The sequence below is a fragment of the Pelophylax lessonae genome, assembly GCF_965119305.1.
Source record: "Pelophylax lessonae genome assembly, chromosome: 8".
In the NCBI taxonomy this organism is placed as follows: Eukaryota; Metazoa; Chordata; class Amphibia; order Anura; family Ranidae; genus Pelophylax; species Pelophylax lessonae.
The window spans coordinates 180,040,974-180,329,331 of NC_138775.1; the positions used below are offsets into that span (position 1 = coordinate 180,040,974).

Genomic DNA, 288,358 nt, shown 5'->3' on the forward strand with positions numbered 1-288,358 from the left:
TTGATTGCAGGAGGAGCGAAGAGTGTCGGCGGGGGACCCCAGAAGAGGAGGATAGGGGCTGCTTTGTGCAAAACCATTGCACGGAGCAGGTAAGTATGACATGTTTATTATGTTAATAATAATAAAAAAAAAAAAAAAAAATCAAGCTTTACAATAATTTTAATGATCTCTTTAACCTTTTCTGTTAGTGATGATAATTTAGGACATTTAGCATCTCCCCACAGCAAAATAACCTTTCGAAAGGTTGACTTCATGTTCCCAAGTATGTAATAGCGCAAATCATTTTATTGCAATTTGTCATGTGCTTTAGAATCTAGCTAAATTACTGTGGGGTTCAATTTGGTTCAAAGGATCCTGTTTTTCTTTTTACTTTGTATACCAAAGGCCAATACTATTATCAAGAAGCTTCAAGGAGACCTGAAGACTTTAATGGGCAAACTAAAGCTAAAGAATTCTGTGACTGTGCAGCAGGAAAAACTTTTGTCTGAAAAGGAGACGCTGATTCAAGAAAGGGAAAAGAAAATTGCCGATGTCCAGCATAATCTTCATGTGAAAGAAGAGGAGGTAAGTTAAAGGGTGGTAGATATAATTATAATTATAAGTCAAACTGGTAAAATGTGTTTTATATTTGAGATGCTGGAACTTGCCGCTCTTTGCTGGCTAGGTTTATCGGTTTGTATCAGTGGGGCTGGTGGCCACCTTATAACATGTCCTTACAGCACAGGAGTACTGGCCTAAAGGTACACTGTCCATAGCAGCAAGAATGTGGGAACCCTTGTCTGCAGCCAAGGGTGGTCTGTTTAGTGGTCCTGTGGGCATCTGCCCTTTGCAATTTGCTGTCACTGTCACTTCCAGCACTCCATGTCCTCTCCCCCACCCAGTACGTTTGGACAGGCACTGGATGCAGCTGGTTGGAACATGTGGGTGGAGCACTTGTTTTCAGGGCTGCCCAGTCCTTAGGTTGCGCTTCTAACAGCCCTGGTTGCTGAATGCACTGACCTGTTGATTTCCATGAACTCCAGACAGTGCAAATCTCTACACTAGTTCAGATTGACCATCTTCCCTACTGTAGCAGGTGTACAGCTGCCCCCTTCCTTCCCCAGGCAGCATCCCTTGTGAGCGTAGATGTAGTTCTATGGAAACAGCTCTTTGCTAATGGGGTTGGCAAACAGTTCACCATGGTTTTGGGGTTCAGGGGGCCTCGGTCTCCCATTGCTGGTCTTCTCTATTACACCCAGTGATGTAACAGCTTGGCACAGGTTTCCCCCAGGGGGAATTTGGGGCTGTGACACACAGTGTGCTGAGGCTATGGATCCACGAACTTGGTCGCATCCGGCTAAGGCTGGCTTTACATTGTACAATTTTTCTTTAGATTTACTGAAACCACATAATATGAGGTCAAACCTAAACACTTTCAATTTGTGTGCAATCAGGCAGGACCTTGCACAACATAGTTGGAGGTAAATCTAAAGAAAATTAAACAAGAACATTGTTTTAATGTAGGGCCAACTTAAGTCTCTCTGCCTACGTTTGCTCTGTACGTAACCATTCTGGGGAGCGTTTATCAATAGTACTCTTCCTTAATGGTTCCACTCCTGCTTCTTTCTCCCGACTCAACTAGGCTATCGGCTTCCAATCTAAAGGGTTTTCCCTCTCAGGGAACAGACAGAGCACAGCATTTTCTTTCTGTGTGTCTCGGACTGTACCAGTCAGATGGCTTGGCCTTGAATGAGGTCTCCCCCACTTGTTTGAACTGAGAAGACCAATAGTCCCTAGGTCTCTCTGCTTGTCTGTAGTTTGGACTTGCTGAGGGTGGTCGCGTTTTCCTTGGGGGCTTCTACCTTAATTAATTCTGCTGTCATTTTACGGCATTCTCTGGCCTAGTGCTGGTTGCACATGATCAGGGTCTTGATGGTGACTGTGGTGTCTCTGATGAAACCAGCCTAAGATATGGGCCAGCAAATACTGCCATATGGTAAAAAGAGAAATCAGGGAAACCTGTACCACCATCTCCTTTGTGCAGTGTAGGGACTTTTTTTTTTTTTTTGTTCCTTTGTTTTTAGTGCCCTAGAAAGTCAGAAGCTGTCCACATTAGGATCTGTACTCTTGAACACTTTCTTGTAAGTCAAAAGATTTGCTTGGCATTGGTGCATTTCATGCAGCTTCTTTACATCAAGGAGATTCTAGCCTACATAGTAATCAAGGGCACTCACCCTTATGTTCCCATATCGTATCCGCCTATGTTCCCTCAGCCCACAGTGGGGGGGGGGGGGGATCTGCCTTCCAGTTCTTAGCCCTCCTGTTTTGACTGGCATTGGCACGGTAAGTCTTCATTAAGACACGGGCTCTGGTCTTGGCGCTTTTACGCCTCAGTGGGATATCTGGATGTTCTGTTGTAGAACACAAGGTGATATTCACAATCGTATCTCTACAGAATTTCCAATGGACTCCCTCTGGTCAAAGTTTTCCTTCCACAGGATAATTATCTTCATGTCCTCTGCTTACCTCTCTGCGGAGTGCGGACAGCTTCCATTCTTCCATGCATGAGGATGCTGGGCCTCGTGGGGGCTCCAGCATTGATGGACGATGTGCCTGCACACAGCTGATTGCCTGTATCGGTGTGTTGGGATGTGGCTGTGTGCATGCGCCTTGGGGGGGCCAACTGAGTGCTGCCCTCCTCCTCTTCTGTCATCCTGCCAGCTGTAGGCTATCGGTCATTGGGGGGGCGTGCATCTCTATATACGAGAGCTCTCAGCCATCAGCAGTAGGTTCCCTTCTGCCATGGAGACCCCTTATCCATTAACCTCCTTAGCGGTAATCCCGAGCGTGACTCGGGGTTGGTTTTTCATATCAGGAGCGGTAACCCCGAGTCACGCTCGGGGTGGATTGCAGAGAGCGCAGCGGTGGTCTCTTACCTTATCCTGGCGATCCATCGATGATCTCTCATTGCTGTGACCGCCAGCCGAGAGTCCCGCCGCTCCTCCGTCGGTCTCCGTCGCTCTGATCACTTCCTAGTTCCGTTCCCTGCAGCAGCAATGCTGCATGGGAGCGGAACTAGGGAGGGAAAAAAAAAAAAAAAAAACGTTGCACAAAACAAATTTTTTATGTATATATATATATATATATATGTGTGTGTGTGTGTGTGTGTGTGTGTGTGTGTGTGTGTGTGTGTGTGTGTGTGTGTGTGTGTGTGTGTGTGTGTGTGTGTGTGTGTGTGTGTGTGTGTGTGTGTGTGTGTGTGTGTGTGTGTGTGTGTGTGTGTGTGTGTATATTATATGCACACATTGTTTGTGTTTCAAATTTATCACATCTGGGATGTCTACTAGACTCTTGTTTTGGTCAGGTTTAAGTCAGTATTTACTAAGAATTGTAGGCCTATAATACATAACGCCAAATTTCCATGAAAAGAATTGTACCGCTTTTGGTATGTAATTCCTGACATAATCATACCGCCAGGGAGGTTAATGCTGGATTATACCCTCTGGTAAACCATGTCATTACAGCCTTTATGCCTTGCACTTTGCCTTGTGGATGATTGCTATAACAGACCCAGCTTATATATATATTTAAACCTCCAAACGGACACATTGAAATTGTTGTGAATTATCTTCCTTTCAGGGTTTTGCGCTCCTTTTTGAAACAAGCATCCGAGGCTATTCCGCTGGTGCTATCATAGCCCCTTTGCATACTCTAGTGCCTCCGTACAATATTACTATATCTGATGGGTTGGATGTATTGACACACTCCTCTGGGACCTTGGTTCTCTTGTTTATTGCTTTTAATCGTGACATGGCTCTTGTTTATACACCACCTCTTGCTAGTAAAGTCTTATATGGTATCCTACTTAATTACAAATATTGCCAGACTATTATATTTCAAATATATTTATATCTTACATTTTTCAGTAGATTGTGATCTTCAGTTATACCGCTGATGAAGGAGCTTTTCAGTCCTGAAACGCGTTGGGTGATGTCATACTGGTGTATTCTATGGTGTTATATATTTATAATTTCTATGTCCTTTTTCTTTGGTTGTATTATATTTGTATATTTATGCTGCTACATATTTTTGTATTGGTACTTTTATGAATGTATACTAATGAAAATTGCTTTTATCTAAAACAAAAACTTTTTGGTGCCATTAAAGCCCCACCCCTAGGCGATCCTCCATAATTCTCAGTTCTGTGAGGGGAAAGGGTTCGGCCTTGGTCATTCTTTTCTAAGTCACTTGATGCCTTCTACTTTGTTGTGCCCTTCCAGGGGGTCTTTTGGACAGTCTCCCCTTTCTAGGCTTCCTGCCACCATAGGCTGTGAATCTTGTCCAGTCGGCCTTACAAAAGCTTTTTTGTTTTTTAATATATGAGATATTCCCCTTTTAGGCCTAGCACACAGTGGCTTCTGGTGGCTGTCGCTCCTGCTTGTTCAGGTTGGCCTCCCTCTAATCTATATAGTTTTACTTTCCTTGTGCCTTTATCCCTCTGGGAGAGGAAGCTCTTGCCTGGATGATAGTCAGGGCCATTTGAGTCTACCTCCCTGCTGCAGCCTTTGGTCGGCTGTCTGACTCCCGATTCATCTTTCTGGCTGGTTCCTCTTCCACTATGTCTAGCTGGATTTTTCACTCTGTGATCCAGGCCTATGCTGTATCCGGCCCCGAAAAACGAATTTCCCAGCTACTCTGCCAGGGTGGTTGTGCATCCTAGATGTTTTTTCATTCTGCTTCTGTAGTTCAGATTTGCAAGGCAGCTACTTGGTAATCTGTTTATTTCTTTCCAAGTTCTACAGTGTGGTCTGTAACTGTCTCACTGGTTGCCAGCCTTTGTCAGGAAGTTGACTTCTACTGGTGTGCGTTTCAATGCCCCATTTCAGTTTATGGGCCCACCCTTCTTTCTTTCTGGCAAAGCGTTGGAACATCCCATCTGTTATAAAATAAGCTTTATCCTTCAATGAAAAATAAAGAAAGTGGGATTTTTGTACTCCCCATAAAATCCTTTTCTCTGAGTTCATTGAAGGACACAGCACCTGCCCAGTCTTTTTTTTTTTTTTCCGGCTTGGTGTTCATGTCCTGATACTGCTGGCTACTAACTGAATTCTGTCTTGCATATGGGGGATTTGGCCACCACCAGAGGGCCCCACTTAGGCATGCTTTTAGTTTTAGGGTGCACCTAGCATCCTGGTCCTGAAGGTGGCAGCATCAAGCCCATGAAGTAAGCTGTGTCCTTTTAATGAACTCAGAGAAAACATTTTTACAGTGAGTACAAAAATCCCATTTTTTTTTTTTCCCCTTGAGTATATAAGACTTTATAGAGGAACTGAAATTCAAAGTACCAGTAGTTAATGTTGTTGGCAATAATTTTGTGAAACCAAGATAAATTTTCTTTTTCATTACTTTAGGTAGGAAAGTTGCATGAAAGACTTCAAGAGACAGAACAAAAGTTAGAAGAGAGCAAAGAATTGCTTAAAACAAACGAGAACGGTAAAGTTAAAAATGTCTGATAACATCTATATTTTTGGCTGCTGTTAATATACAACTTTATGTCATGGTTTTATTTTTTTTTTCACATTTGTTTCCTGTAACTAGAGTAATGATCATTTTAATAATTTCCATAAGAAGTGTGTCTATTACCCTGCAGTAACCAAATAGAATTAAAACTGCATTTGAAAAAGCGGAATTTAGACTTTCCAGTAAATTCCATATTTTGGTGTAGCAGACAGGAAGTAATAGACTGGGTTATATGCCACTACCTGCAAGTGATTGGACTCTGGCAAAAGCTTTGCTGGGAATGCCCCCAGTGCATCCTCGTATAACCCCACCCACTATGTGGGACTCTAGTTTTATAGCCAGCAATAGGAAGAAATAGATGAGAGGTGGAGGGACCTGTGTCCTGTACTTTACTACATGATGTGAGGTTTACTGGTAAGTAAACATTTCTTGGTAATGATGTTCTACATGTCGCGAAGAATGGATGTCCTGGGCTTCCTGCTGGAACAGCAGGGTCTGGGAACCACCGCAGGTGCTGCCAGGGGTGGTTGGCTGCCTGGTGCTCACTTTCAAAACCTCATAGAAGTGATCGGGTTCTAGAGACGCTGGGACCACTTTTATCTGAAAGTCCCATGCTGGCTGTTAGTCGCTACCTTGCTCACAACTGCGGCAGCCACCATATGCTTTTAACCCCATGTTTACCATGCTGTTTATAAATGTACCTGGTAGACAAGGGGTTAAAATACAGCATTTAATTTTAGTTATTAAATTGGAGTTATCTGTCTTGCATTAAACCCCAATCTTTACATTGCACTTGGGGCTATGTTTACTAAGGTGCATTTATATAGTTGGATCCAGCAACCAATCACCACCCAGTCTGTTAGCTAATCTGTATGAAACTTGGAAGCTGATCTCTAATGTGCTGTATGTTAAACAATTTTTCTTGCTGTCTTTATGCAGTCATTTCATGGTTAAATAAGCAACTGAATGAGACTCATTCTGTGGGGTCCAATAAGAGCAATGATCCCTTCCGTGCCACAGTGTCGCCCAACCAAAGGGTGAGTCATTTTTTTTTTTTTTTTTTTTATACACTACTAATACCGCCTGCATGGCAATACCTCAGTAATTTTACTGAACTTTTTTTTTTTTTTTCCCCCCTCCCAGCCAGACAACAGAATACCTTGTCACAGCACTCACATAAACTACCCTCTGCCTTCCTACCCAGTTACATCCTTTCTTCCAGTCCCTGCATCTTCCTATCAACCTTCTCTGGACATAAACCGAGCGGGCCTGAGGGTGAGGAATCTGTCCGGAAAGGCAGAGACTAAATATTTGGCATGTTACACATACATGTGCTCAGTTTTATGTTTTCAAAAGTGTTAAAGTCTGTCCCATTTTTTCCCCTCAAGGTTCACCACAATAATCCACTTACAAAATTAAATCAGCTGCAAAGCCTTTCAGGGCCAGTTCCAAGTGCAAACAAAGAAAAGTAAGTACCTTCTCATGTCACTGCTTCTCTCCTGACTTCACCATTCTGACGGCCAAAGCTTGACCAATCTAGATCAATAGGTTAAAGTTGTTTTCCGTTTCAGTGGAGAATCAGCAGGCCTGGATTTGAAATATTTAAAGAAGCGAGAAGCCGGCCTCCCTTTGCATGGCCTTAACCAGAACACTGCTTCAGGTAGGCATCTTTCAAGTTGTGCTCACTAACTATACTTTAAGAGTGTTTCATGCCAGACGGGTTATGGTGCATCTGCATAATGGCAGATTATTTCCAGAGAGGGCGTGTTCCAGACTTGCCTATTAATCCGCATATTCCCCATCCCATTAAAGTATACTTCAGATCCAGATGAAAGATGCAGTTATTCAGGGATTGTAATAGCACATATTCAGTTCCCGCTAAAATAAGTATACACAGGTGTGTGTGTGTTTTTTATTTTTTCATTCAACCAGTGAGTTGAACTAAAAAAAACTGACTGATCCCTGCATCCACACTTAAAATCTGACAGCGGGGACTCCCTCTACCACCCTCCTGTGTCGGAATACACTGATCATTGCTGCAGCTATTGGCTACAAGCACTTACTAAATGCTGTTTTTACAGCATTAAACAGACAGACAGTTTCTGCGGAACCGGCCAAATTTTGACACATCTATACCCAACTTAAGGGTACCGGATGCAGAAGAGCATCAACCACTTGTGTTGTGGTGGCTTCCCTACCCATGGACAGCTGGGGTATGGAGAGAGTTTACCCAGCTATATTCTGAGAGTTGGAACCACCTGTACGGTGCTTTTTTCAGCCATAGGCTTAAATCCCAAATAAGCACAGTTTTTTTTTTTTTTTTTTAATCTTTCCTCAAAATCTGGTCATCGCTGGATCACTACTTCTGCTGCAGGGGAGGCCACTGGCCTCAACATTCTTTTGTATAAACCGGTTATGTATTTTGCCCAAGGGGAACATTAGGATCCAGCCTGGTGCAACTTTCCTTCAATAATGATTGAATAAATGCCTAGGTTAATAATTTGATATATAAAAGGGATTACTGCTAACAAAAAAAGGCTTTCTTCCCCAATGGTTACGTGAAAAGCATGTCAAGCAAAAAATGAATATTGGCATTAAATCACTAGGCAAGGAATCTTTACAGTAGGGAAACTAGAGGCATTTTAGCAGAGTGGTAATGTAAAAGAATCTCAAGTTTCCACTCTCAATAATATTTCCTTACTTCCCTGTTTTGTAAGCTCGCCAGTGTGATGCAGACAGAACTAAATCTAACAAGTTTTAACCCTTCCTACTGTATCCAAAAACCTAGAAACAGGGTTGCATTCTACCTTGTGATGTAAATAAAACTTTGTACAGTTATCTGCTGTGTCCAATGGTTTTGCAAAGGGCAGCCCCAGTCTTCTGGAATTCCCCGCTGGTGTTCTAGGCTCCTGTACTTTGTGTGCCCCCCGTAGCAATCTGCTTGCTTTGAGGGCACATCTGTGGGCTCACTGCAGAACCAGGCTGTGTATGTCTGTTGACACACACACACGCTCAGGCCTTCTCTCTCCTCCCAGGATTTGATCAACAGCAGCAGAAGCCATTGGCTCCTGCCTCTCGTGCTTGAGAGCAGCGGCTCATTCTCCCTCCTCACTGAACAAACGCTGGTTAAAGATTGGGCTCAGGGTATAAAACCAGCTGTGTTCAGCTACACCTGGAGTATATAAAGATAAAATACTTTCTGCTTTTAGAACCACTTTAATTCTGTATCTTTTATATTGCATAGAGATGTTGTGTCTATAGCAGACTGGCATTAACTTGTTTGTTAATCACAATTTTATTATCGCTATGAGTCAAAATACTAGTCTTTAATGTTGCACATATAATAAACAGATGTGGTCTTTCTTTCTTCCCTAATTAGAGCCACAGAAAACATTGCGTACAGTGACACAAGCAAAGACAGTTCCTCCTCCTATTCAGTCTGCCTACTTTCCTGGACAAGTATCCTCTTCATGATGGATTGAAAAATGGTGATCACTTCTTGTGGTTTTGGAGCTGAGATCAGGCTTGTGGAAAAACCAGAACTGACATCCTCTCAAATGAGGTGGTTTCTGTTCAGAATAATTCTTGCTGATGAAGTGAAGTAAATGCACTTATCACGCTGATGGCCGCCCTATGAGATTGTATATCACAAATATGCAATAGGTTCTCACTTCCCTTCTGCTTCCGAAGTCACAATTATATGCATTGGTGCTCCGAGTTTTAACAAGGAAGCATAAATGAGTTTGCCTTTCCTTTATATTAATGCCGAGTATGGTTTGTGCAAACAGTTGGCATGCGCCTAAAATGCACTATATGATCTGACTGGAGTAGGACGTTTAATACTGTATTTTGCACATTATGAACTATAAACTGCATTTAACATTTTTATTTTTTCCAAAGAAATGAATACATATTCTACCTCCTGATTTTGTATTGCAAATATGTTGTGTGCTACTGGAGTGTGTAATTAATATCTAAATCAGAGCTCTTCCTAATTCTGAATGTAATGTTTTCATATTAAATACCGTCTGGCAGGTCTTCCATTACATGGACCCGAGATTGTTTTAATGCCAAAAAAAAACCAAATCTGCCTATAAACATCTCAGGGGTTGTGACATTCATGTGGATATATAATAGTTGAAGAGAACTGGTCATGACTGGGCTTCTAGGCATCCTTAAGTTTTTAATTCTTCAGCTTGAGTTAGGGCCCATTCACACTGCCTGCATGATAAACTAGGGGTGGTTTGGTATGCATGCAGCTATTTGGTTGGGGGTGAGAGAGCTGTGACACACGTTTCAGAGCATCACAGTGACACTTCCCTCATGTCACCGCACTGGTGTGATAAAAAATGCAACATGTCTGCATCTTATTACAACTCACTGCAGCATGAACAGGGCACATGGAAAACATTTTTCTATGTGCCCTGGTGGTGACCCATGTTCTTCCAGTGCAGTAAAATATAAGTCACTGCATTCATGTGTGAATAGGCATTTAAGGGGGTCAACTCTCCTTACAGAATATTTTTGATAGAATAGTAGCTGTGATGTTAGTTGACCTTTGTTATCTTAGCACAACAAGCTGAAACACTATTTAATTCATAGGCATCCTGCCCCCTAGGTTTCTGCATGTTATCAGTTCCATGGACCTTCAAGATACTATACATGTGCCCTCAAACACCTTGTATTCTGCACACACTCATAGATATGGATGTTGTGGCAACAACTATTCTGCCATGCTGGCCAAGGAGGCTGTGGTTTGCTTTGCTTCTAGAATGCCTGCTTGAGTCTCGCCTCTGAAGAAAGAATTTCTCACGCAGGGCAGTCACCTGCACCCAATGTTGTACACCTACCTGACTTTAAAAAGCATTGAATTCGAAAGTGAGGGGCTGTAATGCCTAGACCTGTCTTCTTCAGTAATGTCTAAATGTTAAAAGATCTGGGTGTTCTGGTAGATAAGCTTAATAGCATGCATTCCAAGCTGCAGTTTCCAAAGCACGCAAACTCCTTTCTTGTATTAACAGAGGCATGGACTCAAGAGAACGAGATATAATTTTGCCCCTGTACAAATCATTAGTAAAACCTCATCTGGAATATGCAGTTTATAGTTTTGTGCACCAGTTCTTAAAAAGGCTCTCAGGGAACTGGAGAAAGTGCAGAGAAGGGCAACCAAACTGATAGGAGCTCAGGAGTAAAGATTAGAAGAAATCAGGAAGGAATTTTTTTTTCCTCTGCGGGGGCAAATTGGATCATGCTTTGCTGGGTTTTTTCACCTTCCTCTGGATTAACTGCAGGTATAAGGATTGTATGGTTGGGTTTTCTTTACTGCTTTTTTTTGTTTTTTATTAGTGAGCAAGACGGATTTGTATTTTTTTTCAACCTACCATGGAATCTGGGCAAAGCAACTTCAGGAAAAAAGACAAGCAAACCTCATGTCATATTCTTGACCTCTTCCAGTCAGTTTTGGATATGGGCCCCCCAGAAGCAAGGGTTCGCTTTAATGCAATTAGTGGCTACATCCCAGGTTTCCTATGCCAAGGTTCTGGCTGATATCATGCGCAAAGCATTTTTCCACTACAAAGTTTTTGCTGTTTGTTGTATCTTCTGTCTTATCTTTGGCATGAATGTCTTTTGATTCCTGCCCAACCAGTGTGCTAGCGAATTCTCACTGGTATAGTGACTGAGTCAGGAATATGGACGTTTCCCTTTCCTGGCGTTCCTTCATGTTAGCATAAGTTCCCCACCTGATGTTCCTTTGCTCAGCTTATTAGGTAATATTGAACAAGGGTAAAGGGCTGCCTTTATGCAGGCTCAGGGGCAGAACAACCCCTTAGGCTCCAATTCATATTAATGCATCTCCAAAGTGACTGGTGCAACTTTGATCCATAGAATGTTAACTAGGCTCAAAACCGCACAAAAAAGTCATGCTCCAAAGTAGTGCAATTTACACGGTGCGCCATTGATCATGAGACTTTGATGTCCAAAGTTGCATTACAAATTGCACAAGTGAATTGAGCCTTATTGGTAGGCTGACACTAAGAAAAGCCCAGAAAGAACACTTACGGTAAGTATGGAAAAACTATTTTCTGTAATATGAACACATACTTTCCTAGAATCCTTTTAGTAAATAGCATCTGTATTTTGGCATACATGTGCTCTTTATTTTAAACCTGATTTAAGTGCCGGTTCACACTAGGGCGACCTGGTCGCCTCCCATAGGGAAGCTGCGGACCTGTTCTAATAGGAGCGACACAAGTTGCTCCGACCTAGAAAAAGGGTCCGGAGCTTCTTTGGGGCGACCGCCATAGACTTCAATGTTATGAAGTCCGTGGTGGCCGCTCCGAGGTCGCGGTGCGGAGTAGCGTCGCTGCAGTGTGAACCGGCGCTTAGTCTGAAACGCATCTTGTATAAATTGTAGCAGTAACCATGGATTCTGCATAAAAATAACTTACAAGTATTTTTTGCAAGATTAAATATAAAAATATTTAGGTTTATTTGTAAACATACATCATTCTGAGCCAATGAGAAATGTTCAAAGTACCAAGCAAAACAAAAAGTGATCCTATTAAATTATACAATACTTTTATACAAAGAACACTTTAAATAACCAAGTAAAAATATGTACAAGTTATAATGTTTTAGAAGATAAATTCACATCTGTTACTTTTTGTATAAAGCTTTCTGTGGAGTTTATCATAAGTATCTAGACTAAAATAGCTTTTCTTTAAACCTATTGAGTGCCAGCAAACCAAAGTATTACCAGCTTCTGGCATTCATAAGGGTTAAAATTAAAATGGAGGAAGGCCACCAATAAAATGCACAGCCTCAAAGCAACAGACTCTGGAAGCTGTATATTCAAGTTTTGGACATTAAACATCCAACATAGATAGTGGTATGTAAAAGTAGATGTTAGCCTGAATGCTTCTCTAACATCTGACTGGAAGTCACACAATTAGAGCAAAAATGTAACTTGTACTTGCAGTAAAATTATTTTCTTGGGGTCTGTTGAGGGAATGCACACAGTTACATTATATTGCTGCCTACAAGAACATTGGCAAACAGAAGAATTGTAGCTCAGTCCCTGTAAATTCCCCTGGCCCCCCCCCCCCCCCCCCCAGCCTGCCTACGTTTTGGCATAAAGCAGTACCCAAGAGTATGAACAGAAACACAGAGGGGTTGGGCCCCATGTCTCTCAGCTGACATCAAAAATTAATTTTATGGTTAGTACAAAAATCCAATTTTCTTGCTTGTTCATTAAGGAACACTGGAGTTTAAATACAGAAGTCCAACATAGACAACCCAGCAACAATCACTAGCAGGCCCCATGTAAAAGGGGACTAGGATCTGCCTGCAGGACGCAACGCCTAAGTCTGAAACCAGGTGAGATGGAGCATGAGGCCAAAATATCCTGCATGTACATGGAGGTCTCCCAACAACACTTGAGGACTTGGCCTCATTAGATGGAGCTGAGGAAGACCAGTTAGGTAGATCCTTTAACTAGAGGGGCAAAGGGTTCCAGTTTGCAGCTGCCAGTTCCTTCAGACAAAACAAGTGGGCCAAAATCCACTAGAGGAGCATGGGCTGGGGTGACTTGTAGCAGCAGCCCCCACCTATGGGCAGACATGTAGCATCTGTGGAGTGGTAATGTAACTAGGCCCTAAGGTGACAAGACTTCAGGTACTTACAAACCCAAGTAACTGCCACCAGCTGCCCAACCATGCTATAGGTGGGCAGTAGGTACAGGCAACCGAGGTAAATCTTACTGAGCAGCTGGTGGCAACCCTGTCACTTGTAGGTGGGCAGTAGGTTACAGACAAGCGTTCCACATGAAACTTTAGAAGCAGTATGAAAGAATGCAGAGTACATAAATATTAACTCTTTCAGTGAAACCAGTGGTGGCAGGAAATCTGAAAAGCACCCAATGGTGCAAATAGTAAGATAGCTCTTGATGCTTTAGCCTATATGGCCCTATTGAATGGATGGGGCAGGAGCTGAGGCAATTCCATGGCTAACTTGTACACCAAGGTATGGAAAGAGCCACAATGCCCAAGTCCAGTGCTGGAAGTCAGATTCCAGCCTAGACCCACACATCCAGTCCAGCACTCCAAAGTCAGGCTGGTATAGCCACCACTATAGAGACCAGCTCAGTCAATGAAGGGAAAGGGGAAAAGAAAAAAAAAAACCCACTAAGGTATGCTGAGTAGAGGAGGAATGATACAGGGACTGGCTTTCATTTTTTTTTTTTTTTTTTTTACGGTTTGCAATGCTTCTAGAGGCAGCAGTATAACACAACTTTATCTGAATTATGTCCCTCAATGGGCAAGGGAAAAAAAAAAAAAAAAGAAAATTTTCAGTCATATTTTAGTTAATCTTTTTTTTTTTTGGGGGGGGGGGAAGCAAGCTCATTAACTACAGTAATTAAATTTTACACAAGTAAAATAAGATGGCAGTATACGACTATGGTCATGAGAAGAGGGATACCCTTCACACGTAAGGCTAGAAGTACTTCAGAACAATGCGCAGTAAATAAAGAATCCCTGTCCAGCAGGCTCCAGCTCAGTGCACAACCCATGAAAGATATCAGCTCCTCCCAGTTTTAGATTTATTTCCCATCAAAACACTTACTCTGCAGGGGTTGGGGCTGGATGTCCAAGTGGTAGAAACAGTACAAGACTCAGCTCCTTTCTAATACTAGGATTGTGTTGGGGAAATTGCTTAAGAAAGCCTCATGATTTGTAATGGATAAGTGTGCTATGTGATGCCAAGTGGAGGGTCTTGGTAACCATTCACCCAAGGAACCAGACCAAGACTGCATTGTCTAATAATTTTTGCACTCTAAAAATCCAGTACCACCATCATATGGAAAATGCAGCTTTGAAACAATGGATTTAGAAACCGTTGGCGTAAAGCTACAGCCTTACAATACCTTGTTCTCTTCGGCAGTACTACTGGCTTTCAGGAAGACCACCGATGGTGCAGCTTCTCACCAAATACCTCATTATCGATTTAAAAAAAAAAAACCTGTGATGAATCGGAGCTTTTTTCAATGTACGTCTACAAAAACTAGATCCGTAAAAGTGTAGCCCACTAAAGTAAACAGAATTTTGGCTCACTGCAATCAAATCCATGAAAAAAAGGAATTCTAGTTGCTGCACTTTACAAATCATCAAACGAATTCCAGCAGACAGCAGCAGAACAGCAGAACAGCTGCAGGAAAAAAGTTTTTGAAAGGGGCACAATGACATTACCTAGGTTAAAAAAAAAAAGTGGATCAGACAGACAATGTAGTTTTCAGTGAGCTTTCCATGCCACAAGCTAGTTTAATAAAATCATGTGACTCTAAAGCTGCTGAACTGAGAACTCAGCTCTCCCCATTTACTGTACAAATGATGAATCTCTCTTACAACATATTGTAAGTAGTAATTAAGGCTTGGTGATTTATATAGCAAAGTTGCTTCAACTGTGCTATAGTATTCTAAAACTGGGGCAGGGCTAATAGTGACTGCAGACTGGAAACAGCTCAGTCTTTACATGATGTATGTTTTGTAACATACAATCTGCTCTACTGAGCTATCACTACATAGAGAGGAAGTTACCCAAGCAAGCTTTAGAGAGAGAATGGGGGGGAAAAAAGGGCACTGTAATGAATGAAGCAAAAGAAAAACACTTTGGCTAATGAAAAACTGCTGGAGGCAATTCAAATGCAAGGATCATGTTTCTTGTCCCATGCCAGCAGGGTAAGCCTGCTGTCTGTCCAAGTCCACCAAATACATCTATATATTCAGATCTGTAAGCTGCAATAACCTGGCACTCAGAAGGTAGAACACACACTGATTGTCTCACACAATCAGGCTGTAAGTAGGCTGGAGACTTGCCTGCTAGAATGGAGGCAGCAGAATACACATCTCTACAGTAGAAAGGGCCCAAGGTTGGTCCTTCGCCAGAGAGCCCATTCATTCCATTGGAGTAGAAATTGATCCTGCAGGAGTCTCAGTTTCTAACTGAGTGGAATGCAACTACATGAGCAGCAGAAGCCTGTCATTGTCTTTAAAGCAATTGTCATACATTTGTGTCCTGTAAAAGAGGCTCCTTGCCTTCACCAGGTGCTGGCGGACTGTGGGGGTGGCTGTGCCCTGTTCCATGCTTTTTCCAGTTGCCGTTGCGCATGTTCAGGTTGGTGTGTTCTGGGATAAACAAAGCTACGAGCAAGGCTAGCAGAACAGAGCAGGCTCCAAACAGAAAGGGAGGCCCAGGGATGATTGAATTCTGCAAACAAATACAAAATTTAGATTATACACTTTCTATTCTGCAATTACTAAGAATTGGTATAAAAGTATTGTATGTTAACATAAATGTTCTATAGTCTGAGAGATAAATTATCACCACATTTAAAAACTCATTTTAAATTCTTCAGGAACCAAGCATACACAGCACCGTTCTGCCCTGTGCTGGAGTTGTGCAACAAAATGACAGCAATTTCAGGTTATTGCTGGCCGTACCTCCACCCCCATTGGCAATCCTATGAGGGAGTTACAACCAGCAACGAAGGATGGCTAAAGGCTCCTCTGTGTATTTCCTATTCAAGAGTAATGTATCTGCAATCAAGTAATTGTGTTGCACAACAGCAAAGCACTATACCAGTGGTCCTCAACCCTGGCCTACAGGGCTCACTAACAGGCCAGATTTTAGGTATTACCTTGGGGAGATGCAGACTAGAGTACTGCAATCACTGAGCAGCAAATGATATCACCAGGGATGTATTTCAGTTATCTTGAAAACCTGGCCTGTTAGTGGGCCCTGTAGGCCAGGGTTGAGGACCACTGCACTATACAGCTCAAATTCCAAAAAAGTTGGGACGCTGTAAAATCTACATAAAAACAGAATACGCCCACAGTCAAAGCACATGCTGTACAATGCTTTTTTTCCATTGTAATTGTTTGAAACAAGTAAGTTGTCTTGTCTATAATTACAGTTATCATTTACTACATTTTGTTGACCACAAAGCTGGTACTTACTGATACATTGTTTTTCCATCGGATTCGTTCTTTATTTTGGTAAAATGTTTTGAAAGTGAAAACAGAATCTAATTATCTCAAACCCATATTTTATTTCCAACAAAAAACTTTAGATTTTTAAACTGAAAAAAATGCCATATTTAGGATAAAAAAAAAAAAAAAAGCTTATTCTGAAACTGGTGATAGCAAGTTGGGACAGGGATGGGTTTATCACGATGTAGCAGCTCCTCTTTTTTTACAAACACTGTAAATGTCTTGGAACTGAGGGGACCAATTGCTGGAGTTTTGCAAGAGGAATGTTGTCCCATTCTTGCCTGATATAGGATTCTTAACTGAAAGAGTCCTGTCACGTCTGTACAATGTGAGCACTGTGACCAATCACAGAGGTTATCACAATAGTACATAATGAATGGCTAGGAATGAAAGCCATTCATGGAGTACAAATGACGTGATCACTGTCATTGGTCACAGCAATCACATGGTCCCAGGGCCAGCCTGGTACAACGATCTGTCACATGGACACAGCTGGGGTGACAGATCGTGCCACAGTGGGACCAGGGGAGCGCATGACTGGAAGGACGTGATATGACATCCACTGAGAAAGCTCCTGTCATTTTGCTATAGGCCAGGCAAGACGCAGTTAGATATTACCAAAAGATAACTGTCTTAAATAAGTGTTTTTTTTTTTTTTTTTTTTGGGTAGTGTTGCCTGACTGGGTAATTGTCAAAGTGTGGGAGTGTTGAAGACTTAAAAATGGCCTGGGTAGGAAGGGGGTGAAATTGTCCAGTAACGAGGTAGTTAAATGAGCTTTGGCCCAGAAAAGACAGGGACATTTCTGAATCATGTTCAGATATAGCTTCTTCTTTGCATGATAGAACTTTAAAGGGTGAAGTTTTTTTTTTTTTTTTAAATCTTAAAGTGAATGCTATTTATTAAGATAAAAAAATCTTCTGTATGCAGCAGCTCCCCTAATACTTACCTGAGCCCATCTCTATCCAGCGATGTTCAGGAAAGACTCGGCTGCCTGGGACTCTCCTCATTGGCTGAGACAGGAGTGGAGCATTATTGGCTTCCGCTGCTGCCAATCAGAGTCAGTGAGCCAACGAGGAGAGAGAGGGGGGCAGGCCTAGTCGGGTCACCGTTTCTTAATGGACACACAGAGCTTCAGCTCTGGCTCAAGTGCCCCCATAGCAAGTTGCTTGCTGTGGGGGTACACATCAGGGGGGAGGGGCTAGGAGAGACGAAGAGGAGGATCTGGGCTGCTCTGTGCAAAACTACTGGGCAGAGCAAGTAAGTATAACATGTTTGTTATTTTTAGGGCAAAAACCCCCCACTAAACCCAAGTATCACTTTAACCATTTGCCGACCGCCTTAACGCTATTATGCAAAATCATGTACCTGTACGTTCGTTTTGTGCAATAATCACTAGGAAGCGCGTCACCGGAGGCATGATCACACACGGGTTGGAAAGAGGGGGAGCAAATTAGCAGGTCTGGCGGACCCGATGGCCGTCGCCGAACCCCCCCGCGATCGTTCCCGAGAGAGGCAGAACGGCAGATTGCCATTCTGACAGGGGAAGATAAAAATCTTGTGTTCCTGCTAAAAAAAAGGAACACGGATCTTTGTCTTCCCCCAGTTAGACCATCCCCCCCAGTTAGCAAGCAACCCCTAGAGACACATTTAACCCTTTGATAGTCCCCGTTAACCCCTTCCCTGCCAGTGTCATTAGTACAGCAACCGTGCATATTTTTAGCACTGATTACTGTAATAATGTCACGGGTCCCAAAGGGTCCGATTTGTCTGCCGCAATGTCGCAGTCCTGCTAAAAATTGCTGATCGCCACCATAACTAGTAAAAAAAAAAAATACAAATGCCATAAAAATATCCCATAGTTTGTAGACGTGATAACATCTCAATAGTTTTTAGGATTTTTTTTCCCCCAAAAACATGTGGCAGAAAACATATTGGCCTAAATTGATGAAGAAATTTGTTTTACAGTTTTATTGGATGCGTTTTATAACAGAAAGTAAAAAATAGTTTGTTTCGAAATTGTCATTTTTTTTTGTTTATAGCGCAAAAAATAAAAACCGCAGAGGTGATCAAATACCACCAAAAGAAAACTATTCGCGAGAAAAACATCAATTTAATATGGGCACAGCGTAGTACGACCGCGCAACTGTCAGTTAAAGTAACGCGGTGCCGAATCGCAAAAAACTGCCTGGTCATTAAGGGGGTAAAAACTTTTGGGGCTGAAGTGGTTACCTTGCATTTTTGGATGGAGCAGCAAACGGCGTTTACACACCGATTTTAAGAAATATTCCTGAGCCCATGCAGTGATGTCCATCACAGAATCATGCCTGTTTTTAAAGCACTGCAGTCTGAGGGCCCGAAGATCACTGATCATCCAATATTGTGTTTCACCCTTGTGCACAGAGATTTCCCCAGATTCTTGGAATCTTTTGACTATGGATTGACTGTAGCTGATGAAGAATGTACAGACTGCAATTTTACGTTGAGGAACATCTAAAATTGTGTGACGATTTTTAGACACTGCTTTTTACAGGGTGGTCTGTGCCAGTCAACTTTTTAGACACTCTGACTCTCCAAGATGCTCTTTTTATACTAAATTCTTATACTGACCTGTTGCCAAATAACCTAATTAGTAACAAAATGTTCTTCTCGCTCTTCCTTGTTAATACCACTTTGCCACCTTTTTGTTGCCCTGTCCCAACTTTTGAGATGTGTTACTGCCATCAATTTTAAATCTACACTAAACGAAGGGTATGTTCCCTACGCACCATAAGCCACCGGCATTAAAAAAAAAATGTATAACTTATTATTCTTTAAAACATTGTCTGTACTGTATATATGTACAAAAAAGGGAGGGTGAGTTTATTGGTTGGCCAATGGTGTACTAGTGATTAGTGCATACAATAATAAGTAATCAAGGCACATGAGGAAAATTATGCGGAAAGAGGAAACGACTAGGCCAGTAAACATAAGGGGTGTCCTATAGGAGCCCTCCTAAATAAAATAAAAGGGGCAAGAACCCCTTCTCTAACACTTGCAGGCACTCTCACCCGTCATCTCTAGTCCTACACGGTAAAGGTCCCAAATAACCCACGCTTCTAGTCCAACCAGGAAAACTCTCTCATGGAATCTTATATTAAGCCTGTCTCAAAAGCCAGCAGATGAGGAAGGGGGGGAGATGGAGAGAGCCTTCTACGTTAAAATGTGTCATGACATCTTGAGTAATGAAGTCAATTATGAGGCGTTATCAAAAGATCCTACACCAAAATATCTAGAAGAACAGAGGTATTCTAAAGAGAGCACTTGACAGAGGCATACTCTCCAAAGATGAACATGCATTCATTATCAATTTTCACCCCACTATAGCAACCTTCTACGCTTTCCCAAAAGTGCACAAACAGCAGGACAGACCTCCGGGTCATCAAATTGTATCCGGCTATGAGAATCTGACAGAAGGAGCTAGCAAATATATATATTATATATATATATATATATATATATATATATATATATATATATATATATATATATATATATATATATAGACTTGGTCATGCGCCCGTTCATCCATAAATTAACCCCGTCCATTGAGGACACACAGGACTGTCAACAAGCTGGCTGAAGAGGACAAGCTGGAAGAGGACACATGGCTAGCTAGCCTGGGTGTTTAAGCCCTATACAGTAATAATCGGACACAATCTGGGCTTGCAAGCAAGCACATTCTTCTTAGATGCGAGAGGAGTTGTTTTTCGGACGCACACAGAGTTCCTTCTGGAACTATTAAAGTTTATGCTGGAACACAACTTCTTTCTCTTTGATGGAAAAATATATAGGCAGCAGAAAAGCACCGCCATGAGCACTGCATGTGCACCGACGTTTGCCAACCTATATTTAGGGTTTGGAGTTCTCACAACTCCAAACCCTAAAAATGTTAAAAATGCAGCACAACTTCCCCCTTATAATTATACTGACTGTTTCCCACCTACCTACAATACATTTACTGAGGGCTGGATAACGTACATGTACATCATGTGCCTGTTCCAGGGTAACGGCACATGTGTGGGCGCTCCCTGCTGATCCACGCTGACAGTGGCTACAGCGGGATTTTGTCAGCAGGTCCCAGCTGATGGCCTATGGCTGGGACCTGCTGATCGGCTATAGCCAAGCACAGCACAGAGTCCTGTGTTTACAAGCCCACAGGGCTCAGTACACAGGTCAGCAATCTTTGTAAGTTTAAATCCAGCTCAAAAAGTTAGGAGCTAGTTTTTTTAAGCAAATTTGTCAAGCTCTGCACTAGCCCACCATTGGCCAACTAATAAACACAGCCTCCCCTTTTTGTACATATATACAGTCCAGTCAATGTTTTATAGAATATTAATAAAAGTTAAATTATAATACCAATGGCTTGTGGTGCATAGGGAAGGCACCCTTTATTCAGTGTAGATTTAGTTTTTGTCAGCTTTGTATCCTTTGCAAAATTTCAGGTATTCAATATTAATTAGGTTAAAAATTAGGATTTTTTTTTCTTAAAAATGGTACATTTTCTCAGTTTAAACATTTAAAATACAATATAATATAGGTTTATAAGATTTGAAAATCATTATATTGTGTTTTCACTTTCAATTATTTTATTTTTTTTTTTTACTTTTTCTTAATTCGATTTTCCATGTACAAAATAGATAAAAATCATGTATATCAAATTTTATTGACATTTTAACAAAGTACAGGATAAATTCCATTGCATATATAGGATCAAAAACAATGTGTAAGTACATACTGATTTGTAAATCATTTCATTGTTTTTATGTAGATTTCACAGAGCATCTCAACTTTTCTGGAATTGAGGGTTATACTAAAGTGCACATACCAAAGTCGAATTATGGCCCCTTTCACACTTGTGCAACTTGTCTTACGACTTGGGACTCCAAAGTCACATGACAAGTCGTACCCCACGATTTCCAATGAGTACAATTCAATTCTGTCTGACTTCAAAGTAGTCTCTGTATTACTTTGGTCTGACTGGGAGGTCCAAGATTACACAGGCATTTCTTCAAGTCTAGTCAAAGGCCTGGCAAAAATCATGTCAAAGGCCTGGCAAAAATCATGTCAAAGGCCTGGCAAAAATCATGTCAAAGGCCTGGCAAAAATCATGTCAAAGGCCTGGCAAAAATCATGTCAAAGGCCTGGCAAAAATCATGTCAAAGGCCTGGCAAAAATCATGTCAAAGGCCTGGCAAAAATCATGTCAAAGGCCTGGCAAAAATCATGTCAAAGGCCTGGCAAAAATCATGTCAAAGGCCTGGCAAAAATCATGTCAAAGGCCTGGCAAAAATCATGTCAAAGGCCTGGCAAAAATCATGTCAAAGGCCTGGCAAAAATCATGTCAAAGGCCTGGCAAAAATCATGTCAAAGGCCTGGCAAAAATCATGTCAAAGGCCTGGCAAAAATCATGTCAAAGGCCTGGCAAAAATCATGTCAAAGGCCTGGCAAAAATCATGTCAAAGGCCTGGCAAAAATCATGTCAAAGGCCTGGCAAAAATCATGTCAAAGGCCTGGCAAAAATCATGTCAAAGGCCTGGCAAAAAAGTGCTGCTTTCAGTTCACACAAGTGTGCAAGGGGCCTTAAGTATCTTCTAAAGGCAGATTTCTATAAAGAGCATCTGTTGTAGTTGGCAACTATAAAATGTGGTAAAATATAGTCCAATATTTACAGAATCTGCTTTTTAGTGCAAAATATTTAATCCAAGGACATAAAATCCATGCGCTAATCACTCTGCATAAATGTGGAGTGATTAGCACCCCCCATCAATGCAGAGCGCATGGGGATTAGAGCACCTCCTGATTACACACAGAGCAGGGTTCTTCTACTTACCCGGCGCGGGCGCTCTCATACGAAGTTACGCCTCCTGGACCGACTCCTCTGACAGACGTCACCACTGTGCTGTCTATCATAGGTAGGAGGCGTGACTTTGTATGACAGCGGCCGCACCAGGTAAACAGAGGAACCTGCTCTGTGTGTAATCAGGAGGCGCCCCCCCTCCCGAGGCAGCCCAATGGCAGGGCCGGATCAGATGGCTTTGGGGGCCGCAGGTTCCCCACCCCTGCCTTAACAGATTGTCATCTGAATGTATCAAATTGGGGAAGCCACAAAAATGGAGCAAGGCTAATTTTGGGTCAAGACCCTGGTGAATGCCCGAGGTTCATTTAAGAGGCCGAAGGGCAGGGCAATAAACTGGTAGTGTAGGGGCACCACATTAAAGCTTGGAGACATTTAGTGAAGAAAAGTCAGTTTTCACAGAAGCTAGTGTGTTCCTGAAGGGAGGCGGTGATGACAGATCCGGTGGATTCAATCTATAATTTCTGGACCTGAATAAAGACATTTCAGAGCCTTGAGGGTCAAACGCTCCCTTAGGATTTGGGAACAGTGGACAGGTTAGAAAACCATGCCAATGACATCTTAAAAATCGAGTGGGCTTGATGAAAAACTCCCAATCCCTGTGGTAACAAGAGGATTGGAGGTGAAAAAACGAGGAAGGGACAGTAGTGAAACTCTAGTTAGTAGTTCTAGAATAGCATCTCTGGTGCAAGCTGTCCACACATTTGCAAAGGTCAACAAAAATGTCCCCCCACTCTTACTTTGATTTGCTCACCCAGAATAGGTAAGCAAAGTTAAAATTCCTGACCTACATACTTGCATTTATTAGGCAAGTTACTCAAAGGACTGAAGTCACTAGATCACCAGGACAGCCAAGCAACTAAACTTTATAGGTGAGATCAGTAGGATGTATACTTGGAAGATGCGAGGAGACTGTAACCTAACAAATTACATATACATGATCAACCCACATTTTCCTCTCTCTACTTCAAAGAGTAGCCATTTAATAAAATACAGGTGCATCTAAAAAAATTAGAATATCATCACAAAGTTCATTTTTTTCAGTAATTCAATTCAAAAAATGTAACTCATTATATAGATTACAAACAGAGTGATCTATTTTAAGCATTTCTTTCTTATGACTTACAGCTAGTGAAAACCCAAAGTTCAGCATCTCAGAAAATTAGAATATTCCATTAGAGCAATAAAAAAGGATTTTTAATACAGAAATGTTGGCTTACTGAAAAGTCTGTCCATGTACAGTACAGTATGCACTTAATACTTGATCGGGGCTCCTTTTTTATGAATTACTGCGGCATGCCATAGAGGTGATCAGCCTGTGGCACTGCTGAGGTGTTATGGAAGCCCAGGTTGCTTTGATAGTGGCCTTCAGCTCATCTGCATTGTTGGGTCTGGTGTCTCATCTTCCTCTTGACAATAATCCACAGATTCTCTATGGGGTTTAGGTCAGGCGAGTTTGCTGGCCAATCAAGCACAGGGATACCATGATCATTAAACCAGTTATTGTCAGTGTGGGTAGGTGCCAAGTCCTGCTGGAAAATGAAATCAGCATGTCCATGAAGCTGATCAGTAGAGGGAAGCATGAAGTGCTCTAGAATTTCCTGGTAGAGAACTTTGGGCTTGATAATGCACAGTGGACCAAACACCAGCAGATGACATGGCTCCCCAAATCATCAAGGACTATGGAAACGTCACGCTGGACCTCATTCAACTTAGGATTCTGTGCCTCTCCACTCTTCCTCCAGACTCTGGGACCGTGATTTCCAAAGGAAATGCGAAATGTACTTTCATTCGAAAAGAGGACTTTGGACCACTGAGCAACAGCCCAGTCCTTTTTCTCCTTTGCCCAGGTAAGAGGTTTCTTATGTTGTCTCTGGTTCAGGAGCGGCTTAACACAAGGAATGAAACAGTTGTGGCCCATGTCCTGGATAAGGCGCTGTGTGGTGGCTCTTGAAGCATTGACACCAGCCTTAGTTCCACTCCTTGTGAATCTCCCCGAAATTCTTGAATGGCCTTTGATACACAAACCTCTCAAGGCTGTGGTTATCCCTGTTGCTTATGCACCTTTTTCTACCACACTTTTTCCTTCCACTCAACTTTTCATTAATATGCTTGGATACAGCACTCTGTCAAGTCAGCAGTCTTCCTCATGATTGTGTACCATGCTGAACCAGACTGATAGCGCATTTAAAGGCTGTTTTGAGGTGAGGAGGTGTTTTGAGTTAATTCGCTAATTAGCGTCTGACACCATTGGTCTACAATATTGAACTTTTTCACAATATTCTGATTTTCTTATATACTAAATTTTGGGTTTTCTCTAGCTGTAGGCCATAATCATCAACATAAAAGAAAGAAATGCTTAAAAAATTATCAGTGTGTGTGTAATGTATTTTACTGAAATAAGTTAAAGTGGTTGTAAAGTCAGAAGGTTTTTTTATCTTAATGCATTAAAATAAAAATGCCTTCTGTGTGCAGCAGCCCCCCTTAGCCCCTCTAATACTTACCGGGGATCCATCGAGAGCCAGTAATGTTGCAGGAGAGTCTCGGCTGCCCGGAAATCTGCTCCACATTGGCTGAGACAGCAGCTCAGCCCCATTGGCTCCCACTGCTGTCAAAGTCAGTCAGCCAATGAAGACAGAAAGGGCCCATATCCTTGTTTAATATGGACCTCAAGATCTTTACGAAAGTGCTGGCCACCCGCCTGGGCCAACATATGCCGCAGTTAGTACATCTCGACCAAGTGGGATTCATTCCCTCCAGGGAAGCGAGGGATAATACCCTGAAGGCCCTTAATCTTATCCATGTGGCCTGGTCCACCCAAACGCCTTGTGTGCTGCTCAATACAGACGCGGAAAATGCGTTTGATCGTGTCAGTTGGCGCTTTATGCTTTCGACGCTCCGCATGATGGGCTTCGGGGACACCCTGTTGTCCTGGATAGGACAAATTTACTCCCATCCATCCGCCCAGGTGAAGTGTAAGGGAGTGCTCTCTGACCCCTTTGACATTTCCAACGGCACCCGGCAGGGGTGCCCTCTCTCGCCGTTGCTCTACGCTCTCTCCTTCGAGCCGTTCTTGAGCAGAGTGAGGGCTAACCCCGATATCTCGGGTATCAAAGTCGGAGACGTGGAATGCAAAGTCTCGGCGTATGCTGATGATATGCTCTTCTCCTTGACAAACCCTGTGATCTCGGCTCCCAATTTGATGAGGGAAATGGAGCGATACGGTCGCTGTTCCAATCTCAAGATTAATTTCCACAAATCTGAGGCGCTGGGAGTGGGAGTACCAGCCCCCCTCTTGACTCACCTGTCCTTGATGCTGCCTTTTAGGTGGACTACGAGGGCCTTGACATATCTAGGTACCCAGCTACCGGCTAACCTGAATCGGATCTATGAATTGAATTTCCCTCCCGTCTTGGCGAACGTTCGCCGCCTTCTGGACTCTTGGCACTCGGGTTTGCACTCCTGGTTTGAGAGGTGCAACTTGCTTAAGATGTCGATCCTTCCCAAATTCCTACCTCCTGCAGACCTTACCGGTGAAGATTCCCCCTGCCTTCTTCGTCCAAACCCATAGCGTATTCCTGAAGTTTATCTGGGCTCACGGGAGGTCTCGGCTCTCTCTGGCTCATTTAACGATGTCGAAGCAATTTGGGAGCCTTGCCCTTCCAGATGTGGCGAAGTATCACCAAGCTGTCCATCTTGGCAGGCTCCTTGATTGGCGGCGTCACGGTGCTGACAAGTTGTGGGTACAGGTGGAAAGGGGTCAAACCACAGCCTCGTTGGAGGGGTTGCCGTGGGTTGTCGGGAGTATCCCTCCCGAGGTTCGGGCGCATCCCACAATAGGAGTGACGATTGCAGTCGTCAGTCGACTCCTGTCTCATCCCTCCGTCTCTACACAGACGTCTCCCTTGTACCCAATTCTGGGAAACCGGAGTTTACCCCTGGCTTGGAGGACCTGAAGTTCCGGGGGCTGGCAGCCAGGGGAGTTTCCCAGGCAGTGCACTTTCTCCGGGGGTCTCGTTGGCCGACAATGGCGGAACTGGTGGCCAGGGATGGTCCTTTTCAACTGAGTTTCTGGCGTGCAGCTCAAGTGCATCACTTTCTCCACTCCCTGCTGGTGCATTCCTCGTTTGTTCGGGATCTCACTTCATTTGAGGAGTATTATGTGGGGAGTGGGAGACTACCGGGCTCCCTGTCTAAGTCATACGGCTTATTGGTCACTCCGGCTGAGGATTTTGTGCTCCCTGGCCTGGGGAAATGGGAACGAGACCTGCGGTTAAGCCTCACCCCGGTGCAGCGTTTGAAAGTCTGTACTTTGGCACTGAAAACGCAGACATGCACGAAACTGCAGGAACTAAATTACAAGATCCTAACTCGCTGGTATAGGGTGCCCTCAATGTTGCATAAAATTTTTCCAGACACAACGGACGTCTGCTGGAGGTGTCAAGAGGAGGAGGGCACTATGCTCTGCATTTTTTGGTCTTGTCCCCGCCTTTGGACCTTTTGGAACGATGTCCGGACTCTTTTGGGGGAACTTTCGGACCGGGTTATCCCGGACACTCCGGAATTCTTCCTTCTCCAAGTATCGCCTATGCCGATTTCTAAAAGCAAGAAATCGATTATTCCTCACGTACTGGGCGCAGCAAAAGCTTGTATCCCGATGCTATGGAAGTCATCTAGGGCGCCAACGATTAAAGACTGCATGCACAGGATGGAAGACATTAACCGTATGGAGGATCTTACCCTTACGAAGCAGCACCGCAGGGACCGCTATGAAAGAATCTGGGGGTACTGGAACGTCTTTGTGCTTTCTGACAAGGGGAAGTCGCTGATGTGAGACTAATTATGGGCCGGTTGCCACCGGGGGGATGATCCATGCGGGTGGTTTTCCCTCCTCCTTCCCCCCCTTTTTTTTGTCTGTCTCTTTCTCCATCCACTCTTCTAGTTCGGTCCTAACCCCTACCTTCTCTTTGCTATCCCTTTCCCATCTCTGGTTCCATTTAGGGAGGGACGGTCGGGAGGGCTCTCTTTTCCGGTTACAGGTTGTCAATATGTTCCATACTGTGTTTAGCCAATGGAGGGACTGTGAGAATGAGGTTAACCTTCCCCTGTTTACAGGGGTGGGCTAGCTGGTTACGATAAGCACTGAAATGTTAACTGTCCCGATGTTTTATTTTGACGCTCAGTTCTTGTCTCTGTACTGTTTCTTGTTGTACTTTATTGACATGTGTACATTCTGGTTGTCTTGCCTACCGTTTCTCCTTTTAAAATAAAATATTTGAAGAAGACAGAAAGGGGGTGGGGGCTTTGTGTGGACAGAGGGAGCTGTGGATCGGCTTGGGTGCTGCCATAGGCCAGGTAATTGAGATTCAAAGAAAACCTTGGAGGGGAGATGTGTGCATAGGTGGGGGATGGGGGAGAATGGTGCAGAGGTCAGAGGCAGGGACGGGTGGAAGGGAGATGCGGACAGCCAAAAGAGCTGCGCCCTGCGGACAGCCAAAAGAGCTGCGCCCTGCGGACAGCCAAAAGAGCTGCGCCCTGCGGACAGCCAAAAGAGCTGCGCCCTGCGGACAGCCAAAAGAGCTGCGCCCTGCGGACAGCCAAAAGAGCTGCGCCCTGCGGACAGCCAAAAGAGCTGCGCCCTGCGGACAGCCAAAAGAGCTGCGCCCTGCGGACACCTCCCACTGTTAGTGCAAATTGGCCACACCCCCTGCTTAATGTCGTTCATCAGAGGAGGGCGTGGTCGAGTTACAGCACCTATTCTCTCAGACAAAAGGCCCTGGATAAATTTATATAGTCTTACAGATACAACCGGTCCTTTAATGGGAACCATAACTGCTGATGCTGCCCTAGATAAAAGTGGGATTTTTGACTTAGCATACAATCCATTTCTCTGATGTTCATTGACGGACACAGCACCTGATCTTCATAACCACTGGGTTATACTGCTCCCTACACGAGTAGGACACTAGGCAGGAAAAAAGTCTGGCTACGCCTATGGGCAGTCCCAGGGGGTATACTCCCAGGGGGTATACTCCCTCTCCCTTACAAATAGTTACTCAGTTTCAGAAGAATTACAAATCCACATCAGAGAAATTGATTTTACAGTAAGTCAAAAATCCAATTTTATCCTTCGTTAATTGATGGACACAGCTTCTGATCTTCATAACCATTGGGACGTCCCAAAGCAGTGAGTGGCACCATGAGTGGTGGGAACAGCAATGCACAAACATGGCCGCTGTGCATACAGCACACACGATACAACAATGGCGGCACAACAAGGCTTCCAGGGACCCGGGAGGGATCCCCTAGGCCTCTAGGACAGGCCCAGGCAGGATGGGGGGCCCGTGCCTGGAGCCCCCACCATGTACAAACCCCACGGCCGCCCACCCTCCCCAATCGCCAGTATAGTGCCCGGCCCCCAACCAAGGAGGTGGACCAGACCACCCACAAAGCATAAGTGGAAGAGGGGGGGATTGCCTGAAGGGAAGGAGGGGAACCCGGGGCTCCTTCCGTCCCAAGGAGGGACCCACTTCCACCCCAAAACCCTCCAGGGGGAGAGCTACTAATACCAGGAACCAGGCATACACCGCTCCAGACAGAACCACTCGCCATCTAAATGGGGGGCTGTCGGCCAGGAGGAACGCTGCGACTCGGGCCAAGACCCGGTCGTATGCAACCTCACGAGGCGTTTAACACTCAGGCCAGCCCCCATCCGGTGAGGCTTTTAACTCGCAGGCTAGCCCCCATCCAGTGGGGCTATGTTGCAGCCGACCTAGCGTGGGGCTGAGGTCTGCACGCGCTCGCAAGCCAGACTGGGGTGAGCACTGGATCTAGATTACCCAGCCTGTCGCCCATTCCGGCATTTGACTGTAGATCTCACAGAAAAAAGCCAGGAGAAAAATTTCTATCTGAAAAGAAAAAATTGCCAGGACCAGAGATCCCAGCAAGGAACTAGGTCCTTACTCCTGACTAGGCAGAGAAGAAAAACTATAGCAGGGAGAGGGAATATACCCCTTGGGACTGCCCATAGGCATAGCCAGACTTATTTCTGCCTAGTGTCCTACTCCTGTAGGGGGCAGTATAACCCAATGGTTATGAAGATCAGGAGCTGTGTCTGCCAATAAACGAATAAGAAATTGAGTTTGACACCCTTGCGTTAAGTGTAAATAAATATACCTGTTGTAAATGTGAAGTGGACACTTTGTCTTGGCCTGGGCTTTCCTCTTTAATAGGGTTTTCATCCAACTCCACATGAAAGATGTAAAATATAAAACCGTATAAAGCAGGTCCAAGGCCGTTGCACAGCCCTCGAATTCCTGTTATCATCCCTTGCACAACACCTGCAGTAAAACAAACATTCATTAATGTCAAGATTTGATCTACTATATTAGACATTAGAAAGCCAATAAATATAGACACCAATTCAGACATTGTTTACCGTTAATCATTTTGATCCCTGCTGTCAAGAAGATGCATATGTACAACAGTAAGACATTCACTTTAGTAGTTCTATATTGAGAATTCACTTCTATAAAAAGGAAAATCGAGCAGAAGCTTAAGGAATTCCTGGATTGTAAGCTCTAACAAGCAGGGCCCTCTGATTCTTGCTGTATTGAATTCTATTGTAACTGTCATGTTGTAAAGCCCTGCGCAAACGGTTGAAGCTATACACATCCTGTATAGTAACAATAATAATCACTGCAAGGCATAAAAAAGACTTGCCCCCTTAATGACCACGCCATTTTTTGCGATTCGGCACTGCGTTACTTTAACTGACAATTGCGTGGTTGTGCGACGCTGTACTCCCGCAGGGCTAGAGAGCGGGCGTGCGTGCCTGAGACCAGCTCCCGCGAGCCGCCGTACAGGTTCACCGATTTGCGCAGTATATCTGCGGCGGCTGGTCTTTAAGTGGTTAATGTGTCAGGGATAACTCAAAATGGAATAAGGTTTTAGAAAGTCCCCCTGCTGGTTGTCCAGAAATCAAACCTCTCAAAATGTGCCTCAGACTAATACATTCTTATTGGTGGACTTGCATTTTAACTTCAGGATCCACTGCTACAGTTTTACATCACTAATTTGATGTTAAATACTGGGGTTATGGCAGCACATAGCTGCCATAACGCCGGTATTTTCTTATAGGACTGGCAATTCTCTTTCACATAAATGTAGTCCCAGCGGCGGATAAGCCGCAGGATCGCTTTTATGGGTGACAGGAGAGGTGCGCCCCCACTCCTGCAGCTTCCCGGTCGTTTTACCCACTTACCGAAGCCGTTGGTAGCGGGGAAACGATTCAGTCCATCCATGTCCCAGGCAGGAAGTCGAGTGAGGTCAAGATGGCCCCCTACTCGACTACGGCCTTGGAGGACAGGAGCGATGTCATACATCACTTCCTCCCAACGGCCTTAAAGGGCCTATTTTTTTTCATGATGAAAAAAAATGTTGTTTTCTTTTGCTTTTAACCAGTTTAGGATGTGCTGCTCCCAGGCAAATCGCCGTACATCTACGGCGCTCACTCTCGGGAGGCTAAGGGGCGAGCGAGCGCGCGCCGCCGATGCGCTCCGGCTCGTCAGCGGGGAAGCCGTTGCAGCGGGCAGGCGGCTATGATTGCCGCATGACACCCGCGATCGTTCCCTGCTGAGAGAGAAGAACGGTCAGCTGTTGTAAACACAGCTGGCCGTTGTTCTCCCTGAAATGATCATAGTGACCATGTGATCATTCTATATAGGATCACGTCTCTATGGTCATTTCAGAAGCCACGCCCACCAGTTAGAATCTCTCCCCTAGGCTCACATTTAACCCCTTGATCACCCATAATGTTAACCCCTTCCCTGCCATATTTTTAGCACTGATTACTGTGGTAATGTCACTGGTCCCCCCAAAAGTGTCAAAAATGTCAGTTAGGTGTCCGATCTATTCGCCGCAATGTCACAGTCCCGCAAAAAAAAAAAAAAAAAATGCAGATTGCCACCATTACTAGTTTAAAAAAAAAAAAACAATAAAAAATAACATAAATCTTTCCCGTAGTTAGTATAGTTAGTAGACGCAATAACTTATGCGCAAACCAATCAAAATAAGCTTATTGCTATTTTTTTTTACCAAAAATATGTAGCAGAAAACAAAATTGGCATAAAATGTTAAAAAATGTTGATTTTTACATTTTTTTTTTTAAACGTCATTGCAAAATGTGAATTTTTTTTTTTTTTTTCAAAATTGTCGCTTTTTTTCCCCGTTTATAGGGCAAAAAAAAAAAAAAAAAAAATTTGCACAGGTGATCAAATACCACCAAAAGAAAAGGACATCAATTTTATTTGGGTACAGCGTCACACAACCGAGCAATTATCCATTAAAGTAACGTAGTGCCGAATCGCAAAATAGGGCCTGGTAAGGAAGGGGGCAAATCCTTCCGGACCTTAAAGTGGTTAAGTGTAGATGTGAGATCTGAGGTCTTTTTGACCCCAGATCTCACACATTAAAGAGGACCTGTCCTGCTCTTTTCTATTACAAGGGATGTTTACATTCCTTGTAATAGGAATAAGTAATCAAAAACATTTTTTTTAAAAAGGGACAGTAGTGTAAAAATAAAAAGGTAAAGAAAGAAAAAAATTAATTTAAAGCGCCCCATCCCTCCGAGCTCGCGTGCAGAAGCAAAGACATACCCAAGTCACGCCCACATATGTAAACGGTGTTCAAACCACACACGAGGTATAGCTGCGATCGTTCAAGCGAGAGCAATAATTCTAGCCTTAGGCTGGCCATACGCTATACAATTTTCTTGTTCAACTTTCCTTTAGATTTACCAAAACCATGTAATATAGGGTCAAACCTAAACACTTTCAATTTGTATGCAGTCAGGCAGGCCCTTGCACTACATAGTTTAAGGTAAATCTAAAGGAAATTGAATAAGAAAATTGTATAGTGTATGGCCAGCCTTAGACCTCCTCCAACTATAAAATGGTAACTTGTAGAAATTTTTAAAATGTCACCTATGGAGATTTTTAAGTACCAATGTTTGTATCCATTCCACGAGCGTGCGTAATTTTGAAGCATGACATGTTGGGTATCTATTTACTCGGCGTAACATTATCTTTCACATTATAGAAAAAAAACTGGGCTAACTTATACGGTTTACTTTTTTTTTAATTTAAAAATTTTATTTTTCCCCCCCAAAAAAAAAAAAACTGCGTTGATAAGACCGCTGCGCAAATACAGTGTGACAAAGTATTTCAACGATCTCCATTTTATTCTCTAGGTCTCAGCTAATAAAAAAAAATATATAATGTTTGGGGGTTTTAAGTCATTTTCTGGCATAAAAACTGGATTCTTGACTTTCCGTAAAATCCTTTTCTCTTAAGTTCATTGACTGACACAGCTTCTGGTATTCTTAACCATTGGGTTATACTGCCCCATACAGGACACAAGGCAGAAAAAAATTCTGGCTACACCCATGGGCAGTCCCAGGGGGTATACTCCCTCTCTGCTATAGCCACTCAGTTTTGTTACAAGCAGCGTCAGGAGAATTCTAATTACAGAGAGGGGTGGGGGGTGCTGTGTCAATCAATGAACATCAGAGAAATTAATTTTACGGTAAGTCAAATATCCCATTTTCGCTTTAGTTCATTGACAGACACAGCTTTTGGTATTCCTAACCATTGGGACACCCCAAAGCAGTGTTAAATATGAGGGCTGGGAACAGCAAAAAAATTCACAAGGCTAAACAGGAGCCAACCAGGCAACAGGAGCTTAACAAAAACAGGAGCCCACCTGAAAAAAACAATACACCCTCAAAGAGGTTTAGGTCCTCCAAAAAGCAGCCTGCAAAATCTTGCGGCCAAGGAAAGCATCCGCAGATGCCAACACATCCACTTTATAAAACTTTGTAAAAACGTGCAACGATGACCAGGTGGCCACCTTGCAAACCTGTGTTACTGACGCCTGATGACGGAAGGCCCAGAGGCACTAAGCGCCCTAGTAGAGAGTGCCTGGACAGGGAAAGGAGGAACCTGACCCCTGATGGAAAAGGCCTTAACCATCGTATCTCGGAGGCATCTAAAAATGGTCGCAGAGGGGGCGGGCAACCCTTTACGAGGCCATCCATGAGCACAAATAGAGAGTGACTTTCTGAAAGACTCCGTAGCTGCCAGGTACACCCTAATTACTCGTGCCACATCAAAGACATGCAAGGCAATTTCCTTTGAATGTTTAGGCCTAAGACACAGGGAAGGCAACACAATGTCGTTATTCAAATGAAAATTAAAGACCACCTTAGGAAGGAGTGACAGACCAGAGGAAAGCACCACCTTATCCCTGTGAATCACCAAAGAAGGTGGACAGGATACGCCACCAGGTCCAACACCCTGCGCGCAGAGGTGATAGCCACCAAAAAAGGCCATCATCTGAGACAGCGTATGCAGGGGAATCTCCCGAAAATTCTCCAAAGATTTCTGGAGAACTGAAAGAACCAAATTGAAGTCCCAAAGCGGTAAAGGAGACCACCCGGAGGGACCAAGTGCCAAACACCCTGAAGAAAGGTACGCACCAAAGATGTAGCCAAGGGTCGTTGGAAGAAAACCACCAAGGCAGACACCTGGCCCTTAATAGAATTCAAGCCCAACTTCTGTTCAACCCCCAGTTGAAGGAAGGTCAAGAGCCGAGCCACCAAAAAAGAGCGAGGAGGAACCCCAAGGGATTCACACCATGCGATGAACTTCTTCCACGTAAGATGGTAAATCTAACAAGAAGTAGATTTCCTAGCTTTTAACAGTGTAGGAATCATTGATTCAGACAATCCCCTATCCTTCAGCACCTGGCATTCAACAGCCAAGCCGTCAAAGCCAGCGACTGTAAAGCAGTCTGAAAGATTGGCCCTTGGGACAGCAGATCCTCCCTGAGAGGAAGCCTCCAAGGAAACGTCGGCAACCAGCCACACCAGGTCGGCGTACCAGGCCTGGCAAGGCCAGTCTGGGGCCACAAAAATGACGGGAATCCATTCTGTCTCCATCCTGTAGAAGTCTTGACAGAAGCTTGAGAGGAGGAAAGGCATAAATCAGAGGATACTGACCCCATGGGGCCACCAGCGTGTCTGTGGCGTCCACCAGAGGATCCAGTGACCGAGCCACGAACCTATGTACCTTTCTGTGGAGCCAAGACAAACAGATCCACCTTTAGGGATGCCCCACCGGAGACACAACTGATAAAACACTTCAGGATGAAGAGACCATTCCCCCTGGTCTAACGCCTGCAAACTGAGGTAGTCCTCCTGCCAAATGTTCCACAAAGTGAACTGTGGGGAGGGCTGGAACGAAACGTTCTGCCACCTGAGAATGCCGGCTACCTCCAGAACCGCCAGGGCACTTCTTGTGCCCCCCTGGAGATTGACTTAAGCCACGGTCATGGCTTTGTCGGATTGAATGCGCACTGGACAGCCTTCTAGACGACCTATCCAATGTTCCAGGCAGAGCCTGATCACACATTGATCGGTAGTCTGGATTCTTCTGAATCCAGACCCCCTGAGCAGAACTAGTGCAGAGGACGCCTCCCCACCCAAACAGGCTGGCATCCAAGGTGACCACAGTCCAATACAAGGGTAGGAAGGATTTTGCCCTGCCGGAGTGCCGGCGGACAAAGCCACCGAAGCAGGGACTCGCTCGTACCCCGGCTCAGCTGGATTTGGTTGTCCAGAGACTGCGGATTCTCGTCCCATGTGATGAGAATCTCCCGTTGCAGGGACCTCGTATGGAACTGCGCGAACTGGACCGCCTCAACACCATCAGACCCAATACCCGCATACAAGTCCGGGAGGACGACCATCTGCTGGTCAGCAGGAAAACAAAATGCAACCTGCAGTGTCTGAAGTTTGTCCAGAGAAAGAATTACTCTGGCTAAGGCTGAGTCCAGAGTCAGCCCTAGATAGTCTAGTTTCGTAGAAGGGACCAAGGCTGACTTCTGAAGATTCAGAATCCAGCCTAACTCTTCCAGAGTTCGTATGGTGGTCTCCAAGTTTTCCGCCAGCGCAGCAGAAGACTCTGCTCGCAGAAGGAGATCTTATAAATAGCCCAGGACCGCGATCCCCCCGCTGGCGTAACAATGCCAGTATAGGGGCCAACACCGTAGTAAAGACCCGGGGAGCGGAGGAGAGACCAAACGGTGATGCCCCCGAATTGATAACGTTCCTCTCCCACGGCAAAGCGGGGGAATCGTTGGTGACCGACACATATTAGAATGTGAAGATAGGCATCTTTGATGTCTACGGAACCAAGAAAATCCCCCTGCTGCAGGGAAGCCACCACTGTGTGAATAGACTCCATCCTGAACTTCTGCACTCGCACAAAGTTCAGCGCCTTGAGGTCCAGGATTGGACGCACCTTGCCCTCCTTCCTGGGGACTGTAAACAGGTTGAGTAAAAATTCCTGAAAACGTTCCGCATTCGGAACCGGGACAATCACCCCTTGAAGCAAAAGATCTTGCACCGTACCAAAGAGGGCCTGTAAGTGGACTGACAGCTGCTGTCAGTCATTGGAAAACGAACCTGGACAGTCTTCTACGGCCCTCTACCCAGATCTGGCATTTGGGCCCACCCACCACCTTATGACCTATGGGAGGAATCTGTCTCCACAGCTCCTCTCCGTGTTGACACACACTGATCCTTGGATCTCATTGGAACCTTATAAGACCCCTTTGGAACTTTATGAAGAAACCACTGGAGCACTACCTCTTCTGGCCCACTCATACAGATCTGGCCCCTGCAGAAGGGACGTCACATTGGCCTATTCTGTTGGCATCCGCGCTGAAACTCCCTGGGGGGATAGTGCGGGACTCCTCCCGCGTCCCTTGGCAGTCAAGCTCCATCTACATACACCATCTTACACAGCAGATCTACAGCAACTTCTTTTCATTTTATCTGCTGTGACTTCCTTGTCGCCTTCTACAGCTACTTGGAAATCAATATTCTCCATCTGTATACCCCTGAAGAAAGGCACTCTTGCCTGAAACACGTCGGCTTCAAGGATTTCCTCATCTTTCATCATATAACCCCACAGTATATGTGCAATTCAATGTTATACACATGGCTTCATATCCATGCAACTTCACTCATGTTTTTACAACACAGTAAATGTTTTTGTCTCTACCTTTTGTATAGATTGATTTCATGATCCATTTAATCTTGTTACAAATTAATAAGTTTTATCTACTCTTTTTTGGAAGTGTGACTGCCTTTAAAGTCCCACCCACCAGGGGGAATTTTTGTCTTGCTATAGCCTTTTGGGATGTTGGCAACCCACTTCCAGGGTTTCCTTTAGCTGGGGACACGCTACAGATAGAGGTGAGGGGGCACCTTTATGCTGAAGGAGCTTTGTCTGCGGATTCGGAGAAGCCCGCTCTCGACTTGCCAGACTAAGTTCGCTTGGATCCATCAGAGGCAGCCCCCAAAAGGCTTTGATCCCTTGTCAGTCGATCCTGAGGGACGAAAAAACGTATAAGCCGAAAAGGAGGGCCCACGTTTGTGACAAGGGTCCTTGCCCTTAGTAGCCTGTGGAGGAAAACGGAATTTTTGTAAAATCTTACCTGTAAAATTCCTTTCTCTGAGTCCTCCGACAGTCGCCGCCCCTTCATATTCATCACCAATGGGTTATGTCCTCTTATCCGTAGGAGTAGCTAGGCAATAGAATATGTTAGTACAAAAGACTTTTAACATATCCCCACCCCCAGGGGGTGGTCCCCTCAGTACATAACCCTCCACTTCCTGTAACCAAACCAGTTTCAGTGAAATAGCAGTAGAGAGTACATGAAAAACCCCAAAAGAGGGGCGGGGGCGGCGACTGTCGGAGGACTCAGAGAAAGGAATTTTACAGGTAAGATTTTACAAAAATTCCGTTTTCTCTTACGTCCTCCGACAGTCGCCGCCCCTTCATATTCATCACCAATGGGATGTCCCCAAGCAGTGTAAACATGAGGGGTGGGAAGAACGCAGCCGCGCCCAAGGCAACGCCGTCTCCCCATCAGAGAAAGGAACCTTACCAAAGGAAGGAACCCAGTTGGGCATAAGAACAAAACACCCGCTCAACAGGAGCAAGAAAACCCAGGGAAAAAACAAACGTCCCAAACAGTCAAAGAACCCGTAACAAGGGCTCTAGGGAACTGCCGCACCGAGAACCTTGCGGCCAAAGGAAGCATCAGCCGATGCCTTAACATCTACTCTGTAGAATTTTGTGAAAGTGTGAACGGTCGACCAAGTCGCCGCCTTACACACCTGGGCCACAGAGGCCCCATGACGACAGGCCCAAGACGTACTCAGAGATCTGGTAGAGTGCGCCTCCACAGGTACAGGGGGAACTTTCCCCTTCAAAGCATAGGCCTGATCAATGGTCTGTCTGATCCATTTGGCGATGGTAGAAGCCGACGCCGCCATGCCCTTCCGAGGACCTGCCGGAAGAACAAACAAGGCATCCGACTTGCGAAAAGACTCAGTCGATTTCAAGTAGACTCTAATCGCCCGGACAACATCCAAGGAGTGAAGCAGCACCTCCGTCGGATGCTTAGGCTTCGCGCAGAGCGAAGGTAGGACAATGTCCTCATTGAGATGAAAGTCCAAAACCCTTTTTGGAAGAAAAGAAAGGTTAGGTCGCAAGACCACCTTGTCCAAATGCACAACCAGATACGGAGACTTGCAGGACAAGGCTGCCAGCTCCGACACTCGACGAGTCGAGGTGATAGCCACCAAAAAGGCGACCTTCTTGGATAACAAAGACAGCGAGATTTCCCTGATCCTTTCAAAAGGAGCACGCTGCAATACAGACAGGACTAGATTCAAGTCCCAAGGGGGCAGAGGGTCCCTCCTAGGAGGGATCAGATGACGTACCCCCTGCACAGAAGTGCTAACCAAAGCGTTAGATGCCACAGGACGTTGAAACAGAACGGCCAAAGCGGACACCTGACCCTTGATCGTAGCCAGCGCCAAACGCTGTTCAACATCCGCCTGAAGGAAGGGCAACACCCTAGACACTGATTAAGTGGTAGGAGAGAAACCCCTGGATTCGCACCAGGCAAAACATGCCTTCCAAGTACGGTAGTAAACCTTCCCCGAGGAAGACCTCCTCGCAGTGATCAAGGTGTGAATGACCTCAGGGGAAAGACCCCTGGGCTTCAGGACCTCGGTTTCAACAGCCAGGCCGTCAAAGCCAGCGACTGTAAAGCAGGATGGAAGATCGGTCCTTGCGACAGAAGATCTTCTCGAAGAGGCAGACGCCACGGGACGTCGATTGCCAGATTTACGAGGTCTGCGTACAAGGACCGGCAAGGCCAGTCCGGTGCCACAAGAATCACCGCAGTTGGTTCCGAGTGCAACCTGCGAAGGAACCTGGACAGTAATTGAACCGGTGGAAACGCATACATCAGTCGGTACTGATGCCACGGGGCAACCAACGCGTCCGACGCGTCTGCCCGAGGATCGCGCGTCCTTGCCACGAACCGTGGAACTTTGTTGTGCAGACGAGATGCGAACAGGTCTACCTCCGGAAGACCCCACTTCGCGCACAACATCTGGAAGACATCCGGGTGAAGGGACCATTCCCCCTGGTCCAGGGTCTGGCGGCTCAGATAATCCGCCTGCCAATATTCCACTCCCGGAATGTGAACAGCTGATATTGTCGGGACATGCGTCACGGCCCAAGACAGAATCGCGGCCACTTCTCGAGCCGCCTGGGCACTCCTGGTGCCCCCTTGGTGATTGATGTAAGCCACCGCCGTGGCATTGTCCGCCTGCACCCTGACCGGACAGCCGTGAAGACTGTCCGTCCCACGACGAAGACAGAGGAGTACCGCTCGCAGTACCAGAACGTTGATCGGAAGGGAGGATTCCTCCTGCGACCAAACACCCTGGGCGGACAGAACGCCCAGAACACCACCCCAGCCCGACAGGCTGGCGTCCGTGGTGATCACCGTCCACGAAAGGGGACGAAAAGACTTGCCCCCCGACACTGAGGGGGACCGAAGCCACCACAGAAGATCCCTTCTGGTCTGAGAACGCAAGGATATCTGAAGATCCAGAGAGTGCGGTCGCCCATCCCACTTGGACAATATCTCCGCTTGGAGACCCCGAGTGTGAAACTGAGCGAAGGGAATCGCCTCGAAAACCGAGACCATCAATCCCAGACACCGCATGCACGTCCGAATGGACGAGAACTGATTGTCCCTGAGGGACCTGACTCCCTCCCGAAGAGCCCTGAGTTTGTCGTCCGGTAGGAAGACCTTCGCCTGGACAGAGTCCAGAATCATTCCCAGATACGGGAGGCGGACCGACGGGCACAATGTTGATTTTGGGAAATTGATCGTCCAACCAAACTCTGCAGAGTCTGCAACGTGACGGACAGATCCTTCACCAGACCTTGGTTGGTCGCAGACCGAACCAAAATATCGTCCAGACATCCCAGGACCGATATGCCCTGGGCTCTCAACAAGGCCAGAACCGGTGCCAGCACTTTGGTGAACACCCTCGGAGCCGAGGCGAGACCGAAAGGCAAAGCCACAAATTGGTAATGATCCTCCGCTATGGCGAATCGAAGGTACCTCTGGTGACCCTCGAAAATGGGGATGTGAAGATACGCATCCTTCAAGTCGATGGAAGCCATGAATTCCCCCGGAACCAGGGCAGCCACCACCGACCGCAGGGATTCCATGCGGAACTTGCGCACCCGCACAAAGCGGTTCAGCGCCTTCAAGTCCAGAATCGGACGTACCTTGCCCTCTTTCCTGGGCACGGTGAACAGATTGGAATAGAACCCCCGAAATCTGTCCCGATGAGGTACCGGGACCACCACACCCTGAGCCCTCAGGTCCTGCACCGCTAGGCGCAGGTCCCGCAAACGCTCCGGGGATAACAGAAGATTTGAGGGAAAAAATCTGCTCATCGGCCGAGAGAGAAACTCGATCTTGTAGCCAGATCGAACGAGTTCCTGAACCCACCTGTCCCGAACCCGGGACAGCCATGGCCGAGAGAAAACCGAGCAAGCGTCCCCCCACCCCAGACTCGGGTGAGGGCGCCCCTTCAGGCCGCACTGTTGTGGGCCGCAGAACCGGATTGGCCGGACTTTTGCTTACCTGCCCACGGCTCCTTCTTACCAGGAGCCGCCTTGGGCTTGTGGGATTGAGGCAAGAGCGTGCTCTTACCACCCGTGACTCACTAAATTAGTGCATCTAAGGATTCGCCAAAAAGGCGAGAACCATCATAAGGCAGATTGGCCAAGGTCTCACGGGAAGATTGATCCACAGACCAACACTTCAACCAAACCAGGCGGCGATTTTACACCGCCACACTGTGTACACGTGCAGCCAACGGAACCATATCCAGGTCCGCATCACACAAGTACATGACACCCTGGTGGATTTTATCCACCATATCCAAAGTCGCCTGGGGGGCAGAATCAGCCACCAGGACCCGCCTAAGCACCTGCGTCCAGCTCGCGACCGCCTGGGTCGCCATAAGAGAAGCGAATAAAGCTTTTAACATAGGACCCATAATAGAATAGGTGTGACGGGCAAGAGATTCCATTCTCTTGTCCGTGGCATCCCGGAACACCGGGGTGTCTTCAGCCGGAATCGCAGTGGATTTGTTTAAAACAGCTATCGCATGATCCACCGGCGGTGGAATACACCAGCGCTCATCAGTAGCAGGCGTAAAGGGATAGCGTAGCTTAAAACTACTAGGTACAGCAAATGGCTTGCGTATATTACGCCACTGTTCTTTAACAGCGTTTTGAATCAGCAGTGCAGGGGTACACCTGCGACGTTTTGCGCCTTTTCTGCGTCCCATCAGCCGCCAAGGCAGCTGGAGGACATGATTCCTCCTCTAACCGCAGTGTTTGCTTGATAGAAGCAACCAATTCATCCATGAGTGCAAGCTCTTCAGACGAGCCAGGGGGAGAATTATCAACCCCCTCCACCTCAGCCTCCATATCTGACCCGACAAGGTCCAGGGAGGAACGGGACCCCGAAAAGGAGACCCCAGCCACAGCAGCCCCAGTACCATCACCCTCTGAATCAGAGGAAATTGAAACAATGGGCCTTTGTGGATTGAGCAGCCACCAGCATTTGCACCTGAGTCGCAAGGCTAGCCACAATCGCAGCCAAATCCCCCCCATGGGGGGAGAGTACAGACCCCTGGCTCCCCACTAAAGTTGTAGGAAATTTGTTTTCCTGAGAATCCATGCCCCTGTAGCAGTAAAATAAATGGGTGACCGCCCCTTTAAGAGAGCGCTGCGATCGTAGCCCACTGCACACAAACACCCCACACAAGGGACCCCCACAGGGACAATTAAACCAAGGCAGGATACAGGGAATAGAGGGAAATGAACCTGGATATCGCTGCTGCTGCTGCCTGCGGTGCTCCTGAATGCTGGTATACAGGGCGCTCCATCAAAGCCTATGGAGGCTACAAGAAAATGGCCGCCATGCATGTAAAACATGCGGCCGGAGCGATCGCAGCCAAAATGGCGCCGTTTGGCGCCGAAACTGCCGCTCCCACACCCCATGAGGGTGAAGTAAAAGAAACATCCTAATTGCCCAGCAAAAGGAAACATGTTAAACTGCCGCAGCGGCGCTGTAATGTGCCCCAAGCATGAGAAAACTCAAGCCCCACAGCACACAGCCGTTCACATACAAACTGACACAGAGTGCAGCACAACCCCCCCTCCTGCAGCCCACAGCATGCAACATGAGGGATAGGGAGACAGTAAAATTGTGAACACAGGGTAAGGTAACACAGTCCCAGACTGACACCCCCCAGACAGACAGGTCCCCACATACATACACTTACCTCTAACATGGCGTGGGGAACCCGCACAGGCGAACAAACCGCTGAACATAAGGCAGGGAGAGTCGCATCCAGGACGCATCAGGAGGTGGGTTGAGAAACCGCACAGCGTCCGGTGAGGTAGCCACCTCACCTGGCATCCCTGCACGACACAGGGATGGGTCGTTCAGAAAACTCAGGAGCGATACCTGACTGAACGCTCGATGGCGGGCTGAGAAACCACTGACCCACAACCTGCGACCAGGGAGGTCAGCCCGAGACGCAGCCCGCATGATCCTCTTCTTCCGAAGAACTAACTAACGCTGATAAAATAACAGCTAACAAGAAGAGAGAGAAAAAACTCAAATAAAATCCAAAGAAAGGAAAGAGAGCTGGGACAAGGTGTCCCAGCACAGAAACATCCAGCCACTCCTAACAGCTAGACAAATGAAACTGGTTTGGTTACAGGAAGTGGAGGGTTATGTACTGAGGGGACCACCCCCTGGGGGTGGGGATATGTTAAAAGTCTTTTGTACTAACATATTCTATTGCCTAGCTACTCCTACGGATAAGAGGACATAACCCATTGGTGATGAATATGAAGGGGCGGCGACTGTCGGGAGGACGTAAGAGAAAGGTACTCTTCCCCCCGTGAGACCCCTAATGATGTCATCCAGGGTAGCTCCAAACAGGCAATCTCCTTGAAAAGCAAGAACAGCCAGGGCTTTTTTTTTTTTTTTTTTTTATATATATATATATATAGAAGTGTGGTCCGCAGACCAGCATTTTAAAGGCAAGGACCACTACCAAAACAGAGAGCCGAGCCACCAAGGGAGCCACATTCAAAGATGCATTGATGGGCACTGGTTGGCGGCACTGATAGATGGCAATGATAGGCACTGATGGGGAGGGCACTGGCGGGCAGCACTGATGGGGAGGGCAAGTGCCGACCCCCCCCCCCCCTGTCAGGAGAGCGGCAGATCGGCGCTCCTTTACTCGTGCCTGTTAGGCACGTACTGAGGAAAGCCGATCAACGGCTCTTCCTGTTTACTATGTGACCAGCCATGATTGGACACGGCTGGTCACATGGTAAAGAGCCTACGTCAAATATCGGAGATGCAGGGGGAGTCAGCCTGACACGCCGCATCACCGATCGCCGCTCTGGAGCTTATTATTCTGCCGCCGTCATATGACGTACGGTCAGGATAATGCAACCACTTTCCCAACTTCAAACGCCTATAGGGCGGGCGGGAAGTGGTTTAAGGCCAGAGACTCCTCAACTGGAATCACGGTTGCTTTGTTTAACCTGGAAACCGCAGGGTCCATCATCGGTGGAACAGACCACTTTTTGAAAAGGGACTCTTCATGAGTATTGCCTAGCAAATCTCTTAGGGACCCCAAGGGGGCGCTTCGGTTGTCCTCACTATTTCGTGACAGTGCTGTCAAAATAGGCGGGGGAACACCTTTTTCCTCTGGGTGGTTTGTGAGTGCCAAGGGAACCCGCGCCCCTATCGCAGTCGCAGCTGCGTCCCTCTTTAGAGGCTCACGCACAAATACAATCAGTGTGTCCACCAGCGCCTTTTCGTGCGCGGTTGTAGACGTGTCACTATCTGAGTATTCAGGGCATGTGGTTGCAGACCCATCAGAGTGACTCACATCCACAACGGCCGAATCAGGATCTGATGAGACAGGTGGGGGGGGGGGGGCGCTTCTTGCTAGCCCGTTGCCCGAAGGCCACCTCCATCGGGGACACAAGGGACGGCTATAAGTGCATGGCTGGATGGTTGGGACCCAGAGGGTCCCGGAGCCTCAGAGATGGGATCAGGTGGATAGATGTGCTCCAAAGACACCGTTAGCCACCAGGGGGACTCACGGAATAAGTGTTAAAACACTGCTAAGGGACACCGCAACCGCGCAGACAGCACCACCCGGTTGCCAGCTACAAGCACCAGTCGGCCCCACCAGATTCACCACCTGTAGAACCAGGCACCACTGGTCATCAGGAGAATCTGCACTGCATATATGCATTTAGGAAGTGAAAAGAATCCAGGAGTCAGCACTAGGGAATGAGGGGGAACTCCCACTGCTGAAAACGCCAGCCTCGAACTCCAGTCATGGCCTCCGCTGTTTTCAATGGCAAACCCACGCAAAATGGCCGCTGTGCATTCTAACCTACGGCTACAAGAAAATGGCGGCCCCCCCACGAGGCTCTCGGGAACCCAGGAGGTATCCCTAGCCACAGGACAGGAACAAGACAGGAAGAGGGGGCCCTAGCAAGAGCCCCACCAGATACAACGGGGGGGAGAGACAGGTGAGGGGGGGGGGGGAGAGACAGGGGGGGGGGGAGAGACAGGTGAGGGGGGGGGGGGGGAGAGACAGGTGAGGGGGGGGAGAGAGAGACAGGTGAGGGGGGGAGAGAGAGACAGGTGAGGGGGGGAGAGAGAGACAGGTGAGGGGGGGAGAGAGAGACAGGTGAGGGGGGGGGGAGAGAGAGACAGGTGAGGGGGGGGAGAGAGAGACAGGTGAGGGGGGGGAGAGAGACAGGTGAGGGGGGGGGAGAGAGAGACAGGTGAGGGGGGGGAGAGAGAGACAGGTGAGGGGGGGGAGAGAGAGACAGGTGAGGGGGGGGAGAGAGAGACAGGTGAGGGGGGGGAGAGAGAGACAGGTGAGGGGGGGAGAGAGACAGGTGAGGGGGGGGGAGAGAGACAGGTGAGGGGGGGAGGAGAGAGACAGGTGAGGGGGGGAGGAGAGAGACAGGTGAGGGGGGGAGAGAGACAGGTGAGGGGGGGGAGAGAGACAGGTGAGGGGGGGGAGAGAGACAGGTGAGGGGGGGAGAGAGACAGGTGAGGGGGGGAGAGAGACAGGTGAGGGGGGGAGAGAGACAGGTGAGGGGGGGAGAGACAGGTGAGGGGTGGGGTCCAGGAAGGAGGAGAACCTGGGGGTCTGACACTCACATGGCGTGGTCCGTGTCCGCCCCAAAACCCTTCAGGGGATGAAGGGGGGGGCGACGCAACGGACAGCTACTCACTAAACCAGGAACCAGGGGGGCACCGCTCCAGACAAATCCTCCTCTCCATCGAAATGGGGGGGCTGTCGGCCAGGAGGGATGCTGCGACTGAGGCCGAGGTCTAGTCCTATGCGACGTTTAACTTGCAGGCCCAGCCCTCGTTCAGTGCGGCTATGTTATAGGCCGACCTAGTGCAGAGCTAAGGCCTGCACGTGCACGCTGGCCAGACTGAGGTGACCACTAGATCTAGATTATCCAGCCCGTTGCCAAGTCCAGTGGCTGATTGTTGATCTCTCAGGAAAAATACAGGAGGAAAAAACTTACTATCTAAACAAAATTTTGCCAGGACCAAAGTTCCCAGCAAGGAACTAAGTCCTTACTCCTGACTAGGCAGAAAAAACTGGGTTGGTATAGCAGAGAGAGAGGAAGTATACCCCCTGGGACTGCCCATGGGCGTAGCCAGAATTTTTTTCTGCTTCGTGTCCTACTCCTGTAGGGGGCAGTATAACCCAATGGTTAAGAATACCAGAAGCTGTTTCCATCAATGAACGAAAGAGAAATATTGATTTTAATTTGTATACAGTATGTCAGAAATAGGCCTGATCCTTAAGTGGTAAACACAAACATATTATTTAGTATACCATTGACAGGTAAAATTGTACAGTCTACTAGATATTTCATTAAAAATTCCATAAAGCTTCTTACTGCAGTCCTTTAGGAGAGGGATTTTACATACCTCTTGAGACTTAACTTCACTGGAAACACTGCAAGAAACATCTGTGCGCGCGTGCGCAAGCACACACGTGAGCATAATTTATAGATTGCATTTGCACCTCAAAACACTGCAGTAAGAATATTTGTGGAATTAAGCATATATTCTTTCAAACCACACCGTGCAAAAAGTTTTAGGTTTGGACTACATACAACAAATTTGTCTCATGTCTACCTTACCTTGTTGGTCAGCATCTGCAGTTCGAGACACCAGAGCACTCACTGCAGGGAATGTAATACTGGACATGGCTGCCACAGCACCAGCAGCCCACATCATCCTAAACAAGTATGAAGTGGAGACATTACATTACATTTATAATCGTATGTGACATTTTTTGGTACAATTACAAAAAGTACATTGTATCCCTGCAGCAATTGTAGCAAATTGTCCTCTAGTTAGGGTTTACATGTAGTTTAGTTTGTCAAAGCACCGTGCATCATAAAAACGGTCATGCTTTTGTTATATATATATATATATATATATATATATATATATATATATATATATATATATATATATATATATATATATATATATATATATATATATATATATATAAAAGAGGGTTTTAACATTTTTCCCTCAGTATTTTATCTCAGTGCTGCAAATCTCCTAGTTTTTCAGGCAGTAGGCACTTCCTGCTTACATGCATTTCCTAATGTGGCAGCTGCATATCATTGCTCTAGACTAGCTACACGATTATGGTCTACTAGGGTTCGGTGTACCAGGGTGACCATTCAGGATCAAAACTGGGAGACAGAACACTGCAGCTTTTGAGGAATTTGTTAACACCCGGTTAATGTATTCATAATAAAAAAAATTGGATTAGATCTACTTTAAATGCACACTGGGTGTTAATCGTTGTACATTCTCAGTATAATATAGTACTTCAGTTCTTCATCTGTAAATTCCATCTCTTTTAGTACAGTACAGGACACAGACAACCTATTCATACATCATGGGTTATAGGTGAATATACCTTCAGGTGAATGGACACTAGCAAGCTTTTGAGGGAACATCCTCGCCCATAAACTTTTCCCACTCTGTTGGTCCTTAGTTTGGTAGCAAGCAATGCATTGCAGAGTAAACCAAGATGAGTAAAGGAGTGTCCTGTACTGTACTCCAAGATAAGAATTTTAACAGCTTTCTGCCTGCCCACAGTACATTTACAGCGGATGGGCAGCAAAGCCAGGCTAGGCGATGTACCTGTACGCTGTGGCCTTTTTTCCTGGCTTAGACAGCACAAGTTTGTCAGCAGAAATTAGCCAATTATTTTTGGCTAAAACCTGCTGATCGGCTGTGACCAATCACAGCACAGATTTCTGTGTTGACAAACACATACAGAACTCTGTACATGGACTGTGATCTGTCAGTTTCTTCTCCCTAAAATCATATCTGACTTTAGAAAGAAAAAACTGCCAGATCTGTAAGTAAAACAGTACACATTATCTTTGTTAGAGACACAGTTAACCTTGTTTTCCCCTTGATGTTAATCCCTTCCCAGCCAGTGTCAGTACAGTGCACACTATTTATCACTGATCACTGAGCGACTGTTACCAGAGACATCAGTGTCAGGTGTCCCTCCTAGGCCGTGTCGAAGTGCCAGATTGCCTGACGCACTCTCACAATCCCACGATAAGTCGCTGATCACGGATATTACAAGAATAGCATCTATAGCTGCATAAATTGCAGGATATATATCATGGTTTGTAGATGCTATATCTTTCACACAAACCAATTACACTTTTTGGGATTTTTTTTTAACCAAAGACATTAGCAGAATACATTTTGGCCGAAAAAAAAATGAAAAAAAGTTTAATTGGATGGGTTATTTTTTTTTAAACAAAAATGTATTTTTTTGTTTAATAAAAAATAAAACCCAGTGGCGGTGAAAAGCCACCAAAAGAAAGCTCTAATTGCGTGAAAAAAAATATGATATACATTTTTGGGCCGAAAAAAAAAAACAAACAATCGATTAATCGAAAATTAATCGATTATGAAAATAGTTGTCAACTATTTTCATAATCGATTAGTTGGCCTGCATACAGGATGCATCATTTGTTTACATATCAGAAGACACAGTGCAGCACACATACACTGTCCATAGATGTCAGTAAGTGCCTTAGAACTTTAGAACTTGTGAATGTGTGAAGAGCAATTCCTCATGGGACATGTAGTCCTGGGCAGGAAGTGAGTGGTTCTAAAGGCAGAAGTTTTTCACCTTGCTATAGGGGCACTCTATACTATACTTTGCAGCTTGCTATTGGGGCGCTCTGAAGGCAGGAGGAGCCAGAAGCGTCAGTGGGAGATACAAGAAGAGACGAATCAGGGCTGCTCTGTGCAAAACCATTACACAGAGCAGGTAAGTAGAACACGTTTCTTGTTTTTTTTTTAATCTGCCTAACAACAAATTAGCCAAAAAAAAAAAAAGCATAAAAAAAATGAAAAAACGCAGCAAAATCACATGCGCAAAACACACAGCAAAAAGCATGAAAAGCAAACTGCATAGGTGCGAACCGAGCCTTATGCTGGTCATACACATATCGATTTTCGGACGAGAATATTCATACGAAAAATCTTAGTACATTCGCTGAATGAAAACGTTTGAAAATTTCACCTGCTTTCAGTTTAAAAATGAATGTAATTTCTGAACGAAAACCACATACATGGTCTGAAAATTCCTTTGACCAAGAAGTTTGCTATTCTTCGGTTTGGAATCTGTCACTGTTGTAAAAAACAAACGTCAATTTGACCCCACTAACGATTTAAAAATCGAACAAATATTCTTAAAATGAAATTTTTTTGAAGGAAGACATTGTTTTTGTATGGCCAGCATTAAGTGAAAACAGACGCAGGGAGCTTTTATCAAGCCACTTGCCTATGACAAGGGAATCTGTCATACAGAACAAATTACAGTTCTGTTTGAAAATCAGCAAAAAAAAAAAAAAGTCTTTTTTTTCCTTAAAAAAAAAAAAATTGATCCGAGTCTGATGATATTTACCAGATTCAACCTCTAATAGTCCCATGGGTGTCCAACCTTTTGGCTTCTCTGGGCCACATTGAGTGTAGGGAAAATTTATCGGGCCGCATATAAAATATATACTATAGTTAAGGTATACAAGTACTAAAATGTCACTGCGCCCCCAGCACTAATTTAACACAACTAGAAGATGATCAAATGAAATGGAATCAGTATACAGAGGTTTACTTCTTCTGAGAGATAATAAAGGAACACTCTAACCACCATGGCCACTTCAGTGATTTGAAGTGGTCATGGTGGTAGGAGTCAGAAACACTGCACATGCTCCCCTCCCCTCTGAGGCAGCCTCTGCCTGTTAGTTGGAAGCTGCTGTGGCCGTGCCCCCAGCCCAACTTCCTTCCTCCCCAGCAAAAAAAAAAAAAATTGTCAGGGGGCAGTGGGCCGCATTGCCTGCAGTCCCGGGCCGCAGGTTGGACATGCCTGGTCTATACAGTATATATCTCCTCTATTATTCTCAGAGTGGATTAGAGATTTTGCTCCCTAACCATATAGTTGGTTATTTTTATATACCACTGTATATAGTTATTTAGATATAAATTGCCTTTAAAAAAAAAAAAATAATAATTTACTTATTAACTAAATTATACACCACACTTTTTTTTTTAAGGTTATTATCTGATTAGTCTAAATAATAATTGGCCAACTAATCCATTATGAAAATAATAGTTAGTTGCAGCCCTAATAAATTTCATTTGTGTACAGTGTTGCATTACTGCCTAAATGCCAGTTAAAGTACCACAGTGCTGATTAGTAAAAAATGCCCTGAGGTCAAGTGGTTAAAGGCAAGTCAAAATTCCTCCTATCTTAATAGTACAGCATAGGGCACAGGCAACTTATTCATACCCCATGGGACATTTCCAAGCAATGAATAGAAAAGGTGGGCATAAACTAGGCAAACAGAACTGTACCAACAGGGCCAAAAAATACAACAGGGGTCAAGGACTCAAGTTTACAGCACTGCTGCAATAACCTTGTGGCCAAAATCTGCATTTGCAGAAGACTGGATGTCCACTTGGTAAAACTTTGAGAAAATACTAGAAGGCGGCTTTACACAGTTGAGCTACAGAGGCTTGGTGCCGAAAAGCCCAAGAAAACTTCCACGGATCTGGTGGAGAGGGGCATTTAACATCACTGGAGGTGGTTTTTGCAATCAAGTTTGTATCAACCGCGCAATGGATTCTGAAGGAGGGTGCCCCTTGTGTGATCCTGAGTAAAGAACAAAGAGGGAATATATTTGTCTAATGGAAGCAGTACCTTTTAGGTATACTCTAATCGCTAACTACATCCAGACAAAGCAGAGACTACTGCATAGGAAGGAGGGCACAAGGAATGCAGAACAATGTACTCTGAGATAAAATGCTCAAACCACCTTTAGAAAAAAGGAAAGTCAACCTTGTTGTGAAGTATGGGGAAGGGGTGTCAGTTCAGATACATGCCTGGCAGACGTGATGGCTACCAAAAAGCTACTTTGCTTTTCAGATTGTGCAAGTAAATCTTCCTGATGGGCTCAAAGGGTCATTTCTGCTATGCAGAGAAAGCCAAATTAGGGTCTGAATCTGAGGGAAGCACAGGGTGCTGCAAAGGGAACTTGAAACAAGACCTTGAAATATGGGTGGCTTTACACTGCCCTGTAGTTTTTTTGCAGGTTAGCTGCTCTTTCATAGACTTCTATGAGTTCCTCAGGTTTTGGTGCAGTTTCAGAAAGCACACCAAAATTCCGTTATGCTGCATCTATGGTGCACTTTTTGAAACTGCACCAAAACCGTGGGCCATCGTAGAAGTCAATGGCAAAGCACAGCTAACCTTCAGAAAAACAGCGGGTTAGCTTTGCCCAAAGTGCAGAGGGAACTCACCGGGGCAGTGTGAAGCCACCCTAAAGGATATCACAAGGTAATGCAAAGGTAGAGCCTTTGGAAAGGATGGACAAGGTCAATAAAAATGGATTTTTGTAAAATCTTACCGTAAAATCCTTTTCTCTTAGCTCATCGACAGACGTAGTCCTCGGTGATACACCACCTTCGGGTTATGTTACCTCCGCAGGAGCAGGACTAGACAGGAAATTAAAAAGCTCTGGCCACACCCTAGGGGCAGTCCCAGAGGGTATATCCTCTCTCTCTCTGCCTCAGCAAATCAGTTATGTGAAAAAGCAGTGCTTAGAGAATTTAACCCAACCCAACTCCAAAACAGAGGGGCGGGGACTACGTCTGTCGATGAGCTAAGAGAAAAGGATTTTACGGTAAGATTTTACAAAAATCCATTTTTCTCTAGCGCTCATCGACAGACGTAGTCCTCGGTGATACACCACCTTCGGGACGTCCCAGAGCAGTATCACAACTGAGGGGTGGGAAAATGGAAATCAAATCCCAATCTAGAAGGCCCAACCGGTGCCAACTAGAAGTTTACAATGCTCATCCTTAATGATGAGACTCAACCAAAAAAAGAGAAAACAATTTTTTTTTTTTTTTTTTCAAACAGAAAAAAACCCTCGAGGTAGACCACCGGTCTCCTCAAATTGCGGCCTGCAAAACCTTGTGGCCAAATGAGGCATCCGCCGATGCCGTCACATCAATTTTATAGAATTTTGTAAAGGTATGTACCGACGACCAGGTGGCCGCCTTACATACCTGGACCACTGACGCCTGATGGCGAAAGGCCCAGGAAGTACTGAGCGCTCGAGTGGAGTGCGCCCTAACAGGGAACGGAGGACTCTGACCCTTAATAGAATAAGCCTGTACCACCGTTTGTCTAATCCATTTGGCAATGGTCGCGGCAGATGCAGGCAAACCCTTTCTGGGGCCATCCGTGATCACAAAAAGTGAATCCGTCTTACGGAATGATTCCGTAGCTTTCAGGTATACCCTGATTGCCCGAACCACATCTAAGGAATGCAACGCATGTTCCCGATGATGCTTGGGCTGAGGACACAAGGAAGGTAGTACAATATCTTCATTCAGATGAAAATCTGAAACCACCTTGGGAAGAAAAGATGGCTTAGGATGAAGTACTACCTTATCCCTATGAATCACTAGGTATGGTGACTGGCATGATAATGCAGCCAGTTCTGACACCCTGCGAGCAGAAGTAATAGCCACCAAGAAGGCCACCTTCTGGGATAGAGTAAGCAAGGGAATCTCCCTGATGTTTTCAAAGGGAGGTTTCTGTAGAACCGACAAAACCAAATTAAGATCCCAGGGCGGTAAGGGCGCGCGGACTGGAGGAGCCAGGTGCCGCACCCCCTGGATGAAATTCCGCACCAAGGATTTGGTAGCTAAAGGCTTCTGAAAGAAGATTGCTAATGCTGAAACTTGACCCTTGATGGTGCTCAAGGCTAGCTTCTGCTCAACCCCTTGTTGCAAAAAGGCCAATATTCGAGTCACCGAATAGGTACGTGGAGGAAATCCTAAAGATTCGCACCACGCAATATAAGTCTTCCATGTGTGATAATAGACTTTGCTGGAAGTCGCTTTCCTTGCTTTAATAAGGGTAGGAATGACTGAAGTAGACAAACCTCTGTCCTTCAGTACTTGGGTCTCAATGGCCAGGCCATTAAAACCAGCGACTGTAAAGCACGAAGGTAAATTGGTCCTTGAGACCACAGACACTCCCTGAGACGAAGTTCCCACGGAACGTCTGCGACTAACATGTCCAAGTCGGCCAGGCCGGCTTGAGGAGGCCAGCCTAGAATTTCTAGGACCACTGGCGCTGATTGGATCTGAACCAGGCGTCCCTAGAGCTATCTGGCCCCGACCATCCGAGAAAGTCTGGTCGTTTTCTGTTCCCACACATTTATCAGATACCTGATAGTTATCAGGAAAGGTGATCTTTTCTGGTTGAACCTCAGGGACCGAAGTCACCCGACTAGAGGCTACTAGGCCTATCTGGTCAACCAGATCCGATTCCTGTGAGGTATCGGGACTAATCTTAGGAAAAGGTAAAGGAAAAGATCTTTTCAGGGAACGGTAACTACCGCTTCCTGTGGTACTTAAATGTTGGAAGGGAAGAATCTCACCGGTAGTAGTGGTTGATGCTCGATCTAATGTCCTGAATACCGGTGAAAACGTCCCCCCACCCTGAAACCGGGTGGGGGCGCACCTTCAGGCTGTGTACTCCTTTGCTTCGGGTTTGGCTGGGTTGGTCCCCTTCTTGAACCCTCCTGGAGGAGTCTTGCCTTTCCCGCTAGTACCAGCCGGGCGCCCTTTATGGGCGGTAAAGAAAGGTCCTCGCTTGTTGCGAGGTCCCTTAGCTTTTGCAGCCTGTGGCAAAAAAGTGCTCTTGCCCCCAGTGGCATCCTTAATGATTTCATCTAGGTTGGCTCCAAATAGACGATTCCCCTGAAAGGGGAGATTGGTCAAGGTCTTTTTGGAACCTAGGTCAGCTGACCAGCATTTTAACCACAGCACACGTCTGAGGATCACTGCTAACTTAGATGCATGCCCTAATAGGGGAGTAGTGTCCAAGGCTGCGTCACAGATAAACCGTAGCCCTTGTATGATCTGTTCCATCAAATCAGATGTCTCCTGGGGAATATCTTTTCCCCTAAGATCTTGGCGTACCATTTTCGCCCATTCCGTAAGTGTCTGGGAAACTAGACCAATAACGATTACTGGTCTAAATGCTGACCCTATCAGAGAAAAGATAGTGCGGGACTCTGCTTCTATCTTTCGATCCACCGGATCCTTAAAGGACGAAGTGTCCTCCACTGGAATAACCGTGGCTTTATTCAGCCTGGAAATAGGCGGATCCACGACTGGTGGTACCGTCCATTTCTTAATGATGGATTCCTCAAACGGATAGCGTCTAGCAATACGCTTGGAAATAGTAAAGGTACGTTTAGAATGCTCCCATTCTCCTTTAATCTGATTACCAAAACATTTAGGTACAGGAAAAGCCTTCGCCGTCTTGATGGGCTTATTAGTCCCAAAAGGCCTCTCTGTTTCAGTTGCCTCTGCCGGTAAAGCCTCAAGTTTTAAGGTTTCTTGCACTGCCACAACTAGTGCGTCCACCAATGCTTCTTCCTGAATTATAGCAAGAGAAGAAGCGTCCTCCTCACTGTCTGAGGGGGCTTTACCTGGGATAACAGCCCTTGCAGAGGAACCTGCAACTGCCGTGACCATCTCTGAATCTGAGTCAGAGGTGTCAGATGGTATAGGGGTAGGCGGGGGTCGCTTCCTTGACCCCCGTCCCTGACAGGCCGCCTCCACCCGAGCCACCATAGACTCCAAAATTGCTGTAAATGACTCTATACTCTGTGCACCGGCGGGTCCCGAGGCCCCCTCGAGGGAAACAGGTGGGGGAATATGTGTGGCAGGGTCCATAATAACTCCAGTTACTTCCTGGATAATATAATTCAAAAGTAAAGAAAAAAACTTTTTTTTTTTTTTTTTTTTCTTTTCTGACCCCCAGCGCCACAAAAAAGCCCCTTAGTGTTACCTGCTTAGGGATCCCTATCGATCGAGAGAGAGAGAGATAGACCCCCAGGCTCACCACTTGATGCTCGGAGTTAAACTGCAACAGCTTACAGCGCTGTCTTGACAAACAGGAAGTCTTTTGGCTGGCTGCCCAGGAAGAAAGGAGGCGGCTCCGCCCCTCTGCACGCCTTCCGGCGCCTCCCCCAAGCTCCACGAGGTGTAGGATCACCTCAAACATGGCCGCCCCCATGCTGGAGACACGAGGCTACGCCAAAATGGCGGCTCGTGCGATCCAGCAAAAAAAATGGCGGCGGCCTAAACTGAATAGCGGTGTGCTGCAGGGCACACAACACTCTCTCTGCATGGGGATATGGCGTGGTTGGCGGTACCGGCCCTGGCGGACCGCGTGGCCGTTCGGGAGGCCTGCTAATAGCTGGAGATCTGATTTGGAAGGCAGTCTACATGTCCGTGGCTTCTGACTGGTAGGTAGCTTATACTTAACCCATAAGATTCCCAGAATGCCACAGATTACATCTTTAAAACATGTATACAATAGATTGTTAGCTCCCAAGCCAAGCCTCCTGGCTTTGCACACATAAATCACACTCAAAGTAGGAGGATTTGTGACATGTTATAGGATAGAAAGGACTCTTTCTTACCATACAGAGAGGGGCCCGCGTTCACCACAAAACCCGTCAGGGAAAAAGGGAGAACATACTACTCACCATACCGGAACCAGGCGGGCACCAACTCCTGACAGTACCCCTCTCCACCGGGGCGGGAGGGCTGTCGAACGATACGGACGCCGTGACTCATGGTCTTTGGCGTTTCGGCGGGACGTTTAACTCGCGTGGACAGTCCTTTAATGGGACTTTGTCGCGGCCGACCCAGCGCGGAGCTATGGCCTGCACGCGCTCGTAGGCTGAACTGGGGTGACCACCGGATCTCAACATCCAGCCCGTCGCCCAGTTCAGCTTTCTTGCTTGAAGATCTCACAGGAACACTGGAGAAAAAAGCTGTCTAAAAAAATCCTTTAAGAAAAAATTCTTGCCAGGACCTAAGATCCCAGCAAGGTGTCTAGGTCCTTACTCCTAACTAGACAGAAAATAACTGATTTGCTGAGGCAGAGAGAGAGAGGATATACCCTCTGGGACTGCCCCTAGGGTGTGGCCAGAGCTTTTTAATTTCCTGTCTAGTCCTGCTCCTGCGGAGGTAACATAACCCGAAGGTGGTGTATCACCGAGGACTACGTCTGTCGATGAGCGCTAGAGAAATGCCCTTTGGATGTGCTAACAGTTAAAATTCTGATCAAGTCCGGACGTTGCTAAATATCATCTTGCGGTCCACCTAGGCCGGCTGATTGACTGGAGGAGACATAGCGAAGGCAAATTGTGGGTGCAGTTGGAGCGGGGGCAGTCGGTCGCTTCCCTGGAGGGTCTGCCATGGATCAGGGGGGACCTGCCACGGGACCTTCGAGAACACCCGACGATAGGCGTGACGCTTGCGACAGTTCGTCGCGCTTTATCCCACCCCTCCATTTCCACACAGACGTCCCCGCTTTACCCAGTTCTGGGGAACCCGGAGTTCTCCCCGGGGCTGAAGGAAGCGGCATTTCGCGGACTGATGTCCCGGGGCGTTTCCCAAGCCACTCACTTCCTCAGGGGGTCTCGGTGGCCAACGATAGAGGAGCTGATGTCGCCTAGCGGCCCCTTCGTGCTGGGGTTCTGGCATGCAGCCCAAGTACACCACTATCTTCGCTCCCTGCCGGATCCATCTTCTTTCTCCAGAGATCTCACTCCGTTTGAGGAATACTGCGTGGGGAGCGGGAACCTACCGGGCACGCTGTCTAAATCGTACAGCCTGCTGATCTCCCCGGGGGAAGACTATGTCCTGCCGGGGCTGGTCAAGTGGGAACGGGATCTACGGCTGCACCTTACTCCGGCGCAGCGCCTCAAGGTGTATACCCTGGCTTTGAAGACTCCGACCTGCGCGAAATTGCAGGAGTTAAATTATAAAATTCTCACCCGGTGGTATCGGGTTCCCTCTCTTTTGGGCAAATTCTACCCCGGCACGTCGAACCTCTGCTGGCGGTGCCAGGGTGAAGTAGGCACCATGCTCCATGTCTTTTGGTCCTGTCCTCGAATACGCCCCTTCTGGCGGGACGTCCGGGCCCTTTTGGGGGAATTGTCGGATCGGGAGATCCCGGATACCCCGGAATTCTTCCTGCTCCAGGTTTCCCCTATGCCTATCTCGAAGTGCAAAAAATCAATTATCCCTCATGTTCTGAGCGCCGCGAAGGCTTGCATTCCGGTACTTTGGAAGACGACAGGAGTGCCGACTATTGGGGACTGTATGCGCAGGATGGAGGATATAAACAGGATGGAGGACCTCACCCTCACGAGGCAGCATCGCAGGGAACGATATACTCAGATTTGGGGTTTCTGGAATGCCTTTGTGCTATCCGACAAGGGCAGGTCTCTGATTTGCGGTTGATTACTGCTCCGGGTGTGCCCGTGGGTTCGTCCATGCGGGGAGTTTCCCCATCTGGCCCTCTCACCCCCCTTCCCCCCCCCTTGTCCTTTCTCTCGTCCTCTTTCCTCCATTATCCCTTCTTGTGGTATTTGTTTGTGGTCCCGTCTGGGACCCCGTTCTCTTTCTCTTTTTCCTTTTCTTTCTCTTAGAAAAAAGTAGGGAGCGGCGGTTGGGAACGGTTCTTCCTTTCTCATATAATACGGTTTTCTCGCATAGTTGTGTGGGGCCTGGTCATTCATGACTTAGGGTGGAGGTGCCCGCACCTTCCCCGAATCTAGGGTTGGTTATTGGATTATATCGGGTCATCCTGTGTATCTCGATGTGATGTTATTGTTCACCTATCTGTGTTATGCAATTTCAGTTACAAATATCTGTATGGAACGTGTTTCAGCTTGTTTCTCAACTGTGGTTCCTTTTCTAAAATAAAATATTTGAAAAAAAAAAAAATTCTGATCAAGACCTGATTCTTGAAAGGCAGCCAGTTTGCTTCTGACTCCTTGGGGTCAAGTGGGGGTCAAGTGCTGCAGGGATAACCTGACTTCTCTGAGCTTCAAGATGTTGATGGGTAGTTTGGTTCCTCTCTTGACCATGTTCACTTAACTATCAAGGATTGAAAAACTCCTCCCCAGCCTGGCAGGCTTGTGTCTGTTGTAAGAGCTGCAGCTGTAAGCAAGTAATTTTCCCAGTGATAGAGCTGGGGTGGTGATACACCAAGATATGGAGACTCTTACCTGGTTGGACAGGAGCATGGGAAAGTCACATTTTTTTTTTCTCTCTAGGCCGACAGAAGGTTTTGCTGGAAGTGGACAAAAGTTACTGACATGAAGGCAACCATTAGTCCTAGAACTTTCATGGCAAATCTCACTGTGGAATCTCAGTTGTTGAGCATGAGCTCCTAAAAGAAAGAACGTTGTCTGGAAAGGACGTTTCCAGGATCAGACCCAAGTATTCTAGGTGAAGGGAAGGCTAGAGAACAGATTTGTTGAAATAGATCACCAAGCCAAAATACTTGGAGCGCCCGGCTTGTGACCGTTGGAGCGAGGATGTGGGGGAGATCCCGGGGGAACTGTGGGAGGAGGCCTTGGAGGTAGTTCGTAGCTGCTCTCTCAATGTCTCCCACCAGGTGTCGCAGCTTTACATCCTACTAAGAGTGCATCACACCCCCCTGAAACTTCATGCCATGGGTCTTCGCGACGATGATCTCTGTGGACGATGCCAGCCAGAGAGAGACAGGGGACTTGATTCACTTGTTGTGGAGATGTCCAAAGTTGCACAGGTACTGGTCCACGGTGATATCTGCCATTAATGGGGCTCTGGGGGTGGATATCCCTAGGGATCCCAGACACTGTATTCTTGGGATAGTGGAGTTGATAGTGGAGGATAGGTTTCTGAGAGAGGCCGCCACTCGGGCGCTCTTTCAGGCCCGTTTAATTATCCTGAGACACTGGATAGCACAGGAAGCACCTATGTATAGGATGTGGCTGGAACAAATGGGTTCTACTTTACGTATGGAGAAGGTTATATACCAGCATAGGGGGGTGCCTCAGAAATTCTCTAAGGCATGGGGTGTATGGTTGAACAGTCCGGGCATGGCCGCTGATGATCTCTGATCTCGTTCTGGACCGTTTGTTATTGTAATTCCTTGGGTGGCACTTCTGTTAATTTTTGGTTCGAATGACTGGGGTAGGGGAGTTTCCTGCATTTCCATATACTATGTTCTCTTTTATGTGGATCGAACTGTACTTCGATGTGATAAACTTGGGGGGGGGGGGGGGGGGGGGGAGACTGTGGCATGGTGTGGACTATGTAATGTTTATGGTTTGATGCTGCCATCCGCCAGTGTTTCTTTTATTGAATGTAATGGTGTGAATTTTTCTCAATAAAGCTTTTTCTTGATTCAAAATACTTAGAGCAATGCAGATGTTTTTTGGACATTTTTTTGAGAGATGCAAAGAACATGAATCCTTCAGGGCCAGGTAGTCTAGACTGCCTGTGACTTGGATGCATCAAGTATTTAAATGGGCAAGCAAGGAAGCCAATACCTTTGTGAACACTCTGGGAGCAGAGGTAAAGCTGAAGGAAATGCAAAGAACAGTAAGTGGATGTCTACCACTAAAAAGCTTAAAAATGGCTTTTGAGTTGGGTGAGTGGGAACATGGAGATAGGCATCTTGGATGTCCATGGATGCCATGCATTCACCTGGTCTCAGAGAGGCAATTACTAACCTTGTGGATTCTGTGCAAAGGTTTGGAATATGAAGGAATTTGTTGAGGGATTTTAAAGTAGATAAACTCTTTTTTCCACTTTGGATAAAGTAAGGTTTTTTTTGCCACTGGTGTACCTCTGGGGAGATTTTCCATCACTTCCTGTCCCAGTTAAAATAGGAAGTGGGAACAAGTCCCCACAAATTATGGGAATCCCTTGGGGCCCCCCAGGTCACCAGAATGTCACTATTGGAAGAAGTCCCCTCTATTACTGCTCTATGAACAACACAAAATGTGAGATTTCTTTTTACTTTCATGATCAATGATAACAGGACAAATAAAGAGGGTGAATCTCCCTAATGGATCCACAGACAGCAAAAAAAACATGCTCCAATTCCTCTCCACATTATCCAAACTTAAAAAAATATACAAAAAAAAAAAAGGTTTTGCCTTTGGTTATACTTTAACTCCACAGTAGGAAGAACACCCCTGTTGAGCTTTAATACTGTAATCAGGTTTGAGTAGAATCCCTTCAACCTGTCTTGTTGTGGTAGTTCTGGCACCATGGCTTCCTGGGACAAAAGGGAGGGTGGGGCATTCTGCAACTATAACGGTCAATGGGCAGTTTTACGTGGATTTGAAATAAGGAAGCAGTCAGATGGTAGCGGTTTCAACTATTTTGTCCCCTTTGAAACAGATTGATCCCACAGATCCAGGACATCTGTGACTGAGATAGAGGCAAATTGTCCCCCCATTTGTAGGGCTGAGAACGTCCCTTCATTGGGAAGAGGGATTTGGGGCCAAGTCTTGAGCCAAAAGAAGGGATGAACTTCAGTTTTGTAGTTATAGCCTGGGAAAAGCGATTAGGTGCTCTGCATTTATAGGAACTAGGGGCTTCAGTAGAAGGTGGTTTTGGAACTGCTGCCATGGAAGTAAACCTTTATCACCTATCACCTCTTTATTGAATTTGTCCAGCGCCTCACCATACAGACATCATCCCTAAAAAGGTATATGCGAGGCGCCCCTTGCAGCCAGCTTCAGCTGCCCAAGCATTTAGCCTTGCGATTCTGCACATGTAAATGATAATCAGAGCAGTTTTGGAAACTTGTCTCGTGACATGCACTAGGGCAATGGTCTCCAAACCGCAGTCCTTTGCTTACCTTTATCTGGCCCCTGGGGGGGACACTATTCCCCCCAACTGACACCAACAGTGGGGCACTATTCCTCTCACTGAGACCAATAGTGGGGCACTATTTCTCTTCCTATTGAAAACAATGGGGCACTATTCCTCCCACTGAAACCAATAATGGGGAAATATTCTGCCCACTGACACAAAGGATAGGGCAATATTCCACCCACTCTCAACAACAATGGGACACTATTCCTCCCACCGACACCAATGACAGGGCACAATTCTTCCGCCTATTGACCACTGTATTTTTTTTTACTCCCACTAGCCCCCAAGCCTAAGACAATGTCTATTGTCTTCTCCCTCTGGCCACAGTCTCAAGGACTGTAACTGGCCGTTTAGTTTGGAGAGCCCTGCTCTATTGCATCCACAAAAATAAATAGAGCAGAAGAAATTTGCTGCGATTGTTCTGCAACAATACAGTACTGAAACACAGGATCGTGATGGTTGTTCACTGTCCTAGTCCAGTCAGCTGCAGTTTGACATACAGAAATAGCAGCTAGAAATGGTTGCAAGGTTGGGCTTGCCAAGTTAAAAAGAGCTTTTAGAAGTGTCTCCAAGTTTCTATCTGCTGAAGGAACATCTTCAATAAGTATAGTGGAATATTTATTAAGGACAGAGATGGCAGGATCTACCACAGGAATATCCCACTTCTTTGCAAGCTTTTTCCACTGCAAATATTTTTTGGATTGGAAATAAAAATTCAAGATATGATCTGCAGTCTATGACAACTGGGTCAAACCAGTTCATGAACAACGAATGTTTTGCAGGATTTTTCAGCTCTTATGCCCAAAAGGGTAGGGTGATACAAAGGAGAAACAGGGTGCACAGTACTAGAGCTTCTGCAGACAAAAGCAGTGAGCTTGCTTTTCAACGTTCGCAAATGTGCTGCCTAAAGCTCCTTCTTCAATATATTGACAATGCTGTGCAGAGAAAAACTTCACAGCTTCCTCCAGTACTGCCACAATATTCTCTTAGTTTCCTATTATGTTCCCCTTGTCGCTCCCCCTGACATATCAGGATCCAATTCTGGTTGAGAAACTGGAGTAGGAGAAGAGGCAGGGAATTTTTGAGCCCTGGACAAAGATGGCTGTATTAAGGCCGTAATCTCTCAAAGGAATTGTGACACAGATACAGAGAATTCTGCATTAGTCAAACAAGCCTGATATAGAACTAGAATCTGATGCCAAGAACAGTGTTAAAACCGGGTTCTGCTCCAGTGCAAGGGATGCAACGCCATTCAGAGTTTGAATGTTGTGTGGGGCTTTGGCAAAGCGAATATTCGCCTGCTATTTTCCATTGACTTCCTTTCACCTGGTCTCCACAATTGCTACTAGTAAGGATATTCCCCCACGGAAAATTCAGAGTAGAGCATAAAAGATTGGGTAAGTGTGCCTGGAAGGGGTCCACGGAAACCTAGGGGTCCACAGAAACGAGGTTTTGAAGAAGCATGAGTTAAGTGTGAAAAGCGTCACCTGTTTTTGGTGTCCCATGTCCTGGTGGCAGTCAATATTGACACAATAAAATAGTTATTTGATCGATGGTGGTGTGCAGCTGAAATCTCTCTTCCTTTTCCTAATACCACGTGTTGAGCCGGGCTAGCACCCAGCCCATCCAATCCATCTGGATTATCACGTGGAGCTGTATTTTCTCTCTGGTTTAGATTGTCCTAAACCAAAAGGTCTCAAAACTGGTTGCCCTCCAGCTGTTGCAGAACTACAATACAAGCATGACTCCGCAACACATGGAGGGTCGCCAGCGTGAGACCCCTGTCCTAAATGAATCCTCTTGGTGAAAGGCTGGAAGTGCCTAAATACCTTATAAAGGAGCTAGGTGGAAGAGGCGTTAAAGTGTGTGACCAGTGGTTTGATGCAACATCTTGTCATCCACCTGAGACTGAGCTCTAAATTGTTGAATGATAGTGGCAAGTTTGCACTGTGAAAGTGAATAGATTCCAAACATAGCCCCAGTAAGGGTCAGAATTACAGAGTGATCCTGTCTTAGCTGTCCACGATGCTGGTTTGTATATAATGCTCAAACCTCACTTATAACAGTGGGCACACCCACAAAGAGGTCTTAAGGGACTTGGCTCTATAGCAATAATCAAGGTCCTGGAACTGCATAGCACACTGGCTAACAATATGTTGCCACAAATGCCAAGGTGAGAGCCCATGCAGTATCAAGTTCCGTAAGCAACATAAAGCGCACCCCCACAGCTTGGGGGCAGACACTAGCAAAAAAAATAAATAAATAAATAAATATATATGAGTGGGGTAGGGCTAAAGGGAAGGCGCCCCAAGGAGCATGTCGTCAAAAGCTTTCCAGTGTCTAGTCATCTAAAGGTGCGTGCCCAAAACCCATGGGGTATGAATAAATTGCCCGTGTACTGTACGATTAAGATAATATTCTTTTGAACTAAAACAAAAATGTAAAAGTAACTTTAATATACCAAAAGAAAAATAGAAGTATTTAAATTTGTCCCCTGAAAAGAAGAAATATTTGAAATGATTTACCCCTTTAAAGGAGTGAGGAACCCTAAGAATCAGCAGATGACAAAATTCTCGAATTTGACATTTCAGGTTCAGGGCGGATAATAAGGCAAAGATATGGGCGGGCAGGTTGGTCTATCTAGTATTTGACCCATATATGTCCAATGCACACAATCATAAAGCATAATTTTTTTTCTAGGTGTTAATCACCACCCTTGCTTTTAAAACTAGAAAATAGAATAGACCAGTCTAGCCAGAATGCTGGCTTCATTGGCACATTGTGCTGCCAGTTTCTCTAGTTTCAGGATGTGTATTATTTGCATTAGCAAAGACTGACATCATAGCTTTTGTGTGCTGAAAGGTTTTTCCAGTAATTAGCTGTAAGGAGAGTATGTACAACTCAGCTTTGTTGAAAATGTATTGTTCCAGCAGTAAGGTAATAGAAAACTTACCAAGGTTCTGATCCAAAACCATACCAGGCCAACTGCAATATTTGGAATCCCAGACCCAGGAGAATTGTATTTTTGTTTCCAATTGACCTCATGAGAAAACTCAAGACAATGGTCTGTACAAAGAAAATGCAACTTGTATTAAAGGCTAAAAATGTATCATATTTAGAGTGGTATACAACATAAGGCTTTTAATGCAGTACAGTCAGATTGTTCTTCTAAATTCAAAAGTAACTGAACATATGTAATTATTAACATTTCTCCAGTCATTAAAATGGCTGGATGTGTGGCTCAGATAGACAACATAGCTAACACAGACTTATGCCTCGTACACACACAACGATTATCGGCCGACCGATCGGCCGTCTTTTGTCCAGTGTTGTTGTGTTGGTTGAAATGTGCTCTAGACTTGCACTGGACTTTTGTTGGCCAACAAAGACCAACTTCAGAAGTGATGTCATGTGATGGTTTACTTTCCGTGTGTTTTTTCTTCTCTGAGCATGCCCAGTCTTGCTCATCAGATTTTTGTCTGCCGAAATCTGTACTGACTGACGAAAAATCGGCCTTTGTGGTGACGGCCAACTATAATTTTATAGCATGCACACCAGATTTTATTCGGCTGAAAAGTCGCAGTCGGTTGTCGGAAGCATCATACTAACAAGCCGAAAATCGGCCGATCAGACGTTGGCCGAAAATTCACGGCCAACAATCGTTGCGTGTGTACGAGTCATTATGGATCCTGCACAGTCAAAAACTTGTAATCTTAGGCCATTCAAAATCAATTTCTAAGTGGTAAATCAAGTCTGTCTCCCTGTACTAGATATATAAAAGAATATGGCTTAAGAGCAGGTGACAAAAAAATCTTTTCAAATCACTGTATCCAATAGATAACCTGGATTTTTACATGGTAGAGGCAGTATTTTGCTTCTAGTCAAAGCAAAATCATAGCCCATGGACAGTTTGCTTGTGACTGAAGGCTCTGCAGGCACTTTGACAATAAGGCTAACAATCATTTTAAAAAATTCCGCTATGAACTACTTGCGTCCATGTGGACACACATTATAACCCAAGTGCAATATCAAGGAAAAAAAAATCCAGGGGATAAAAAGCAGTTTCACATACTCATATGGGTATAAGTAATTGTGTTCACACAGGTGTCAGCTTGTATGAAAGCAGTCTGCACAGCAAGTGTTTGCAATGCTTTCGGCAAGCTTCCATCAGCTTTGTTAGTCTTCAAAGAATAACTCCACTTTTGTTGAGGAAAGAAAAAAAAAAAAAAAAAACACAACATTCCCCTATGGGTGATCTATGTACATTGCAAGGATTTTAGCAAGCTATGTTGCAGATTTCTACATTTTGTTATTCTGAAGAAATAGCAGTTTGTATGTGAAGAGGGACTCTGTATAGGAGTGGTTTTAGAATTATCAATCAGCTGCAGCACCTGTCGGGCTCGAACGAGGAACGCAGCAGGGTCTGCATCCCCTGTAGTCAGGATTTCACTTTGGGAGTATCTCACCAAAAATGACGTTTGTTGCAGGGGATGTAAAAAATCTGACTTATATTTTAGTGCAGACTTCTGGGAAAATCAGTAAGCAAATCACACAAGCAGGAAATGACTATTTCAGGGGGAGTTCTCTACACCAGGCATCTATGTACCAGAATGCTTTCTGGTAGCCATAACGCATTGCAATTTACAGAAAATTGCAGGGCTGCAGATTGAAAATGAAAGGTAATTTTTAAACACATTAAATACAATAGGACTTGATTCACATTTGTATAAGCTAGCTATACATTTTTCTTATTTGCAGTTTTTTCCCACAAGAGTGGAGTTATCCTTTAAAGTACCCTTCAGGTCCAGTTTAGGAATGTGTAAACAGATAGCAGGGTGCTGATTAAACAAGCTGCTAGCAGGCTTTTATAAATTGTACTGAAGTTTACCAAAGTCTGGTAGCAGCTAGTTTCATTTGACAGTAAGCACTTCAGTTAAGATTTGTGTTTGAAATTCCCTAAGTGGAGTGGATGGGTAGTTTAAAGGCTTCAACAAAGCTTTCTAAAAGCTCTGAAAAAGGCTCAGTAAACATGCTGTACACACATAGCTCTTACAGAAGACACAGCCTGAGTCAAGGCCCAAAAGGCTAGTCTGGACCAGAAAATAATAGGGCTTTAAAGATGCAATGGGAACCATCAAAGAGCATGAAGTAAGCGAAGAGATGGACATAATGTTCTGGTGTTATCTGCTCGTTGTACTGCAATCTGTCTGTGCGCCGTATTGCCATTCAGAATGGCATCTAACAATGTGCGTTCCCACAATGCAAAAATGTGAATTGTCCCTTAGACTAAGTGTTAACTTTGACATACATTTAAGAACTTCTTTTCTTATAGGGCATCCCCTAGGATGTCCAAATACTTGAGCGATTCAATTGACCAACCAATTTTTATTGTCACCATCTCTGCCTTTATCACTTTTGTCTCATTACTGACCCATCACTGTGATGGGTGGTCTCATGACATAAGTCAGGGAAGGAGAGTTTAGTTTTGTCAAAAAGTTGGATACACATCAAAGCACCCCAATATTTGGTGATCCCGAAAAGTACGGTTCGTTCCACCGGTAGACAGCGGCAAATAACCCTTGCACAGCAGAATGGGTGTTGGAAATTCATTTTTAAATTTTTTTTAAGGTGTAAAAAAATGGAAATACTTTTTAAAGCTGTAGTAGAAAGCTGACAGTATACACTGATTAACAAGGCTGGACATTGTTTTCCTTTGGTTTTGCATACAGCAAATTTAGATAACCAAATACACTTGGTGCATGATATTACCGATCATCTATGCAGGATCTTATTGGGAGATCCGCCGAAAATATTCATAAAATGGTCTATAAAAAGGTACTTTGTTCACGTACATATCGACGTGCAAATGTTGATACAGCTTTCAGATACACACAATTCTACTTCTATTAAATTCATGTGCATATATATGTATAAAATTACCAACCTCTGGTGCAGATTTTTCTATATTGATTTTTATAATTAGTTTGAACACAAATAGAAACTGTGTTCAGACCCATAAGGCTCCATGTACACGGGACGCTGGAAATGGACGTTTAGGAGCAGTTGGGCGTTTTTTTCAGAAGTCCCTGAACGCAGCTCCATGTTATCTTATCTGTCCATGTACACATGGTAGTTTACAGTCATTTGCAGGCAGTTGCGTTCAGGGACTTTTTTTAGAACGCAATTATATTGCGTTCGAACGTGTGTTTCCCGACGTTTCAAACGCAGAAACGCGGCCGAACGTGACTAAACGTGACTGAACGTGATGAACCTACGTTCAGCCACGTTATACGTTTTTTTTCTTCCATTCAAAATCAATGGTTCCCTATGGGAGCCTATTGATTTGAATGGAAGGCGCACCGCAAGTCAGATCAGGATGATCCGACTTGCGGCGCGACCTGCACTGTGAGAATCTTAAGGGGGAACTCCACCCAAAAATGGGAAAAAAATTGCGTGGGGTTCCCCCCCAGGTTCCAAACCAGGCCCTTCGGGTCCGGCATGGAATTTGAGGGTAGCCCCACGCCGAAAAAACGGCGTGGGGTCCCCCCCAAAATCCATACCAGACCCTTATCCGAGCATGCAGCCCGGCAGGCCAGGAAAGGGGAGGGGACGAGCGAGCGGCCCCACCCCCCCTGGACCACACCAGGCCACATGCCCTCAACATGGGGGGGTGTTGGTGCTTTGGGGCAGGGGGAGCTCTGCACCCCCCACCTCAAAGCACCCTGCCCCCATGTTGATGAGGACAAGGGCCTCATCCCCACAACCCTGGCCGGTGGTTGTGGGGGTCTGCGGGCAGGGGGCTGATCGGAATCTAGAAGCCCCCTTTAACAAGGGGGCCCCCCAGATCCCGGACCCCCTCCCTGTGTGAATGGGTATTGGGGTACACTGTACCCCTACCCATTCACCCCATAAAAGATAGTGTATGTAAATAAGGACAGGAGACGTTTTGGAAAGTTTATTAAAAATCTTCATCCGGCTCTTCGGGGTCTTCTCCTCTCCGGGGGTCTTCTGCTCTTTTGCTGTCCGCCCTTCTGCTGTCCTCTCTTCTTGTCTTCTCCTCTCCGGGGGTCTTCTGCTGTCTTCTCTCCGTGGGGTCTTCTGCTCTTTTGCTGTCCGCCCTTCTGCTGTCCTCTCCTCTCCGGGGGTCTTCTGCTGTCTTCTCTCCGTGGGGTCTTCGGCTCTTTTGCTGTCCGCCCTTCTGATGTCCTCTCTTCTTGTCTTCTCCTCTCCGGTCTTCTGCTCTTGTGCTGTCGGCTGCCGGATCTCCTTCTTCCTCCGGTCCTCCTCCGACGACGTCTCCAGCGATTATGCCGGCCTCTGGTCTCTGCAGCTTATTATATAGCCATTAGGGGCGTGGCCGCCAGATGACATCATCGGGAGACCACGCCCCTTGTGTCACATGTGACGACATGTGACGTCACATGTGACACAAGGGGCGTGGTCTCCCGATGACGTCATCTGGCGGTCACGCCCCTAATGGCTATATAATAAGCTGCAGAGACCAGAGGCCGGCATAATCGCTGGAGACGTCGTCGGAGGAGGACCGGAGGAAGAAGGAGAGCCGACAGCCGACAGCACAAGAGCAGAAGACCGGAGAGGAGAAGACAAGAAGAGAGGACATCAGAAGGGCGGACAGCAAAAGAGCCGAAGACCCCACGGAGAGAAGACAGCAGAAGACCCCCCGGAGAGGAGAGGACAGCAGAAGGGCGGACAGCAAAAGAGCAGAAGACTCCACGGAGAGAAGACAGCAGAAGACCCCCGGAGAGGAGAAGACAAGAAGAGAGGACAGCAGAAGGGCGGACAGCAAAAGAGCAGAAGACCCCCGGAGAGGAGAAGACCCCGAAGAGCCGGATGAAGATTTTTAATAAACTTTCCAAAACGTCTCCTGTCATTATTTACATACACTATCTTTTATGGGGTGAATGGGTAGGGGTACAGTGTACCCCAATACCCATTCACACAGGGAGGGGGTCCGGGATCTGGGGGGCCCCCTTGTTAAAGGGGGCTTCTAGATTCCGATCAGCCCCCTGCCCGCAGACCCCCACAACCACCGGCCAGGGTTGTGGGGATGAGGCCCTTGTCCTCATCAACATGGGGGCAGGGTGCTTTGAGGTGGGGGGTGCAGAGCTCCCCCTGCCCCAAAGCACCAACACCCCCCCATGTTGAGGGCATGTGGCCTGGTGTGGTCCAGGGGGGGTGGGGCCGCTCGCTCGTCCCCTCCCCTTTCCTGGCCTGCCGGGCTGCATGCTCGGATAAGGGTCTGGTATGGATTTTGGGGGGGACCCCACGCCGTTTTTTCGGCGTGGGGCTACCCTCAAATTCCATACCGGACCCGAAGGGCCTGGTTTGGAACCTGGGGGGGAACCCCACGCAATTTTTTTCCCATTTTTGGGTGGAGTTCCCCCTTAAGATTCTCACAGTGCAGGTCGCGCCGCAAGTCGGATCATCCTGATCTGACTTGCGGTGCGCCTTCCATTCAAATCAATAGGCTCCCATAGGGAGCCATTGATTTTGAATGGAGGCAGAAAAACGCTGCTAAAAGCAACGTGGCCAAACGTGCAATAACGCAAATGGAAAAAGCTACTGAAAGCACGTTTAACAGCTGCTTTTTCCCGGCGTCAGAAATAGCTTTGCAGGACGTTTTTTCTAACGTCTCGTGTACATGGAGCCTTAGAATACAAAAACGCAGTACTAATGATGCTGACTTTTTTGGGCTGCGAATATTCAATATGAAAAACAGAAGATATCCATTCTCTCATATACATACATATATATATATATATATATATATATATATATATATATACACACACACACACACACATATATACACACACACAGCTCACTCACCTGAGCAACAATGGACAGTATTCCCAACACTGCTATAAAAGCAGCCACACTTTCAGGGGAAAATTTCATTATCTGTTGTAAGGGGAAAAAAACACACTTGTAGAGATTTAAGCTTTTCTAAGAAGCAGCATACAAAATTTGTACATATTTATCAGTTACTCAGTAGGAAAGCGGTTGATGCGTGTCCTTGCATACTTTTTTGGAAGGTTTTTTAAATACATGGAATATTTAAAAGGATGTATCTGGTTGGCTGCCACAAGTTACAAGAAATCAACACACTTTGTACAAGTTCAAGACCTAACATTAAACCATCAAATTTCAACACTCCCTAATAGTGATGGCTTTGCGCAATTGCATGTTCCTTTTGGCTTGTGTGGCCACACATTCAAGGACAAGGCCATCACTACCGTAAATAGAAACTTTATGCAAGTAACAGTTTGTGTTTCAGGATTTCAGTATAATTCTAACACAGACATAAAGAAATATCTTTGCCAACAAATGGTAAAAAAATATTAGATTTTCAGGTGTCATTATACCCAGATATTTCTTGTATTTCCTTGTTTTATACTGGCTTAGCTTTGTTAAACTTTTCATGACCAGAGGTCATTGATGCCAAGCCAAATGTAGCAGCTACACCATGTCAGCGTGTGTCAGTTAACTTGGCAATTCTTTGACTAATTATAACAGCTAAATAGATAATATTTTTTAAGAATGTGCTACGGCCTTATTTAGCTCACCTTTTTAGGTTAAAAAAAAAATGCTTTGCTTTTATTCCAAGGCTGAAAAATTTGAACACATCTTTCAATTTTTTTATTCATTGCTGGTATAGTCATTACACTATCGAAAACCACTGAGCAGGGATCCCGAATTCCAGTGACAGCCTGATATCAGGCTTAAAGTGAAGAGATTTATTAAGGTATCAACAGCACAGCTTTATACTGGGGAATGTTAAACTGATTGCGGACAATATGTAGTTACATTTTTTAACTAAGGCATGACAATAGAGTCATAAATCTCCAAATTATACCTAAGGAAAAGCAGCCAACATCTGTGCAATAGGCATAGGTTGGGAAGAAACACCTAAAATTCTCAGGTGGACAGGAAAAGACTAAAGAATAATCAAGATATTGATGATAATTTGTAACACGATTTGCATAACTGGGCATAAAAAAATAGATTTTAGTGTTTGTATATTTTTCCATGCAATGCTCACTTTAAGTAAAGTATACTATTACCTGCCCTATCACACATCCTAAGGAATGCCGATATTGCCTTACCTGTCTGAGGTACAGAAAGAAGCTGGAATACTGTCCAGCCTCAGGGAGGTAGGAGAGGAACACTGTGATACAGATAAGCAACACAATGGAATCCTGGCCGACCTTCTTCAGAGACTGAAAAAAAAAAAAAAAATTAATAAAGGTTATAAAAATAACTAAAACAGTATTTAAAATTTAAAAAAAAAAACAAATATACCACAGAAAAGAACTTAGGAGTTCAAACATGCTGCATTAATCCTTGTGCAGAATCTGTTGTGTCTTCATACGCATTAATGGATTGGCCTGTCCCATGTCTAAGGCCAACATTTCTGGGCACCCAGGAAGCACAGATGCAGCGCCCAGGCCCACTGCCAGCAGCTGGTAAAATCTGAGAGACAGAAATGCTTGATGGCTGGATGCTATTTCAAGGTACTCACATTTAGTGCCATATTAATTTGTTTGGGTAATATGGCCATAAACAGGAGTGTCATTCAGTACAGCATTGAGCCCTTTATAAATTAACAGGCTTCAGGCAGCAGGGCTGGATTCTGCACTGGTGCCTCCTGGGCTTTAATAAATGCTAGAATTTAAGTCCAGAATCGGACGCACCTTGCCTTCCCTTCAGCTGTGAACTGATTCGAGTAAGAAACCCTGAAACCCGTCCTGCCGGGAAACCGGCGCGACCACCCCTTGGGCAAAAGGAATCCTGAACCGCCCGAAGGAGATCTCGGAAATGATCGGGGGTGGAATGAAGAATTGAGGGGAAGACTCTGTCTGCGGGGCAAGATTGAAACTCGATCATGCACCCCGAACGAATGAGTTCATGAACCCACCTGTCCTGAATCTTAGACAGCCAAGGCTCGGGAAAACTCAGACGTCCCACCACCCCAGAACGGGTGAGGGTGCCCCTTCAGGACGAGGCGGACTGAGCCGCCGTGCCAGTGTCGGCTGCTTTTGACTTGCCCTTCCCACAGAGGTGCCTTGATACAGCACTCTGGGAACAGCCTATTCGTTCAGAAATTTCTTTCTGTGTCTTACCCTCTTGCTTGAGGGTGTCAATGATGGCCTTCTGGACAGCAGTCAGGTCGGCAGTCTTAACCATGATTGCGGTTTTGAGTAATGAACCAGGCTGGGAGTTTTTAAAAGCCTCAGGAATCTTTTGCAGGTGTTTAGAGTTAATTAGTTGATTCAGATGATTAGGTTAATAGCTCGTTTAGAGAACCTTTTCATGATATGCTAATTTTTTGAGACAGGAATTTTGGGTTTTCATGAGCTGTATGCCAAAACCCTCAATATTAAAACAATAAAAGGCTTGCACTACTTCAGTTGTGTGTAATGAATCTAAAATATATGAAAGTCTAATGTTTATCAGTACATTACAGAAAATAATGAACTTTATCACAATATGCTAATTTTTTGAGAGGGACCTGTAGTTCATAGTAGGCGAGGTTGAATAAAGACAATAGTCCATCCAGTTCAACCTGTGTAGGTGTGTGTGACTGTAATCATCTAACATAGCCCTCAATCTCCTGATCCTTGAGATGTAAGTCTAAGAGTCTTTTGAAAGTCACCATACTACCCGCAGAAACCACCTCTTGTGGTAGACAATTCCACAATCTTGTAGCCCTAACAGTAAAGAACCCCCCACGTTGCCTGAGGTTAAAACGCTTCTCCTCTAATCGCATTGTATGTCCTCGAGTCCTCATGCAATTCCTTCGAATGAACAGCTTTTCTTCTAAGCTGAGATCCCCATTAAGATATTTATAAATTGCTATCATGTCCCCTCTCAGACGTCTTTTCTCCAGGGAAAATAAATCGAGCGATTGCAGCCGCTCTTCATAGGTAAGGTCCTCCAACCCCCTAATCAGTTTAGTTGCCCTTCTCTGGACTTTCTCCAGCTCCAACACATCCCTCCTGAGGACTGGCGACCAGAACTGGACAGAATACTCCAGATGCGGTCGGACCAGAGTTTTATAAAGTGGAAGGATTATAGTCTTATCTCTGGAATACATCCCTTTCTTTATGCATGCTAATATTCTGTTGGCTTTGGAAGCTGCCGCTTGGCATTGCATGCTGTTGCCTAATCTATCATCAACTAAGACTCCCAAATCTTTCTCCATTTTTGATTCCCCCAAGGGTTCCCCTCCTAACGTGTATTGTGTTTTTATGTTTTTGGTCCCCAAGTGCAAAACCTTACACTTCTCCACATTAAACCTCATTTGCCATGTCGTTGCCCACTCCGTAATTTTGTCCAGGTCATTCTGTAGGATATCTGCTTCATGCTGTGCAGTTATTGCCCTGGCCAATTTTGTGTCATCTGCAAAAACTGATAACGAACTACTGATCCCTTCCTCAATGCTGTTTATGAATAAATTGAACAAGGTTGGTCCCAGGACTGAGCCCTGGGGCACCCCGCTTACTACCTCAGACCAGTCTGAGTATGCGCTGTTTATTACTACCCTTTGGACACGGCCTTTTAGCCAATTCCGTATCCAAGAGCAAACCCTGCTGTCGATACCTGCAGACCTTATTTTATAAATTAAGCGCTTGTGGGGAACTGTATCAAACGCCTTAGCGAAATCCAAGTACACCACATCCACTGGTCTCCCCCTATCTAGCTCACAGCTCACTTCCTCGTAGAATGCTAAGAGATTGGTTTGACAAGAACGCCCATTTGTAAACCCGTGCTGGTTACTACTGATGATGTTGTTGTCTTTAGCATACTCTACGATATAGTCCCTTATCATCCCCTCCAAAAGTTTACATATTATTGATGTCAGACTGACAGGCCTATAATTTCCCGGGATATGTCTCTGGCCCTTTTTGAATATCGGAATCACGTTAGCCTTCCTCCAATCCCCTGGTACATCTCCTGTCCTAATACTGTCAGCAAAGATCAGGAACAGTGGCCTAGATATAACCATACTGAGTTCCTTGAGCACTCTCGGATGTACGCCATCCGGGCCTGGTGATTTGTTTGTGTTAAGTTTATCCAGTCTTTCCCTGATTTCCCCCTCTGTTAGCCATAGTGGCAAGTCCTGTGTATTACTACTAACCATACAGTCATGGTCAGTGTACCCTTCCTTTTCCTGCGTAAAGACTGACGAGAAAAAAGAATTCAGCACGGTTGCTTTTTCAGTGTCCTCTGTAACCATCCTCCCATCATCGTTAATTATGTGTGCAATATGCTCTGCCCTAGTTTTTTTGCTGTTGATATATTTAAAGAATTTCTTTGGGTTTTTTTTACTATCCTCCGCTATTTGTCTCTCAAAGTTGATTTTAGCCATCTTGATTTCGTGTTTACACTTCTTATTTTCCTCCTTGTATTGCTGGAAGGCCGATACTGTGCCCTCTGATTTATATTTCTTGAAGGCCAATTTTTTTCCCCTAATAAGTTTTTTAACGCTACGGTTTAGCCAGCCAGGTTTGGCTTTGTCTCTTCTAAATTTATTCCCCATAGGAATGCACTGCAAGATGCCTTTGCTTAATATTGTTCTAAAGCATTCCCATTTTTCCTCTGTGGTCAGTGATCCCAGGGTTTGGTCCCAGTTTACCCTTTCCATCAATGAGTACAATTTTGGAAAGTCTGCCCTTCTGAAGTTTAGGGTTCTTATGTTCCCCACTTGCCTTTTTATATTGTTATTTATACTAAATGTGATCATCCTGTGATCGCTAGAGCCCAGGTTGTCCTGGACTCCTACCTCCGAGATTATGTCTGGGTCATTAGTGATCAATAGATCCAGGATAGCATTCTCTCTAGTAGGGGAATCCACCAACTGCGACATGTAGTTATCCTGTAAGGTTTCCGTGAATAGCCGGGCCTTATGCGAGTGTGCAGTCCCCTCTTCCCAGTCAATGTCGGGATAATTGAAGTCCCCCAATATGATGACTGATCCTAGTTTTGCCGCTTTACCTATTAGTGCTAAAAATTCCAGCTCTACCTCCTCCCCTTGGTTAGGTGGCCTATAGCAAACCCCCACAACTACTTTTCCCTTATCTTCTTCCCTATCGAGTTCAACCCACACAGATTCTAAATCCATGCTCATCCCATCCGTAATGTCACTCCTTTCTAGCACCTTTATATTGTTCTTGACATAGAGACATACCCCTCCCCCTCTTTTACCAACCCTGTCCTTCCGGTACACCGAATACCCTTGGATATTGGCCAGCCAGTCATGTGAGGGGTCGAACCAAGTCTCCGCTATTCCCACAAGGTCTATGTCTTCCTCATGTACTAACATTTCCAACTCATCCATCTTATTAGCTAGGCTCCTGGCATTAGCATATACCCCTCTTAGTTTTACGGAAGTTAAACGTGATTGGCGGTTTTGTTTATTTCTGTTTGGTCTGCTGTTCTCCCGCACAGACCCGCCAATTCACGGTATCGTGACCTCACGCCTCTAGAGGCAGACACAGCCCTGAGCCACAAAAAAATGGTTGCCAATGCAAGTCTATGGGGAAGCTCTGGGAAAATGGCCGCTGTCCACATAATGACATTGTGTCCACACCAAAGCATTGCAGAAAATGGCTGCTGCCCTCACAATGAGGCCAAACAGCCTGCCCACACCTAAAATGGCGGCCACTCGGTTTCGCGCCGATTGCGGCCCCCACACACCATGTACTGTACCCCAAATAGTAGCACAAGCACCTCAGGGACATATGAGACCCCCGCAACCCCCCATACAGCAGTGGAAACGCCGCAGCGCCCCCGCAGGGACCGGGGAGGGATACACAGGGACCGCACTTACAGACATGAGGGGGACATTACAGAACCCATAACCAACTGCCATCCCCATAAACAGAGGGCCCACATACACACCCCGACAGATAATGCCATAGACAGAGGGGTAGCATGGTACTCACCGGTCCAGTGAAAACGTGGGTACCGCTCTGTGACAGGAAGCCTCCCATTCTGGGTGGTGGTGGCGTCAGCCGAAGGGGATGCTAGCAACACGCGGCGTATCGCAGTTGAGACATCCCAGCGAAGATAGCAACTTCGCAGGCTTGTCCCTAAGGCAAGGGACATGGTCGTTTGCAAGGCCTGGGCGTACACAATCTGCTAACGCTCGATGGCAGGCTGGGATTCCATAAGGCTCTAGAATAACCAGTGCGATTCCCAGCTCCGCAAACGCTGTAGTCTTCCGAAGTCCGACTAACTAAGCGCAGGAACAAATAAAAAGCTATCTTTTAAAAGAAAAAACACACTTTTCTAGAGAGAAAAAATAAGAAGAAAAAAGGCTGAGACTGCAGCCCCAGCCAGGGAAAAGCCAGCCTACTCCTATGCTAGGCAGAAAAAAAACTGAATTGGAAATGCAGCTAATTGGGGGTATTGGACCAGAGGGACAGCCCCCTGTAGGTGTGTCTATGCAAAGTTTTTGTGTATATTCTAACAAAATCTTCTGCCTAGCTTACTCCTGTGGATAAGGCCAATACCCAGTCATGCAGATTGTAGGAGTTTGGCGGCGACTGTCAGAGGATGTAAGAGAAATACTTTTTTTTTCTGGGTCTGTACTAAAAGATATCCAGGGTCGCCGGCGAGGCCGAATCGGCCACTAGGACGCGCCTAAGCATCTGCGTCCAACTTGCGACAGCCTGGGCCGCCATGAGAGAGGCAAACAGAGCCTTAAGCATAGAACCCATAACAGAATAAGTATGACGGGCAAGAGACTCCAATCTCCTATCCGTGGCATCACGGAACACAGGGGAATCCTCTGCATGAATCGCAGTGGATTTGTTTAAAACCGCAATTGCGTGATCCACTGGGGGTGGCACACACCACCTTTCATCAGTGGAAGGCGAGAAAGGATAACGCAGCTTGAACCTACTTGGTACCGCAAAAGGTTTGCGTAGATTGCGCCATTGTTCCTTAACAGCGCGCTGAAAATCATCATTGCAGGGAAAAACCTGCGGCGTCCTGCGTTTTCTCTGCGTCCCATAAGCCGCCAAGGCAGCTGGGGGACACACTTCATCCTGCAAACGCAGCGTTTGTTTTATGAAAGCAATCAATTCATCCATGATTGCAAGCTCTTCAGGCGAGCCAGGGGGAGAATTATCAACCCCTTCAACTTCAGCCTCCACCTCGGACCCCACTAGATCCAGGGAGGAGCGGGACCCCGATAAGGAGGCCCCCGCCATAACAGCCCCATCACCTTCACCGTCAGAATCAGAGGAAAGAGAAACTCTGGGTCTCTTAGTAGATTGAGCAGCCACCAGCATCTGCACCTGAGCAGCAAGGCCAGCCACAATAGTGGCTAAATCCCCCCCTGGGGGGGAAACAGCGGTCCCCTGGCTTTCCACCAAGGCGGTAGGAAATTTGCCCTCCTGAGAATCCATTGCCCCAATATCAAATGCCGGATAATAAAGGGTTAACTGCCCCTTTTACAAGCGCAGCCCACCGCACCACACACAAGCACAATGAGACCCCCACAGGGACAATAAAACTGACACAGGCAATGGATAAGAAGGATATAACCTGAGGAGACCCTCGCCGCTGCTGCTGCCTCGATCGGTGTATCCTGGAGAAGAGGAAGTGATGCGGCCAGGGCGCTCTATTAAAGCCTATGGGAGGCTACAAGAAAATGGCCGCCATGCATGTAGAACATGCGGCCGGAGCGAGTGTAGGCAAAATGGCGCCGTTTGGCGCCGAAACCGCCGCTCCACAGTACAGTAATGCACACATGTTATCCATGTATAAAAAAACATGTTAGATCGCCGCAGCGATCGCTGTATAGTGCCCAAACATGCCACAAAACATGCCCCACAGCACACAGCTTCTCACACTGACAAGGCTGACACACACAGTGTCACACAGCTCCCCCCCCCCCCCCCCTTGCAGCCCACAGCATGCAGCCGAGTGATAGGGAGACAAACAGTGAGAACAGAGGCAGGTTACACAGTCCCAGACTGACACCCCCCCAGACAGACAGGTCCCCACATAGATACACTTACCTCACAATGGCGTGGGGGTCCCGCACAGGCGAACAAGCCGCTGCACATGAGGCAAGGAGAGTCGCATACAAGACGCACAGAATGGGGGTTAAGAAACCGCACAGCGTCCAGTGAGGTAGCCACCTCACCAATCATCCCTGCACCGAACAGGGATGGGTCGTTCACTGTGCCAGGAGCGTTACCTGGCTGAACGCTCGATGGCAGGCTGGGAAGCCACTGACCCACGACCTGCGACCAGGGGGATCAGCCCAAGACCCAGCCCGCATGATCCTCTTCATCCGAAGAACTAACTAATGCTGACAAAAAGAACAGCTAAGTAAAGGTAGAGAGAAAACTCAAACAAAAAATCAAAAAAGAAGAAAGAGTCTGGGGCACAAAGCCCCAGCACAGAGAGAGCCAGCCACTCCTGACAAGCTAGACATTGAAACTGGGATATGGTTGCAGGAAGTAGGAGGGTATTGACTGAGGGGACCACCCCTTGAGGGTGGGATATGTTAAAAGCTTTAATGTTAACATATTCTGTTGCCTAGCTACTCCTTCGGAGCAAAGTCTAATACCCCATATGTGACGAATATGAAGAGGCGGCGACTGTCGGAGGACGTAAGAGAAATACTTTTTTTTTCTGGGTCTGTACTAAAAGAGTTTAAAAAATCATTACTCATCAAGGGTAGTAGCGCCTCACTACACCACATTTCCCAATTTAAGCATACACTTAAATTGATGGCGAAATTACCCCAATTTTTTACATTTTAAGGGTAGGTGCGGCATTTCATATATACAATATAGCAGGAAGCGATGGTATACCCTCTGGGACTGCCCCAGGGGCATAACCAGTGTGCCTACTCCTGAAGAGTGAGCAGCATAAGCCCACTGGTCTGGAGAATTGAAGCAGTGTCTGTCAATTAACGAAAAAGGAAAAAACTGTCGTTTTCGGCCAAATGCATCCTGCATTTTTGGTTTTGGCACCAAAGTTTCCATTCAGTGCACCTCTAGCATAAAGTCATCACAAAGTTCCTGTTTATGTTGAGAATGCTTGGAGGAAACAAAGCTAAAAAAACTCTCCAATGCCAGCTCATCTTTGGACAAAATGAAAGCTACTTAGTTTTCTAACCTTTCCTTATATTATCACTCAGCTGGCTGTCCACAGATGTAATCAGGTAAAGATCCTTGCATGTCTATTGCCCCCTTTAGAACATGCTAGTAGACCAAGCAACAAGGTCCAGTAATACAGTAGAGTTTACATGCAGCAGAAAAGGCAACAAAACTTGACAAAGTTAGCCACAAAGCATCCAAACTGCACTAATGGTGATATAAACCAATACAAATGCAGCAGGGTAATCAGCAAAACAAGACAACTGCAAACACAGCCTAATCCTGTTACAAAAAAAGAATTAAACGCAAAGCCAGTTCCTCTACAAAGGGAGCACAAAACTATAGGCTCAATTCACAAAAACGGAATGAATTTTCATTGTGTCTCTCCCTCTCTCTCTACAATATTCATTGTTAGCAATATTTTGTATGCTATTATCAATTTGTAAAGATACAGTACGGATTACTGGTCCTTACAAAATTCCACTAGTTCCAGACTGGTGGAAACCAAGTTTTATTGAGGGGGATCAGAAAAAGAAACCATTAGACATGGTTATACAATAACCCTTTATTGCAATAAAACATTTTATCTCATGCAGGCTTTCAATAGGTAAATGCCCATTTCATGCAAAAGAATTTACTTTCAGGCGATATCATAAGTAAAATATAGATCTTACCAGGCCATAGATGTAGCTGCATTGGTTAGCTTTTTTCCAAACTTTTCAACCTTATTTTCACCGGATGATCCTGCCAGTAACACACTTCCTCTGCTAGTGTGAAAAAGCTCTACCCTAGGTTGCCGCCTGCTTCTGGTATGGACTACAATCACCTCCCCTCTCCTTACACCTCTACAACATACAGAAAGTGTTCTGTAGTGCTCAGAAATAGGGAGGCCAAAACATTGTTTGAGATGTCAGTTCAGTGCAAAAGAAGTTATGACGATACTGGATTTCTGGCAGGATGAATGAGTATTTTCTGAACTTGCAAAAAAAGTGTACCTGGCCAGAAAAATAAAAACGAATGCATCTACCACATCTATTGTCTGGTAAGTTTCAATAGATTTTATTTTTGTTCTTGGATTTAGGTACAACGCCTTCTTCTGGTCATTGATTGTAAGAGATTAAGAGGTTCTCTGCAGTCTAGTAGGAGAACTCAAACAGAGTTGACAACAGTGCTTCGTATTTTAATGCAGCAGTGACAGAATTGTCATAGAAACATAGAATGTGTCGGCAGATAAGAACTATTTGGCTCATTTAGTCTGCCCAATATATCTGAATCCTATGAATAGTCCCTGGCCCTATCTTATATGAAGGATAGCCTTATGCCTATCCCATGTCATCTTACAGGAAGGTAAGAGCTCACTGGATATCTGGAAAATCAACAGGTATTTTTCTGTGAGCGTAATGCTTTTAGCAGGGGGGGGTCTGGAGAATGTGAATGTATTACACAGATGTATTAAATATGTTTTTGCAAGTAAATTGAAATTTATTTTTTTAAGAAATAGAGGGGCTGACAATGTCAACCTCGGTCTTAAAATGCTGTCCCAGCTCTGTTCCCACTCGGGCTAGTTCTTTACCAGTCTTTGGGTGGCCAGCACCAGCATGTTTAGTGTGGAAAACCAGCTGTAACTCATGCTGCTTCAGAGCCAGCTTCCCGCTGTGCTTTATGAATGGTACCGCAGCCTTCTGGGGCTTATTTGATTATTCAATGTTTTAAATAAAAGAAAAATCTAAAGAAAACATGTGCTCACTGAAAAACACACTATGCTTATTTTCTCTTAAATCTTTGATTGTGGAGCCAAAAGCATGGGAAAACCACAGTGGCTCTGCAAGGCTGTGGGCAGAAAATTAGAAACTGATCCTTGAAGGGGTGTTCCAGCCTCCCCCTCCAAAAATTAAGAGTCAGCAGCTACACATACTGTAGCTGCTGACTTTTAAATATTAGGACACTTACCTGTCCTGGAATCCTGTATCCATCGGCTGTTGGATGCTGCCGCCGCCAAAGCCGGTAAGAGAACCTGGCAGTGAAGCCTTGCGGCTTCACTGGCGGGTCCCTACTGCGCATTTGGAATGGCTCGGCTGCGGAGGGTAGGCGCCGCCTCCCAGAAGTGGGGAAGGGTACTTGTCAAAAACAGGTACCCATTCTCTCCCTCCCCCCTGAAAGGCACCCGGGGGGGGGGGGGGGGGGGAACAAATGAGCGGACGTTTCACTTTTGGGTGGAACTCCGCTTTAAATACATGCATTGTTAAAGGAAAGCAGTCATGATAAACAAAGGCTGTCATCATTGACCTCTGCTTTTGCAAATTTAGGTTGCCTGGCTGGCATGCCTACCCTTTTACTTTATTTGGTTTTGTTTATTTCAGGTATTTATATAGAGTCGACAATTTACACAAAACGCTTTACATACTATAGATTGTAAGCTGATTGAGGGCAATTGAATGTAAAGTCTATTTCTCACATGCATCATACTAGGACCAATTTGGACAGGTGCCAATTACCCGACCAGCATTTGGAGTGTCAGAGGAAACCAGAGTACATGGATAAATCTGACAGAAGCACAAGGAGAACATACAAACTTCATGCAGACAGTATCCTGATCAGGATTTGAACTGATGACCCCAAGGCTGCGAGGTAGAAATGCTAACCACTAAGCCACTGTGTTGCCCCGATACTTTATTAACTCAGAAAGTACTGAAACCATAGCGACAACATAGCAAACAGACAACAATCCTCTTAGGGAAGGTTTACTTTAATTGTGGGAGAATTTAGGAGAGGTACCCATATAACTATACAAAACACAACACCTAGGCATTTTCAGGGTCATACAGTACTGATCACAAAAAAAACAAAAAACAGAAATAGGTTTACATTCCTACTTGTATACAATACCTGCCAGAAATCAGTCTAAATGCTTCCCAAGAGGTGCTTTAAAAATTTGGAAGCAATAGCATTTAACTGCAACCAGTAAATTGCTGTAAAATAAGCTGCTGCTCACAACTCTTATTTTACAGCAGCTGCTGTGAGCAGCTGCTGTAAAATAAGAGTTGTGAGCAGCATAAGCACATTTCAGACCAGAGACTGCGCATTACAGGCCTCCCCTCAGACCACCATCCAGAGCACTGTGCAGCATTATAGGCCTCCCTCAGACCACCACCCATAGCACTGTGCAGCATAACAGGCCTCCTCGGACCACCATCCAGAGCACTGTGTAGAATTACAGCCACTGGTCGTGTGGCCCATGGACCTCAGTAGTTGGTGTGGAAATTGGAGCATTAACACGTTAACGCAAATTCCAATTCTCTAGTAGAGATCACTAGCTTCATGTTAATATACAGCATATCTCCACACCTGTAGCATGTCCATAGTCTATCTTTTCCTCACTGGTTTTTCAAAATATTAAACATTATGTGTGGCCCTCTGTCAAATAACAGGACCTAAACTGCAGCCCCTGAAAAAAACCACACAGATTTCAATAAAAAAAAAAAAAAAAAAAAGAAGAAGATTGCATAACAATGGTTAGGAAAAAAATCAAACTTTCCAATCCGTGCCAGGAAGGATGTTACACCCAAAACAGAAGCCAGGCAATGATAACTGCTATGTGTAGAACAGAAGCTAGGCACTACAAATTTAGATATACCAGGCCAAGCCTTGGATAAAAAAAATTAAGCACTACAGTTAGAGCATCACAAATCAAACACCCATAATGAGGGCAGTTTGTCACCTCTATTCACAGTTCAATGCAAGAAAGACGTGTCAAATTACAGAATATAAAAATCAAACAAGTGCCACTCTGCAATTAATCTGATATAAAATAGCTATGAGCAAACATGGTCACTTACTGCAAAAGGGTCTGCTTGCTCCCATGAAATCGGGGCTCCCCATGATGCAGGCCTCATTTTCTCTGGGAGGGACTCTGGAACTGCCACCAAGATGAAACAGATGTCAAGCAACGCTATCGCTGTTGCTAGCAGCACCACAAGGGAGTCTCCATATGCATGACTGAGGTAAGCTCCAATGGCCGGACTCGTGACAAGACTAGCGGCAAATGTGGCAGACACCTGTAAAAGAATGAGTGTTTAAACTTAATACACAAAGCACAAGGAAGGCATTTGCTGAATTATCTGCCTGTGTTGTATATAGTAACCAGATGCTCTGTCAGGTTTCTAGTAAAAAGGAAGAATTTGATAAAAAGTAACCCAAGCAGTTCTCAGGTTTGTATATAAGTCCCAACTAATATTTTTTCTCAAACGTAACCCCAACAACAAATCTCTCTTTGTTTTAAACTGGTATGTTAACAGTATTGCCTCCCCCCCCCTATAACTGGTCTTAACAGTAAGGAGCACTGGAAGGGCAAAACGCAGATCAAAGAAGCAAGGGGATTTCCAGTCACTACTTACCAACCTAACCTGCCAGCGACCAACCGAATTACCCTGTCTAACAGTATGCGTTAAAAACAGGGGTTTAGTTGCACACATTTGCAAATACATGCGTAAGCTGCAGGCCACGGCAAGGCACCCTGACAATTCGGTTGGTCGCTGGCAGGTTGGTAAGTAGTGACTGGAAATGCCCTTGCTTCTTTGATCTGCGTTTGCCCTTCCAGTGCTCCTTACTGTTAAGACCAGTTATAGGTGGGGGAGGTGACCACTTTTTGCAATATCGTTTACATTGGTCAGGCAACGCACTGACACCTTTGCTGCCATTGTGCAATGTGCTGGGTGTTCAGTGTGACCCTGCGCCTTTGAGGGGTGGGCTCCCTCCAGTCACCTGTCCTCCATCTATCTCATCAGAATGCATGAGCTCCCATTGTGGAGACTCTTTAAAGGTAGAGTTAGGGTCTGCAGATATCAGGGTGCCTTGCCATGGCCTGCAGCTTATGCATGTATTTGCAAATGTGTGCAACTAAACCCCTGTTTTTAACGCATACTGTTAGACAGGTCAATTCGGTTGGTCGCTGGCTGTTTGGTAAGTAGTGACTGGAAATCCCCTTGATTCTTTGATCTGGTATGTTAACAGGTTTACAGTATACTGTATCTGGGCAAAACTTACAATTTATACTGGTGACCATTGTCATTTAGAAGGAGTAGAAATCCAACAAATCCATCAGAACAAGAGGTAGGGGGAAATCTAATAGGGACACTTGTTTCACAGACAGCTGTCTATGAGGGGAATGCCTCTCACTTCCTGTTTTACCTCTGGAACAGGAAGTGAAAGTTTACCCAATGGTAAAAAAACCGCAAAAAAAAAAGAAAAGAAAAGCTATACATACACTTTAAATATACCTCCAAAAGTCTAGTTAAAGTGGAGCTCCATCCAAAAGGGGAAGTTCTGCTTTAAGGACTCGTCCCCCACGCCTCTTGAGGAATTGGCACTTTTGAGGAGCGGGTACCCGATTTTGACGGCTACCCGCTTCCACTTCCGTTCTGACCGCCGAGGTGATCAGAAGCAGAAGTTCTCCTCCCTCCCTCCTCCCTAGAGTCTTCCGGGGCACGACAGGTCATTACAATGCCCATAGTTAAGATGCTGGCACTGAAGAACGAAGACAGTGGGTGAAACCAGCTGGGGTGAGCACACTGTTGGATCATGGGACAGGTAAATGGCTGTTTTTTTTTTTCTCCAAAAGTCAGCAGCTACAGTTTTTGTAGCTGCTGACTGTTTTTCACAGCAGACTGGAACTCCTCTAAGTGAAAATAAAAAAGGTTAATCCTGCCAGGAATTGAGGCATGTCCTGTGCACACTGTTCTCTGAAACTATTTCCCCTCCAACTCCATGGTCTACAAGACACCTTCCTCTAGGTTATGGAGATTTGAAAAGAAGGAGCCGTGGGATTTGGAGTCATAACACTTCCTGCCCAAGGATGACAACTTTGCCCCTCCATAGATAAAGGTACACTGAATGCTGTCACCGTAGGACAGGAAGTATGTTACTAGCAGGATAACCAGATAAAAACCCATCAAAAAAGCCTGAAAGAAAACAAATGCAGTCACCAAGTCTAAAGCCTGGTACGATTAAATATATTAAAAAGGTTACTCCTTGGGATTAAATACACTTTAAGCGGCTAGTTATCAAAGTTTTCACCCAAGATTCACACACTTGTCAAATTTCGTTCAATCAGGAATGTGTGAATCCTAGGTCAAAGCTGTGTGAAAACATCAATAGGTCCCTAAGTGTAAGTTGTTGGGTTATATACAGATGGTAGCTGTCTCCTCTCCAAAAAAATGACATCAGCATATCTAATCAGGATCTACAGCTGTCACTTGTGACTTATTAAACAGGTAGTAGCACATACACAATTTACTACTACTTTTAAGTGGAAAACTCATTCAATATACCAAAAACAGATAAAAATATACTTTATAATTTTAGGAAAAGATAAAGAAAATACAAATTTATGCATTATTAACCCATATCCCACTTAATCACCATCTTTATGTCCTGTCATACCTGTGTAGAACAAAGTTTACACTACTGTTTACAATCACAGGGGCTATGGGAGGCAGATTTCATGAAAACTGTAACAAGATGCTTGTTTCATGACTAAATAATGACTATGTAAATATCTCTGGGAACAATCAACAAAGATATTAATATCCAGTTCTTAAAGATGACACCACAAAGCTACGCTGCTCTTATTCCACTCACTACTGGCCAACAAATGAACGATTTAACAAAGTCATTCTGATTTAAGTGCTTTTGGTGCTTGTGCAGGAATTTGCTTGGTGGCTTTGCCAGATACCATGCATTAACGAATTCACCAACAAATTACAGACAAGTGGGCAGGCTTACACAGTTATGTTACATACAGTTGCTCATTTTAGAAAAATTAAAACGGATTTAAACCCTCCTATCGTTTTCAGCCAAGGAAGCTGCCATCTCAGCTTCTGTTTGATCTACAACTGCCATAACGCTGCACGTGATCAGATTTAACACCAGCTATTTGATAGTATGACAGTTTAGTTGAGAGCACAAGCAAATAGGATAGCTACATTCCCAGCACATGCCAGGAATGGTTAATTTCACTTTAAAGTATTTACACTACAGCAAAGCACAAAGTAGGTATGCTTCATAATTTTGCCATACAAAATATTACCACTGAAAATGAAGGGATAAAAAAAAAAAAAAAAAACACAACACAATTAATAAATGGGAAAAAAACAACAGTACTAGACATCAAAGAAAACCAGTAATTTTCTTTACAACTGTAGAATACACAATGCAGTCCAATCCCCGTGTGTCCCCCCTCTGCTTAGCTGTAATATTCCAATCTAGGTTTAGGCAAGTTAAGCCCCACCCGGTTTCAGACATGTGGATTGAAATGAATTTAGTTCCACTGCCAATGACATCACTATCCTGGGAGAGACAGTTGGCCTAATTTGTCTATGGGTGGCTGAGACTTTACTAGAAGGTGGACTGGGCTGCTTATGGCGCTTTTCCACTGCATGGAACCGAACGGTTCGGCTCGCTTTTGTGCTTTTCCACTGCTGGTACCGCATGGTATAGTGTAGGAATGGTTCGGTACAGCGGCGCTTTTCCACTGCATGGAACCGAACGGTAAGGCTCTCAAAAACAGTACCTACTCAATTGTGGTTCCAAGAGGTACCATATCCCACAATTCTTTGCATGCAGTCACTACTAGCCACTGATTGGTCAGAGAATCCCAACACCCCCCCCCCGTTGTTATCCCACCCACTTAACTTTAGTACTACTTTAGTGGAAAAGCAAACCATACCGTACCGAACCGTTCCAACACCGTACCATGCGGTACCAGCAGTGGAAAAGCAAGCAGGGCCGAGTAGAACCGAGCAGGTACTTGCAGTGGAAAAGTGCCATTAGAGTACACAAGATTGAGATTGATTTCAAAGCAAAGGCTTTTAAACAAGCTGTAGTCAGTGGCAACATGATCCACTCACCAGTCCATATGCCATGCTTCTTTCATGTTCCTGTGTTATGTCAGCCACATAAGCAAACACCACAGAGAAGGTGACAGCAAACACTCCTGATACAGATATAACAGCAAAGTACCACCTAAAAAAATATATATATACATATATAAGTTAAAGGACAAATGAGGACACTAATAAAAACTGTTCAGCAAAATACATTATCACAGTTGCCTTTATTTAAATTATATATAAAATGAATAATGGTGAACCCTCAAGGAGCCTAATTGATGCCTTTGTGAGGACTGTAGAATATTACTGGTGTGCCACATCACTTTGCATCTAGGAAATCCTCTAGAATGCAGTGGTGTGAAACAGAACAATTACATTTGCTTTCATCATAAATTGTGAATTGCCACACTGCAAAGTCTGCCACACAGATAGAGCTGGGAAACCAAGGCTTGGGATAATGAATTGCAACATAGTGTTTCCAAGAACGCAAGGCATTCAGTGAAAAGAGTACAAAGCATATTGTGTATGGATGAGGGGAGTGGAGGGGTAGGTTAATGATAGGATTCTATACTGTATAGGAGCTAGCGCTCTCAGTTTCAGCACCAGAATAACTGGTGTAGTATCGTGGAAGAATCAAACTAAGATTTTGAACAGCAGAGACTGAGGCATAGGATATGCAGCATCAGGGGCATCTTATTTTACTTGTGGCCTTGAAAAAATACTGGAGTTGTTTTTTTAAGCAAGTCATAAACATAAAAAAGCCTAGTATGGACAACTCCCATATACACATTTCTATCCCACGACTATGTGTCTAAATATTAAATAGGGGTTGACAGCAGAAAAAAAATAGTTGCCTCTACATACCACGGGCTGATCTTCATGAGTGGAATAGGAGCACATGTGAAGAACACTGTTAGCAGCAAGAAGGACTTTCTTCCCCAGACATCAGACAATGCTCCTATCAAAGGGGCACTAAGGAATGACAATAAACCCTAAAGAAGAAAACAATACTATTAAAGTCAAAACACAGCTTTACAGCATAAAGTGTACTGCATTTCATGGCACCAAACAGGTCCCTGCATGCAGACCTCATGAACTCATTTTATAATCAGACTAAACCAGTTTCCTGAATACACAATTGGCAAAATGCTGCCAGGAATACAGAAACATGTGACAAATAGAATTTATTAGAATAGAATGAATCCAGAAATACAATCTATTCTCAATTTGTGACCACCAGAAATCCTGCAAAATTCTTCAAACTACACATGATTTTTTTTTTAGATTTTTGAGGTTTGTAAAAAGAAGAGCAATGCACAAACATATTCTGGCCCTTTGTGGCCAACCTTTTTTGGGAGCGTGATTATTTGGTTCTAAAAGCACATGATCTCAAGCCTGTCATTTCTACTAAACAAGGAGAGCAGAGGTAAGCGGTTTCACAGAGCCTGTGCAAGCACTGATGTGGATTGTTACAACTATCAGAAAAAGCAGGGGGCAATTCGCTTCAATAATGAAACATTCCATACTAGCAAGCTGCCAACAAGAAGGCTTCAAGAAATTATTAACTTATTGAGGTAAACTGGTCAAATGAGAACATTAGACTAGATTAGGGACTTTTATACTGTGCTTCTGACATGGCTTATGAATTTGGAAAAAGAGTAAATGTCCTGTAAAGTGGTAATAAATCTACATAAGCCCACTAAAAAAACAAACCTCAGGGGATAACCAATGATGAAGCAAATTCTCCCACATGAGCTCTCTGTCCTTCAGAGCAGATGGTATTTCTCAGTTTACAGGAGGCAGGGGCAGGGATCAGTCATCTCACACTCCACAGCCGAGTATAATCTGAGACCTCAGTGGAGGAAAATGAACACACTCCCTTTTACACAGCCCCATTGAGAAACATGCACATCATCAGTTCGTAATACCGTCAATCACCTCCTGTGTGTTGGAGGGTACCATAAATTGCTGTCTCACAGAATATGGACAATAATTTATTGACATAGTATGGATGTCACAACATTTCCAAAAACCAAATCTTATTAAACCTGAGCTCATAATATTCCGCTCCCCTACTCCCACGCCATTAACCACATAGGCACCAGGCCTATTTCTGACACTTTTTTACAAGTTAAAATCTGTATTTTTTGCTAGAAAATTACTTCGAACCCACACAATTCATAGATTTTTTTTTTTAGCAGAGACTTAAGAGAATAAAATGGAGATCAATGCAATACTTTATGTCACACCGTATTTGCGCAGTGGTCTTAAAAGGCATTTTTTTTTTTTTTAAAAAACACACTTTTTTGAATTAACAAAATAAGAAAACAGTGAAGTTACACCAAATTCTTTTTTCTATATTGTAAAAGATAATGTTACGCCGAGTAAATAGATACTTAACTTGTCATGCTTTAAAATTGTGCACCAAATTTTGGCACTTAAAAATCTCCATAGGGGACGATTTAAAAATGTCTACAGGTTACCAGTTAAGAATTACAGAGGAGCTATAGTGCTAGAATTATTGCTCTCACTAACGATCGTGGCGATACCTCACGTGTGTGGTTTGAACAACGTTTACATATGTGGGCACGATCTGGGTATGCATTCACTAGGAGAGAGACGGGTTGCTTTAAAAAAAATATTTTCCTATTTTAATTTAATTTTTTTTTCAGTGTCCCTTTAGAAAAAAATAGTTTTGAATACTTTTATTCCTATTAAAAGGAATGTACACATTCCTTGTAATAGAAATAAGCAGGACAGGTGCTCTTTAATGTGAGATCTGGGGTCAAAAAGACCTCAGATCCCACATTTACACTTAAAAAAAATAAAAAAGCCAGTTGGACGGAAGGGAAGTTCGACGTCGCTCCAGGGGCATAGGAGTAGAGTGCGGCCATCTTGCCCTCACTGGAATTCCTGCTCAGCAGCACAGGGGATCGGATAATTTTCTCCGCTACCGACGACTATGTGCATGCTGGAAAGCCAGCAGTCAACCGATTCCCAATCAGCGTTTTCAGTCAAAGGCGGAGATCATAGGGTCCCGGCTGTCAGAACACAACAGCTTAGCAGGGGAGATCACTATACTAACTTTGCACAGTTAGTACAGCGGCTCCAACTGGAGCGGACAGTTTTTCTTTTTTTGTTCAACCTGCTGGGCCAGCAATGACAGTAAATAGACACCCCCAAAAGAGGAGAGGGTTGTGCTAGGCAACTATTTGCTTTTTCTAGCAACAAGTTCAGAAGCATGTTGCAAGTGAAAAAAATTATTTATGAAATGGAAAAACTGTAGAATGAGAAATTCCTTACCTTTACTCCCTGGATGAGCCCATTCATAAGAAAGGTATGCTTAGGGAATGTCTCATGCAAAACCTACATAGGTAAAAAAAAAAAGAAAATGTAAGTGACTTACACCACTCAGTAATACATTAAATGTCTGTAACTCATTCTGTAGTTTCCAAGTTTTGTGCCTCCACTGCTAAAAATGTCTTTTTTCCTTTTTTGCTTTAAGGAAATGACTGTTATGGCTGGAAAAAGACAGGTCCAGTGCAAAGACAACACAAGCATAACAGGTCACATACCAAAGTATAGGATTAAGTTGATCAACATTTAAAATTACTACAGGGGCAATATATAGTCCCTTTAAGAAACCTCACAAAGATCTAAAGATCTGTGTAGGCGTGAAGTTCGGGAAAGTCTGTAGCAATTGAAGACAGCAGAGGCTGTTGTCTACTGCTGCCCACCTGAAATAGGAATTACATATAAGCTTTGATTGCTGTGAGCATATAACACATTTTTTTTTTTGCCAAAGTGACAGTCCCTTTAAAGGGTCAAGAGTTATATATTACAAATAAAAAAAAAAAAAAAAAAAAAAAAAAAAAAAAAGGTAAAAATACAAGTTAAACACCTGAATACCTGACAGCATGCAGTCATTTTTAGGAGATGCTAAAAACACACTGCACACCAAATGAAGGTTAATAGTATATTTAAGGAAACCAGTCATGAAACATATGCTGCCATTTCCAATCTCCTTGTGAAACTGCCTAGCTGTCATGTTACTTTTCTGCCATCCTTAGGATGTCATTGGCAAGTTTTAAGATCGGGAGTTCCAGCTCAATAGATTGCATACTTACTCCAGATTAAAGATTTACCAGGGAGTAAAACCAAGAGTTTGAAGGCCAGGCAACTAGTATTTTCAAAAACAAGGTTGACAATGGCAGTGCACTGGTGTCTCATTGCAGGTTTCATGGTTACATAGGGTAAGGTTGAATAAAGACACCAGTCCATCCAGTTCAACCTGTGGTGTGTGTGTGTGTGGGCGCGCATGTGTTTAGGTCAAAAGTAAATCCCATATCCCTCTATGCTGTGATCATTAAGATGCCCATCAAAAAGTTTTTCTTTTTTTAAACTTTTGACGCTGCCTGCTGGTACCACTGCTTGTGGCAGAGAATTCCACATATTTACTGCTCTGACAGTAAAGAACCCTCTCGCTGTTTAAAGTAAAACCGATTTTTTTCAAACTTTAGTGAATAGCCACGTGTCTTTTTAAACTACCTCTCACTTACAAGTTTTTTTTCCCCTATGCTAGGGTCAACAGTAAGGTATTTGAATAGCACTATCATATTTCCCTCAAGCGTTTCCTCTCCAGAGAGAAATAGGTTTCAGCAACTGTCAACATGCAAATTGTACATGTTCAGTTTAGCAAGGAGGACATTTGTGGATCAAGTCTTTCCTACAACAGTTCATTACAATAAAGCTGGTAAAAAGTAGCATTTCAACTCTGAAGAATGGTCAGATATTAAAGTGAAAATAAAAATTATAGCCAAAGTAATTATCTTAAATTCTTTCTTCCTAAACTGTAGCATCAGATCAGTAAAAGACAACCAATAATTTGTGCCTTTTGGTTTACTAAGACAAAAAAAAATTCCACAGCTGGTTTAAACTCCCTGCAAAACTTTCACCCTTTGACATTTCCACCACTACTTTAGGCAACTTATGTAACGTAACTTTGCAACTTTCTCCACCAACTCGTCAGGAGTTCTACCCTCTTGCAGATATTATCTAGTTTTGAAGAGAACTGCATGAAGGGCAACCATACTGATCATGGGTGTCTAAAGCACAGGTCATCTTGGTTAATTCCCCCAATCCTGTGGTACCCCTATACCTCCTGACCCAAGAGAAAGATCTCAAGAGCACTTTTTCACCAGCTCAAGGGGAGCATATTCTCCTGTTCTCTCATAAAGCATTGATTTTTAAAGCATTCATTTCTAATTCTATTCAAGAAATGAGGGGAAAAAATCCCTATTAATTGTTTCCCCAGTGTTGCCCTTCCCTCTGTTGGACATGTGGGCTACAAGAAGGAAGGGTCAATACTCCATATTTTCTAGAGCTGCCCCCAGATTCGAGGCTTTATTTAGAAAAATGAACATCAAAAGTAGCATTTTTTCCCCTAACTTGCTCCCAAAAAAAAATCCCTCCCGACACATTTAAATAAAGCAGCCACAGCATGAAAACCATACTGAAAGGATCAGACCCTCCTCTCCAAGGTTGAGGTCCTTGAAAATAATTATATCGAATCAATAAAAAGATGTCACCTTTTTGCTCAAACTTAAATAAAATAAACCTTTGCAGAACCTGGTTTTACTGGGTTGATTTCACATGCTCCTAAGAATACTGAAACCCCATTAGATTGCTTCTGATAGACAGCCAAGCCAGATATGCGACAACTTGACAGCTTTACCCCTATGCTGCTGTAACCATGAATCCCAAACTTCTGATTTTTTTCCCCCCTGTTTTCCTCTCTTTATTCCCCACCCTCATCCTCCATCTTTGTATTCCCTAACCTTCTTTCAGCTCTCCGTTTTGGACTGTTCTTGAACTAGCTTTCCACCAGGATTGCTACCCCAGTTCTAAATCCTTTGGGCTCTTGAGTAGGAGCTTGCCTTTCCCCTTTACGTCTCCTCCCCCATACCCTGCCAGAGGCTTGTACCAGTGTCTGGATTTGTACTGAACAGCCTCTTTGGCTTTAATTTTTGCCAACATAGGTAAAGTATGAAATAAAAAAAAAAAGCAGGAATTAACAGCATGCAAAAAGAAAGAACCAGGAACATTTTTGAAGTGATATAAATATATATTATTTTATTAGACATTTTCATCTCTAACAGTAATGTAGACGTGCTAACAACCAAATCGTGTCATTCTGTAAGCAGTAAATGTCATTTATAACTTACCACCAATGTTGGAGCAGTAAGCAAGCCCCAGGCAAAGAACTCGAGGAAGATCACAATGACAGCATGATACACGCTGGGAGAACCAAACCCCTGAGGCTGAATGAAAATGGAAATATAGAGCACAATTTAATGTAAAGCAAACCCTTTGTACTGCGAGCAAAGCATCAATCACAAATTTAACATTATACAAATCTTACAGTTCTGCTGTACAGCCTGTACATTAGCAAGAAGCCAACAGGTCAACTTCAGGTACTTCTACTGTACTTCTTAAAGGTTTGATAAAATGATTAAAGATTGGAATATATTTATGGCTTTTTATACATGCCTACATTTTTGCTTTAATTTAGAAGCTTCTGAGCAAGCTTTCTAATCAAAAAAATGTCTAAAATGGATTCTTAAAGTGGAACATCACTCTCTCAATCAACATGGACCATTTCTAATCCTTATGCTGCTAGCATTAGTAAATAGATATTTAAGTATATCATGTTTACTTGTTTTTTTGCATTTCTTCAGTTAGTTCCTTTTTTCCATGCCTAGGCAAATGATGTCATACATCCCAGGAGTCTTCAGGAGGGGGGAGCGAGGGTTCTCAGCTCAGCCCATGCCCTAGACCAGTGATGGCAAACCTTGGCACCCCAATTGTTTTGGAACTACATTTCCCATGATGCTTACAAACTCTGTAGTGGAGTTAAGCATCACGGGAAATGTAGTTCCAAAACATCTGGGATGCCAAGGGTCGCCATCACTGCCCGGATTCAAGGAACTAAATGCTACATGAATCATCTGCCCTTACTCAGGATGGCCATGGCCAGAAATGCTAGGGTGCATTTTTCAAAATTATTTCTCAACAAAACAAAGCATGAAGACATTAATGGATGGGGGGAGTTAGCTTTAAATACTTTGGATGCATAGATTCAAGGAGCCACCAGAGCATCTGTGGCATCAGCCAGAGAATCCCAAGACCTTGCTATGAACCTCTTCACCTTCCTATTGAGACGAGAGGCCAACAAGTCCACATCGGGAGTCCCCCACCTGAGACACAGTTGATGAAATAACTCCTGTAGGAGACCATTCTCCCTGATCCAACGTCTGCTGACTAAGGTTGTCCACCTGCCAATTTTCTACCCCTCGAATATGCACAGCAGAGATGGCTTGAACGAACCGTTCTGCCCACCTTAGAATTCTGGCTAGTTCCCGGGCCGCTAGGACACTTTTGGTGCCCCCTTGATGATTGACATATGCCATGGCATTGTCCGATTTAATCCATACCGGGCACCCCTGCAGATGAACCGTCGATTGGGTCAGGCAAAGCCTGATCGCCTGAATTTCCAGGATATTGATCGGCAGGCTGGACTCCAGAGTCCAAACCCTCTGAGCACATCCGTGCCCAAGACACCTCCCCACCCAGACAGGCTGGCATCCGGACTGACCACCGTCCAGTACAGGGGGAGAAAGGATTTTCCCTGTCGAAGCACCGAAGAGCGGAGCTGCCAGATCAGAGATCCCCTCGTAACCCGTCTCAACAGGATCAGATTGTCTAGAGACTGTGGGTTCTTGTTCAATTTGGCAAAAATCTGCTTTTGCAGAGATCTGATATGGAACTGAGCAAAGGGAACCGCTAGAAGGTGGAGGCCATCAAGCCCAGCACTTGCATACAAGTTCTGAGAGATGACCGCCAGCTGGACAACAGGAGCAGTATCAAATCCTGCAACTTCTGGAGTTTGACCTCCGGAAGAAACACCCGGACTGAGGCCATGTCCAGGGTCAGGCTCAGATAGTATAGCTTAGGCGTCAGGGCCACAACAGATTTTCAGAAATTCAGATTTTATCCCAATTTTCGCAGAGTTCGTACCAAAATGTCAAGACTCTTGTAAGGCATTCTGAACCTCTGCTCGCACTACTGACCACACCTTGGGACCAAGTGGCCTACCGCACCATCTTGGAATGGGGTGCTGCAGGCCAGAGGCACGCTGCGACTCAGGTCTTGACCAGGGCTAAACTTGTCGGCCAGCCCCTGTCCAGTGGGGCTATGTCGCGGCCAACCTAGTGCAGAGCTATGGTCTGGTCACATGTGCAGGCAACTGGGAAGACCGTAAGGATCTAGGATATCCAAACCATCTCCCAGTCCAGCAGTTCATGTGTAGTTCTCACAGAAAATAATAAAAGAAAAAAAAAAATCAGTTTAAAAAAAAAGGAAGCCAGCAAGGAAATGGGTCCTCACTCCTGACTAGACAGAAAAAACTGAAGACCTATGGACGTGGAAGTTTACCCCCTGGGACTGCCCTATAGGCGTAGTCAAACTTTTTTCCACCTAGTGTCCTACTTCTGTAGGGGGCTGCATAAACCCAAGGGTCAAGAAGATCTGGAGCTGTGTCTGTCAATGAACGGAAGAGAAACGGGAAAAACTTAGTGCCTATAGCTGGGAGTGGGTGTATACCCCCTGGGACTGGCCTTAGGCGTAGGCAAGCTTTTGCCTGCTTAGTGTTCTACTTCTGTAGGGGGCAGTATAACCCAATGGTTAAGAAGAATCAGGAGCCGTGTCCGTCATTGAACGAAAGAGAAAATTTCCTATGACCAGAGAAGCAGAGCCTACAAGGTTCCTTGCTCTTAGTAGCCTGCGGAAGAAAAGAGGTACTCTTCCCTCTGTGAGACCTTTAATGTCGTCATCCAGGGTAGCTCCAAACAGGTGATCTCCTTGAAAGGATAGATCAGTCAAAGGCCTTTTTAAAAGTCTGTTCTGCAGGCCAGCATTTGAGCCAAAAGACACGCCAAAAAGGACCACAGCCAAAACAGAGAGCTGAGCCACTAGGGGAGCCGAATGCAAAGAGGCATCACAGATAAACTGCACCTCCCGGACCAGCTGGTCCACAAGCTCAGCAAAGGCAGGGGGGAGCTGTTCTCCCTCCAGGTCATGGCGTAAAAGCGTAGCCCATTCGGTCAGAGTTTGCGACACCGGGGCAATGGTGAATACCGGCCTCAGTGTCGAACCAGCCAGAGTGTACATATTGGAGGCCACATTCCTGTCAGCTGGATCCTTAAAGGCCGGGGGAATCATGGTTGCCTTGCTCAATCTGGAAACGCCTAGAAAATCGCTAGTGGTCATTCCCACTCTTTAGCAACAATTTTGTCAAAATAGGCGGGGAAAGGAAACACCTTTGCAGCTCTGGATGGCTTGGGAGTGCCAAAGGGAACCTGCACCTCCATTTTCAAGGTCTCAAGCACAGATACAATCAGTGTGTCCACCAGTGCCTTTTCGTGACCAGTTGCAGATGTGGAGGAATCATCCTAACCATCAGAGGATTCTGGGCGTGTGGATGCAGACCCAGCAGGGCTCCCATATCAGATTCAGGATCTGATGAGACAGATGAGGCAGGGGAAGGCGGGGGGCGCTTTTTGCTAGCCCGTTGCCCGAAAGCCAACTCCATCCAGTGCATCGATGGATGGTTGGGACCCGAGGGGGGGGGGACCACAGCCTCAGAGAAGGGAATCAGGTGGGGAGATGTGCTCCAAAGACTCAATGAGTCACCAGGGGGACCCCACGAAAAAAGGTGTAAAACTGCAAGGGACAACCCCCACCGCACTGGCAGCATCCCCCCGCCCGGGCGCCAGGCACAAACCACCAAGCAAACCTCAGCAGACAGGGAGAGAACCCCAACCAGACTCACCACCCAGTTTCAAATAGTGTAGCTGCTGACTTTTAGTATGAGGACACTTATCTGTACAGGAATCCAGCGATGTTCTCATCCAAGCTGATTCTTCAACTGGCTTCAGTTGCAGGCATCTCAAGTAGGGGAAACAGGTAGTGAAGCTTTGCGGCTTTACAGCCGGTTTCCTGCCATGCTGCGCCTTGTGAATGGTCCCATAGTCTTCTTGGACCTATGATGAGTCCCAGAAGACTGCGGGGGAAGGAGGGGGGTCAAAACCAGGTATCCCCCTTCCCCATCAAAAAGTGCCAAAATGTGGCAGTGGAGAGGGGAAGGGTGTAAACAAGTGGAACTTCCACTTTTGGGTGGAGTTCTGCTTTAATAATGTGCCCTCAATAGAATTCCCAAAGTAGCAGGGGAGTAAGCCCTTGTTCACTCCTATGCGATTTGTCATGATTTGACAGCTCAAAACGCATAACAAGTTGACTCTGAAAACTACTTTGCACTTCCTGCACTACTTTTCTGCAAGTTCTTTGTGACTTGCATCAACTTCTGTTAAATGAAGTTGCAAGCCACAATGAAATTGCCACTGATCTGCAGCTATGAAATCGCGCTGAAGCCCTGCCATTTCAAAGCTGCACTGGTGTGAACCAGGGCCAAGCATTTAAATAGCTGTAAAAAAAAAAGTGCAGTGCTTCACCAGTTGAGCTATGTTTCACACTCCCAGAAAAGGGCATAGGACATGTATAAAATATCAATTACTTCTGCCCAGCCCCCTCCACACTTGCCAGCAATTTCCAGCTGCTAAAGAGGAAAAAAAGAACTCATGATTTTACTGTTTCCCAAAACAGTTATGTTCAAAGCAAAGCATGCTGCAAATAATGGTCACAGTTGCTTGTGCGATTAACAGACAGAAAATAGAGAAAATAGAGAAAAGGTGACGGTTACTTCTGTGTCTTCTCTATTCACTCATTTGAAGATCTAAAGGATAATCTTTGATCAGTTATAATGTTCCTTCAACTATTATCTTGATGATTGTTTCTTTTGTACATTTCTATTTTATTAATCATTACATTTAAACGGTTTTGTTTTTATTTTGTTCATTAATTTGTGTTATAATAAAAAGGAGCAAAATTACAAATAAAATCGATTTATAAATAACTTTGCAATGTATTATTTTAAACAGGGTAAGTTATTGAAAAAAAATGTTCAGTTTTTATCTACAGGAATGCATTTTTTTTTAAACTCAAGCTGGCCATTGATGGTTTTTTTTTTGTGTGTTCAGCCAGCAGTCGTGGTGGGTGGAGGAATCCCCCCACTGGGGCACTGTATTCCGACAGTGGCACCCACTGTTGTCAGAGTACACATATCATCATGTGCAGCCACTGATTGACAAATGTTTACAAGAAAATCTGTTGGACAGAAGTCGATCAAACAATAGACCTGTCAAACACAGAGAGCCACACAGATTGAAATTCAGCTGGTCCTTGCTGAATCTGCCAAATTTTAATCTGTTTATGCCCAGCTTAACACAGGTCCAAAAAGTTTTTTGTTTTTGAGTTGTGTTACATTCTTGTCCAATATGTGCATAACAAAAATCATTTTCAATATCATAAAAACCGAATTTTTGTAAAATCTTACCGTAAAATTCCTCTGAGTCCTCAGACAGTCGCCGCCCCTCAATAGTCTTCACCAATAGGTATTGACCTCTTATCCATAGGAGCAAGCTAGGCATAAGACTTGTTAAAAAACAAAATTTGCATAGACACACCTGTAGGGGCTGTCCCACTGGTCCAATACCCCCCCTGCTATCAGCATTCCCAACTCAGTTTGGTAGCAAGCAGTACATAGTCCACAAACCCTAGAAGAGGGGCAGGCGGCAGCGACTGTCAAGAGGACTCAGAGAAACGAATTTTACGGTAAGATTTTACAAAAATTCAGTTTTCTCTTACGTCCTCTGACAGTCGCCGCCCCTCAATAGTCTTCACCAATGGGATGTCCCAAAGCAGTGTAGACATGAGGGGTGGGAAGCGCAACTGTCACAAAAGGCCACAAAGCACCCAGGTCAGAGAAAGGAACCTTATCTGAACCAGAAAGGTAAACTCTGGGTAACAAAAAATACAGCTCAACAGGAGCAACATACCCAGAAAAGCAAATCAACAAGGGGGAAAACAAACCCCAACAGAAAGGAACAGGCTAAGCCAAGTCCCCTCAAGGCACTGCCGCGCACAGAACTTTGCAGCCAAAGGAAGCATCTGCCGATGCCAAAACATCAAGTTTGTAAAATTTGGAAAAGGTGTGCACAGACGGCCAAGTCGCTGCCTTGCACACCTGGGCCACTGAAGCCTGCTGTCGGAAAGCCCGGGACGCACTCCCTGCTCTGGTAGAGTGCGCCTTTACAGGGAAGGGAAGCAACCTGTTCCCTAATTGAGTAGGCCTGTAAAATCGTCTGTCTGATCCATTTAGAAATGGTTGCCGCAGACGCATCCATACCCTTCTGAGGGCCCTCAGGAAGGATGAAGAGAGAATCCGACTTCCTGAAGGATTCAATAGACGCCAGGTACACCCTGATCGCCCGGACTACATCCAAGGAATGCAAAGCAAACTCCTTAGGATGCTTAAGATTCGCACACAGCAAAATCAAGACAATATCCTCGTTAAGGTGAAAATCTGAAACCACCTTAGGAAGGAAAGATTGGTTAGGTCGCAAGACCACCTTATCCTTATGAACCACCAGGTAAGGGGAGCGGCAAGACAGCCGCCAATTCCGACACTCTCCGAATCTCCCTGATGTTCTCAAAGGGAGGACGTTGCAAAACGGACAGGACCCAATTCAAGTCCCAAGGAGGTATAGGCGCTCTCTGAGGAGGAGCCAAATGACGCACTCCGTGAACAAAGGTGCGTATCAGAGAGTTTGACGCCAAGGGACGCTGGAAAAGGATTGCCAGTGCAGACAACTGACCCTTAATCGTGGTCAGCGCAAGACGCTGGTCCACACCAGATTGCAGGAAGGCCAACACCCTCGCCACTGAAAAAGAACGAGGATGGACGCCCTTGGACTCACACCATGCAAAATAAGCCTTCCAGGTGTGGTAATAGATCTTACTGGAGAAAGCCTTCCTAGCCTTGAGCAGGGTAGAAATGACCCCTGACGAGAGACCCCGATCTCTAAGGACCTGGCTTTCAACAGCCACGCCGTTAAAGCCAGCAACTGTAAAGCAGGATGGAAGATCGGCCCCTGAGACAGTAGATCGTCTCGTAACGGAAGCCGCCATGGAGGCTTGACGACCAGTTGCATGATGTCCGCGTACCAAGACCGGCGCGGCCAGTCCGGGGCCACCAGAATCACCAACTTCGGTTCTGAGACCAACCTGCGAAGGAACCTGGACAACAACTGAATCGGGGGGGGGGGGGGGGGAAGGCATAGATCAGGCAATACTGATTCCAAGGCACCACCAGTGCATCCGAGGGATCTGCCAGAGGATAGCGGGTCCTTGCCACAAACCTTCCCACCTTGTTGTTTAGCCAAAACGTGAACAGATCCACATCCGGGGATCCCCATCGCGCACACAGAATCCGGAATACCTCTGGATGCAGGGACCATTCCCCCTGGTCTAGGGTCTGGCGGCTCAGATAATCGGCCTGCCAATTCTCAACACCTGGAATGTGAACTGCCGAAATCGCTGGGACCTGCATCTCGGCCCAAGACAGAATTTTGGTCACTTCCCGGCCGCCTGGGCACTCCTTGTGCCCCCTTGGTGATTGATGTAAGCCACCGCAGTGGCGTTGTCTGTCTGCAGCCGTACAGGGCGGCACCGAAGATGATCCGACCAACGGAGCAAGCACAGTCTGATCGCTCGCAGTTCCAGGATGTTTATTGGCAGGGAGGATTCCTCCTCCGACCAGGTGCCCTGGGCAGACAGAGTGCCCAGAACGCCAACCCAGCCCGACAGGCTGGAGTCCGTGGTGACCACCGTCCACAACAACGGCCGGAAGGATTTTCCCTCCGTCAGAGCCTGAGACTGGAGCCACCACAGAAGATCCTCTCTGGCTTGGTGGCTCAAAGAGATGCTCCTTTCCAAGGAATGAGGATACCTGTCCCACCTGGCCAGAATCTACGCTTGCAGAGATCGGGTGTGGAACTGTGCAAATGGTATCGCCTCGAAGGCTGCCACCATCAACCCCAGGGACCGCATGCAGGTCCTGAGTGATGAGGATTCGTTGTCCCTGAGGGACCTGACCTCGTTCTGTAGAGTCCAAAGCTTGTCAACTGGCAGAAAAAAACTTTTGCTTGGGTGGAATCCAGGACCATCCCCAGTAAGGGAGGCGAACAGAAGGGGACAAATTCGACTCCTGAACATTGATGGTCCACCCCAATTCCTGGAGCGTCTGAACCGTGGTTGACAGATCGCGTAACAGACACTGGTTGGCATTCGATCTTAACATTAGATCGTTCGGATATCTCAAGATCGCAATTCCCTGCGCTCCTAACAGGGCCAGAACAGGAGCCAACATTTTGGTAAACACCCTTGGAGCCGAAGAGAGACCAAAAGGTAACGCCAAAAAACGGATAGTGCTCCTCTGCGATTCGGAGGTACCTCTGATGACCCTCGAATATGGGGATGTGTAGATAGGCATCCTTGAGATCGATGGAAGCCAGGAAATCTCCCGGGCTCAGGGAGGCCACCACCGAGCGGAGGGATTCCATGCGGAATTTTTGAACCCGCACGAAGCGGTTCAGAGCGTTTAAGTCCAGAATCGGACGTACCTTGCCCTCCTTTCTGGGCACAGTGAACAGATTCGAGTATAACCCCTGAAATCTGTCCCGATGCGGCACCAGGACAATTACCCCCTGGGCGAGGAGATCCTGAACCGCCCGATGAAGATCTTGTAAATGATCTGGGGTCAAATGAAGATTTGAGGGAAAGAATCTGTCCGCAGGACGCGAAAGGAATTGGATCTTGTAACCTGATCGAATGATTTCCTGAACCCACCTGTCCGGAATCCGGAGCAGCCAAGGTTCGAGAAAACCGCGCAGACGTCCCCCCACCCCTTGAACGGGTGAGGGCGTCCCTTCATGTCGAGACGGACTGGGCCGCCGTGCCAGCGTGGGGCGGCTTTTGACTTGCCCGCCCAAGGCTTCTTCTGGCCACCATGGCCTTTGAAGGACTTACCCTTGTCCTGTGCCTTGAAGGCACGAAAGGACCCCTGATTTGGTCTAAAGAAAGGGCCCCGTTTGCCGCGGAAAAACTTACCCTTGGGATTCTGGGGCAGCAGAGTGCTCTTGCCCCCAATGACCCCTTTAACCAATTCGTCCCAGGGAGTCCCCAAAAAGGCGATTCCCCGCATAAGGGATGTCAGAAACCGTCTTTCTGAAAGTCTGGTCAGCCGACCAGCTCTTTAGCCATACCAATCGACGGGTTATCACCGCGACAGCAGACATTTGTGCGGCTAAAGGGGCCTCATCCAAGGCCGCTTCACACAGGAACAGAACAGCCCTAATAATCTGATCCACCATCTCCCAAGTAGCAGGAGGGGCGGAATCAGCCACAAGGGTGTATCAGAGCACCTTGGCCCAATCTACCACAGCCTGAGACAACATGACGGCTAAAATATAGGAGTGGCGAGCAAGAGATTCCATCCGCCTATCCGTAGGGTCCCTAAACACCGGAGAATCCTCCGTGGGCACAAGAGTGGCCTTGTTCAACCTGGACACCGTGTGATCCACTTTAGGGGCCACGGACTTACGCAAATCCGTAGGAGACGCAAAGGGGTAACGGAGCTGAAACCGTTTTGGTACCACAAAATTGCGCCATTATTCGCCACCTTTTCGTGAAACTCAGCGGGACAAGGAAAACTGAATTTTTGTAAAATCTTACCTGTAAAATTCCTTTCTCTGAGTCCTCCGACAGTCGCCGCCTCTCCATATTCACAATGGGGTTATTGACCTTTGCTCCGTAGGAGTAGCTAGGCAACAGAATATGTCAATATTAAAGCTTTTAGCATATCCCACCCCCAGGGGGTGGTCCCCTCAGTCAATACCCTCCTGCTTCCTGTATCCATACCTCAGTTTCAGTAGAATAGCAGTAGAGTACATAAACCCCAAAAGAGGGGCGGGGGCGGCGACTGTCGTAGGACTCAGAGAAAGGAATTTTACAGGTAAGATTTTACAAAAATTCCGTTTTCTCTTACGTCCTCCGACAGTCGCCGCCTCTCCATATTCGTCACAATGGGGACGTCCCAAAGCAGTGCATACATGAGGGGTGGGAAACGCAGCCGCGCCTAAGGCAACGCCGGACCCACATCAGAGAAAGGAACCTTACCAAAGGAAGGAAACCAGCTGGGCAGCATGAAAAAACTTTGCTCAACAGGAGCAACAACCCAGGAAGAACAAATAACCCAGGGATAAAAAAATCCCAAACAGCCAAGGGCCCAAAAAACAAGGGACCCTAAGGTACTGCCGCAATAAGAACCTTGCGGCCAAAGGAAGCATCTGCCGATGCCTGAACATCCACCTTGTAGAACTTTGAGAAGGTGTGAACGGACGACCAAGTCGCCGCCTTACATACCTGGGCCACCGAGGCCCGATGATGACAGGCCCAAGACGCACTCAGCGATCTGGTAGAGTGCGCCTTCACAGGCATAGGGGGAACTTTTCCCTGCAAAGCATATGCCTGCTCAATAGTCTGTCTGATCCATTTGGCGATGGTAGCAGCCGACGCCGCCATGCCCTTCCGAGGCCCCTCTGGAAGGACAAATAGAGAATCCGTCTTGCGAAAGGATTTTGTCGATGACAGGTAAACCCTGATCGCCCGAACATCATCCTAGGAGTGTAAATCCACCTCCTTTGGATGTTTAGGCTTCGCGCAAAGCGAAGGCAAGACAATGTCCTCATTGAGGTGAAATTCCGAGATCCTCTTCGGAAGAAAAGAAGGGTTAGGTCGCAAGACCACCTTATCCAAGTGAATCACCAAATATGGAGACCTGCAGGACAAGGCTGCCAGCTCCGACACTCTGCGAGCCGAAGTGATCGCCACCAAAAAAGCGACCTTCTTGGACAACATGGACAACGAGATCTCCCTGATCTTTTCAAAAGGAGCATGTTGCAACACGGACAGAACAAGGTTCAAGTCCCATGGAGGCAAAGGCTCCCTCCTAGGAGGGACCAAATGTCGCACCCCTTGAACAAAGGTGCTAACCAAAGATTTAGACGCCACAGGGCGTTGAAAAAGAACGGCCAGCGCAGAAATCTGACCCTTAATCGTGGCCAACGCCAAACGCTGGTCCACACCCGTTTGAAGGAAAGACAACACCCTAGACACCGAGTATGAGCGAGGGGAAAACCCCCTGGACTCACACCAGGCAAAATAGGCCTTCCAAGTAGGGTAGTAAACCAGTAAATCAGTGGCGGGTGTGAAGGGATAACGCAGCTTGAACCTACTTGGCACAGCAAAAGGCTTCTTTATATTGCGCCATTGTTCACTAACAGCGCGCTGAAAATCCTCAGTGCAAGGAAAAACCTGCAATGATTTGCGTCTCCGCTGCGTCCCATAAGAGGCCAGGACGGCAGGAGGACATGGTTCATCCTGCAAATGCAACGTTTGTTTGATAGAAGCAACCAATTCATCCATGATTGCAAGCTCTTCAGACGAGCCAGGGGGGGAAATCATCAACCCCTTCAACCTCTGCCTCCCCCTCCGACCCTGCAAGGTCCAGGGACGAACGGGACCCCGATAAGGGGACCCCAGCCATAGCAGTAGAAAATTGCTTTCCTGAGAATCCATGCCCCCAAAAGTTTGCAGGAAAAAAAGGGTAACTGCCCCTTTAAAATCGCGGCGAGCGCAGCCCACCGCACACACACAGCACACACCGACCCCCACAGGGAGAAGTACAAACTTTAGCCAATGAATACAGGAATAAAGAAGGTAAACCTGGAGAGATCACTTAGGCTGCTGCATAGATCGCTGTTCTCAGGGAAAAGGAAGTGATGCAATAACGACCGCTCCTATAAAGCCTATGGAAGGCTACAAAAAAATGGCCGCCGGAGGAGGATTGCAAAGGCAGAGATCATGCAGCGCTGACATGAGGCTGGAGCGATCGCCGCCAAAATGGCAAGCTTGGCGCCAAAAACGCCGCTCCCTTTATACAGTAATGGCCATCACACGCCTGCAGTATAATAAAACAATGGCGGACTGCAGCAGTAGCCGCCGCATGTATGCACAAACATGTTCACATCATGCCCCACAGCATACAGCCTGTCACACAGAAAAAGCACACAGTCTGTAACACAGAACAGTGCAGGATAGCCCCCCTCCTTGTAGCCCACAGAAGGCAGCAAAACGGACAGGGAGCCCAATAGTGTGTACAGAAAAGCAGGGTTACACAGTCCCAGACTGACACCCACTAAACAGACCGGTCCCCACACAGATACACTTACCTTCTGAATGTCGTGGGGAGCCCGCACAAGCGATCAAGCTGCTGCACAGAGGACAGGGAGAGTCGCAGCAGAACTGCGGTGCGAAACTGCATGGCGTCCAGTGAGGTAGCCACCTCACCGCAGCATCCCTGCAGCGAACAGGGATGGGTCGTTCACACATGCCAGGAAAAAACCTGACTGAACGCTCGATGGCAGGCTGGGAAGCCACTGGCCCACAACCTGCGACCAGGGGGGCCAGCCCGAGACCCAGCCCGCACGATCCTCTTCATCAGAAGAACTAACTAAAGCTGAAAAAATAAACAGCTAAGTAAAGATAGAGAAAAAAACACTCAAATAAAATCAAAAAGAAGATAAAGGCTGAGACAAAAAGCACAGAAAACAGCCTGCTACTCCTGATAGCTAGACAATGAAACAGGTATGGATACAGGAAGCAGGAGGGTATTGACTGAGGGGACCACCCCCTGGGGTGGGATATGCTAAAAGCTTTAATATTGACATATTCTGTTGCCTAGCTACTCCTACGGAGCAAAGGTCAATAACCCCATTGTGACGAATATGGAGAGGCGGCGACTGTCAGAGGACGTAAGAGAAACACTTGTGCTGCCTTTTGGGTTCTACGGGTCCCAAAAAAAGACCGCTTACCCGGCAGGTTGGGCTCATCCTCCAAATGTAGTGTATCTTTTACAGCGATAATAAGCGCAGACATAGCAGCGCGTGCTCTGGCCATTCCAGGGGGGGAATCATCCCCCTCCTCATCCTCCGCCTCCCCTTCCGACTGAGAGGACAGACCTTTCAGGAGGTACACTGTCCTTGGCAACCATATCAGACTCTGAATCAGAGGAGTGAGAAAGCCTAGGCCTTTTTCTAGAAGCCCGCTCGGACATCAATAGATCCACCTTGGACGCTAAAGTCGCAAGTGCAGCAGTAATCGCAGATGATTCAGACGTACCCGAATCATCCACCAAAGCTGGGGGGGAATTTGCTGTCCTAGGACTCCATAAAAAAACTGTCATGGCGCTGGCCCTTTAAATCGTGATAGCGGCGACCCCACCGCAATGCACCGCAATAGGAACTAGACTGAAATACCCCACAGGTAGGAATAAAACTAATAGCAAGGAGATATCCCCCAGAAAACAGCAATAAAAGACCCCCAGAAGTGTTACAACGCTTGCTGACGATCCGTCTGCATGAGGAAAGGAATTGATAGCACACCGCTAGAGGCTAAATAGGACTCGGGCTAAAGAAACATGGCTGCCCATAGGAATCAATGGGAGGCTCCGGGAAAATGGCAGCCAAACACACGTAGAAAGCAAACGTGCCACACACAAGATGGCGCCCTAAGGGCGCGATACACTACATAGAAACTGGCTGCTGAAGTGCCCTCAGTGAAGCCAGAGCAGCTGCCCATACCCAAAATGGCTGACCCACGGTATTTCACCGCTGCGGTCCGCCCACACGTCTGTACCCCAGTAAAAAAAACACAGAAAACAGTGCCACATGGGTTAGGGACCCCAACAAACCCCCAGAGCGTCCTGGACGCGATAGTGCCCCCGCAAGGACCAGGAGGAATGCGAGCCCCAGACATGAGGGGGGGTGACACCAGCAGACTGTCATCCCCTGACAGAGGCCCCACACAGAATGTACTCACCGTTCCATGATGGCGTGGGGGTGCAGTCAGCCAAAACAGGACCCTAGCAACGCACGGAAAACGCGGTTGAGACATCCTAGCAAGGTGGCCACCTCGCGGGCTTTTGTCCCTGAGGACAGGGACAGGTCGTTTGCGAGGCCAGGGCGTACGCATAGCCTGCTCAACGCTCGATGGCAGGCTGGGATTCCATAAGGTTCTCTGTCCTGGGACACCAGGACAACCAGTCCGATTCCCAGCTCCGCAAACGCTGTAGTCTTCCGAAGATCCGACTAATTAAGCGCAGGAAACAAATAAAAAGCTAGTAGTGTAAAGAAAACACTTGTACATAAAATAAAAATAATAAAACAGAAGAAAGGCTGAGACTGTAGCCCAAGCACAGGGATAGCCTATCTTACTCCTAACTAGGCAGAAGACAAACTGAGTTGGGAATGCTGATAGCGGGGAGGTATTGGACCAGTGGGACAGCCCCCTACAGGTGTGTCTATGCAAATTGTTTTGTTTTTTAACCAGTCTTATGCATAGCTTGCTCCTATGGATAAGAGGACAATACCCATTGGTGAAGACTATTGAGGGGTGGCGACTGTCAGAGGACGTAAGAGAAAATAACTTTTTTTAGGGATAAACAAAATATGTATACACATAATTTTTTTATGCAATACTTTATCAAAGATGACGAAATTTTTACTAAAAACAGCTCTACAGCAGAAATGTAAAAAAACGTGCATGTCAATAGAGGATGTACAGGTCTAAGCAGAGACGTAACTAGAACCTTCAGGGCCCCGATGCAAGAAACCATGAAGGGCCCCCCTAACCCCTGGCCTGAGGCCCTTCCCATTGATCCTGGGGCCCTTTAATCTCGTTGCGGGACCCTTTCACAAGTTCTGCAGTGGGCCCCTTCCTGCCATCTTGGGGCCTCCCCACGGTGGTGGAATGCCAAGGCCAAGTCGCAAGTGTAACCTTGGCCAACCTGGACGTTCACCCACTGGTATCAGTAGTTTTTATTTTTTGGTATTTTAGTTGTATTATTTTTTATAATTTTTTTTTTTTTTTTACAATGTCACTGACTATGACTCTGACCATTCAGAAAAGGAAGGAGCTGTTAAACTACATATTTACCAACCCCTTCCTGGTTCTCTATTGTGACACATCCCCTGCAGCAGCCGGCAGGAGAGGGAAGGCAGCACACAGAGGCCCAGAGACAGCAGAACACAAGTGAACTGGATAGGAGTGGCGGGGGCAGTATACATAGGAACAAATCTCCATTTTCCTCCTGTAGGAGGAAAAAGGAGGACAGTGATTCCTCTATATGCTGTTTTTCAAAGTGTCGGATTTGGTTCCGCCACCCTGACCCTGGTTTCGCTACATAGTAAGTTACTGACCTGAAGCAAGCATGTTGTAAAATGCATAAGATTCTTGTACTGCATACATACTTCAGGACACTATGGACTTACTATCTAGTAAAGCAAGGATAGCAGGTGCCGAGCTTTAAATCTTGATAAGTAAGCAGCTGCAGCTCTAATTTTTGTGAACTAGTTTCTACAGGGCTCGACAAACCCCGGGCGCCAGGTCGCATTGGCGACTAGAATTAGCAACCTGGCGCCTGGGGTGCACTGCAGGAGGTGTCATGTCCCTTTTGCGCCCTCCCAACCACTCACCGAGTGCACAGACTTACGCGCCGTCTGAAAATTGAGGCCACGGCTTTTCGGCCTCCTTCAGTGAGAGAACGGGGAACTGGCGCCCTCTTGTGGTGCCCGGGAGTTTGACAAACAGTAACTAATGGCTGTTTCCCCTGCCTGTCCTCAATGCCTGTCCATCTCCTTCCCCAAGCGGAGATGAGATGGATGTTTTTGCAGGCTTCATCTCCCTGTCCACTTACCTTTGCTTAAAAGGTAAGTGGACAGGGAGTGTGGTTATTATTATTCATTTATTTTTTTAAATTATTTAAAAAAAATTAATTTTTTTTTTATTATTTAAAACAAAAATAATTTTATTTTTTCAATTATAAAAAAAAAATTAAAAAAATATATATTATATAATAATATAGTTTTTTTTTTTTTTCCTCATCGCCATGCCACAGCCGAAGGCCCCTTTCACACGGGCTGCCTGATCAGGTCCGCCTGTCAGTTTTTCAGGCAGACCTGATTGGATCCTTCAGTCTCCTCTATGGAGCAGTAATCTGCCGCCATCTGATCCTGTCCGCCAAAAACAGACGGATGGTGGTTCTATTTTCTATCCATCTCGTGGATCGGATCAGATGGCATCGGATGGAAACAGACAGACAGTCTGTTTCCATCCGATTGTGCTATAGAGGAGAGTGGGGTTCTAGTCGTCTTTATGTGTAAATTTAGTATGTTATTTTTTTGGAAATAAAACTTAGTTGTTTAAAAAAAAAACTGGCTCCTAACTTTTTTAGCTGGCTCCTAGATTTCAGGAAAATTTGTCAAGCCCTGGGTTTCTAACTCGTTAATTTTTCTTTCTTCATCCCTTTATCAATGCAAAAAAAAAAAAAAGCTCACATTCACTCATGTTTTCTGCAATGAAAAAACTCAATCAATCAGTTTATATTGCAATTTTTACACTCACCGTGCCACCATCTTTAATGATGATTTTTTTGGCAAGGAGTACACTGCGGTTCACTCTCTTCTTTTTCTTCCCCTGAGTCATTTTTACATCACTGTTGCCCTTTCAACATCTGTTTGGAAAAAACAGAACCCTTATTACGTAACTAATTTACAAACACATAAAGCGATCTCATAAAACAGAATCATAATCAAATTTTAAATTCTGTGAACAGGAAAAACAAAATTTAATGAGAATTGGCCTTCGATGATATAACTGATAATGACATTTTATGTTGCTAAGCTTTACAATTACTTATATAGTGTACAAAGCGGGGGGGTACAGATGTACACAGTTCCTTTTGAAAGGATGAAAAAAAAAAAACCTGGCAGAATATAATCACAGATGGATATTGGCAGAATGTAGAAATGTGCTACATGACAAAAGGATCAAATAATAACACAATAGAAAAAAAAATGGTAACTGCACTATCAGGCCTTGTGGTGTGCCAAGTTCGAGAAAATGCTGCATGTCCCTTTTTTTGGTAGTGAGCACTGGCATTCAGTTTAAAAAAAAAAATTAAGCTTCTGTAATTCGGCACACATTAACAGACAGATCTGAATGGGCCCTTGAGCTTACTTACCCGTTTAGCTTTACTAGTTTTGTCTAAGCGTGGCTGATTTGCCCACCTGCCTGAACCAGACACAAAACTTCCGAATTCAAAAACATGTCAAACAAATCCAGTAGTTTAGTTAAATTACTTAAAGCGGTTGTATATTCGCTTGGTAATTTATACCTACAGGTAAATAAGGCCTATAATAAGGCTTACCAGTATAAAAAATGAATATCACCTAAACCTGCACGGTTTAGGGGATATTAGCCCTGCATGCAGCCACTGATAGCAGCGCATGTGCTCTGACGGTCCAGCGTATCGTGCCAGAACTTCACAACTCCTTGAAAGTGTTCTGCTGAAAAGTCCAACTTGCTGAGATCTCCAACTACGTTATTTCCGGTGACTGTACACCAGGAATAATTGGAGATTGGTATTTTAACACAACACCGGCACTCTTTACACTCCGGTAGATGCTATAATTACTGCAGATTGTTAGTCCACCCACTAGTAACCAAAAACAACCATATAGCGGGCAGACTAACAATCTGCAGTAAATAAATATAGTATCTACCGGAGTGTAAAGGCTGTCCGTGTTATTTGAAAACACCAAGTGGTCGAAATCTGCAATTATTCTTGGTGTACAGAACCCCGGAATGGAAGGCTTCCGCACGCATGCGCAGGAGTGATGTCATCACGGCTCCAGCCACTCTCAGCGCCGGAGCCCACGAACCCGCAAGAGATGCTGAGGGAACATGTCAGCTCCCTCAGAGATAACCGGGCGCCACTGCGGAGGCTTCATTCTATGGTAAGTGTTTCATAAATTCAGCCCTCTGTAGGGCTGAATGTGCTAGTATGCGATGCATACTAGCACATTATGCTATGGTCTTGTAGGTTTTCTTTTTTTTTTTTTCCAGCCGTTTACTACCACTTTAACTGGTGGAGGGTTGTGATCAGGAGCTGTAAAGCATTGTATGGGATCTAGCAGCTGACAGAGCAACAGCTCTCAGACTTCAGGTGACTTGATTCTAGCACCAAAGACTGTTGACTCTGCAAGAGAATTTTTACCAGAGCTTGGGAGTCTTGAACTTTGTTTAAGCAAACATTTAGCATGATGTTTACTGGCCTGGGTTGGTTCCAAGCAATCAGTCACATGGGGCTAAAAAAAATAAAGCAGAATCTAATTTACTGCAGTCAGTCATTTCTATTGCTTTAAATAAAAGAAATGAAAAAACCTTCGTGGCTTGAAAACTTGTTCACCCGGGCATCAGGTTTAAACATGCTTTGAAAACGCGATTTATGGTACATCACTGTTCAGAGGCAGTTTTGAATTATTTAACAGCAGCTGAGAAGGCAATATTGTAGTCTCCTGAATGCCCTTTTCCCAATCCTAAAGGTAGATTGTACATTAAAATACCGTGCTACACGTCTACACACAAAATTTGTCTCATGCATCATGGCCATGCCTACATGGATCAACCTATACAAACAGAAAATTGCCACGCTAAAGTGACAAAGAAATAAAATCCTATAAATATTACAGTCAATTAGATGTGATATAGTCCAAAAATGAAACTAGTAGATCACTCCAAAGAAAATATGATGGATTAAGTCTCCAACATATATGATTAAAAATGGATTTTTGTAAGAACTTACCGTAAAATCCTTTTCTCTTAAGCTCATTGACAGACGTAGTCTTCTTGATTCTCAAGAGCTGGGTTATGTTGTCTCCGCAGGAGTAGGACTAGGCAGAATGACAAAACGTTCTGGCTCCACCCTAGGGGCAGTCCCTGAGGGTATATCCTCCCTCTCTCTGCTACAGGGAATCAGTTCTGTTTAAAGCAGTACAGAGAATTTAACCCAACCCAACTCAATGATAGAGGGGCGGGTACTACGTCTGTCAATGAGCTTAAGAGAAAAGGATTTTACGGTAAGTTCTTACAAAAATCCATTTTTCTCTATCGCTCATTGACAGACGTAGTCTTCTTGATTCTCAAGAGCTGGGACATCCAGAAGCAGTGCCACAAATGAGGGGTGGGATTGACAAAATCAAATCCAATCTAGAAGGCCCAACCGGTGCCAAACTAGAAGTTTTAAAGGCTCATTATAAACAAAGAATGAGGCTAAAGAAAAATTTTTCCAACGGAAAAAAACCCTCGAGGTAGACCACTGGTCTCCTCAAATTGCGGCCTGCAAAACCTTGCGGCCAAATGAGGCATCAGACGATGCCATTACATCAACTTTATAATGTTTAGAGAAGGTATGCACCGACGACCAGGTAGCCGCCTTGCACACCTGGACCACTGACGCCTGATGGCGAAAGGCCCATGACGCACTAAGTGCCCGAGTGGAGTGCGCCTTAACAGGGAACGCTTACTCACCATACCGAACCGACAGGCACCCTCTCTTCACAATACCCTCTCCACCGGGGTGGGGGTTTGTGGACGCCTCGACTCTCTGGTACCTGGCGTCCAAGCGAGCTTTTAACTCGCAAAGTCAGTCCCTTTGCTGGGACTCCGTCGCGGCCGACTCAGCGCACTGGTCTGCACGCGCTCTTAGGCAGAAACCGGGGTGACCACTGGATCTCAACATCCAGCCCGTCGCCCGGCCCCGCATACTTACTTGAATATGTCGCGGCCGACCAAGCGCAATGCCATGGTCTGCGCGCGCTCGTAGGCCGGCTGGGGTGACCACAAGTGTCGCCCAGTCCGGCATTTTTGCTTGAAGATCTCACAGGAAAAAAACACTGGAGAAAACTACCTAAAAAATGTCTTTTTCTTAAAGAAAAAAAGTCTTGCCAGGACCAAAAGATCCCAGCAAGGAACTTAGGTCCTTACTCCTGACTAGACAGAAAAAAACTGATTCCCTGTAGCAGAGAGAGGGAGGATATACCCTCAGGGACTGCCCCTAGGGTGGAGCCAGAACGTTTTGTCATTCTGCCTAGTCCTACTCCTGCGGAGACAACATAACCCAGCTCTTGAGAATCAAGAAGACTACGTCTGTCAATGAGCGATAGAGAAAAACATCTTGTTCTCCCGTTTCGCTGCAAAGGAAAGAAGGTTGATGACTCCTACTCATACTGTGTTCATGACTCTTATAATCTACAGTCCATTTACTCTGGTGAGCGGCCATTACACATTATATGGTGGAGGCGCACCTGGGGGTTTCACCTTTTTATACGATATTCACTATCAAGGTGTTTCTTTTCATATACACTGCTCAAAAAAATTTAATGGAACGCTTTGAAAACACATCAAATCTCAATGGGGAAAAATATCATGCTGGATATCTATACTGATATGGACTGGGTAATGTATTAGGAATGAAAGGACCCAATACATTGTTTGATGGAAATGAAAATTATCAACCTACAGAGGGCTGAATATAAAGACACCCCGAAAATCAAAGTGAAAAAATGATGCAGCAGGCTAGTCCATTTTGCAGAAATGTCATTGCAGCAACTCAAAAAATGGTATGGCCCCTCTATGTGCTTGTATGCATGCTTGACAAAGTCAGGGCATGCTCCTGAGACGACGGATGGTGCCCAGGGGTATTTTCTTCCAGATTTGGACCAGGGCATCACTGAGCTCCTGAACAGACTTCGGTGCAACCTGGCGGCGTCTGATGGACCAAAACATAATGCCCCAGAGGTGTTCTATTGGATTTAGGTCAGGCGACCATGGAAGCCAATTATTGATATTAACTCCTTAATTCTTCAGGAACTGGCTGCATACTCTCGCCTCATGAGGCCGGGCATTGTCATACACCAGGAGGAACCCAGAACCCACTGCACCAGCATAGGTTTTGAAAACGGGTCCAAGGATTTCATCCTGATACCTAATGGCATTTAGGGGGCAGGTCTGAGTCCCTCCATAAATATGCCTCCCCACACCATCACTGACCCACCATCAAAACCAGTCATGCTGAACGATGTTACAGGCAGCATGACGTTCTCCAGGGCTTCTCCAGACATTTATATCTGTCACCTGAGCTCAGGGTGAACCTGTTCTCATCTGTGAAAAGCACAGGGTGCCAGTGGTGGGCCTTCAAATTCTGGTGTTCAATGGCAAAATGCCAATCAAGCTCCATGTTGCCGGGCAGTGAGCATACGGCCCACTGAGAACGTTGGGCCCTCAGGCCACCCTCAAAGTCTGTTTCTAATAGTTTGGTAAGAGACCAACACCAGTGGCCTGCTAGAGGTCATTATGTAGGGCTCTGGCAGTGCTCATCCTGTTCCCCCTTGCACAAAGGAGCAGAAGCTGGTCCTGCTGATAGGTTAAGGACCATCTACGGCCCTGTCCATTTCTCCTAGAGTAACTGCCTGTCTCCTGGAATCTCCTCCATGCTCTTGAGAGCTTCTGGCAATGGCACGAATTGATTTGCTATCCTGGAGGAGTTGGGACTGCCTGTTAAACCTCCATAGGGTCCAGATTTCGCCTCATGCTACCAGTAGTGAAACTGACCCTAGCCAAATGCAAAACTAGTGAAAAACAGAAAAGATAAATAGGGATAAAAAAAAATGTCAGTGGCCTTCACCTGTAAAACCCTTCCTGTATTGGAGGCCCATCTAGGGCACCTGTAAATTAACACCAAGGCAGCTGAAACTGATTAAAAAAAAACCCTTTGCTACTTAATTGCCAAGATCAATTTCCCAGAAGTTTAATTGACAATGCTATACTCTAAAAAGTGTTCCTTAATTTTTTTATATGTTGAACACTTAGCCCCTCACATTTTCCTTGGAGGGATCTACTGGTTTCACGATTGGACTATATAATTTCTTTGTCATTTTAACGCAGCAATTTTCTGCTAGTATATGCGGTTTACGATCTTAACCATATTGTTTTTGCCAGCGGCTTTCTAATTTGGGTTTATTTGCACAATAACTTTGAAATTTAACTGGACCAACCACCTGACTTTTTGCTGCCTGTGTGATCGAGGCCTAAAGCTGTCAGCTGGCTTCTAGAATGGGCGAACTGAAAGATGAAATCTCAGTCAGTCAATGTAACCACTCTGTGCTTACACTATAACAAGGATAACATACACAGAATTACCTGAACCAGCTAAAGTGAGTGTAAACTTTTTTTTCGTTGTTAACAAACGTCATATTTACCTATTCTGTGTATTGGTTTTGCGCAGCCCTGATCCTCCTTCTTGAGTCCCCTATCGGCAGTCCTTGCTCCTCCCCCTGCCGAGTGCACTCCTGCATGCTTGCTTCCAAGCACTGCTGTGTGTCTCCATAAAACACACAATGTGAGACTCTGCCCCTCCCCCCATTCCCTTGTTACTGGCTGTGATTGACAGCAGCATGGCTCCTGCTGCTGTATCTGAGCGAATGGGGGGGGGGGGGGCTAAAAGGGTCCAGAAGGCCTTTGTCCGAGGTACTTTCGTACGATTTTCATATAAGTGTGTACACAAATTTTCTACAGTTAATTCAGACTTTGTGAAAGAAAATTTTCTAAGGGACAAGTGCCAAAATGTTTCTCTCACGGGAACAGGACTAACAATTTTCATTTGTGTACTGTTTTTGTACGGGGAAAAAAAAAAAAAAAAAAAAAAATTAGAAATGAAATACCTCACAAGATCAGAAACAAAAAAACAACCCAAAAAAAAAAAAGCCTTTATCGTACGAGGGTTTTTTTTTTCTTAACCATTTAAGGACCAGGCCTATTCCTGACAGTAATCAGTATAAATTACTTAGAACCCGCAAACTTTTTTTTTTTTTAGCAGAGACCCTAGAGAATAAAATGGAGATCGTTGCAATACTTTATGTCACACCGTATTTGCACAGCAGTCTTACAAACTAAATTGTTTTGGAAAAAATACTTTTTCATAAAAAAAAAATAAGAAAAACAGTAAAGTTAGCCTGATTCTTTTCTATAATGTGAAAGATATTGTTACACTGAGTAAATGGATACCTAACATGTCATGCTTTAAAATTGCGAACACTCGTGGATTGGCGACATTTGGTACCTAACCACTTCCTTACCGCTGGACGTCATACAACGTCCAGGGCTTTAAGTGAGGATATCTGAATGATGCCTGCAGTTGGCATCATTCAGATATCATTTTTTCTGCCTCTGCCGGCGATTCCATTTACTATAATAACAATCAAAGGCTGAACAGCCGCTTGATCATTCTTACAGGCAGCGGGAGGAGACACCCCCCCCCCCCCCCCACGCTACCCTCCGGTGCTTCTACCAGCTCGCCTGTGCGATCGGCGAGACGGAGAAGGGATCGACCATCGGTGGAACTGTACCATAGAGACTGGTCCCCGGCAGTCTCTATGACTCTCAGAGGCTTGGGAGCGACATGAGGACGTCACGCCCGGCCTGGCAGATTCAATACTGCACTGATCTCGGCATTCAGCTGAGATCGTTTTTTTTTTTTTTTTTTTTTTTTATTTCAGGCTTTCTAGCCTGTAGGAGAGATCTGAAGTCTTATTGACCCCAGATCTCCCTATAAAGAGTGATAAAAAAAAAAAGATTTAAGAGAAAGTGTAAAAAGAAAAAGAAAAAAAAGAAAAAAGGATTAAAAAAAAATGTAAAGTGCCCCAATCCACGCAGGCAGAAACGAACGCATGAGTACGTCGCGGGCACATATGTAATCAACGTTTAAGCCATACATGTGAGGTATTGCTGTGAACTTTAGAGCGAGAGCAACAATTCTAGCCCAGGACCTCCACTGTAACTCTAAACTGGTAACTTGTAAAAATTTTAAAGCGTCGACTATAGAGATTTTTTAAGTACCGAAGTTTTAAATACCGAAATTTAAAGCATGACATGTTGGGTATCTATTTACTTGGCGAAACATCTTTCACATACAAAAAAATTGGGCTAACTTTAGTGTTTTTTTTTAATCATTTTATTCCCTAGGGTCTCTGTTAAAAAAAAAAAAAGTTTGGGGGTTTCCGAGTAATTTACTTGCAAAAAAAATGATGATTTTTACATCTAGGAGCAGAGTGCCAGAAATCGCCCGGTATGGAAGTGGTTAAAAATCTCCATAGGCGACTCTGTAAAGATTTCCACAGGTTACCAGTTTAGAGTTACAGAGGAGGGCTAGTGCTAGAATTATTGCTCTCGCTCCAACGATCACGGCGATACCTCACGTGTGGCTTGAACACCGTTTACATATGTGAGAATGCCTTGCGTATGCACGTATGCAGGGACTGGGCACTTTATGCAGGGACTGGGCACTTTAAAAAAAAGTTATTCCCATTTTATGCTTTTTCTTTTTTTTACTGTCCCTTTAAAAAAAATATTTTTTGATCACTTATTCCTACTACAAGGAATGTAAACATCCCTTGTAATAGAAATAAGCAGGACATGTGATGTGAGCCTGTGATGTGAGATCTGGGGTAAAAAAATAAATAAATAAAAAAAGCATCCATTCTTTTTTTTTTTTAATAAAAATGGAAATTTTAGGCTGTTGGGCAGAAGTGACATTTGACGTTGCTTCGGTCCTCCAAGGGCATGGAGTCGAGTGTGGGCCATCTTATCTATCCCACCAGCACAGGGGATCATATCGCTTTCCCCACTACCGACGAATCTAGTAAGCGGGAAAAACGACCTGGAAGTGGCGGGACGAGGGTGGGTACCTCTCCCGCCACCTATAAAAGCGATCCCATAATGTAAAAGCGGACCACTGGCTGTGTAAAAAAAAAATATTTAACATCAAAATAGCGACATAAATACACGGTGGGTTGTCCGGAAGCGGGTAATGGGTTACGATTTGTTGTGAAACGACGAGGAAAAACCTTTACGCTCCTTTCAGACGGGCTTTCCGAACCGATCCGCCTGTCAGTTTTTCAGGGAGACCTGATCGGATGCTCCATGCAGCCCTATGGAGCAACAGATGTCAGTGGAGACATCTCCACTGACACGAGCTGCTATCCGATCCGTGAAATCCGGACGGATGGAAACTCTATTTTCCTCCCGTCTGGAGGATCTGATAAGATCGGGTGAGCACGGACAGGCGGTCCGTTCACATCCAATCTCCCATAGAGGAGAGCGGAATCTGACAGCTCCGTCTCTGCAAAGTAGGCAGTGACGGAGCTGTCATCCGCCTGCTCAGCGGGGGTCGGCAGATCGACCCCCGCTGAGCGAAACTGAGTCTGTCGGGCGCACTGCCCTTGTGAAAGGGGCCTTAGTGTGTACCTCACCCAACTTACTGGAAAACAGTGTTCAGCGACAATGAAATTTTGGGGTGTCATACAGATCATACATTTATACAACATTCTCAAGACATACTTTGTAGTGTTTTGGATGTAGCAGAAGAGATCATGAGTATGCCAAAGTCCCTAGGTATACAATAACGGAAAGCCTAGAGAAAGAGGACGACAGAACAGCCAAGCTACAAAGCTTGGAAAAAGGAAAACTGAACTAAAAAATAAGTGGGCGGGTAATAGCTAATCGTTAACGGTTTTCCAAAGTCATCTTCTAGGACAGGAGAGGATAGGCTAGCAATGTCTACTTTTAGGGTGGAACCACAGCTTGCAGGACCTTCTTCCAGAAAACCTTTTCCAAACCGGAGAGTAGGTCAGGGTGATAATGTCGAGCAAATGTTTGGAAACAGGAACACATGGCAACCCGACAAATCTGGCTAGGGCAGGCACTAATGCTTTCTGTTCAAGAAGTTGCTGTCGCTCTAGTTGAATGTGCTTTAATTCCTGTCAGGAGAAGTAGACAGCTAGCTGTGTATGCCCCTTCAATGGCCCCCTTCATCCATCTAGATATGGTATTTTTTGTGGCTTTAGTACCCTTTTTTTTTGGCCCTATGAACAGCACAAACAAGACGACAACCTCGTTTGTGCTATGTATATCAGGGCTTGACAAATTTGCTTGGAATCTCAGAGCCAGCTAAAAAAGTTAGGAGTCCGATTTATTTTCAAAAAACGATTAACCGATCTTAGATTTACACATAGACGTCTGGAAGCAACTATCGTATCAAAAAACACCTGCTTGGCACCCAGAAGTGCATGGCCTGGGCGTTTGGTGATATAATTTGTGCATCCCTGTGAAAGGAATGGCAAGGATAGCACTTCAAGCCCCCAGCCACAAACCAAACAGCAGAAGGCATGTGGACCACCCTCATTAGGACACAGGTCCAAGGCAGAAAGGCAGCATCACAGCCTGTCCATCACCTGGCCACCATATACATGTAAAGCCTAGTACACACCATCAGTTTTTTTATCGGTCAACCCAGCAGGTTGTATGAAAAACAACTGACGTATCAGGTTGGAGCCGCTGTACAAACAATCCGATGTTAGTTCAGCGATCTCCCCTGCTGAGCTATTGACAGGGGGATGGCTCCCCCGCCAGAAAACTTTGATCAGTGCTGATCGGGAGCTGGGTGGCTGCTGGTTATCAAGCATGCTCGTCTGACAGTTGGACTGACTGCCATAGACATGGGCCAAGTGTTGGCTGGTTTTTAATAATTGGGCCGATGTGTACCTGGCATAATGATGTGATGGGCAGCAGCTCGCTGGGGAAGGACAGTGCCGCAAGGTGGGGGGGCAATAGGGGATCCAGTGATTAATGCCACTTTAGGCCCCTTTCACACAGGCGCCAAAGCTAAGCGGAATTCAGTCGTACTGACCAGGCAGACAACAGGTCTGTGTCTGCTCCGCTATGCAGAGCAGACATGGACAAACTCCCATTCTCCTCTATGGGACAATCAGATGGAAATGGACATTTGATACCATCAGATCCCACGGATGGAAGGAAAACAGGACCACCATCTGCCTGTCATTGGTGGACAGGATCGGATGTCCGCTGACATCTGCCACTCCATAGATGGGACAGTAGGGTCAGATCAAGTCTGCCTAAAAAAATGACAGGCAGACCTGATTGGACAGCCCGCATGAAAGGGGCCTTCAGCTGTGGCATGGCAGGTAGGGAGCGCAAAAATTAAGAGAATGAAAATTACAAATTATTTTAAATGGAAAAAAAAAGATATGAAAAAATTACAGAAAACAATTTCCATCGTTGTGGGGGAGGGGGTGTGTAAATGTAACTGAAGCTGTTCCAACCAGCTGCCACACTCCCTGTCCCCTCACAGTTATGGAAAGGGCGCCAGATCAAGCCCACAACAACTTCAAAACAGTTCCCAGTTGTCAGGCAGAGAGAGCAGCAGGGGAAGCCTGTTACCAGTTACCCTGCCAGTGTGAACAATGTAAGGGCAATGCCCTCAGTCAACAAAGCGAGCGGTGCATCTCACTCCAGTAGGTCACGGAGCCCCGGCCTCAATTACCAAACAGTGCGGCATCTTAGCCTGCGCACCTGCGTGGGGAGGGGGATGTGGGGTGGCACAAGACACCTGTCGCAGTCTAGTCCAGGTGCCAGGCCACTAATTCTAGGAGCCAACATGACCTGGAGCCTGGGGTTTGTCGAGTCCCTGATGTATGCAATGAGACACCTCCTGACAATCTTGTTGAAGTCGTCTTCTCTTTGGTTAGATGAGTTCCCACAGAATAAAGGATTTATTATTTCTTGAGACCTATGGAAGACTGCTGCAACCTTAGACAAAAAAGCTGGATCAAGGAACAAGATTATTTTGTCTGTTAGGATAGTACACTAGGGTTCAGCCACAGACAGACAATACTTTTAGTTCACAAATTCTTCTGGTGAAAACGAATGCCACTAGGAGTACCGTTTTAATGGTTAGAGGTTTTAAAGAGCATTCCTCTAGCGGTTCAATCTGATCTACTTGAAAATTTTGAGGACATTGCCAAATTTCCATGTAGGAAATCTCACTTGGCCAGTCTGCTACGCCTTCAGACTGCCACTAGGAACCTTTTAAATAGCAGCTGCTCTGCCAGATAAAGCTCAAAGAAATTCAATAAGGCTGCTACTTGCACTTTAATGCCTAGCACACACAAGATCAAAAAAAAATTCCGCTTTCTAATCGATTATGCGACAATCTGACTGTTAGTACACAGCTTTCGAGAGCCGATCATGACAATTCATGTGAAATTATCCAAAAAGGCACAAACAAAAACATTTTCATCATACGATACCAGAACATATGATTTTCATTCAGGCCCCGTTCACACTGGGGCGATCCGACTTGGGGGGGCGACCTCCGAGGTCGCAGGGCGAGCAGCGCGCCGCGACCTCGGAGCGGCCGGCACGGACTTCATAACATTGAAGTCTATGACGGTCGCTCCGGGTCGCCCCAAAGAAGCTCCGGACCCTTTTTCTAAGTCGGAGCGACTTGTGTCGCTCCTATTAGAACGGGTCCGCAGCTTCCCTATGGAAGGCGACCTACGGCGACCTGTGAGGCGACCAGGTCGCCTCACAGGTCGCCCCAGTGTGAACGGGGACTCAATCAGTACAGTATTTGTCTGGAAAAATAAATAAATAAATAGGATGACCAAGACGATCTTTATTTTCCAAGTATGTAATACATTACATCACTTCCGAAGTTGTATTCTGTTGTAGGAGAATTTTCGTAACTTTAGCAATCTCTTAATTTTCGATATGAGACTAACATGAAAAAAAAAAAAAAAATACGGACAATTATTTTTCAGATACTCTCATCATGTGTACAAGGCCTAAAGTAGAACTATGGGCAAAACTATCTTCATTTGGGATAGAGCAAGGGAGGGTTATAACTCGTCAGATTTTTTTTGCCATCTGTGTCCCATTGCAGAGATTTTCCTTCACTTCCTGTTCCATAGTCAAACAGGAAGTGAAAGGAAATTCTTGTAAATTAAGGGAATTTCTTGGGGACCCCGGGGTCACCAGAACTAGTTTCCCATTACAGGATTTCCCCTCTAATACTTTTCTGCCAACGATCCCAAATTTAGGATTTTTTTTTACTTTCACTGCGAATGGTAAACAGGAAAAATAGGGAAGGCAAATCTCCTTAACTATGATGGGGGGGGGGGGGCCACAGACAGCAATAAAAACATGACAGGTGTTCTAATCCCTATCCCATCTATCTAAAACTATATTAAAAAATCCTTTAGTTATACTTTAAGAGTACTAGCTGCCAAATTAGGGTCAACACCTTCCTGCGAAAATTCCAAGATCGTGCCAATCACTGGAGCGTCATTCTGATATTTTTTCCTCCCTCCTGGCTTAAAATCTTTTCCACGCCTTGTTGTAAATAGCATTTGTGGATAGCTTCCTACTGCCCATGATGAATCCCTACTACCTTTGTTTGAGAGACAGTTTCACTTCAGATGTTCTCTTTCTGAAGCCAAGCTGTAAGTACTAGCTTCTCCACTGCTGGATGCCAGACTCCCCTGATAAATGTAGTCACTGTAGCAGTCCCCATGGTTTGTCTATGCTCAGCCTGCAAAGTATCATGCCTTTTTTTGGCCAAAGGGGTGCTATGGGGATTATTTTTGCTTCCAAGCCCTTTATGTTCTGGTTTACTCTGGGAGTTATGCAGGACAGTAGGAAAGCATATAGAAGTGCGTCCCCACTTTCTCCCAAGAATGAGCTAAACGCATTTGTCCCCAAGCTGCAGTCTCTCTTCGCATGGAGAAGTAGTGCTTTAGTTGGTGGTTGTCTTGAATAAAAAAAAAAAATAAATAAAAAAAAAAAGCATTCCCCATCTCGTCAAAATTTGTAGAAAATCTCCAGGTTTAAGGCCCATTCTGGCTGCAGTAGTTGTTTTCGACTCAAACAGTCCACTAAGTGCTTCAGAAGGCCTTTGAGGCAAACTGCTGAAATCTAGCAGAGGTTTTCTTCTGCCTAGGGAAGGATCCCCTCCCTGAGCCTCTGTCATCAGTTTGTTTAACCTTGTACCACCCTGCCTGTTTATGTAAACCACAGTGGTAATATTGTCAGAAAGGACTTAAACATGTTTTCCCTGGATTATTTGTTTGAATGCCAGGAGAGCTTCTCCTATTACCTTCAGTTTTCTTATATTGGATAACCTTGAAGTCCAAAAAAGATCCCATTTCCCTTGAGTTAGGTGATCCTCTTAGTCAGGGCTTGATAAATTTGCTTTGAATCTAAGAGTCAGCTAAAGTTAGGAGCCAATTTTTAACTAAACTTACCGGTAGAACATGTAACATGTTCCCAAAGGTAAACTTATCCTTTAACCCTTTCTCTGCCAGAGAAGATTTTGCATACATTTAAAAAATCATTTTGGGGCCTGAAGATTACATAAAACCCCCAAAAGATATTTTCTGAAACAGACACCCAAAAGAATAGCGGTAGTTACAATTTTTTATGTCACACAATACTACCACAAAAGTCTAGGATATATACCACATTTGAGTAGAAAACATATTAAAGTTAATTATGATGGATAAAAATCATAAAAAAGAAAAAAAAAATTGAAAAGATTTTTTTTCTTTATTAAATTTATTTTAATAAAATGCATTTGGAGTAAAAATCTATCTAAAGATAGTTTTCTATTTTTATTTAGTTTATTCAGCATGAAATGGAGCTTAGTTATGTATGAGGAGGCTGTAAATTCTGCAATATTTACATCTTTGGTAAACTCAATGAAACCAAGCTCTGCAAGCTGAAATAACATGCACTGCATTGATGCATTCACACAATTTCACACTAACTACCAGCAAGAATGAGTCGTTACATTTAAAAAAAGTACCTGTCATTTCAGACCCATCATGGCAACACCTGTTAGCGGGCATCCACTCACCTGATGCCACCAGATCCCTCACTGTCACATTACCAGCCGCCCCATTAAAGTGAATGGGACTGCAGGTGAGTCAACAGCAGGTCAGGGGAGGAGCCGCTGCGGGACAGAGATGGCAGTTGCCCTTTAAATATTATGATTTAGATCAAGCCTTTTTACTAGTGATTTAAATCAAATCCACCCTTTATTTTAGGGCACACAAATGCAAAAAATTACACATTTTTTTGATAAAATTTAAAGGCCGTGGTTACACCGAGTAAATAGATACCAAACAGGTCAAATCTTAAATTTGCATGCACTCCTGAAATTCCGACAAACTTCAGTACCCTATATTTTCCAGTTCAGTTTAGCGTTACGAAGGAGGTCTGGTGCTAAAGTTAGTGCTCTCATTCCAGCGAGTGTGGCGATATGCAACGTATCGGAGGGAGGACATCATATAGGAGGACAAAAAGGGGGTTGAAGGATTCGAGCAGCAGCCCAGGCGCCAGGGTGCAACTTCCTGTCGCCATGGTGACCTGGGTCCTGGGATTTGTTTGGCCCTGCTAAGTGTGCTTCCATCCCCAGGCTCTGGCTGGTTCCAGAGACGTCCCTTCTTTAGGGCCGACATCCAATACTTCCTTTTAGTAAAGGCAGGATTTTTATTTTCTAATCTAGCGAATCTTGACATCCATCCCACTGGGATATACATAATTCTGGATGACCCTTAAATGTAATTAGGTCCACTGAACCTCCAAAATAGCCACTGTCCCTGACTTTTTTCACCAACTTGCCAAACCAGCCCTAACAGAGGTCTCTTGAAAAAAATTGACATTTCTTTTTAGGCTTGCTTCCATGTCTTTCTTCGTAGACATTTGTACTCCTCACCTGGTTGCCGCCACACACAGTCAAAGACAAGTGTGTCTTGCCTACAGTCAAGAATAGTGGTGGGAGTGTCATGGTCTGGGGCTGCATGAGTGCTGCTGCCAGTGGGGAGCTACTGTTCATTGAGGGAACCATGAATGCCAACATGTACTGTGACATACTGAAGCAGACCATGATCCCCCCCCCCCCTTCGGAGAATGGGTATTCCAACATGATGAACGACCCCCCAAACACACCTTCAAGATGACCACTGCCTTGCTAAAGAAGGTGGGGGAAAAGGTGATGGGCTGCCCAAGCATGTCTCCAGGCCTAAACCCTATTGAGCATCTGTGGGGCATTCTCAAACAGAAGGTGGAGGTGCGCAAGGTCTCTAACATCCACCAGCTCCGTGATGTCATCATGGAGGAATGGAAGAGGACTCCAGTGACAATCTGTGAAGCTCTGAACTCCATGCCCAAAAGGGTTAATTAAGGCAGTGCTGGAAAATAATGGTAGCCACACAAAATATTGACACTTTGGGTCCAATTCGGACATTTCCACTAAGGGGTGTACTCACTTTTGTTGCCAATGGTTTAGACATTAATGGCTGTGTACATAGAAAAAGTGAGAAAGGAGGCGCAAACACCTAGTGCATTACCCGTGGTCACTGTTTGCAAAATTTTTAATAAAATGCCATACTCACAGACATAAAGATGATAAAATCGTGTTACAAGCATCCACCATGTGTGAACTGGAACAAGTCCTTCAGTCAGGACTGCTAATGCGTTTCGGGGGTCAGGCCCCCTTCTTCAGAGCTCTGAATATATATATCCTTGCATTTCTATTTTAAACAATGGATTTTACAAGGCGAGGGTTCGCATACACTTTAATAAAGAGGTCACATATGGAGAGAAGCTGGAAACCAGGTAAGGGATAGGGGAAGTTAGGGGAGAAAAAAAAAAAACCATCAGTGAAAATTACAAAAATGCTTCAGTAGCTGCTGCTGCAGATCCATTCATTCATCTGCCATTCATAATTTACTACAATTCATCTTCTTTCTCTGCTGCAAGAAAAAGAAGACAAGTCTCAGATATCAACACACGTGACCTTTGCGATCAGCTATCATGTGGTACCAAGACCCTTGGATGGACTCATTAGAAACCACATCCAAACTATTCAGAACTCAGGATGTTGGTGGCCATCGTCCCAATGGATACATAGAAATAAATGGATGGGCTCAGTATAGTGTATCAAGCAATCCAAGGACACAGCGGTACACAGCTATTAGTGGGTTAAAACATCTACCTAAGCCATTTTCTCCATCTGCATTTCTAAAGCTGTCAAAAGAGAACGAACGGTCCACCAATATGCAGTTTAGAAACATACGGTTTGCATATGTTTTTGCCTTTGTGTGACTTCCCATATTACGATGCAGGGATTTCTAATGCAATATAGTGGTAATAATTTCTAATTTAGTAATCCCATTTAACCGGAATCAATCTGATGCAAACACAAAATGTTCAGATTTCTTGTCCAGTCTGATATTTTAACCCACGTGTGATGATAGATAGTCCCTTTCCTCTCACTTTAAGTTACTATCAACACCAGTGGTCAACACAAACATTTATGGTGTAAACCATGGTTAAAAAATAGCTGTTACTCTAACTAATATTTACATTAACTTTTCTTGACTTTTTTCCTTTAAAACAAAGTTTGAGAACAATTGCAACAATGCATTACATCATACAAAGATAGAGAACGCCAAATGGCAATGGTACATACAAAACAGAATAAAAATCATCCATGTTCTCACAGGGATAATTACAAATCACTTAATAACACATGAGGTCTAATTGGTAGCATAGCAGGGACAAAGAGCGTCAAGGTGAACCTGTCTCGGACTACAGGAGGGAAATTTTCTTGACTTTTACCCTAGAAATAATTTTCAGGTCTCAGAGAATCCCTACTAAAAATTAAACCTACAGCTCAGTGTGCTACCAATATCAAGCTTTATGCATGCTTTATTCTATGGGGTCCATTCACACTCATGCGTTTCTCTTCTGTGCATTTTGGGGTTTTTTTTGGTGCCACAAAGTGCACCTTTGTCCTTACAGACTTCAATGGGATTGCTTAAAAAAAAAAAAAAAAAAAAGGCATAAATATGCAGTCATAAGCATGAACCTACCCCAACCACCAAACACTTTTGGTCTAAGAAACCGTAAGCAACGAGTATATTGTTCCGGTTTCACCAGTTGTAAACAAACCATTAGTGGTTTGCAAAAAGCATCTGATCGTACTTGGTGTGATGCAAAGCTTTTAAGGGCAAAGGCGGTGACCCCAGATGACTCAGTCAAGGGGACCTGAAAATGCCTATTGTTATCAACAGGTATGTTTACATTTCTTGTGAGAACAATAAAGGTGATAAAAAAAAAAAAAAGGTAATGTGTAAAAACAAACAAAATACAAAAAAAATGTCCTAAAGTGCCCCTGCCTCCTGTGCATGCGCGCAAAGTCGAACGCAGCAGCATCGGTCCCGCGTCGCCTATAAACAGCGAGCGCACCACACATTTAAGGTATCACTGTGAACGCCAGATTGAGAGCAATAATTATAACACAAGACCTCCTGTGTAAATATAAAGTGGTAACCTGTAAAAGCGATGCATATGGATAATATAATTTAAGTGGTTTATCGCCGTTCCACGGGGCGTGCACAGTTTTTAAGTGTGACATGTTTAGTATCTATTTACTCAGCATAACATTTTATATTTTACCAAGCAATTTGGTATTTTATTGTGTTTTGTGCATTAAAATTCATTAAACTAAGTTTGAAAAACAACTGCACAAATGCCGCATGACATCAAAAAAATTTAACACTCACCATTTTATTCTCTATGCCCTCTGCTTTAAAAAAAAAATATATAATATTTGGGGGTTTTAAGTAATTTTCTAGCAAAAAATACATTTTTTTTAAATGAGAGTGAGAAGTTTCAGAAAAAGCTCTGGTCTTCAAGCGGTTAAAAAAACAAAATTCCTCCCATCTTGTTTGTACAGCCAAAACACTGCCGCAAGACATGTTATAACACACGTTGCCTATTTGCTTCCCCAATGCACTTTTTTAATGCACCTGTGTTGCAAAATTCAAAAAGACGAGAGACTTACACCAATATTAGTTCCTCTTGCTGTATTTAATAAAACAAATCAACGAGCCGCATACATGCTTTCTCCACCAAAAAAAAAAAAAAAAAAAAAAAAAAAAATCCTTTGATGTGTTTCACCACTCCCACCGTGCTTACAAGGACTGCCTGTGTTGTTGTGCTATCAGAATGGGCATTGAAACAATATTGTGTGTTGCTGGGCACTGTTCAAAATGCTGGTGTAAATAGGACTTTTTTTTTTTTTTTAAATGTAATTTATTCTGGATAGGGTAGGGCAGGGTTCAAACACCCATCAGGTTTTTTTGCCATTTGTATCCCATTCAGAAGATTCGCCTCATGTAGACAACAGGAAGTGAGGAAATATATTTTTCTAAGTTAAATTATTAAGCACCTTAGTACTGCCGTACGTATATATATGGCCTCATATTAAAAGCGATATGTTTTTTTTGTTTAAATATAACAAATAGGGTATACTTACCTGCTCTGTGTAAGCCCCCGTTCACACTAAGGCGACCTGGTCGCCTCCCATAGGGAAGCTGCGGACCCGTTCTAATAGGAGCGACACAAGTCGCTCCGACTTAGAAAAAGGGTCCGGAGCTTCTTTGGGGCGACCGCCATAGACTTCAATGTTATAAAGTCCGTGGCGGCCGCTCCGAGGTCGCGGCGCGCTGCTCGCACCGCGACCGTAGCGTCGCCCCTATGTGAATGGGGGCTTATGGTTTTCACAAAGCAGCCCAGATCCTCCTCTTCTCAGGTTCCTCCCTCCTGTCGAGTGCCCCTACAGCAAGCAGCTCCTCATTGGCTCACTGATTTTGATTGACAGCAGCAGTAGCCAAATGCGCTCACTGCTGTCTTAGCCAATGAGAAGGGAGAATCCCAGGCAGCTGAAGCTCTTGTGCAACAACGCTGGATCGAGATGGGCTCAGGCAAGTATTAAGGGGGCTGCTGCATAAAGACGTTTAGAATAGAATGCATTAAGATAAATAACCTGCCTTTCGAACCACTTTAAGGCGGTTATACCTGGATCACGGTTGCAGCTTCAAACGCGATCCTGGTACAGTGTTTTTAAAGAGCTGAATCCCTACAATTTAAAAGTGATCCCTGTGGCTATACAGGCCCCCCTCCTGCTACCTTTACCAGGGTCTCCCTTCTCACTGGGGAGCCAGGTACGGATGCGATCGTTCACATTGGAATTTGTAAACAGTGAGAGAGGAACTCTGTTGTTCCTCCCCCTCAGTGACAGCAGAAGCTGGAAGCAACGAGGATTTCATCACTTTGAGCAGAGGAGAGATATGGGGTTTAATATACACCAGATCTTAACTTACCATGGTCCATAATATCACAAGGGATGTTGTTCAGCCCTTGTGATAGCAAAGTTGAATAACTTATGCCCCATACACACGTTCCGATAATCGTACGATAATCATACGACTAATGTTTCGTAAATTGTTGCATGTTACTAAAATCGAAACCAACTGCGTACAAACCATCAGATTTTCTTTGTATGATTCACTGACCAAGTGTATTTTTCGTAGCTACGTATCGGAAGTGATGTCCACGTCTGACCCCTGCGTCGTGCAACGTAATTTTACTGTTTCCGATTATGCGTGCTATTTGTCGATCGACTTTTAGCGTACGCATACTGTACAGACGAAACGATTATCGTTCGATAAGATGTCATACGACAGAAGTTTTCCAGTTTGTCCCTTCGGATTTTGTTGGACCAACTGTCGTGATCGGCTGTCGAAAACTGTGTACGAATGATCAGATTATCGTGAGATCAGGTCGAAAGCGAGTTTTGTCGTACGATTATCGAAACGTGTGTACAGGGCATAAGCCTTTTTCTGACATTTGTTTCTTACAAGTTGAAAATCTGTATTTTTTTTGCTAGAAAATCACTTAGAACCCCTAAACATAATATATATATATATATCATTTATTTATTTTTTTGGAGAAACCCTAGAGAATAAGATGGCGATCGTTGCAATATATTTTATGTCAAACGGGGTTTGCGCAGGGAATAAATACACTTTCGTGAATTAAAAAAAAAAACAGTTAAGAAAGCCAAATTTTGTTGTAGAATGTGAAAGATGATGTTACACTGAGTAGATACCTAACATGTCATGCTTAAAAATTGCGCACACTCGTGGAATGGTTTACAAACTTCAGTACTTAAAAATCTCCATGGGATACACTTTAAAAAAATTGAACAGTTACCTGTTTAGAGTTACAGAGGTCTTGTGCTAGAATTATTGCTCTAACGAATGTGGTGATACCTCACGTGTGGTTTGAACACCGTTTTCAAATGTGGGTGCGATTGCATATGCGTTCGCTTTTGCTTGCGACCGGAGGGGGGAGGGGGGGTTGGGGCTTTGTCAGCAGCATCGGTTGTCATCACAAAAAAGCGGGCCGTCGGCTCTAAACAACGGTACCGGGGTGATGCCCCTAGCTGCAGGGATCACCCGGGTACAACCCCCTAAAGCCGAGGGCGCATATTTGCGTTCAGTCGGCACTAAAGGGTTAAAAAGAATGGGAGTGAAAATTTCAAAATAAATGAGAAAAAGTACCCCCATCCACGCATGCACAAATACAAAGGCACACATCATTCCCGCAGGCATATGCAAATGCCGATCACAGCACACGTGAGGCATTATTGTGACTGTCAGAGCGAGAGCAATAATTCTAGTGTAAGACCTCCTGTGTAACTCAAACTGATAACCTGTAAAAGGCTTTCAAATCGTTCCCTATGGATAATTTAATGTACTATAATTTGTCACCATTTCATGGGTGTGCACAATTTTAAAATGTGACATCACACAGGTATCCATTTACTGGGTGTAACATCTTTTATATTTTACCAAGAAATTGGGTATTCGATTATGTTCACTTACATTCACCAGTGTATTTTTAGCAAGTGATAAACATGCTTTCCGTGTAAAATAAAAAATTGCAACAATCATTTTAATTGGCAGGGCTGCTGCTTGAAAAAAAAGAAATAACGTTAGGGGGTTCTAAGTATCTTACTAGCAATAACATGCAGATTTTCATGTGACAAATGTCAGAATTGGCCCAGGTTTTGAAGTGGTTAAACCCAAAAACAAAAATTAAAATGATTCAGTTTAACTTAGGTGTGATGGCTGCATAAACTTTCCTTTAAAGCATTTAACCTTTATTTGCACCTGGTTATCTGGCCAATAAATATGTTAATTTTCAGCTTCCCTTAAAGCAGAGTTCCACTCAAAAGTGGAACTTTCACTTATCTGTCTCCTCCCTACCTCCGGTGCCACATTTGGTACCTTTTGGGTGGGGGGGAGCGGGTACCCGTTTTTGACAAGTACCTTGTCCCTACTTTTGTCTGACCTCATTGCGGCAAGGTACGTCAGCAGTTGGGCCCCCCTCCTCCTTCCTCTGCTTTCTGGCCAGTAATTGAGCGCAGCGCACTTCGCACATGCGCAGTAGAGACCCAGCCGTGAAGCCGCAAGGGTTCCCTTAGGGGCAATGGCGGCGGCAGCAGCAGCACCCGGCAGTTGATGGAAACATCGGCTGCAGTGCCGACATTGCTGGATTCCAGGATAGGTAAGTGTCCTAATATTAAAAGTCAACAGCCACAGTATATGTAGCTACTGGCTTAATTTTTGGAGGGGGAGGCCAGAAGCAGAGGGTTGAGAAAAACCACTTAAAACACTGACAGGGCCGCTTGTAATGTGTACAGAGATTATTATAACCTGCGCTTAGGACTAAAACTATAAATATTAATAAATGTGTTTGCAGCTGCTGTTCATTCGGTAAAAACCAAGAGAAATAGAATGTGCCAAAAACAGTGCTTGCAATCTGTGAATATCCAAAATTAAATATATGTAAATAACATTAATAAGAAATAATCTCCATAAAGTGCAATTGTGCTAAAACTGAATCTTAAGAGATAAATGACATCAATTCATATAATAGTAACTATAAAGTGCACATCTGCTAAAACCAAATCATAAAATAAGTCCATAAAGTGCAATGGTGCTTAATCCAATTTTAATACAATAAATGGTGTTAAAAGTGCAAAAAGTGATGGGGAAAAAATTCCCAAATAGCAATTCCAATTATGTAAACAGTCCCACGCCAGGTACAGCCGTACATGACAAAGTGCTGAAGCCAAAAGGTGCTATGGTGCTCCACACAGTGGAAGGTGCCTCAAAAAACCCTTATGGGGATCCACTCACCAGAACCAAAAAGGTTAATGGGCCTGTAAAAGTAATTGGACCAATGATTCTTCAACACAATATATCCCCTTCTGGAGTTAACCAAGGGACAGATGAACCTCAGGGATGGATGGACCAATAGCTCTCCAATAATGTAAATCCCTCCGGTGTCACTCAAAAGGAAGGAATGGACTAATATAGTGAAGCCCGCAAAATATCTTTATTAAAATATGGGGTAAAAATACTCACTTTTAAAGGACACAAGCATGTAGAAGACATAAAAATCCACATCAGAAGCCAATCACAAGCCCCTTCCGGGAACGCAGCCGGCGTGCGTTCCACGGGATACAGGAAGTGACATTGTGTGGTTGCCCCTTGTAGGCAGACGAGACGCGTCGACGCACTTTCGGCAAACGGCAAACACACGACGTCACTTCCTGTATCCCGTGGAACACACGCCGGCTGCATTCCCAGAAGGGGCTTGTGATCGGCTTCTGATGTGAATTTTTATGTCTATTTTTATTTTAACACAATTTATTGTATTAAAATTGGTTTAAGCACCTTTGCCCTTTATGCACTTACCTTTATGATTTGGTTTTAGCAGATGTGCAGTTTATAGTTAATATTATATGAATTGATGTCATTTATCTCTTAAAATTCAGTTTTAGCACAATTGCACTTTATGGAGGTTATTTCTTATTAATTGATGTTATTTACATGTATTTAATTTTGGATATTCACACATTGCAAGTGCTGTTTTTGGCACATTCTAGGGCTGCTTGTAATGATCAGTTTTTATTCGTGTATGTAATACCATTATCCCACAGGAAAAAAAAAAAAAAGGATGCTCATACTTTATGGTATTAGTAAATTATAGTAAATAATACTATTGCATAGTACTATTAAGTTAACTGTACAAAGATTGTATGGTCAGACCAGACCGTGTATGATGACCCCAACAGGAACACAGACTGCAATTAAAACATGACAGTGGTTCTAACCCCTTACTATCAAAAGACAAATTAGTTGCAATAAGTTATACTTGGAGGTCACACATTACGCAATTTTTCAACCACAGGTTGAGCAATTGTATTTCCTTCAATCATCATTTCTCATGGAGAAATCGCTTTAGCATCGCTATTGGTTTTTCATAGAGGGAAGCCTTCCCTACTGGCAGAATACAATGATTGGGCAAACAAACCTGACAGGCCAGTTGTACTGAAGTATATTAATGGATCGACTGCAAGACAACCAGCCTGCCCATTGGCAGATTTAAATTTGTCCGGTACCTGCTAAACTGGCCAATTTTGATCTGTCTATGGCCAGCTTGTGTCTTCAGTCCAGGAGTCTCCTGTAGCACTACAGATAATATACACTGGTCAGCCATAACATTATGGCCAAAGTAAAATAAAGATTATATTCTTGGTACAATGGCATCTGAAAGTGGGTGGGATATATTAGACAGCAAGTAGTTGACAACATGTTGCCACGGACGTTGATGTGTTGAAAGACGAAAGGATTTGAGGGCCTTTGATAAGGGCTAAATTTTAACAGCTAGACTACTGGGTCAGAGCAACTCCAAAAGTGCAGCTCTTGTGGGATGTTCCTAGTCTGCAGTGGTCAGGACCTACCAAGAGAGGTCCAAGGAATGTAAACTGGCAAACCAAAGCCAGGGTCATGGATGGCCAAGGCTCATTGATGCACGTTGGGAGTGAAGGCTGGTCCGTTTATTCCAAACTGCTGAAAAAGTTCCTGCTGGTTGTGATAGAAAGGTATCAGAACACACAGTGCATTGCAGTTTGCTGTGCATGGAGATGCGAAGACGCAGACTGGTCAGGGTGTCCGTGCTGACCCGTGTCCTCAGCCAAAAGTGCCTACAATGGGCACGTGAGCATCAGAAGTGGACCACAGAGAAATGGAAGAAGGTGGCTTGGTCTGAATGGTTTGAAGAACACAACAACCACTTTGAGGTGTTGACTTGGCCTCCAAATTTTCCAGATCCCAATTAAATTGAGCATCTGTGGGATGTGCTAGAAAGACAAGTCGGATCCATGGAGGCCCCACTTCGCAGCTTACTGTACTTTATAACAAAAGACAAAAACGTGTGTATATATATATATATATATATATATATATATATATATATATATATATATATATATATATATATATATGTATATATATATATATATAAAAATGAGCGAAAACAACCACCGCCCAGGTGAGCAATCCCTGTGCTGTGGGTGCTGGCCCCGACTCGCCACCACTGCAACAGTAGAAATCAGTCACACACCACCAGCTGCTAGGAAGATGAATCCTTTATTAACATATGTCAAAGGTACACAGAATACAGAAAGACGCGTTCCACACTTTCAACATGCTTGTTCACTTGTAGTGAACAAGCACTTTGAAACTATGAAACGCATCTATCTCTGTATCCTGTGTACCTTTGACATATGTTAATAAAGGATTCATCTTCCTAGCAGCTGGTGGTGTGTGGTGGATTTCTCCATATATATATATTTTTGGAGTAAAGGATTAGAACGTTTTATTGTCCTGTTTACCTTTATCAATGAAAAGTAAAAGAAAGTCACACATTTTGGATTTTCCACAGAACAGTAATGGAAATCAAATCTCCCAATGGGGACAAGATTTTAGGTGACACCCTGTGAGTCCTTCACTTTACAGGGAATTTCCCACTTCCTGTTTTGGCTATGGGCCAGGAACTAAGGAAAATCTGCTCAATAGGACACAGATAGAAAAAAAACAAACCTTAGGCTGGTCTGATCAGGTCCACCTGTCAGTTTTTCAGGCTGACCTGATTGGTCCAGTCATTGTTCTCTATAGTGCAGTGGATGTCAGCGGACACCTGCCGGCATCCAATCCACCAAAAACTAACAGATTGGGGGGGGGGTCACTTCCCTGTCCATTTGGCAGATCTGTTGACAGTCGGAAGGAAACGGACAAGCAGTCTGTTTCCATCCGACTGCCCAATAGAGAACAATGGGGATGTGACAGGCTTGAACCCCGAACCTGTAATCCACCTGCTCAGCAGGGATTAGCTGAGAGATCCCCGCCTGAGCAGGCAGATTACGGAGTCCTGCCAGTGTGAAAGAGGCTTTACAGGGGTTATAACACAAGAAAAAAAAAAAAGCGTCTTTAGTTCTACTTTTAAGAATCTGGTACTGATGACTTGGTGCCAGATACCCCAGCATACCTTACCAGGTGTAGGAGTCCCTAAGAGGACAGATCATGGAGGGTAGTCCTAATCCTACGGCTGATCAGTGTTTGGAAATGGGGCTATGTTTGGACCCCCTCCCCAGTGTTGCCCTAAACGCCCAGTGGTATCTTTCTTGCTGAGCTCCTGGTGGGGAGATCCCCCTCCCCCCCATAGGGGCAGCAGAACCAGAAGAGGAGGAGATGAATGGAAGTCCCCTTATTGGGGTCACATAATAAAGCACTGACAGAGGCTCTCACCCTCCTCCCCTGCACAAAGTTTCTACTTGGTGGCGGTGTTCCCGGATCTAGAAGGTGTCATAACAGCTTCCTGTCTCCAGCACACACCGCTGTGTATTATATGATCAGAGCACATAATGATAGTCCTGAGCACATAATCATAGTCCTCCCTACATACACTCAGACAGGTCCTCCTTCTCCTGTACATCCGGGCTCCCCACCCCCACTCTGTGCCCATTGTGTGTAGCAGTCTGTCCAGGTCTCTATTCACCTGCTGCTGCTCCTGTCAGCGCTCTCCCTCCCCGGACACCAAACCAGTCCTCAGAGCGGTCCCCCATATCCTGTACTCCGCACTGAGACCTCCTCCCACCTCCCCCCTTCATTCCCGGACACCCGGGGCTCCTCTCCCCTCCTACCTGTCTCTTTCTGTTCTCGCCGCTCTTCTCACTCCGCCGCCATGTTCCGCACGCCTCACCCTCTCACGTCAAATCGCGCGACCCGCCCATTGGCTGTTTGCGTACCCACGTGCGTGTAGCATCACCAGCGAGGCTCGAGTCGCGGCACGTGAGGGGGAGGGGGATTGGAGGAAGCGTAAGCGGTACCTGAGTGACGAGAGCGTGACACGTCGCTGGAGATCCGGGAGCGCGAGATTATGAATGTTCAATGAGGCCGCACAGGAGCCAATCAGATGCTTTGTTTTCTTCACCAATGCCATAGAAAAAGGCAGCATGGGCCTGATTGGTTGCTTTGGTAACAGTGCAACCCCTTTAGGGCGTCTTGGAAACTGCAGCTTAAAGCGGAGTTCCACCCTGGATTTTTTTTTTTTTTTTTTAATACCCCCGGGACAGTCAGGGCTAGTGCATTCCACAATGGCTAGTCTCTGATCTGTCCCGGTGTTCCGTGAGAATTACCTACCCGTGAGAAAAACCTACCCCTCGTCACTTCCGGTTCACGGCACTGTATGGAATGCAGCTGTTACATTAAAACAACTGTGCTGCAATACGAATCATCTCCGCTCCTGTGCCTCTCACTTCCCTGCTCTCGGCAAGTAAATATAAAAGCGGCGGCGGCTGTATGAAAAGATAAATCACGGAGATGCCAGCCGCTTTTATATTTACTTGCCGAGAGCAGGGAAGTGACAGCCACAGGAGCGGAGATGATTCGTATTGCAACCCCGCTGTTTTATTTAACCGCCGCGTGGGTAGGTTTTTTCCACGGTACACCGTGCTATTTCCATACTAGTGCGCATGCGCACTAGTCTGCTCCTCTGTCGTCCCTTTAGGTATCCGGCCCTTTGAGCATGCGCACTGCTGCGCTGCTCAGCTGTTCCTGGCCGGAAGTGACGAGGGGTAGGTAATTCTCACGGGGTAGGTAATTCTCACGCTACACCGGGTTGCACTTACCTGCAAGACGAAATACTTACCTTGCAAACGTCTTGTCCAGCGCTGCCATCTCAGATGTGGGCAGCTTGAAGCCAGCGCGTCCTCTTCGGCGTCTTCTTCCGCCTTCTTTGGTCCCACGATGCTCTGCGCCGGCCCCGACGTCACTTCCGGGTCGCGCGCGTCACCCCTCCACAGCTTCTGGGCATGCCCAGAAGCTGTTTAGAAGGGGATGACGCGCGCGACCCGGAACTGACGTCGGGGCCGATGCAGGCGCATTGATTCCTGGGAGCTCCCAGGAATCATTGCAGAGCCAGGAAGTGACGACGGGCCGCGGCCGAGGAAGGAGGAAGAAGGAAGTAAGGTAAGTATATTTTCTTCGCTACGAGGTAAAAAAAAATATGCGATTATCCATTTCTTTTTCAGGTGACCCGGAGCGAGAAGATGGAGGTAAGTATAAAAATAGGGTGGAACTCCACTTTAAAGAGGAAGTAAACCCTCCTCTGACACTTTTACCTATAGGTAAGCCTATGATAAGGCTTACCTATAGGTACTGTAAATATCTCCTAAACATGTACCGTTTAGGAGATATTTACCTTACATGCAGCCAGTGACGTCACTGGCGCATGCGCTCTGAAGGACGGCCGCTGGTGCCGTTTCTTCAGAGCTCCGTGCCGTGACTGTCGGCTCCCGCGCGCGTGCACAGGAGTGATGTCACCACGGCTCCGGCCAATCAGATGGCCGGATGCCGCGATCCCGGAAGACGGGCGACTGGACATGTCACCCGTCATACAGGTGAGTGAGCGGCACGGCGGGGGCTCGTTCTTAGGTAAGTATTTCATAATGAGCTAGTATGCGATGCATACTAGCTCATTATGTGTTTCTCTTTCAGGTTACAGAAAAAAACGTTCATGGGTTTACAACCTCTTTAAAGTGGAGTTCCACCCTAAAATTATACTTACCTCCATCTTCTTGCTCCGGGTCACCTGAAAAACAAATGGATAATCACAATTTTTTATTTTTTTCTTACTTGCCTTGTTTAGAAGATAATATACTTACCTTAATTCCTCTTCCTCCCCTCTGCGGCCGCGGTGATTCGTCACTTCCTGGCTTGCAATGATTCCTGGGAGCTGAACGTCATCGCTCCCAGGAATCAATGCGCCTGCACCGGCCCTAACGTCAGTTCCGGTGCATGCGCCGTCATACCTTGCTAAACAGCTTCTGGGCATGCCCAGAAGCTGTGCAGGGATGACCCTGCGGAATCGGAAGTGACGGCGGGGCCGGTGCAGTGCATCGTGGGACTGAAGAAGACGGAAGAGGACGCGCTGGCTTCAAGCTGCCCACACCTGAGATGGCAGCGCTGGACAATACATTTTCAAGGTAAGTATTTCTTCTAAAAGGTAAGTGCAACCCGGGACAGATCAGAGACTAGCCATTGTGGAATGCACTAGCCCTGACTGTCCCGGGGGTATTTTTATTAAAAAAAAACTTTCCCAGGGTGGAACTCCACTTTAACTACTTCTGGACCGGAAGGATTTGCCCCCTTAAAGCGGTAGTATACCACTTTTTTCCACTTTTAAACTACAGGTAAGCCTATAATAAGGCTTACCTGTAGGTACAATTAATATCTCTTAAACTGGCACGCGAGCGGCGCATGCGCTCTGAAGGTCCGACGGACCTTCAGCTTTCCTTGCCGGGAGCTTGCCGGAAAATGACTCCCGCGCGCATGCCGGAGCCGCCGAACCCGGAAGAGACGCCGAGGGATCATGTCCGCTCCCACAGCGGTGTCCGGGGGTCCGTGTCAGGGCTTAGTTCTAAGGTAAGTAACTCATAATGAGCTAGTATACGATGCATACTAGCTCATTATGCCTTTGTCTTGCAGGGTTTGATTTTTTTTTTTTTTTTTAGGTTTACAACCGCTTTAATGACCAGGCTATTTTTTGCAATTCGGCACTGTGCTACTTTAACGGAAAATTGTGCGGTAGTGCGACACTACCAAAATAAAATTGATGTCCTTTTTTTCCCCACAAATAGAGCTTTCTTTTGGTGGTATTTGATCACCTCTGCGATTTTTATTTTTTGCGCTATAAACAATTCTGAAAAAAATATATATATTTTTCACATTCTGCTATATAACATTCCCAAAAGAAATGGAAAAATCTAAATTGTTTCATCCTTTTAGGCCAATTTGTATTCTGCTACATATTTTTGGTAAAAAAAAATCCCAATAAGCGTATTTTGATTGGTTATCGCATCTACAAACTAGGGAAAAGATTTATGTAATTTTTATTTATTTTTTTTTTCTACTAGTAATGGCGGCGATCTGCAATTTTTTTTTTTTTTTTAACAAATTCGCATTTTATTTTCTGTTTAGCCATGTGATCTTGTTTTGAATGTGCAAATCTTCTGGAAGTTGTGGCTCCTCTGGCAGTAAGGAGCAGATCCTAGCAGGATGCAGATGTGAGAGGGGGACAGAGCGTAAAGGGTACAGTGGGCAGAGTCAAGAATATGGATGGTGAGCAGTGGCGGCTGGTGAAGTTTTAAGATGGGGGGGCGCAAGACCCCGCCCTTCCATTTTGACCCCTCCCATTTCTCATAAGCCCCACCCCTTATAGACTCCACCCATTTTGTCCCCTGTATTTTGCTTGCGTGAACCAATTCTCCCAATATATCACATATTAAGGGGTCCATCAGTACTAGTATACTGTATCCCATAATAGGGAACAGGGGCCCTATTATGGGATATACTGTGAGAGACATCCTATTATGGGATACATGGACTGAGAGTGGCACAAACCCCACAGTACAGACCCCCCCAGCACAAACCTCACAGTACAGACCCCCCCAGCACAAACCTCACAGTACAGACCCCCCCCCAGCACAAACCCCTCAGGCACAAACAACTCAAGCACAAACCCCACAGTACAGGCCCCTAGCACAAACCCCACAGTACATGCCCCCTTCAATATAGTGACCAGTATAAATGCCCCCTTTCAATGTAGTGACCAGCATACATGTCCCCAATGCAGTGACCAGTATACATGTCCCCAATGCAGAGCTATGCGTGCGTGGCTCCAGTGCAGCCAGTGACCACCAGTATACGTCCCCCAATGCAGAGCTATGCGTGCGTGCCTCCAGTGCAGCCAGTGACCACCAGTATACGCCCCCCAATGCAGAGCTATGCGTGCGTGCAGCCAGTGACCACCAGTATACATCCCCCAATGCAGAGCTATGCGTGCGTGCCTCCAATGCAGCCAGTGACCACCAGTATACATGTCCCCCAATGCAGAGCTATGCGTGCGTGCCTCCAGTGCAGCCAGTGACCACCAGTATACATCCCCCAATGCAGAGCAATGCGTGCGTGCCTCCAGTGACCACCAGTATACGTCCCCCAATGCAGAGCTATGCGTGCGTGCCTCCAGTGCAGCCAGTGACCACCAGTATACATCCCCCAATGCAGAGCTATGCGTGCGTGCCTCCAATGCAGCCAGTGACCACCAGTATACATGTCCCCCAATGCAGAGCCATGCGTGCGTGCCTCCAGTGCAGCCAGTGACCACCAGTATACATCCCCCAATGCAGAGCTATGCGTGCGTGCCTCCAATGCAGCCAGTGACCACCAGTATACATGTCCCCCAATGCAGAGCTATGCGTGCGTGCCTCCAGTGCAGCCAGTGACCACCAGTATACATCCCCCAATGCAGAGCAATGCGTGCGTGCCTCCAGTGACCACCAGTATACGTCCCCCAATGCAGAGCTATGCGTGCGTGCCTCCAGTGCAGCCAGTGACCACCAGTATACGTCCCCCAATGCAGAGCTATGCGTGCGTGCCTCCAGTGACCACCAGTATACGTCCCCCAATGCAGAGCTATGCGTGCGTGCCTCCAGTGACCACCAGTATACGTCCCCCAATGCAGAGCTATGCGTGCGTGCCTCCAGTGACCACCAGTATATGTCCCCCAATGCAGAGCTATGCGTGCGTGCCTCCAGTGCAGTGACCACAAGTATACATGTCCCCCAATGCAGAGCTATGCGTGCGTGCCTTCAGTGCAGCCAGTGACCACCAGTATATGTCCCCCAATGCAGAGCTATGCGTGCGTGCCTCCAATGCAGTGACCACCAGTATACATGTCCCCTAATGCAGAGCTATGCATGCGTGCCTCCAATGCAGTGACCACCAGTATACGTCCCCCAATGCAGAGCTATGCGTGCGTGCCTCCAATGCAGTGACCACCAGTATATGTCCCCCAATGCAGAGCTATGCGTGTGTGCCTCCAATGCAGTGACCACCAGTATAGGTCCCCCAATGCAGAGCTATGCGTGCGTGCCTCCAATGCAGTGACCACCAGTATATGTCCACCAATGCAGAGCTATGTGTGCTTGCCTCCAATGCAGTGACCACCAGTATATGTCCCCCAATGCAGAGCTATGCTTGCGTCCCTCCAATGCAGTGACCACCAGTATATGTCCCCTAATGCAGAGCTATGCGTGCGTGCCTCCAATGCAGTGACCACCAGTATATGTCCCCTAATGCAGAGCTATGCGTGCGTGCCTCCAGAGCAGTGACCACCAGTATATGTCCCCCAATGCAGAGCTATGCGTGCGTGCCTCCAGAGCAGTGACCACCAGTACATGTCCCCTAATGCAGAGCTATGCGTGCGTGCCTCCAATGCAGTGACCACCAGTACATGTCCCCTAATGCAGAGCTATGCGTGCGTGCCGACAGAGCAGTGACCACCAGTACATGTCCCCTAATGCAGAGCTATGCGTGCGTGCCTCCAGAGCAGTGACCACCAGTATATGTCCCCCAATGCAGAGCTATGCGTGTGTGCCTCCAGAGCAGTGACCACCAGTACATGTCCCCTAATGCAGAGCTATGCGTGCGTGCCTCCAATGCAGTGACCACCAGTACATGTCCCCTAATGCAGAGCTATGCGTGCGTGCCCGACAGAGCAGTGACCACCAGTACATGTCCCCTAATGCAGAGCTATGCGTGCGTGCCCGACAGAGCAGTGCACTTACCTGGAGGCTCGGCTTCTCCCTCTCCTCTTCTCCGCTCCGCTCCGCTCTCTGCAATGCCGGTCCACGCGACGTCAGCGGGGTCAGCATGGGGCCATGGGATGTCCTGGATGATGATTGGTCCAGGCTGTAGACTGGACCAATCACAGCCAGGATATCAGGAAAGTGGGGGGTGCCCAAGCGCAATGACTTGCGCTCAGGTTACGCCCCCAGAAGGCAGCCAATCAGCGCCCTTCTGGGTCGTAAACCCCACCCCCCCCCATAGCCACCACATAGGCCGGGGTAGCGGCGAACACAATTTTTTTTTTTTCAAAACTTTATTTGTTCGTTTTGTAATTTTTTAATTTTTTTCAAAACTTTATTTGTTCGTTTTTTTTTTTTCTTCTTTTTTTTTTTTCTTTTCTTTAGGGGTAGGGGGGGCGGCGCCCTGGCGCCCCCTATGCATGGGCCGTCACTGATGGTGAGGATGCAGGGCAGATCTTCAAGCTACATATTCTGCTCATGATGTGGTCTTCTAGTTGAGGAAAAGTCTGAGGCTCTGTTGATGGTCCTGTGGCGACTTAGCCGGCTACATATCTCTACTTCTGTGGTCCTCTTTTTTTTTTGGTGCTCATCCCATTGTCATTTGTGGCTTTGGTGGTTGAGTCTATGCATCCGTGGCTTTAACTCTTTGGTCTAGGAAGTCACTGCACCCATGTCCATCAATATGCTGAGTGCAGTCACTGCTTGTAGTTTTTGTATTGTGTGACACTGGCTGACCTTTGCTTGTCTTGGCTTGACTTTGACTTGTATCTCTGCTCTGTCCGGCTCTCTACTTCTGCCTGTGGCCCTGGCAGCACCAGGGATGAAGTGTGGGGAGATCCGGACTCTGGTTCTGAACTCGCCCCGGATTATGGAGCTAAGTGCAGTGCTACAAACAGAGTGTTTCTTCACGGGGCATGTTAGATCCCGGGCAGCAGGCTCATCGAGGAACCAAAGGAGCTTACCGTTCACTGGGTAGACTTGTGCGGCTGGCAATGGATCGGACTCTTCCTCCTGAAGGATACATTTCAGAACAGCAGCTTTGATCTCTCCAGTGGCAACAAACACCACCGTCTTGGCTGCATTGATGACTGGGAGAGTGAGAGTGATTCTCTGTGGAGGAGGCCTAGGAGAGTTACGGATCAGAGCCATAATCTGATCTGTTTCTTGTAGCAAGGGGTGTCCTGGAAACAGGGATGCTGTGTGACAATCTGGGCTCAGCCCTAAAATCAGCATGTCAAAGGCAGGAAGGTCGTTGCCTGGGAAGATCTCTCGCAGCTTCTTGGTATAATCGGCTGCTGCATCATATACAGAGTATAGCATCAAGTCAGTTAAGATCCTGGGATATTGATCTGGTCAGTTAAGTAGCAGAGGGGGGTTGTCAATCAGTGTCAGCTGTTTTGGTGTTATTGAAATTAACAACAGGGGCACTTGATGGGCAACAATGGGACAACCTCCAAAACAGGATGTTTTTTAGAGGTGGAGGCCACTGACATTTTTTTTCTTATTCATCTTTTCTGACTGTTTTTCACTAGTTTTGTATTTGGCTAGGGCCAGTATCACTACTGGTAGCATGAGACAATACCTGGACCCTATAGAGGTTGCACAGGCAGTCCAACTCCTCCAGGATGGTGCATCAATACGTGCCATCGCCAGAAGGATTGCTATGTGTCTCCCACCACAGTCTCAAGAGCATGGAGGAGATTCTAAGAGAGATGGACAGGGTTGTAGAAGGTCCTTCAGCAGGACCAGTATCTGCTCTTTGTGCAAGGAGGATCAGGATGAGCACTGCCAGAACCCTGTAAATGACCTCCAGCAGGCCACTGGTGTGAATGTCTCTGACCAATCAGAAACAGACTCCATGAGGGTGGCCTGAGGGCCCAACATCCTCTAGTGGGCCCTGTGCTCACTGCCTGGCACTGTGGAGCTTGATTGGCATTTGCCATTAAACAACAGAATTGGCAGGTCCGCCATTGGCACCCTGTGCTTTTCACAGATGAGAGCAGGTTCACCCTGAGCACATCTGACAGATATGAAAGGGTCTGGAGAATCTGTAGAGAACGCTATGCTGCATGTAACATTGTTCAGCATGACCGGTTTGGTGGTGGGTCAGTGATGGTCTGGGGAGGCATATCCATAGACAGACACACAGACCTCTACACTCAGGATAGACAATGGCACCCTGACTGCCATTAGGTATTGGGATGATACCATTGAATGGCCCCCAAGCTTGCCTGACCAAAATCCAATAGAACACCTCTGGGACATTATGTTTTGGTCCATCTGGCGCCACCAGGTTGCACCTCAGTCTGTTCAGGAGCTCAGTGATGCCCTGGTCCAGATCTGGGAGGAAATACCCCAGGACACTATCTGTTATCTCGAAAGGAGCATGCCCCGACATTGTCAGGCATGCATACAAGCACGTGGGGGCCATACAAACTACTGAGTACCATTTTGAGTTGCTGTAATGAAATAAAAGCAAAATTAATTACTAGCCTTCTACATAATTTTTTCACTTTGATTTTCAGGGTGTCTTTGAATTTAGCCCTCTGTAGGTTGATCATTTTAATTTCCATTAAACAATGTGGCATCCTTTCGTTCCTAACTCATTACTCAGTCCATATCAGTATAGATATCCAACATAATATTTTTCCCTATTGAGATCTGATGTGTTTTCAAAATGTTCCTTTAATTTTTTTTATGCAGTCTATAACAGTGTATGTATTTTTTTTTTCTTTTCAAAATTTTCTGTCTTTTTTTTTTTGTTTGTTTAGCAAAAATAAAAAGAAATAAAAACAGTACTTATTAACCACCTAACCCCCAGAGGATTTGGCTGCTCAAAGACCAGGACCTATTTTGCGACTCGGCACTGCATGACTTTAACGGACAATTGCGCGGTCTTGCGACGCTGTACCCAAATGAAATTGACGTCCTTTTTTCCCCACAAACAGAGCTTTCTTTTGGTGGTATTTCATCACCTGTGCGATTTTTACTTTTTGCGCTATAAGCAAAAAAAAGAGCGACAATTTTGAAAAAATAACAATATTTTTCACATTTTTTTTATATGAAATTCCCAAAAAAAAATGTAAAAATCAAAATTTTTTAACATTTTAGGCCAATTTGTTTTCTGCTACATATTTTTGGTAAAAAAAATCACAATAAGCACAAAAATCACAATAAGCACAATAATATTTTTGCGCAAAAGTTATTGCGTTTACTAACTACTGGAAAGATTTATGTCATTTTTATTGTTTTTTTTTTTAACTAGTAATGGTGATGATCTGCAATTTTTTTTGCGAGACTGCGACATTGCGGCGGATAGATCGGACCCTTGACTGACATTTTTTATACTTTTTAGGTACCAGTGACATTACTACAGTAATCAGTGCTATACATATGCACTGTTACTGTAAAAATGACACTGGCAGGGAAGGGGTTAACTTTATTGGTGATCAGTGGGTTAAATGTATCCCTAGGGGCATGATTCTAACTGGGGGGGGCGTGGCTAGTGATGTAACCACAGAGACATACAATCCTACATAGCAGGATCGTATAGTCTCTACAGTTACATCAGGGAGAATGATAGACGGCTGTGTTTACATCATCCGTCTGCCTTTCTCCCTCTCCAGCGGGAGATCGCGAGTGGCCGGCGGACATCGGAGCCGCCGAACACTAGCGCGGGGATGTCAGGGAACGAACGGAGGCGGGAGCGGGCCTCCGGCGGCTCGCGCTCGCCCCCTAGAGGCTCGTGGGCGAGTGACGTACCGATACGTCACTTTGCCCAGGAGGGGCTGACCGCCGCAGTATATAGTCGTGCGGCGGTCGGCAAGGGGGTTAAATACCACCATAAGAAAGCTCTAATTGTGTGAAAAAAAATGATAAAAATTTCACATGGGTCAAGTGTAGCATGACCGCACAATTGTCATTCAAAGTGCGACAGTGCTGAAAGCTGAAAATTGGCCTGGGCAGAAAGGGGGTATAAGTGCCCAGTAAGCAAGTGGTTAAACCTAAACACATATGAATAACACAGGTTCTGTGGCTGATTAAGGTGGTAATTAAACTCACTTAGTGCCTTATCTCATTTAATTAGCCTCAGAACCTGTGTAATTCATATACAGGTGCGTCTCAAAAAATTTGAATATCATCAAAAAATTTATTTTTTTCAGTAATTCAATTCAAAATGTGAAACTCATATATTTTTATATCAATGCATTACACACAGAGTGATACATTTCAAGTATTTCTTTCTTTTCGTTTTTTGATTATATTATGACTTACAGCTAGGGAAACCCAAAATTCATTATCTCAGAAAATTATAATATTACATAAGACCAAAAAAAAAAAAGATTTTTAATACAGAAATGAAGGCTTACTGAAAAGTATGTCCATGTACTGTAAAGTATGCACTCAATACTTGGTTGGGGCTCCTTTTGCATGAATTGCTGCATCAATGTGGCGTGGCATAGAGGCGATCAGCCTGTGGCACTTCTGAGGTGTCAAGGTTTCTTTGATAGTGGCTTCCAGCTCATCTGCATTGTTGAGTCTGGTGTCTCTCCTCTTCCTCTTAACAATACCCCACAGATTCTCTATTGGGTTTAGGTCAGGCGAGTTTGCTGGCCAATTAAGCACAGCGATACCATAATTATTAAACCAGGTATTGATAGTGTGGGCAGGTGCCAAGTCCTGCTGGAAAATGAAATTAGCATCTCCATAAAGTTTGTCAGCAGAGGGAAGCATGAAGTGCTCTAAAATTTCCTGGTAGAGGGCTGCGCTGACTTTTGACTTGATAAAACACAGTGGGCCAACACCAGCAGATGACATGGCTCCCGAAATCATCACTGACTGTGGAAACTTTACACTGGACCTCATGCAGCTTGGATTCTGTGCCTCTCTACTTCCTCCAGACTCTGGGACCTTGATTTCCAAATTAAATGCAAAATTTTCCACAGTCAGTGATGACTAAAGTACTTCATGCTTCCCTCTGCTGACCAGCTTTATGAAGATGCCAATTTCATTTTCCAGCAGGACTTGGCACTTGCCCACACTGCCAAAAGTACCAATACCTGGTTTCAGTGGCGTAGCGTGGGGGGTGCAGAGGGGGCCACTGGCACCGGGCGCAACATTTAGGGGGGCGCATCTGACGCCTGCCATCTGCGGGATAATAGTGTCCCCCTTCTCTTTATTGTGACAATGCCCCGTCCGGCGTTGTTTCCTGCATTTGGCTCTGTCTCTTTGTGCAGGACGAGCGGTGGACACTGAAGGTGTCACGTGCGGCCAGGGGGCGGGGCTGGTCGTAGGTGAAGATGGCAGCACCGCTTTTGGAGCCTCTCCTGTCTGTCCACACTGGCTGCCTCCACGCTGGCTGCCTCCACGCTGGCTGCTGCTGGCACGCTGTGTCTCTCCTCCCCTCCAGATCGCCTCCTCAAGTCCCCAGTGTCTGGACACAGAAAGAGGTGAGTGATGTGCTGCCTGCCCCAGGGGCCCAGGGAAGTGGACATGGGAGGGGGATAGGTCAGTGTAGGGGGTTGTCATTGTAGGTGTCAGTGTATGGGGGGGGGGGGGGTCAGTGTAGGTGTCAGTGTATGGGGGGGTCAGTGTATGGGGGGTCAGTGTAGATGTCAGTGTATGGGGGGGTCAGTGTATGGGGGGGGTCAGTGTAGGTGTCAGTGTATGGGGGGTCAGTGTATGGCGGGGGGGTCAGTGTAGGTGTCAGTGTATGGGGGGTCAATGTATGGGGGGGGGGTCAGTGTAGGTGTCAGTGTATGGGAGGGGTCAGTGTAGTTGTCAGTGTATGCGGGGTCAGTGTATGGGGGGGTCAGTGTAGGTGTCAGTGTATGGGAGGGGTCAGTGTAGTTGTCAGTGTATGCGGGGTCAGTGTATGGGGGGGGGTCAGTGTAGGTGTCAGTGTATGGGGGGGGTCAGTGTAGTTGTCAGTGTATGCGGGGTCAGTGTATGGGGGGGGTCAGTGTAGGTGTCAGTGTAGGAGGTGTCAGTGTATGGGGGGGGTCAGTGTAGGTGTCAGTGTATGGGGGGTCAGTGTAGGTGTCAGTGTATGGGGGGTCAATGTAGGTGTCAGTGTATGGGGGGTCAGTGTAGGGGGGGTCAGTGTGTGGGGTCAGTGTAGGTGTCAGTGTATGGGTGGGGGTCAGTTTAGGTGTCAGTGTAGGGGGTGTCAGTGTATGGGGGGTCAGTGTAGGTGTCAGTGTAGGAGGTGTCAGTGTATGGGGGGGGGGTCAGTGTAGTTGTCAGTGTATGGGGGGGGTCAGTGTAGGTGTCAGTGTAGGAGGTGTCAGTGTATGGGGGGGTCAGTGTAGGTGTCAGTGTATGGGGGGTCAGTGTAGGTGTCAGTGTATGGGGGGTCAATGTAGGTGTCAGTGTATGGGGGGTCAGTGTAGGGGGGGTCAGTGTGTGGGGTCAGTGTAGGTGTCAGTGTATGGGTGGGGGTCAGTGTAGGTGTCAGTGTAGGGGGTGTCAGTGTAGGTGTCAGTGTATGGGGGGGTCAGTGTATGGGGGGGTCAGTGTAGGTGTCAGTGTATGGGTGGGGGTCAGTGTGTGGGGTCAGTGTAGGTGTCAGTGAAGTTGTCAGTGTAAGGGGGGTTCAGTGTAGGAGTCAGTGTAGGGGTGTCAGTGTATGGGGGGGTCAGTGTAGGTGTCAGTGTATGGGTGGGGGGTCAGTGTAGGTCTCAGTGTAGGGGAGTCAGTGTGTGGTGTCAGTGTAGGGGGGGTCAGTGTATGGGGTCATTGTAGGGGGGTCAATGTAGGTGTCGGTGAAGTTGTTAGTGTAAGGGGGGTCAGTGTAGGTATAAGGTAGGTCTCTGTAGAGGTCAGCTAGGTCAGTGTAGGTGTCAGTGTATGGGGGGTCAGTGTAGGAGTCAGTGAAGTTGTCAGTGTAGGAGTCAGTGTATGGGGGGTCAGTGTAGGAGTCAGTGTATGGGGGGTCAGTGTAGGTGTCAGTGTGGGGGTCAGTGTATGGAGTGTCAGTGTAGGAGTCAGTGTATGGGGGGGTCAGTGTAGGAGGTGTCAGTGTATGGGGGGTCAGTGTAGGTGTCAGTGAAGTTGTCAGTGTAGGAGTCAGTGTATGGGGGGTCAGTGTAGGGGGTGTCAGTGTATGGGGGGGGGGGTCAGTGTAGGGGTCAGCGTAGGTGTCAGTGTATGGGTGGGGGTCAGTGTAGGGGAGTCAGTGTGTGGTGTTAGTGTAGGGGGGCCAGTGTGTGGTGTCAGTGTGTGTTGTCAGTGTAGGGGGGTAAGTGTGTGGGGTCAGTGTAGGGGGGTCAATGTAGGTGTCAGTGAAGTTGGTAGTGTAAGGGGTGTCAGTGTAGGTGTCCGTGTATGGGGGGTGTCAGTGTAGGTATAAGGTAGGTCTCTGTAGTGGTCAGCTAGGTCAGTGTATGGGGGGTCAGTGTAGGTGTCAGTGAAGTTGTCAGTGTAAGGGGGGTCAGTGTAGGAATAAGGTAGGTCTGTGTAGTGGTCAGCTAGGTCAGTGTAGGTGTCAGTGTAGTGGTCTTTGTGTAGGGGGCGCAAATTACTTACCTTGCCCCGGGCGCTGACAACCCACGCTACGCCACTGCCTGGTTTAATGATCATGGTATCACTGTACTTGATTAGCCAGAAAACTCGCCTGACCTAAACCCCATAGAGAATCCGTGGTATATTGTCAAGAGGAAGATTAGAGACACCAGACCCAACAATGCAGATGAGCTCATAGCCACTATCCAAGCAACCTGGGCTTCCATAACACCTCAGCAGTGCCACAGGCTGATCGCCTCCATGCCACACTGCATTGATGCAGTAATTCATGTAAAAGAAGCCCCAACCAAGTATTGAGTGCATACTATACAGTACATGGACATACTACTTCAGTAAGCCTTCATTTCTGTATTAAAAATCTTTTTTTTTTTTTGGTCTTATGTAATATTCTACATTTCGGAGATAGTGAATTTTGGGTTTTCACTAGCTGTAAGTCAAATTCATCAAAATTAAAGTGGTTATAAACCCAATTAGTAATTATCACGCAATCCTCTGCCTTTCATAATACTAAGTGCCTTGTATATGTGCCTTTTTAAAAATATGCTGTCCTATACCTTATTATAGCGCTGCTCGTCGTCTCTCCCCTCTCCTGATCTGAAAGCTAGAGTGGGAGGGGCTGAGAATCCCCCAGTGTCGTCAGTCGGTAGTAGGAGAGGAAAGAGTCGGCCAGTCACATGAGCACTGATCGGCACTAGCAAATCAGGTATAGAACAGCATATCTTTATATCTTTAATAAGGCACATGTACAGGGCACTTACTACTATAAAAGACAGGGGATTGCGTGATAATTACTAAATTATTTCAGCGGCAGGAGGAGGAGGCAGGCCCTGGCACAGTGCTGACAGGCAGGGAGGGGGGGAGTAAGACACAGGAGAGATGCAGAAAGCTGTGGATGACAGAGGCACATGAACTGACCACGGTGTCAGGGCTCAGCAACCATGATAAATTGTCGTCAGTTTACAGGGGGGAGGCCAGAACCAGGAAGGATCAGCCAGGTATTTCAGGTGATAGAAAGGACCAGATTACACAGCACAGGCACTATGCTGTTGTTCATGATTAAAGGAGCAGGATCCAATTCTTTTTTTTTTTTTTAGGATAGCAAACACTTTAAAAGTAAAAAATGCTTGAATTGTGAAAAAAAAAAATGCTTGAAATATATCACTCTGTGTGTATTGCATCTATATAAATGATATGAGTTTACTTTTTGAATTGAATTACTGAAATAAATAAACTTTTTGATGATATTCTAATTTTATGAGATGCACCTGTATGTTTGGGTTAAAAGGGATTAGGTGGCAACCCTAGATGGAACTAATGTCCGAAAATTCTCATACGACAAAGATTTTTTTTTTTTTTGTATATTGTTTCTGACCATGCGCAGTCAGCGTGGGGACCATTCAATGGTATAATTTCCTTCATCCTCCAGGAACTGGATTTATACCCTTGCCACATGAGGCTGGGCATTGTCGTGCACCAGGAGGAACCCAGGACCCACTGCACCAGCCTAGGGTCTCACAATGGGTCCAAGGATTTCATCCCGATACCTAATGGCACTCAGGGTGCCATGTTTTTTAGTATGTAGAGGTCTATGCGTCCCTCCATGGATATGCCACCCCAGACCATCACTGACCCACCACCCAACCAGTCATGTAGAACGATGTTACAGGCAGCAAAACATTCTCCATGGCTTCTCCAGACCATTCACATCCATCACATTTGCTCAGAGTGAACCTGCTCATATCTGTGAAAGCACAGGGCACCAGTGGTGGACCATCCAATTCTAGTGTTTAATGGTAAATGTCAGTCGAGCACCACAGTGGCGGGCAATGAGCACAGGGCCCACTAGAGTATGCCAAGCCTCTTAGGCCACCCTCATGAAGTCTGTTTCTGATTGTTTGATCAGAGACATTCACACCAGTAACCTGCTGGAGGTCATTTTGTAGGGCTCTGGCAGTGCTCATCCTGTTCCCCTTGCACAAAGGAGCAGATACCGATCCTGCTGATGGGTTAACCACTTGCCGACTGCCTAACGCCGATCTACGTCGGCAGTCAGCCCCTCACAGGCAAAGTGACGTAGGGCTACGTCACTAGCTTGTGAGGGTCTAGGGAGCGAGCGCGCGCGCGCCCCCGGAGGCGCGCTCCCACGTGGTCACGGACCCCCCCGCGCGTGTGACCGGCGGACCCGATGTCCGCCGGTCACTTTGCGATCGGCGGGGGAGAGGGAGAAAGTCAGGCGGCTTGTGTAAACAAGCTGCCTGTCATTCTCCCCTGTGTATGAAGGATGATCATACGGTTGATCACTCTTCATACATCTGAAGCCACAGCCAATCACAGTAGAAAGCACGCCCCTAGGGACACACATAGCCCCTCCCTTTCAAAAAAAGTTAACCCCTTCACTGCCAGTGTATTTTTACAGTAACAGTGCATATGTATAGCACTGATTACTGTAAAAATGTCACTGGTAACCCCAAAAATGTCAGTCAAGGGTCCGATCTGTCCGCCGCAATGTCGCAGTACCGCAAAAAAAATCGCAGATTGCCGCCATTACGCGTTAAAAAAAAAACAACAAAAATGACAAAAATCTTTCCCTTTGTTAGTAAAAGCGATAACTTTTGCGCAAACCAATCAAAATACGCTTTTTGCGATTTTTTTTACCAAACATAGGTAGCATAAAACAAATTGGCCGAAAATGTTAAAAAATTTAGATTTTTACATTTTTTTTGGGGGGGGAATTTCATATAAAAAAATTTTAAAAATATTGTTATTTTTGCAAAATTGACGCTCTTTTTTTGTTTATAGCGCATGATCAAAAAATCGCACAGGTGATCAAATACCACCAAAAGAAAGCTCTGTTTGTGGGAAAAAAAGGACGCCAAATTTGTTTAGATACAGCGTCGCACGACCGCGCAATTGTCCGTTAAAGTCACGCAGTGCCGAATCGCAAAATACCCCCTGGTCGTTTAGCAGCCAAATCCTCCGGGGCTTAAGTGGTTAAGGACCTTCTACAGCCCTGTCCAGCTCTCCTAGAGTATCTGCCTGTCTCCTGGAATCTCCTCCATGCTTTTGAGACTGTGCTGGGAGACACACCAAACCTTCTGGCAATGGCAGGAATTGATGTGCCATCCTGGTGGAATTGGACTGCCTGTGCAACCTGTATAGGGTCCAGGTATCACCTCATGCTACCAGTAGTGGCACTGACCCTAGCCAAATGCAAAACTAGTGAAAATGAGTCAGAAAAGAGGATAGGGGAAAAACAAGTCAGTGGCCTCCACCAGTAAAACCATTCCTGTTTTGGAGATTGTCTGATTGTTTCCCATCTAATACACCTGTTATTAATTTCATTAACACTAAAGCAGCTGAAACTGATTAACAACCCAGTCTGCTACTTAACTGACCAGATCAATATCCCAGGAGTTTACTTGACCTGATGCTATATATTCCTGTTTTGGAGGTTGTCTCATTGTTGCCCATCTAATACACCTGGTGTTAATTTCATTAACACTAAAGCAGCAGAAACTGATTAACAACCCAGTCTGCTACTTAACTGACCAGATCAATATCCCAGGAATTTACTTGACCTGATGCTATATATTGCTGTTTTGGAGGTTGTCTCATTGTTGCCCATCTAATACACCTGGTGTTAATTTCATTAACACCAAAGCAGCTGAAACTGATTAACAACCCAGTCTGCTACTTAACTGACCAGATCAATATCCCAGGAATTTACTTGACCTGATGCTATATAGTGCTGTTTTGGAGGTTGTCTCATTGTTACATAGTTACATACATAGTAGGTGAGGCTGAATAAAGACAATAGTCCATCCAGTTCAACCTGTGTAGGTGTGTGTGGCTGTAATCATCTCACATAGCCCTTAATGTCCTGATCCTTGAGATGTACGTCCATGTTGCCCATCTAATACACCTGCTGTTAATTTAATTAACACCAAGACAGCTGAAAACTGATTAACAACCCAGTCTGCTACTTAATGGCTCTTTCACACGGTCCGCCTCCGTAGGCGGATCCATGCTGCTCAGCGGGGATCGATCTTGCAGTGCGGAGAGGGAGGTGTCACAGCTCCCGCTGCTCTCTATGAGGGATCGGATGAGAGCGGACCGCCTGTCCGCTCTCATCCGATCCCATCCGATCCGATCCGATCCCCAGGGCGGATGGAAAATAGGGTTTCCATCCGTCCGGATTTCACGGACAGGATCGGATGCCGATGGCAGCGAGTGTCAGCGGACATGTCACCGCTGACATCCGCTGCTCCATAGGGCTGAATGGGGCATCCGATCAGATCCACCTAAAAAACTGACAGGCGGATCTGATCGGACCACCCGTGTGAAAGAGCCCTAACTGACCAGATCAATATCCCAGGAGTTTACTTGACCTGATGCTATACTCTGTTCCTTTATTTTTTTTTCTCTTTTAGGCTTTTTTAACAAGCCAGTTAATAGATTATACTTTTCAACTACTTGGGGCGCCTTTGTAATCATTCTCAGATGTAACTCCTCCACTGAGGTCAGGCACTGATGTGGACGTAAAGGCCTGGCTCGCAGTCTCCATTCTAATTCATCCCAAAGGTGTTCTATCAGGTTGCCAGTCAAGTTCCTCCACCACAAACTCGCTCATCCATTTCTTTATGAGTCTTGCTTTGTGAACTGGTGCACAGTCATTTTGGAAGAGACCATCCAAAAATGTTCCCACAAAGTTGGGAGCATGAAATTGTCCAAAACTTCTTTATTATGCTGACGCCTTAAGATTTCCCTTCACTGGAACTAAGGGGCCAAGCCCAACCCCTAAAAAACAACCAAACATTATAATCCCCCCTTCACCAAATGATTTGGACCAGTGCACAAAGCAAGATCCATAAAGACATGAATGAGCGAGTCTGGGGTGGAGGAACTTCACTTGCCTGAACAGAGTCCTGACCTCAACCTGATAGAACACCTTTGGGATAAATTTGAGCAGAGACTGCGAGTCAGGCCTTATCATCCGACAGCAGTGCCTGACCTCAAAAATGCGCTTCTGGAAGAATGGTCAAACATTTCCATAGACACCTTGTGGACAGCCTTCCCAGGAGAGTTGAAGCTGTTAAAGCTGCAAAGGGTGGGCCAACTCATTATTGAACCCTACAGACAAAGACTGGAATGCCATTAAAGTACATGTGCGTGTAAAGGCAGGTGTCCCAATACTTTTTGTAATATTGTGTATATATATTTATATATATATATATATAGAACATTACATGTAGATTGATGAAGGCTTCACCTCCCTCTTATTCTAAGACACAGACTGGAAGGGCGTGACATGCCTGTGTCAGAAAACCACCAGCACCATGCTATTGCCAAAAAATAATAAAGATTAGATTTCAAACATATATTTGTATGACAATTTCAGTTTATTGATATTTATTATTTATTTTTACTCTGTATTTTAAAGGCTGTTTTGTATTTAGAAGCTCCTACTGCTTATGTTTCCCTGCAGTCAGGCTGGGAAAAAGCTGGGTCATGAGACAGCTGTATATTGGTTAGAAAAAAGGTACTTAGATTTTTTTTTTTTAAGTAAAATAATTACAGTGCCATCATCCATATACAGAGAAAGAACAAACAAACAAAACATAACCATTGTGTGTTTAGTATCACTTTAAATTTTCACTATCATTTGAGAGCGGCTGGGAGTGCTGTGTGTGGCTGGCAGTGTGTGCACAAAGCCGGGAAACCAGCAGGCGCGAGGATGAAAGGACTCTGCTGTAGTTCTGTAGCGGTGACATCAGCTAACATGCGAAACATGTAGTCATGGCAACCATATAGCTTGCGTTCCACCCTGGTTCCTGGTATTTCCCCGCAAGTGGCGCCTGTCCGGCTGATGTCACCGCTACTGAACTACAGCAGAGTCCTTTCATCCTCACGCCGGCTGGTTTCCGGCTTTGTGCACACACTGCTCAGCAGTCCTGGGAGACTGACCTCCTCGTACTTGTGTTGCTTGCTGCCAGGTGCCCTTGTCCACTCCAGCCCAGGGGGATGTAAGCATTTTATGTACTTTGTTTTTCGGTTATCAATACCAATAAACTGTTAACCCTTTCTATACTGGATGTTCACCTGACTTCCTTATCCATTGCATCCCAGTGTGGTTCATGCGCTGCCTTCCTCATGTACTTTTATCAATATTTAATTGGCCCACCCTTTGCAGCTATAACAGCTTCAGCTCTTCTTGGAAGACTGTCCTCAAGGTTTAGGAGTGCGTCTATGGGAATGTTTGACCATTCTTCCAGGAGTGCATTTGTGAGGTCAGATCCTGGTCAGATGTGAACTAGAGGGCCTGGCTCGCAGTCTCAGCTTTAATTTATCCCAAAGGTGTTCTATCTGGTTGAGGTCAGGGCTCTGTGCAGGGCAGTCAAGTTCCTCCACCACAAACTCGCTCATCCATGTCTATATAGATCTTGCTTTGTGCACTGGTCCAAATCATTTGGTGGAGGGGGGATTATGGTGTGGGGTTGTTTTTTTCAGGGGTTGGGCTTGGCCCCTTAGTGAAAGGAACTCCTAGGACGTTAGCATACCAAGACATTTTGGAGAATTTTATGCTCCCAACTTTGTGGATGGCCCCTTCCTTTTTCAACATGACTGCACACCAGTGCACAAAGCAAGGCCCACAAAGACATGGATGTGCAAGTTTGGGTTGGAGGAACTTGACTGGTCTGCACAGAGTCCTTACCTCAATCCTGTAGAACACCTTTGGAATGAATTAGAGCAGAGACTGTGGGCCAGGCCTTCTTATACACATCAGCGCCTGACCTCACAATTGCACTTATGAAAGAAGGGTTGCATAGTTACATGGTTAGTGAGGTTGAAAAAAGACATCCGTCCATCCAGTTCAACCTATGATGTGTGTGTGTGTTTGCTGTTAACCGTACATTGTATACCCCTGTATGTTGTGGTCTTTAAGGTGCCCATCTAATAGTTTTTTTAAACTATCGATGTTCCCTGCTGATACGACTGCTTGTGGAAGAGAATTCCACATCCTTACCGCTCTTACAGTGAAGGGTATAATCTGCAAAAAAAATACAGATCTTACATTTATGACAAACATGTCAGAATAGTCCAGCCACATGATCCCGCAGCTCCAGCTGCCCTGTGTTTTTTAGGGGAGGCCTCAAGGGAAAGGAGAGAGCACTGGGAAAAGCTGGGAGATGGGAGCCTATGAGTGATGTCGTGGCTCCTGGAATTCCCAGGCGATGTTGAGTTCTCTCTCCTCTTCCCTGAAGTTGCTGCCCACTGGTTTAGCATCACATGACTGGATGAACTGAAAACATGTAAGTAGATACATCTTTTTTACACAGGTTAGGCAGCATAGGTAGCAGGATGTGTTTGATTTTTGGCAACAGATTAAAAAATGGATCAGACATATTACTGAAACCACATTAGATCTAAATCCTGCATGTCTACTACACATAAAATCCTTTACATATAGGAAATTATTATTATTATTATTATACAGGATTTATATAGCGCCAACAGTTTGCGCAGCGCTTTACAATGTGAAGGAAGACAATACAGTTACAATACAGTTCAAAACAGGAGGATCCAGAGGGCCCTGCTCGTTAGAGCTTACAATCTAGAAGGGAGGGTCAAGTGAAACAAAAGGCAATAACCATGGGGGATGGGTTGATGGAGAAAAAGGAGGTACATTTGTTAGGGGTTGGTAGGATAGGCTTCTCTGAAAAGGAGGGTTTTCATAGATCGCCTAAAAGCTATTAGAGTGGGAGATAATCGGACAGACAAGCGTAAGGAGTTCCATAGGATTGGAGAGGCTCTGGAAAAGTCCTGGAGGCGAGCATGGGAGGAGGTGATGAGGGAGCTAGAGAGCAGGAGGTTTTGAGAGGAACGAAGAGAGCGATTAGGTTGGTATTTTGAGATGAGGCTGGTGATGTAGCTGGGGGCTGAACTGTGGATGGCTTTGTAAGATGTTGTAAGTATTTTGAATTTAATTCGTTGGGTGAGCGGAAGCCAGTGGAGGGCTTGACAGAGAGGAGCAGCGGACACTGAGCGATTGGTGAGGTGGATGAGTCTGGCGGCAGCATTCATGATGGATTGAAGGGGGGATAACCTGTGTAGAGGTAAGCCAATGAGAAGGGAATTGCAGTAGTTGAGGCGTGAGATGACCAGGGAGTGAACTAGGAGTTTTGTTGTGTCTTTGGTTAGAAAGGGGCGTATTTTGGAGATGTTGCGGAGGCTGAGGCGGCAAGATTTGGACAGCGATTGGATGTGGGGTTTGAAGTAGAGTTCAGAGTCCAGGACAACACCTAAGACCTTGGCATGTGGGGATGGGCTGATAGTAATGCCATTGATATTGACAGAGAGATCAGGGGAAGGGGCACGTGGTGGAGGAAAAATTATAAGCTCGGTTTTGGATGGATTGAGTTTGAGGAAGTGGTGAGACATCCAGACCAATATATCTGATAGTAAATTAGTGATACGTGAGGAGACTGAGGGAGAGAGCTGAGGAGTGGATAAATAGATTTGGGTATCGTCAGCGTAGAGATGGTATTGGAAGCCGTGGGAGGCTATCAACTGACCTAGAGAGGAGGTGTATATTGAAAATAGGAGGGGTCCAAGAACAGAGCCTTGGGGGACCCCAACAGAGAACGGAAGAGGAGAGGAGGAAGTAGAATTGTAGGTAACGCTAAAGGTGCGGTTAGATAAGTAGGAAGATAACCAGTGAAGAGTACAGTCACGGAGACCAAAGGCATGGAGTTTTTTGAGGAGGAGGGGATGGTCAACCGTATCAAAGGCAGCAGAAAGGTCCAGAAGTAGGAGTACAGAATAGTGTCCACTGGTTTTGGCCGTTAGCAGATCGTTTGTCAGCTTTAGGAGTGCAGTTTCAGTGGAGTGTTGAGGCCGAAATCCAGACTGAAGGGGATCAAGGAGGCTATTCTCGGCAAGGAAATACAAAAGGTCACTATCTAGGCACCTTTTAAATGCAGCAAAAGCTTCAATTTCAATTCACTGGAAATCCTCGTATATACCGACAAATAAAGATTGGCTGGCAAAGGTAAACAGTATCGATTGTATGGAAGAAACCCTAGCCATGCAAAAAGAGTCCACCACCAGATTTCACAAAACATGGAGTAATTGGCTTTTGTTCACCTTGTCTGAAGAATATTAAACTATAAATAAATAGGAGCTGCCTGGCTTACTAGAGTATCATCACTCTCACTTCTCCACATTACACCTCTCTTGGGTTGCTGAATCACTAATTTAAGAACTTGTATATAGAGAACATATACCCATGACACCAGTAGCATATTTCCTTTATATATTGATATCATATTATCAACATTACACTGTCCCTTACCTATGTGTCATTTATAACTCATATTAATGAGGCCATTTATGGTTTTTGATTTTATTTGATTTCATTTGGATTTTATTTATGTATTTTACCCCACGTTTTTTCATACCACATTTTTTTTCTTTTTTTCCTATCCACAATCAAAACGCATGCACACTAACCATTAGGGCTCTTTCACACGGCCGCTCCGTGTGTCCGCAAATCATCCTATTTTTTTGCGGATGATTTGCGAACATAATGTAAGTCTATGGCATTGCGGATGTCAGCGGAATACCATCCGCTGACATCCGATTTTCTTCCTTTCAGTTCTGTTCCGTTTTTTGGAACGGAACAGAACCCTATTTTTTCATCCGTTCAAAAAACGGAAAGGAAGCAAAATCGGATGTCAGCGGTGTCATCTGCTGACATCCGCAATGCCCATAGACTTACATTATGTCCGTATATCATCCGCAAATGGATGGGATGATATGCGGACATACGGAGCGGATGACACAAATGTCATCCGCTCCGTGAAAAAAAAAAGTCCCGCAGCGGAGCTTTCACACGGAGCGGCCGTGTGAAAGAGCCCTTACTATCAGAAATATCTTGCTTATTTACATTGTTATTATTTGTGTTTGTATACACTTTTGTTGTACAAGTTATATATTACCATATATAATGTAATATTTTTACTTACCTTTAATAAAGATTTATTGTGAAAAAAAAAATTATATATATAAAGGTCTTTTTATGGTTCTCTCAAGTGGAGAACTGGATGTTATTATTGAACCAATATTCTAGCACCGAACCCTTAGTATACCTATTCTGTCACAAGTCCAACCCCGAAAAACCACAGCCCCATCCATCTACTTCCCCCCTCGTGCGTCTCTGACATCAGACACCTACAACTGTGTCACCTACACTACTTGTCCTGGGTATCCATAGCAGAAGCTGGCATCATTGGCAGGACACTTAGCTGAGCTCCTCCTCCCCCATTATTGGAGACAGCTCAGATAGAACATGGTTCTGCATGAATCATGATGTTCTATCTGAGCAATCTACAATACAATTAATAATACCAGCAAATGGACCCTCCTTTTTACCTGGCATAGAATTGTATTATTCTCATAATTATAAGCAGATGTCCAGAGCACCCCACCCACCCTTACATCAGTAGTCAAGAGTCTCCACCCTCAATTACATCACAGTGCAGCCCACTTACCTAGTGCTGCTGCAAGGAAGAAGCTGAATGCGGAGCCACAGGAGATGTGCAAGTGCCACAAGAAATGGCATGGAGGTCCGGATTTGGCCCACAGGCCTTGTGTTTGACACATGTGGATTAGAGGCAGTAAATGCTGCTCTCCTGACGGCAGAAGATTTACGTTCAGAAGAGGAGAGTTTTGGCAGAAAAACTCTTGACATAGCAAAAATGTGTGTAAACTTGTTTAAATGTGGTTTAACACTAGGAACATTTAGTGCTTGAGTGTTAATTTATTTCAATGGCCCTAAATTATACTGGCCAAATAAATGAATTAATGCCAAAGCCATTGACGTGGCTAAACGCTGTACACACGTTTACCAATGTCAAGCATTCTTCTGCTGCCAGAGGAAAGATGTCTAGGGAATGTCCACTGTGCATGAATCCTAAGATCTTGAACTAGGATCCCAGGTGTGTATGTGCTTGGGGAAGTAAATGCCAGAGGTTGCTGTAAGGTCTGGGACTGCTTGTACAGAGTCCCAGATTAGCTGGCCTTCTCCTTCTACCCCCAGTGAAGGTTGCTACTAGAGGATTCTGTTTAAAATGATGGATTTGTATAGAACAGCCTGAATCTCCTCTTCTTGCTGTACCACCATAGGAAGCCGCTTCCTATCTTGGCACACCTGCATGCTCGATCCCGAGCCCTGCTGTCTATGTCCATTGACACAGACAGCAGACTTGGCCCTCCATTCCCTGGTTACAGGATTTGATTGACAGCATCTGGAACCACTGGCTCACGCTGCTGGGAACCAAGCCTGTAAGAGCGGGGAGAAGAGGAGAGAGCCACTGCACTGGATCGAGTGAGTGCTCGGGTAAGTATACCAGGGGTAAGGGGATGAAAATTGCGATAAATATGAACTATCGGGATCTCACTGGTAAGGTTAATACTGTACCAGCACATTAGGAGTACTGACTCCTAATATGAGGGGTGGGGCTCCTCCCTATTTAACATTAACATGTCTCCAGGAGCAGGAGAAAATAAATAGGAAAAGCCTATAAGTAGTCTAAAATTGTGAAAAGGGAATAGGGCAACTAGCGGTCTGTTCTTGAAAAACTTTATTAATCAGAAAAATTAGAAAATTATACACAGTTGATAAGCAATAAACAATAGTTAAAAGACTGACAACATTGCCATACATAAAATGCATGCCTTGGTACATATAACCAAATCTAGGTCAACACACTGTAATACCACATAAATCAAAGGTCCCAATTATAACAGTTCAATGGTAAAGGGCAGAGTATATGGGGTCTGAAGGAGCCCCAGGTAACCGTAGTAGTGTCAGCGCTTTGCGGCCGTACAGCTCACAGTGAATGTCTGGGCTTATTTCCTCAAGTGAACCAAATGAGCTGAACAAGAAATGGTAGGTCACCATATGAACTGAGGTTCCAACAGATATCAGATGGCGTGCTTGGAATGCGTGAGCCGCAGCTGGGATGGACCGGATCTGTAGGATCTTTACTTAGAGCAATTCACTAGTGCAAGTATCTGCAATTCAGTTGAATGTGATTGATGGTTTGACAGTCTGTGTTGTGCATATAGATAAATGCAATTCCTGGTTGAATGAGGCAAATCTGTGTAGTGTCAGTTGCGGTGAGTAATCTGATTAAGTTCACACTTGCGATGTCAGTCAGTTCACGTCAATCTGATATGTGGAGAGATAGCACTGTTCCCCGCCTGGGATAACTCACAATTCCTGGATCAGCCGCAGAGGGACACCGGTACACAGTCTGCACTCTCCACTCTGTACGAAATCATCCTGCATTGCCACTGCCTCAAATCATGCATTGCTGTTTCTCAGCATCAGGAAATGCGGAAGTGGGAGCCTCGGGTCAAGGTAGTAGCCTCGGGAGAGGGAGCCTGAAGTCAGGGTGGTAGCCACAGCAATGGGAGCCTCAAGTCGACATGGTAGCCTTCGATATCCGGATCACAGGGTGGTGGTGCTGAGCGGCAGGATGTCATCAGTCGCAGAGTGTGGTCATCTCCACGGGCATGTGGGGTTGATCAGACCTACAAGTTTCACCCAGTGGTTACCTGGGCTTCTTCAGGGTAGTGTGACAACCATTTTCCTCACCTTAAAAAGCATGAATGGTGTTTTCTTAACAAGACATCCTGTGATGTCACACCTGACCAAATCTTTAACCCACGGAAGGATCCTGTGAAGTGTGTCCCCATCTTGTGATAATTTAAATTACAGCAACATTAATTTGTTTGCATACCTGTATGTATAGAGGCACATTAATTTGCATACAGTAGTCCCATATCATCATATTTAAAAGTCTGTCACCATCTAGTGGTCATGTACATCTATGCAGATCTTTACAAAGACAGAGATACATTCATTTTTCAGTAGATTTCATGCACATATTAGTTAGAATAATTAAATTAGTTAGAAGGTAGGTGATGGGAAGGTACATCACAGACAAAGATATAGGTGTATAACTATCTCACCCCCATGGCTCAGCATCCTTTCTGTAGGGGTGCAGAAAAAGGGGTGGTGTGGGGGGGGGGGTTAGGGTTCATTCCTGTTCATGGGAATCAGAGTCTCAGCAATACCTGCAGATTTTTTTCAGTGTTCAGGCCCCTGAGCACCAAGTCCCCAGGTGAAAGATCCATTCTTTCTCACGTTGAAAAAGCACAGTATCAAAATCGCCTATTTTACTTGATAATCGTAGGGCGAAAAATCCTTTTACCTTTAACCACTTGCCGACCGCCCGCCGTAAAATTACTGCGGCAGGGCAGCTCGGCTGCGTCCAGCCACGTAGTACTACGCGACTGGAGTGCATGTGGTTAGACACAACGGGAGGTGGGCTGCAGGAGGAGCGGCGGCGATTGCCGCTGCTCTCCCGCGATTGCCCGGGAAACTGAAAGAAGACCCGCTTGCTTATGTAAACAAAGCAGGCGGATCTTCTCTCAGACAGGCAGGGACAGATCAGCAGTTTCAGCTAAGCTGAAACTGCGATCTGTCTGTGCAGGTCACAGAACCCCCCCCCCCCCCCACACACACACACACAGTCAGTAAGCATACAATCGTACATTTAACCCCTTTCATCACCCCCAGTATTAACCCCTTCCCTGCCAGTGTAATTTATACAGAAACAGTGCATATTATTTAGCATTGATTACTGTATTATTGTCACTGGTCCCAAAAAAGTGTGAAAAATGTCAGTTAGGGGTCCGATCTGTCCGCTGCAATGTCGCAGTCCCGCTAAAAATCACAAATCGCCGCCATTACTAATAAAAAAAAAAGAAAAAAAGTCCAAAAATCTATCCTGTAGTTTGTAAACACTATAACTTTTGGGCAAACCAATTAAAATACGCTTTTTGGGATTTTTTTTACCAAAAATATGTAGCAGAATACAAATTGGCCTAAACTGATAAAAAAAAATTTAATTTTGAAAACATTTTATTGGGAATGTTTTATAGCAGAAAGTAAAAAATATGGCTTTTTTTCAAAATTGTCGCTTATTTTTTGTTTATAGCGCAAAATCTAAAAACCGCAGAGGTGATCAAATACCACCAAAAGAAAGCTCTATTTGTTGGAAAAAAAGGACATCAATTGTGTTTGGGTACAGCGTCGCACGACCGCAAACTTTTCCGTTAAAGTAAAGCAGTGCAGAATCGCAAAAAATGGCCTGGTCATTAAGTGGGTAAAATCTTCCGGGGCTCAAATGCTGAGCCAGTGGGCGCCCACTCATCATCTTTTTTGCCCTGGATATTTGAGAGATGTTCCTTGATGCAAATTTTTAAGGGCATTGTGTCTTACCCACGTAATATTTATGGCACCGGCACTCTAGTATGTAGAGTACACGGCTTGTGTCTCAATTAACGAATTGCTTAATCTTAAGATTATCCTGAAACGATTAAAGATAAAAGGATTTTTCGCCTTAAAATTATCAAGTAGAAGAGGTGATTTTGATACTGTACATTGGATCTTTCGCCTGGGGACTCTGGTGCCCTTTACCTTTGAGCTGTTATATTCATGACCTTTGATTTATGTGGTATTACAGTGTGTTGACCTAGCTGTGGTTATATATACCCAGGTATGTGTTTTTTGAAATATCCTGTACCCTTTTCCCCTCTCTCATGTTTGAGTTCTGCAATAAATCCACAAAAAGACTTCCCCTAGACCAGTGATGGTGAACCTTGGCACTCCACATTTTTCGGAACTACATTTCCCATGATGCTCATGCATTCTGCAGTGTAGTGGAGCATCATGGGAAATGTAGTTTCAAAACATCTGGGGTGCCAAGGTTTGCCATCACTGCCCTAGACTGAGCCGTGTCTGCTGGGTGTGCTTGGAAATGTGTCTGACAGCCTCTGAACTAGCAAGGGAAATCTGAGGTAATATACAGCGCTCCTTTGTGGGGGAGTTCTTTACAAGCTATATAGAATGGTGGCTACAGTCCCTTGCTTAGATTCTCCACATTTGCAGCTGCGACAAGACAATATGATGCCCTGTTAAATAGAATTATAGGTATGTGATGGGATTCTGAATCTATAATTGGACTGTACAACTACTGACCAAAAGACTGATGGGTGATTGAAGGGGTACTGAAAGGCATGTCTATCTAACAGTAGTATTGCTGTGATCATACAAAGTGCTTTGGCTCTTTCTCCTTTGGGCAGGGGGGTACATGAAGGAAATATATATAGGAAAGCTGCAGGTCTCATATGTGGCACATTTGGAAAATACAAGTAATTTTCACAATTTTCTGAAATACCTGATGCTTTACCAATGAAGCACCTTGTGTGCTAAACGCGAGGAACATAAAGATATCCTCATGCCACTGACCTATTGGGAGTAATCAGCACAAAGCTTACATCTACATGTAAAAGCTATGTTCTGAGTCATACTGTGATACACCAGGATAAGAAAAGTTGGTATTGGGAAAAAGGAGGTATAGCATTTGGTATTATTATGCGCCTGACAATTAACATGTGCAAACTAATATTCCAATGTCTTATTTGACAATCATAAAAATAATTAAGTCAGTAACACTATACAGTAAACCCCCCTCCATTGCGGGGGTTACGTTCCGGACCCAGCCGCGAAAAGTGAAAATCCGCGAAATAGAAAAACCCTATTAAAATGCATTGTAGGCATGTTTTTTTTACTGTCACTGTACGTGTAAAAGCATTTTAAGGTCTTTAACCACTTTACCTCTGCTCACAGTAATATTACTGCGGCAGAGTGGCTCGTTATCGTCTGACGACGTAGTACTACGTCGTCAGACACTCTCCCTTCTGGGCGGCGCTTGCGCGCCGCCGGAGGCTCGCTCCCGCTGTTTTCATTCACAGCGGGAGTCGGGCCAGGGGAGGAGCAGCAGCGATCGCTGCTGCTCTTACCCGATCGTCGGGGATCGAGTCTGGAGATCCGCCCGCTGTGTGTAAACACAGCGGGCGGATCTCCATAGTGAAAGGGAGTGACAGATCGGACTGTTCAGCATAGCTGGACATCCGATCTGTCCATGACTCACTCAGTCACCTCCCCCCCCCCCACACGTCAGTAAGCACCAGGCATACATTAACCCCTCCCTCTCCAATAAAATTAACCCCTTCCCTGCCAGTGTCATTTTTACAGTAACAGTGCATATATATAGCACTGATTACTGCAGTAATGTCACTGGTACCCCCAAAAGTGTCAAAAATGTCAGTCAAGGGTCCGATCTGTCCGCCGCAATGTCGCAGTCCCGCAAAAAAAAATCGCAGATCGCCGCCATTACGCGTTAAAAAAAAAACACCAAAAATGACAGAAATCTTTCCCTTTGTTAGTAAACGCAATAACTTTTGCGCAAACCAATCAAAATACACTTATTGCGATTTTTTTTTACCAAACATAGGTAGCAGAAAACAAATTGGCCAAAAATTTTTTAAAAAATTGTTTTTTACATCTTTTTTGGGGGGAATTTCATATAAAAAAATGTTAAAAATATTATTTTTTCAAAATAAACGCTCTTTTTTTGTTTATAGCGCAAAAAGTAAAAATTGCACAGGTGATCAAATACCACCAAAAGAAAGCTCTGTTTGTGGGAAAAAAAGGACGTAAATTTTGTTTGGGTACGGCGTCGCACAACCGCGCAATTGTCAGTTGAAGTCGCACAGCGCCGAATCGCAAAAAGTGGCCTGGACGGAAGACAGCAAAATCCTCCGGTGGTAAAGTGGTTAAACACACTTTTAAAACAATAGAAACTCATTTAAACACATAAAAGATACCGAGAGACATAGCAAGAGCTATGGAAAACACAAAAATATTTCATTTTTAATGATTTATATAGTAAAATAACATTACAAAAAAAACGCAATATACCGGGACCGCAAAAGCTGAACCGCGATGGAGCGGGGTTTACTGTACAATCGATTTAATCCAATAATGTTTCTACATGACTTTGTATTAGTGTATTGGTAAATAAATGTTGCAGTTGGGCTTACTGTAGATTTATAGCTCCAATATGAATTTAAGACTTTTTTTAGACCAAAGAAAAAATAAAAATAATAATTCAGCTGCAATAAACTCCATTTTCTAAATGACTACAATACATTTCAAGTTCAAAAGCAATTTGAATAAACTGAGTGCCAGTCATTTTAATTTACTTAAAAAAGAAATTCAGATACATACAGATCAATAGAAGATTATGCTACTAAAATTGGGGCAATATGTATTACAATTGCATCAGATAAACATAATCAAAGTGATTATTATATTACAACATTGGTGAGTCCTTTTTGGTATCCTGATCCGCTTCTGTATCAGACTTGGGGGAATCCATGTTGTTTTGCTGCACTTTGGGCAAAACATTGAGGTTCATAAGATCAAAGGGGAAAGGCACTAGGAAGGTGGCAGGTTTTTCAGAAGTCATACACTGCAACGTGTGCAGGTAACGGAGCTGAACCGCAGTGGGGGATGCAGATAAAGTTTCTGCTGCTACTTTCAGTGATTCAGACACTGTCTTCTCACATTCTGCTGCAAGAATCTGCCATAAAGCACAAGGCAACAATTACATAAGTCAAAAAATAATTAGAAATAGTTACTGCTATCTACCAAGCCTTTAAAGTTTACCTTTACTTTAGCATGTCTTTGTGCTTCTGCCTCTATGGCCATTGTCTGCTTGACTTCTTCTGGCAGTTTAACATCTTTACTGCAAAGAATAACAGGATATATCCCCATTACTCTGGAGAAATTATGTAATATGATTTGATCAGTGGATCTAAATAAACACTGTGTACCAAAAAACATAGTTCTCCTACAGCGACGGTAAATAAAACATAAGAACTGAGGGCCAGTTCACACCATAGAAGCGCAGTCTGGATGCATTTCTGCATGCACGTTTTGATGTGTTTTTGATGCAGTCCAGTGCATTTTCCCCCTCTTTTTTAATTGTAAATAAGGACATGTGTATTCCAGTGCCTTTTTGGTGCGCTTTACCGCATTACAATACAGTTCAGTGCAGCAAAAAATGCAGCATGTTCTTTTTTTTTTCTGGAACTGGAACGCACTGGAACTGCCGGCACTGGTGTAAACTATGCAATTGAAAACCATATAACCTACTATCCAATGCGTTTTTAATGCAGAAAAAAAACTCACTGGACGGCATGTGGTGTGAACTGGCCCTTAAAGCAAAACTTTACCCATAACATTTTGATAAAATGTTCTTTAGCAAGGAGCATATATTCCACATTAATGATGCTACCATAATTAGTGTGCGCTGTAAACTGCCTCCAGCGTTGCTCTTGCTTCTACGTGCCGGGGGCTGTCATTTTGCTGAAGCCCAGTGTGCCTAAGCGGCAGTAAATCTTCAGGCTGTCAGCAGACACTCTAGTGGCTCTGATTTTAGGCACATGTGCAGTGCAGGGTAAGACAATGTATTACTAGATTGAAAACAGTATAGGCATTTATTTTTACTGTAGTGATTTTGCAGACTTAATTTTATGATTAAATTTCCACTTTAATCAAGAATAGAACCAGTGGCGGCCCGTGCATAGGGTGCGTGGGAGCGCCGCCCCCCCCCCTAAAAAAAAAAGAAAAAAAAAATAGAAAAAAAAAATGACAAAAAAATAATAAAGTTTTGAAAAATAAAAATTGGGTTCCAGGGCTATGCGCTCGGCCTGGTGGATATGGGGGGGGGGTGGGGTTTACGACCCAGAAGAGGCGCCAATTGGCTGCCTTCTGGGGGCGTAACCTGGGCGCAGCAAATAGCGCTGAGCCACCCCACCTTCGTGACATCCTGGTTGTGATTGGTCCAGTCTCCAGCCTGGACCAATCATCATCCATGACATCGCTGACTCGCAATGGGGGCGGTGCGTGCGTCAGTCACGCACCGTCACCGCTCATCTCCTTCCCGCTGCCCGGACCGGAACTGAAGACAGAAGACTGAAGAGGAGGACGTCCACGGCGCTGCTCGTGTCGGTTCCCGGAATCCCGCCATCCCGCCGCCGTCATAAGGTAAGTGATTGTAGCCGGCCTGTACCATCACCTGTGCCATGCCTATGCCATCACCTGTGCCATCCCTATGCCATCACCTGTGCCATCCCTATGCCATCACCTGTGCCATCACCTGTGCCATGCCTATGCCATCACCTGCGCCATGCCTATGCCATCACCTGTGCCATGTCTATGCCATCACCTGTGCCATGCCTATGCCATCATCTGTGCCATCACCTGTGCCATGCCTATGCCATCACCTGTGCAATCACCTGTGCCATGCCTATGCCATCACCTGTGCCATCACCTGTGCCATGCCTATGCCATCACCTGTGCCATGCCTATGCCATCACCTGTGCCATCACCTGTGCCATGCCTATGCCATCACCTGTGCCATGCCTATGCCATCACCTGTGCCATCACCTGTGCCATCGCCTATGCCATCACCTGTGCCATCACCTGTGCCATGCCTATGCCATCACCTGTGCCATGCCTATGCCATCACCTGTGCCATCCCTATGCCATCACCTGTGCCATCACCTGTGCCATGCCTATGCCATCACCTGTGCCATGCCTATGCCATCACCTGTGCCATCACCTGTGCCATGCCTATGCCATCACCTGTGCCATGCCTATGCCATCACCTGTGCCATCACCTGTGCCATGCCTATGCCATCACCTGTGCCATGCCTATGCCATCACCTATGCCTTCACCTGTGCCATGCCTATGCCATCACCTGTGCCATGCCTATGCCATCACCTGTGCCATGCCTATGCCATCACCTGTGCCATCACCTGTGCCATGCCTATGCCATCACCTGTGCCATGCCTATGCCATCACCTGTGCCATGTCTATGCCATCACCTTTGCCATCACCTGTGCCATGCCTATGCCATCACCTGTGCCATCACCTGTGCCATGCCATCACCTGTGCCATGCCTATGCCATCACCTGTGCCATGCCTATGCCATCACCTGTGCCATCACCTGTGCCATGCCTATACCATCACATGTGCCATGCCTATGCCATCACCTGTGCCATGCCTGCACCATGACCTCAAAGTCATGCAATTTTTTTTACCGCGTTTTTTGCCGCGAAGAAATACCTATTACATTTTTCTTTTTGCGCCCCCCCCCCCCCCCAAAATTTTGAGCACCAGCCGCCACTGAATAGAACTGTAGGTAATCTTAATATATCATGCCTGAATTCATAATATAGGACTAACTAGGTAAGATAATATGAGATGTATGCCAACAGGTAGAGGATATGTAGACAGAAATTTTATAGCTACACTTCACTTAAATATATGCTGTTTGACTTATGCATAAAAACGCTAATGGATGAAAATTAGATTTTTAAGGCAGTGTGTATCATAATCAACTGCTATTTTTTTTTTTTTACTAGAAAATACAGATTTTTCATTTTTTTTCCTTTTAATGCATTTTAGTGCTGCTGATCTTGTTTAGCTTCTTTTTAGACATTTCCTTTCCACATGCTTGTTAAGCAGCGCACGTCATTGATCATGGCAGGTTTCCTCATGGTAACAACCATAAAACATGTTTATGCATTAACCAATGTCACAACCACTTTGGATTCTCCACTGGAAGCACATCTGAAAAGGTGATGGCAACAGTGGAACATGTAAAATGTGTCCAAACAGCCACTTCACTAGAAGCCTTTGACAATGCAGGATGACAATGCAAGAGCACAAGCCTCTTGCACACAGTACTGATGTTCGAGCTTCTGCTTTATTGGACGTATTTTTAGGTGTCTGTTTGCGGGTATTTATACGTGGATTTGCACATGTATGCGCATTAACGTGCACAATACCGTTCTAGGGAAAATTAATTTATGCTCATATGCTCGTATTTGTGCACATATGCGCGTATTTGGACACACAAATGGGTGCAAAATACTGACCGGGAACACAGATTTTCCTATTTTGTTTTTTTTTCTACTGAGGAATACTTACCACTTGCTTATGCGCCTGTGTGAACAGGCACATTGTAAATAATGTACTACAGTTTAGCTCATTAAACAAATCCGCTGTTCTGAGCTTTTTCAAGCTATAGTGCCGAGCCGTCATTAATATTGATTGGACCGTGGGCAAACATTTTCGTGCCCCCCCCATTGCAATTTCACACTCCATATGCTCCAAGACACACAATAGGAAGACTTAAAAATTGCTTACTGCAGCAGATCAGGCAGCGATTGAAATTGGTTGCTAGAGGTTACAGCACACACTACGGCTCACTTATTATTGGTCTGGGCTACAGCACATCATTTCAGTTTGCTGATTGGTTACTAGAGGTTACTGCAAATCCTTACACTAACTAATTGATGGCTAGAGGTTATTGCACATAATTACTCCTCACCCATTGGTTGCTGGAGCTGGTGGTTGAACAAAAAAATTTTTTAGGTGTGTACCCAGATAACAGTGTAAAGGGCCTAAAGGGGGATGATTAAACAGAATCTGTGCTTAGTCACTATATACACTGCACACACATATCACAGTCATTGTACCCACAAAATACTCCTAATAACTGTGCCACAAGTAACAGTCTCACTGGCACATTCAAACCTCAGAATGAAGGATCATTTAAAAAAAAAAATAAACATTTCTGCACACAGAATTCAATCACTTTGTCTAAGCCTACCTCAAAGAAGAACTTTATTAACCACTTCAACTCCAGAAAATCTACCCCCCATGACCAGGCCATTTCTAGTGATATGGCACTGCGTTACTTTAACAGACAATTGCGCGGTCTATGCGACACTGTACCCAAAAGATGTATGTCCTTTTTTCCCGACAAAGAGAGCTTTCTTTTGGTGGTATTTGATCACCTCTGCATTTTTTATTTTTTGCGCTATACACCAAAAAAGACCGAAAATTTTGAAAAGAAAAATGGATTTTTGTAAAATCTTACCGTAAAATCCTTTTCTCTTAGCTCATCGACAGACGTAGTCCTCGGTGATACACCACCTTCGGTTATGTTACCTCCGCAGGAGCAGGACTAGACAGGAAATTAAAAAGCTCTGGCCACACCCTAGGGGCAGTCCCAGAGGGTATATCCTCTCTCTCTCTGCCTCAGCAAATCAGTTATGTGAAAAAGCAGTGCTTAGAGAATTTAACCCAACCCAACTCCAAAACAGAGGGGCGGGGACTACGTCTGTCGATGAGCTAAGAGAAAAGGATTTTACGGTAAGATTTTACAAAAATCCATTTTTCTCTAGCGCTCATCGACAGACGTAGTCCTCGGTGATACACCACCTTCGGGACGTCCCAGAGCAGTATCACAACTGAGGGGTGGGAAAATGGAAATCAAATCCCAATCTAGAAGGCCCAACCGGTGCCAACTAGAAGTTTACAATGCTCATCCTTAATGATGAGACTCAACAAAAAAATTTTCAAACAGAAAAAAACCCTCGAGGTAGACCACCGGTCTCCTCAAATTGCGGCCTGCAAAACCTTGCGGCCAAATGAGGCATCCGCCGATGCCGTCACATCAATTTTATAGAATTTAGTAAAGGTATGTACCGACGACCAAGTGGCCGCCTTACATACCTGGACCACTGACGCCTGATGGCGAAAGGCCCAGGAAGTACTGAGCGCTCGAGTGGAGTGCGCCCTAACAGGGAACGGAGGACTCTGACCCTTAATAGAATAAGCCTGTACCACCGTTTGTCTAATCCATTTGGCAATGGTCGCGGCAGATGCAGGCAAACCCTTTCTGGGGCCATCCGTGATCACAAAAAGTGAATCCGTCTTACGGAATGATTCCGTAGCTTTCAGGTATACCCTGATTGCCCGAACCACATCCAAGGAATGCAACGCATGTTCCCGATGATGCTTGGGCTGAGGACACAAGGAAGGTAGTACAATATCTTCATTCAGATGAAAATCTGAAACCACCTTAGGAAGAAAAGATGGCTTAGGATGAAGTACTACCTTATCCCTATGAATCACTAGGTATGGGGACTGGCATGATAATGCAGCCAGTTCTGACACCCTGCGAGCAGAAGTAATAGCCACCAAGAAGACCACCTTCTGGGATAAAGTAAGCAAGGGAATCTCCCTGATGTTTTCAAAGGGAGGTTTCTGTAGAACCGACAAAACCAAATTAAGATCCCAGGGCGGTAAGGGCGCGCGGACTGGAGGAGCCAGGTGCCGCACCCCCTGGATGAAATTCCGCACCAAGGATTTGGTAGCTAAAGGTTTCTGAAAGAAGATTGCTAATGCTGAAACTTGACCCTTGATGGTGCTCAAGGCTAGCTTCTGCTCAACCCCTTGTTGCAAAAAGGCCAATATTCGAGACACCGAATAGGTACGTGGAGGAAATCCTAAAGATTCGCACCACGCAATGTAAGTCTTCCATGTGTGATAATAGACTTTGCTGGAAGTCGCTTTCCTTGCTTTAATAAGGGTAGGAATGACTGAAGTAGACAAACCTCTGTCCTTCAGTACTTGGGTCTCAATGGCCAGGCCATTAAAACCAGCGACTGTAAAGCACGAAGGTAAATAGGTCCTAGAGACTACAGACACTCCCTGAGACGAAGTTCCCACGGAACGTCTGCGACTAACATGTCCAAGTCGGCCAGGCCGGCTTGAAGAGGCCAGCCTAGAATTTCTAGGACCACTGGCGCTGATAGGATCTGAACCAGGCGTCCCTAGAGCTATCTGGCCCCGACCATCCGAGAAAGTCTGGTCGTTTTCTGTTCCCACACATTTATCAGATACCTGATAGTTATCAGGAAAGGTGATCTTTTCTGGTTGAACCTCAGGGACCGAAGTCACCCGACTAGAGGCTACTTGGCCTATCTGGTCAATCAGATCCGATTCCTGTGAGGTATCGGGACTAATCTTAGGAAAAGGTAAAGGAAAAGATCTATACAGGGAACGGTAACTACCGCTTCCTGTACTTAAATGTTGGAAGGGAAGAATCGCACCGGTAGTAGTGGTAGATGCTCGATCTAATGTCCTGAATACCGGTGAAAACGTCCCCCCACCCTGAAATCGGGTGGGGGCGCACCTTCAGGCTGTGTACTCCTTTACTTCGGGTTTGGCTGGGTTGGTCCTCTGCTTGTCCGACCATCCCTTCTTGAACCCTCCTGGAGGAGTCTTGCCTTTCCCGGGAGTACCAGCCGGGCGCCCTTTATGGGCGGTAAAGAAAGGTCCTCGCTTGTTGCGAGGTCCCTTAACTTTTGCAGCCTGTGGCAAAAAAGTACTCTTGCCCCCGGTGGCATCCTTAATGATTTCATCTAGGTTGGCTCCAAATAGACGATTCCCCTGAAAAGGGAGATTGGTCAAAGTCTTTTTGGAACCTAGGTCAGCTGACCAGCATTTTAACCACAGCACACGTCTGAGGATCACTGCTAACTTAGATGCATGCCCTAACAAGGGAGTAGTGTCCAAGGCTGCGTCACAGATAAACCGTAGCCCTTGTATGATCTGTTCTATCAAATCAGATGTCTCCTGGGGAATATCTTTTCCCCTAAGATCTTGGCGTACCATTTTCGCCCATTCCGTAAGTGTCTGGGAAACTAGACCAATAACAATTACTGGTCTAAATGCTGACCCTATCAGAGAAAAGATAGTGCGGGACTCCGCTTCTATCTTTCGATCCACCGGATCCTTAAAGGACGAAGTGTCCTCCACTGGAATAACCGTGGCTTTATTCAGCCTGGAAATAGGCGGATCCACGACTGGTGGTACCGTCCATTTCTTAATGATGGATTCCTCAAACGGATAGCGTCTAGCAATACGCTTGGAAATAGTAAAGGTACGTTTAGAATGCTCCCATTCTCCTTTAATCTGATTACCAAAACATTTAGGTACAGGAAAAGCCTTCGCCGTCTTGATGGGCTTATTAGTCCCAAAAGGCCTTTCTGTTTCAGTTGCCTCTGCCGGTAAAGCCTCAAGTTTTAAGGTTTCTTGCACTGCCACAACTAGTGCGTCCACCAATGCTTCTTCCTGAATTATAGCAGGAGAAGAAGCGTCCTCCTCACTGTCTGAGGGGGCTTTACCTGGGATAACAGCCCTTGCAGAGGAACCTGCAACTGCAGTGACCATCTCTGAATCAGAGTCAGAGGTATCAGATAGTATAGGGGTAGGCGGGGGTCGCTTCCTTGACCCCCGTCCCTGACAGGCCGCCTCCACCCGAGCCACCATAGACTCCAAAATTGCTGTAAATGACTCTATACTCTGTGCACCGGCGGGTCCCGAGGCCCCCTCGAGGGAAACAGGTGGGGGAATATGTGTGGCAGGGTCCATAATAACTCCAGTTACTTCCTGGATGATATAATTCAAAAGTAAAGAAAAAACTTTTTTTTTTTTTTTTGACCCTCAGTGCCACAAAAAAACCCCTTAGTGTTACCTGCTAGGGATCCCTATCGATCGAGAGAGAGAGAGATAGACCCCCAGGCTCACCACTTGATGTTCAGAGTTAAACTGCAACAGCTTACAGCGCTGTCTTAGACAAACAGGAAGTCTTTTGGCTGGCTGCCCAGGAAGAAGGGAGGCGGCTCCGCCCCTCTGCACGCCTTCCGGCGCCTCCCCCAAGCTCCACGAGGTGTAGAATCACCTCAAACATGGCCGCCCCCATGCTGGAGACACGAGGCTACGCCAAAATGGCGGCTCGTGCGATCCAGCAAAAAAAATGGCGGCGGCCTGTGCTGACTAGCGGTGTGCTGCAGGCACACAACACTCTCTCTGCATGGGGATATGGCGTGGTTGGCGGTACCGGCCCTGGCGGACCGCATGGCCGTTCGGGAGGCCTGCTAATAGCTGGAGATCTGATTTGGAAGGCAGTCTACATGTCCATGGCTTCTGACTGGTAGGTAGCTTATACTTAACCCATAAGATTCCCAGAATGCCACAGATTACATCTTTAAAACATGTATACAATAGATTGTTAGCTCCCAAACCAAGCCTCCTGGCTTTTTGCACACATAAAATCACACTCAAAGTAGGAGGATTTGTGACATGTTATAGGATAGAAAGAAACTCTTTCTTACCATACAGAGAGGGGCCCGCGTTCACCACAAAACCCGTCAGGGAAAAAGGGGGAACATACTACTCACCATACCGGAACCAGGCGGGCACCAACTCCTGACAGTACCCCTCTCCACCGGGGCGGGAGGGCTGTCGACCGATACGGACGCCGTGACTCATGGTCTTTGGCGTTTCAGCGAGACGTTTAACTCGCGGGTTCAGTCCTTTTAATGGGACTTTGTCGCGGCCGACCCAGCGCGGAGCTATGGCCTGCACGCGCTCGTAGGCTGAACTGGGGTGACCACCGGATCTCGACATCCAGCCCGTCGCCCAGTTCAGCTTTCTTGCTTGAAGATCTCACAGGAACACTGGAGAAAAAAAGCTGTCTTAAAAATCCTTTTAGAAAAAAATTCTTGCCAGGACCTAAGATCCCAGCAAGGTATCTAGGTCCTTACTCCTAACTAGACAGAAAATAACTGATTTGCTGAGGCAGAGAGAGAGAGGATATACCCTCTGGGACTGCCCCTAGGGTGTGGCCAGAGCTTTTTAATTTCCTGTCTAGTCCTGCTCCTGCGGAGGTAACATAACCGAAGGTGGTGTATCACCGAGGACTACGTCTGTCGATGAGCGCTAGAGAAAAATGATTTTTACTTTTAGCTTCTAAACATATCCAATAAAAAATGTAAAAAAAAAATCTAATTTCTTTATCAATTTAGGTCAATATGTATTCTGCTACATATTTTTGGTAAAAAAGAAAAATATATTGAGTGGTTTGAGAAAAAGTTATAGCATCTACAAACTATGGGATATATTTATGGAATTTGTATTTATTAAATCTTTTTACTAGTAATGGCAGCAATCAGCGACTTAGACTGGGACTGCGATATTGCGGTGGACAAATCAGACACTAACTGACACTTTTAACACTTTTTTGGGAACCAGTAACATTAATAGAGTAATCAGTGCTAAAAATATGTCACTGTACTAATGACACTGGGTGGGAAGGGGTTAACATCAGAGGCAATCAAAGGGTAACTGTGTGCCTAGCTAGTGTTTTTGGACAATGTGGGAGGTGTTTTTACTAGGGGAAGACATGGATCCTTGTCCCTGCTTTGCAGAGACACAGGATCCATACCTTCCCCACTGAGAGAACGGCAGTTTGCCTTGTGTACATAGGCAGACTGCCATTCTGCCTCTGTACTGAAGGATCGGCGGGTGCCAGCGGACATCTAGTCGAGCTGCCAGCGGTGCGCATTCGCGCCCGCTACCTGTAAGTGCAGGTTCATGTATATATATGTGATCCTGCACTCTGCAGTCACCCTGTAGCAGTAAAACTGCTATAGGGCAGTCGCAAAGGGGTTAAAACCAGCAACTGTTTGGACAATGAGCACTTTGGTCAATTCTATGTACTGTACAACATAATGTATACATTGCAGGAGTCAGGATAAGTAACATACAAAAAAACATAATGTATAGAGTACAGGGGCCATGAGTAAAGCTGGCCATACATCCGGCTGAACAAAATAAACTGAATACATTTCCCCATCCACACATTCGGTAATGGGGAAATCCTCCCTGCTGTGTCTTTGTATTCTGACAGCGGGATTCACCCACTTTCAGAATACACAGATCAGCATTGCAGCCACTGGCTGTATGTGCTAATTGAATGCTGCAGGACTGTTCATCAGAAGCCAATTTATCAGACAAAACAACATATAGATTTCAGCAGTCAGGACGAGCCCCCCTGTTCACATCAAATTCCCCCCTTACATCATAAATCCCCCATCAGTGTCCTCCCCCTTAAATCAAGGTCCCCAGAGTCACGCCCCCCTTACATTAGGGTCCTTAGAGTCACCTTTACTCCAGAGCCTCCAGAGCCACCCCCCTTACATCAGGGTCCCCTGAGCCATCTCCCTTTATATCAGGGTCCCCAGAGCCGCCCTCCCATGGATCAGGGTCCCCAGAGCACTTCCCCTTACATCACGGTCCCCAGAGCCCCCCTCCATACATCAGGGTCCCCAGAGCCTCCATCCTTACATCAGGGTCATCAGAGCCCCCCTCCTTACATCAGGGTCCCCAGAGAGCCCTCTTCTTACATCAGGGTCCCCAGAGAGCCCCCACTCCTTACATCAGGGTCCCCAGAGAGCCCCCATCCCTTACTTCAGGGCCCCAGAGTTTTGCCACGCTTACATCAGGGTCCTCAGATCAACCCCCTTACATCAGGGGCCACACATTTCCCCCCTTCATCAGGGTCCCCTCCTTCTTATATCAGGGACCCCTAGAGCTGATTCTTCTCTAACAATAAATACAGAATTGCCTTACTTTCCTTGAGACACTAGGCTGGCACTAGCAGCAGCTGCAGTAGCCAGGTCTGGAGGAGGAAGTCCCGTGCTCCTCCACTAAACAACCGTGGATGAAGGGTATAGTCAGACAAACCATATGGTTGTTTGCTAGATGCTGGGCAACTGCTTCAGGACCCACAACAATAACTGAGCCCTGGGCAGCTAACGCATTTCCCCTGCGTTAAAGACGGCCCTGGGTGGTACACATATTGACTATAAATCTGGGAGTGGTTAGGACATTTGAACCTCCTGCCCATTTATTACCTTCCACTTTCCCCAAATAGAGATACTGGGAAACCCTCCCCTCCCGCTACCTGTCCTATTTACAGCTCAGGTTGCGCTTGTGGTTACCCTCAAAAGTTTAAAGGTTTTAGGCATAGTTTTGCCTACATGTACCACCCCACCTCTTTGTACCACCCCACCTCTTTACCTCTGCCCCTCCACTCCTATCTTCCTCCCTTTCCATCTTTTCTGTGGTTGTCAATTTACTTTCATAGCTTATTGCGTTTCTCTCTTATATCCCTCCCTGTTATGCCTAATCCTTCAATTCTTGCATCTAACTTTTATCTCCCCACATGCATTACATATCAATGTAAAGTGTCTTTTTGTGTATATTGCATACCCACAGAGAATCCCTCTCAGACAAACAATGAAGGCAGACAAAAGGAAATATAACCTTCATACTTGCTTGTAATTTATAATATACTATCTTTATTGTACTAATATGATGTAGCATATACTAGTGATCGACCAATATAGTTTTTTATTGCCGATACCGATATTTTGGTCATCGCATATCGGTATCGGCCAATATTGGCCGATATTTTCGTACATGAAAATTTTTTTTATTTATTTATACATTTTATTTTACAGGTACTCTTGTGGGGGGATCTGGGGGTCTAAAAGACCCCAATCCCCTCCTCTGCACTTAAAAGCATTAAAAACGCCAAATTTGGCTGTTTTGAATGCTGTAATTTTTTTTTTATTTGGCGCAGAGTACCTGGAAGTGATGTCATAACACGGAGACCGGATCAGAGCCAAATGCGGCTTTGATTGAGTCTTCTCTTCAGGGCCAAGCAGGATGGTTGCCCGGGTCTTCCGGTGGGACGAGAGACCCGGGCGTGCTGCGGAAGGCGGCGGGAGGGGGGGGGGAACGTCCCGCCGATCAGCTTCTCAGCCACATCGGTTGTCATTACAAGACAGCCGACCATCAGCTATGGACGCCGGTACCAGGGTGATGCCTCTAGCTGCAGGGCATCACTCCGGTATATGCACTTTCCCGAAATATTGGCAATATCAGTAACCCCCGAAATATTGGCAGTATCAGTAATATTCCGATATATCGGGGAAAGTGCAGATCGGCCCTCGATATATTGGCTTAGCCGATAATCGGTCAATCTCTACTATATACATGTGTCAATGTGCTTTATTATCGTGTAGTGCTATCCCTGCAGTATTAAAGAAAGCATGATTGCTGGTTTATCATTTTACCAGCTCCATATCTGGTGAGTTAATTTAGGAAGAATACGGTGGAAGGAGCACAATCGGGTGTTTTCTCACGAGTGAATAAAAGTGAATAGAACATTGAGTAAATTACTATTGATCTCAGCACTTTTGGCACCTTTGGGACTTTTTTATATCACTGAGTGGTGTTTTAAGGTTTTCAACTTTTCTTAATATAATTTTCTTATATGAACTTGATATATTTATTGTTTTTTAACACATATACAAAAATATATATTTTTTTTAGATTTTCATCACATTTAAAAGATTTATGTGAAATAATTATGTACTTTTTGTGGTTTTAAGTCATATTTATTTGCACTTGCACTTTTTTTTTGTATATTTGGTCCTTTTTATTTTGTTGATTCACCGGATTGCTTATGCATATATGAATTGATGTTTTGTATCAGTAGAAATCGTGACTTCTCTAGATTGTTCGGTTGACAACTTGAGAGGAACACAAACGTGCGCTGATTATTTATGATAAAATCTTTTATGTAGTACACCTGCAGAGAATTAGCAGCAGTTTGGGGTAATCTCTCTTTCCTTGGGTTGACAATTTAACCATTGATTGACTAGGCACTTGATAAAATAATAGTTTTTTTACTATATACGTGTCAATGTGCTTTATTATCGCGTAGTGCTATCCTCGCAGGATCCACTTGGTAATTTGGGTTCTCTATCTGTGCCTTGACTCCAAGAGTAACCTCAGTCCCTCTGACACATCCGGTTGAATAAAAGTTACTGCAAGCACTTATAAGAACAGGAGTATAGTTACCTTTGACTTGGATGTGAATTAGATCTAACCCGTACCAATACATTGAGTTTGTTTACCTCTAAATGTTCTTGTGTCTATTTCTTAGACTAAGAAATAGACACAAGAATATTTAGAGGTAAACAAACTCAATGTATTGGTACGGGTTAGAATAAATTGTGGTTTGAGCTTAAATGAATACAGAGAAGGTAGTGTGGCAGGGCAAGCCCATGCCACAGTCTAAAATGGCAGTGTAGGCCAGATTTTGGGAGGAAACAGGCACACTAATGGTGCAGGTGTGTGCTGGCTTTATGTTAGAATCAGAAGTAGAGGTCATTGCCCCACCCTCCTTAGGGGTCAGTGTGTGAAGGGAGTAGTAAGAGGTGCACATCTGCACCGAGCTGTCCAGGCCTGGACAAAGGCTCGAGCATGTGAAGGATGTAGCAGCTGGGAGCTGCAGGATAAGAAGCCAAGCTGACAGAGGTACAGCATTTTGTGCACGAGCACTGGGACTGTGTGTTTGATGGTCAGGAGGACCGAGGCTTGAGCCGATAAAGAGCTGGGAAGCTGAATACTGTTTTGTTTGTAATAATGGTGAGATGCCCCTGTGTGAGAAGACATACATGCCCTGAAACATACTTCTGGCGTGGAGTAAATTCACTGTTGGGCACTACCAATGAGCTAAACAACCCCCAACTTGTCACAGTAGGTTCATACACAGCTCGCTAGATAGTATAATCAGTATGCCAAGGTAACTTGGAATAGAGTTCTGTACCACTAGATTGGAAATAACTCATGAATCAGCGAACTCAGCAAAAAACAGTGTATAAAAGCATTAACTGAAATTAGAATACGAATAACAATACAAATAGTCTAGAGTGTATTCTAAGAGAATTGCTAGGATATGGTGCAATGTACCCTGAGAGGTACCTCTCAGCATAAGCAATATTTTTTAAAGCTGTAAAAAGACAGACTTTATAACTAACGTTTTAGCCAGTTAGTGTTCGGGCCCAGCTGTACCATTGGTACATACAGGCACAGCCTCATTTACACTTGCAGGTGGCAAATAAGGCTAGTAGATGGCTGTATGGTAATTTCCTAAAATGCTCAGTCTTTTTCGATCACAGCAGCAGCTCACCAGTCTCAGCGATATTGCAGCTCACCATCTGGTGACACGGCAAATCGTCCACTCTGCTCTGCACCCAGGTGACTGTTTGCACTCAGCACTCTGGATCCCACCCAGGCTGCCTATATGCCACAATGATGGTGTACCCTGGACAACGATATGCACTCTCGGGGCTCCCTCATAGCAAGAGGAAGCTGTGTCCCCTGCAGCCTGTGAAAATGAAGTTCTTTCCCCTCCTTCTTTTGCAGGATGTGGTGGGAGCTGTAGTTTAGGTCCCAATCACTTCAGTTGGTAGTGCTCCCTAGAGGAACTACATGTCTCATGATCCTCCTCCAGCCTTTCCTGATTGGTCCCCCTGCTGCTTTCCAGGGGGAGCAAGCGGTGATCACACACAAATATGCTCTGAAGCAGACCTGCGACAGAGAGTACCTATGGACCTAGCCTGGGAGTATCAGGAGAGATGTAGATGGGGCCCCTGAGAGAGAGAGAGCAAGCACGTAGCTACAGAGTAAGGTTGATTTCTGTATTCACTGGTAACTGTGGACATGTCACTCTGAGTGAGGTGACAGGTATTGCTGGGTTGTTGTTTGCCAATACAAGCTCTGCCACACCATTTCCTAAATGCTGAGTACCAGGGAGTTGGTGTTCTCTAACTGATGCAAGGAGGTGGGGTTTATGATCATGTGACTGCTGTGATTGGCTGTAACAGCGGTCACATGATTGGAAAGCTCCCGATAGTTACAAGTAGAGATCGGGAGCTTTCCATTAGCCGCAGGTAACTGTGCCGGGGATGAGAAGGGCGTGTGCTCTTGGCACAACTGTATTTTCATTATGGTACATAAATATACGACTGCTTGGCGTTAAGGCCCATCTGCCAAGAGGCCACATATTTGTGTACTGTCTGCGCCACAAGGTTAATATAACAGTACAGTCAGTTAGCCTGGGGCTGCTAGAGGGTTAGCTGGGTTCTTTGTGGCTCCCTTCTAAGTCTTGAGTTATGCCTTAATGCTAATGAAAGCTCATGAAAGCAAACTCCTGCCTAGAACCCCTCACTAGGGCTCCTAAGTCTTGCCCACATGCATGTGAAGGTATCACAAATCCAGTACTATGCCATAGGTTTGGATAGGTTGCTGTTTACACTTACCATGTACCCTTTGGTACATTTCTATTCAAAAAGAGCAGAGAAACACACAGAAGGACTTTTTGGGATCTTTGTCAAGAAGAACATGTTTGGATTTCTTTCTAATGTACAATTTTTGCCCTAAAAGCACTGAAATTAACCTTGTATTACCTAATGCAGTCTTCCTCTGTCTGTAAAAATCCCAGTGTTTCCTCATCTAGAAACTATAATGATAGCTGAGATTTGTAGTTATTTTGAATCAAGGTTATAGAGTAATTGGGGTTGATTTCTTAAAGACAATTAGGCTATTTACTATGCAAGGGAAGTTGCTCTTTGCAAGGGAATTAGTCCCAGAGCTTAGTTAATTTGGTGATGTTAAACGTGCAATTCTTTCCAGGCCATATATAATATCGGACAAATTTTTGATTATTCTGAAACATCCGAATCCCTGAATGAAATAGTAAGGAATTTAAAGAGGTTGTAAACCTCAGAATTTTCTTTTTTTTAAAAACGAACACCTTTAAGACAAACACATATGAAATAGTTACCTTAGAACAAAGCCCGAAGTGCCGACCGCTCACCTCTCTCATGGGTGACATGTTGTGTTGCCCTTCTTCCGGGTTTGCAGCATCAGATGATTGGCTGGAGCCGCAATGACGTCACTCCCATGCATGCGCACGGGAGCCGACAGTCACGGCACGGGGCTCTGAAGCAACGGCACGAGCGGCCAATCCTTCAGAGCGCATGCGCCAGTGATGTCACTGGCTGCATGCAAAGTAAATATCTCCTAAACGGTACATGTTTAGGAGATATTTACAGTAACTATAGGTAAGCCTTAATATAGGCTTACCTATAGGTACACGTTGCAGAGGAGGGTTTACTTCCTCTTTAACTGAATTTTTTTTTATTTCACTTCATATATTAATTTTCTACCGAATTCCAAATTTTTGGATTGATTCAACTTCAGATCAGTAAAAAAATGATCGACCGACTCAAATTCTGTGCGAAGAATAACTGGAGCAGGCTAGGAAGCTGGCTGCCATGTCCTTAACAAATGATAACTCATCAGCTGTAAACGATCATCCCTGCTGACAGATGAATGAAAACAAAAGAATGCTGGCAATGAAAAATGCAAAAAAAAAAAAAAACAACAGTGTAGGGTCCCCCCAATCCATACCAGACCCTGATTTTAAGGGAACCCCACGCTAAAATGTAAAAAAAACGGTGTGTCCCCACAAGCGAGCTGCACGCCTTCCCGAACCATACCAGGCCATAAGCCCTCAACATGGGGGGGTGCTTTGGGGCAGGGGGGAAAATGCTGATGTGTCCCCATCCCAGGACCTCAGAGGATGTTGTATCCACTGCCGTGAAGGTAATATACCTCAGTCCTGTTGGCATGCATTCCAAACAGATACCACCCAGTGGGGGAGCTTGAAAGGGCATGCATTGTATTATTGTTTTTAGGTCCAATATTATTAATAAATTGTTTTAGTAGCCTTCGAGGTGCGGTATCCTATGTGGTGTTTTTTGAATAATAGACCACCAAGAGATCTGAGAAGTTGAAAAAGACTGATGTGGTCGGACTACTATCAAAATTTTGATTAGGGCCCCCTGCTCTCAAATTACACTCCTGAACATGTGTTTTTTTTGCTTCTGAGCTGTATTTCTTCTATGTAGAGGGCAAGATTACTACATAAGCATCTCAAAGCAGTGTAATGCAATTCAGAAGCAGTTCATTGCAATCCAGAATAAACTCCATTCAACTCAGGGCAGCTCAATGTAAACCAGATTCAACTGTAACTGAAAGCCAAAACATACAATTAAAATAAATGTCAAAATTTCAAGCCCTGCTAATTCGCAACAGCCGCTGCATTGCAATGAACGGCTGGTGTGCGGTGCGGTGCGGTGCAGTGGCATTGTACTGTTCACTTTTTTTTTTAACTAACTTTATTATATTTTCAAAATTACATTTTAACAAGTTGTATTGCCCACCAGGCCACACAAGGCAGTGGATTGCCTCACACTGCACTGTGTTGAAAAGTAGGGTCTGCCATACTTTTGTTTCACTAACAAGAAATGGTATGAATCGGGCACATAGAAGACAAGGCATTTTGCCTTCTCTTGTGGTGGGACTGTGCTGGAATAGCCTCCTAATCCAGTCCCACTGCACCTGGTGTTAATGGACCCTTAAAATGGACCTTGCGCTTCAGGCTTCCCCTCCCCCAAGTGGAAAAAAGTCATCTGTAAGGAAAAAAAGCTAGAAAATGTACTTACTTTACACCCAGTCTTCAAGCATTTACTTTTGGGAACAATGAGGATTTCAAGTCTTCTGAGAAGACACTCCTGGGCTGATCTCTCCAGTGTGGAAGCCAAAAGGTATGGTTAGTGCAGCCCTCAAATTTCCCACTCGCCTGGTTGCATTTTGTGAGTGGAAAATGATTGAGGGCGAGTGTGGGGCTGCCTCAGGAGCTGTTCTCCAAGCAATTGCCCAGGGGAAGAGAGGAAGAGAGAGATATGGGGGGCGGGGTAGGGGTTTGGTGGGGCAACTGGTGGCGAGTAACCCTTAAGGCCCGGCTAGTAGCTCAGGACTTGAAATTTTGAGCCCTGGAAGTGTTTTTTTTTTACTTTTTTCCCCCATAATGCAGCAATTATACTGTATATGCAGTAGGGAGGGTCTGATGTCATAGTAGAGTTACATTTTAAGTGCATGGTCCACTTTAAACAAATCTAGCTTAGAAGTAAGACTAGGAATATGTGCATTATAGAGGACCCATTTTGCAATTAAACCTTTTTTTTGCTAAAAGGAAGATAAAAGTGGTTGTGTTATGACCTATGATTTTAGTTCTCAACAATCATACTTACATTTCTGTCCTTTCCACTTTTATCCCCCAGTGGCAAGTTACAGCATCCAGAGCCACCTGCAAAATATCAGAAATGGCAACATATAAATATGTTTTCCTCAGTTAAAAATTCCAAATGCACTGGTGAAAAAATACACAGGTAAATTGATGCTGAAAATATTTAAGAAGAGGAATGCTGTAGTGCTATCTTAAAGTTGGTTCTAAAGGCTCAAGGTATTTTACCTTCATGTACAGGCGAGGGACCCCAGAAGAGGTCTGTGCAAACCCATTCCACAGAGTAGGTAGGGATCACTTGTTTGTGATTTTAAAAAACGCCTTTAAAATTACTTTGAAGCAGAACTAAACTCTCAATCAACATTAACTATTTTAAGCCTTATGTTGCTAATGCATTTCTTCAGTTGTTTCCTGGTTTCTGGCCTATTATGATTATGTCTAGAAATGCTAGGGGGTGTTTTCAAAGAAATGCTAGGAGGTGTTTTCTAAGTGATTTCTCAACAAATAAAGCATGGAGACAAGGATGGATAGGTGATTTTGTAGGGGCTATGGGGTAGGGTTTGTGAGGTGGTAGTCACGTTCTCCATGTTTCCCTACTCGTTGGGCGCTAAACAAGGGTCACATGAGAGGCCTATTCCAGGGGTGGGTTGTTCTGGGCACACTAGGCACTTTGGTTAGGGTCATTGCCTTACACATGGGGTACTTTTACTTTGAACAGATGACTGAAATCTAGCAAACCTCTCTCGATGCAACTATACACCACCCTGGTCACGATGCATTTAGGAGGGACACGCAGAGCCAATGTCCTCTCCACCTGTCCAGCGAATAACCGCTATCTCACTCCCAGTAAGGGTATGGGGTCCCACAGTGCACCTAATGCGGACTCCATGGATGCACTTACTTAACTCCCCTTCTTCCTTACTTGACCTCTGTGGTGCTGATCTGCTCCCGTTGCTATGGGGGATAGGCTGTTTACAGAGAGAGTGCTGACCACAACTGCTGACCACAGGCTGTTAGAGAAACCTTTGTTACCCTTGGTAACCAATTATAGCTGTATTAACTCTTGTACTGCTGTCTTCATACCCCAATGTGTAAAAAACGACCCAAACTGTAGGCTACATGTGCCGATTACTTGAAATACACATATTAAGTATGTCTAAATACAGCAGTGCTGCGTGATAATGGACAGTACCTTTAAAGCGGAGTTCCACCCAAAGGTGGAACTTCCATTTTAAGGCCTCCTGACTCCCTGACATGCCACATCTGGCATGTCATTTTTTTTTTTTTGGGGGGGGGGTACCTAGATTTGACAGGTACCCGCTCCCACTTCCACTCAGGCCGCCTAGGCGGTTCGACCAGAAGTTCTCCTCTCTCTCTCTCTCCCTCCCTGCAATCTTCTGGGACACTTGCACTTGAAGCCCCAAGCTGTCACAGCTGGGTGCCCACACTAGAGATGCTGGCGCCGCGGGGAGAAGAGGGAGAGAACCGAAACCTCCACCGGCCGCATCGTTGGACCGTGGGACAGATGAGTGTATGTTTATTTAAAGTCAGCGGCTACATTTTTTGTAGCTGCTGATTATTAATAAACACCAAAATGGGTGGAAGTCCACTTTATAGTGGACTTAAAGGGTAATTCTACTTTTGCAAAAAAAATGTTACCTATCAACACCTTCCCCACTCCTTCAGTCCCCACTTCTCTTGCTTGCTCTTTAGCAAGCTCTCCACCAACCACATCTGCCCATTTACCAATCTATACACTTCTTACTCTATACACAGCCTGGGAGGCTATTTATAAGAATAATGCCAGCAATGGAATGTGGTGATTGATCAACACGGTCATGTGACTCCACTAATCAATGAGAATCACCCTTTTATTTTGGAGCAGAAGTGATTCTCTTTGGTGCTCATGACATTGTTGCCATTATTGTAATACGCAGCCAGGGAGTGAGAAGTGTACGGATCAGTAAATGACCAGATATGGGCAGTTAGAACTTGGTAAAGAGCAAAAAAGTGCAGTCAGGGCTGGAGGACTGAGGATGGTGTTAATAAGTAACATTTTAATTTTTTCATGCAAAAGTAGAATTACCCTTTAAATTCAAAAATTGACTTTAGCTCCATCACCCCCATGCAGCTCTTGTCAAACAGATAAGAGCTCTAAAATACCTCCCTGCTCATTGTTATGGGCTCATTCCTGCTACAAGTACTTCTGACATTTTGGTTGGTTGTGTCAACCACAAGGTTGTGTCAAGAGCAGCAATGGCTTGCCATTTCCGGAGGGTGCCAGGAATCAGTTAGGTATTTTAGGCCTATGACATTTGTTGCATGAGAGTAATAAAGGGGAGTGATAGACCTAAAGCCACTGTTACACCTTATGTCCTCTATAACAGCTACCCATAGTGTAATATGTGGACCCATTGCTCATTTGTAACATTATAAGCATGACAGCAAAAGCATAGGGGCAACAAGTAAGAGGTACCTCTTTATAAAGTGCAACTGTGTGCAGCCTATTGACATTAAAGTCTTTACATATTTTTGAAAAGCAATAAAATAACTTTTCCCACAAGTCATCCTTGACCATTTTAGCTGCAGGCACTCTGTAGCAATCCATTCTCACAAATCCTTAACCACTTAAGGACCAGGCCTATTTCTGATACTTGTTGTTTACAAGTTAAAATCAGTATTTTTTGCTAGAAAATGATTTTGAACCCCAAACATTATATATATATATATATATATATTTGCAAAGACTCTGGAGAATAATATGGCGGTTGTTGCAATATTTTTTGTCACGCGGTATTTGTGCAGCGGTCTTTGAAAAAATAAATTTCACTGCATTTAAAAAAACTAAACAGTAAAGTTAGCCAATTTTTTTTTTCTATATTGTGAAAGGTAATGTTACGCTGAGTAACTAGATACCCAACATGTCATGCTTCAAAATCATGCACGCTCCTGGAATGGCGACAAACATTGGTACTTAGAAATCTCCATAGGCGACACTTTAAAAATGTATAAAGAGTACATACTTTAGAGTTACAGAGGAGGCCTAGGGCTAGGAAATATTGCTCTCGCTCTAACGATCGTGGCAATACCTCACATTTGCTGTTCGAACACCGTTTACAGAGTTGGGCGCGACTTGCGTATGAGTTCGCTTCTGCGGGCGAGCTCAGGGGGACCAGGGCGATTAAAGGAAAACAAAATATATATATTTTTATTTAGCTGTATATTTCTTGTTACTATCATCACCTACCAAAGAACAACCCACAATAAACTCTCCTGTTCCTGAGGACAGAAGCAATACATATGTGTGTTATTTGTTGTTTGTACCTGTACTACAGCTTAGAAGCAATAGTGCACATTTTGATTTCTTTTTTTTTTTTTTTTTTTGTCCTACCTAAAACACTCTGACACTAATGCTAATTTAAAAAAAAATCTTGGCCAAAATATACTGACCCTGACCTTGACCCAAACACTAACCCTGGCACTAACCTAGATCAAACCTTGATTTTTTTCTTCATTTTATTTCTTTTTATTTCTTTATTACTTTTATTTCTTTTTTTTTTTTTACACACACACACACACACACACACACACACACACACACACTTTTTTGTCCCTCTTTGCAAGGAAAGAGAAAGATACATTGTATCTTTCCTCTCCATTCACAGAGAGAGAAACACAGAGGCAGGCTTCACAGTGACTGATCATTGTGGCAGCCAATCAGAGAAGCAGCCCCTGTGTGAGCATGTAGGCAGGTGCACCCTATTTTCTCCACTGCAGGTGGCGCTCAACTGCTGCAGCAATGCAAATGGAGACAAAGTCTGGAGGAACATGGTTCCTCTATGGTTTCCTGGGTCACTGGGGTAACAATCTGATTCGATGCTGACAGCTCATGTGAATCTAGTAGCCATCTTGGGTTGAGGCAGAGTCTATTTAATACCCTGACTCCTGTGTTTTGCACGCACTTAGCATGTGAATAGTGTAGGGACAGGTCCCCCGTCTGCCAAAGACAGTGTTAATGATAAGGAAAGGTTCCAAATGAGTAGGGAAAGCATAGGGACCTGCCACTATTCCTACTGTCAGGAAGGTCCTGCCAGGAGACAAGTTGGCAATCGCAGGCAAGGCCCTGCCCCTTGAATTTCCCAAAGCTAATTGGCTAATTGGCTAATTGCCAAATGTGAAAGCCCCAGCATGTGAATTGAGTGTGCTGCGCACCTGATGACAGTTAAGCATCAAGAGGCCTATTTAAGCTAGATCTGCTCCCAGGATCAGTGCTGTCTCGTCTACAGCGTTCCGTGCCAGTCCTGCTTCCTGTTACCTGTGTTGCTTCTGAGATCTTGACCCGGCTTGTCCTTTGACCATTCTCCAGTCTCTCCACTTGTCTGACTCTGCTTACCTTCCAGTATACCTCGAGGCTCCCTAGCTGCTGCATTGATCCAACTACTCCCAGGACACCTGCCTCCATCTGGAACTCTACGCTACCAGCAGTCCTGCAGCCTGCACGTCCACCGGCACTCGTGCGACTTTGCACTCTGCGCTTCATGTTCACGCTACCAGGGGCTCTGAGTCAGAGGTGTAAGAGGGGCCTTCCTCCGCACATTCAGGCTCTACCTACCAGGTACGTGACAGTACGAGACAGCCATGTCTGAGCCTGAGCGAGGAACCTCTCCCCTGGATGAATTATGCCTACACCTGTCCGGCCTCACACAGGCCATCAAGAGCCTGCAGGAAGGTTATACACAGTTGGAGGAACGTGTTCAGACGCTGTCAACACCATCCACAGCTTCTAATGCTGCGTCCTCACCTTCTGCTGGGAACTCTGCACCATCCACAGTTGTGATGCTCCCCCCGGAGCCCAGAGTACCTACCCCCGAAAGATTCTCGGGTGATCGCAGCAGCCTTACAGCCCCGCACCTTTTCTTTGGAGACCACGAAAGTTGGGTTTGTCATCTCCCTGCTGCAGGGGGAACCCCAAGCATGGGCTCATCGTCTTCTAGAGCAGAAAGCCTCTTCACTGGACACCCTGTCCTCTTTCTTCAGCTACATGGCTCAGATCTATGAAGACCCTCAGCGAAACACCACGGCAGAAGCCGCACTCCATTCCCTCCAGCAAGGCCACAGAGCGGTCGAGGAATATGTTTCCGATTTCAGGCGTTGGAGTACAGACACAAGTTGGAATGATGCGGCACTCCGCTACCAGTTCCGCATGGGCCTTTCAGAAGCCCTAAAGGATGAGCTAGCCAGAGTTGGGGTCCCACACTCGCTGGACGATCTCATAAAGTTATCCATCCAGATTGATCGGAGATTGAGAGAACGCAGGGCGGAGAGATCTGCCGGACCATATCGTCCTGTGTGGATGTTGCCTCGTGTAGCTAACTCACCAGGCCCGGCTTCTTTTGAACCCTCAGCACCTGCTCAGGATGTGCCTGAACCCATGCAGCTTGGCCTACTCCGTCCTTCGCTTACCAACGAGGAACGACAACGCAGGCGACAGAACAATCTGTGCCTTTACTGCGGGGAACCAGGCCACTATGTGAGAAATTGCCCAGCCAAACTCCGTAAGTGGTTGTCTATCTCTTCTCTCAAGTCCCCAGCCCTGCCAAACGGTTCTTCTCATCTGGTTCTCTCTCTTCTGTTACAGCTTCCAGCAGGAACTATTCAAGTACCGGCTATAATTGATTCCGGGGCCTGCAGCTGCTTCATAGACTTATCCTTTGCCGCTGTACACCGGATACCCTTACAGTCCAAGGCCCGGAAGCTTTCTGTTCATCTGGCAGATGGGTCCACCATCAAATCTGGACTTGTTTCTCAAGAGACCAGCCCTTTACCTGTCACCACCACTTCCAACCACCAGGAACTCTTACGTTTGGATGTCATAGCCTCACCTTTGTTCCCAATTATCCTTGGCATGCCTTGGCTGCAGGCACACAACCCTCACATTGATTGGGTTACACAGGAGATCCAGTTTAAATCACCCTACTGCAAACAACATTGCATGCCAGGACCACCATGTTCCCCTTCAGCCTTGTTATATATGGATACAGACCCTGAGGTTTGCAAATCTGTCCCTACCACGTACCTGGACTTTTCAGACGTTTTCAGTAAAAAAGGAGCAGAAACTCTCCCCCCTCATAGATCCTATGATTGCCCCATTGAGCTACTCACAGGGGCCGAGGTGCCTTTTGGACGAATCTTCCCCTTATCTGAACTGGAACTCGTAGCTCTCAAAGACTACATTGATGAGAGCCTAAAGAAAGGGTTCATTCGCCCATCAACCTCTCCATCTGGAGCAGGCATCTTTTTTGTGGAAAAAAAGGATCATTCTCTCCGACCTTGTGTCGACTATCGTGAACTTAAAGTCACGGTCAAGAACAGGTACCCCCTACCTTTGGTACCCGAAATTTTTCAAAGACTCAGGTCAGCCACAATCTTTATAAAGATGGATCCTCAAAAGGTCACAGCCATTCTGGATTGGCCAGCTCCCACAGATAAGAAGGGAGTACAACGCTTTGTAGGATTCGCAAACTTCTACAGAAAATTCATAAAGGGGTTCTCAGCCATCATTTCTCCCATTACACAGTTGACCAAGCATAGCAATCGGTTCTCCTGGACTCCCGAAGCCCAATCCGCTTTCGAGACTCTTAAGCAACTGTTCACATCTGCACCTATTCTTAAACATCCCGATCCAACCTTACCATACGTGTTGGAGGTTGACGCATCAGAATCGGCAGTAGGAGCAGTACTCTCTCAACGCCGGGGGGCCAAAGCCCTTCTGCACCCAGTTGCATTCTTTTCTCGTAAACTGTCTTCGGCAGAAAAGAATTATGACGTAGGGGACCGTGAACTTCTTGCAATAAAGGCTGCACTAGAGGAATGGAGATATCTCTTGGAAGGGGCAGCTCACCCCATACTAATTTTTACAGACCATAAAAATCTTGAGTACTTGAGGACAGCAAAACGTCTGAGACCACGTCAAGCCCGGTGGGCATTGTTCTTTTCAAGATTTTCCTTCCACATAACCTTCAGGCCTGGGTCGAAGAATACTAAACCCGACGCTCTTTCCCACATGTTTGGTGAACCTGAGGAAATAGAGCTTCCTGACACCATTCTTTCCTCTGGAAACTTTCTCTTATTGCAAGAGGACATCTTCTCCCAAATCAGGCAAGCTTCGGTAGGAGTCTCCGCTTCTTCCGAAACACCCTTGCAAGTAAGGAATGGACTTTTATGGCATCAAGACAAAATCTTTGTCCCAGAAGAAGTACGTGTCCCTGTCTTAAGCTTATGCCACGACCACGCATTAACAGGTCACTTTGGAGCTAGTAAGACAATTGAGCTGGTCCAGCGTACCTTCTGGTGGCCTCATCTGGATAAGGACTGCAGAAAGTATGTGGAGACATGCAACACTTGTGCCCGAAACAAGGGTAACAGGACCAAAGCATGGGGTCTGCTTCAACCACTGCCAATCCCGGACAGACCATGGAGAATGATCTCAATGGATTTCATCGTGGAACTCCCTCCTTCAGAAGGGTACACAACTATTTATGTAGTCGTTGATCGGCTGTCCAAAATGGCACATTTTCTTCCTATGAAAGGCACATCATCTGCTCTAGAGACAGCACGGATTTTTATCAAGGAGATAGTGAGGCTCCATGGAATCCCAGCTAACATTGTATCTGATCGAGGGGTTCAATTCACCTCAAGGTTTTGGAAAGCCCTCACAAGAACCCTGGAAATTGACCTATCCTTCTCTTCGGCCTATCACCCCCAAACTAATGGCCAGACGGAAAGGACCAACCAAACCCTGGAGCAATACCTGCGCTGCTTTTCTTCCTTTTCCCAAGATGACTGGATATCATTACTTCCTCTAGCTGAATTTGCCTACAACAATTCCAACCACTCTGCTACCAAACAATCCCCATTCTTTGCCAACTATGGCTTCCACCCATCCTTTCTACCCAGCACTATCCCGGAGAGCTCTGTACCAGCTGTGCTAGAAACCGTAACCTTCCTGGAAACCAACAACAAGCTACTACAGGAAACAATAGCCAAGGCACAGGAGTACAACAAAAGAATGTTTGATAGGAAAAAGCGTGGCGAATTAATTCTGGAACCTGGCGATCAAGTGTGGTTATCCACCACCAACTTAAAATTAGCATGTCCATCAAGGAAACTGGGACCTAAGTTTGTGGGGCCATTCCCTGTAAAGAGAAGGATCAATAATGTGGCTTACAAATTGGAATTACCAGCCTCCTTTAGGATCCACCCGGTCTTTCATGTGACCCTTCTGAAACCTGCCTCTCCCAACCCCTTCCCGGAACGAAACTCTGGCCCACCCGAGCCAACAATAGTAGGGGGAGAAGAGGAATATGAAATTGAGGCAATTATGGACTGCAGGAAAAGAGGTAACCAAATCCAGTTCCTGATCAAATGGAAGGGATATGGCCCTGAGGACAATTCTTGGGAACCCGAAAATAACATCCACGCCAGAAGACTCCTTCAGACGTTTAAACGGTCCCATCCGGATAAGATGGCCCAGTTGGGCATCCGGAGGCTGCCCATTGGGAGGGGGCAATGCCAGGAAGGTCCTGCCAGGAGACAAGTTGGCAATCGCAGTCAAGACCCTGCCCCTTGAATTTCCCAAAGCTAATTGGCTAATTGCCAAATGTGAAAGCCCCAGCATGTGAATTGAGTGTGCTGCGCACCTGATGACAGTTAAGCATCAAGAGGCCTATTTAAGCTAGATCTGCTCCCAGGATCAGTGCTGTCTCGTCTACAGCGTTCCGTGTCAGTCCTGCTTCCTGTTACCTGTGTTGCTCCTGAGATCTTGACCCGGCTTGCCTTTGACTACTCCAGTTCTCTGCCTGCACCGACCCCGGCTTGTCCTTTGACCATTCTCCAGTCACTCCACTTGTACCTGATCTGATCTCTCTGTGTATGACCCGGCTTGTCTGACTCTGCTTACCTTCCAGTATACCTCGAGGCTCCCTAGCTGCTGCATTGATCCAACTACTCCCAGGACACCTGCCTCCATCTGGAACTCTACGCTACCAGCAGTCCTGCAGCCTGCACGTCCACCGGCACTCGTGCGACTCTGCACTCTGCGCTTCCTGTTCACTCTACCAGGGGCTCTGAGTCAGAGGTGTAAGAGGGGCCTTCCTCCGCACATTCAGGCTCTACCTACCAGGTACGTGACACCTACAAACTTCTCCACTCGGGCTCAGACTGGCCGGGCCGCATTCCCCCCCCCCCCCCCAAGACAGGTGCTGTCGACTTGGCTGAGACCTGCTATGCTACACACTAATAAAATCGAAACATCCATGCGCAACCACAGGAATTTAAAATGCAAAGGGACACCATTATTAGTAAATAAAAAATTATATAAACCTCTTGGTGAGTTGCAGCAAAACACTCGATTTGTTCCCACACCAATGGCAATAAACAGTGATAAATTGTGTTGTGCTACTCAGTATTATGCCTACAGCACATAAATAACAGAGAAATAATAATTATAATAATAAAAATCCAAATTTTCATATCTTGAGAGAATTATAAGTGAAATTAATTATCAATCACAGCACAGTTCCGCAATAGAAATCTTCAATTTTAAGAAGCCTAAAAGAGTCATCCTTGAAAAAACATCCTTTCATCCCATGAAGATCTCTCTTTAATTGCATGCTTCACCATAAATCAAAGTTCTCCCCCACCAACAGGAATGCCTGACATATGTATAATATAATATATATCTTCAATGGTTTTAAAAATGAAAAGTAAACCATCTTTAACCACTTAAGGCCCGGAGGATTTTCCTGCAACTTGGCACTGCACGGCTTTAACTGACAATTGCGCGGTCATGCAACGCCCCACCCAAACAAAATTTACATCCTTTTTTTCCCAGAAACAGAGCTTTCTTTTGGTGGTATTTGATCACCTCTGCGCTTTTGAGCGGAAAATTTTGCGAAAAAATTGACATTTTCTACTTTGACAGTTAAAAAATATCCAATATATTCATTTTTTGTCATATATTTAGGCCAAAATGTATTTAGCTACATGCCTTTGACAAAAAAATTCTCAATGAGCGTATTTTTAACCGCTTTAAGACCGGAAGATTTTATATTTTGCGATTCGGCACTGCGTTATTTTAACGGACAATTGCGTGGTCGTGTGACGCTGTACCCAAATTAAATTTATGTCCTTTTTTTCCCCCACAAATAGAGCTTTCTTTTTATGGTATTTGATCACCTGTGCGATTTTTAATTTTTTAAAAAAAGAGCGACAATTTAAAAAAAAAATATATATATTTTTTACATTCTGATATACAGTATAACATTCCCCAAAAAAAATTTATAAATCAAAATTTTTTAACATTTTAGGCCAATTTGTTTTCTGCTACATATTTTTGGTAAAAAAAATCACAATAAGCGTATTTTGATTGGTTTGCGCAAAAGTTATTGCGTTTACTAACTAAGGGAAAGATTTGTCATTTTTATTGTTTATTTTTTTCTACTAGTAATGGCGCGATCTGCAATTTTTTTTGCGGGACTGCGACATTGCGGCGGATAGATCGGACCCCTAACTGACATTTTTGACACTTTTGGGGGTACCAGTGACATTAATACAGTAATCAGTGCTATAAATATGCACTGTTACTGTAATAATGACACTGGCAGGGAAGGGGTTAACACTGTTGGTGATTAAGGGATTAAATGTATGCCTCATGCTTACTGACGTGTGTGGGGGGAGGGGGTTGTGTGACACAGACAGAGATCGCAGGTTCAGCTATGCTGAATCCTGTAATCTGTCACTGTCTGTCACAGAGGAGATCCGCCCGCTTTGTTTACACAAATGGGCGGATTTCCTCACTCGATCCCCGACGATCGGGGAAGAGCAGCGGTGATCACCGCCTCTCCTCCCCTGGCCCGACTCCCGCTGTGTCTGAATACAGCGGGAGCGAGCCTCCGGCGGCGTGCGCACGCCACCGAGAGGGGAAAGTCTGGTGACATAGGTCTGCATTGCCAGACCTTAACCACTTAACGACCAGCCACGTAGATCTACGTCGGCTGACTTTGCGGGGTTATACTGGGAAGATGCCTCTAGCTAGAGGCATCATCCCAGTACCGTTGTTTAGAGCCGACGGTTGGCTTTCCGTCGGTAATGACCGATGCGGATCGGGAGCCGCTCGATCGTTACCCGGGGGGGCGGGAGGGGACGTTCCCCCCCCTTCCCGCCGCCTTCCGTGGCTTTGCTCGGGGCTCCCGTCCCACCAGGTTCCCCAGAGCAAACATATAAACAATACTGTTGAATAGCGACAGGTCCCCTTTAAATGCATGACATCAGACTCCTCATTTCATTTCTAAGCAACTCGCAAAGGAAGGAAGAGGAAGCCAACAATGGTGTAGTAATGTTTATTTAAAATGTAAAAACTCAAACAGCAGTAAAAAAATGTACTCACATTCTTTAAATTAGTCAAAGACTCGTTACCAGCATAGAGAATAATGACTTCCAGTTTTCAGTTCTGGAACGGAAGTGGCGTCACTTGGCTCCACCCTACAGGTGACACCACTAACCCATGTGGCTTCATCAGGGTAGGTACCCGAGTGACAAGCTCCTGGTTTATATGGTAAACAATAAGTAACCATCGCGACCAGACCAGGAGGAAGTAGTACATTTCCGCTAACAGATTCAACAATAATAAATAGCAAGGAGCAGAGATGATCGCTCTGAACAGGAAAACAACTCTGCAATTGTTACTATAGAGGCAAAACAACAAGCGGCAGTTCCAATTCAGTCTGCCATATAAAATGATAAAAACAATATAACAAATCTGTATCTGAAATTCCTTTTACATTTAGAATATAATGGCAATTTATCTGAATAAAATCCGAATAAATAAAAATAAAATACCTATTTTATATGCATAACAGTAAAATCAATAGGGATTAGTCTATTATTAGTATAGAAGATTTAAAAATAAAAAAATAAAAAATATATATTAAAAACCTTTAATTTTAATTAAAATGTTATTAAAACCATAATGACTTAAAACAATACCATCTAGTGGTTAAAACTAATATTACACCTTAAAGCCAACCTAAAACTTGCACTAAAAATCACTAAAAAAATAGTTGATATCTCGAAAACTCGATGTGGTAGCTGGATGGAAAAAGGGTTTGTGGTTCATAAATCTAATAAGACTCACTGACTCAAGGTGATTATTTTATTACTTCCTCAAAACTGTAGTGAAGACAGATCCTTGTTGTGGCAGCAAAATGCTTAAACATACTGTGTTTTTTATATAATTTGGATATATTTTGGAGGTGTTCTCTAATCCTTTTTCCAAAGAGGCCTCTTAGTTCTCATATTGTTTTTCAGTAGCACTTGCTTATGAAGCTATTTGTTTTCTGATTTTGTCTTCACTCATGCATAACAACACTTGCATGGGAAGAATCATTTTCCAGTGAAAAAGGATAATTGCTGTTTCTTTGGCAGATCTACTACATATTTTGTGAAATGATCCTGTAATGTAAGGGCTTTACCAAATGTAAATCTAGGATGTTCCAGTAGTATTTCCTTAAGATGTTTGTCTGCTCTCAAAGTAGGCCAATATTTTTAAAATATCTTTTCAACTTTTTTATGTTGAACCCCATAATTGAGGATTGCAGAAATGCTTTCTAATGGCTCCTCCCGTGCTGGTTTATCTTATTCTCTCTTTCCATCAAAGCAACTTCCTGTATTTTCTTTTGTATAAGCTTTCAATCATACCCATTCTGGACAAATCTTTGACCAGTCATTAATTGTACCTGATAGTCTTCTCTTTCAGTGCACTCTCTCTTCAGTCTAAGCTGGCTTGGCTTATTCCCTTTTTATCTGCTTATAATATTTATCATGCCAATAATAATTGTGGGTGAGGCAGTAATCTAAACAAAAATTGTGCAAAAATTTAAATCAGCGCAATTAAATATAAAGTGTTACAGTGTTAAGACTATAATTTGGGACACATAAAGAAAATACAGCAGCTATATAGAACCTCCTTCACTAACGGGAGAAATGAACTATAGACAAATATTTATACAGCGCTATATAAAATCAACCCCCTACTGAGGAAGTTGTGATGCAAAAGCATAAGACGCCACGCGTATAGGGGACGGAGACCTGGACGGACGAGCGGCGACCCACCAGCACGGCTCCCGACAGCTACTGTTTTTGGCGTGTACAGTCCGCACAAGCCCATTGTGCTGATTCCTGTGAGTGCAATTCTACTTTGAATGTGAATCAATTAAAGGATAATAGCAGTGTACACTTAGATGCCTCATTATCTTTATTCACATATCATGTCCATGGGATGGTGAGAGATCGATCCAGGAAGTGGCATTTTTTGAGGATTCAATGCTGGTTTAATGCTTCAGTGAGGTGAGAGGCCATCTGGTGGCTAAACGGTGGGGGTGTCACTTGCACTTTTATATGGAAACATCTATCAAGCACTTTATTGAATTTTAAACCACGGTTATATTTATATTTTAGTGGACTTTTATGCACTTTACTTTGAATGCACTTTATTGACATTATACATTGCACCTAAGAGGAATATATATTGCACTGTAAGTGCCCATTCACACTAGGGCGACTCACGAGGTGACTTGTGTCGCCCCAGGTCGCCCCAGGTCGCTTGACATAACCAAAGCAATGTAATTCAATCAGTGCCGTCTTAATTGCCGCTACTAAGGTCGCTCCGCCTTCAGAAAAGGGTCCGGTACTACTTTGAGGCGACCAGTGATCCGACCTGTCCCATATACTTCAATGGGAGTTGCCTCCTTATCTTAATTGAAGCGACTTGTGATCCGACTTGTCATCCGACTTTGCAAAAAAAATGGTATTAAACAAGAAAAGAGCATCATTTTTATTAAAACATGAATATGTCTTCTGTCAACCTGGCAGTTTTTCTTGCAGGCATTTATCGGGCATTTTTTTAGGAAGGCATGTCATTTTATGTATTTAGTGTCTGGGGGGTCTAAAAAGTGTACCTGTCAAGTTTCAGCTCTGTAGCATGTCCAGAACCCCTAAAAAAATGCATTTTTATTATATTTTCAGTAATACGGCTTCTCTGCGGCTGGCTTTTTTTCTTGCAGGCATTTAGGGGGCATTTTTTAATGCAGGCATGTAGTTTTTTGTATTTAGTGTCTGGGGGTTCTAAAAAGTGTACCTGTCAAGTTTCAGCTCTGTAGCATGTCCAGAACCCCTAAAAAACAGCATTTTTCTTATAATTTTTAGTAGAAAACTAATGCAGTGTCTTTCCAGCTGTCTTTTTTTCATTCTGGCATTTATCGGGCATTTTTTTAGGCAGGCATGTCATTTTTTGTATTTAGTGTCTGGGGGGTCTAAAAAGTGTACCTGTCAAGTTTCAGCTCTGTAGCATGTCCAGAACCCCTAAAAAACAGCATTTTTATTATATTTTCAGTAATACGGCTTCTCTGCGGCTGGCTTTTTTTCTTGCAGGCATTTAGCGGGCATTTTTTTATGCAGGCATGTCATTTTTTGTATTTAGTGTCTGGGGGTTCTAAAAAGTGTACCTGTCAAGTTTCAGCTCTGTAGCATGTCCAGAACCCCTAAAAAACAGCATTTTTCTTATATTTTTTAGTAGAAAACTAATGCAGTGTCTTTCCAGCTGTCTTTTTTTCTTTCTGGCATTTATGGGGCATTTTTTTAGGCAGGCATGTCATTTTTTGTATTTAGTGTCTGGGGGGTCTAAAAAGTGTACCTGTCAAGTTTCATCTCTGTAGCATGTCCAGAACCCCTAAAAAACAGCATTTTTATTATATTTTCAGTAATACGGCTTCTCTGCGGCTGGCTTTTTTTCTTGCAGGCATTTAGCGGGCATTTTTTTAGGCAGGCATGTAATTTTTTGTATTTAGTGTCTGGGGGGTCTAAAAAGTGTACCTATCAAGTTTCAGCTCTGTAGCATGTCCAGAACCCCTAAAAAAAAAGCATTTTTCTTATAATTTCAGTAATACGGCTTCTCTGCGGCTGGCTTTTTTTCTTGCAGGCATTTATCGGGCATTTTTTGGGCGTCTTTGGAGGCATGTGCTTCTTAAAAATTATATGAAAAAAGCTCTTTTGTTTTTCCTTCAATGTGAGTGACCTCAATTATTGTGATTGGCCAAATAAAAAGTCGCCTCGCGCTGAAGTCGCGCCAAATTCGCGCCAAAGTCGCGCTGGAAGCGACGCTACTTTAGTGGTCGCGGCAGTGTGAACCGGCACTTAGCGAGTTTATTGATTTATATGATGCACATTGTCACTTTATTTGATTTTATATAGCGCTGTATAAATATTTGTCTATAGTACTCTAAACAATCCAAAAGGTATCTATACTGTGTGCAGGGGAGGTCACTTAACTCCCTTATAGCCCATGTAGCCGCTCCTAATTCATCATGATGACCAATAACTGTACATAATGAATTCACGTCTGCTTGTGCAATCATTAGTGGGCTCATTCCGGTCTTTAATTGCTGTAATAGTTGTATAAGATTTTTCGTGTTCCTTAGATAATAGATGTTTCGTGTTCCTTAGATAATAGTGTATCTTCTGTACAATAAGTTGCAAAAAACAATCTACAGTATATATTGTCCCATCCTGACTCATACCGAATGGATCTCATTAACTATTGAAACACCAGGAGGGTTACCTCTGTCTTTATGGATTTTTAGAATAGTATATATTACAGGCTGGAATTACTATAATCTCCACAATCTCCTTTTAAACAATAGTGGAACGTTGAAAAGCACAGCCCTATACGGGAGATGAATTACTCAGCAATTAATTAAAACATATCCAATCCCCTTAACCTTGAGCACCCAAGGGGGGTCACACACAGGGCGACTATCTTGTTGAAACTGTAATTGATAAACTTACATACGGTGAATAGCCATGATAGAGTCCTGTATAATGAAATACTTAGCGTCTGGACATTTTTGTCATTTATGTTTAATGTTGTTTTGTTTGTATGGAGGCATGGTTGGTATGCATTGTTATTGTTATTATGTGAGCTTTCCTTAGTCTGGGGGTCCTCGACACCCTCTATTTTTAATAAGAGTAAATTTTTGATATGAAATAAAATGTAATCAATAATTACTACTTTTTGAAAACTACCAAATTATGCTATTCTTTTTGTCATAGGAATAGCCAGTTTCTTTATCCCTTTCTCAGGGACTACTTTTTCTAGTTTTGCTGTACGGCTATAGTGACGACACTGTGTTGGTGAGTGAAGTATTAGGTAAACTATATGGGGACATTTTTTATCCCTGTTTATGGCCTTAGTTTTCTTTGCTTCTGTATTATTCTGACTAAGTATCTCCATTCTCACTTGTTCAAAAAAACCTTTTTCCAGGCTTTTTTTAACCACTGCTTCCAGATCATTTTTATACTTCACTGTTGGATTATGTGGCAGTTTACAATACATACAGTAGTTTGATCTTTGATATGTTTACTTTGTTGTGCTTTATATGCTTCCTTGGATTTTACAATTCCTCCACCCATATCTGCAGGTCTTTTTACAATGTCCTTCCTGCTCTCTAATCATTTGAAACCAACCTCTGTATCACCTTTTTCATTTCCATTTTCTGCAAGTAATGTCATCTGTGAGTTTTCCCTTTTGGGTTTCCTTCACCAGGCTTGTTGTTAATGGTTTTACTTTGACTTCAAGTGGAAGCTAAATGGAAAAGGGGGATGCACACTGCTTTGCAGAAACTGCGGATTCAGGTCACATACCTAGGGGCCAGTTTTTGGCAGGACTGAAAGCAAGTCCTGTCAGGAAGGCCCAGCAGGAGTGAATTAGAGTAAAACCCGCCATGCCTTTCCACGACATTGTGATGGATGTGGTTGTGTGGGAACAGGAAGAAGCAGGGGCAACAGTAGCAGTGACAAAAAAGTATGATCTGCTGCATATGGCTCCCTCACCGCTGTCCGCCATACAGTCAAAACTAAGAAAACATTGGCCTTGGATGTGTCTTCCCTGAAACAGCAGGTGTCCATGCTTCAACGGGATTTGACCCCTCCCCCTAAGGGAGAGAAACAGCTACGAAGGGACCAGAAGAAGACTGTAAGTGTTGGCGGTGTGGTCGGTATGGGTAAGTGAACAAGAACTGTGGCAGGCCTGGAATTAAAACCACACACAGGCCGTCATTAAATCAGCTGCTCCTGGGGCAGAGGGAGAACCCCTGGGACCAGAAACACAAGGTCCACCTAGCCAACCACAGTCCATGGTTGTCCCAAGCCAAGTTGTTTCCGCCATTGTCAATGGACTGTAGGTCCCATGTCACCGTCATGAAGTATGACTTCTATATCCATTGGTTCCAGACCCAAGACCAGCCGGATCCCTCCTGGCTTTCCCTTAAATCAGCCAATAACATGCCCATCCTGGTGGAAGGTGTCACCTGGGTAAAGATCAAGATCAATGACCAAGTGGTGGATCAAGTAGGAGTAGTAGTGATGTGTAGCCCAGTAAGCTCTTCAGTAATCATTGTCTTGGGCATGAATGTGTTAAACAACTTGGATTTGTCCCACTTGCTGGCCAAATTAGAGTGTTCTAACTGGTGGGCACAGGGCTGTGGTCTGTGAGCTGTGTGGCTCAACATCATCTGAGTTTTTGTTCAAGAGGTAGTTTGGACACAGAGTCTCGCCACAGTATGCAGTCCAGCCACGGGCAGCTTCCCTGCAAAGTATTCTGACTATGTTGTTTGAATTTTGTTGTCATGCCTTTATGCTGTTTGTTGTAATTACTACTAATATTTGGGTGTTTTCATGCTAAGGGCAGCATCTATCAAAAGGGGGGGGGGGGGGTTTAGGCAGGTGCAGTTTATTTTCTGCACTGCAGGTGCCACTCAACCACAGCGGCAGTGCAAAGGGAAAGAAAATCTGGAGGAACATGGTCTCCTGGGTCACTGGGGCAGCGATCCAGTTGGTTGCTAACAGCCCATGTGACTCTGGCGGATTCTGCCCCTCAAGGAAGGTGCTGTCGGCTTGGCTGAGACCTGCTCAGCTGAGTGTTCCCAGTTGGGGTTCCTTCCTCTGGGTTTATTGTGAACTGTTTTACTTTGACTTGACAATACAAGTTCTTTTATTTGCATCTGGAGTGTGTGTTATTGTAGTGGCTTCTGCAGGAGATGGGAGTGAGCAACAACTGAAGCTGTGACGTCATGGCTCCGTGATTCGAGCCCCGTTGTAGACCTCTCCCTAATACAGGGAGCTGCTTCTTCTGGATCATATGACTAGACTCAAGCTGATAAAAACAGGTATTTACACCTCTGTTCATTGAGATGCATTACAGAAAATGCTATGGGGCAGCTCACATAGAAACCAATCAGCTTCCAGATTGCTTTTGTCAAAAAAGCTGAAGTTAGAAGGTGATTGGCTACCATGCAAAGCTGGACCAAACTTTGCACTCTCTAGTTTTAGCAAATCCATCCCTATGCGTGGTTATATGCACATAACCGCTAGCACTTGCATTTACACACACGTGTTTTTCAAAATGTACAATTTTCCAACCATACATCTGATGTGGGACCTTGAGCAAAAGCCCTTAATCTTCAAAGTACACAACAGAGGCAATCAATTTACCGTGCAGCAGCTCAGCTTCAGGGTCTTGGCAATCATCTTATAGCCTAGGCCAATATTTATGTAGAGAAACAGTTCTTTTTTTCAGATCCTCAGAGAGTTCTTTGCCATCAGGTGCCATGTTGAACTTCCAGTGACCAATATCAGAGAGTGAGAGCAATAACACCAAATTTAACACACCTGCTCCCCATTCACATCTGAAACCTTGTAAAACTAACGAGTCACATGACACAGGGGAGGGAAAATGGCTAATTGGGCCCAATTTGGACATGTGTACTCACTTTTGTTGCCAGCGGTTTAGACATTAATGGCTGTGTGTTGAGTTATTTTGAGGGGACAGCAAATTTACACTGTTATACAAGCTGTACACTCACTATGTTACATTGTGGCAAAGTGTAATTTCTTCAGTGTTGTCACATGAAAAGATATAATAAAATATTTACAAAAATGTGGGGTTTGTACTCACTTTTGTGGGATACTGTATCTGCTGATCCATGGGCTGGAGTAGTGGGATACTTGACCTTAATGAACTCAAATTCCTCCAGTAAGTCATCCTGAAAGCCTGGAATCCTGAAAGCCTGGAGGATGAGCAAGAGCATTACCCATTAGCAGCAAGACTTTGAGTGGCAGATTCTTTTCTAAAAGATATTTCTTCACTGTTCACCCTGTATTTCTTGAAGGTTTGTGGATTCTCGGAAGAGGGTGAAATGGTTTTTATGGGCTTGTGACCAGGCATTGCATACTGTAATGTAGGTCCTCTTTGGCATCTTTTTCCAAAAAGCCCTGTCTCATCACAGTTAAAAATTTGCTGCAGCAGGTAACACTCGGAAACCATGAGCTTTTAAAACTTGGCAGAGAACGCCTCAGCTTCCTTAGCGTAGCGTCCAAACTCGCAGCCTTTCTGTGCCTCACAACACTATGGATGCCACTTCTCCTCTTAAAGTTATCAAACCATTCCCTGCTCGCCTTGAAGCCTTCTTCATTTTCTTGCGACGTACCTGGCAGTTTACTTACAAGATTGGTGTACAAGGTCTTTGCCTTCTCGCAGATATATTTCTCAGGCACATTATCACCTGCTATTTGCTTCTCGTTTATCCAACATCTTCCAGAACACGTGGCTGTTGCTTTTATACTCTTAAGACTCCTTTTGCTACATCTAGCCGCCTTATTTCTTCTTTAATATTGTGCAAATCGTCGACGTAGAAATTCAAAATCTTGCGATGTTGGCCACTCACATACCTAGTTCATGCTTCTCAATGATTTCCTGTTTAACTTCCACCATAATCATGCAGTACAGGTGTTGAATATACGAGTGAGGCACGCCGCCTGAGACTGGAAGACGATTACCCACAATCTCGCAGCAAGAAAAAGAGAGAAGAACCATTGGCTCAGTTGTGACATAACGCTACTTTGCTTGTCTTGTAAAACACTAGCAGAACAAGTTACTCGCAATCCAAGGTTTTACTGTTTTCAATATTCATAGGTTCATTGTAAAGGGAAACAAAACATGTTTTGCTCTGCAAAGGTAATCATCTTAGCGAGGATGCAAACAGCAATAAAAAAAATGCAAAAGCAATTCTTACCCTTCCCATCTATGCCCAAACCAAAACAAAGTAATTTTTTTCTAATCTTAATACATTTTGTTCTGACCTTCACTTCCTCTCCAATGGATTTTCTCTCCAGCAAGATATCAGGGAACGATTTGTGTGCTAGGATACGCTTTGTCGTGCTCTGGATCAGCAATCGCAGTGCACTGGAGATATTGCTTACAGTGGTCACGAAGAGAGAGGCATTTTCTACGCGGTAGTAACAAACTGCATCAACCTCTAAAGTAATCAGATCCTTGGTCACAATCTAGTTATGAAAAAAATAAATAAAAACAAAACAAGAACAGATAAGATAAAGGAAGAGAAGTACAGTATGTAGTCAGTATAAAATAGCAACATAAAGGGCCCTTTCACACTGGAGTATTTCTGCCATGCTAAAATACATCTTTCCAACATGTAACTGTTCACATTGCTGCACCATGCTTGCGCTGAATTTTAAAAAGTCCCGCATGCTGCATCTTTGGTGAGCTTTTCAAAAGTGCACCAAAACACATCGCCTATAGTTTTCTATAGGAAAAGCACCAAAAACGCATCAAAAATGTACTTGTAGTGCATTTTTGGTGAGTTTTTTGAGTCACATGTCCAGGTTTCAATGTTTTGCATTGTACCTGAAAAAGTGGCCAGCCTGAAGTGATCTATCAGGACCTAATTTTCTGACTAAAGTTCCACTTTAAAAATGTTTGAAATGACAATATAAAAATACACATTTACTGTGCAAGAGAATTTTGTTTTATAAAAATAATAATTTATTATCCTTTTGTACGTCTCATGCTTTTCCTCCAGCTGCCATCGGTAATATAACAAAAGGTTCTATCTTTTTTGCTTCCTGGAATAGTTTTTGCTCCCTTACAATGATGTGCAGGTAGATCCTGTGCCTGTGTATTCAACGTTCTAAGGGAAAATAAAAAAAATTTCCCCCTAAATAACGTGATATTTCACAAAATTTTGCAGTGTACTGACGAGATCCCCCTGGAAGGCCCTGGTTAACGAAACTTTCCCAGGACCAGAAGGGGTCAAAATTGATAAACAGTACAGTACGTGGCAATGTCAGGGCACAAGGTGTGATGCAAAACAGCATCACAGATAATTTACATAAGCTTGGGATGATTAAGCACCACTTTTGCAAAAGCAGAAATTTAACCATACATTTAAAGGACACCAACAGGAAACTATCATGTTGATAAAGGGATAAAGTGCAGCTAACGTGTTTTCCTGTTTCCTTCTTGTACACAATAAATATTGAATTAATTAGTTATCGTTGAGCAGGTGTTGTTCTATTTCATCTCCAGTTCCTGCATAAAACAAGCACAATACTGATTAACCATTTGACATCTGCACGCTGTATATAAACAGCAGGGAATTCAGGGGGTTAAAACGGAAAATTGTATACTCACCTTTCCGTAATTTTCCTTTCCTGGTGCATCTTCATGGCAGCATACACTTTGGTTGTGGCTCCGCCCCCACAATCTGATAGGACTGGTTAACTATAAATCAAAGACAGACCCAGCTCGCAGTGTTCTCTCTAACCCTCACCATTTGGGTGGTGATCTGTATGCTGCCATGAAGATGCACCAGGAAAGGAAAATTACGGAAAGGTGAGTATACAATTTTCCATTTTACTGGCGCAAAATGGAAGCATACACTTGGGAACTAACTCGCCATACGGGACGGTGCAAGAAACATTTTGTAATGGTCAGTAGCGTAAGTGTGCGTTTTCCAAATTTTACTGTCGTGAGCCGGTTTCACATAATAGTGTAATGAAGGTGTCCTAGAAGGACCATATTGCTGACTTGAAAATAGCCTCAGGAGACACTCGGCACTTCTCTGTCCACAGAGCTGGCACTGCCCTAGTTGAATGTGCTCTTAAGTGCTCTGGAACAGGAGGGTTTTGAGAAGAGTAGGCTCTTCTACTCTAAGAGACTATAAGTGTTGATGCTGACTGACCCTGCTGGAACCAAGCACAGATTTCAGCTTTCCTGAATAAAACAGTAGCTGCCAAGCAGGTCATCAGAGTTTGATCAACATCCAGGGCATGTGGTTCTCTCACTTAATGAAGAAAGACGGTAAATTGATTTCCTAGTTACAGTGGAAGGAGAAAGATACCCCATGAATAAAAAGCAGTTTGGGGATTTAGGACTCTTCGGTCCGGGTAGATTGTTAGGTGAGGCTCCTGAGTACAAAGATTGCAGCTCTGACACCCTTTTCACAGAGGTTGTAGCAGCCAGAAATATGGTCTTCAGGGTTAAATTACAGAGTAGTCAATTCTGTAGGATAAAAATGAGGCCTTGATAGAGCTGAGGATCATAAGAAAGTCCCACATAGGGAACAATGGTTTCCAGGCAGGTCTATAACTTCATGCAAGCCTTTTAAGAATTGCATCACTAAAGGGTTAAGGAATCCTTAAACCCCTGTAAGTGCAGACAAGGCTGAACTTTTATTCTATTTGAACTTGCCCCAGTTAAGTCCCAGTTGTGAGAACTGCAGACCCTGGGCTGGTCTAGGTGATAAAGGACTCCAGGCTTTTGCTGTCTGAGATCTGCATAATTTACCCATATTCTCTGTTAAGTAGTATTCATGGAGACCTCTCTGGCTTGACACAAGGTAGTCACTACCTGCACTGAGTACCCTTGCGACTCCAGTCCTGATCAGGTGAGGACAAAAAGGAGAATGCTGCGAGCCGGGTCTATCTTTGATTTATAGTTAACCAGTCCTATCAGGTTGTGGGGGCAGAGCCACAACCCAAGTGTATGCTGCCATGATGCGCCAGGAAAGTAATCTCACAGCTGCAGCCACCTCCATGAGCTTTGTATTGTGTTTTTTAGCTGGTGCTCATGAAAACATGAAAAAGTGATCTTGTCAGTTCTAGAGCTGCCCATTCACTATTTCAGTAGTATGAAAGGTCAGCTTTACCTGCACACAGTGGTTCATAGACTTTGCCATTCCTCTTGTGAGCCCAGAACCACAGTAACTGCACTAAATACACTTAGAATGCTAAGTGAGGGTAGCTTGGAGAACATCCGTTCCTCAATTTCCTATGCAATAAATGAACTCTTAGGCAACAAGGTATATGTCACTTCAAGTTTTAGTTCATTTATTCTCAAGATGCTGTGGCCAGGTAAGAAACAAATAGGATGAAATTATACCTAATATACTGTAAATAATATGATAAGCTGCAGTGGAGGGCAGGAGTAACATTAGGTTCTAATAGACCCCAGATGTCTCCATAAAGAGAACCTTTCACCTGCTCATGCCATTACATAAGGGGCTTGTTAGACCCCTTGTGATAGCAATTAAGGTAAATAGAAAAAAAAAAGTGATAAAACAAATGAATGTGGAATTGGGAACAATAGTTTTAGAGCCATAATTCACGGTTAACTCTAAACTGATAACCTATAAAACTTTTTAAAGCGTTCCCTATGGACAATTTCCTGGGCATTTGCAATTTTAGGGCTTGACTGTTTAGATAAATTAGGGTCAGGATTCGTGACAGCTGGGCGATTTCTTTGACATTCGTCCAGCAATTTTTTTTTAAATAGACTATTAGGAGTAAATTGATTACTTCTGGGGAAGAAGTAAGTGAAACGCTTAGTTTTCAGGTACAGCTGATGACCTATCTTCCCAAAAGGAACAGTTTTATATATATATATATATATATATATATATATATATATATACACACATATACAGTATACCTTTTCACTGTATTTAAATTTGACACAAACATTTTACTCATACATTGTGATTTCACAACTACATTAGTTTAACATTGTCTCTGAAATGCTCATTTACCTGGTGAAAAGGAACCTCAAAGGTTTTAATGCGGAAGTCCACTTTGTGACACTTGTCCAAACAGGGGAGGAAAAAAAACAGCCCTGTGAACAAATATAACGATGACATAAAAACTTCTTCATATACTACAATGCATCATGTTATGTAAAAAAGCTATTCTCTGTAAACTAATACCAGAGACAGGGATTTTTTTTAAAATGAAATACTACATGTCAATAAAATTGCTCTAAAAAACGACTTTCATCTGTGCACAAAATGCACATTTCAACACTAAAATGAACAAGTGTTTTATTTTAAAAGACCCCATCGCCAGGTAAAATAACAGACAAATCAAGTACAACCCCAATTCCAAAAACGCTGGGACGCTGTGTAAAATCGACATAAAAACAGAATGTAATGATTTGCCAATCTCCTATCCCCATATTTTATTCAGAATAAAAAATAGAAAACATGTCAAATGTTTAAACTGAAAAAATATACCACTTTGAAATTGATAGTAGCCACATGCCTCAAAAAAGCTGTGACAGGGAAATAAAAATCTAGCAAAGTAAAACCCCAATTTAAAAATTGTTAGGACACCGCCATGTTGACCATGGTGTAGCATCATCTCTTCTACTTCTTTTGAGTAAGGGCAGATGATTCAGGTAGCATTTGCTTCATGGAATCCATCTGCCCTTAGCTCAGGCATGCACGCAGGAGGGTGTTCTGAGAAAGCTGAGAAAGCTCTTCCTCCCCTCCTTCAGATGAAAGAAAAAAAAAAATACCCATGGAGATTGCTGGCATCTTTTTGGCTAAGATCAAAATTCGGAAAACAACTAAAGAAATGTAAAAAATAAAAAAAATCAAGCAAGTAAATAGTATACTTATTATATATTTACTAATGCTAGCAGCATAAGGTTTAAACATAGTTAACGTTGATTGTGAGAGTTTAGTTCTGCTTTAACTGAAATGTAGACCTTTACACTGCTGAGAGAAATTATAGCTTACTAATTTCTAATATACCGTAAATGTTAGTGGTGAAGAAGCAGTTAAATGATGGAAATATTATTACCTGGTCCTCTAGCTCGCCCTGGTAACAACCGACCTAGTCGAAATATAATAGCTCGTTCATACTCCCGAACAATCTGCAATGCAAATTATTTTTCAATGTTTAAAGCCACCTTACAGAAAGTATTTCTGTACATAACTGCATTGTCTTTAAGATAACCACTGAATTTTTGATAATTTCTGGTTCAAAACCATGTCAGCATTAACAAGTACAAGCTACGTCTTACAATGTGAGTATTCATATGAAATGTTGTGGAACAGGAGGGTATATATTTTAAAAAATATTAGCTGTTAATAAATATTATTTGAAAGCCTATACAGCAATACCCACTATGATGAATGATTATCATGAATATACAGTATGTGTAAGCATTTTGAAATATATTAACTCTTTGCAATAATGGTTTGAGAAATGATAAATATTATATGGAAAAGTTGATCGATGGATTGATAGATGGTTCGATTCTCAGCCGTTTTAGCAGGGATTCGAACCATCTATGGCCGGCTTAAATCACATCTTGTGCTGGCTTGTCTCCTCCCACCTCCCTCTCTTACCAATGAGTATTTGCTCTTTAAAATAAACCTTGTTAATGCTGCAAACAGCAACTTTTGCTTTTCATGCCTAGGTGAGAAGTTCTCCCCGACCCAGGTGCTTGCACAAAAGGGCCACAAGGTTCAATTCCTAAGAAAGCCCTACTGCACATCTGTTCATGCGCCAGGCTCCCTGGGTATCTGTGCATTTGCAGGGTTTCCCATGCATGCACGAAGACCAGCAACAAGTCTGAAATCTTCCTGTCTTTGCACATGAGCGGAAACCCCCAGAAAACCTCCAGATGCGCTGATGGAGCTCTGTCAGCAGCCTGAGGGCACATCTAAGCATGCACAGTAATGGTGGGGCTGAAGGGGGTGGGGGGGGGGGCGCAATGTGGCCATTGTGGGACTGAATTTCAGCCTTAACCTTCTGGATCACATAGAAAAAAAAGTTCATGTTCTTATGCATTACAAAACCTGTTATCCCAGTATAACATACAGATCTACTGTATTTTAAAGTGTATCTAAAGCAAAAGTAAAAAATTATAAATTGAAGCTTACTAATCTTTAGATGTGGCCGCTGCATTCGTTTTCCTTTTTATGTTAGGTCCTTTCCCTATTTTTTTTCCTGGAAATCCTTGAATACCACATTTCACGTCCCTTTGTAGCTACAGTCATTTCTTAACTGTTGCTATTGAAAAAGTCACAGTTGTAACCAGGGCTTTTTTTCAGCGGGAACGCGGGGGAACGCAGTTCCGGCACCTCTAGCACTGAATGTATTTTATGGCAAGGAGTGCTGGGGTGTGCCTGAAGGTCTATTGATGCTGGCTGCTGGGGGATCTATTGTCGTTGGTGGAGATCTATTTTTTGTGGGTGTCTATTGTTGCCAGGCATGTCTATTGTTGCTTGTGGGGGGGTCTTATGTTTCTAGGGGGTAAATTGTTGCTGGGAGAGGTTTATTGTTGCTGGCTGTTGGAGGGTCTATTGATGCTAGCTACCGGAAGATCTGTGTTTGCTGTTGGGGGTCTATTGTTGCTAGGATGGTATTTTGTTGTGGGGGGTCAATTGTTGCTGGAGAAGGACTATTGTTGTGGGGGAGGGGGGTCTATTGCTGCAGGGTCTATTGTTGCTTGAGGGGGTCTACTGTTGCTGGGGTGGGGTCTATCAAATTCCATACAAGTTACTTAGTAGCACAAAATGATACTTGGTTCTGTATTCTCTAAAAGGGGCTGTACTGGAAGGTGGGTAGGGGGTGAAACCTAGGGACCCTGCTCAGGGGTGGGTAGGGGGCAAAGACGAAGGGTGACTCAGAAGGTGATAGTTCCTGTACCTTTTCTCTGAGAAAAAAAGTCCTGGTTGTAACCCAGACTGGACTTTGAACATGTATGCCTTTAATCATCTCCATCACATGGTGGATTTATTGGACAACAAAGATAAGGATGTTTATGCTTTCTTTTCTGATCACAGGAATTGACAGGGACACTGCATTTCTGGTATAATCAAGAGGTATTGTCTGTAGTTGCTAAAAATGGTTTTGGCTTGGAAAAATAAAACAAATGCAGCCAACACATCTGTTTTTGGTTTAGATATGCTTTAAATGTTCAGTCTACCCCAAAACTTACATTTTAGTGCTAGTTGAAGATGAACTGTCCTCTCATGCTATATCTACATTTTACTCTGTGGGATTCCACAGACAAGATGGCTACACTGGCTTTAACACTCTGCCAACCTGCAAATGCAGCAATAGAAAAAACTTCACAATGGTGAAGAAGAGGAGGAGCTTGCAAGTTGCAACTATAACTGGATGATCTTGCCACTGGATTTCCCCAGAGATACAGGAAGTAAGTCAGATCAGGCAGTACTACCTAAAAATGAAATGCCAAAAATGGATAAAGCATAAATCTCACAGAGAAATACACACCTTGACACAGAACCAGATGGAGAGAGGAAAAGTGAGGATTAGCAGCAGAAGACAGCAGAAAATGAGGAGCACCTCACATACTCGGAGACCTGTAGGCTTCAAGACTGCAAATCCAAAAAAATATAATATAAACTACATTATAAATACTATTTTTATAATTCATCTACAATTCATCAAAATATAAAACAAATAATCAATAGGCAAAATGTTAAACTTAGCACTAATTGTAGACTAAAAAAAGGCGAAAAAGGTTGAAAAGAGCCATCCACAATTAAGTGAGTTCTACAAGGGCATCTTTCTTATTATTTTTTGCCAGGCTCGGCTCAACACTGCACTACCGAAGCCTAATGCAACTCTCCAAGGCTTGGATGCATTGTTTTCTTTAACAGGGGACAAAGACAGATTTCTCATATAGATCAGGGGTGTCAAACTAATTTTCATTGCAGGCCACATCAGCAGTATGGTTGTCCTCTAAAGGGCTGGTTGTATCTATGTACAGTGTGCAGGGTTCAGGATTATGTTACTGTACATACAGAGTGCAGAGTTCAGAAGTGCGCTACGAACAGAGTGAAAAATTAAGAAGTGAAGAAGTGTGTTATGTACAGTATGCAGGGTTCAGGGGTGCATTACATGCCGAGTACAAGCAGGGCTGCTGTTAGAAATCATGGGACCCCATACAGCCTGACAGGGCCCCCCAAAAAAATATTAAAATTCTATTTTCATTAAAAAAAAAAAAAATCCACTAAAACCTATTAGAGGGCAGCAGGGAGAATCAAATCCTTGACAGGAAAGGGGATCAGTGAGGTATGGGGTGCAATTACAGGATTTGATCCTCTGTGTGTCTGTCCCTGCAGCAGCTGAAAGCCGATGGGAGGGAGGGAAGGAGTAGCCAGCTTTAAGCTGCTGCAGGTAGAGATACACAGGGGATCAGTTCTTGTATGTGCCCTCCCTTTCTGCTTTACCGATCGCCCCCTACTGCCCAAATACGATTCCGTTGCTTCCTGAGGCCCCCTGCTGGCCTGGGTCCTGTACAGGAGGACTGGTGCTACTCCCTTATCAGCTGCCCTGAGTGCAGGGTTTAGGGGTCAGGGGTGCATTGTGTACAGTGTGCAGGGTTCAGGGGTCGCTATGTACAGAGAGCAGGGTTCAAGGGTGCATTTGGAAACAGAGTCCAGGGTTCAGAATTACACTCCATACAGAGTGCAGAGTTTGGGATTACACTATGTATAGAGTGCAGAGTTTAGGAGTGTAATATGTACACAGTGCATGGTTCAGGTGTGCACCATGTAGAGAGTACAGTTCCAGGGTCACTCTATGTGCAGAGTGCAGGGTTTAGGGGTGCGCTACGTTCAGAGTGCAGGGTTTAGGAGTGCATTATGTACAGAGTGCAGGGTTCAGGAGTGCACTATGTACGGACTGTAGGGTTAAGGGGTGTGCTACCAGGAGGTTGCAAATCTGGGTACGAGGGCCACATGAAAAGACCAAGTGGGCCGGATTTGGCCCACGGGCCTTGTGTTTGACATATGTGATCTAGGTACTTAGGCAGAGAGAAATATCTTTATCATTGCTAGTTTTATTGATGTTGATTGCACACTGGGGGAATCTAGCTGTTGTGTGTCCTTTCTGTCAAATCCGCTTTCCTTTCCTAGCAATGCCTTTTGAAAATGTTTCACAATTAGAGAATCTGTAAAATACACATCAGCTGTGGACTGGACATCTTTTCTCTAAAAAGAAGAGGTGAAAGATATAAAGGCAGACATTCTGTTATGACAGGATTGCTACAGTATATTGCAGGCATGTCATAATAAGTAAAATTAATCCTTTGAAACGGAAACCAAGCAAGTAGCAAACTAAAGTTTATATGTGTAGATGGGAGCCCCTGCCAGATACAACAGCCATGTCCTTGATGTCCATTGCTGCAGCAGCACAATTTGGACAAGAACACAGTTGACTGATTTAAAAAGGAGCAGCAACATGTGAATAAGCTCTCTCTTTCCTTAGCTTTTCCTTTTACCTGTCAGCACATATACACTGTAACTGAGCATAACTTGATTGCAGAACTGTCCCTGCCTATTCCAGAGTGCTATTTTTCAAGAGATTAAAACAAAAAAATCTACACTAGCTGAATTAAAAAAAATCGCCTTTTTAATGAATATATAACTGTATTAATTGGTATTTATTAACAGTTTATTTACATTTTTCCCAATATACATAACATCAGATGAAAATAGGGATATTTGAGTGCCTACCTTCATCCTTCTGTCCACTTTCCAGAAGAGCCATAATTTCGGTCTCCTGGTCTGAAGCCACCACATCATCCACGTCGACCACAGCAGAAACCTTTGTATCATTCTTGCTGGGCTCCCTACTTCTTCCAGACCTAGATCTTTCTGAGCTTTGGCTACTTTTCTTTTCTCTTTTAGAGCCCTGACTAGAAGTGTCTCTCTGTTTCTGAGCAGGCTCTCGGGAAGAGCTGCGAGATCTCTTCTCAGTCATAGTTGTGATAAGCAGTGAGGGGGCAGAGCAACCTACTTATATTATGCTGGCAGGTGGGAGATGTCAAGGAGGACAGATACTAATGAAGATGTGCAGTTAATTAAACTGTCTATGGTAAATGCATAGTGGTGTTTTAGCTGGAGTTGACCACAATCATTAGACAGTTCTTATTATAATTTGATATTATTTCCAAAATAAACTCTACTGGTTAAAGTGCATATTCAGATATACTGGTGAAAGTAATTGATTTAATGCAAATGATCTTATCATTGTTTTAAACACTTTGAGTCTGTGCATATTTTCTATTTATAATTGAACACTAGCACAAGTGTGTCCCTTAGGCAAGGAAAGAATGAGGGGTGTAACTAATTGTGAGAGATATCACTATGGCCTGCCTAAAGCAAGGATTTTGGGTATTTACACTAAGAATTGCCATTTTCACATAGTTAATATTTTAGTGTGAATCCAAGGTCCACCATTTGAGCTCCAACTTTAAAACTGTACCCAAAAAGAGTTGGGCAACCTCCCTGCCTGCCCACCATTTGAACAAGTTGCCTCTGTGAACAATAACTATGCTATGATTAGGGCCTCCCTCAGTAGCCCAAGGTATCAGCTTTTTGTACCATGTGAAAAACTGCTGTCACGGGCAGGTCACTTGGTAAAAATATCATCAGGGATAGATATGCTGTGCTGTAATTGTTCCTAATGCAAAGGGTGGTATGGGGGCTGGGTTTTGCTTCTATCATTATATGGCTATTGCCTCTTTCATCTTGCAAAAGTGTACCTATTACTATATACAGTACTGTACTAGTATGAATGTCTGTCCAATAAATATAAATAGGTATTTACCATCTTTTGATATACTTAGTTTGTTTGGGCCAGCTTGGCCCAAATGAACAATGTCCCTTGCTAACATGTGAGGCCGCGGGATGTGCGGTATAAACTATGTAGCTCCAGCTACATACAGCATACTCCACTGTGTTATGGGTTTGAACAAAGACTTCCTATGTCATACCTGGAACACAGTAGATTCTATCAATGAATACAAAGCTTCCTCTGATTGAATTAGAGGTTTTGACATCATCAGCCCGCCCCTCTCTGACTCAGCAAATCAGAAGAATTCATTGATAGAATACATCACTTTCTGTGAATGGCTGATCACCGCTGTGATAGACTCAACGGTGTTCCTGTATTAGATGGGAGGTCTCGGCTCAAACCCGGAAAACACAGTGTGGTACGCTGTATGTAGCAGTAGCTACTGTGGAGGTCACCGAGGTTGGGTCCTGGATGGGTGTTACATTGCACCAATATTTGGGCTTTTGTCCCTTTAACCACTTAAGCCCCGGAGGATTTGGCTGCTAAAGGACCAGGGGTTTTTTTGCGATTTTTTACTGCGTGACTTTAACGGACAATTGCGCGGTCGTGCGACGCTGTACCTAAACTAATTTGACGTCCTTTTTTTCCCACAAACAGAGCTTTCTTTTGGTGGTATTTGATCACCTGTGCGATTTTTTGATCACGCGCTATAAACAAAAAAAGAGCGTAAATTTTGCAAAAATAACAATATTTTTCACATTTTTTTATATGAAATTCCCCAAAAAAAAAAGTAAAAATCAAAATTTTTTAACATTTTTCGGCCAATTTGTTTTATGCTACCTATGTTTGGTAAAAAAAATCGCAAAAAGCGTATTTTGATTGGTTTGCGCAAAAGTTATCGCGTTTACTAACAAAGAGAAAGATTTTTGTCATTTTTGGTGTTTTTTTTTTTAACGCGTAATGGCGGCGATCTGCGATTTTTTTTCGGTACTGCGACATTGCGGCGGACAGATCGGACCCTTGACTGACATTTTTGACACTTTTGGGGTTACCAGTGACATTACTGCAGTAATCAGTGCTATACATATGCACTGTTACTGCAAAAATGACACTGGCAGGGAAGGGGTTAACTTTATTGGACAGGGAGGGGTTAAGTGTGTCCTAGGGGCGTGCTTTCTACTGTGTAGGGACATTCCTATTGGTGTAAAAGCAAAGATCAACCGTTCTACATAGTAGAACGGACAGATCTTTACTTTTACACAGGGAGAACTGACAGGCAGCTTGTTTACACAAGCTGCTCTGTCTTTCTCCCTTCACAGGAGCGATCGCAGTGTGACTGGCGGACATCGAGTCCGCCGGTCACACGCACTGACTTGCCTGTGAACGAGCCGCGGCGGGCGCGCGCCTCGGCGGGCGCGCGCCCGCCCGCGATAGGCTCGCAAGTCAGTGACAGGCGAGTGACGTACCGATACGTCACTCTGCCTGGCCGGGGCTGACCGCCGCAGTATATAGTCGTGCGGCGGTCGGCAACCGGTTAAGGGAAGTATGGGGTTCACAGGAAGGCAAGGGTTAAGCTGTCTCCCAGCAAGACCAGCTTTTAAAGACAGGAAGTAGTTTCAGTGGGTGTGGGGAGTAGGCGCTGGACATACACCTGGGAGACTGAGCTGCTGAAACAAGTGTGTTTGTGTGCTGCATGGTGGCTGGAGACAAGCTGCTGCTTGGGACTGCTTATCTGGGGTAACCCCTGCCAAAAGCCGGTATTGTGCTGTAATTACCATTTATGCTGAAGTTAAGCGGACTTTTAAGTTATGCCTGTTTTCTGAACTGTTTGCTGCTGGAAGCCTTATTTCTGTTATGGAAGAAAATAAACCACTTCTTGTTTAAGTTTACCCGGCTTGTGCACGTGATCCCTTGGAGCTATCACCCCAAATATCACACTACATACAGTTTATATTGCACACCCAGCGGCCACACAGGTTAGTGAGGGACAGCTTAGGCCAGGCTGGCACAAACAAACTATGTAAAGTATATCAAAAGAATAAGTTCAGCTTTAAATAAAGGTTCCAGAAAACGTTATTGAAAAAATTATCATTAACATTTTGCAGAATATTTACAAATAGCACAAACAAACTATGTAAAGTATATCAAAAGAGTAAGTTCAGCTTTAAGGCTACATTCACACCTGAGCGTAGCGTTTTTCGCGCGTTTTTTACCGTGATTTTACCGCGATTTTTGCGGCGATTTTTACCGCGATTTTACCGCGATTTTTACCGCGATTTTTGTGCAGGCGTTTTTAGATTGAATAGAGATCAATGGAAAACGCCTGTAATCTGCCCAAAAAGAAGCTCATGTACTTTTTTGAGCGTTGGGCGTTTTGTATACAGCTTCAAAACGCTCAGATGTGAACAGGGGCCATTGAAATGAATAGGATTTGTCTTGTTGGGCGTTTTGAGAGCTGATCCTAGAGCAGAAAAACGCCCCAAAAACGCCCCAAAACGCCTACATGTGAACGGAGCCTAAATAAAGGTTCCAGAAAACGTTATTAAAAAAATTTACATTTTGCAGAATATTTACAAATAGGGCTCTTGGTGCCCTTGTAAAGTTAAAAACCCTACCTCGTGAAAATTCCCTACCCTCGTCACTTCCTGTGCACCTATGTCATGGAACAGCTGAGCAGCTTACCACTGCGCATGCTCACAGTTCCGGACGGTAGGGAATTCTCACGGGGTAGGGTTTTGTAACGTTACACCGCATCAGCTGTTGCCGCGGGTACATTAAATCATCTCCGCTCGTACCCCTGTGACTTCCCTGATCTCGGCTACTAAATGTAAAAGTGGCGGGTGTATGAAAATATAAACCACTGAGATCTCGGCTCCGTGAGTTATATTTTCATAGACCCGCCGCCGCTTTTACATTTAGTAGCCGAGATCAGGGAAGTCACAGGGGTACGAGCGGAGATGATTTAATGTTGCAGCGGAGATGATTTAATGTACCCGCGGCAACAGCTGATGCGGTGTAACGTTACAAAACCCTACCCCGTGAGAATTCCCTACCATCCGGAGCTGTGAGCATGCGCAATGGTAAGCTGCTCAGCTGTTCCATGATGTAGGTGCACAGGAAGTGACGAGGGTAGAGAATTTTCACAGGTAGGGTATTTTCACGGAACACCCTTTCTCATTGATCAGTTTTTGTTCTGATTTTGTCTTAAAAACAGTGGAAGAAAATGCATGACCATTGAATCCTATGGAACTCTTCATACCAGTCCATTAACCACTTGCCTACTGGGCACTTTTTCCCCCTTCCTGCCTAGGCCAATTATTAGCTTTCAGCGCTGTCACATTTTGAATGACAATTGTGTGGCCATGCAACACTGTACACAAACAAAAGCTCCTTCTGCAGTCCAAGTCCAAGGTTTGATTCGCGCAGGCGCAGTGCGGACGGGCGGCGGTGTTTGTGCATGCGCAGTAGCACCGCCGGGAAGTGCGGCTTACGGCGCAGGCGCCGGGGGGGGGGGGTGTTGACATAATTCCGGCGGGAAATTAAAATAGCTGTCAGATTCAGCTATCTGTGGGTTTGCTCAGCAGTTTTCCAGCGGCTTCCCCGTGCTCTGCAGGGATCTTTTTAAGGTGAGAAATGGCTGTATTTGTACATGTTAGGCTTCTGTGCCTGCCCCCTGCCTTTCCCTCATTCCTGAGTCTCTTGCAGTTCTCCTGGTGAATATGGATGTCTCACTGCCCCCTGGTGGCCAGCCCTTACATTACAGGTAAGATTGGTTTCTTCCTCTCCCTGTAATGTTTGGGTTTTTCTTTCTGTTCTGTTTAGTCTTTATTTTGTTTCCTAAAGCCCTTCTAGGTCTGAAAGACGACACTTAGCCCGTGAAGATAATGATCCTCCCAGGTCGCAAACTCGGCAATCGTCCTCAAGTTCCAGGCACCATCGGTCATCCTCCAGGCGTCATGGCGAGGAGTCCGGAACTACATCAGGAAACCGCCACTCTGACAGGAGATCCTGCTGGGGATGTGGAACGCAGGTGCCTGATGGGAAGTCGCTCTGTGAGCCCTGTTTTGCACGCGCTGCGAATGAGAGAGAGGACAGCAACCAGCAGATGGAGTCGCTGGTCAGGCAAGTGGTTAAGGAATCCTTAAAGAACTTGGATGTTGCTTGTGCCGGAACCTCCTCTCCCAGGTTGGCGGGTTCTCCTGTCGGTGACAGTACCTATATCCCTGGTCCTTCCCAGCAGAGTCACTGTTCACCTGACTGTTCAGAGGGTGAGCTTGAAGCGGACGAACCGGGTGCGGGTTTTGATTTTGCCATGGTTCCCTTCCCATGGTTCCCTTCCCTCCTTGGTCAAAGCTTTTACGGAAGCCCTGAAGTGGGAAGAGCCGGTAGAGTCACCTTCTAAGCAAAAGAGGTATTTTAAGCACCTCAAGAAGGAGCGCCCTTACTTTTCCCTTTTTAGGGGAGGTGGGAGAATTATTACTGAAGAATGGGGCTGCACTGAGGAAGAACTCTTAGCTCTCCAAAATAACTAAGATGTACCCGTTACAAGGCTGAAGACGTTAAACACCTGGAGTCAGCTCTCTGGTGGATGCAGCATTGATGCGTCTGGTGCGTCATGTCACCCTCCCGCTAGAAGACACGGTGACTTTTAAAGATGGCCTTGAGAGGCATTGATACTGACCTCAAGTGAATTTATGTGTCAGCCGGAATGGCCTGCAAACTAGCTTTGGCCCTGGCGGCTCTGTCCAAAGCGATGGAAACGTGGACAGATAGTGTGGACGTGACTCTTAGAAGCTTTTCGGAAGAAGTGGCCAGGAATTCGGCAGTACACAAGGCTGGTGGCTGACTTTCTGGGGGAGGCCTCCCTCGACATTGTCCGCCTAGTGGCACAGGTGATGCTTTCCTCGGTCACTGCAAAATGTGCTCTCTGGCTGCGCCCTTGGTTGGCCGATCCTGCTTCAAAGCAGGCCTGGTGTCGAATTCCGTTTGAAGGGTCTTCCCTGTTCGGCATCAAGTTGGAGAGCGCCATTTCCCGTGCCACGGGTGGTAAGTCAGGGTTCCTACCCCAGGATAGATGCCTGCTGGACCAGAAGAGGTCTCAGTCCAGGCAAGGGGCTGATCGGGCAAGGGATGCTCGCCTATATAAGCCTGGCTGTCAATTCCGGAAGAACTGGAGAAGACATCAGCCTTCAGGACAGAAGGTGCCTAGAGGAGGGTCGTCCGGTGGTCAGGACACCACAAAGTCTTTTTGACGTTGCGCCTGCCCAGGCGGAGCAAGTCGGTGCTCGTCTACTTCGCTTCCAACGCATCTGTGCAGCCTCAATCAACGACTTTTGGGTCTTTAAGACAGTATCGGTAGGTCATTCCTGGACATTCTGCAGTCCGCCCAGACTGAAGTTCGTCCCAACCTCATTGCCACAGTCAGAAGAGTAAAGACAGGTCCTTCTGTCTTACATAAATTTATTGATGGCCGAAGGTGCAGTGGTACCGGTTCCAACCAGGCCCGGACTGGGACGAAAAATAGGCCCGGGCATTTTAGGCTAAGCAGCCCATTTTTTTTTTTTTAAAGAAAATGCCCAATGATGAACAACTACCGGTTTCTCTATGTTTTTTAGTTATATTTAGCCTGCACACCCATGCGATCCGATTCTGCAAATCGCACTGTGTTTTGAAAACCAATTGCGGGGTGTCGTTAACCTAACATACACTCTGTGCAATCTGTTTGCATGGACGGGTTGCTATTTAGATGCAGTCCGCATTTGGTGTGAACCCAGGCTAAGAGATAACAGGTAATTTTAGGGTACATTAATAATATATTACCCAATTTTTGGGTAAAATATAAAAGATGAGTTTGTGTCAAGTAAATAAATACCCAACATGTCAAACCTTAAGACTATGCATGCCGAAAATAGCAACACATTTCAGTACCCTATATTTTCCATAGGCAAAGCTATTATCTTCTAGATTGTAAGCTCTAACGAGCAGGGCCCTCTAGTTCCTCCTGTTTTGAACTGTATTGTAACTGTATTGTCTTCCCTCACATTGTAAAGCGCTGCGCAAACTGTTGGCGCTATATAAATCCTGTATAATAATAAATAATAATAATTAAAGATCATAGAGGTCATCAGTTCAGAGTTAACCATGAATAATGATCCTATAATTATTGCTCTCATTCCAGTGTGCAGGGTGATATATTACACGTGTAGTAAAATCAGGGTTTTTGTTCACAAGCGCCCCCAAAATGTGTATGTAGTTTCTTATGGTATTGGTGGGATAGGGATGACATCAGTAGCAGTGGTGGTAGTGGGGATAGGGATGACATCAGTAGTGGTGGTAGGATAGGGATGACATCAATGGCAGTGGTGGTGGGGATAGGGATGACATCAGTAGCAGTGGGAATAAGATGACATCAGTGGCAGTGGTAGTGGGAATTGGGATGACATCAGTGGCAGTGGTAGTGGGGATTGGGATGACATCAGTGGCAGTGGTAGTGGGGATTGGGATGACATCAGTGGCAGTGGTGGTGGGGATAGGGGTGACATCAGTGGTGGTGGGGGATAGGGGTGACATCAGTGGCAGTGGTGGTGGGGATAGGGGTGACATCAGTGGTGGTGGGGGATAGGGGTGACATCAGTGGCAGTGGTGGTGGAGAAAGGGGTTACATCAGTGGCAGTGGTAGTGGGGATTTGGATGACATCAGTGGCAGTGGTGGTGGGGCTAGGGGTGACAGCAGTGGCAGTGGTGGTGGGGATAGGGGTTACATCAGTGGCAGTGGGAATAGGAATGGCATCAGTGGCAGTGGTGGGGATAGGGATGACATCAGTGGCAGTGGTGGTGGGGATAGCGATAACATCAGTGGTGGTTGGGATAGGGATAACATCAGTGGGAGTGGTGGTAAGGTTAGGAATAACATCAGTGTCAGTGGTGGTGGGGATAAGGATGACAGCAGTGGTGGTGGGGATAGGAATGACAATGTCCACTGCCACTGATGTCATCCCTATCCTCATCACCACTGCCACTAATGTCATCCCTATCCCCACCACCACCGCTACTGATGTCATCCCTATCCCCCCCATCACCACTGCCTCATGGGAGGGGGGGAATCAGACAGAGGGATGGTGGTTGGAGGGATGGGATCAGGCAGAAGGATGGCAGTGGGAGGGATGGGATCAGGCAGAGGGATGGCAGTGGGAGGGATGCGATCAGGCAGAGGTATGGCAGTGGCAGAGATGGGATCTGACAGAGGGATGGCAGTGGGAGAGATGGGATCAGGCAGAGGGATGGCCGTGGGATGGATGGGATCAGGCAGAGGGATGGCCGTGGGAGGGATGGGATCAGGCAGAGAGATGGCCGTGGGAGGGATGGGATCAGGCAGAGAGATGGCCGTGGGAGGTATGGGATCAGGCAGAGGGATGGCCGTGGGAGGATTGCGATCAGGCAGAGGGATGGCCGTGGGAGAGATGGGATCAGGCAGAGGGATGGCAGTGGGAGGGATGCGATCAGGCAGAGGCATGGAGGTGGGAGAGATGGGATCAGGCAGAGGGATGGCAAGGGGAGAGATGGGATCAGGCAGAGGGATGGCAAGGGGAGAGATGGGATCAGGCAGAGGGATGGCAAGGGGAGAGATGGGATCAGGACAGTGGCACTTACATTGTCAGCAGTCCAGGCCCTGGTGTCTGCACTCTGCAGGTGCAGAGAAACTTTTCCCGACATGAGGCTGAAGGGGTCTCCTCCAGGCTCCAGCCCCTCCCCCCTTCACGGCTGCTGACACCTAATATCCCACCCCCTGGCTCTGATAGCCTGGCCCTGAACTGAATAGACACACTGGCCATGGTAAAGCCGGGTGAGTGGCGCCAGACCAGGGAGCAGCCCAGCTGGTGTGGGGAGTTAGACTGCCAGAAGGACATGCAGCCCTCTCCGTGGAGGCTGCCGCAGAGAGGATGGGAGAGCTACACCGACCCAAGCCGCTGTCTAGGGAGTCAGGAGCCAGAATGACATGCGGCCCCCGACAGCCCCCGCCCACAGGGCACATGCCCGGTTTGCCCTATGGCCAGTCCGGGCCTGGTTCCAACCAACGAAAGGTCCCAGGGCCTATATTCCCCTCTCTTCTTGGTTCAGTAAAAGAGCGGTGCTTGGAGACAGGTCATAGACCTTACGCACCTGATTTCTTTTATCAAGAAAGAGAAATTCAAGATGGAGTCACTATTCACCATCCGTCAGGCAGTTCAACCGGCAGACTGGCTTGTGTCAATCGATCTCAAGGATGCTTATTTTCGCATGCCGGTGGCAGCAGATTGCCAGAAGTTCCTGCGATTCGCGGTTGATCAGATCCACCTACAATTTGTATGTCTCCCGTTTGGGCTTACTACATCGCTGCAGGTATTCTCAAAGGTCTTACTGGCAGTGGTAGCTTTGATCAGGACCAAAGGCATTCGTCTCCACCACTATCTGGATGATCTGCTCCTATTGTCACAAGACCGAGAACAGCTTCTGGTTCACAGATCTCAGGTAATAGCTATTCTTTGCGAATTCGGCTGGTTACTGAACGAGGAGAAAAATCACCTGGAGCCTACCCAGTCGTTAATTTTTCTGGGAGCTCAGTTCAACACAAGCCAAGGCACGATCTCCTTGCCTCTCGAAAAGATTCCAGTGGTCAGGGACAGGTTACGCCTAGCCATGACGGCTACTCATCTCCGAGCATCCCAGTGTCTGAGGATAGTTGGTACCATGGAAGCCACAACTCCAATCGTGAAATGGGCGCAGTGGAAGATGCGTCCTTTCCAAGTGGGGTTTCTCCAACAGTGGCGACCAGAATCATCTGATAGGCTGACTGATGGGCACTAAGAGGTGGCACTTATAGGCGGCACTCATGGGCACTGATTGGCAGCACTAGTGGGCACTGATTGGCAGCACTAGTGGGCAATGGTGGGACTTCACTGATTATCAGTGCCGATGTCCCTTCAACACAAGCCATAGATACATAGTTACATAATAGTTGAGGTTGAATAAAGACAACAGTCCATCCAGTTCAACCTGTGCAGGTGTGTGTGTGTGTGTGTCAGTGGCGTGATCATTTCCCATAACCCTGAATGTTGTGATCTGTGAGATGCACATCCAAGAGCCATACTCCCCACAGCTACCACCAATTGTGGAAGAGAGTTCTACATTCTCACGGCCCTTACAGTGAAGAATCCTTTACGCAGCTTAAGGTTAAACCACCTCTCCTCTAATCTCATTGCGTGGCCACATGTCCTCTTGCACTCCTTGAGACTCGTTTTTTTCCTATGCTGGGATCACCATTGAGGTATTTGTAAATCGCTATCATGTCCCCTCTTAGGTGTCTCCTCTCCAAGGAGAATAAATTAAGCGCTTGTAATCGCTCCTCGTAATTAAGCTCCTCCAATCCCCTAATTAGTTTAGTTGCCCTTCTTTGGACTCTCTCCATTTCCAGCACATCCCTTCTGAGGATTGGCGACCAGAACTGGACAGAATACTCCAGATGTGGGGGGACCAGGGTTTTATATAGTGGCAGGATTATAGCTTTTTCTCTTGAATATATACCCTTCCTTATGCATGCTAATATTCTGCTGGCTTTGGCAGCTGCAGCTTGACATTGCATGATATTGCTTAGTCTATCTTCTACCAGAACCCCCCAAATCCTTTTCTATCCTGGATTCCCCCAGAGGTTCCCCCCCCCGGGCGTAATTTGCGTTTATGTTTTTTCTCCCCGAGTGCATCACCTTACATTTCTCTACATTAAACCTCATTTGCCATGTAGTTGCCCAATCTGTTATTTTGTTCAGGTCATTCTGTAAGATTTCTATATCTTGATGAGAAGTTATTGCCCTGCCTATTTTTGTGTCATCTGTGAAAACAGAGATTGAGCTAATGATTCCGTCCTCTATGATATTGATGAATAAATTGAACAAAATTGGTCCCAGGACTGAGGCCTTGGGGGACCCCACTTACCACTCCAGACCAGTTTGAGTACACGTTATTTTTTAACCACCCTTTGGACACGCAAATGTAACCAGTTTTCTATCCATGATCAAACCTTGTCATTGATGCCTATAGACCTTAGCTTGTAGATTAAGCGTTTGAGGGGAACTGTATAGAATGCCTTAGCAAAATCCAGAAACACAACATCCGCGGGTCTCCCCCTATCTAGCTCACAGCTCACCTCCTCGTAAAATGTTAACAGATTGGTTTGGCAAGAACGTCCTTTGTTGAACCCGTGTGGTTTACTGCTGATGATACTGTTGACCTTAGCAAATTCTTGGATATAGTCCCTTATCATTCCTTCCAATAATTTACATACAATTGATGTCAGGCTGACCGGCCTATAATTTCCCAGAATATCCCTCTGCCCTTTTTTGAATATTGGTATCACATTAGCTTTCCTCCAATCACCTGCTACAGTTCCTGTCAATATACTATCTGCGAAGATTAGGAACAACGGTCTAGATATAACTCTGCTGAGTTCCTTGAGTGCTCTCGGGTGCAAACCATCCGGTCCTGGTGATTAAACCATACAGTCATGGTCAGTATACCCCTCTTATTCGTGTGTAAAAACTGAGGAGAAGAAAGTATTTAGCACAGTTGCCTTCTCTGTGTCCTCTGTAACTATACTCCCATCATTGTTAATTATATTGCTATTAATATATTTAAAGAATTTCTTAGGGTTTTTTTTTACTCTCCTCTACTATGTGTCTCTCAAAGTCATTTTTATCCATCCTGATTTCGTTTTTAAATTTCTTGTTAGATTCCTTGCATTGGTGGAAAGCTGATAATGTCCCCTCCGATTTATAAAGGCCATTTTTTTTGCTCTAATAAGCATTTTTACATTACGGTTTAGCCACCCTGGTTTGACATTGGCTCTTCTAAATTTATATCCCATTGGAATGCATTGTGAGATACTTTTGTTTAATATGTTCCTAAAGCATTCCCATTTTTCCTCCGTGTTCAATGTTCCTAGGGTTAGGTCCCAATTTATGTTCTCTATTATTGAGCATATTTTAGGAAAGTTTGCCCTTCTAAAGTTTAGGGTCTTTATGTTCCCCTTGTGTCTTGTTGTCCTATGGTTTACTCTAAATGTGATCATCCTGTGATCGCTGGAACCCAAGTTGTCCCGTACTTCTACATCTGAGATTAGACCCGAATCATTCGTAATTATTAGATCTAGAATCAATTTATAAAGATGCGCTGATTAAAGGCGGGGATTGCTGCACTTAACGTCCCTGAATAATGGAAAATGGTACTGAAAAAGGTGTATATTAAAGTGCGCTATCATAAAGGTGCATGTATAGCATCGAATTGCTTCAATGAAAGATATTGTATGACAAGATATTAGAATGTAAAAATTCTTCCAAAAAATAAAATAAAAAATTGACTTAAACCTATGCCAATAACAGTGTTGTGATTCTGTGAAAGTGTTAATCATAAATAGACTGTATCTAAAAACCAATGATAAGTTCATAAAAAGTATTTAAAACAGTCCCATGAAAAATTCCACTCGGTGATGCACAGTGAATGTATGCTGATAAATAATCCGGGTGCTCAAAATGTAAATTAAGGCAGTGGCCGCTTACCCGCAAGCTGCGGGTAAGCAGCTTAGAAAAGCCCGACTTTCCAGTGCAGGAACACAATCCCTATCTGCTTAGGCTCTCAAGCCGACATCATCTACACAGGAGCAGCTGATTTTGAGGTAAACGACCAGGCTCTTCAGAGAAGGATCCCGATCCCCTTCCACTCTCTTCTCAGATTGCCATTTTCAACACAGCAGCTGAAGAGCTCCATAGATGAAAAACTTGCATAAAGAGAAAAGGGACTCGTAGTGCATTATCCTCTAAAATACCATTTATTGAATAACGGTGCACTTAGGTCAGATCATTGAAAAACGGGAAAACAATATAGATAACGAACAAACACGGCCGCCTGTAGTGCTGACCATGTAAAGTGACAGGCGCTGGCTATTCTGTCTGATGCATTTCCCACTCTGGCAGGTGTCAAGTGGGAACGTAGTGATCAGCTATCATTGGACACAGCTGATCACTTGGTAAAGTGAGTGTGCTCCCTGCGGTGCTCGGGAAGCATGATCACGTCAGGATGTCAATAAACACCCTCCCGGCAAAGAATGCCCGCGCTGAAGTAGTCATTCGGCTATAGTGCGGGCGGCATCAGGTTAATTCCTGCATGCTGCATTTTTGCTGCATGCAGCTAACCAGCCGATGGATTGGATTGCTTTGAAAAGCAGTGAGAGTGGATGTATCCCCCCCCCCCCCCCACTCCAGCTGTCTTCCACTGCTCTCTTGGACTGTCAAGAATGCTTTTAATGGCAGAGGAGGGTCTTTAGTTGTTATAGACCCCATATGTCTATATAAATAGTACCTGTCATATGCCTATTGCTGTCACATGGATTTTTAAACTAATTCGGACAGCAAAAAAGTAAACAAAATATAATAAATCTGCACATTCTAAAAAAAAACTAAACTAAGAGCCTAAAACTTTTACAAAAAAATAACTTCCACCACAACTGTTCGCATCTACGTTGGGCATTTGTGATGCGGTGGAGAAAACGCACACGAATCAATGCAAATCCCACAACGCATCAGTATTACCCTGGATTACACAAAATTATGATTGATATGTCGCCATGTTCCATTTCCTGGTTAGATGAGATTCCTGGCAGTCTTTCTTGAAAGCGTCTTTGATGATGCCATTTTTAGGTAATCTCATTTTAATTTTTTCCCCTGTATAGAAAACATAAATTGTAATCAGTTTAGGTTTAATAATTGTTTTTATATTCCCATAAGTTAAAAAAAAAAAAAAAACAACACATTTTACAAGTGTTATCAGCTTTTTTACTTACTTTATTTAATAGCTTGATAAATGTAATCAAGTTGTTCTTGTTCTCTGTGTTTTAGGTCAGACCACAGCTTCCGCAACTGATTTTTGGATCTCTCTACATAATGTTTTTTCTTCAGCAATTTTATTACTTTGTCCAGGATGATGTCCTTCCTTCTGTTGGGCCTCTCAAAGTTCTCCAGCTTCCCATTATATTCATCCTTCTCAAGAAGATAGACCATGTCCACCATCTCACTTCTCGACATTGCACTTGCTTTGGTTTTGTTTCCAACTTTTGCACTGTGCTTCTTTCAGTGTGCCTTCCTGCCCTCCATTTTCTCCATGCTGCAGTCGAGCACTAGTGACTGTGTCGCAGACATTGGCTACATTGCACGTTCACAAGTGCAACGAAAACATGCCCAGCGTATAAAGGACTGGCCAAACGTAGTGTCGTTGGAACGTTCCTTCATGAAAAACAGACGAGAGCACAAGGTTTCACTGCCCAACAACAATATTTCCTCCCGAACAAAGGTAAATTATGTTTCAAACATATATTTTGTCTTTAGTCAAATCCTTGTTTCTGCATTTACTTGCCATTTTAGTTTTTGATTTTAAAAGATTTCAGTGGTATTACAGGCCTTAAGTGGCAGAACTGTGTGCATTTTGTAATGTGATAGCACGCTAAACTAATATTGTTTATTTATGTCTGATAAAAGAAATGAACTAATATTTAAAATATTTGCATTTTATTTTTGCAGGAAATATGAGGGACAAGCTTACCTGCCCAGATTTTCTACCACAATTTTAAAAAAATGTATAGGCAGATGCCCTGTTGTGGAAGATAAAATCAAAAGAATATTCCATTTGGATTAAAAGGCCTCATCCCTCAGTAAACTGGTTGAAATCTGCAAATCCATTTGCAGTTCTGCGGACATAAACTATGTTTGCAAAAATTTCCCTGAGAACGGTTTTTAAAAGGGAACTCAATAAGATTATTGAATCGCAAAAATCTGGGGCAGGAGCAGATGCTGTCTATGTTCCTGGACTCTGGTACTTTGAAAGCCTGAGATTCCTCACAGAGCAAGTAAATGCCAGAACTTCAATATGTACTCTTCCTCCTACCCCCTGTGCTCTACCATCTATCTTCGCAGCTTTGGAAGACTCAATGTCTCCTGAAATACAGTTTGGGGACACACTGGACATACCACTGACACAGGTATTGACCTTGTGATTAATTTTAGTGCCTTATATGTTGCTTACTCACAACTACGGTAGGCTATGCATGCTGCATGCTATGTTTTCATGCAATATTGATGTTTGGGGTTTAACCACTTCCATACAGAGCAGTTAGACCCCCTTCCTTCCCAGACCAATTTTCAGCTTTCAGCACTCTCACACTTTGAATGACAATTGCTCAGTCATGCTACACTGTAACCAAACAAAATTTTTATCATTTTTTTCACACAAATAGAGCTTTCTTTTGGTGGTATTTGATCACAACTGGGTTTTTTTTTTTTCGTGATATAAGCAAAAAAAGAGCAAAAATTTTGAAAAAAAACCACTTTTTTTTAGTTTCTATTATACAATTTTGCAAAAAATTAATTTTTCTTCATACATTTGGGCCAAAATTTATACTGCTACATATCACTGGTAAAATTAACCCAAATTAGTGTATATTATTTAGTCTGTGTGAAAGTTATTGAGTCTAGAAGCAATGGTACACAATTACTGAAAATTGATCACGCCAGATGTACTGACTGCCTATCTCCTTTCTTGAGGCCCTGAAATGTCAGGACAGTACAAATACCCCCCAAATGACCCCTTTTTGTAAAGTAGACAGTCCAAGGTATTTAGTAAGAGGCATGGTGAGTTTTTTGAAGTTATAATTTTTTCCCACAATTCTTGGGAAAATGAAGAAAAAAAAAATGTTTTATTTTTTTTCCCAAAACGTTGTCAATTTATAAGCTATTTCTAACACATAGCATGTACACAGCAAAAATGACACCCCAAAATTCATTCTGTTACTCCTTCTGAGTATGGTGATACCACATGTGTGAGCCTTTTACACAGCCTGGCCACAAAAAGAGACTCCACGTCCAAGTAGCACCATAAGGCGTTTTAGGAGCATAAATACACATAAAACTTTCTTACTACCTATCACACTTTTCAAGGCCCTAGAGCACCAATAGAATGGAAAAGTCCACAAAATGACCCCATTTTGGAAAGCAAACACTCCAACGTATATTCTATGAGGCATTATGGGTCCTTTGAACATGTCATTTTTTTCCACAAGTTTTTGGAAAATGTGGGAAAAAAATAAAAACTTTTTTTTTTTTACACAAAGTTGTCAATTTATAGGATATTCCTAACACATAGCATGTACACAGCAAAAATGACACCACAAAATACATTCTGCCACTCCTCCTGAGTATGGCAATACCACATGTGTGAGACTTTTTCACAGCCTAGCCATATAGAGGGGCCTAACATCCAAGGCGCATCATCATGCATCCTAGCCACTTGCCTAGGCCTATTTTTGACATTTGGTGTTTACAAGCTAAAATCAGTTGTTTTGCTAGAAAACTGCTTAGAACCCCCAAACATTATATATTTTTTTTTAGCAGAGACCCTAGAGATTAAAGTGGAGATTATTGCAAAATTTTTTATCACACCGTATTTGCGCAGCGGTCTTCCAAACGCAATTTTTTTGGAAAAAATTCACTTTTTTTAATTAAAAAATAAGAAACCAGTAAAGTTAGCCCAATTTTTTTCCATAATGTGAAAGATAATGTTACGCCGAGTAAATAGATACCCAACATGTCATGTTTCAAAATTGCGCACGCTCACGGAATGGCGACAAACTTTGGTACTTAAAAATCCCCATAGGCGACAATTTAAAAATTTCTACAGGTTGCCATCTTTGAGTTACAGAGGAGGTCTAGGGCTCAAATTATTCCCCTTGCTCTAACGATCGCGGCGATACCTCACATGTGTGGTTTGAACACCGTTTACATATGTGGGCGGGGTTTCCACATGCGTCGCTTCTGCGCGCGAGCTAACGGGGACAGGGCGCTTTAATTTTTTTTTTTTTTTTTACTATTTATTTTATTTATTATTTTTTATTTTTACACCGTTTAACAAAAAAAAAAAAATTGATCATTTTTATTTCTATTACAAGAAATGTAAACATTACTAGTAATAGAAAAAGGCACGACAGGACCTCTTTTTGTGAGATCTGGGGTCAAAAAGTCCTCAGATCTCACAAGTACACTAAAAGAAAAAAAAAAAAAAATTACTATATAAAATGAAAAAAAAAAAAAAAAGGACATTTAAACCGGTTGCTAGGCAACAACATTTTCCGTAGCTCCGGTCCTCCAAGACCATAGAGTCAAGTGAGGGCATAACACCGGTATTTAGGTTTAAACGGAGGACGTATATAAACCTTTTTGGACTTGGACATGGTGGCTGTATGAAGGGTGACAGGTACTCGGGTACTTTGTTGGGCAGGTGACAGGTACTCTGGTACTGATGAGCAGGTGGCAGGTACTCGGGTACTCCGATAGGCAGGTGACAGGTACTCGGGTACTCTGATGGGCAGGTGACAGGCAGGTGATAGGTACTGATGAGTAGTACTGATACTGATAGGTGATACTGTACTGATGGGTACTGATCATCAGTACTGATACGTGATAGGTACTGATGAGTACTGATGAGTAGTGATGGGTACTGATGAGCAGGTGGCAAGTACTCGGGTACTTCAGGCGTCAGGTACTCTGATGAGCAGGTGGAAGGTACTCGGGTACTCTGATGGGTAGGTGACAGGTACTCAGGTACTCTGATGACGGGTACTCCGTTGACAGGTAATCAAAGTATCCGAGTACCTGTCATCAGAATACCCGAGTATCCGTCATCAGAGTACCCGAGTACCCGTCATCAGAGTACCCGAGTACCTTTCATCAGAGTACCCGAGTACCTGTCATCAGAGTACCCAAGTACCTGTCATCAGAGTACCCGAGTACCTGTCATCAGAGTACCTGCGTATCTGTCATCAGAGTACCCGAGTACCTGTCATCAGAGTACCCGAGTACCTGTCATCAGAGTATCCGAGTACCTGTCATCAGAGTACCTGCGTATCTGTCATCAGAGTACCCGAGTACCTGTCATCAGAGTACCCGAGTACCTGTCATCAGAGTACCCGAGTACCTGTCATCAGAGTACCCGAGTACCTGTCACCAGCCCATCAGAGTACCCGAGTACCTGTCATCAGAGTACCTGATGGGCTGGTGACAGGTACTCGGGTACTTTGATGGGCTAGTGACAGGTACTTTTTATTGGGGGGGGGGCAATCAGTGTGGTTGGGGTGCACTGTATTTGGTAACTAGCTGTTACCACACTCTCTTCCTCACACAGGATCAGTGTGTGAGGAGGAGAACACGGTGACAGCTAGTTACCGTGTTCTCTGTTGACATTTGTGACCGGCTGTGATTGGACACAGCCGGTCACGTGGTAAAGAGCCAATTTCATTTTCATTTCAATTTCAATTTCATTGGCTCTTTACCTAGATCGGGGATCGACTCTGTCCGAGGGACGAGCCTCGTCCCCGATCGCTGCTCTGCGCGCCCCCGGGGGCGCGCATTGCAGAGAGAACGAGCGGCTCGTGCAGGAGCCGCTCATGTGATCGGCTGTGACTGACACAGCCGATCACATGGTAAACAGCCAATTTCTATTGGCTGTTTACCTTGATCAGGGATGGGCTATGTCCGAGGGACGAGCCTCACCCCCGATCGCCGCGCTGCACGCCCCCGGGGGCGCGCAGTAGCAGCTAGAGCGGGCGGACGTCATATGACGGCCGCCCGGAACGGTAAAGCCATCCTGCCGGCGTCATATTACTATGCGCCGGTATGGATGTGGTTAATGTGATTATGAACTGCATTTTGTACAATAATTTTAAACTTGATTTTTCATTTATCAGACAATCCCACAGGAAGATGAATCACCAGAGGACTCAAATGTGTCCAATCCGATCATACCTGTGTTCACTCCGATCACACCGGTGCCCAGGCCTCAAAAGAGGAAGAAACTTAAGGATGCCACTTCATCTTTTTTGACCAAGGCAACCGCTTCTCTGCAAAAGAAACCTGATGAATCAGAAGCTTTTGTCATTCTAACAGAAAACAGGATGAGAAGAATGTCAAAGGAACAATGACAAATTGCTGAAATTTTAATGCTTGAAATGTTGAACAAAGGGGTTCGAGGTAAATTACCAAGAAATACTATCATCACGGAGTCTGATTCATCACCAACTTAGCCATTAACCCAGTCCTCACAACATGCAGCTAACGGTTCACAGCATCCTGGTGCCCAATGGCAATACATGCAGCATGAACGGCAAATTCCTCCTTGGTCACAATACTTTCATTATACACAATTATAATTTTATCTCAAAAGTTGTTTGGTTTAAATATCCTTCATTGTTTTATTGGACTTCATGGCCACTAATTATGGGGCATTTATGTTCTGAGAATTCATAAACATGTTCTTTTCTTATGCTTACCTCCAGTTCTGCTATACTCTAGATAGGAACTTCTTGGTTAGTTCATTTTATAGTGTAGAATATTTTGTGGATTTGGTAATTTCTGCAGTTTTCTATTTATAATTAAACCTACTTAAAAGAATAATTATATATATATATATATATATATATATATATATATATATATATATATATATATATGCTTTACCTAGATTTACAGAAGCAGGTGTGACAGGAAGTCAGGTAAATCTGTGGATGTAGTCACAGACAGGAGATACATTTCCACCCGGTTTAGAAAATTCAGCAATTACTATAGGGTGTCGGCTGCAAAGGTAGCCAGAACTGTCTAAGGACGGTGAACAGACTTCAGCTGTTCAGAATGAGGAAATTAAGGCCTCTATAATTTGTCCAAAGGATGTCTATGGATTGCTGCCTCCTGACGCTGTGTGAGCTGGGGAGAGGAGGACAGTCAGATGTGTACCTCCCGACGCTGTGTGAGCATGGGAGAAGGATTGCTGCCTCCTGACGCTGTGTGAGCTGGGGAGAGGAGGACAGTCAGATGTGTGCCTCCCGACGCTGTGTGGGCATGGGAGAAGGGATGCCCCCTGAAGCTGTGTGAGCATGGGGAAGACCTCCTGAAGCGATGTGCGCTGAGGAGGGTAACAAGTGTGAAGACTACTCAAGGTGAGGTCTTGGATAATTTCTATGTGAAAAGAAACCAATGGACATTTCCTGTGTGAAGGGGAAATTAATTAAGACTGAAGACTACTCAAGGTGAGGTCTTGGACTATTTCTATGTGGAAAGAAATAAATGCACTGTTTGCTATGTGAAGAGACAAGCAAAGGAATGGTTGCTATGTGAAGAGACAAACAAAGGAATGTGTTCTATGTGAAGAGTAAAGGGACATGTTCAATGGACATTTGTTGTGTGAAGAGAAAAACATGGACTATTGAGTGAAACTGAGGGGGACCCTGCGCTTATGGAAAAAGTTGCTAGCTGCAGTGTAAAAGTGCTGGGTGCTCTTTTAAAATGTGTAAAACTGTAATTTGCAGCGCTGCTTAAACTTATAAATAATTTATAAATATAACACAAATCATGAACTTCATAACATAAAATAAAATAAAAATCATAAAGTGCTATTATATCATCAATTCCTGTAAGATCAGTGCCAGTGAAAACAAATGAATAAATCAGTGTCCATTATATATAATATAATGGACACTGATTTATTCATTTGTTTTCACTGGCACTGATCTTACAGGAATTGATGATATAATAGCACTTTATGATTTTTATAATGGACACTGATTTATTCATTTGTTTTCACTGGCACTGATCTTACAGGAATTGATGATATAATAGCACTTTATGATTTTTATTTTATTTTATTTTATGAAGTTCATGATTTGTGTTATATTTATAAATTATTTATAAGTTTAAGCAGCGCTGCAAATCACAGTTTTACACATGGACTATTGAGTGTCCGCTGTAGGATCAGCAAAGTTTGCCCAACAGTAGGTTGGAGACAGATTCCGTAGGTAGGTTCCTGTATGTGAGAAGGTAGCCCCCCATAGTGGCAAGGATTTATTTTGTGTTTTATTTTATTTTGATGTTTTTGACGCTTGCAGTCTGGTGGAGAAAATTGCATGAATAAACCAAACTGTTTGCAACCACTTCTCGGCTATCTCCCTGTGTAAACGCACCCCCTCAAGGGGTCATCCATACCCGCCACCAAGCTAATCTCCCACACAGGTTACTATTTTTTTTTACACTGTAGTTTTAAACAGTGCATTTTTTTTGCTGTTTGTACCAGATTATTTTTGCCTTTTTTTTCACCCTCTTTCTTTTTACTCTCTATTTCTGGGGAACAGGGAAAAGGTTGTGGCCTATATACATGTTACGCTTACCTTCTCAGTTGTGCACTCTATGTAATTCTTCTTGAGTCGTGCCTCAATCATGCCCATCGGTGCCTCATTAATGCCCACCAATGCCCCAATCATGCCCATCTGTGCCTCAATCATGCCTATCGCTGCTTCAATCATGCCTCATCCATGCCCATCCATGCCACACCCATGCCTCATTTGTGCCCACCCATGCCACCTCAGTGCTCATCAATGACACATCAGTGCTCACCCATGCCACATCAGTGCTCATTTGATGCCACATCCATGCCACGTCAGTGCTCATTAATACCACATCAGTGCTTATCCGTGTCACATCCATGCCACATCAGTGCTCATCCATGCCACGTCAGTGCTCATCCGTGCCACATCCATGCCATGTCTGTGCTCATCCATGCAACGTCAGTGCTCATCCGTGTCGCATCCATGCCACATCAGTGCTCATCAGTGCCACATCCATGCCAAGTCAGTGCTCATCCATGCCACATCAGTGCCCATCCATGCCACATCCATGCCACGTCAGTGCTCATCCGTGCCACATCAGTGCTCATCCGTGCCACATCCATGCCCTATTATTGCTCATCCGTGCCTGATCTATGCCACATCAGTGCTCACACATGCTACAACAGTGCTCATTCGTGCCACATCCATGGCACATCAGTGCTCATCCCTGCCACATCCATGGCACATCAGTGCTCATCCCTGCCACATCCATGCCACATCAGTGCTCATCCAAGCCACATCAGTGCCACTATAGTGCTTATCAGTGCCCTACAGTGCCTCACAAAAGTGTAATGGGTAGTCAGGAAATTATGGTGCTACTTGCATTTTGGGCTTCTGTAAGTGGCCAGGCTGTGTAAAAGTCTCACACATGGGGTATCGACATACTCAGGAGGAGTAGCAGAATGTATTTTGTGGTGTAATTTTTGCTTTGTACATGCTATGTTTTAGAAATATCTTATAAATGGACAACTTTGTGTAAAAAAAAAAAAAATGCGTTTTAATTTTCTTTCCACATTTTCTAAAAACTTGTGGAAAAAAATTACATGTTCAAAAGACGCATTATGCCTCCTAGATTATGTGTTGGGGTGTTTTCTTTGCAAAATGGGGTCATTTTGTGGGCGTTTACATTGTCCTGGTGCTCCAGGGCCTTCAAAAGTGTGATAGGTTGTCAGGAAATGATATGTGTAATTTTTGCTCATAGAACATCTGGAGGTGCTACTTGGGCCTCTGTATGTGGCCAGGCTGTGTAAAAGTCTCACACATGTGGTATCGCCATACTCAGGAGAAGTAACAGAATGTATTTTGGGATGTAGTTGCAAGTATGCCTATACAGTGTGTGAAAAATAACTTGGTAATATGACAATCTTCATTTTGCAAAGAATTGTGGGAAAAAATTACAACTTCAAAAAACTCACCATGCCTCTTACTAAATACCTTGGAATGTCTACTTTCCAAAAAGGGGTAATTTTTTTTTTGGGGGGGGGGGGGTATTTGTACTTTCCTGGCTTGTTAGTGTCTCAAGAATTGAGATAGGCCGTCAGTACATCAGGTGCAATTTTCAATGTTTGGCACCAAAGCTTGTAGACTCTATAACCTTCACAAAGACCAAATAATATATACTTATTTGGGTTATTTTTTACCAAAGATATGTAGCAGTATAACTTTTGGCCAACATTTATGAAGAATAATTACTAAATTTGCTAAATTTTAAAACCCAAACAAAGAAAAATGCATTTTGTTACAAAAATTGTGGCCTTTTTTCATTAATAGCACAAAAAATAAAAAACCCAATCATGATTAATTAACACCAAAAGAAAGCTCCATTCATGTGAAATAAAGGACAACAATTTCATATGGGTACAGTGTTGCATGACTGAGTAATTGTCATTCAAAATGTGCGAGCACTGAAAGCTTAAAATTGGTCTGGTTAGGAAGCGGGTTTAAGTGCCCAGTGGGTAAGTGTTTAATAAATACTTGATATTGTCTCTTTTCTCAGTCTCGCCTTTTTTTTTTTTTTAAATAGCTTTGATACATTTGGATTTCTTGCTATGCAGCAAAATTTAATAAAGTGCACTTACAACATTATTTCATTAATATAATAATATCAAACTTTTATGGGACATGCTGATAAATACATAACTACAGTAATATTATATGTTCATTTATTGTTGAGAAACATTGTGATAGCCTGCCAGCGATTTTCTGTTTGTATGTTGGAGTATTTTTACGGTACGAACATTGTTTAGATTCTCCCATCTCCTTTTGAGTTATTTTAATGTTTCTGACCATGCGTGGTCTTTGTCTTTTGATTTTTAGTGGACGCATACTTTACTAATTAAATGATTGACGTTCGCTGGACTCTTGTCCGGGAAAGGTTTTCGTGTTTGTCCCTTTGGATATTGCTGGATGAACTGTTGTGATCGGCTGTCGAAAGCTGTGTACCAACAATCAGATTATTGTATTATTGCCTTCTTGAGGGCAGTAACTGATGTGGATGTATAGTATGTAAAGCTATAGGTATGCACAGCCTATTGTATTAGGGTGTGCACCTCAAAGCTTAAACACATATAAGTAGTCAGTAGGGAAGAGTGTCAGTAGTTTTTATTTTATTATTTTTTACAATTTTATTTTTTCTGCACATTTTTTTTAGGAGCCATTAGGGGGCTTTGCTGAAATATCAGGGGTTTAAACAGGGGGAATCTGCACCACACAGGGTGAAAACGATGTGCCCAGGCACACCTAGCACACCCTGTGCGCACACCTATGTGTAAAGCACTGTGTAAATTGTTGGTGCTATAGAAATTCCTGTGATAAGCAATTAAAAAAAAAAAATGTTTCAAAGGAAAGTAAAAAAATAGTCTTATACACCAGCCACTCATTGTTAAGATTTTGTGACATGATCCGCACTAACTGCATATCAGTGGTTGATAAATGGATACAGGTCAGAATACAATAATATCATGTGCAATTGTTCAACCTTGAAGTACAATTCAGTCTGTCATTTTTGCTTGATGTTGCTGAAATGGCAGTTCTCATATGTACAAGTGTAATTGTTGTTCTATGTGGGCAGATCTCAATGGAGGAGTGGTAATGAATTCCTTTAAAATTAGACAACTGACCTGGTCATAACCTTTAGTTGGGAAGAAAAATAGCTTAAAGGCAAACCTAAAGGAGCATCTGAAAGTCAGCATAGAGAGGTGAATGTAATTACTTTGTTGTTAACCCTTACAGTATAAAGTGTGCTAAAAACTCCAACCCTCCCACTTCCTCCCCATCTAAGTACAAGGGGGATGGCAGAGTCTTTTGCTCTTCTGCCTTCAGAACAATCTTGATTTTAAATACATGCACAAACCTCTTGTTTGATTTTTAAGCTGAACTCAATAAATCTGTAAGATGCACATTATTTCAGCTCTGTTTTCCTTAACCACTTGCCTACTGGGCTATTTTACCCCCTTCCTGCCCAGGCCAGTTTTCAGTTTTCAGCACTGTCACACTTTGAATGACAATTGCGCAGTCATCCAAACAAATTTTTATAATTTTCTTTCACACAATGAGAGCTTTCTTTTTTTGTGGTATTTAATCAGCACTGCTAAACAAACAAAAAAAGGCCAAAAATGTTGAAAAAAAAATGTAATAATTTGTTATAAAATTTTGCAAACAGGTAATTTTTCTCCTTCACTGATGTGCGCTGATGAGTCTGCAAAAATGGGCGCAGATGCAGCACTGGTGGGACTGCACTGATAATCAGTGCCCTTATTATCAGTGCCGATGTCCTTTTAACGCAAGCCGGTTATCAGCTTTCTTCTTTTCCATGAGGAGAAAAAAGGCGATAACCGGCTTGTGTTGACATGTCATTGGACACAGTTGATTACATGCTAAAGGGCCGCTTTCAGACTCCGTGATCACAGAGTATGGCTAATGGGAATCACGATCACAAGAGGACATCAATAGATGCCATTCCAGCAACGGAAGCCCGTGCTGTAGCCATCATTCTGCTATAGCGTGGGCGGCAACAGGTTAAAAGAGAAGTAAGGGTTTTTTAAAATGTAATAATCATACTTACTGAGGGGGATGCAGCATTGGCCTGATACTGCATCTGTCCCCCGGCACCTCTAAGACTGAGAATAGAGCGATCTAACACAGATGATTGCTTGATTCTCAGAGCTCCCAGAGTAGAGAGCTGCTGACTGTCAGCAGCTTTCTGCTCTGCCCTCTCGTGCTCACTGGAGCACTGGGCAGTGGAAGCAGCCAGCAAAGCCTCTCGGCAGTTCGCTGAGAGACTGAGCCAGGAGCCAGGTGCCAGTACAGGCATGTGGGCGGATCCTGACTCCATTGTCGCAATCTTGCCTGAGCCTGGACCAGCTCTGTGACATCAGCAGACAGTGGACTTCAGCCTGTGCTGGGCACAGGATTACATAATACACAGTGCGCTGGGCACAGGATTACATAATACACAGTGCGCTGGGCACAGGACTACATAATACACAGAGCGCTGGGTTCAGGACTACATAATACACAGAGTGCTGGGTTCAGGACTACATTATACACAAAGCGTTGGGTTCTTGACTGTATAATACACAGAGCATTGGGTTCAGGACTGCATAATACACAGAGCGCTGGGTTCTTGACTGCATAATACACAGAGCGCTGGGCACAGGACTACATAATACACAGAGTGCTGGTCACAGGACTACATAATACACAGAGCACTTGGCACGGGGCTACATAAAATACAGGAGGATGTTAGGCATAGAGTGCAGAGTTCAGAGGTTTGCTCTGCACAGAGGACACTTCTACCCCCACATCCATAGCTCACCTCTGCACCCTTCTCTCACAGATTATCTCTGCAGCCACCACTTAGCCCTTCCCCTACAACAGCTAAACTCTCCATCTCTCCATGCAGCTGCATCAGCTCTGACCCCTGCACTCCCACTGCCCTTACCTGTGTACAAACAGACCTCCCTCTCCCCCTGTTGCCTCTCCCAGGCAGAGAAAATGGAGTTTATACCCGCTGAATCAAATTCTCATAGGCTGCATTCTGATCCCAAGCTCGGGCAATATTGGCAGGAGGGCATAAATCAGGGATTCTTTTCACACAAGTCTCACAGAACCCCAGCTTTTGTGCCAATTCCCCTCTTTCCATGGCTTCCTTGGCCTCCTTATCAAAGGTAACATCAAGTTCAGGACCTGGGGAGCTGCTTCCAGCTTCTGATGCCCAGTCTCTTCAACTGACCCCCAATCATCCATTCCTTCCTCTATGGATCCGTACCTGCACTGGAAGGATGGGGATCCTATATCCACAGCTCCAGTATCCTTTTTACCCCCAGAGCTTGTGGGTAAGGCTTTAATGGCCGCAGACTGTGTATGCTGCGGAATGGTGATGGGAGCAGACCCAGCTACTGCTGCAGTAGATGCATCTTCCGGCCATCCGCTCGCCACTTGTGCTGGCTTGTATCCTCTCCAGCTTAGCCCACAGCAGCAGATAGCCCCATTTCCCACATTGGACCCACGCTTGCACTCCCGAAGTTATATTTGCACATTGGGGACACATCGCTCCCAGGTACTCCAGGCCACCTCCCGTGCACAGCACGAGTCCTCCTTCAGGCACCATCCGGATGCCTGTGTCCCAAATGATAGCTGGGCTGGGGGATCTGCTCCGGTGTCTGCCTAGCAGGGTGTCTGCCTAGCAGGGTCTCCACCGATGGATGCGGTGATAGCGGTCACACGCTTTCGCTCCTTCACAAACGCTATGTTGCTATCTCCTACACATGTCTCCCTCGCAGCCACACCCGAAGGAGGGGGTATTAATAGGACTCCCTTGGTCACTCCTGGTTGGCTGGATGTTTCCGCTATCTCCACCCTATTTACTTGTTGGGCGGTGGCTCCTCCTGCTAGGCAGGTCTGTGTGGATCACACTTTCCCGCGCGGTACAGTAACTCTTCCCCTGCCATGCTCTCTCTTTCTAGCCCACAGGAAAGTTACTGTAAAGCGGACAATGTCACTTGCCAGACATGCATCCACTCTTCTTACTTGCACCCAGGCCACAACTGCGCCTTCCTCTCCTGAAGCCAGCTGTCCCTCCTTGCTAGGCAAGAGAATATCCTGCTGTAATAAGCACGGTCAATAGTCCTCTCCCTAACAACACATGTGCAAGTAAGGCCCTCCATACTGTCTCCGAAGATAGTCCCACTGCCTCTCCCGACATGGCAGGCTGCAATATTCACAATATCCATGCGCTCACTGTAGAGAATGAATGTCCCGCTGTCATGAGCACGGTCAATATCGGTCCATATAGCTTGTACACACACCTGGCCCCTGGCACCTTGCTCCCTGTGCCCCCGGCCGCAATCTTCTCCGTCCCCAACGGGACCTCTCCCTGTTAAGCAGTTGCAGCATTTGTACACTTTCACTCCTTTTCCCCCTGCTTTCCAATGCCTGATAGCAGAGTACATGTCATAGTCCATGCGGAAGGTTCCCATCATTTTACAGGATGTGCTTGGACACTTGCGTTGCCATGGGCAACCTTTCATGTGCACTTCGATCTTCATCCCACTCTCCCTGCCTCCCACAGATCCGGTCTCACACTTGGCTTGACTTTTGAATGACAGTTCTGGGCACAAAAATTTAAGTTTCCGACATTTTCTTTGGCCGTTGTTAGGGGCAACTGACCCAGTAACCCATGGCAAAATCCCGAACGAGCCCCCAAATGTAGCCATGGTTACTGTTAACACCAACAGCACATTTAAGCTCGTTGCCCAAGTGTGAATACTGAAACAATGACCAGTCCGGCATCTTTGGTTTTTAGTTTTAATTTAGGAACTTGGATGGGAGAAGGGAATGAGTGGGATACTCCTCTGGCTCAACTAGTTACAAGAATGGGACACTTGAGAAAAAATGCCTTCTAGCGCTGACTTGACGCCGGCTGAATGCCGACCAACGCTTACTGGCGCTTGTGAACACTGACTTGGCTGTCACTAAACTGAAACTGACTTCTGACACTCCGGTTAGCTCAAAAGTCCTTTTTTACTGCTTCCTCCAGTCCTCCCTGACTGAGGTAGCCACTTGCAAATACTGCTGCAACACTTTACACTTCAGGGCTTTGCTGGCACCACCTTTACTCTTCAGGGTTAACTCTGGCACCCCCTTTACTGTCACTGCTGCCGGGCTAGCTAGCTCCCTCTGACCTTCTCTGGAGTGGTCCCCTCTCCTAGGCAGACCCCAGGGGCAGTTTGCAGTACTCATGACTCAGAATACTTTCCTGAACCTCGCCCCCCAACAGCTCCACTGGTCCTCAGCACACTGTATCCTTCTCTGCAGCTCAGCTCAGCCCTCTATCCCCTCAGGCAAGCCGCCTGGGATACCCGATTCCTCTTGACAGGAGGAGAGACTGCCTTTACCTCCCTCCTGGGACTTTGCTTCCCGCCAAAGACAATCTGACATGCGCCTCTCGCAGACTTATACCCCCTCCCAGAATGCTGTGGGGCAGAATCTGCCCTTCCAGGATGGATACAAGCCCTGGTGTGCTATTGGTCAGGTTTCCTCCACTGCCCAATGAGAGCCCTCATTGGGTTACAGTGGGGAGACTACCCGACACAACAGACACAACTGAGAGCACATGTCAGCTTAGCTGAACAATATGGCCCTGCTGTTAAGCAGGCAAGGCCCCACTATAATTTACCTAGCACCTACCTTGGAGGGTGCTACAAATAAAAAATAAAAATCCAAAAACTTTTTCGTATAGATCTAAAAAAAAAACAATAGATAACTTTTTTCCCTTTTTATTTTAAGTATTTTAAGGAATTTAAGTAATCACATTCCCTCTCTTGTCAGCTGCATAAAAGCTGGGGGAGGAGAAGCAGCAGCACACACTGAGCTTCCCAGTGAATGGCTGTACTGCAGGGGGAGGGGGGTGTTAGGACAAGTATTTTCATTGGAGGAGAGCATACTGAGTTCCCAGCACAGCCAGAGAACTGACCATGGTGTGCTCTCCTGCTTAGTGTGGTTTGTTTTTAAAGAGGTTGTAAACCCACTTCACAAACTTTTACCTATAGGTAAGCCTATATTAAGGCTTACCTATAGGTGCTATAAATATCTCCTAAATATGCACCGTTTAGGAGATATTTACAGTGCATACTGCCGATGACGTCATCGGCGCATGCGCTCTGAAGGAACGGCCACCCGTGCCGTTCCTTCAGAGCCCAGTGCCGTGAACGGCGGGAGTACTGTAATCGCGCCTCCAGCCAATCAGAAGGCCGGAGGACGCGAACCAGGAAGCAGGACGGCCGGACATGTCGGCCGTCCTGTCGCTGAGGGGGCGGCATTGGCGGGGGCTTCGTTTTAAGGTAAGTACTTAATAATGAGCTAGTATGCGATGCATACTAGCTCATTATGCCTTTCTCTTTACAGGGCTTTTTTTTTCTCGTTTTTTTTAAATGACTTTACTTCCTCTTTAAGGCAGGAACACCAGGTATGTCACAGAAAGGAAGCATACAAAGAAGAGGATACTTTCTCATACAAGTACATGTGGGGGTGTTGGAGTAGCAAACGCTTTAAAAAAAAAAAATACAGAACCTATCGTACCTAGTTTGTAACCCAGGGACTGTATGTACAAGGAAGGTGTGCGGTGACAGGGGACAGCACTTCTACAATTCAAACGGTTCCTTTATTGAAAAAAAAAATGGAATGACACATTCATACAACGGAAAATATACAGAAGGGAGGAAGAAACAAAAGATACAATTACAGTGGAAATCAAACAGTCCAGCAAAAACAGGTCATATAACAAATAACAAAACCAATGCCCTCATCCCCGTGAGCACCAGGAGTGACACCAGGCAGGCATCCGAGGCTAGCCAGAGGGGGCTAGCCAAGGCTGCCACACCCTGTCAAACTTCTTAGGACAGTTTCGCAACAGGTAAGTCAACTTATATAACGGTAGAACTGCATCGACAGAGTGCTCCCAGGAAACTACTGAGGGGGGAGAAGGGGCAATCCATTTCAGAATAATTTCTCTCTTAGCATAATATAACAAATAATTAATCAACAGTTTAGTGGGTCTAGGTCTCTGATCATCATCCATAATGCCCAACAGGGCCAATGCTGGTTAGATTGGGAGAGCTATCCCCAACCTGTGGTTGATGACATCAAAAACTTGCAACCAGAAATGGGCCACTCTGGGGCATTCCCAAAACATATGAAAGTAAGTCCCCACTGTCGCAAGGCAGCGTGGGCAGTCCAGAGATCTCTGGGGGAAGATTATATGTAACCGCTGAGGGGTATAGTACACTCTATGTAAAAATTTTGTCTGAATCAGACAGTCCCTGGCGGAGATCATTAGTTTGGTGCTATCCTCAAAACAGTCATCTCTGTCAAGATCAGGCAAGTCTCCTTTCCACATATCACACAGTTTGTCCATTCTTGGGGAGTGGGCACATTGTAGGGTGAGGTAAAGAGAGGAAAGCGGCTTGGCCAGGATCTCATGGGCCAGCAGCTCCTCCACCGGGTCCATCTCTAGGGTCAAACTCTCGGGGAACTGGGCTCGGAGCACTTGCCGCAACTGGAGGTACCAAAAGTACATCCACCCAGGCAGGCCCCGTGCCCTACAAAGGTCAGGAAAGGGGAGAATGGAACCCCCGGGACATACATCCCGGAGGGTCCGCACCCCAAAACGCGCCCAAAGCTGGGGATCCTGCACGGACAACAGATGCACCAAGTTAGGGTTCCCCCACAAGGGACAGACTGGCGACCACTGATTAGGCTGCAAAAACCGCCATCTTGCTGCCACCCACACCCGCAGCGTCACTCTAGTAGGGTGGAGAGCCGCAGGACAGGCCCGAAGTCCCCTGTATACCAGATTACTAAGTCCCTGAAGAGACCCCACCAGAGCAGCCTCAAGACACACCGCCGCATTCCCACGCGATTGGGCGTACCACCAGCCAACGGTGACAGAGTACCGCTGCCCAATAGTAGGTCCTGTAATCAGGCATAGCAAGCCCTCCACAACTCGTCGGACACAGAGTAGATTTAGCTAGTTGGGGGGGGGACTTCCCCGCCCAGATAAAGGAACTCACACAGCCATCTATGGCACGAAAAAAGGATACAGGCTGCCAGACAGGTCAGTTCCTAAAGAAATACAGAAATTTCGGTAAGAAAACCATCTTGAGGAGATTAATTCTACCCATCAAGTTCAGCGGTAGAGAGGCCCAGAGGGCACATCTATCCCGGAGGTAGGCCACGAGGGGGTCTAGGTTCAAAGATCGTAAGGAGGTTGGGTCCCGTCGCACCTCTATACCCAGATAGCGGAAATTGGTCCATCCACCGCAACGGCGTCAGGGCTGCACCAGCCCTAGCCCCCGCGTCCATGTAATGTTCCGGTACCTTTTGTACCCTAAATTACACTTTCCACAAGTGTATGCGCCCCACCATTTACTTTTGGAAAGGTGCGCATACACCTTTAAGACTGGAGCTGTCATCACTCAGCGCCGGACTAGATGGCTATTTAAGGCGTCGGCTCTCACTCACATGTGTTCGTTCAAACACCCTTACCTGGATGCTAACCTTGCTTGAAGCTTCCATGCTTGCAAGCTTACTTCGCTGACGGAACCTCGCTGCGCTGATCCCTGTATCCCGCTACTGGATCATCCGCCTCTCCTGAACCACCCTTCGGCTGTATCGCTAATAGTGCTAAGTACCCCGCAGGGGAATTCTCTATAAACTTATACTAAGCTTACACTATCTAGCTCTGCATAGTAAAGACTGTTTATCACAACTGCATAACTAGATTGCTAGCTCTTGAGACTACTGCTACTTTTCTGCACTGGGTTGATCTCTTTTGTATGTCCACCTGCTATTCTATCATCTGCTATCATACAACATTGCTAAACCTTCCTGCATCCATCTGTTACTGTCTCACCTTCAAGTGTCTATCACCTACCACCTCCACTCAACCTATCCCTCAACCTTCATCATTGTGTTACCACATACATAAAGTCACTCTAGGAACCAGCTTGCTAATTGTGTGTATTTACTGGCTGAAATAAGACCTTCCACACATGATGAGTCATTGAGGTTGGGAATGGTATCTCAGCATATCTCTTACATGACTACTGACGTGGAACTATTTCTGCAGCTGAAAATCCACACCATATAAAAACGCAGGAGCGTTACAGATTGAACGAACCAAAAAATGGATTCAGCAGAAATAACCACTCAGGTGACACAATTAAAACAGCAAGTATCTGCGTTAATACACGCAAGGCGCTACAGCGATTCCTGGGATTTTCAAATTTCTACAGGAAGTTCATAAAAAACTTTTCTGCTATTGTGAGACCCCTCACACAGCTCACTAGCATAAAAATACCATTTAAATGGTCAGAAGAAGCAAATAAGGCTTTCCACTTGTTAAATACAAGGTTTACTTCCGCTCCCATATTACGCCATCCAGACCCATCCCTCCAATACATTCAGGAGGTAGATGCGTCAAACATGGCAGTAGGAGCAATACTCTCCCAACGACCTACCCACACTTCACCACTTCATCCAGTCGCTTTTTTTTCTAAATCCCTGAGCAGTCCCGAGATAAATTACCCCGTGGGTGAAAAGGAACTGCTTGCTATAAAATTGGCTCTGGAGAATTGGCGACATTTACTCGAAGGCACCCAACTACCAATAATTATATACACGGACCATAAAAACCTCCAATATCTTCAGACTAGCAAAACTCTCTCGCATCGACAGGTACGATGGTCACTATTCTTTCTAAGGTTTAACTTCCTAGTGACCTGCACACCTGCAGATAAGAACAAAAAGGCGGATGCACTATCACGACTAACTGAAGAAAACTACTTTGAAATCCCTTCCGTTCCTATAATACCTCACAAACGCATTATTGGAGTTGTCCGTTCCTTAAAGGAAGAGGTTCTGCATGGTATAAGTTTGGATTCACCCCCACCACAATTAAATACTGATGCAGAAGGCTTCCTCTACTACAACGACAAACTTTACATACCACCTACCCTACGCACCAAGATCTTGGAATTATCGCATGATGTGCCTATGGCAGGACATATGGGTATGACAAAGACTTTCAATTTGATTTCTCGACAATTCTGGTGGCCTGACATGAAAACATCTATACAAAAATTCGTCTCTTCATGCAATGTCTGTGCCAGGTCCAAAATTGACACTACGAGACCATCCGGTCTACTATGCAGTCTACCAATACCCCAAACTCCATGGGAGGTTTTGTCATTGGACTTCATCGTAGAATTGCCTCCTTCCAAAGGATTTAATACCATCTTGGTGTCAGTGGACCATCTGACAAAGATGGCACATTTCATTGCTATTCGCAGACTACCTTCGTCCAAACAAACGGCAGAACTCCTGATGAAACATGTCTTCAGATTACATGGTATCCCAAAAACTCTTCTGTCTGACCGTGGATCCCAATTTATTTCTAAATTCTGGCAAGAACTAGGTCACATACCACGGATTGAGTGGAAGCTCACTTCTCCTTACCATCCGCAGACCAACGGACAGACTGAAAGAGTCAACCAATGCATCGAGCAGTATTTACGTTGTTACACTTCTTACCAACAGGATGATTGGTTGGATCTTCTCCCCCTGGCAGAATTTGCCTACAACAACGCAACTCACAGTACAACCAAGCAGAGTCCGTTCTACTTGAACTATGGGTTCCATCCCTCTATTCTCCCTCCACGCATCCTTCCTTCAAATAACCCAGTAGCCTCAGACTATCTTACCCAAATAAAGGATTCTCTGGGTTTACTAAATACTACCATTGCACACGCTCACAGTCAACAAAAGAAGTACTATGATCTTCGTAGAAGACCTTCTCCACAGTATACTATCGGGGACCTCGTTTGGCTCTCAACAAAAAACTTGAGACTGAAGATCCCTAGCAAAAAGCTTGGACCTCTGTTCTTGGGACCTTTCCCAATCAAGAAACTTATTGGAAAAGCTGCAGTGCAGCTTACATTGCCAATGGACCTAAAAATCCATCCCATTTTCCATGTGTCGCTACTAAAACCCCATGTTCCGGACCAAGGAATAAGGCCTAATATTCCACCTCCCCCTCCTGTACAAGTTGAAGGTGGAGAAGAATACGAGATAAAAGAGATTCTGGATTCTCGTATCTACAGAAGAAGACTTCAGTACTTGGTTAGATGGAAGAACTATGGGCCCCAAGACGACACCTGGCTAAACACCTCTGACATACATGCCCCTAGATTAATCCGCAATTTTCATGCGAGATACCCAGACAAACCAGCTCCAGAGGCCTTCAGGAGCAGGCCTTAAGGGGGGGGTATTGTAATGTTCCGGTACCTTTTGTACCCTAAATTACACTTTCCACAAGTGTATGCGCCCCACCATTTACTCTTGGAAAGGTGCGCATACACCTTTAAGACTGGAGCTGTCATCACTCAGCGCCGGACTAGATGGCTATTTAAGGCGTCGGCTCTCACTCACATGTGTTCGTTCAAACACCCTTACCTGGATGCTAACCTTGCTTGAAGCTTCCATGCTTGCAAGCTTACTTCGCTGACGGAACCTCGCTGCGCTGATCCCTGTATCCCGCTACTGGATCATCCGCCTCTCCTGAACCACCCTTCGGCTGTATCGCTAATAGTGCTAAGTACTCCGCAGGGGAATTCTCTATAAACTTATACTAAGCTTACACTATCTAGCTCTGCATAGTAAAGACTGTTTATCACAACTGCATAACTAGATTGCTAGCTCTTGAGACTACTGCTACTTTTCTGCACTGGGTTGATCTCTTTTGTATGTCCACCTGCTATTCTATCATCTGCTATCATACAACATTGCTAAACCTTCCTGCATCCATCTGTTACTGTCTCACCTTCAAGTGTCTATCACCTACCACCTCCACTCAACCTATCCCTCAACCTTCATCATTGTGTTACCACATACATAAAGTCACTCTAGGAACCAGCTTGCTAATTGTGTGTATTTACTGGCTGAAATAAGACCTTCCACACATGATGAGTCATTGAGGTTGGGAATGGTATCTCAGCATATCTCTTACATGACTACTGACGTGGAACTATTTCTGCAGCTGAAAATCCACACCATATAAAAACGCAGGAGCGTTACAGTCCAAGGGGAACAGAACAGATTTGGACCAATGTATTCTGATGCCAGAGAATCGGCCAAACTCATCGAAGATCACAAGGGCAGCCCCCAGGGAGGCATTAGCATCATGCAGGTATAAAAGAGCGTCATCCGCATATAAAGAAATCTTCTCCTCCAGGGGACCCACCTGCAGACCCACGACTGATGGCGATCCGTGGATCAGAATAGCCAAAGGCTCGAGCGCCAGCGCAAATAGGAAGGGCAAAAGGGGGCACCCCTGACGAGTACCCCTCTGCAGTGGGAAGGAGTCCGACACCCCTCCAAAAGTATGAACCTGGGCAGTGGGCGAGCGGTAAAGCATAGTCAGCCAAGTCAGAAAATTGGGGCCAAACCCAAACCATCACAGAACCTCCCATAGGAAGCTCCACTCGACAGAGTCCAAGGCCTTTTCGGCGTTGAGGGAGGCAATAACCCTTTGCCCACAGTCAGCATGTGCAGCCACCAGGTTCAGAAACAGACGATGCAAATTAATATCAGTCCCCTTCCCTGGCATAAAACCCGTCTCGTCCGCCTGCACGAGCATATCAAGAACCCCAGCGATCCTGCGAGCCAAAACCTTGGCCAGAATCTTGGCATCAACATTAATCAGAGAAATTGGTCTGTAAGAGGCACAGTCCTCTGGATCCTCCCCAGGCTTGGGTATCAGGATTATCACCGCCTCCATCATAGAGGCAGGGAGAAAGCCCTGGGAGAAGCTGTGCTCGAACAGAGAGACCAGACGTGGGGCCAGTAGCTCCTGATACAGTATACTGTGTACACCTCCGCACCAGGGGTCTTACCAGACTTTAGGAGGCCGAGAGTGATGGCAGTCTCCAAAGTGTCTCTAACATCAGTGTCCAACACAGGGAAGTCAACTCGGTCCCCAGTTCTGTAGCCGTGTTATCTACCCTGGAGGAATATAAGGTCGCATAAAATTACAGAAAATGGGCAGTAATGTCCCCAGGGGAGCGGAGAATCATCCCATCCGCCGCCCTAATCCCACTGATATGAATGGGATGGTTGAACCCCTGCGCCAACCCCGCCAGGAGCTTACCATTTTTAGTGCCATATTCATAGACCCGCTGGGCCAAATTCAGCATAGACTTGCGAGTCATATCGACCCATAACAGGTGGACCTCCCTGAGAGCACACTGCCAAATACCGTTAATAGTCGAGGAGGGGTCAGCCACATAGGCCTCCTCCCTCACCCGCACCTCCTCTTCCCGTTCCCCCAGAGATCTCTCGGAGGCCCTACACACCCCTCAGCTATACGAGTCCCATATTCTCCCCGAAGTCATGCCTTAAAAGAGTCCCAAAGGACGATCGGGTCAGCGGAGGCTTCATTTATTCTCCAATAATGGCCAATCTCCTCCAGGACCTGCTCCTGAACCACCTCATGCATAGCCCAAAATCTGGAGAGTCTCCACAGACCCCCACCCGAGGGACCCCCCCCTGCAGTGACACCAGCAGCGGCGAGTGATTCGGAAATACCCCTGGCCAGGACAGATACCTCCGACACCCTGCGCAAGGCAGTGTGTGATGCAAGGTCTATCCGGGACAGGGACCGATATGATGCCGAATGACAGGTGAACTCACGGGACGTGGGATGGAAATGTCGCCAGACATCTGTCAGTGCAAAAGCCTCCACCCACTGAGTGAATCATAACTTGAGTACACTGAATGATAATGGGTCCCAACCAAGGCCCGTCTAAGACCCAAAATTCTAGACCCCAAGAGGTGGGTTTCTTGCAAAATACAAATCTGGGGGGAGATATTACGCAAATAATTGAAAACAAGGGATTTTTCACAGCTGTGCCAAGACCCTGGACATTCCAGGAGAGTATAGATATGTCAGGCATCAGAAAGTGGGAGAGATAAGTGTAGGGTAGAAAATATAGAGAAGGCAGACAGGTAGCGGAGATAAGCAGTGCTGTAGAGAGGTGACAGGAGAGGCATAATTAACATTCCCCCAGAGCCAGAAAAAATCATCAGAGTCATCAACCAATATAAATGTGTCAAGTCCTTATCAGTAAGGAACCTGCAAAAGGAACAAAAATGGTTAACATGAAAACAAAAACCATCAAGAGGCCCAACGGGGCCCCAACCCAGCTAGCAACAGCCAACAACCCCTTCCCCCCACCCCACGGTCCCCGCAGAACACAGGGCCGCTTAAGTCCCAAACCAAAAGCCAGAGGGCAAAAATAAACAGGAGGCACATGGCTAACCGGACCGCCATATAGAGTCCCGGAGCCCTGGGACCCGAGGTGGAGCGGACGGTCTGGAGTTCCTGAGGCAGTCTTTCCCACACGGAGATGCCGAACTGCCAATGTATACCTGAGCTCAAGAAAGTCACCTGGGCAAGCCAGGGGCACACACTTAGATAAAAAGAAAACTTTGAAAATGTAAAAGAAAAGAAAACATCTGCATCCGGATGACAAAAAATTGTTCCAGCATTGTACACAGCCCCCCCTCCCGCCAACCATAGAAAGGAGGAGAGGATACAGGTCTCACAACAGGTGAGTAAGCCATAAACGGCAGGGTACAGAGAACCAAAAAATACAGTGAATAGTGACCATCCCACGGCAGGGAGGACATCAGGGACCCACAGCAGCATAGGTGGTAGGTAAAAGCAAACAAGGAGGCACATCCGAAGCACACTGGGCGACCATCAGCCTCGGTCCTGTGGGGGGAGAGTGTCCATCCAAGCAACCGCATCCTTGGGGGAGTTGAAGAAGCGTACAATATCGCCGTCTACCACCCGCAACTTAGCTGGGAAAAGCACACTGTGCTTAATCCCCCGAGAATGCAGGGAGGCCTTCACCGAATCATAGGATTTGCGCATCTTCTGTGTTTCCACTGAGTAATCCTGAAAGAGCATCAGGCGGTTGTTCTGGTACCGAAGATCACCCAGGGCCCTCGCAGCACGGAGGATTTCATCCCGGTCCCAGAAATTAAGCAGCCGCAGGATAAGAGTGCGAGGGGGGTCCCGAGCGGGCCTGGCTGGGGTGGGACACGAAGCGCCCTCTCGACCGTGAAGTGAGGGGACAACCGGGCCGCAGGGAGTAGGCCCCAAAAGAGTTCCTCCACGAAGGTAGTAGCATCCTTGCCCTCCACCCCCTCAGCCAGACCTATGATGCAAATACTATTCCTCCTGCACCGATTTTCTGCATCTTCAGCCCTATACTCTAGAGTTCTCACTTTCGTCTGCAGGGTACGGATGGCCGTAGGAATGTTCCGCCACTGTGTCTTCCACCTGCCCCACTCGGACCTCCGCCGTGGCGAGTCGGGTCCTAATTTTGTCCAGGTCTTGCCGGATGAGACCGACATCCAGCTGCACAGCCTCTATTTTATTGGTGAGGTCCGCTTGGCAGGCAGTAATCGCCGCCATCACTTCCGGAATACCAGGGGACTGTGCAGGCAGGGTCTCCCGCCCATCCGTCTGGGACGCCATGTTCGCACGCGGCGCGGGCTCACCACTGCCAGAGGACGCAGAAGGAGAAAGGCCCGGGATCCCCGGAGGAAAACTGAGTTTTTTCCCCCCTTCGCCCTCCCCGATGATCTAGTCGGCATCCGCAGCAGAGGAAACCGGAGCAGGAGAGGATCAGCCACGTAGGTGAGGATAAAAGAGACGGGATATCAGCAGAGCTCCGGGGAAGACATCTGCTCACGCCGCCATCTTAGCCACACCCCCGGGACAGCACTTCTACAGAAGGACTCGTACGTTTATTGCTGCACACTGTATACAGCTCATCTCTAAGCCAGGGAACCACCATAATGTTTGATTCTCACATGAACACGGTCCCCGCATGGCCCAGGCAATCATGAGCCCGCACATGTTGATTTTTGTTCATTGATTGAAACATAAATGCATGACAGATTGCAGGAAAAAAAAAGATTATCTGCAACTTGAAGCTTTTCTACTTTTGATTGGCTCTCTCTCACTTTGAATAATGTTGACCCAAAAAAATGTTAATGTGCATTTAAAAATATATGAAAAGCACATTAACACATGTAATCTTATGTGAAAATGCATTAAGTAATATGCATCATAAATAAACTTTACCATATGGTTTTTGATGTGAAAGTATCCCAAAAGCAATGGTCTGAATTTTATGTTCACCTACAGTATCTCACAAAAGTGAGTACACCCCTCACATTTTTGTAAATATTTTATTATATCTTTTCATGTGACAACACTGACGAAATGACACTTTGCTACAATGTAAAGTAGTGAGTGTACAGCTTGTATAACAGTGTATATTTGCTGTCCCCTCAAAATAGCTCACACACAATGTCTAAACCGCTGGCAACAAAAGTGAGTACACACCTAAGTGAAAATTTTCAAATTGGGCCAGATTAGCCATTTTCCCTCTCCGGTGTCATGTGACTCGTTAGTGTTACAAGGTCTCAGGTGTGAATGGGGAGCAGGTGTGTTAAATTTGGTGTTATCGCTCTCACTCTCTCATACTGGTCACTGGAAGTTCAACATTGCACCTCATTGCAAAGAACTCTCTGGGAATTGAAAAAAAGAATTGTTGCTCTACATAAAGATGGCCTATGCTATAAGAAGATTGCCAAGAGCCTGAAGATGCAGCACGGTGGCCAAGACCATCTAGTGGTTTAACAGGACAGGTTCCACACAGAACAGGCCTCGCCATGGTCGACCAATGAAATGGAGTGCACATGCTCAGCGTCATATCCAGAGGTTGTCTTTGGGAAATAGACATATGAGTGCTGAAAGCATTGCTGCAGAGGTTGAAGAGGTGGGGGGGGGTCGGCCTGTCAGTGCTCAGACCATACACCGCACACTGCATCAAATTGGTCTGCATGGCTGTTGTCCCAGAAGGAAGCCTCTTCTAAAGATGATGCACAAGAAAGCTCGCAAATAGTTTGCTGAAGACAAGCAGACTAAAGACATGGATTACTGGAACCATGTCCTGTGGTCTGATGAGACCAAGATAAACGTATTTGTTCAGATGGTGTCAAGCGCGTGTGGCGGCAACCAGGAGAGGAGTACAAAGACAAGTGTGTCCTGCCTACAGTCAAGTATGGTGGCGGGAGTGTCACGGTCTGGGGCTGCATGAGTGCTGCAGGCACTGGGGAGCTACAGTTCATTGAGGGAACCATGAATGCCAACATACACTGTGACATAATGAAGCAGAGCATAATCCCCTCCCTTTGGAGACTGGGCTGCAGGGCAGTATTCCAACATAACAACCTCAAACACACCTCCAAGACGACCACTGCCTTGCTAGAGAAGCTGAGGGTAAAGGTGATGGACTAGCCAAGCATGTCTCCAGACTTAAACCCTATTGAGCATCCTCAAATTGAAGTTGGAGGAGCATAAGGTCTCTAACTTCAACCAGCTCGGTGATGTTGTCATGCAGAAGTGGCAAACTCCAGTGGCAAACTGTGAAGCTGTAGTGAACTTCCTGCCCAAGAGGGTTAAGGCAGTGTTGGAAAATAATGGTGGCCACATAAAATATTGACACTTTGCGCCCAATTTGGACAATTCCACTTAGGGGTGTACTCACTTTTGTTGCCAGCGATTTAGACATTATTGGCTGTGTGTTAAGTTATTTTGAGGGGGCAGCACATTTACACTGTTATACAAGTTGTACACTCACTACATTACATTGTAGCAAAGTGAAATTTCTTCAGTGTTGTTACATGAAAAGATATAATAAAATATTTATAAAAATGTGAGGGGTGTACTCACTTTTGTGAGATACTGTATATATAGGCTTTTGTCAGTGCTGCTGTTAGGGGGGAGGGGGCAAATTGGGCAATTGTCCAGGGCTCTCACCCTCTCCAGGGTCCCAGTTTGAATAATGGCAATAAGTACAGGCAGCAGGATTGCTGCGCATATGGGGTCCAAATTTATATTTGCCCAGGGCCCCTTTTTATCTAAAACCGGCTTTGGTCTGTTCATTATAAATATAAAATTCATAGCTCCCCAATGTCCCTGATTTGGAACAAAGTCCCTCTGTCCCTCTTGCCTCCTCATTTGTCCCTCATTTTGGTCTGATAGTTGTATAAAAATGCACTTTTTATCTTTCAAAAAGTGTCTCCCAGTTCTAAACATTTCATCCAGTTTCTAAATTGCTGTATTTGTAAATTTTAAGAGCCCATATAAGGCCCCTTTCACACTTATGATTTGATATGATTTTACCGCGATTTTGATGCGACTTTGCCGCGATTTTGCCACGATTTTGAAAGCAATGGCAATGGCTCAAAACGCAATCAAATCGTGGCAAAGTAGTGCAGGAACTACTTTGAAGTCGGTGCGACTTCAAAATGCACTTATATGAATGGGGCTCATTGAAAATAATGGAAAACGACTTTTCATGCGATTTTGCGGTCCAAAATCGCGGGACAAGTCGCAATAGTGTGAGAGGGGCCTAAAGGAAAAGTAGTGCTATAAAAAAAGAAACACTTGTGGGTTTAACTAATCATTTTTTTGTAGAATTCTCCTTTAAGGGGGTGTGGCAGGCGGTGTGTTCTATGCCTACATACTTTCGCTAATAGATGTCCCATCTGAAAAAAGTTGGGAGGTGTGAAATTAGGACTACTAACAGTTTAAGCCAGCTGACATTTGCAATTGGGTAGCACTCAAAGGTTTAGTCTATGTAGTGCATCTCTGCATGTCAAAATTTGTGCAGGGCACAGGGTCAGCGTGGTGGATTTGCTGCAAATTATCTTAGCAGTAATTAGGTAATGACAGATCATGTTAGGGCAGAGAATGAGAAATCAAAACAGCAAAAAAAAATCTGTGTGAATCAAGCTAATGTGCATTGTAACCCTCTGGGGGCTCATAAAAAAAAAAGAAAACTAGGGGGAATGGTTTCTCTATATACCAACCACTGATGTGTAATTTAATTGTGCTACATAGATATGTAGACTTCAGCTGGTGAGCAGTATCTCCTCTATACCATTCCATTCACCCAGGGCCGCTAATAAGGCAGTACAACCGGTCCTGTTGTACTGGGCCCAGACCTCATCAGCTCAACAGGGGGGCTCAGGGCAGCTTTATTGTTCAAGTCTGCCTGAATGATTACATGGTTTTTACCAGATCATGCCCCCACTCCTACTTGCTTACCAGGGCTTAAAGGAAAAGTGCAGCCAAAACCTGTTTGGCTGTATTTTTCCTATGGATCACAGCACTGCAGTTTGTTCTGCATGTAAGTTATCTCAGATTCTTTGTAATCATGCCCCCTTTAAGTCACACCTAAAATTTTGAGTAATTTAAACCACGCCCACTGTTTGTTGCGGCACTTCGCACGCCACATTTATCTTTCACTGACTTATAGTAACTATGCCCATAATAAATTAATGCCCTACCCCTAATTAAAGTAATGCTCCTTCTACAGTGGCTTTCTACAAACGTTTTGGAAATGTTGGCAACTATGGGGGTGATGTCATGAGGTTTCCACCCTCTGTGATGTCATTGCCCTAATAATTACTATGTTTATTTATTAGGATAGCAGCTATAGTACTTTCATACTAAAGCAATAAGATCACAGGGAGAACAAGGGGTTATGTGGTGTGGGAGATTAGCTCGGTGGCGGGTATGGATGACCCCTTTGGGGGGTGCGTTTACACAGGGAGATAGCCGAGAAGTGGTTGCAAACAGTTTGGTTTATTCATGCAATTTTCTTCACCAGACTGCAAGCGTCAAAACATCCAAAATAAAATAAAACACAAAATAAATCCTTGCCACTGTGGGCGGCTACCTTCTCACATACAGAAACCTACCTACGGAGTCTGTCTCCAACCTACTGTAGCACCACCCCCGCAGGAGCTGCTGATTATAGTATTGGGTCTACACCCTGCCTAACAACCCAATCAAATTAGCTCGATCCCTCCTCAGGCACAACTGACCCAGAATAGGACTGGACTATCAAATGGATACACAGATTGGAATACAATACTTCAATATGCAACAATACCTTGTTATCTTCTTAAATGATAGTCCTTCTGGGTGACACAATGGAACAGCACACAGGATTGTAATTAACCAAACTTAGTTTACTATATATCAAATTGAATAGGGGAGATACAATACAATACAATACAAGTCCATAAAAGGTTATTTAAAACAGCTTTAAAAAGATAAAAGAATACCCCCACACTCCTCCTCCATTAAGGCTAGACACAGTACCAGATAGGTAGGCCTATCTGAATCCCTCCCCCAGAGTTCTCTTCTTTCTTGTTGATCTTCGCTAGCAAGGTTATTGAATAGAGCTCATTTGTAATCCAAATTTAGGAAATGAAGATCAAGAGAGAGAAAAACAACAAGCTGTTAGTTGTCACCGCAGGGTGTCTGCGTAACTGAGCAATAACTTCTGTAAGAGAGATAAGCCTCTGGCGACTCCTTTTCAGACCTTATTGTTTGTCTATGAGTCTCCTGAGAGAGTATGCTGATAAACCCCGGGGTTTTATCACCTCCTGTTGCGCTACCGCTATCTGTAGATAAAACTATCTCTTCGGCAGATAAAGTCAGTTATTGGGCATGTGCCCTCTCACCAACAGAAGTTTCCCCTTCGCGCGCTTCCACTGCGGTCTCAGTCCTTTGGCTATGTGCCAGCCGCGCGAGGTCCTTCTGGCGGATGACTTCCGGTCTCTGTCAACAGCAGTTTGACCTCCAGGAATATGCCTCGTGCCTGAGATGGGACGGTTCCACGTCGTCCCTCCAGGCTAAAAGGCTTTGGCCCAATATCCGGCACCAGTCCTTCACTCTCGCTCGCTGGTTCCTCAGAGTCCAGCGCAGAAAAAGGCCCCCCCCTCGCGCGCTTCTCTCTTCCTTTAAATAACTTCCCCCATAGTGCCGTGCGGTGCAGCCGTGCACCCTGGATCTTGCAAAGCAGCGTGGGAGATGTAGTTTCTTCATCTTGTGAAAAGGAAGTCACAGCCCGGGAAATTCCATGCAGCTACCACTAGAGGGAGCCTAGTTCCTTCCCACATATCAAACAGTGTCTTTAGGCATTTTTAACCCCGCTACACACTCCCCCCACTTGAGAAACTTTGGTCCCCAAAGAGGTCAACAGTATGTACCCTAGTGCATAGGTTGGCATTATACAACAAAAACATTAACATATTGCTGAAATAAGTCAATCTGAATATATCCAATTTTGTATTCTGATAGCAGTGCAACAGTAAAACGATAAAGTGCAATTAATAAGCAAATAAGTAATTTCTACAGTGTTAATATAGTGCTAATTTCTAGTGCTTTTATATAGTGCTCCTTTAAAAAGCACATGTGCATTTGCAATTTCTTAAACACTTACATCTTAAAGTTTGTGTTATAAAAAAAAACATCAAAAGGTGAGAAAGAAAAAAAAAACATATAGTGGAGTCAGAGCAGCAAAATGTGCGCAAACATTAACTCACAAAGTAAACCAAATTGTGAACATCAAAAACTGTGCTTATTATAATGGCCAAACCCAATATCCTTATGTACAAACTTAAATGCAAACGTTTTCTACTTCAATACTTTGTTCTCATGATCTCTCACAGACCCCCCGAAACTTGGGTGGCTTGTACAGTTGTGCCTGGGGGTGAGCTAGGGTTGTCCCCCACCAAATCTACAGTGGGAGAGCTAGGCTGGTCAGGAGATCTTTTGGAGGTAAAAACAGCTTCTTCCGAACATTCACCCAATTGATCATAGGTCAGTCTCTTAGGTGGGTGAATGACTCTCCTTTCCCTCTGTTCCCGTGGAGGCATACTCTCAGAGGTACTAGGATCAGGCACTTCTGAGGATTCTTCAATATCCACCTCCTCATGTTCCAACACAGAGGAACCTGATGGTTCAAGAGCGGTCAGTTCTTCTTCAGAGAAAGGTGCAACCTCCTTCTCAGGATCTTCATCCTCAGCTGCTTCTTCTGGAAGCATATGAAAGGGTATGAATTCAGGGGCTTCTGCCCGAAGGGCTCCTCTATCAGCCAAGTCAGATGAAGACAGGGAGGCAGGTGTGGGTTCTGGCAACTGAGATGACCACAACCAGTCGGGTACCTCCTCTTCATCTTCCAAATCTTCAGATAGAGAACTTCCCTCTCCCTCATCTGGGAGCGTCGTCTGAGATCTGGTAACCGGTCTGGACCGGCGAGAAGTCGAAGGGGCCTCTGACAAGTCTTCCACAGGGGGCATACGAACCGCTTCAGAGAGAGGCAGCAAATGGTTCCGATGCCAAGCCTTCAATGGACCCACACTTCCCTCAGGCCGAATTTGGTACACAGGAAGGTTTGGCAGTTGCTTACAGATAACATAAGGTTGGGACTTCCAGCGGTCTGCCAACTTGTGTTTTCCTGGGACACCCAAGTTTCTCAACAAGACCCTGTCCCCTGGCTGCAGGTCATGGATCCGAACTTTTAGGTCAAAACTTTTTTTATTCCGCAGTCCACGTTGATCAGATGTAGCCTGGGCCTTGTCATAGGCCGCTTTCAGACTCTTCCGCAGTCGGTCCACATATCCTCTATGCGATGCTGAAGAGGTATGATCAAGCGAAATGCCAAAGGCCAAATCCACTGGTAACCGAGCCTCCCTTCCAAACATCAGCCGATAAGGGGAATATCCAGTAGCATCACTGACAGTGCTGTTGTAGGCATGCACGATAGCAGCTACATGCTTGCCCCAATGCTGTTTCTTCTCTGAGCTCAAAGTCCCCAACATATCCAAGAGAGTCCTGTTAAATCGTTCAGGCTGGGCATCCCCTTGTGGATGGTAGGGAGTGGTTCTAGTCTTTTGAATGCCCAACATATCCAACAGTCTCTTGATCAGTCTTCTTTCGAAGTCCCTTCCCTGATCAGAATGGAGGCGTTGTGGTAACCCATAATGTACAAAAAACTTCTCTACAAGAACTTTGGCTACCGTTGAGGCCTTCTGATCCCTTGTTGGGAATGCTTGAGCGTATCTGGTAAAATGGTCTGTTACCACAAGAACATTCCCCTGGCCACTCAAATCAGGCTCTAAGCAAAGGAAATCAATGCACACCAGCTCCATGGGTCCCTGGCTTTGTAGATGGCCCATTGGGGCTGCTTGACGTGGCAGAGTCTTCCTCTGTATACACCGGACACAAGAATGACAGTATCCTTCAACTTCGGCCCTCATACAAGGCCAGTAGAACCTGTCCCTGACAAGCTGAAAGGTTCTTTCGGGCCCCAGATGGCCATGATTATCATGAAGAGCGGCCAAAACTCCCTCTCTGTATTTAGCTGGTAAGAACAGTTGCCACTTCTCCTCCAGATCTTCAGATGGACCTCTCCGGTAGGCCACTCCTTCTCTGATCTGTAACCGGGTCCACTCTCTATGTAACAGACGGGCCCCCTGAGAGGAGTCAGTTAGAAGCAACTCAGGGCTCTGGATCTCCAAGGCTTCCAAGAGAAGTTTTCCCAAAGGGTCTTCCAACTGCTCCTTCCGCAAGTCCCTTTTGGACAGCCGGGGCAAATCCTCCCCTTCAACCTGGGTCACCTGGCAGTAGCATTTGGGTACTCCGATAGCCGAAACCCCAATCTCTTCTGCTCTCGACCCTCCTCGGGATCGAAATTCAGTTCCCTGATATAGGGCACGCACCCCTTCTGGAGCCAAATGAGTCCATTCTTCCACAGGTTCCTGTGGAGCATGCAACCTTCTGGACAGGGCATCTGCATCCCTATTTCCGATTCCTGGCCGATACTTCAGACTAAAATTAAAGCTAGAGAGGGCAGCCAACCATCGGTGTCCTGTTGCATCCAGCTTAGCCGTAGTCAACAGATAGGTGAGGGGATTATTATCTGTCTTGACAACGAATTCAGCTCCGTATAGGTAGTCTTTCAATTTGTCAACCACTGCCCACTTCAAGGCCAAGAATTCAAGTTTGTGGGTAGGATAATTCCTTTCAGCAGGCAGTAGGCTTCTGCTCACATAGGCAACAGGTCGCAGATAACCCTCATGCTCCTGATAAAGAACCCCCCCCAGCCCATCTCGGCTGGCATCAACATGCAGTTCATAGGGTTTTGTGGGGTCCGCATAGGCCAACACAGGGGAAGTGGTTAGGGTTTTCTTCAGCTGGACAAAGGCCCCTTCGCATTCCGGGGTCCACTGATCCTGGATGGATTCCTTAGCCTTCCGGGGTCCCATGGTGGACTTCACCGGCTTTACCAACTCAGGGACATCATCTTCTTCATTCTTCAGGAGCTCATTTAGGGGTCGGGCAATCTGGGCGAACCCCTCCACAAACCTCCTGTAATAGGAGCAAAAGCCCAGGAATGACCGGAGTTCGGTCACATCTGTGGGTCTCGGCCAAGAAGCAATAGCATCCAGCTTGTCCGGGTCAGTGGCCACCCCTTCTCCAGACACGATATGGCCCAAGTAATGGACCGAGGACTGATAGAATTGGCACTTCTCAGGAGAAAGTTTCAGACCTTCTTCATGTAGCCTCTACAAGACCTTTTCCAACCTCTCCTCGTGTTCTTCCAAAGTTCTGCCAAACACGATAACATCATCCAAGTATACCAGTACCTCTATCAAATTCATATCTCCAACGGTCCTTTCCATCAGCCTTTGGAAGGTAGCAGGGGCCCCGGACAACCCCTGAGGCATGCGATTGAACTCAAAGAACCCCACAGGGGTGATGAAGGCTGTTTTCTCCCGATCTTCAGGGTGCATGGGGATCTGATAATACCCACTCTTTAAGTCAATCACACTGAACCACTTCGCTCCTAACAGACTCTGTAGGGCATCTTCGATTCGAGGAGTGGTATACTGGTCTGGGATGGTTCTTCTGTTCAGCGTTCGGTAATCGATACAAAGCCTCAAAGATCCATTTTTCTTCCGGACTACCACTATCGGGGAAGCATACGGGCTCCTGGATTCTCGGATAATCCCGATCTTTTTGAGCTCTGCCAGCTGTTGACGTAGATCTTCTCAGTCACCTAAGGGGACTCGCCGGACTCTCTCCCTGAAAGGTTTGTCCTCACTCAGGCGGATCTTATGAGTGGCACTCCTGGCACATCCCACGTCAAACTCGTCCTTAGAGAATATTTCCCTCCATCGAGCAAGTTGTGCCTTGGCCCTCTTCACCCATTCCGGCGGGAGGGCAGCGTTTCCAGAGCAGAGCTCCTCTATAACCGCTTCACCCTGTTCCTTTTCTTTGAAATCAATGGGGGCAACTGGGGTAGCCGGGTTGACTTGGCCCAGGAGCACTCTGGCCGGTACCTTCACCGGTGTAATAGAGGTGTTTCTGACACTCACTAAAACCCTTCCACGGTTTTCCTGTAACACCTTCAAAGGGATCACCTCAGGGATCACTTCTATCCCTCTCTGTCTCTCCTTTTGACCTGATTCAAAGATAATGAAGGGACCCGGCTGTTGCCATGTGAGTTTAACAGAAGCCTTAAAACAGGCCACCTCTCCTGGCTGTAAGACCTTTTCTGCTCTGTCCAGCTTCCAGAGTCGTCCAACTCCTTCTGCGGGGGTCTCTTGCTCCAACACTAATCGTTGGTAGGCCTGCCGTAGCATGGGATGGATCCTTGGCGCCTGAGCATCTTGTCCCTGGACCAGTTGTATCAAAAGGCGCCTTACCAGATCAGTGTTTGTTCCTACGATGAGAGAGCTTTTGTTGGCCCCTGGTGGACGAGGACAGACCACCGCTAAGGTGTCGAAGGTTTCCGCTTCACCAGCCACTGATGGATCAAAGGTCAACTTGATTGGCAGATACCCGTCATAAGGAAAACTTTGGGTCCCGATACCCCATATCTCCAGATCTTCCAACTTTTGCAAAGGTAAATGGGTAAGATATTTATCATAGAAGTCTCTATACAAAAGAGTCACCTGGGCCCCTGTATCAAGGAGGGCTCTTGCGTGAATTCCTTCTACCTGAACCGAGACCACTGGGGAGGGCCCGACCAAATTAGTTGGAAATTCTCTTGATGTAGCCTTGTTATCTGATTCAGTTCTCTGTACCCTGGCCCTCTTCTCCTTTTTCTTCCTTGATCTGGGCCCCCGCTGAACCCGGCGTGCATTGATTTTCCTTCCCTCAGTAACCCGGAGTCTAGAACTGGGGATGTTATATTTAGGCCTGACCCCCTGACTCGGTTTCCCTGATCCTGCACCACTCCTGGAGTCCCTTAAGACTGGCGGACGCCCGGTTGACTCCTTCACCGGTGTCCTCTGAAGTTTCCCGCTGGCTCACGAGGTTTCGTGGCAGCCTTTCCTGAGCTGGGACATACCCTTCTAACATGTCCAACTCCCCCGCAGTTGAAACAAGTTAACAATCTTACAGGCCGTGGCTCTGGATCTGTGCTGAGACTTACAGGTTCATCTGGCCTCTCCGATATACTCCCCTTGGGTAGAGTGGATACCTGACCAGTCAGGATAGACACCATTTCTATCAACTGAGACACTTGGGTCTTTAAGAGTTCAACTTGAGAGTCGCCCTCTTCCACACTTATCACTCTAACCCGGGCAGTTGAGTCAAACTGCCGACTTTTCTTCTTGTTGTCCAACATGACCTCTTCCTCTCTGACCATTCGAATCAGGTCGGGGTATTCTAGAATGCCGCCATCTTGACGAGTTCGTAACAGTATGGCAATGGGATCTAAAGGTTGAGCCCCTTTCAGAACCTGTCGTGCACGAGTCTCATCTATTTTCCGGGGGTCTATTCCTTTCTTTAACAGGATCTGGTGGATAATCCTATCCAGACGTTTAATGAATTCGGACAACTTCTCCCCCTCTTCTTGATAACAGTGGTCTAACTGGTAGAGGAGTTCAGCCGCGTTCTCTGTCCGACCAAACACATCTTGCAGAATGTCCAAATAATCCTGTGCAGTGCAGTTCTTCTTGCTAAGCTTTAGATTACGTACAGCCTCTAATGCAGGTCCCCTTAAACTCTCTGTGATTCTCTGCTTCTTATGCTGTTCTGGTACCTCCCATTCCTCCAAAGCCTGAGTGGCGGTATCTAACCACTCTTCGAACCCATCTTCTGCTGAAGGCACAGGCTGTTTCCCAGAGAATGTCCGGAGCTTCCTGTATCCAGTCATCAGATAGCTCGAGGAGTCCCTACTACATTTTGCTACAATCTCCCCCAGAACAGCACACAGTTCTGAGCTAAAAGTCGACAAAGGTGATGACTCAGGATGCCCTTCTTGGACACCTTTTTCTTGGCTGGATACCCCAGGAGTAGTAGATGAGGGACCCGCAGTAGGAACTCCTGGATGTATCAGGAAAAGTTCTGTTTGGTCAATAGTTTTTACACTGTTTCCATTGAAATAATCAGGGACCCCTTTCCTCCACTCACACAGTGCATACGTGTGTGGGGCAGTGGTGTCAGTTTTTATGTCAATCACCCAGAATTTCCTGTCTGTGGATAGTGCCCTTAAAACAGGGAGGAGCTTTTCTTCAGTCCAGGCTTCTCCCTTGATTTCAACCACCAGGCCATTTTCCACTATGACATTCTCTTCCTTGCACCACTCAGCAGCAGCGGCAGGATCCATTTCTGCGTGGGAGGGGATTCTGGGGCTGAGAGGGTTGTGTTGCAGGACTGTAGAAATCCCGGACGAGCCCCCACGTGTAGCACCACCCCCGCAGGAGCTGCTGATTATAGTATTGGGTCTACACCCTGCCTAACAACCCAATCAAATTAGCTCGATCCCTCCTCAGGCACAACTGACCCAGAATAGGACTGGACTATCAAATGGATACACAGATTGGAATACAATACTTCAATATGCAACAATACCTTGTTATCTTCTTAAATGATAGTCCTTCTGGGTGACACAATGGAACAGCACACAGGATTGTAATTAACCAAACTTAGTTTACTATATATCAAATTGAATAGGGGAGATACAATACAATACAATACAATACAAGTCCATAAAAGGTTATTTAAAACAGCTTTAAAAAGATAAAAGAATACCCCCACACTCCTCCTCCATTAAGGCTAGACACAGTACCAGATAGGTAGGCCTATCAGAATCCCTCCCCCAGAGTTCTCTTCTTTCTTGTTGATCTTCGCTAGCAAGGTTATTGAATAGAGCTCATTTGTAATCCAAATTTAGGAAATGAAGATCAAGAGAGAGAAAAACAACAAGCTGTTAGTTGTCACCGCAGGGTGTCTGCGTAACTGAGCAATAACTTCTGTAAGAGAGATAAGCCTCTGGCGACTCCTTTTCAGACCTTATTGTTTGTCTATGAGTCTCCTGAGAGAGTATGCTGATAAACCCCGGGGTTTTATCACCTCCTGTTGCGCTACCGCTATCTGTAGATAAAACTATCTCTTCGGCAGATAAAGTCAGTTATTGGGCATGTGCCCTCTCACCAACAGAAGTTTCCCCTTCGCGCGCTTCTCTCTTCCTTTAAATAACTTCCCCCATAGTGCCGTGCGGTGCAGCCGTGCACCCTGGATCTTGCAAAGCAGCGTGGGAGATGTAGTTTCTTCATCTTGTGAAAAGGAAGTCACAGCCCGGGAAATTCCATGCAGCTACCACTAGAGGGAGCCTAGTTCCTTCCCACATATCAAACAGTGTCTTTAGGCATTTTTAACCCCGCTACACTACTGTTGGGCAAACTTTGCTGATCCTACAGCAGACACTCAATAGTCCATGTTTTTCTTCACACAACAAATGTCCATTGAACATGTCCCTTTTCCTCTTCACATTGACCATGTCCCTTTGCTTGTCTCTTCACATAGCAAACAGTTCATTTATTTCTTCCACATAGAAATAGTTCATTTTCTCACCTTGAAAAGTCTTCACACTTTATTAATTTCCCCTTCACACAGGAAATGTCCATTGGTTTCTTTTCACATAGAAACGATCCTTGAGTAGTCTTCACACTTGTTACCCTCCTCAGCGCACTTCGCTTCAGGAGGTCTTCCCCTCCTATGCTCACACAGCTTCAGGGGGCACCCATCTGATTGTCCTCCGCTACCTACACGGCGTCAGGAGGCAGCAATCCTTCTCCCAGGCTCTCACAGCGTCGGGAGGCACACATCTGACTGTCCTCCTCTCCCCAGCCCACACGGCGTCAGGAGGCAGCAATCCATAGACTTCCTTTGGACAAATTATAGAGGCCTTCATTTCCTCATTCTGAACAGCTGAAGTCTGTTCAATGTCCTTAGACAGTTCTGGCTACCTTTGCAGCCGACACCCTATCGTAATTGGTGAATTTTCTAAACCAGGTGGAAATGTATCTCCTGTCTGTGACTACATCCACAGATTTACCTGACTTCCTGTCACAGTGGTTACATGTACACAAAAAGTGCCAGCAAAAGGCCTGGTCTGGAAGTGGATAATACATACACACATAATATACCTCCTGCCCCCCCCCCCCACACACACATAATACAACCCCTGCTACCCCCCACATGCACACATAATACACCCCCTGCCCCACCTACAACATAGTACACAAACCCCCCCCCCTCACCCTCTCTCCACACAAATAACACATTGCCAGCATCCCCCCCCAACTTAAACATATTACCCCCCCCTTCACAGAGTCCTCAGTCCCAGACACAGCAATATGTGGGAGTGGTCAGGTGTGAAGCAGGAACAGGAAGTTTCCCTGTATGCCCTTCCTCTTCGTGCTGCGGCAAATGCGGGGCTAGGGACGGGGAATGCAGACTGGGGCCGGTGAATGCAGAACTGGGGGAGGGGCTGTACATCTCAGCCACATGACAGCCTGGAACTATATGTATAGTACAGGGGGGATCTGTGATGGGGGGAGGTGTGGGATCCCTCTGCAGATTGCAGTATATCCCTTCTCACATTGCTTTCTATACAGACAACTCCCATATAATTAATAACACTGTCATTCTAATAACGCAATTTACAACTGTCAACTATTAACTGTGCATTGATGGGCCCCCATCCCCCTCCACAGTGGAAGATACACCAGTAGGCTCACACTCTGTTTCACCAAACCCCTTTAACTCCTTTCCTGCTACCCCCCCCCCCACCCTAAATGCCAGGACCCAGAGGTGAGCATTCAAATCATGTGATTGGCTATAACAAAGATCACATGATCAGAAGCTCCCAATCACAAAATCACAATTAGGCATTGTTAGCCTTCTGTTTTTTTTTTTTTTATACGATCGCTTGGTGTTAAAGCCTACCTGTCACATATATGCATACGCTCGTTGGGAAAAGGTTAAGCCGCACAGCTAATATTTAGTTTAATGTAACCACACCACTTTCCAGCCTCTGCTAAAAAAAAAAAAAAAAAGTGTATAATGTTTGGGGCTCTAAGTCATTTTCTAGAAAACCCCCCCAGATTTTTACTTGTAAACAAAAAGTATCAGAATAGGCCTGGTGCTTAGGTGGATAGACTGGACTGGAGATTATATAGGATAAGAACTCAATCCACATCACATGAATAGATCTGGATTGTATAATATAATTATAATATCCCTAACCTCTACCTGCATTCCAAACCCTTCACCAAGAGGTGGTGCTTGGGGCAGGACTGCTGGTCAGCAATTAGAAATAGTTCTCACCTTAGAAAACCGGGAGCAAAAAAAATGGTAGCAATCCACCACAGCCAATACAATGGCTTCTCAATAACACAGAGTGACATCAACAGTGACAAATGCCTGGCCATGAAGAAGAAAACCAATGTCATTAGGGGTCTAACTAATAATTAATTATTCATTCTAATGAGTAGATTTTAAAGGCTTATAACAATAATTTGTGAAGGCCATAACAATTTCCCACTAAAAAGGCAAAATAATAATGTTGTAGCACCCTCCCAGGTAGGTCCTAGGTAAAGCATATGTGTGACCCTGCTCTGCTTATCAGAAGGGTCTAATCTGGTAGTTAGCCTGCCACATGCTTCCAGGTGTGACCTGTTGAGTCTGGGGAGTCTCCCCACTGTATCCAATGAGGGACCTTGTTGGACAGTGGAGGAAACCTAGCTAATAGCACACCAGGGTTTATGACTGTCTCAGTGGGTGGGCATTGCTGCAATGCATCCTGAGATTGGAAATAAATCCGGAGGGGGCATGTGACAGGGTGTCTTTTGGCAGGAGCAAAGTCCCAGGAGGAGGTGGACGGCTGTCTCTCCTCCTGCTGATGTGAGGAAGGTGGTCCAGGCAGTTGGCCTAGGGACCTGGGGTTGAGCTGTGCTGAAAGGATCCAGTGTGCTGACCAAATGGAGCTGCTGGGCAGAAGACTTCTGGAAAAACAGTATCGTGAGTATCTGCCCAGGGGTTTGCCTAAGAGAGGGGGCCACTCCAGAGAGGTCAAAGGGATCAAGGAGCCAGTTAACCCAGAGTGTTACAGTAAAGGGGGTGTCAAGTTGTTAAGCCCTGAAGATTAGGGATAAAGGGGGCGCCAGGAAGGGCCCTGAAGTTGTTTAGCAGTACAGTCTGTAATGTTCCGGTACCTTTGGTACCCTAAATTACACTTTCCACAAGTGTATGCGCCCTACCATTTACTTTTGGAAAGGTGCGCATACACCTTTAAGACTGGAGCTGTCATCACTCAGCGCCGGACTAGATGGCTATTTAAGGCGTCGGCTCTCACTCACATGTGTTCGTTCAAACACCCTTACCTGGATGCTAACCTTGCTTGAAGCTTCCATGCTTGCAAGCTTACTTCGCTGACGGAACCTCGCTGCGCTGATCCCTGTATCCCGCTACTGGATCATCCGCTTCTCCTGAACCACCCTTCGGCTGTATCGCTAATAGTGCTAAGTACCCCGCAGGGGAATTCTCTATAAACTTATACTAAGCTTACGCTATCTAGCTCTGCATAGTAAAGACTGTTTATCACATCTGCATAACTAGATTGCTAGCTCTTGAGACTACTGCTACTTTTCTGCACTGGATTGATCTCTTTTGTATGTCCACCTGCTATTCTATCATCTGCTATCATACAACATTGCTAAACCTTCCTGCATCCATCTGCTACTGTCTCACCTTCAAGTGTCTATCACCTACCACCTCCACTCAACCTATCCCTCAACCTTCATCATTGTGTTACCACATACATAAAGTCACTCTAGGAACCAGCTTGCTAATTGTGTGTATTTACTGGCTGAAATAAGACCTTCCACACATGATGAGTCATTGAGGTTGGGAATGGTATCTCAGCATATCTCTTACATGACTACTGACGTGGAACTATTTCTGCAGCTGAAAATCCACACCATATAAAAACGCAGGAGCGTTACACAGTCTACCTTAAGTAATAGCTTGCCCTAATACAGAATTACCTCAGGAAGCTTAAAGATAATCCTTCACAGCCAAGAGCAAGGTGAAGCAGCAGCTTAGCCGTGACTAGCTCAATTACAGTATACTCAGTGTTACTCAGTGTTACTCAGCGATACTCAGCATCAGTGGCGGCTGGTGCTCAAAATTTTGGGGGGGGGGGGGGCGCAAACAGAAAAATGTAATAGGCATTGCTTCGCGGCAAAAACGCGGTAAAAAAATTGCAAATTCACAAGTGTGAAAGGGGCCTTCAGTAATCAAGGTACAGTGCCCTGAAAAAGTATTCATCTCTTCCAACTATTCAGCAGCTCAGTTCTTTATCTGCAGTCATTACGTGTCGGATCACACATATATGCGATGCGGGAACCCTGCGAATCCACTGCAGGTTCCCGCATCGCACTTGACTCCCAGGCAGTTCACACTGCCATATGCCAATCACTGGGGGTGTCAATACAAAGTTAATGAAACCCCCAGATTAGTTTGCATATCGCAGTGTGAACTGTCAATTGGACATTAATCGGATCGCATTGGTGTGAACACCCATGCGATTCGATTCTGGTGAGAACCAAAAAAAGGGTCCTGTGCGACTTTGGTCTGAATGCAATGCAAATTCAGCCATACAATCTGTTTGGCTGAATTCGCAACGCATAGACATCGCATGTGATTTACCGAGCAGTGCGCTCCGAATCACATGTGATGTCTGTCATCGCATATATGTGAACCGGCACTTAAGGTGGCTGTGGAATAGATGATTCTCTTTTATTTCATTCCTACTACAGCCACCTTAAATGACTGCAGATAATGAACTGAGCTGCTGAACTGTTGGAAGAGATAACAAGTAATCTGGGATGGAAAGGGTTTCAGGCAGACAGTCAGACTGCAGGCATGGCACAGGAGACAGTCAGAGACTGCAAAAAATGGCACAGGAGACAGTCAGAGACTGCAGACATGACACAGGAGACAGTCAGAGACTGCAGACATGGCACAGTAAATGGCCAGAGACTGCAGACATGGTGCAGGTACTGTGGAGATGGATGCTTCCCCCCCCCCCTTTACATCTCTGTAGAGGGGGAGATGTAGCAGATCAGTGTACATAGCTCTAGGACCTGGGCGAACGTGTCCTCCCTCTAGAATATTACTGTTCAGTGTTATCTCTGTTTCCCTCCCCCTCCTCTGTGTGCAGGCATGGCTGGCCAGACTCCTCTGTTTACTCTCCCTCCCCCTTACCCCCCCCTTATTCAAGTCATTAGCAGTGTCCCGATCCAGACAGCACACAGATCCCCTCATACTCACAGCCAGTCAGCTCAGCAGTGTCCCAGTCCAGACAGCAAGTTCTCTCTCTCTCTCACTCAGCGACAGCGTCCTCCTGTGTAGCAGCAGCAGGGAGACAATGGAAATACGTCTGGGCGGGCTCAGGCAGGAATCAGACAGTGACGCCCACGTACCGCCCCTATGACGTCCACTCACAGGACGGCATCCAATCACAGGATGGCAATCGAAGTGGGAGTGTTCGGGGGGCATCGCTCTGCACCCTGAGGACACTCTAAAGAGCTACCAATCTGCATTCCAAAAACTGGCACATTAAGAGAAAATCCCCACCCCTCTCCATAGCAGCAATGTGTCCGGCGCCCCGCTGCATTAAAGGTACACTTTTTTTTTTTTTTAATGCTGATGCTACCCTGCGCCCCCTATTGACCAGCCGCCACTGCTCAGCATTAACCAGCACTTATTCAAGACATCCCTGCCTATTGTGTATAGTTCAGTTCAGTTGGAGTATCCCACTCATCCCTTCTCCTATCCTAGTTCCTAATAAAACATAAAGAACAAAGAAACTGGACTAGTCCTTGTCTGAGGTAAAAACACTTGGAAACATGTTAGAATGTTCTACCGTTGCTAATGGTAGCCCAGGGGAACCTGTCACCAGCAGCTCCCTTGGGAGTAGTGCTACAATGTTTTTGTACAGAAAGGTACAAACAAAATACAATTAACGAATGGACACTAGAGATTGCCTGATCTAGCTGGCTACTATACCGGGGGGACACTGAAAGATAGGAGGCTGACAGCAGCAAATGACAGTGGTCCATTGAGCCTGCTCTCTTTTTAACATTTGCTTATGTATCACCTATGTTTATCCGAAGCATGTTTGAATTGTATCTAAGCCCAAAAATCAAAGCAACCCTCCCAGATTGGCTGGTAGTTTGGTTAGACTGGTAGTTTGGTTAGGCAAATGTAGCTTTATGGCTCTGCTGTAATCAGCAGAGCAGCATGTGATTGCTTTAGTCAGCTCTGGGCTCTGCAGGCTGCAAGTTTTATTGCTTCAGACTGTCTTCTGAGGGGCTTCCAGAATGTAGTGAGTGGGAGAGCTAGCAGCCTGAATATTTAAGCAGCTGCAGCCAATCCCTGGGATAAATTGCCCAGATGGTGGCTGGGATGGAGCATAAATAGTTTGGAGCCTGGCAAAGCAGGGTTTTTCCCCAGGAAGATAGGTTCCTAGCCAGAAGGGCTGCTGCTCTTCCTGGTAGTCTAGCTGAAGATTCTGCTAGTCTCATGGAGGTCCCAGCTGTACATAGCTGAGACAGGCTATCCTGCTACAAATTCCTTTAGAGCTAAGAGGGGGATTTCACTGAAGATCACTGAGGAGGCTGTCTGCCTGAGTCTAATGGGGTCATCCACATCACAAGTACAGACCTGAGAGAAGGTTAAAAAAAGTTTTAAAAAGGCAACCCCTAGACTGTTTACTGAAACAGAGGAGGGAATGTTGCCATTTGCTTGGCTGAAGAACCCGGTACACAAATCAGTGGCCCTTGTGGGGGTGACCACTACACAGTTTAACACTCCTTGGATGTGGTGACACCACCTTTATTTTTCATTTCAGATTTTTTTCTCATTTATTTTCAACAGGTAAAGGCCGCCATAGATGGAGAGATTTTCTTCCCTGTAGGAAACAAAATCACTTGATTCCCTTGCTGGGAAAACACAGCGAATAATCGCATAACAAATTTACAGGCTGGTTGTACCCAAGTTGATTGATCGATCATCTTAGGTTCAATCAGCCTGCTCATACATGGTACGAATCTCTACCGGTCCGTGCTGAACCTGCCAAGATTCGATCCGTCTATGGCTGGCTTTACACATTCATATAGAGTTGTGACACAGGCCTTTAAATGCGTTTACCTTTGCTCATTACCATTTTGTGGTGGATTGAGGGGACTAGTAATTTAGAAAAAGCGAGATAACATTGTTTATGCTGTCTTTTCAGCTTACTGTACATGACAGGGAAACTGCATCTTTGGCAAGGTTGTCTGTACTTGCTAAAAATTATAATAACCTGAAAGCAGGAAACGAATACAGTCACCACATCTATAGACTGGTAAGTTCCAATATATTACATTTTTGGTTTAGGCTCCTTTCACACTTGTGAGACGACAAAGTTGTGCGACTTGCATTTCAACTTTACAGTGCAACTTTGATCTGACTTTACATTCTCTGGACTAAGGTTGCATCAAAAGTCAGACCAAAGTAGTGCAGAAACCTTTTCTGCAGTCACAGGGACTTCTGCAGTGTCAGCAGTAACGGCTCTCATAGAAATACATTGAATTTCATGTTAAGGCTTCCCTATAGGTAGTGTAATTATCTCCTAAACATGCACAGTTTAGGAGATATTTACTGAGCTAGTAGCCAGTGCCGTTTGTTCAGAGCAATGTTACATGTTAGTATTTTTTTTTTTTTATCCAAAGAATAACATTTTATTTGGAAAAATATAGCTACATACAGCCCATATCAGTACAGTTTGCCAATTGATTAGCAAGACACAAGTTCAAGGCAGGTACATCATAGATATATCTAATTTCTAATCCAGGGTCACCATACTCCCCCAACCTCAAAACCTCCTCTTCTTCTATCAGCATATCAGTCTGAGTACACGTTTTTTATCACCACACTTTGGACGTGCCACGTGAATATGGACGTTTTCTATCCAAGAACAAACCTTATGGTCGATGCCTGCAGACCTTAGCTTGTAGATTAAAGCCTCGTACACATGCAACGAATTTCCGCCGACCGGTCGTCCGTCTTTTGTCCAGAGTGGTGTCTGTTGGTTGGAATGTGCTCTAGACTGCACACGATTTTTCCCATACGACAGAATTCTACTTCAGAAGTGATGTCATGTGTTGGATTGCTTTCTTTGTGTTCTTTGATCTCTGAGCATGCCTAGTCTTGCTCATAAGATTTTTCCCCATTGAAATCTGTACTAATGAGACGAAAATCGGACGTGTTTTGATGGTCGACAAAAATTATATAGCCTGCACACCAGGATTTTTTCGGCCGAAAAGTCGGAGTCGGTTGTCGGAAGCACCATACTAACAAGCCGAAAATCGGCAGATCGGTCGTCGGACGAAAATTCCCGGCCGAATTTCGACTCGTGTGTACGAGGCTTTAGTGTTTATGGGGAACTGTATTGAATGCCTTTGCAAAATCCAGATACACCACATCCACAGGCCCTTTTTTGAATATTGGTACCACATTTGCTTTTCTTCAGTAACTGGAATGTACAAAAAAATAAGGACAAAAGCCAGTTTTTGACAAGTCCTTTATTAAAAAATAAAAATAGTGTCCCCCGATGTAAATCCATTGTCAATCACGTAGCCCGCCGCACCCAAAAAATAGAAAAAAAATAAAAAAGAAGCTCCTGCCTCTTCAGACGTGTAATGAACTGTTTGAGTTTGACAGCTCTTTTATAGGAATCTGACTTCACGAGCGCCCCATAATGCCCTGCTCAGGTGCAGTGAATAAATTACTGACGTCACGTCAAAAGGGGCGGTGTCCCCGCCCCTTTCCTTTAAAAGAGCTGTTTTTTTTTATTTTTCGAGTGCGGCGGGTGACGTGATTGATGATGGATTTACATCGGGGGACACAATTTTTTTATTTTTTTAATAAAGGACTTGTCAAAAACTGGCTTTTGTCTTTATTTTTTTGTACACATTTTTGGTGAATGGGTAGGGGTACGATGTACCCGATATCCATTCACATAGGGGGGGTGGGATTTAGGGGCCCCCTTGTTAAAGGGGGCTTCCAGATTCCAATAAGCCCCCCACCCGCAGACCCCGACAACCACAGCCCAGAGTTGTCCAGGAAGAGGCCTTTGTCCCCATCAACATGTCCTGTAAAAAAACATAGTCCCCTTTCACACCAGTGGATCGATCAGTCCTGCCTGTCAGTTTTTCAGTCTCTTCTATGGAGCGGCGGGTGTCAGACATATGTCCATTGACACTTGCCAACATCTGATCCCATCCGCTAAAAACAGACAGATGGATATGTGTTCCCCATCCATCTGGCAGATCATATGGCAGTTGGGAGTAAATGAACAGGCGGTATGTTTACATCAGATGCCCATAGAGGCGAGCTAGCTGTGTCCATGTTCACTCTACATAAACGAAGTGGACGCCGACCAGCCTCCGCCTGCTCAGCGGGGATCAGTGGACAGATTCCCCGCTATGCAGGCAGACTCCAAAGGAGCCCGCCGGTGTGAAAGAAGCCATATGTGTATTAGAGCGTTTACAGGCTCAAAAAAGAAAAACACAAAAGGGTTGTTCAGGAGAAAAGCCGAACAGAAAAAAGCTTAATGTGCTGAAACGTTTGATATTCTGGCCAATGGAATGAATTAACACACAAACACCTGACGGACCTAAATGCTTTTAACGTTTTTTTTAAGCATTTTCCTGCCAATATTTGTCACATTCAGAGGAGCTGAGCAGGTGGACTGTTTGAGGCCTTATATTATCTGTGTAAAGCAGCGATATCGCAGCACCACTATGCTTCTTTTTAAATGGCTCCACACAAGGCCGTCTTTAACACAGGGCAAAAGGGGAAGCTGCCCTTGGCCTAGTCGTTGTGGGGCCCACAGTAGCTGCCCATTGAGCCCCCATTGTCTGCAAATAGGTAATAAGTGGATTTTTGGGGGCTCAAGAAAATATTTGTCCAATTAATAGTAAAGATGGCCCTGGCTCCACATGGCTGTAATGTAGCTAGGATTGCCACCTCATCCCATTAAAATCAAACACATATAAATTACACAAGTTTGTGGGCTAATTTATTGCAGATAGGGCACTGAGTGAATTTAATTGCCACCTTAACCACTTAAGCCCCGGAAGATTTTACCCCCATTCCGACCAGGGGGTATTTTACGACTCGGCACTGCGTGACTTTAACTGACAATTGTGCGGTCATGCAATGTGGTACCCAAACGAAATTTACGTCCTTTTTTTCCCACAAACAGAGCTTTATTTTGGTGGTATTTGATCACCTCTGCGCTTTTTATTTTTTGCGATATTAATAAAAAAAGAGCGAAAATTTTGCAAAAAAATGACATTTTCAACTTTGTCTTTTAAAAAATATCCAATATACTCAATTTATGTATTTTTTTTTGGCCAAAATATATTTAGCTACATGTCTTTGACAAAAAAAAATTCAATGAGCGTATTTTTATTGGTTTGCGCAAAAGTTATAGCGTCTACAAACTATGGTGTAAATACAGAAATTTACGCAGCTTTAATTTTTGACTGCCTATCTCATTTCATGAAGTGCTAAAATGGCAGGGCAGTACAAAACCCCCCCAAACTACCACTTTTTGGAAAGTAGACATCCTAAGGAATGTTCTGAGAGGCATGTTGAGCTCATTGAATATTTCATTTTTTTGTCACAGGTGTTTGAAAAATGACTAAAAATTTTTTTTTTTTTTTTTTTACACAAAGTTGTCATTGAAATGATATATTGCTCACACATGCCATGGGTATATGTGTAATTACACCCCAAAATATATTCTGCTGCTTCTCCTGAGTACAGGGATACCACATATGTGGGACTTTTTGGGAGCCTAGCTGTGTACGGGACCACAAAAACAAATCCCCACCATCAGAATTTCAAAGGGCGTACATTTTTCATTGCATTTTCTCACTACCTCTAACGGTTTAGGAGGCCCTGAAATGTCAAGATACCACAAAACCCCCCCAAATGACCCCATTTTGGAAAGTAGACACCCCAAGCTGTTTGCTAAGAGGCATGGTGAGTCCATGGAATATTTTATATTTTACCACAAGTTTTGGGAATATTACTATTTTTTTTTTTTATTTTTTTTTTTTACACAACGTTGTCACTAAAAGATAAAATTCTCACACATGACATGGGTATATGTGGAATTACACCCCAAAATACATTCTGCCACTTCTCCTGAGTATGGGGATGCCCCATGTGTGAGACTTTTTGGGAGCCTAGCTGTGTACAGGACCGCGAAAACCAATCAACACTCCCAGGTTTTCTAATGGCGTAAATTGTGCATGTCACCTCTGCACTACCTGTCACAGTTTCGGAGGCCCTAAAATTCCAAGATAGCACAAACCCCCCCCAAATGACCCCATTTTGGAAAGTAGACACCCCAAGCTATTTGCTGAGAGGCATGGTGAGTCCATGGAATATTTTATATTCTGCCACAAGTTCCGGGAAATACATATATATATATATATATTTTTTTTTTTTTCACAAAGTTGTCAGTAAATGAAATATTGCTCACACATGCCATGGGTATATGTGAAATGACACCCCAAAATACATTCTGCTGCTTCTCCTGAGTACAGGGATACCCCATGTGTGAGACTTTTTTGCAGTCTAGCCGAGTACAGGTCCCCGAAAACCAGTCCCCGCTTTCAGGCTTTCCAAGGGCGTAAATTGTTGATTTCACTCCTGACTACCTATCACAGTTTCGGAGGCCCTAAAATTCCAAGATAGCACAAAACCCCCCCAAATGACCCCATTTTGGAAAGTAGACACCCCAAGCTATTTGCTGAGAGGCATGGTGAGTCCATGGAATATTTTATATTTTGCCACAAGTTCCGGGAAATATATATATATATATATATATTTTTTTTTTTTTTCACAAAGTTGTCAGTAAATGAAATATTGCTCACACATGCCATGGGTATATGTGAAATGACACCCCAAAATACATTCTGCTGCTTCTCCTGAGTACAGGGATACCCCATGTGTGAGACTTTTTTGCAGTCTAGCCGAGTACAGGTCCCCGAAAACCAGTCCCCACTTTCAGGCTTTCCAAGGGCGTAAATTGTTGATTTCACTCCTGACTACCTATCACAGTTTCGGAGGCCCTAAAATTCCAAGATAGCACAAAACCCCCCCAAATGACCCCATTTTGGAAAGTAGACACCCCAAGCTATTTGCTGAGAGGCATGGTGAGTCCATGGAATATTTTATATTTTGCCACAAGTTCCGGGAAATATATATATATATATATTTTTTTTTTTTTTTTTACACAAAGTTGTCAGTAAATGATATATTGCTCACACATGCCATGGGTATATGTGAACTGACACCCCAAAATACATTCTGCTGCTTCTCCTGAGTATAGGGATACCCCATGTGTGAGACTTTTTTGCAGTCTAGCCGAGTACAGGACCCCGAAAACCAATCATCGCCTTCAGGCTTTCCAAGGGCGTAAATTGTTGATTTCACTCCTGACTACCTATCACAGTTTTGGAGGCCATGAAATGCCAAGACAGCACAACCCCCCCCCAAATGACCCCTTTTCGGAAAGTAGACACCCTGAGCTATTTGCAGAGAGGCATGTTGAGTGTTTTGCAGATCTCACTTTTTGTCACAAAGTTTTGGAAATTGAAAAAAGAGGAAAAAAAATGCATTTTCCTGTTTTTTCTTCATTTTCCAAAAAAAATTAGAGCTGCAAAATACTCACCATGCCTCTCAGCAAATAGATTGGAGTGTCTACTTTGCAAAATGGGGTCATTTGGGGGGGGTTTGTGCAATCTTGGCTTTTTATGGACTTCAAAACTGTGATAGGTAGTAAGGAGTGAGATCAACAATTTACGCCCTTAGAAAGCCTAAAGGTGCGCATTGGTTTTCCGGGTCCTGTACGCGGCTAGACTGGCAAAAAGTCTCACACATGGGGTATCATTGTACTCAGGAGAAGCAGCAGAATGTATTTTGGGGTGTCATTTCACATATACCCATGGCCTGTGTGAGCAATATATCATTTACTGACAACTTTGTGTAAAAAAATAAAAAAAAATAAAAAAAATTTTTTTCCTCGAAACTTGTGGCAAAATATAAACTATTCCATGGACTCACCATACTTCTCAGCCAGTAGCTTGGAGTGTCTACTTTGCAAAATGGGGTCATTTGGGGGGGTTTTGTGCCATCTTGAAATTTCAGGGCCTCTGAAACTGTGACAGGTAGTCAGGGGTAAAATCAGCAATTTACGCCATTAGAAAACCTGAAGATGTGGATTGGTTTTCGGGGGCGCGTACACAGCTAGGCTCCCAAAAAGTCTCACACATGTGGTATCCCTGTACTCAGGAGAAGCAAAAGAATGTATTTTGGGGTGTCATTTCACATATTCCCATGGCATGCATGAGCAATATATCATTTAGTGACAACTTTCTGTAAAAAAACAACAAAAAAAAAAAAAATAATAATTTTCCCGAAACTTGTGGCAAAATATAAAATACTCCATGGACTCACCATGCCTCTCAGAAAAAAGCTTTGGGTGTCTACTTTTCAAAAAGGGGTCATTAGGGGGGTGTTTGAACAGTTCCGGCATTTTATACTCAATCTTATCCACACATCACCCACTCTTCTAACCACTTGAAAACCAAGCCTTTTCTGTGCCTTTTTGTTTACATGAAAAAATATTTTTTTTTTACTAGAAAATTACTTTGAACCCCCAAACATTATATATTTTTTTAAAGCAGAGGCCCTATAGAATAAAATGGTGGATGTTGCAAATTTTTTTGTCACACGGTATTTGCGCACAGATTTTCCAAACGCAATTTTTGCGAAAAAAATACATTTTTTTTTAATTTATTGCACAAATACACTATATAATTCCAATTTTTTTGGTAAAATTTAAAAGATGATCTTATGCCGAGTTCATAGACACCTAACATGACATGCTTTAAAAATTGCGCATGCCTGCGCAGCGACAAAAACGTATGTACATTTTTGAAAACCTTTAAAAGTCTCTACAGGTTACCACTTTAGACTTACAGAGGAGGTCTACTGCAAGAATTACTGCACTCGATCTGGCGATCGCGGCGATACCTCACATGCATGCTGCAATTGTGGTTTACATATGACACTAGACCACCGCTTGCGTGCGCCATTGCGCGCAAGCACCGGGGGTAAGGGGGGGGGCTCAATTTTTTTTTTTTTTTTTTCTTTTGCTTTTTTATGTTATTTTGACACCTTTCCTTTAATTTTTTTTTTTTTTAAATCATTTTTATTGTTATCATAGTGAATTTAAATATCCCCTATGATAGCAATCTGTAGTGACAGGTACTCTTTTTAAAAAAAATTGGGGTCTTTTAGACTCTAGATCTCTCCTCTGACCTTAACGCATCTGACCACACCAAAATTGGTGTGATAAAATACTTTCCCAATTTCCCAATGGCCCTGTTTATTTCTGGCGAAACAGAAGTCATAAAATGCTCGTAGCCTCCGGCATCTTAGGCCATAGAGATGATTGGAGCCATTCTCATCTCCAATTAGCTCTATGGTTAGATAATTGAACCACCGGCTGCACTCTCGGGTTAACCGGTGGGACAGGAGAGCCAGAGAAAAACCATGGAAGGCTGCGGAAGGCGGCGGTGGGGGGGGGGGGAGGCCCCTCCCACTGCATGTAAAAGCAGTCTAGCGGCCAATTACCTGCTAGAATTGCTTTTACATGTAAGCCGACCGCTGGCTGTAAAAAACGATACCAAGATGATGCCTAAATCTGCAGGCATCATCCTGGTATAACCACTCAAAGTCCAGCAACGTACCAGTACATTGCTGGTCCTGTTTGGCATATAGGTTTTTTTTTTTTTCATGCAGCCTGTGGGCTGAACGGAAAAAAAGAGAACCTATCAGAAATCAGCACAGGAATAATGCGTAGTATTACTCATCATTAACCGCCCAAACAACCACCCACTGAATTTAATGATGGGTATACACGACACTATCCACGTATACCAAAATAGGATTTTAACTGCAGTGCTGAAATCAGAAAATCACCACAGCTGCTATCAGCAAAGGTATCCATATATGCTGAGCGCAAACGCTGTTTGTGTCAGAATATATAAAATCAATGCGTGGTAGCCGACGAGGGACCTGCAAGAGAAACAGGTCACAAAAGAATGAAAAAACAAACAAAGGACATTGAAAAAAAGTATAGTAGGAAGGAGTAGAAGGACATATAAAATGACTGACAACAACAGTTTTTGGATTTTCATCATTAACCGCCCAAACAACCACCCACTGAATTTAATGATGGGTATACACGGCGCTATCCACGTATACCAAAATAGGATTTTAACTGCAGTGCTGAAATCAGAAAATCACCACAGCTGCTATCAGCAAAGGTATCCATATATGCTGAGCGCAAACGCTGTTTGTGTCAGAATATATAAAATCAATGCGTGGTAGCCGACGAGGGACCTGCAAGAGAAACAGGTCACAAAAGAATGAAAAAACAAACAAAGGACATTGAAAAAAAGTATAGTAGGAAGGAGTAGAAGGACATATAAAATGACTGACAACAACAGTTTTTGGATTTTCATCATTAACCGCCCAAACAACCACCCACTGAATTTAATGATGGGTATACACGGCGCTATCCACGTATACCAAAATAGGATTTTAACTGCAGTGCTGAAATCAGAAAATCACCACAGCTGCTATCAGCAAAGGTATCCATATATGCTGAGCGCAAACGCTGTTTGTGTCAGAATATATAAAATCAATGCGTGGTAGCTGACGAGGGACCTGCAAGAGAAACAGGTCACAAAAGAATGAAAAAACAAACAAAGGACATTGAAAAAAAGTATAGTAGGAAGGAGTAGAAGGACATATAAAATTACTGACACCACAACAGTTTTTGGATCCTTTTATTTTTCTTTCTAACTGTTCCTTTACTTCTTGATTTGGGAGGGACTGCGATCATCTGCGATCTTCTCTTCCAGCTTGGGTCTCTCAAAATGTCGATGGACATCCAACATCCTTCGAGACCCTGTGTTTATGTGCCCTACACTGTGTCGTGCTGTACCCTACGCTAATAATCCACTAGTGTATGGTAGCGCTCGAAACATTCCCCGATGCAGAGACCAGGTTGGTCAGGACATTTGGGACAATAATAACGGGTGTCACGCCTAAATCCGCGCTTGCTACAGACACGACATCTTCTTTGGGGCCATCTTTGGGTAGGGGTACTCGGGAGGACATGTGAAAAATGCCTCTCATGCAGCCGGCTCACTGCATCTGGAAGGGGAAGTTGGGCAGGCATGCCTCCTGGGTACAGGTAGGCAAGGATGATCTCTTCCTGGAATTCCCGGAAAGATCCAGTTCGTCCTGACGCCCTGTATAGGACAAAGGCGTTCAGCATAGCCAATTGGTATAGGTAAACAGACACTTTTTTGTACCAGCGTCTGGCTTTACGGGCAACTAAATACGGCGCCAAAAGCTGGTCGTTAAGGTCCACCCCTCCCATGTTAAGGTTATATTCGTGGACACAGAGGGGTTTCTCCATAACGCCAGTTGCCGTAGGAATTTGGATCGTCGTGTCTGGGTGAAGGGAGGACAGAACATAAACATCCCGTGTATCCTTCCACTTCACCGCAAGTAATTTGTCCGTTTTCAAGCAGGCTCTCGCCCCCCGACTAAGACGGAAATCTACAAGCCGTTGGGGGAAGCCCCGGCGATTAGGTCGCACGGTGCCACATGCGCCAATTTGTAAATCAAGAAGGTGACTAAATAGTGGCACGCTTGTATAAAAGTTGTCCACGTACAAATGGTACCCCTTTCCGGATAAGGGTGACACCAAGTCCCAAACGATCTTACCGCTGCTCCCTATGTAGTCTGGGCAGTTGGGGGGCTCCACACAGCTATCTTTTCCCTCATAGACCCAGAAACTAACTGTATAGCCTGTGGCCCTGTCACACAATTTATACAGTTTGACCCCGTACTTGGCACGCTTGCTGGGGAGGTACTGTTTCATAGCAAGTCGGCCAGTAAATTTAATCAGGGACTCGTCAACGCAGACAACTTGTTCGGGGGTAAACAAGGCTGCAAACCGCTGATTGAAGTGGTCTATGAGGGGCCGAATTTTGTGGAGCCGATCGTATGCAGGGTCTCCCCGAGGACGACAGAGTTCATTGTCGCTGAAATGCATAAATCGCAGAATTTGCTCGTATCTCGTCCTGGACATAGAGGCAGAGTACATGCGCATATGGTGAATTGGGCTAGTGGACCAATATAGCCGCAATTCACTCTGTTTAGTTATGCCCATGTGGAGGGAAAGGCCCAGAAAGATCTTAAATTCGGAAACCGTTATAGGTTTCCAGCCGAATTGTCTGGCAAGGTGTGAATTTGGGTTGGCGGCGATGAACTGTTGTGCATACAAATTTGATTGATCCACAATAGATCTGTAAAGATCTTCCGTGAAGAACAGCTCAAAAAAGTTCAGGGGCGTAAAACCAGCTGTCTCCACGTGGATTCCAGGTTGGGCGGTGAATGGGGGAAGTACTGGCGCTGTAGTATCGGTGGGTTGCCAATTAGGAAATGCCAGCGCATCAGGGAGGGCACTATGGGCTCTACGGGCCTGTCTTCGAATACGCGGTGGCTGCGGGCCACTACTTGTGCTAGCCACCGCACCAGCTTCAACTGCACTTAGGGGACTCGCCACGTCACCAGGTCTTACTGCAGTGCTGGTTGTACTAGGTCCAGGTTGTACTAGGCCGCTGGCGCTTGCCAGGTCGCCAGAAGGATGAGCGGCACTAGTACCCACACTCTGCTCCATACGAGCACCCTGCGATTCCTGCATCACAACAACTTCAGAATGGGGTCGGGTACGCCTGGGTCTAACAGGGACCCATCTGTCGTCGGAGCTATCTGTCAGGGAGCCGCTGCCGTCATCAGGTTCATATACTGACACTAATTCGGTCATTGTAGCTTCCCCTTCGCTATCAGATGACTCGGTCAGCATATAACTGAGAAGCTCTTCATCCCTGTACGAACGTTTGGTCATTTTGGCAACTAAATTTACTCGTACAGTGATGCGACTCACAGGTAATAAAAGCACCTGGTTGTCGAAGACTATTTCAAGCGCTACAAAAAAAACTGCTAATGCTAGCAGGGATCAGGCCTGACTCTGCTAACACAGCGGTTTTGTGTCTTGTGTTTTTTTGCAAGTGACAGTAATCTATTGATTACTACACTTGCCTGGGTGAAAGGGTTAAACGCAGGTGCTGGCCGGAATCAGTACTGATCGTGCAAACACCGCGTTTTGGGAACCCTAAACTATGGGGGCGCTAGTATAGTTCTGATCAGATCAGATATTGATCTGTTCAAACACTATACTAGAAATGGAAGTGTAGGTGCGTGCGTGCGTGCGTGCGTGCGTGGCAATCAAGGGGTTACTTCTAAACTATGCGCTGGGGATCTGGGGGGGGGGTGGCGGGGACCCTAAACCTCCTTTGGGAAAGAAACTAGCTAGCTAGCGCAACCTCAAGTCACAATGACACCAATACAAAATACAGTAAAAACAGTATATTATGTGTGTATTAGTGCTAATGTGACAGAGGGTGTAGGGGTTAACGGGATGTGATCAGGGGGGGATCAGGGGTTTAAATCTTTATTGGAAGGGACTGGCGGGTATCCTAAGGATAAAAGGAACGGTGGCAAGCGCTAAACCTGGTCACAAGTCACACTTATACGGGTATATAGAAAATGCTATATACTGTATACAGTGTGCGTTGTGGCAGGGGGTGTAGGGGTGATCAGGAGGGGATCAGGGGATTAAATCTTTATTGGGCGGGTGGGGGGGACCCTAAACCTGCTTGGGACACAAACTTAGTCGCCTGCGCTAATTCTGATCACAATGACACTAATACAAAAATACAAAAACACAGTATATTACGTTTGTATTAGTGCTGATGTGACAGAGGGTGTAGGGGTTAACTAGCGGTGATCAGGGGGGGATCAGGTGGGATCAGGGGCTTAAATCTTTATTAGGGGGGGGGGTGGCGGGTAATTCAAGTGGAAAAAGGGGGGTCGCAAGCGCTAGACCTGACCACAAATCACACTTATACGGGTATATAGCAAAATGCTATATACTGTATACGGTGTGTGTTATGGCAGGGGGTGTAGGGGTGATCAGGGGGGGGTCAGGGGCTTAAATCTTTATTGGGCGGGTGGCGGGGACCCTAAACCTTCTTGGGACAGAAACTTAGTCGCCTGCGCTAATTCTGATCACAATGACACTAATACAAAAATACAATAACACCGTATATTGCGTTTGTATTAGTGCTGATGTGACAGAGGGTGTAGGGGTTAACGGCGGTGATCAGGGGGGGTTCAGGGGGGATCAGTGGGTTAAATCTTTATTAGGGGGGGGTGGGGGGTAATTTGAGTGGAAAAGGGGGGGTCGCAAGGGCTACACCTGTTCACAAATCACACTTATACAGGTATATAGGTATATGCTATATGCTGTATATAGTGTGTGTTGTGTCAGGTGCTGTAGGGGTTAATTGGGGGGGCGATCGGGGGTGAAATGTGCCTATCTAACTGTGTGTGGGTGTGCTTGGTGCAGTACTCACAGTAAGATGTGCTCTCCTCTCACGCTGGATCCGAAAAGACCGTTGTGGGGGGAGGGCACATCTCCTCTAAGCCTGTGTTTACATTTCACAGGCTTAGAGGATGATCTGATTGGGCAGGACCGATCAACAGGTCCAGACCAAAAATGATTGGCCTGGACCTGATGACTGATCGGTTCTGAACCCAATCGAGTCATCATCGGCGGCGGGGACGCGCGGGAGCGCGCACAGGGCCGGCAAATTGTGCTGACGTAGGCCTACGTCAGTTTGCCTGGCCGGGGCTGAGTGCCGACGTAGATCGTCGTGCGCCGGTCGTAAAGTGGTTAAAGTAGTTGTAAAGGCAGAAGGTTTTTTATCTTAATGCAATCTATGCATTATGATAAAAAGCATTGTGTGTGTAGCAGCCTCAGCAGCACCCCCTAATACTTACCTGTGCCCTCTCTCTGTCCAGCAATGTCCACGAGTCCCTCGACTGTCAGGGACTCTCCCTCCTGATTAGCTGGGATACAGCCGTGGCGCCATTGCCTCCTGCGGCTGTCAATCAAAGTTTGTTAGCCAATCAGGAGAGGGGGCAGGGCGCAATTGCAGCTCAGTGTCTGAACACGGAGCTGCAGTTCGGCTCGGGTGCCCCCATAGCAAGCTGCTTGCTGTAGGGGCACTCGACAGTTGGGCGGGGTCAGGAGCAGCAAAGAGGGACTCGAGAAGAGGAGGATCCAGGCTTTACAATCACTTTAACCAGTTCTGGACTTTGAGTGCAGCTGCAGGCATCATTCAGATATCCTCTTTTTCAGCCGGCGGTTCCCTGCTGTTCAGCTGCTTGATCGTTCTTACAGGCGGTGGGAGGGGACGACGGCGGAAGTTCACCATAAGAATACCAAGGACCAGATGGTCCATGACAATCTCTATGACTCTTGGGAGGCCCGTTATGACATCACGTCTGGCCTGGCAGTTGTAAATACTGCCGTGGACTAGACTGGAAAGGCCGAGATCATTTTCATTTTTTCTAACTCAGTCTTTCCTGCCTAGAGGAGAGATGTGGGGTCTTAAAGACCCCACATCTCTCCATAAAGAGGACCTGTCATGCCCTATTCCTATTACAAGGGATCTTTACTGTACATTCCTTGTAATAAGAATAAAAGTGATTAAGAAAAAAAAAAATGTAAATGGAAAATGTAAAAATAGAAAAATAAAATAAACAAAAAAAAAAATAAATAAAGCGTCCCCATCCCTGCGTGCGCATACGTAAGTCGCACCCGCATATGTAAACTGCGCTCAAACCAAACGTGAAGTATCTCCGCGAATGTTAGAGCGAGAGCCACAATTCTAGCCTCCTCGTAACTCTAAACATGTAACCTGTAAAATATTTTTAAGTGTCTCCTATGAAGATTTTTAAGTACTGAAGTTTGGCGCCATTCCACGATTGTGCGCAATTTTAAAGCATGACATATAAGGCGTAACATAATTTTTCACATTATACAAAAAAATTAGGCTAACTTTAGTGCTTTTTTTTTTTTAATTCATAAAAGTTTTTTCCCCCAAAAAAAGGCGTTTGAAAAATTGCTGCGCAAGTACCGTGTGACATGACAAGTTGCAACAACCGCCATCTTATTCCCTAGGGGTCTCTGCTAAAATAAACATATAATGTATAAAGTAATTGTCAAGCAAAAAAAAATATCTTTACATGTAGGAGTGCCAGAATAGGCCTGGTATGGAAGTGATTAATCAGCCACACAACCTGTGTAATTTATGTGTTTTTGGTTTTAAAGGGGTGAGGTGGCAACCCCTAAATGTAGCTAATCTATCACTTCAGAAATGTTTCACCTACTACAAATCACAGCTGTTGCTATCCATATCCCTGGAAATCTCAGCAAAGGATCAGTAAGCTGTGGTTTCTTTTTTTTACCAACAAAATGCAGATATATTACTTCACTATGTCACTTTTCATTCCAAACCCCACGCCATCTTTCTTCCACCGTGCGTGCGCGGGTCAGTATCACGTGACGCCTAAAGTTCCTCCATGGTCAGACACCTGCGGAGTGATCCGCTTAACCCGAGAAACCCCAGTGGCGCGCACTGCCCCCAGCGCCTGGTAGCCGCCTCTACACCACGTGCAGCGCATTACTTTCTACGCGGCAGAGCCCGCGGAGTGATCTGTGTGCTGCGTTACTACCGAAGAAGCTGAGAGGATCGCTGTTCAGGGTTGGAGTTCAGTGAGTATTTTTCATTTATAGCACAGCTTTAATATATAAGACTTGGATTGCATACACATATCACCAGAAAGCAGGTTTCTAATAATGACCCCTCCAGTTCCATAGCGTGTCTTCCCTGATATACAGGCCCAGTATAAGTCATACACCTTGCAATATCTATTAAATCTCCCTTAGGGCCCATTTAGACGGGCTAGATCTGTTTTGGTGTGTATAAAGGAGTCCATATATTTGAGTTGGCACATGACTAATGCACACTACTAAGCTAACAGTGAACTTTCAGCATTTGGAGGTATCACTTAAAGTGTTACTAAAACGAAAACAGTAAAAATCAGTGTTTTTATGCAGTAAAGCATGCTTGTATTCACTGTAGAAGGTGTCAATCCTGTGCATTGTGTAAAAAGGCTGTTTAATCCTGTCTTCTCTGATTCTCCACTTCTTCCACTGTTCCCAATCCATATTCTTATAAAACAGCCTTTGGAGTCACTGCACATGCTCAGTTTGGTGTGTATTACTAGAGCGGTTTTTTTTTTTTTTTTCTGCATGTGGCCAGCACAGGTCCAAATAACGCTGTCCAGACAGAGGGTCAGGGGTCCTGCACCCTCATGGGACAGTCCAGAGTAGAATGAAAACTCCTACAAACTTTAACCAGACACTGATAG

The 288,358-nt window shown here is 45.0% G+C and overlaps 3 protein-coding genes across 3 annotated transcripts in view; 1 reads left to right on the top strand and 2 right to left on the bottom strand.

The window, feature by feature from the left end:
• Positions 1-9,122, top strand: part of SASS6 (SAS-6 centriolar assembly protein) — a 56,542-nt gene extending 47,420 nt beyond the window's left edge. The window contains exons 10-16 of the mRNA XM_082265525.1: positions 385-564; positions 5,391-5,472; positions 6,439-6,536; positions 6,643-6,774; positions 6,888-6,967; positions 7,071-7,159; positions 8,879-9,122. Coding sequence (XP_082121651.1) covers positions 385-564; positions 5,391-5,472; positions 6,439-6,536; positions 6,643-6,774; positions 6,888-6,967; positions 7,071-7,159; positions 8,879-8,973 — 756 coding nt within the window. The 3' untranslated portion in view covers positions 8,974-9,122. The remainder of the gene's footprint in view (positions 1-384; positions 565-5,390; positions 5,473-6,438; positions 6,537-6,642; positions 6,775-6,887; positions 6,968-7,070; positions 7,160-8,878) is intronic.
• A 5,785-nt stretch (positions 9,123-14,907) lies between these two features.
• MFSD14A (major facilitator superfamily domain containing 14A) lies at positions 14,908-135,275 on the bottom strand. The gene is made up of 13 exons (XM_082265526.1): positions 135,188-135,275; positions 108,929-109,040; positions 92,617-92,712; positions 89,696-89,758; positions 87,257-87,384; positions 86,411-86,525; positions 82,343-82,561; positions 70,488-70,601; positions 69,211-69,282; positions 63,314-63,426; positions 46,179-46,276; positions 29,614-29,777; positions 14,908-15,762 (listed from the first exon to the last, which is right to left on the bottom strand). The coding sequence occupies exons 2-13, from the start codon at positions 109,007-109,009 to the stop codon at positions 15,556-15,558; spliced, it is 1,470 nt and encodes a 489-aa protein (XP_082121652.1). The 5' UTR covers positions 109,010-109,040; positions 135,188-135,275; the 3' UTR covers positions 14,908-15,555.
• Positions 135,276-165,911: 30,636 nt separating this feature from the next.
• NPHS2 (NPHS2 stomatin family member, podocin) lies at positions 165,912-214,409 on the bottom strand (the record flags this gene model as incomplete). The annotated part of the gene is made up of 8 exons (XM_082265931.1): positions 165,912-166,279; positions 166,366-166,444; positions 184,426-184,481; positions 204,669-204,872; positions 208,415-208,497; positions 209,466-209,538; positions 211,914-212,017; positions 214,163-214,409. The coding sequence occupies 8 exons, from the start codon at positions 214,407-214,409 to the stop codon at positions 166,010-166,012; spliced, it is 1,116 nt and encodes a 371-aa protein (XP_082122057.1). The 3' UTR covers positions 165,912-166,009.
• Between the last annotated feature and the right edge of the window lie 73,949 nt (positions 214,410-288,358).

What these genes read in the sequence shown, in the direction of transcription:
- MFSD14A (XM_082265526.1), bottom strand. Translation starts at nt 109,009, where the DNA reads ATGACTCAGGGGAAGAAAAAGAAGAGAGTGAACCGCAGTGTACTCCTT. An exon ending in CTCATGAAGATCAGCCCGTG is followed by an intron (nt 86,526 to 87,256) that starts GTATGTAGAGGC and finishes ATATTTTTTTAG; the next exon opens with GTGGTACTTTGCTGTTATAT. An exon ending in CCACTTCACATTTACAACAG is followed by an intron (nt 15,763 to 29,613) that starts GTATATTTATTT and finishes ATTTGTTTGCAG; the next exon opens with AATTCAATCATCCCTGGGCC.